The sequence below is a fragment of the Myzus persicae genome, unplaced genomic scaffold, assembly GCF_001856785.1.
Source record: "Myzus persicae strain clone G006 unplaced genomic scaffold, MPER_G0061.0, whole genome shotgun sequence".
Taxonomy (NCBI): Eukaryota; Metazoa; Arthropoda; class Insecta; order Hemiptera; family Aphididae; genus Myzus; species Myzus persicae.
Genome location: NW_019100469.1, coordinates 1693895 through 1982252, shown reverse-complemented (window position 1 = coordinate 1982252; position 288358 = coordinate 1693895). Strand labels below are relative to the sequence as shown.

The 288358-nt window shown below is 29.5% G+C and overlaps 6 protein-coding genes across 8 annotated transcripts; 2 read left to right on the top strand and 4 right to left on the bottom strand.

Annotated features, from left to right (window-relative positions):
* Window positions 1–59613: 59613 nt before the first annotated feature.
* On the bottom strand, window positions 59614–61611 carry LOC111037367 (NADH dehydrogenase [ubiquinone] iron-sulfur protein 6, mitochondrial). Its single transcript, XM_022319939.1, has 3 exons — window positions 61352–61611; window positions 61092–61268; window positions 59614–59820 (listed from the first exon to the last, which is right to left on the bottom strand). Exons 1-3 carry the CDS (start codon window positions 61478–61480, stop codon window positions 59755–59757), a joined length of 372 nt encoding a protein of 123 aa, XP_022175631.1. The 5' UTR covers window positions 61481–61611; the 3' UTR covers window positions 59614–59754.
* Window positions 61612–61755: 144 nt separating this feature from the next.
* On the top strand, window positions 61756–63005 carry LOC111037290 (protein SREK1IP1-like). The gene has a single exon (XM_022319826.1). The coding sequence runs from the start codon at window positions 62123–62125 to the stop codon at window positions 62504–62506; it is 384 nt and encodes a 127-aa protein (XP_022175518.1). The 5' UTR covers window positions 61756–62122; the 3' UTR covers window positions 62507–63005.
* Window positions 63006–63131: 126 nt separating this feature from the next.
* On the bottom strand, window positions 63132–66790 carry LOC111037241 (guanine nucleotide-binding protein-like 1). The gene is made up of 11 exons (XM_022319690.1): window positions 66442–66790; window positions 66227–66356; window positions 65616–65970; window positions 65322–65532; window positions 65131–65235; window positions 64959–65050; window positions 64706–64828; window positions 64469–64594; window positions 64258–64408; window positions 64047–64187; window positions 63132–63519 (listed from the first exon to the last, which is right to left on the bottom strand). Exons 1-11 carry the CDS (start codon window positions 66536–66538, stop codon window positions 63263–63265), a joined length of 1788 nt encoding a protein of 595 aa, XP_022175382.1. The 5' UTR covers window positions 66539–66790; the 3' UTR covers window positions 63132–63262.
* Window positions 66791–72011: 5221 nt separating this feature from the next.
* Window positions 72012–78740, bottom strand: LOC111035939 (disks large 1 tumor suppressor protein). Its single transcript, XM_022317810.1, has 6 exons — window positions 77723–78740; window positions 77306–77595; window positions 76861–77132; window positions 75492–76126; window positions 74891–75407; window positions 72012–73432 (listed from the first exon to the last, which is right to left on the bottom strand). The coding sequence occupies exons 2-6, from the start codon at window positions 77490–77492 to the stop codon at window positions 72836–72838; spliced, it is 2208 nt and encodes a 735-aa protein (XP_022173502.1). The 5' UTR covers window positions 77493–77595; window positions 77723–78740; the 3' UTR covers window positions 72012–72835.
* A 127-nt stretch (window positions 78741–78867) lies between these two features.
* LOC111036014 (probable 28S ribosomal protein S6, mitochondrial) lies at window positions 78868–82979 on the top strand. The gene is made up of 3 exons (XM_022317925.1): window positions 78868–79027; window positions 82409–82713; window positions 82786–82979. The coding sequence occupies exons 1-3, from the start codon at window positions 78983–78985 to the stop codon at window positions 82892–82894; spliced, it is 459 nt and encodes a 152-aa protein (XP_022173617.1). The 5' UTR covers window positions 78868–78982; the 3' UTR covers window positions 82895–82979.
* A 275-nt stretch (window positions 82980–83254) lies between these two features.
* LOC111035758 (NACHT domain- and WD repeat-containing protein 1) lies at window positions 83255–286678 on the bottom strand. 3 transcript variants are annotated; one of them, XM_022317549.1, is made up of 25 exons: window positions 286342–286678; window positions 205960–206081; window positions 167972–168051; window positions 120012–120134; window positions 116258–116424; window positions 109819–109979; window positions 109608–109749; window positions 108755–109548; window positions 107636–107863; window positions 107368–107556; window positions 107136–107228; window positions 106821–107054; window positions 106613–106735; window positions 106272–106527; window positions 105595–105794; window positions 104774–105160; window positions 104505–104651; window positions 103555–103778; window positions 103209–103402; window positions 102225–102405; window positions 101457–101865; window positions 99243–99454; window positions 99016–99126; window positions 90852–90936; window positions 83255–84256 (listed from the first exon to the last, which is right to left on the bottom strand). In XM_022317549.1, the coding sequence occupies exons 2-25, from the start codon at window positions 206063–206065 to the stop codon at window positions 84246–84248; spliced, it is 4857 nt and encodes a 1618-aa protein (XP_022173241.1). In that variant the 5' UTR covers window positions 206066–206081; window positions 286342–286678; the 3' UTR covers window positions 83255–84245. The 3 variants fall into 3 exon arrangements, with proteins under 3 accessions (XP_022173241.1, XP_022173394.1, XP_022173317.1); XM_022317702.1 differs by having other exon boundaries at window positions 90867–90936; window positions 286342–286677; XM_022317625.1 differs by lacking the exon at window positions 286342–286678 and adding an exon at window positions 206308–206325.
* Window positions 286679–288358: the final 1680 nt, after the last annotated feature.

The following is a 288358-nucleotide window of genomic DNA, read 5'->3' as shown; positions in this document are numbered from 1 at the left end:
GCAATGAAAGCATTAATATTTTAGAGTAATATCTTATTCGTTATTTATATTTTTGGGCCACTGTCCATCCCAATTATTTTCTAATAAGCTTACGATTCACGCTATCCCGACAAAGGATTAATTGCTTCTCTCATAGTTATATATTTATAAGCTGTATGCAGTATACATAATATAAAGGACGTCCCGTGAGACTTACTAATTCAAAGTGAAGTGGCAGTATAGATTCCATTATTCCTCCAGTCACCATTTCGTATTGGTAAATTTTCACAGGAAAACCTGTATATTTACATTGTTTACAGATAATAAAAACCTTTTGTGCTACGTATACAACACATCATTTGTCTTCCCTCAACTATCTTCGAAACCATTTATTCATTTTATTTGTAATGTTTGAATAATGGCGTATCAGACATATTTTATTAACATTTTATTTATTGACGTTTTGATCGTAAAAACAATTTAAATTTGAGTATTATCAAGGAATAGTCAAAATATAGTGTTATTCAACTTTAAGTCCATAAATTAATGATTAAAAATAAAAAGTTAGTAGTTTTATTAAATTCTGTCTGCTTTAGAAAAGTACAGTTTAGACCTTTATAACTTCATTAAGTTAAAACCAGACTGTTGTTTAGTAATAGTCAACCAAGAAAATGTAGTTTCCCGTGTTTTTTAAATTTTTTTTTTTATAATAATTACTCTAAAGTGCATTATTTTTATTGCTTTTCTCATAAATTTAATTTAGTTTTAATTATTTTATTACAGTGAAATAAATACGGAGAGAATGGAGTTTAATAAATGAAATTAAGCAAAGATTAAATGAAAAAATGTTTTGGCATTAGTACAGTATAATACGGTCTGCCCGAAGTACTGAAGTTTTTTTATGTTATTCGATACACGCATACAACTAACCTGCAAACAGTGCAGACCATTCTGGATATTATGTAACATAAACTTTTTCTATTACACATTGACATACTAGAAAATAAACAAAATCTACAATGCAGACACTAAGAATATATTAAGTGAATACCGTCGTATTAAGCTTATTACTCTCGTAAATGACACGATAAAACAATATTATATTGTAGGTTTGAATAAATTTCGATTCGTATGGGTAGAACCAATAAAATCATATTAACTGTTTTTTATCCATACATTTTTTTTCATCTAAATGATATGTGTTTGTGAATTAATATTATATTATACACATCAACCATATTTGATAATAATGGGTACTTGACAGTATATAAAATGATGTTTACTTGAATGAATGAAGATGTCTAAGGTCGTGACGACGCATTAACAGAATTCTGCTTATAATAATATTGACTATTTGTAAATGGATTTTCGTCCGTTGCAAAAAAAAATATCTATACACTTATATATATTATACAATATCTGTAAAAGTAAAAAAAAAAAAGAAGAAAACTGTCGCCGAAAACTTTTCCGGGAAGCGCGAACTGTCGGAAAATATAATATCGCGATCACCTTGGACGTCGAGCGACGGCAAAGTTATGAGATATTTGAGTGCAAACTATATTGTTGTGTACGTATATTGCACTGTTGCGGGTTAACCTATATACGGTGTATAATAATATGTTTAGGTGTGTAGAACAAGGCGGTGGCAACACGTGTAAACGTATATTGGAGCTCTTAATTTCGCGCGCGAATAGGTTTCACGGGCTGATACGGGTAAAAGAAAACATTATTAAAAACCGTATAGAGAAATTTTTGTTTTTTTTTTTTAACTTTCCCGACACGAATTCGAGGAAAAATCTATTAGATATCTACCGTTTGAGTTATTTGAAAATACACTCCGCGTAAACTTAAATACGGAAGTGTGTGTGTGTGTGTGTGTGTGTGTGTGCTGTTAGTTATGTAATGTTTCCATATATGCGCTGCTGTCGTAGTTCCCTTTTACCATCAGAGGCTTTTTTTTCACCGTGAAAAACTGACCAGACGCGCTCGTTGCCATGACGACGCCTAAAGAGGCGGCAGCTGGTCGAACACACGCACTCGGTCCGACCGCGTACGTAATACTATTTCGTGTGTGTATATATATATATATATATATATGTAAAAATAAAAACGATAATCGGCGACGGGGCTGAGTGCATTTTTACACAGAGGGCTAAAGACCGAGTTTTCTATTTTTTTATTTTTTTTATGTTTTCATTTTTATTTTGTTACACTGCACGTCTCCAACTCCCGTCCCCTAGCGCGCAAGTCCGTGCAAACATACGACTGTTTTTATTATATGTTTATAATATTTATTTATTTTTTATTCGCATCCTGCGACTCCGTATCCCGACGGGACAAATCGAGTCGACTAATCCCGAGCGCGCACCCCGTTCGACAAACATCGGCGAAAACCATATTGTAAACACGCACACTGCGCACACACATAATCATGACGGTAACAGTGTAACACATAGCAATAACATTGCGTAAAAATACACTGGCGCACTTTTGCTCTTAGGGGTCACGTGGTCGGTCGTACGGGGTGCACACGGGACAGAAGCATTGTATATAATAACGTTTCGGTACAGTATATACGTCGTAAATATATCGGTAGCAGCGGTTATGGAGGTGGGTGGAGTGGGCGGTGGTGTCGGGTACAGTAGTCAAAGAAAATAATATATATGTATATATATGCACATGAACTAGGTCCCGGTCCGGGGGTAGGGGGGACAAACGTCGCGGCGGCGGCGGGCCGCAAAGTTTTGTTAGCGGTGGGGAAGAACATGTGTCCAGAGATTAATGGTGCATTATTATTACGGCGTCGGCGCGGCCCCTCTGCGGCAATGCGCAACGCTCGGGGCGCGCACTAACCCCGTATACGGTGTACATATTATTATACTACCCTGCCGAGCCGTCGGGAGAGATTTTAATATAAATAACGCAATTAATTTAAAACCGTATATTGCTCGCATGTGTGTGTGTGTGTGTGTGTGTGTGTGTGTGTGTGTGCTGTACGTCTCCGCGTGCGCGAGCCCGCGATGTTTGCACTGCACCGGATCGAGTGGGGTCGGACGAAAACGTTTTGGGTTTCAGTCATTTGTAACCCACCCCCTCGGGCAAGGTTGCAGTGCGGCGATTTCGGGGGTGGCCGGACGCGAACCGGATCGCACTATTACCGATGTCGTGCGGGGGAAACGTCGGGGCGGCGGGCAGGGGTGGCGATGACACATTATCCGGGTGTTTGATCAAAACAGCCGTGACGAAAACGAAAAGGAAATAAAAAACAATAATAATAATATAGTACATAATCGTGTAAGTGCGCCGCGAGTGTGTGTTTCGCGATAATAATAATGGTAATATGTATAACACGTCGAAGTGATTTATGCGATATTATTGTATTTTAGCGTCGGCGTTATGTTGTATAATAGTAGTCGTCGCGGGACGAAATCAACGGATCGTTTATTAGCGCCGCCCCACGTGTATTACGATAATAATATTAAGTGTGAGTGTGTATTTAATGTCGTCATGTATTATATACGTCATACGGACTGTGACGGTGTCATTTTTTGTGTTTTTTAATATGCTATTTCAATGGAAGAAAGGATCGTCTTATGTTTGTAATATACAAAAATGCATTGCCATTGTAAATTGGTTAAAATAATTACCATACCAATCAAGGAGCTAAAAGATCTCGATGATTCAGCAATATTAAATACTAAAAATATATAATACTTAATCATTTGATACTTTGAAATGAAATTATAATCAACCCAATATTACAAATTTCGTTAGGTCTGTATTACTTCTTCAAATGCTTCATTAAGTAGCCTGGACTGAAGTCGGAGCCCCAAATATCGAACTCTTTATTTGCGGCTATAGTGTTAAGCTCGAATATTTTGTCGTACTGGGATGTTACAGCCACGTCATATTTTTATAATAACTAATAATTTAGAGTGTTTATCAGTTGGGCTAAAAATTACCTTTTCATATACCAATTGCTCTTGGTAATTTTCAGGGTTGAAACTTCATAGACCAATAAATTAATTATAATAACATGTATTTCAGCACATATAACATTACCTAATAATTTATATTTCGTAATATGATGATTTTCTGTTAAGAGGGCGCCACACCCGCATGCGTTGTCTCCGTCTTACAAACGAGTAACATACCAAATTTACGCTCAGCAGTTCAAGTTTTATGTCGTTAGCTTATATATTAGATTGAATTAACCTATTATGAAACTTGATGGTAAGAACTTTATCCGTGTTTTGTTGGAAGCTTTTTTTACGATACTTCAGTTTTTAAGCGAGGTATGCTTGTATAATAAATGTAAATTAAAAATGCTCATAACTCACTTAAAAACTGAATTATTGTAAAAAAACTTCCAACAAAACACAGATAAAGTTCTCACCATCAAGTTTCATAATAGGTTAATTCACTCTAATTTTTATGCTAACGGCATAAAACTTGAACTGCTGAGCGTAAATTTGGTATGTTACTCGTTTGTAAGACGGAGACAACGCATGCGGGTGTGGCGCCCTCTTAAGCACGTTTTGCGTCAAGTGGTGAGTAGAAATTGCTCAAACACAGCCCCACTGCGGGCGGTGAAACAGGAAAAAAAGTGGTGTGTAGACAAAACTACTGCGTTCTGGCATTCTGCTAAAATCAAATTACAACGAGTCGTTCCTAGTAAACGAGTTATACCCACAGTTATTACACCCATAAGATTTTTTCACTTTAACAAATTAATAATTACATTTAAGACTAGCTAGTAGCTGGGGTTTTACACGGTCTGCACCCAGACCGTCAGTAGATGAGATTTTATTAACATTCATATGTATTTATATAGTTCATTACTATAACTCTGTTAAAGCTCGCCACTATTAGTTTTTTCTTTTTTTTTATAAGACGATGAGTCATTTTTATTTATATACATTATAATCATCATTATGTATATTGAATATTAATCCTATAGAGCGCGCCACTAGTAACAACCATGTTTCTTTACTTTCTGTTGAAAGTGGAGGTATATTTTGTGATTTTCATATATTTTCAGGATTCCCCTGATCCGGCTGAATATCTATGTTAAATTTTGGACGAGTAGTTTTGAAGATTACGAGTGCGGAAAAAACCCACATCCATTTGTATTTATATAGATGACACATTGAGGTATTATTTACCATTTTCTACCATCGATGTATGTCACGTTTCTCGAGTCATGCTGGTCGCTGCCTAAAAATTCCTCATCCAGAGCATGACTTTTATGGGCCAATTAATAAGACTTGATTCTTTTTAGGTGATAGGCGTAAACATTTTTGAAGTAGGTTCATTGAGTGATGGAGTTGATTCTCCGAGGATACTTGAACCACTTTGTATCCGAGTTCCTACCAATACCTGTGGGTTTCGGGAGATGTTTAATCCCCCAGATACTTCTCTATGAACGCTCCACATAATTGCTATTAACCCCGCTGCACAAAGCCACACATTCTATTACATATTTGAGTATTTATATTTTATATGTATACTACACAAATTATTATCCATATATATAATTTAAATATTATCTATGTCTTTTTTAGACTTGATATCTTGCTTGTACCATTACAGTAACCATCATTAATTCCTAAGTTTGATCATTATCATTAACAGACTGAGGAATTGCTACAATAAGTACCGTTGGTTTTTTAGACTTTTCTCTCAGTCCACTGCGGTCTTAAATGTTTGCGTCTGGACAGGACTGGCAATTGGCAAAACATGGCACCTATACGCCAATATGCGTTAAATTTTGCCGAATTAAATAGCTATTTCTCACCAGACTGGAGTGAGTATTGCTCGTGACTGAATTCGACGGACTTTTGTGTCACAAGAAATGCACACCGATCGTTGGATGTCTCGTACCCGTAATTTAGGTAAAAATTTCCGAAAACAAAATTCACGAGTGTATGATTTCTTTTTAACAGTAATAAATAAGTGTGTTTTGACAAAGTGACTAAAATACTATTAAATCAGCTCCACTTTGGCATTATTTGACGTATAGGTAATAGGTTGATACTTGTATTATTTTTATTTTTTTTTTGTCCGACAACTATTATTGCACTGCGTATTCCTCAAAACACGGACATGAGTTTTGACGAATCGCATTTTACCATTTTTTTTCCAGAGACGAGACCTTAGGAAAATAACAAAACAAATAAATCTCGCATTGTTTGTTCGACTATGAAAACGGTAGGTCGGGAGACCATAATATTATACCTATGTCGATTGTCGACTGACTGCGACAATCCAATAAAATATTACTGTTTCTCGAAATTATGTGAAACATAACTAGACGCCCAAAGTATAGAGCAAATATCATTTGTACATCAAACAAATTCTACGGTAACGTCATAACGATACATATTGTGCTAGGGACATTATATTATTTACTTGTTCATATTTTTCTGATTTTCATCTGTCGACGGTATAGGATATTTATCCTCCCTTGCGGACGACTTTGATCGTACATTATTTTCAATACCCGAATATCGAAATATTGCTTTTATATCGTGGATAGGTACCTACCTATTTATTCATAAAATATCGAATATAATATTCATGCGGACGGTCTTACAATATTATGAATGCTGACACGGCAGTGGGAGAATGGCATGTTCATTGCACTAGGGAGGGGTCACGAGAGACCCCCCCCACCCACCCACGAGGGTGCTTTGTATTTTTAATTTAACAGAATTTATTACGAAACAAACAAGTCTTGGCAGTTATCGCATTCGTTAAACGTCTCCCCTGAAAAAACTTTGACGGGCTTACCAAAAAAATGACGAACAGACCTAGTTACCTAAGTATAATTTGTATGCAATTTTTTACGTAGTCATTTAAGACGTATATTATAATACATAATGATATAATATCCAGAATATTAAAATCTCCTGTGTATTATATGTCACTGTAATGGATCTGATGTTTCATGAATTACAGATTGGGATGTTATTAATTAAATCGAATATAAAATGATGTAGATTTCATGAGGTAGGTAAGTATATTATATAGTTACAAAATATGGAATTCTTTTTTAATGATTTATCATAAAGATGTTGTTAAATGTACACTCATACCAAATCATTCAAATTTTTTCGAAATTTATATTTTAAATTATGGTTTCATTTATCACTATAATATTTTAGTAATAGGTCAAACCCAGTGACACAAGAAAGAGGGTCAGAGGGAACAGACTTACCAATTAAATCTGAATAAGCCCCCTGAAGCAATACACAAGCTAAATGTATATACTATTTGTGTATCTAACATATTATATTAACTTCTCCTGAATTTCTCCCGTTTCGCCCAAATTTTGTTAAATTCTGCTTACGATGAATGTGTGCTAGTCGTTTCATTCAATGACCATTTTGATTCCAACTCTCCGTCTATATTAAGTTGGTTAAATGTTGTGAGAAATTTTTTCAAACAGATACATATAAAAAAATCAAAGCGTTGAAATACCGAGGACATCAAAAGATGCAAGTATGAAATTAAAAGCCAAATACACAATCAGAAGCAAACAACGAGGTACCAATCAAATGAAATTACTCGCTATGAATTCATTGAAAGCATGTGTAATAATTTTAAAAAGAGAGTTTTAGTAAATATATTTTGAACGATTAATCGATTTTATTATATTATGTGTAAATTTTTATTATAAGGTAAATTTGATTTTTTAATGATTATTTTTTATAAATACTTATTGTGGACTAAATATTAAATTTGTTAAATTTATCACTTTTGTGAAAAAAATAATTTTTGGAAAACCAAGATAGAGTTAATGATATTAAAAATGACTCTAAATGATACTCAAATATTATAATTTATAATCATTGCCAATTTAATTTTAAATAATTTAAAATTAAATTGATAATATAATAAAATAATATATTATATTATATTGATCTAAACTACTCTGGGTGAAATAGAAATCATATAAAAACAAAATTTGGGCCAAACGGGTACCCAAACAAAACGGGGAGGGTCATTTTTGGGTAAAACAAGCTACAACCTAACTTATATCTCGCAGGTAAGAAATGCAATTAAATTGTACAGGTTAGGTGTATTTGATATTTGTCTTATTTACATTTAGTTAAAATTGTGTTCATGTTTATTCTATTATCAGTAAAATGATCGGAACCTATAAATAAATTTTGGATATTATATTTTTTTTTTTTAATTATTATTATTATAAAGTTTTCTTGACGAAGTCATCTAAACTTAGTGTTGGTACAATAGCATATAATAAGAGGTATATTATACATATGACATGTACAGCTCTGAAGCAGCATATTATTATTATATTTTACTAAGATCACCCCATACGTCCCGTTTAAAATGGGATTGCCCTTTTTTGAGCATTATATCCCTTTGTCCTGACAAACTTCGAACAGAAGTTTTTTGTCCCATTCGATCCCGTTATCTCCATATTATTATATTATGTGCTTGAAAGAAAAAACCTGTTAACATAACAAAAACAAATCAATATTTTTAACTTTTAAGGTTAAATAATATATTGAAACCAACGGTATATACACAATAATGTTCATGGAACGATCGTCAAGTACCATCGAAAAATATTGTCAGTGATAAGCATGAGACATAACTTATTGAAGTGAAACTCATTTGTAATTATATTATGAACCAGTGATCGTAACTCTTTCCAACAACACACACCCGATCTAACAGGCAAAGCGAACACTCGTCAATACCTCTAAAATATCATTCAAATATGAAAAATGTTTCACAATTTTTAATAACTTTAGTGATTTTTTTTTAAAACTCAAACCAATATTTCAAACTTCCGTAAACAGCGTTGTATAACGTATACAATGTAACTATACATGACCTAATGCAATAATATTCCAACATAATAATACGCACCTATATTATTATACTAACTGATCCTGGACAGCGTTGCTCGTGACAAATTAATTAATACCAGCGGATTAACCCTGTCCCAAACTCCGTTAAATGTAAACTACACAATATACAGTCATTTGGGTGGTTTTGACCAAATATAAAATACAGTTTAAAATGATATCTAAAATGATATCCAACTATAATATTTTTTTTTTTTGTAACAAATGGTAACTCTTTGCAAACAAACAAATTCGTTTTTCGTGACCATTCTATGTGAGATCCTCTTTAAAAATTAATAATTTTAAAAATTGGCTTTGATGTGCAAATCCTCGTTTATAGGATTACTTAATGCACCGGATTTCAGAACCATGAGCCGATAGACTTGGCTGTCACACACACACACACACACACACACACACACACACACACACACACACACACACACACACACACACACACACACACACACAAACACATAGTCGTACCACTCGTACACAAATACAAACATTGCCTTTTATTATTATGTATAATATGGTAGGTACACAACCACCATCGCTCGCTTATGGCTAGGTTATGCGACAACAAGTAGGTAAATACTACATAACGAGTGGTTCCAAATATTATTATAATACCACAGAACGAGGTGAATCTAGGTCGAGGACTTTTCACCATGGCCGCACTCCCCGCTGGCTAATTCGATTGTCGATTAATAGTAATAACTAATAATAATAATAATAGACCCACGATGTTATTAGAACCGGACCTCCGAACAAGCGTTTTCACTTTATAAACTATTAATGACACGCGAGCTTTTGGCACACGATATGTCATACTATATAATAAACTACATATACTCAATACTCATACGTGGTACTGAGAGAGAGAGAGAGAGAGAGATACGAGTGAGTGTGTGTATTGCCCACTACTACACCGTCACTATATTATATTATATTATGCTCAATTTCGGCTCGGTCGATGCAAAATACACGTTACTCCGATGTCAGTACGGTGTGTACCCGAAATACACCGAAAATCGATTAGGTATCATATTATTATTATTATTATTATCATCATCATCATCGTCGTTATTATTCTACTAGTTCGCACCACATAATATTATATTATTTTCATACTACCAAGGGTTCGATTTTTCAAGAATTATACGAATACTCAGTTTGCGGTTTTTTTTGGACACATTGAGGAATATGGACACATGACCTGATGTCCTGATGAGTACCACTACGAAGTTAGTTAAATATATTTTGTACTGCACACAAACAGTTTACATGCTGCATATTACATGAGTTCCGTTTAATATATGATAACATTGGAGCAGGACATTAATTAACATTGTTTTTGATTACATTAATCGATTGATCTCATACAACATATTTTTTTAAACCATCTTTTATTATAATTATACACTTCCACATTTAATAAATAAAACAAGTGTAACAAGTGTACACAGTGTAATAGATAATTTTTATTTTATGATGAAATTAATTAACATACCTACCTGTGATTTATGGAACAACTGGAATTTTCTGGTACACAACATAATAATATACTTGAAATAAATAATTAAAGTCACTAGAAGATCCCTTTTATCAAGTGATTACGTCTTGTTATTTGTCTTTTTATAACAAACGTGCTTATTGTACACAGAGTTTTTCACTAAGTATACTAAACCGCATGTTTGCTTTAAATAATGAATTTATCCAAATTCTGATTTTTGGAATTTTTAAATATACTCAAAGACCATATTTTCAAATTCTTGAAATTGTTTGTACTACTTAAGGAATATCTTATGGCTATACAAAATCTACTTGAACGATTTTTAAATCTGATAAATCAAAATTTTCAGAAAAAATATCCACTGTATCAACCTCTGAAAAGAGGTGTACTCATTTGAAAATAATACATTTATATCTTTACAGAACACTCATCAAGTAGTACAAAAAATCTCAAATTTGAAAATATGGTATTAAAGTATATTTGAAATTATCAAAAATCAGGATTTGAATAAATTCATTAGGTACTAAAGGGAAAAAAATTGAGTGAATAACCTTGTATAACATAATATAAACTGTAAAATTTTTCTGTTTCCAATGGAAAATGTAAAAGAAAAAACATGATATTATTGCTTTATAATATTGTGATTGTAGTAAGCTCAAATTTATATCTGCATTGGGGGAATCGATGCTGGCGGAATCGATAAGCCTTATACCCAAGTATAAAATGGTCTGGCGGAATCGATGAAACCCCTATTTAAAGCCATAAATGTAATAAAAGTGATTCAATCATCCGGTACATATTGGTCCTAAATAGTTCTGTTATTTAACATTACAAAAAACTATATACTTATGATTTAGATTAGCTGGTTTATCTTTTTTATTCCAATAAGTGGTTGATTCTATAAGCCATTAAATGGAGTTGTCGCATTAAGGGGAAACACTGTATAGTTTACCTACCCATTTATACATAAAATATACATTGTACTTACATTTCCCTGATATGTTTCACAAATAATATTATATGTTCCATTACTTATATCATACTTGTAGATTTTTGACAAATATCTTCTTCGATACGGGAGTTATGGAACTAGGCACTCATGTCTCACATATACAGCCCAGCGCATAGAGACGACCATCGCGAAATGTTGTATCACGTATTCGTCATTTTTTTTTTCAATTTATATAATTTAGTATGTAGGTATGGTAAGAAACGTAATTGCGTTTTTCCATTGTATATTGCGTAGTTATACCTACTGTTTTAACTGTACAACTTATTTTGTATTTCTTTCAATGCGATCTTGTGTTTCTTAGTGTCAGTCGAGCGAATGTTCTGAAGGCTGGCTTAGTTCCTGCTCTGACTTGATCAACACATTGTATAACTATTTTATATTAAGTTACTCGTTTTAACAATAATTTAAGAATTATTTAGTTAATTCTACTGGTGTTCATATAAAATTTTTTCCAAATGAATTTTGTGCTTCGTATTTAAATACATTTTTAAAACTATTTCCATCCCTTACAGCAGCAACACTTAAACAACGTGCAAATAATAATAATTAAACTGTGTGATAATACACATATATATTACATTAACCGGTATATGATATATACACATATATTATATGGTTACGACTTCTATCGTTTTAATCGAGTGTTATTATTGCACTATATAGAGATCGGTCGTAAAAACTGTTTTATTTTATTCAATTTCAGTTGAACAAACGGCATTTCGAAATGTTCCCAGTTAAAATTTTATCTTTACGTCAATAAAACGTTTAACCACAAAAAAAATTTTTACCGGGGCCATCAGCAGTTCAAACAAAAATACCACTAAAAAAACCATTCTAGAATTTAAATGCAATCATTGTTGTTTTCCGGACCATATGAGCTGTGGAAAAAAAACCTAATAATATGAAGGATGGCTAAGATAAAACATGGATATTATGTAGCCCATTAACACCCCACCATTATATCGTACACCTGTTTTGTAATTTAAAACAATATTCGTATTTCATGCTAGTGCTCGAGAGTCCTCGGAAAACCATCTTTGGACTAAACAGACTTTAATAGATGAAAATTAATATTTCCCTTTGTACCGCATAACTAGAGAGAAAAAGGAATCAAATTACATTGTTGCCACAGAGTAAATGGAAATAACTACTCGTCCTGAAATCGGTGTGTTGTACCTTAAAGACATATTATAGTTGGCAGCTGAACATGGGATTTCGCTCAAGTATTAGAACAAATTCCTTCAGAAAACTACTCAGTAAAATGTAACAAAAATAAACATTTCTTCTTTAATATGTGTATATATGCTCCTCGTTCACATAAATTAAAATAGTAATTGCTATTTCGTCGTAAGTACCTACCAAATTGAAATATTTTCAAATAAATTAAATTCAAGTACAGTTAATAAATTTAATTAATAACCATCAAAGTTCAAAAACTATAAAGGTAAGTGTGCTTATAGTTTTCACAGAAAAAACAATTTATGTATTTTACCATCGGACTGTTTGATTAATAATATTCTGATATAGGTACCGGAATAAATTTAATGACATGTCTGAAACGATTAACGAATAGCTGCGTACCTGTACTATACGTATATAGTATACATTTACGATTTCTTGTGATAAACTATAGCGGTCCCGAATTAATTACTCCCGCAATAATGATCGTGCGTAACATTTTATACACACGATTTTTAAACAAAACGACCCGAGTTAATTACCCGCTTATTAAAATATCACATGTATTCGTATAGCCAAAAATCAATTTGTACATTTTTCAGGTAAGCCTAATTTCGAAAAAGGTCATTCCTGGGGGATTGGGCGAGTGGACAAGAGAGAGGAGATGGTGAGAGTGTGAGAGGGAGAACAAAAGGACAGAGTTGTTTTTTTATTATTATTATTTCGCGAACATAGAAGGCAAAAGTTTATTGCTCAGCGCGCTTGGGAAGTAATTAAAAAAGGGTGCAAAGACATTGTGTACAATATATACACGAAAATGCCCTAGGGTTTTTAAACGAATTTACGATCTACTCCCCTTGACTTTTTTTCGACTTTATCTGCCTCGCCGCCGCTTCGCTGCCATGAATAAATTCCGTCGTAGATATTTAAACACTCAATTATTGTGAAAAAAAATTCAGGACCAGCATATCAGAGAATAGGTAACGCGATGTTGATTGGTACCAATAAATCACCTCGTTTTAGTATATTTAGGCAATCTCTATAACTCGAAGTTGGACACACGAATGTACCGCTCTATCTTTCTCTAGAATGCGATGCACGTATACATATTATTCGCACATATATGGCTATATGATATGTAGTACTAAAAAACAATACTTATTAGTTATTAGGTTAAAGTAGGACACAAAAATAGGATAACACATGGTTTTCTGAAGATTATTATTATTATTCTTAGGAAAAACCAAACTATAAAATATAATTTTAAAATTAAAAAAAACGAATTTGGGTTAAAAAAAATATTGTACTTACATAACTAATAATAGTCGATGTGCTACAGAGCTACAGAAGTTTATTTTTGATCAACAAAAAACATGCAGAGCACTGGTATTACAAGTTACAACTGATCGAATGATATAAATGATAAAATACACCAAATAATTGTAAAATAATGTTGGCACGTGTTTTAAAATTTAAAACATCTAGAACCCACTTTAATGTTTTTTTAATAAGTAAGCTATAATGTTTATCGGTTGATAACTATATTGCTTATAGTTTTCACAAATTAAAAGGCTATCGGTTGAGTTTCTATTGGCAGATGTGTAACTGGTAATTATTAAATTAAGGACGCCCCGCCCGTGTAAAAATATTAGGTAAATACATAGCTGCATTCATTCTCATATATTATATAAATCTACACCATGGAAAAAAATTGGAATAAGCAAACAATTGCGAAAGTGTTATCGTCCTCGACGGGGATCAATTCACGGCATGTAATTACCTGTATGTATATTATATATACCTGTTGATTAGAATCAATACATTTGACATTATACAGGTTAAATGATTTGTATTTATTTATCCATTCATTCAATAATTAATAAATTGTGTATAGTTTTTATTATTATTATTATTTAATTGTCCAGTAATAATTTAAGACTGAAAGATAAAAAAGAAAAACGTATACGTACATTTACAAGTTGATAACTATTGAATATCAGCAATACCTTATATAGAGAGTAGAAAGTTAATCAAAACAATTCATTATTAATTGATAAATTATCATTTTTCCTGTATTCGTTCTAATGAAAAATGTAAAAAATAGCCTGTCTCCTAATCTAACTACCCGTTGGTAGTTACACCTCTTACTGAATTTACAAGCTTCGGAGGGTTGTTGTTTGGAGAGAGCTTATTTAGTAAACATATCTCTTTACATCGATGACGCCCATACGGCACACAAGTGGTTCAGAGATATTTACTCACATTTAAACACTAATGTTTGTTCTCCAGGTAACGAGTGAAGAAATAATATTTTATATTGAGAACAAAATTTGCATTTCACTCATATTATATAAAAACGTACACAAAAACCGCCGAAGACTTACGTCATTATATCCGATGACCGTTGTCCACTGATCAGCGGGCCCATGTCCTTTACACAATACCCCAAATAAAAAATGCGGTGCTTATATACTATATTTTGGTTCACGGCAACCATTATTGCGCTCATACCCTGCAGATTTTTAAAAATGCTACGGCGCTCGAACACCTCCACCATCTCTAAGTCGTAGTGGTATAACATTACACCTCCACGCAATTATTGACGCCCTCATCTTGTAGGTATTATGATAATACAGTCACAGTGACCATATACGGTCACGTAATCGTTCGGATCTCCTAATTGAATCACGTTGCCGAGACGTGTCACGTGAACAAAACTGTAATAATAATAATATTATACACTGCAGTGGCGCTTTCTCCGCGGTCGCGATATTAAAACCAATTTGATTTATCTAATGCATCGAACCGAGTGGTGCAGGGGTGTAAGGTGCTAGTGATTGATGGCGTTGTAATTGGAACAACGAGGGGGCGTCGAGAGACGCGTTGATAGATACGGGAAAACGGCCGCCCTCGGGGGTCATGGTCGGGTGTGCAGAGGGAAACGACAGCGATTTTCGGAATTTTTCGGCGTGTGAATACGTGTGCGTGTGTGTGTGCAGTTCTTCTCTATTGCTTTTTTTCCACGCCGGATGTAAACAATACATTGGCATTCTTGGGGCAAGTCTCCCGGGGACTGGACATTGGCACGAAATAAATGTTACGGAAACGAATGGCTACATGCGGACTATCAATAAGTCAAATGACTCGTGGGTCGGCGCGACGGCGGGGCGGGACGGGATGGAACGTGAGAGAGAAAGAGAAAAAAACGTCGAGCGCAGTATTCATCAGCGCACACGATAAATGTTCTTTCACTTTTTTCACTGTAGTGTATATATTATACATATAGAGATAAAAAAAAACACCCAAACAAAACAAAAATGCCCGAATTGTTTTCGATACCATAAATAATCCTCGATCGGCGACGATGCGGCCGATGGTATGTGTTTTGAGCGTCGTCACGTTGATGAGCTCCAATCGCCAGAGGAAAACTTTGAGTTACCGTAGCATAGCATTGACACTGATACGATGGGATACGAGACTCGATTATATAATAGTTTTAATACGTGTACGTACAAAATATATGGCTCGTGAAAAAAAACATACAACTATTTATCATATGGGGTAGTCGCTGGGTTTAAAAATGCTCTTTACAATTTTACGACCGAATATTATACTCGAGTTAAAATCTAAAATACTAGGTACCTACTGAAATTAACTATGATTAAACAGTTTTATTTTATCTGCAAACATATTGGTACTACAATATTATAACTAAATTTAAGACAATTATATTCATGAGTAGTCGAATGATCAATATGTTGAAATTTTTTTTAAGTTATTTAAATGTGTCTCGAGTGCTTTAATTTTTCCATGAATTGTATATTTGTTTTTTATATTTCGTCGTGAGCCATTCATTAGACTGTAGTCTGAAATTTATTTATCATTTTATAACACATAAACATCGTACTATAAATACAATGAATGTCTAAATATAATTTAAAAATATATAATAATAACAATAGTAAATACGACATTAATATTTAAGCCGATTTTGAAATTCAATTATAAATTAAAAAATAAATACAATAGGTACAAAGTTTACTGCGAAGTATAATAATTCTCTTTTTGCATTAAAATCAAAATAATAGGTAGGTAATAATAATAATAATAATAATAATAATGATGATTTATAGTTGAGTAGGAGTTATATTAATTTAGTTAACGAATACATTGTAATTTGTATTTATCTATTCATTTTCAATTCAAATGACAAGGAAGACTTAATAGAATTAAGATAAATAAATTGCACACCTCCTTTAGGTTGAACTTGTGTCAGAGATGTATTTCTTTTTCTTAAATGGTGTAACAATATTTTTATTCAAAAACTTAACCAATTCGTTATTATAGAAGTGTTGGATTAAAAATAAAATCGTTTTTATTATTGTTCAAAATTATAATATAAAATAAGTGTCTATACCCAAACGTTAACAGTCAACCTGATTTAAATAAAAGGTTTTGTTTTGAATTTTATAGATTTCCTTTAAGCATTAATACCAATCGAAACCCGTAGTTCCCCTATTCTGTATTATACACTGCTGCAGGCCGAGCGAGTGCGTTCTGCTTTAATCTAAAAACAGTTTGTTACAATAATTATATCTGAATCGTTTGCCACGTAATTTGTATAGGTGCTTAGTAGTTTGGTGAACGAATTATTACGCGATATACACTCGTGAGGCTAATAAAATAACTATCTATCTACCTACAGTGAATGTTTTTCCTCGGAAAAGTAGCATACCCGTGGCCGGGCATCCGGTTATAGGGACCCGATGAGCAACCATACCTACCCGTTGTGATGTCAGTCGTCAGGAATGTACGAGGAATAATTATTTCGTGGGCAATGCAATAAAACCAGCGAGGACTATTATAAGGGGAGTGGGAATGTTTAATTGGTTGCACTCGAACAGGGATTATGGAAAATTTAACATCGCTTTTTGAGAAAACGTAGGACGATCGTCGTATAGTCGTTGTTGTTGTACGGTAGAATTTACGCATTCTACAGTCGGACTCTCGACACCCGAACCAACTCCAACCACCCCGAGCTGCCGTAAAAATCGTAAATCCAACCTCCTTCCCTCCCATGATGATAAAACGCGGATGGGTATGAATGGTGCAGCGCCCGAATATAATCGAATATTATGCAGTCCGAATAATATTTATTATAATAATATGCATATTGTAAGCCGATTAACCGTCAACTTGAATGATGCCTAATGAATACTATATAGTATCTAACAATAGGATGATGCAACATTACAGCGGTTATATTCCGTGTCGTAGCAGTACTAATACAGTTATAATAATATACTTACAATAGTAAAATATTGGGCCTTCTGTAAAAAAATAATTAAAAAATAATATAGTCCTTAATATGTTCCATACAAGTGGATACTGAACGTTGAAAATTACCTAGAATACTCCATCCAAATGGCATAATATTATATAAGTATTAAAATTTAAAAAATTGTATTATTTCACTATATTTAATGTTTATATTACCTACTGTTTATTTTTCATTTTTAGAAATCAAAGACAATTAATATATCATATTATATGGTACAAATATATTATATTATACATTTTTTCTCATCGGTTTATATACCGCCTTTGACGTCCATGTCTATATGAGACCACAAAAGACGTATTATACATTATTATTATTGTTTTCAGGGAAATGGAGGATACTATAATATTATTACTTTTTGTCCTCGCAGTTGACCCGTTGCCGTTGGCTGCAATTAAAATAATAAGTTCGTTCACAGAACCTTCAACTGCAGCTTTTGCGTCGGTATATGTTTCTACATAAAGCAGAGTAGGTATATTTCAAATTACTGAGAATAATAGATATGTATATAAACTGCAGATCACATGAATATTTTACTATTCCGCATAATATATTAGCAAAGTTTTGGTAATCTCAATAATCAGCAACTCAACGATATTTATAATATAAAAATATGTGTCCTACTATTATTCTGTAAACGAGTTTATGTTTTAATTCAGATGTATTAAATTTTTTTTTTTGAACTTCAACAATAATATTTTTAAGACTAATTTGTAATTAGAAATTACTTTATTATGTGACCGATCGGATTTCGATGTACCCATTATGAACTAAATGACACGAAAATTGACCTAAGTGATTTTTTAACATGATAATAACATTATGTTCAAGTCCTAAGTACATTCATAATCAACCAAATTGTGAACTTTTTAACGGGACATAAAATCGCCTGTCGTGGTTAACACTCGACATCATGGATAACATGCAATCTATATTATGGGTTTTTGTTTTCAGGCGCTCAGCTGACGTGAGAAGGATTATTAGGTGTAATAAAACTGTAATTTACTATTTACGACTTCAAACCCGAGTGACAAACTATGATTTATTTTATAGTATTGGATTTTATGTACAAATAAAATTGTAAAACGAAACGATGATAAACTTGTGATTCGTCTCTCGATTCATAAGAAACATACAAACATTATTTAAAATTACATAATATTTTCATCAACACGCAATAGCCTTAAAAAATTCTATACAACTTTAACACATATCAAGCTATTATTTCATCGTTAATAAGAGATTAAAAAGTAATCATAAAATAAAGCCTACGGCCAGTTATCAATTGAGAAAAGCAGAACTAATTTGACTAATTTTTATTTTAATATTTCAAATGAAGTTTTTACTGGATGAAAAATTGGAAGAGTTATTTAGGAAAAATTTTTTTTTATTAAGGTATTATGACCAGCATTTAATGAACTCCCTTAAAAACTCACCAGCAACAAAAACCTTGAATTTTTTTAAATTTGCTACTCCACAAACAATACTATTAAATAGGTATTTATAGGTATTTAATTTACATAATTGAGAAAATAACCAATCTAATTCAAATCAGTTTTTTTCAATTAATTAATGTACCCATTTTAATCATATTATTGGAATTAGTTGTATTCTCTTAAATTCCATTGTATTAATGAGAAAGATCTTTTTTCTGAATCCATCCGAGTTCTAAATTTGTCCAATCAGGCTAATGTGTTCACATACTGAACACATTACTACTTCAAAGAATAATGTATAGTTTTATTTAGTTAGAGACAATATTTACTTTTTAGTCATTACGCAGTACATCGACGCTCAGAATTTACATTCTAAAAGTATACACACAGTTTAAGTACAAAAATAATTACTAAGAAGTACCTACGTATTACACAATTTATATTTTAAATACCGAGACGATAAAATATTTGTAATATTTCATAAAAGAAAAAATGTCATCAGATGAATCTATAATAAACAATCTCAATATATTTGTCCATAACCAGCTAGTACACTGAATAACTTGTTAGTTAAGAATAATTTATCTAATTTGACATCAATAAGTTAGTCAGAAGTGTAATAATTTTAATACGAAAACTCAATCATAAATACCTACTGATAATATAAATAAATTCAAACTGTTCAAAATGAATACATTAAGACTCGTATAGACGCATATGATATAATAATATTATTATGTTTGTATATAAACAGTTTTCAAATGTTCATTCAAAGCTGTATTTACTTTGTAATTATTTATTATACTTGTTATGTAGATATTGACGAATTGTGAATAATGAACGAGTGCAAATACATCTCCATGCGTTTTGCAAATATAATTATTCTATAACACAAACAAATTATATACTATGCAAATGTGTTAATTTATTTTAAAATCAAATTGTTAGCATAAAAATTTAGCTAAACTACCAAGCACTTTTTTTTAATATAACTTGGACAGTTATAAACAGTACGTAATACAATTGACATGAATAATGTACCTACCAGTAACAATTGAACGAGATTAACGATTTCATCAATCGGTGGTGTCCGAACATATTTTAAAAACGAACACTTGGAAACTGTTATTAGGCCGAAAATTAATGTTTTAAACGTTCAGTAAGTATTGGTTTGGGTTTTATTTCCATGGAATCGGTTTTACAGGTCTCTGCAATATAAAAAGTATCCTTGAAATTCGTAGCTCAAAGTTAAGGGTGATAAAATAGCAGCCAGTCAATTATGCAAAGTAGATGCAATCGAAAAATTTATTTAAAAACTTTTTTAAGCTGATATTCTCAAACATCCATCTGTGTGTTTACATTTCTGATGGCCAAAAACCAGCAAAAACATGAATTCCCAATACACATAAACTTGCTGAGGAGAAGATACAAAATGGTATATCATGAAAGTGATATCGATAATTATTGGTTCTTTCCCATTAATGCGTTCAATAGCAACTATTGACGTACAGTCTTTTTTTTTTCATTTTTTAATCAACGGTAAAAAAAAGAGAATGTTCAAACCTATCCAGCCATAAAATTAATTCAGATTACAATTTCACTACTATAAATAGGGTTAAAAACACGACGGGGCAGATTATCGTAGGAGTGCAGTAATTTTAATTCAAAACCAAACGTAATCAGAAAATGTTTATGGTTGTATTATTTAGTTCTTCGATACCTTTTACGACTCGCTTATTTATCCCTCGCCACATAACTTTGTCAAGCCGAAACTTCAGTTTAATATTCTGTGATTATAACTGACCAGAAAAACATAGAGACCGTCGCTTTTGAAAACATGTCTTTAAACTATAAGCCCTGAACGTAGTGATCCGTTATTCGTAAATCGTAACACTGGTTGGTATGTGTTTACAAAATGAAAAAATATAAGTCAATAAAATTAAACTACTAAAACCAATATTTTACTATAATAATTACGCAGGATTGTTATAATAATACATTTTACTGAGCACGAGTTCAGACTGATCACTGCCCAATGTTTTCTTCCATTTGATATAATTTTAATTGCAAACAAAATATTATTTGTTCATGTACGCTTGTATCATTATATTCACATATCTGCATTATTATGAAAATTAATATTATCCCAAATGATTGTATGTGATATTTTGTCATTTAACATAAAGCTAATAATATAATATGTCAATTGGCAGTCCAATATTAATATGTTTATTCATAATTCATATTATATATATATATATATAAACACTCACACACATCTGTATAATATATTAATATATACTCTATAGTTAATATAGTGACTACTGTTTGTTTGATTTTAAATGCAAAACACACTAACAGTATTTATATCTCATCGAGTCTATATTGATCCATTGTTAAGTTGCCAAAAATATTCGAAAAAGCCACAATTTCCCCCAAAAAAACTATCTCCCTTTGTCTGCAACACATAAAATTCACTCGGCTTTTCCGATCGGAACTCTCTCCAAGAGGTTTATGGCGAGGAAGCAACATGATTATAAATCACCTATCCCTATCAGTCGACGAACTTCCTGTTCAGACTACGTAGGAGCGTGAAAAGGGCAACAAGAAGAAGAAGAAGAAAAAAAAGCAATGGAGATTTTTTTTCTTTTTCTTCGCTCATTTCACTAACAGCAATAATAACCAGTGCAGTGGAATAAATTTTTCCGCAGTCCCGAGAAAAAGTAGAAAGGAATGAAAAACAAATTTAGATGGGAACGTAGACACAACGAAAACTGCAAGTAAAAGAAAAATATTTTAGTTATTTAAAAAAAAAAATTATAATAATAATTGTAATAATAACAAGAGAAATCCGAATAAAATCCCATTTGTTTAATGGCGCTGATTTATATCTAATGCCCTTCTGTTGTTGTAACGAAAATGGAAATTGTTAAATTATCAGTTGAGAATAAAATACGTCCCCAAGAAACAAAAACGATTATAATGAGAATTTTGACAGAAAAAGCGCTTAATGCACCCCGGTTATTAATGCCGTTTAAATTACCTGAATGTATATGAACGAGTAACCGAAAAATCTTGTCCAATTGATTCACAGCGTAATTAAACTTACCGGATCCGCATAAATATTTTGGTACGATTAAATAACCAATGAACCACGACGTAATGGATGACCGTCGTTTTGTTATTGATGTCCGAAAGCACAGAAAACTGTTTTCTAAATGAATAACGATTGCGATTAAACACGATCAGGGTTGTCAATTCATATTGAAATGCTTCATATTATTTTATATCATACGATGATAAAATCGCAACATAATATTGTACATTGTTGAAATATGTGCTATATTACATTTAAAAAAATAATAATTAAGAACATATTATATTTTACCACTCTAAAAAAAAAAAATTATAAAATAGGTTTTGATATAATGTGTTTAATAATATTATGGTTTGCTTTCAGTCATATAAAAAATCCTCATTTTCTGAGACAATAGCTAATGTTATAGTTAGTTATGATAAAATACAAAAGTCCATTTCTTGTTTGACTAATAAAAAGATGATTGTTTTTTATTCATTAACAGTTCTTTTGATAGCTATTCATTTTATATATAATCGTAATTACTTTTTACCGCCAACTGTAAGCAACTAGGTTGGTAGGTACGTAAAACATTGTAGGTACCTTTTTTTGATTAATTAATTTGTAATATTGAATTACTCAGTATTCTTCAATTAAATTATATGGTGTGTTTTCTAAATAAATGTTGAAATCATTATCTGAGCACTGTAATTCAAAGAAGTAAGTAAATCATTTTATTTTTAAAAATATTCGCATGAAAAATCAACGTAACTCTCAATAACATTTATGTCATAAAAAAACCAAGTGGAAATAGAAACTTCGGACATCACGCAATGCATAGCAGTATATAATAACCGTTCTCACTCGACTAATTCAAGTACGTCGGTTTAAACACCACGCGTATATTGAGAATAATTAAGTCGGTGGTTTTGAAGTTTTTCCCGGACGAAGTACAAAACGACGGCTCGTTTCAACAACTTGGAAACGGAAAAAAAATAAATACAAAACTCTGCCCAAACATTCTCGTCGTTAGCAATAAACTCGCGGGAAACTTATTAGGAGAGTAATAAACGCATACTGCGAAACTACCAACGCTATATGTATTCGTAATGCGCATCAGTGTATCCAGGAAGGGGAGGGGTGGTTATGGTGTTGTACCACACCCTCACCCCCAAAGCCGTAATTATGCAAAAAATATACATAATATTTACTAAGTGCTTCAGGTATATAAAAAAATATGTTGCGTAAGCAAGTTCTGTTTAAAATTTGATGATATTATTCTGAAGACTGAAAATTGCTATAGAACCACAGTGAGTATGCAGCGAACTTCCCTCAATAGTTACACAGTAGAACCTCGTTATCTGAAACTCCGATATCTCGAAGTTTCTGTATGTGAAATTTGTTTTCAGATCATTTAACATCGGTCTTACACTCTTACACCTCACGCGTTAATTTATATTTCGTCGAATTTCTTGACATGTCAAAGTCACTATCCGGTACCCCGTACAGCTAGTTATGATTTACGAACTCGAATGTATGACGAATTAAATAAAGTATACAATGTCCAAACGATAGTTAATTATGTAAGCTAAACTCCTAAACAACAGAGCTAATATAATTAACGTAGATATCTAATTGAATTTCAGCATTCAACAATGTCAGACGGTTTGATTGAGACTTGAGAGTACGTCTTTGAAATACCGCTGTATGTAAATTAAAAACGCCCACCTAAAAATCATGGGTGGTAATGTGTAAGATATTACTTTTAGTGACGTATAAGTATATTATTGTATTAAAACGATGATAATATTGTCCAACGTCTTCCTAGTGTGGGGACGCCGCCGCCGCCGTCGGAACAGTGAAATTTACATCGCACGACGGTGTAATATTAATATGTATTATAATATTATCATTATTATTATTATCATCGTTATTATTATTATTTTTGCTATTTTTGTTTATTATTATTATTATTATTATTGTTATTTTTGTTATTATTGTTATTATTATTATTATATTATGTACGCCACCATGAAACAACACGCTAAGCCGGTGCGACAACACCAATAAAATATCGCCGAGAAATTGAAAAACTTTCCGTTTATTTATCGGTATATTATAATTTAATAACGTTGCGTTACTAATAACGATGCGCGCGGCAGTGTGGCGGGAGCTTACGCGCAATACTTTGCTCGCGCGGACCCACGAGGCAGCAGCGGGCGGGCGGCCGTTCCTCGGAATCCCTCCAAACGAATTGAAATATATAGCTCATATTGCGTTTGATGGCTACACGGCCTTTGTGAAAGACGAGAGAATACCCCCGAACACAATGCGAGCCATTATATTATGTTGTTGAAATGAAAATCGCAAAAATAGTCTGGGACAGAAACTAGCTGCTCGTTTTTAAGTCCCGGTGCGTATGGTTTTCCGGACGATTTTAATACGGTCCGTGTCTGTTATTTTTCCCACACAATCCAATTTACAGTTGAATACCACAAAAATCCATGTATGGTAGGGGGAGGGGGCACTACGGCACGTATATAATAATATTGTGTAGTGATCACTATATATATATATATAATATTATGTTCTTGACGTTACATTCTTAAGGTAGGCAATATATTATTATCATTATTGTGATAGGAAATTGTCCACATTATCCTCTGCTCAACGACATCATGCTAACAGTATTTTGCCAAGTGTGAAGTACAATATTGAGTATTAGTAATCTACTGGTCCACTCTCAACACACAAAAATATAATAACGGAATATAAATATTAATTTTAATATTCATGATGTCTACTGCAGTATAGTTTATATTGAGTTCCAGCATGCTATCCTAGAACGTCGTAAGTTGGAAAATATAATATTTTGTTTGATTCATAACCGTTGTAAATATATTTTGATGACCGTCTCTCACTGCGGGATAGTTTCGCTGTTCGATACCCTTTCGCTGAATTTTGACTCTCCAATGAAAGTCCAAGCCGGGTGTTATACTGCGAATGAACAATATTTTTCCGAGAGTTTAAATATATAAAATCAGATTATAAAGGGTAGATTAACTAATATTCTAAGTAGGTATACGTACAGTTTTAAAGTATAGACAACTAGATTAGTAGACTAACATGTTGTAGGTACCTCTATAGCTCCGTTCTATAATTCGAGTCCACCCATCAACACTCTAAATACGTTTAACTTATGAACTACTCATACGAAATTCAATTTTTTTTTTAATCAAAATTCTGAACAAAATAATCTAAAAAGAGTATTTCAATTATAAATGCATAGTTAAATCACCATATATATATTTTTTTAAAACCTTCCAGTGTAAAATGATAATTTACAATAATATATAAAATTGTCCCTACATGTATTTTTATTATTTATAAATGCCTTTTATATAACAACTTATGAGGGGCCTTGTATTAAATTTCCGAGGATTTTGACCCATTAAAAAATGTTTAATCGATATTTACAGAAAAAAACTTATACAAAAAAAATTAAAATTAAAATGTCTATCAATAGCTCGAAAAGAATGAATATACTTATAATACCATACATAAATAATCCCAGTATAAATATTTGATGAAAATTAGTAAAATTACAATTACCTGTCTATATTGATTTGTTTTTGAATAAATTAGAACCAAATAAAAAATCGATTTTATCAAAAAATGGTTTTCCTTAAAAACCACAGTTTTTCAAATTAATTTTTTATTTTACCCAATTATTTTAAAAAATTATTGAAAATTATTTGGAAATACATTTGAGCCTACCTCTTCCTCCGAATACAAGTGGATACAGTTTCCTACCAGAAAAATTATCCAAGTACTTTTACAGATCCAAAAGGTGATGATGACAGATACAAAAAATGACATATCATTGTAAAATCGAAAATTATCAGTTATTATATAATGCATATTTTGCTTGTTAATTACAATTACCGCCGGCCAATAAGATTAAAAACCACTTAAATTACAGAGATGTTTCCATTAATTTGATCATTAATGGATATTGTGTAATCAACCGTTTAGAGCAATCACTTTATTTTAACCCTTTTCGCAAATGTTGTTTATTTTTTTATTTTATAGATTCAACTAGAATAAATACGTTTCTCTGTAGTCAGTCGCAACGTAATTGCATTGATTGGAACTAGCGTCTAGCAGTACATTTTAATTAAAATTGCATGTCTCTTAAAATAACCGTTGTGTAGTTGTTTATAACTTCAATACAAATAAATCAGCTGTTTTTGATTTCTGATAAAAATCATCAATAGTGCTTACATTTTCATACAATTTATGATTTAATTATTGATATTAATAATTCCATACTTGTATTTGTGTTAACGTTAAGTATGTATAATAAATTGACTATTGACTTGATGTTATTAACTTCATATAGTTCACAAACTTACATTTTATGTATTATGGCTGTATTATATGCCTTACTAATTAAATAGTTAAATAGTATTGAAAGTATTTTGCAAGTAGGTGTATCGTTGGAAGAATACCGAGGAAAATATTTAATGGAAGCTATGGTATGGTATTCACATATCAGTAAACTAATCAACGCCAACTATTCATAATAAAATAATAATATAAACTATAACCGTTTAGTAAATAAATATCGACATTCAAATTCCAAAAATAAAATTCCGATACCGCTGCACTGTATATTCCTCCCTATTCCATTAGTCCAGTATGTTGTCAATAACAATTTTCCGTACAGCAAACACACATATTTTTATTCATGTACAGTGGAATATGGTTTGTACAAATAATAATAATATTACGTTCATATAAATGTCGCAGAATTGTTAAACGCGCATGATTCTAATGGACGGGCACATAATTTGAAGTGAATTGTAATTTATTCACATAATATTATTATGAATATCGACCGCAACTACTACAGTTGCCAACAAATTACGTGTAAAGGGTGATTTATTTCAACGTTAAATTAATAATCATTATACGAATAATTTCTTTAGTTTTTTTTTCGATTTTAATAACTGTTATTAGGTATACTACATAATTTAAAACACTATTATCACACTCCAATACATTTATGCCACAACAACGAAAAAAATTATATTTCAAATGTTTAAAATTTTCTTTTTTAATAGCAACCATTATTTTTGATTTTCTATATTTTTTTCTCATATCATTATTAGTATTACTATATATTAATGCGATTATTAATTAATTACATATTATCACGTTAAATATTTAGTTGCAGCTAATATCTGAAAATATTTTCACTCCACACTATTATGCAATACTAAACTTTGAATGCCTTTAAAATATTATAAACTATCGATTCGACGGAGCAACGCCGTGTGTGCTACAAAATGTTCTGCTATAGAATATCAAATTAAAAATAAATGACGTGGAGTAAAATGGATTTTCCTCGTTAGAAAAAAAAAACGTTCCCCTTTATTGTGTATATACGCGCAAAAATAATAGCTTGCAATGTCGCGCGTATTTCAGCGGCCATTATATCTAATCACTTTTTATTATCGTGCATAATATTATTAGAATCGCATCGGGTCGTCCGTGCAATCGTGCGTGTATTTCGCCGAGTTGCACATGCACTTTTGAGTGCAGCGCGTCACGGTGCCCACGCCACCGACGAGTCTGCGTTTTAGGGTCGCTGCGTAATATACTTAAGATTCCGGTCCATACTTCGTCCCCGTATATCGCGATCATATTGGAAAAGAGAAAAAATCAGTAAATATTATAATGTATATTATCATAATATTATGCACATGACTCACGAGAGACGGATAGAGACACAGAGAGAGGAGAGATAGAGATAGTGAGAAATGGAGTGAGAGAGTGACAGAGACGAGATATTATTATATCCCGTCGGGGCAAAGGGAAAGCCCCGCATAAGTCCGGCCACATTTCGGGGATTATAACTTTAATGGCAATCCGAACGGTCCTGTCATATTATATAATATAATATAACATAAAACCGAGGGAAACGCGTAAAAACGACGACTGAGCCCATGGACGGAACGCTAAAATTTTGATTGATGCGTTTGGCCCCGCTCCCGGTTGTCAAAAACTCTCTCAACCGGTGGTCGGTGGGAGGGGGTGGCGCACCCAGGTGCCGCCGCGCGGGAAACGTCGAGATGAGGGTTCTTATTATTTTGCACACGCGTAAAAAAAACAATAATAATTAATAACAATATTTCGGAGCGTGCGAGGCGTGAACTGTTGCGGGTGGGTAGGGGTAAACAAACTCCCCACCTTATTTACCTCTGACCCGCAACCCACCGTTTGCGTTTGTGTTTTTTTTCTTTCTTTTCTTTTTTAGATTAAGCCAGAAAACTAGCACCACCGCGACATCCGAAATCCTTCATCAGCTGCGGCCGCCATCCCCACCGCGCCCGCTCACTGATCATGTATAGTCGATGCGACGGGGCTTGTTTGTCGTGATATTTGCATAATGCCCGCCGACGGAAAGACTGGTGCATCACCCTTGAGGGTACTACTATGCGCTTAACCCTCGAAGTTCGAGTAAATATATATATACTCATTACTCATGCCCGCTGCAGAGAGACAGAGAGAACAGTGTGGGTGTTTTAGTGTGTGTGAGACAGAGAGAGAGAAAGAGAGAGAGAGAGAGAGAGAGAGAGAGAGAGAGAGATGGAGTGAGTGAGAGAGAAAGACTGCCGACTGCTCTCCGCGTTAAATAATCAAATTCGATTTAATCCTTCCCGGTCCGGAAGACGCCTACGACACTCGATACATATAAATACATTATGAATCGGTACTTTGCTGCTGTACCTATGTCCTATATACTATACTATACATAATATGTGTATCGCCTATATAGTGTACACCTACTCACACGGCAGAGTGCAGGTACACTAGCCATCATATTTATGTATATATGTATAATATATTGTATGTATAATATGTACACAGTATACTTATATATGGGCGTGTTTTAGAATATTATTTGCCAATATATAATAATATTACGTGAGTATCTTTTATGCTGCTACAAATATACCTCGAGCACTCTGCGATGTTTAAATAATACACAAATCCACTCGGATTTATGCAGGTATCCATCTTACACGAACCGACGTGATTTATTAAACGTAACACAAACACACCACAATACACACTTACTGCACACTATATTGTTTTTTCAGTCAATATTATTGTAATGTGCAGTGTGTGTTTTTGAACACAATATTTTGTTTACGTTTATCTATGTGTTATCTACATTTTTCTATCTACATTTAAAGAAAAATTGTATAAATATTATTTTCAATACAAATTATGTTCTATATTTCCCTAAACATATTTATACATAACTGTCGAATATAAAACAAAAATGTATAATTTATAAGTACTTATTTGAAGTTTTCATTAATGAAATTTTGCAGCGAAATACCTTGGGGTATGGGTACCTGTCAGCCGTCAATGTTTAAACTTTAAATGCTTATACGGATGATAATCTTTTGGTTTCACAATAATTGACATTCGTACATTAAAATGTTCAGAAAAATAATATTTGAAAAACATTAACAGTATTATTTTGTTTTGGAATACGAAATCAAGGGGTGCTGTTATAAAAACTTCAAAACGAGTGAAAAATCACTATGTTAAATTATTTTTTGAAAAAATTGATTCAGCTTACAAAAATATAACTTTGTTATGTCAAACCTTAGGTACTTACGTTTTTCTTACAACGCAAGTTTTAAGAAAAATGACAAGTACCTATACATATTATTATGAACATTTTGAACAATTATTTACGATTTAAAGATTAATGCCAGCTTAAGATGACTTATTTCAAATAGAAAACGTAGTCACATTAATTGGTCTGTATATACAGGCAGATACGTTGTTTATTATACAATTAACATCATATATTGTGTGTGTGTGTGTGTGTGTGTGTGTGTGTGTTATTAATAATAATATTCGAGATTGTTTTTGAATAATTAAATCCATACAACTAAAATTAATGTTCAAAACGTGGTATGTAACATTTCAAGTTTATTGTTTTGTTGAAACAAATTTACGTGAAATTAGTCATATACTACTAATTAGTTCGTTTATAGATATGTAGGTACCTACTATAAAATTATGTTAAACAATATTTTAGATTAGATATTTTAATACGATTAATAGGTGCGGGAAAATTAGTACAACCACTTTTGTTGTTATTCGCCATACCGACAAATGCAATTGTCTATTTGCTCAAAATAATTAGATTATAATAAAGAAAAACTGTATTTTATTATGTGAAGCACTGAAAAGGTTACTCGCGTGAATATATTATAATCTGAATAAACAATGATAAAAAGAAAAAAAACTAAAATAAACTGAGGTGCAAATTTCGTTATAACTTTTTATTAAGAAACTAAAAAAAAGTTCTTTGTTTTTATCGTGGCTAAAACTTTTATTATTATTGTTTTATTATAAAATTTAAAAAAATGTGTTTAATTGTTTAACGAACTTAATATAACATATAATGATGAATTTTCACTTCTAGAATGTAAAAAAGTTATGGTAAAACGTAAAAATGGTTACATAAAAAAAAATAAAAATACATAAGCACCTTATTTAAGTTCAGTTTTATTTTAGTTACAAAAAAAGCTTAGTTACTATTATAATGACAAAAAAAATTTCAGTATATTTTCTTAAATTCAACAATAATTCTATCAATGTTTGGAGAATTACTTGTTTTATTATACTTTGTTTACTGAAATACGTCGAATAAAATGATATTCAATTATTTAAACAATGCAGTGATTTTTCCGAACAAAAATATGTACCCGGTATTCATTTATTGCTTATTGCTAAAAAAAATGGATTCAATATTTTGTATACTATATTACAATATATAATTTATTACACAATATAATATGAAAGATCACATCATGCATTGCTAGTAAAGTCTCGTGATTTACGGAATAATCAGTATACGCGACACAAACATTTAATACCGTAGACAATTCTTTATTTTATTAAGACTATTGCAAATAATAAAAATACAACGAGTGTATAAAAATTTCTGGAGACTTTTATTATATATATATTTTTTTATCTCAAATTAAAATGTTTAAGAAATTCCTATTGTCCGTAAAGAATAGAAAAAATATATATTAAGAAATTGAACTATGTGCAGGTTTTCTAAAGAACGTGTTTACATCTCATTTTGAAGGTATGCTAGTAATTTTGGTAGGTATATATTTTTTTTTTTCGCCATCTTTGTCGCTAACTTACCGGTCAACCTGCCACGTGTGTGGTTGAAATTAATTAATTCATTAATTATTGTCTACAAGGAAAAAGGGAAAAAAATAAGCAAAAATCCTATTCATACTGCAATTGTTAAATACCTTTTCAGGTATTTTTCGTTTCTTTAACTGAACACATCTTTATTCATCGGACCGCACACGATCACCGACCAACCACCGTGGAAATTAATAATAATAATAAAAAACAATTTCAAAAATGTTTGCTATTCACGTGCTTAGGTATACGTTATATTTGAGCATGAATTTTCGAGAAGCAATTTTGAATGCAATATGGAAATTGAAACCCGCAGACTTTTACGAGTAAGCGTTTATTAAAACTATTCTTAACGACGTCTAAAACTTTCAGAAACTCTAAAATATAAGACTAAAGTGTCACATGTTTTATACTTGATAGATTTGTACAGGTGCACACGTCATGGATAATGTTAAAATAAAACTTTAACAATATAGTTTTAAAATGTGATGAAAATTGAGTGTTATATACAACCTAGCCTATAACCTACTTTGTTGGTTTGAATAACAAAATGTATGGACAAATAATCATTTTAAAATTTCGTCTATAAGTAATAATAATAATATGTAAATACTTATTACATTTTATTTTATGTGTAAATAAATGTTAACTATACATTGTTATAATTGGTTTAAAAAAATGTAATTAAAATAATGTTTAGTATCATAAGGTCTATACGCTCAGTACAATAATTATTATAAATGTTTGTATTCAGACCAAAAACATTTTTACTTATTGCATTATACAGAATGCAAATAATTTTTTAATTTAATAATAAAAAAAAATTACTTTATCATCTAACTTAGGAAGTAAGTAGTAGTAAATGATATAATATAAAACCTACAAACTTTCTTAATGATAAACACTGTATCATCCTACACATATGCAGATATAAGCACATATCGCATTAGGTACCAAAACATTTTTTAAACTTAAATATTGTGTAATATATTTAATCAAATTTAAAATCATTACGTGGTAGGTACTTATAATTTGTAGAAACTGTATACGATTAAACGGTTTCAAACTTTCTTAAAGATAAGCACCATATCATGTAACACATATGCACATATAATCACATTACGTTACCAAAATATTTTTAAACTTCAATATTATGTAATACCTTTGTACTTAACCAAGTTTAAAAACTCCACGTGGTATGATTTGTAAAAAACTGTATACAATTAAACGGTTTCAAAGCACCAAATACGATTACAAAAATTTCCTTTTATCTTATTTATTCTCTCATTTCTCTATCAAATTTCCCAACATAATCTTCGATTCACATTTATTGAAAATGTTAGAACTCGAACCCTTTTAATTCTTTCTAACTTACTTTTACTAAAAATATTTCTACCATTTCAATCAGTATCTGATTGACATAATATCAAACCGAATTTCGTTGAAAGTAAAAATCTTAATATTACAATACTGTCAACCAAAATTGTTCTTTGTAACGGTATACTAATATTTCAATGAAAAAAATAATAAACAAATCTATTAGGAGATAAAAATATAAAGTGAATTCGTCTTGCAAATATTCCGAATAAATAAAATATCACAAAAATGTAAAAGTGTGTGATGATATAATGTTCCATTCACAAAAATTAAATATTTGTCTAAATAGATTTTATTGGTGCAATATATTTCGATCCTTCGTAACTCATAACAATTCAATATATTCAATATAAAATAAAACATACATTATACATTTATACCATACAAAATTTAAAACAAGTTTTATTTACATTTACCTCCAACAATGTTTAGCAGATTAAACATTTTGTTGCCCCAATTATTATGTTTTTGAAATATTTTGATAAATTGTTTTAAAAGAAAAATTATCTTCATTAGAACGTTTTCAACATAATGTTTCTGGAATATTTCGGTAACATTATCGTTGCCAAATTTTATCTGGGTATACAGGTATACTGTTATTTTCTTGGATGGTTGACCACTATTATTCTTATAGTACTTGATACAAAAAATGCTGAGACTCCATCAGATTGTAAACCACATTTTTCCTCTTAATATAGTTTCTTGCCAAATGCCGAAAATAATCAATAGATCGTATCTTCACACCTGTGTTCGATCATATTGTTTTCTTGGTGTTCTGCAGTTACATGGTCATATTCAAGTTCAAATAAACTTAATAAACGCTATATACATTGAACATTGCATTGATCATAGTATTTATGAAAAATAACAGTGTCCATAAACTTAACTTTTTACCTCAAATATAGCACTTGTTCAATTCGACTAATGTACCTCGTGTAACAGTAACTGTGCGTATTTTATACGTACCCAGTTTTAAAAATATGAATTTTTCAAAAGCACATATTTCATTTTCAGGTTACACCAATATTGTTGCAAGACATCAGTAAATAACAATTTCAAAGAGTAATAAACTATTAAATTGCTGATTTATCTCATTTAGCTGTTATTATTTTAGACATATTATATTTTATGGATACAATTTTAGATATAATGGGTTCAGAAGTAAAAGGTTTACATAGATTATCTATTTTGAAAAGCCGCTTTTTATCATATAGTGTATGTTTAATTATGAATGTTTTATAATCCTGTTATTTAACAGCGATATTTAGTTATGGTTCTATAGTAAAAAAAAACAATAATTTATGTTTTTTTTTACAATCTACGTAGTTAAAAAATAATTGATTATGTACCAAAAAGTACTGTTTAACATTCATTAAATCCCCCATACAAGTAATAATATATATAGTACTTCAGAAAAATATTCAATATTATCGTATAATTGTAAACAAAATCAAAAATTCTATAAGTATTATCATAACATTATATGGATCTTAACTTCATCACATCCACTATTGTTTAAATTTTAAAATGAGTAAAAACAAATTTTGTTTATTGCAACATAATAATTAAAGACTGAACAAAAAATTCTAAAAGAAGAAAATGTGTACACAAACAACAGGTTCTATCTGTACGACTTTGTAGTGTTTTAATAAAAATTATTGACATTATTATTTTTTTTTTTCACATTTAGTTTTGCTTAGAAAAAATCTAAATTCAGAGACGTACCTAACACCAAACAACTTTTTTCTGGCTTCTATTCAACAATCAAATAACAATATCAAAAAACTATTAATAACGAAAAAGCATAATATAACTGCATCGCGAAACTTAGAATTTCTCACCTATGCAATTTGATAATATTTCATGATAAGACTTTTTTTTGTTTTGAGCCAACCATTATTATCACGTGACATGCGAATTCGTTGCTGCTGTGTGTTTGAAATAATCTGAGCAGAAGTTGTAGTGGTATCCTACTATAATATATTATTATGTTTCAGCGTCTATACATCAGATATACGTAAAACTCGAATAACGATTGTGATAGAACACAATAATATTATTTCAATATTATTATAGATGTATTTGAAATCCAGAGCAAATATTTACGTTATTTTCTTCGACGTAGTTTAAATTACATAATATTACTATTATTATTTTTGCTGAACAAACAAAAGTAATGTATGACACATTATTTAAAACCACACAAGTATTATAACGATAGGTATGTTCACTGTACGTATAATATATACAAACATGTACATTAAATACGTTTTCGTTACCGCTACTATGGTATATACGTCATGAGGATACACATAGTGAACATATAATAATAATAACAATAATATGAGTTAAGTATGTTGGGTAGGAAAAATGATGAAACAAAAAATATGCCAACCATCAACTCCGCGTAGCACGAATTGAATTGTTCTAATTCTGTAAACCGTGTGGCAGAGTGCCTAACCGTAAAACGAGGGCCAAAATATGGGGTTGGGAGGGGGAGAAAAAATAATTTTAAAAAGCATCCGCGGAATGAGTAAAAAAAAAAAATCAAACGCTGCAGAATGTGTGCAGCGTATATTATTATAATGTATATTATTACGTGAATATGTATTACCCTCAGCTCTTACGTATAATATGTACGGTTGCGGTAAACTATTTAATTTCATCGGACACGGCGGTGGGAGTGGTGGTAGGCTAAAATTCCGTGGCCACGAAAAACGCATACACATATATACATATTATATATTGTTACCATCGTATAATACGAGAGCAATGTAATCGTACATTACTTTGAACCCACCGGATGTACCTACACTTTAAATGAAACATAAACATGTAGGTACCTTTTTCGAAACAGAACTATAGTGAACGTTTCCTAAATTTGAAGGTATATATTATCTAGAAATGGCATTGGTACACTATATTATTTGATACGCTGATACGTACAATGTACATGTGATGCGCATTACAATTTATATTTGTTAGAATATTTTAGAAAAACTTGTAATATTTTTGAAATTTCTCACTAATAAAAAGTTTATTTTCATTTAAAAATTATACATAAATATCTAACGTTTTTTTAAAAATGAATTAGTTCTTTGTCTTAAATTTAAAGTTTGTTTGGAAGACGAGAATTTTTATATTATAGATGTCGAATAATTACATTCGTACTTCGTACACGGACCGAAAAAATCTTAGCAAATTCAAAGACATTTTAGGTTGAGTTAGAACAGAGTGTTAATCGATAACGACTCAATAAACGGTCTGTTGACTTAACTAATAAAATGCTGTTAATTGTTCTAAAAACTAAACATGTTTAATTACTCAAACAAATTAATATGTGAGTTAATGTACTTACAAAATGTATAAGAATGATAGAGAATACAATAGCTACTGTAAGAAAAACCAATAAACGATACGACCTGTGGTGAGAAAATGTAAAAGAATAATTCTAAAATTAGGTTTTAATCTCAAGGGGTAGACTTTTTGAAACCGTGTTCTACGACACCGGAAAAATTCGATACTCTTATACATACACGACCTTATTTTATAGAGCTATATTTGATAACTTAATCAGTTGGTAATGAATACAAAACCTCGGCTATTCAAACCATTTTTCAGCCGTCGTGTACCGAAGCTTGAAAACATACTTTCAACAAAATATAAAACATTTTTAACTCAAACAAATGGATTTTTTTTAAACATTAAAATTGCATGATTAGTAAATGCTTAAGTAGGACTTACATTATATTGTTTTTAAATTTAGAAACTGAGGTACCTTTATGCGGGCGCCAGATGATTAATAAACTAGAATGCTAGATAAATAAAAAAACTGAATAGGTAGGGTTAGGACGTTAGGTACATTTGTACATAACTCAATTATATATTGCAGAGAGGTTTTTCGTTCTGTGATAACATAATAACTTACACTGTTATTGTTATTATGTTTAATAATAGTAACAACAACAATCCTGTACAATAACATTAGAAATTACAATAATAGACATTTTTTTTCTAGTTTTTTTTTTATTATTTTTTTAAAAACGCTAAACCCTCGTCACGGGGCGCGGGCGTGTGCGTCCGGGCGAACGTGATTAAACGGCCAAGGAGCAAAAGTGCTTATCCCGGGGAATAGGTCGTAAAAACCAATAGGTAGGCACAATATATATACATAAATATATACATATAATAGTGCGTTGTGCGACATATCTGAAAGGAAGGGTAAGTATATATATATATATATTACAAGTATATAAAAGGAAAAACGGCGTCGTCGACGGAACGGGCGGTGGCGCGGCAGCGAAGGGGACGGAAGCAACAGGGATTATTGTTAAACCCTACACACACACACACACACGCACACACACACACACACACACACACACACACACACACACACACACACACACACACACACACACACACACACACGAACTACACATGTGTTGCGCTGGGAGACGTAAACGTATATATGTATATAAATGTATGTGCGGAGCGTTTGACCGAGGGTGGCACGTGTACGCGCGCACATACAGCGTGCGCTCATTATGCCGCCGCGTTCGACCGTATAATGGAAAACCGTTCGGAGGCGACTTTTATATAATCTATACATATAAATAAATATATATATATGAGTCATGTCAAACCAATAATTGTGGGGAGAATGCGATCCGCCGCCCACGCAGTCGCGCGTATATATGATATTATATTGTACTCGCGGGGTAACGTTATATAATATATAATATTAATATGTTATTTATTAAAAATGTTCGTTTCCCGCGCAGAGGCGTCGATATGTGTCGGTGTGTTTCGGCGTGGCGACGGGGCGTGCGGTTCGTGTCGAGTTTAATGAAATATTGCATAATTCATGATAAACGAGCCAAACCGCGGAAATGCCTCTCGTCGTCGTCATCGTCGTCCACGTCCGTTTGACCCGCGCTCTGACGCCATTCTATGATAATAATAATTTTATATTATAATACAACACATCATAATATACAATATAGGTATTAGTGTGTGTGTGTGTGTGTGTGTGTGTGTGTGTGTGTGTGTGTGTGTGTGTGTGTGTGTGTGTGTGTGCGTGTGCGCATAATATGACTCGCGATGGTTAGTATTTTATATCAAACGCTAGAACCGTTTTTGGGGTGGGTTTCGCGGGGGTGTGGGGTGGGTCGGGTCCGAAGTGTATACGAACCGACTGGAGCTCGCACACCTGCCGTCCCTCGAGTGCAGTTTGCCACGGCGGCGGTGCAGTGGAAAGGACCTCGCGGTATACGTCACGACTGCGTTTTTACGGGCTGCGAAATGTTAATCCAGCTTTGACATTTTAAACTCCAGCCACACCGACGACATGCGTGACAAGGTTCGGTTGTATATATATATTATTTTGAAACACGACTGCTGAACAAACATGCTTCGAGTTCTCCTGGGTTTCTGCAGTATCTATAGGTACACTCGATTACTGAGGCGTGCAAACAGTCGTCATAATCAAAAGCATAGCATATTATTATATTGTTCTTGTAGGCATACATGGATCGAGTGAGAGATTAAAAAAACGTATTACGTTATTTTTAGTTTTAATACATCCTATTATGTTTAGGATAAATTTTTTTCAATCGAGTACCTACTTCAAGAGGTGGTTCACATTAATTTCAATAAGTAGGTAACTCCAACTGATACTTATACAATGAATGACCAGAATAAATGAATATCACAACGTTTTAGAAAATGATAACCCCATCGTTGTGTTCAAGATTTAAATTTATGTCATGTACTTATTGATTTTTTTCAAACATATTATACGAGATATAGGTATTGAAAAATAAAATCTAAAAATTGTTGATGCTTCGATGGTACTGTTAGTGGAACAGTGTACAATTGAAATCTACAAAACAGTGAAGGCTTAATCCATAAATTACAATACAACATTAAACATAAGTATGCAATAGTATTATACAGAGTCATTCACCTAGCATCCCAATATTTGAATCGTTTAACTATGCATTTATTAAAATTCTGATTTTTTGAATTATCAAGTATAATTAAAAGTTGAATGCCATATAATAAATATTTGATTTGCAAATACTTTGATTTATTTTACACATTTAAGAAGTGTATTGTGGCGTACGATCTTCTATACCCATGTTATCGAGGATCATGGTCATAATTGCTATCCTCAGTTCATACATTGCATAAATTATATGAAACTATAAGTTTGATTTTGATTCACTTAAATAAATCAACATTTTCAACAATTCTTTAAGGGATGTCAACGCACTATTTGTTTTCGCTACTGACCCACAAGCAACATATAGAATTAGTTTAACACTTGTGTTGTTTGCTTTAATATTTCAGTGAATATTAATCTATAATCTAACTTAAATTGATTTACTATAAGTTTTACTTACGTATTTTTACCTCGAATATTATATGACATTTATTTTTTATCTGAGTTATCACTAGGTACGTATCACTTATCAGTATGTACAACTCAAAATGCTCATTTATCACCGACATATTGAAATATTGTAGAAAACTAAAATACGTATGCAGATAATGTTTTTAAGTCTGATAGTATATTAATATTATATCATATTTATATTATTTTCACTCAAATATTAAAGCTAACGACTCAAAATGTGCTCTGGTACTATATATATAATATATATATACTTATAATATATTTATGTTGTGTGTTGTGCGTAGGTCAGAGTGAGAAAACAAAAAGTGCACTGGCCACTTACATCATCTTAACAATTTACAATGAAAAAGTGTGGTGTTATCGCTTGAAAAAAATGATTTTGTATCGCCACGGGATGCTCGTTAAGTGACAAAATATAGAACATCTAAATGTTTGAAAATATTTTCTTCGCGTATGCTCAACAATGAAAAAATTAAATAAATGCGAATTTAAAGAATAAATAAGCAATGAGCATGCCTATATAGTGAATCTCACTGCATTGGGTTTGGCGACGGGTCGAATTTCCCACGGGGCTTCCAGACGGCCATGGTGTAGTTCTGTAAGCGGGATTGAGGTACCTACAGGCTACAAGTACACGGTCGTGCTCGACCGAATGTGCACGGTGCGATTCAATTTCGGTTGTAATTGATCGATTTCGTTGCGATTGGGAAGAGGTCGACCCCGACCGCGTTGCGCCACCGTTGTTTGCAGTTTAATCTTTCGGGAGGACAACAATTATGTCCGGTGAAGCGATCGGGAGGGAATCTGGCTGCGGAGACGGTGCTGAGAAAACCCATCGAGACGGAATACGACGATTGGGATCTTAAAGTGAATTATATATAAGTATAGGTACACCGAAGCTGTTAAAATAGATGGATTCGGCACGTATAACCGTACGACCGTCAACGACGAAGATGACATCGCCGTTAAAATAGGTATTATTTTACTTAAAACAGATTAAAATACTGTAGTAAACGTAGACTTTAGTACACCTAGTGTGAATATTGGATATAATAAATCGTATATTATATTTCAGTATAATACCTACTCAAGTACTAGACGTATTAAAATATACCAATAAATGTAAAACAAAGTCATTTACCCGTAAATCCATCTATTTTAAGTGCTTGCCAAATAAATGGTATCCGATTTGAAATGGTATCTGACCTAGGTTTCGTTGTCTATACAAATATATTTGTCCACTATAAGTAACACATTGCATTTATTTAAGAGTAAAGCAATGCGAGTATAAGGTTTTAATATATACGCTCTTGTAGCGAATTTCAAATTTCTAATACTTATTAAGCTTTATTTACTGCTTGTTTATTATAGACAAATTTTAAAATAAGTATGTACCAGAAGTCTGGTATCCTCGGTTCAACGGTTATTATAATATGCTTGAACATGTTCAAAATCACTTCTTGCAATATGTGTACATGGTAAATACAATTTTCGAATATTCCTAAAAAATCCCATTCTTCTTATAAGCAATTCTTACTTCATTCATTCAATAAATCGTCATAAATATTGTATCTCTATTAAAAGCATAAGAAATCTTGAAATTATTAAATTTTATAATTTTCTACACAAAGTATTATTTGGTCAAATCAAGTGTCCAAACTTTCTTCAAAAACTTTCTTGATTCCGATTAATACGTATATCAACTTATTTAGCGTGGATAATTTCATAATTTCTGCAATCACAATGCGTTCAAAAATTATTTAAATTATTTTTTAAGTTGATTGTCATTATTATTATTTTGTAAAATGTAAGTTTATCACTTTTAATTATTTCAAAATTATTAATTTTTTTTTTTTTTTTTGTTATCTAGCATTAATATTTCTTTAATTTGTTATCATTATTTTAAATATTATTATTGAGTTTAAGCTATATTACTAAATAAATAGAATGAAACTTAGGATATTTTAACACTGGACGTTAGATAATTTTGCGTGTGAAAACACTTTTTGTCCAAGTGTTTTTTCTTAATTTAAACATATTCCCCATGTTTGAGCATATTATTTTCTCACGACCAATACAAATTTATGTGTTTACTAATCATGCTTAATTTTTAGTTTTATAAAAATATTTATTTAAAGTTGCCCAAACGTACGAGTATAGATATTATAGGTCGTGACCAAAAGGGTTAACCTCGTTAAAAAGCAGTGTCACTATGGCAGTATATATACATAACATAATATGTATATCCACGTGGGCACCATTTGGTGGGTGGCTGAGGGTACTTTGGCAACCCTATTTTTTTCTGCGTCTTATTGCGACCTGCCATAAAATGTACAAACGCACCGATGGCTCATGCATAAAAGTAAAAATATATTATTTAAACCATAGTCTATAATGTGCATAATATAATATTAATATGTATGGGGGTAGTGCGTATATTTATTATTTATAAATGTATATTATTGGTATGCATGTCAAAAGCCAACTTTCCAATTTTTTTAATTTATTAAAATATTAAATATATACGACCCTATTCAACCCTGTACATTCATAAAATATGTGTATCTATCATGATGAAGAAAAAGTGGTCTTCTTAAATGTCGGCACCCATATTTAAAATGGTGCAACTGCATGTTTGGAGCACCTGCCCTTCAGTATGTATACATACAAGTAATTTTTTTGTTTTAATACCACGTGTCGAATTCGACAAACATATGTGAATCGTTTACGAGTCCATAAAAGTTGGCAAGCTGAATAATCCGTACCTAAGTGTGATATTCGTATGCGACAATGCCTAAGTTGTTGTAGAGATTAAAGACATGCGAGCAACATACGGGTGGCAGTAAATAGGGAAAAAATGTGTACAATATTTAAGTGGATTTTAAATATTTATATACTGCACATAATAATAAACGCCTAATGTACCTATAGTATAGGTTTAACGGTAAATAAGACGAAAGGAATACTATAATACGCTCACATATTATATATTTATATTCTGTCTCTGCAGCTCGACATATCGACCCACTCGAGTATAAAAGAAAAAAACTTGGTATATATGGTATTATTGAAATATCTAACACATTTTAATGCGATGATATATTCATATATACCTACTACTGTCGACTTTAAAGCGACAAATATTAAAACGCCCATGGTTTGTGAAAAAATGGCATTCGAACGCCGTCGATTTTTCAAGATGGAAGTTTTTTGATTCGACAACTTCACGGTATTGCGTCTTGTTTTCAGTTTCGTCACACGTGCGTACCCGTTCCCATATAATAATAACATATCGGCGTGTTCTCTGTTTACTGATATAGGTACGTTTTCTCTGTTCACCGAAATCCCTTTACCGAATTTTCATTTTTGTTGTACTTCATCCCCGTTTCACTCCCTCACTCTCAGAAACACAAGAAACCCCCGAGGTAAAACGCGAGAGAGACTGCAATATTATTCTGAATTAATAATGTAGACAGGGAGGGTAAATGCAATATAAATATATACTACACGTGGACATACGGGGCAGATTACAAAGAGAAAAAATATTGAATTCCCAAACCCACTGCAGGTAGGATACACGTCGTCGTATATTATATACATGTGCCGAACGATTTTTTTTTTAGGGAGTAAGTATGTATGTGCCTTATTCGTCTGAACATAAAAGAAAATGGTTATGATTCGGCCGGCGGGGGATACTTGTTGTTTTCGAAACGCGCCGCGGAGCACACACGCTGAGACGCTCTCTCTTCGCTGAGCCTTTGATGTCCGACGGGACCTCTGAGTCTAATGGACGGAATCGCAGATTTAATTAACGTACAACTTTGCTATACCTATATATGTATATATATATATATATGTATGTATATATACATAATATATATATATGTATGAATTCTGTATATACTTCCGTTGTTTACGCGTAGTGAGCCGGAAGCCATGTCCAACTGTGATCGTATACACACATATACATATACACATTTAGTACATTAAAAGCGTGTTACTAGGCATGTGCGTGTGTGTGTATGTGTGTGAATATTACTAAGTAATGTAATATGGTTTCATCCCTTATATGTAATAATAATAATATAATAGAGTTTGTGTAATTGTATAGAAATATACTATGGGGCGGTCGTTGTTGCGGTGTGTTACGTCGTATATAGGTATATACTCGGATATATCAGCTCTACTAGCTCGCTGTGATCAAATAATCATGTTGGTGTATATTTTTCGTCTTAGTTTTCAGACATAAAAGAAACTAGAGTATAAAATCAAATGCGATCAGATTGTACTGTCATGTCTTGAATATTATGTAGGACACTATCATTCCATAATTCTGTGGTAATACAAATGCGAAATATGTGGCTATGGATCCTATGGACATACTTACTTTCAAGCATAGCAAATAATTATATGTATAGGTAGGTACACCAAGATTTTTCTGTTTTCCGAGAGGAATGAATAAGTAAGCGTTCTGTATACGGGACGTCGGCTTAAAATAATATCAGAATATTCAGTGACGAATTTATTTTCCTTGCGTTTCCGAACCAGTCTCGTGTGGGTGGGCTTAAAAGTATTAACGTGAGTCGTCGAGCACCACAATTGCAGTTAATTGAACTCATCAGTCATCACTCATTATATATAATATTATTATCTATATAAGTATACCTACAGGAATCGAGTTCATATTTTTTTTTTTTTTCAGTAATGGGTAAACCCCCGGACGGGTTCGACGGATCAATCAAAAAGTGTCACACCGCCGGCACGCCGCTCAGCCACTATTCGTATTTCGTATAATATATTTGAATTATAACGGAATTTGCATTTTCCCGTTTAAACTTATCGCACGATATTCATGATTGCACTGCCGAAAGAGAATTATTCATCATTGCTTTTTGTATTTCGACGGCGGTATATACTATACCTGCCAAAAATTATTGTGTGGGTCGACGGAGCCGAGTAGTCTGCTGCGGAAAGTAGAAACGGCTGCACCATTTCCACCGCACGACCACTCGAGGGGTGAAACAATGTGCATTAAAGGTTTAAATATTTAACAAAGCCGCCGCCCACATACCCTTTGAAAGGATCATTGTGATTATTATGATTGGAGAACTTTTAGTGTACAACACGCCAGCTAATGTACAAACACGGGTCCTGCTCGTTTTATGTACCAGCAGCGGCAGTGGCAGAAGCACAACATGTGATTATATATAATATTATTAATATAATAATATTATATTATATCGCTACGCCACGCCGTTAATCTGCGGTGCAAATTTTGAAAATATTTTTTTCCCCCGCAATAAATGTCAAAATAAATTTCGCAAACGCATTTGAATATAGAAAACCGACGGCGGATTACGAGAGATTATAAAATTATATCGTATATTATATTATAATACCTACATGATATTCTACATATTATGTGGCGTGCGTGATATTAAAAAATTACATTTATAATATGCGTATTACATATATTATTATTATTACCAACCTTTATTATACCGCGTATAATATGTGTACATTATAATAATATTGTATAGGTAGACGTTTTCAAAAATATGAATTATTATTACATATTATATTTTATTTATACGGCCTCGGGCATGCTCAAACGGACACTCGGATAAAAAACCTGGTAGGTATTGCTTTTTGTTTTTTTTTTTTTTTTTACATTGATTTTACTACTCGTACATCATATACCTACAACGGCCGACGTGTGTCAATATACGGCGCAATCGAATTCCTGTACTTTAATGCATTTCAAATTTAATGACACCAATCGTACACAATGAAACATGTGTTTTCGAGTAAAATATACGTATATAATGGTAACGAGAGTACGATAAAAATTGATTGAACCGTACAGCTCGAAGCCGACAGTTTTTTACAATCGCTTTCAATGCCACGTCGTTCTATCATTTCACATTTTTTCCCCTTCGTGTGTATTCTTTTATACATAATATATTACATTTATTTGATTTTTCATTCGTCCGTTAATTTTTTTAAATTACAAATATATTAAGCGGCCCGTGTCGGCGTTAACACTCTGCGAATCGAAATCAATGAGTACACGCTCTATGCATATATATGGGTCCACTATTGAACTATCGTGATTAATTCGAATTAAAATATTATTCATTTATTACATCAACCACTATGCGTGAAAAACAATTGAGCTCGGGTTTTTTTTTTTTTTTGGTCTTTGAAACACTATACACGTATTAGTATTCTATATAATAATATGTCTGTGAATATAATATCATAGTATTTCAGACTCAACACATAACTTACCCGTGATATCCGGCACTGCTAAAATATAAAAAATAAAATAGTGACACTAAGCAGACATAACACAGGGAAAAGCTGAAAACCCCTCATATATATATAAATTATGCGGGTTGAGAATTAAGAATGTCCAAGACACCAAAAAGGATATTAACCATAACTATTCGGTAGAAAATAAATGATGTATTTTTGGCATATTATGAGTGAACAAAATGTTGTATCAGTAATACTCGTAAATTTAAATTCAAACCAAACATATTATACAAAAAAATAATTAAATTGTAATGAATACACATTTACTGTACATTTGATATTTTTTTTTCAATCAGTACGATTATTATACGTAATACTCGAGTATTCCATATTATTTACTGGATGCTTATTTATCACCTTAAATGTACCTAACATTACAAAACATCATCAATTTGGTAACAAAATAAAGTTGATTCAGTTACTAAAAAAAAATGGTGTAATAGTATATGTACAAAGACAAAGCATTTGGTATACCTCCGTAACTAATTAGGAATAAGACATTTCGAGCATAAGTCATAGGAACTTTTTGAACTTAGAATGTATAATATACAATAGTCAATACTTAGGTCATAATACAATAAAGGTGTCAACATATTATTGAATCCATTAAGTGTATAAAACATATAAATATTACTACTTAATATTACTATCTTAGTTAAATTAGATAGATTGCTACATTTTAAAAAATGTTTAACACTGTAGTAGATACATCGTTTATTTATAAATGTGTTAATATGTAATATATTATGGCTAGGTATGTGGGTGTATAATTTTCTTTCTTTTTTCATAATATAAAAATATGTAAAATTATTTTATATTATAAATTATAGTAATAATCTAACCAAGAAAAAAATCTGTATGAAAGTTTTAAGTATAAATAATAATTATTCAAGCGTTATTATGTCAACAGGTACCAATACTAAAATAAAAAAACCGTGTTTCCTCGACTGAAATAAATTTATCTTGTCACAAAATGCAGACATTAAAAAATATATCAAAAGGTATTTATACATTTAAAAGGAAAATATAATACATAATAATATATATTATTATGCAATTTAAATTTGTTCATAAAATTATTTATTAACAGGTATTTTATTTTTTTATAGCAATTATATGGTCTTCACCAAACTTAGACCCATATATATTAGTATAGGTACTAGATAATTTTTTTAAAAATTGAATTATAAGTTAGTTATGTGTTATCAGCTCAAAAAGTTTAAAGTAACATATTTTTTTATTTTTTTTTTGTATTAATTAATTCGGTAGATTGCACTCATCTTTGAAAAAAAATTATTCAAATCAGGTCCATCGTCTGAAGTATTTGCAAAATTGCAAATAAATACCTAAAAAGTAAAAAAAGCTCAAAAATATCCAAAGTATTTTGAAAATATTAATGTCACGTTGATGTTAAACTTTTTGTTGCTGCATTGTACAAAAACATGTAAGCCAACACAACAGATATCATTATTAACCCATCATCACATATTTTTCCAATATTATTTAAATGATAGTTTCCTTATCTCTCAAAAGCGTCTTCGGTGTGAGTGACAACTAACGTCTCTCTCTCGGTTATGTTGATCTAAAAGTGTATGTTTAGTGAAGATAGGGATGCTGTATCCATATGTTAAAGATCGACGTAATGTCATATTGTCTAGATAATGCTAGTGTGAATATAATTTTATTTTCTCAATAACCATTATGTTTGGTAGTGCGATAGCCAATAAGCATAATATTGGTACTTACCACCCACGTTGTTTTCTTAATTCCAAATGCATTTTTTTGATTAAAAAACGCATGTATCTAGGACTTTAAATTGTTCTTAGCTATTCCAAATTCCACCGACAAAACTCTTGTTTGAATATTTCTGAGAAGCGATGCAACTATGATTTTCGTACAAATCAAATTCGTTGATATAATGTTTATAAACTTTACTATAACTGAAATTCAATTTGATAAGTACAACTAATTTTCATCAACTCAACAACTATACGTAATTTATGATTAAAATATATTATTTTTTTAAAAATACAAAATATATACAATATTTTTAGACATTTTTATTTAACAAAACTGATATTTTCTTCCTCCAAAGAAGGTCTGTTGTTGACACACGTTTAATTGGTTTTTGCCGATAACGTTGAAATGTATACTTCAAGGTAAACCTAATAACGAAAACAAGTCAAAATTCATTCATAAAATGTTTTTGTCTTACTAAAGTATTTGAGCTTGAATAATACAATTATTTACACTAAAACGATGATGTTGTATATTTGTCGGACTACGGTAATATTATTACTTGGTTGTTGGTACTTACCGGTTACCTAATGGTATTTTTTTAAAGTATAGTTGCATATAAAAATATATTTGTGTATTCTTGCACCTAATAATAATGTATGGTAAATAAATTATTGCTTTACAATTATATATACTTTGTAGCATCACGACAAGCGATATTATGAACATTTGGTGTTTATCAGTAGAGTAGAAAAATTGTTGAAACACGTAGGATAGATACATAATATAATTTAAGGTAGGATCAGGTGATGACTTTCGTGTATAACACGTAATATTTATTCACTTTCCACTACATTTGTTGGCTTAATAGGTATTTATTAGTTATGTTTCATGATTTAAGAAATCTAAAAATACTATTTCGCCTACCTCCGATTGTAAAGTAAATGTCCTGGATTACTTTTTTCATTACACTCAACGCGAACCAGGGTTCATACATCATCAAAATACAAATGGGTGGGTTCAATAATCGACGGGCATATAAATGAGTTCGTCAGAAACTTTCCCGAGCACATCACAATAATGTTTATCCGGGATGAGAATCCAACAATTAAATAATGAATATGGTCTGCGTCTCCGGAGCGGTACATACGCGATAGTAATATCAAAACATACAGCAAACGATTGAGGGGCGGGTGGTGAGGGGAGTGGGTGCAACGAGAGAGAGAGATGAGAGATGAGAGATGCAAAAGTTAATTAGTATGAATGAGTCTAGTGCGTATATTATGTATGTATCTATGAGTTAAGAAGTTTCCATGTTTGGAACGTCCCGAGGCGGTGATAAGTTTCGCCAAGTTTTATATAATACTGTGCACAACATTACAACAAGTATATCTAGCCGAGAATACAACAGTGATTTACCTCAAATACATGTTTTCAAAATTGTATACGTATATTATATTATGTGGGCCAACAGCCCAGTCGTCGAGTCACATACGTACATACATACATACGTACACACCGCGGGTTAGATAGATACGCGTGCCTGCCTACGTAATATATTTTATAATATATATACACGATTCATTAGAAACGTTAATGTTTATCGCCGAGTTAACTTCGAATGATAGAAGACGGAGCGCGTATAATATTATTAAAGATGGCCCCGGCGTGCACGTATATATTTATGTACCTATATAATATTAAATATGTATAATGGATATTATGTATAGCGATGACTCGTAAATACTTAATTTCGCCTATTGAGCGTGCGCGACGAGCACGTTAACATTTACGAGTATTTGCATAATAAATATACTACGCTGCAGGTTAGTACTAAATTTAATTAGAAACCATAAAAATTACAAAAAAATTAAAAAACATTAGTAAAATGCAGTTTTTCGAATAAGATCACTCCGTTTCTGACGTATGATACGGAGTGATTCACCGAGTATGTTCATCCTCAGTTTTTCCTTTAATAATAAACTCCAAATTCTGATTTAAATTCTGGAGTTTTTTAAATATACTTAATTGGGCTAGACCCGTTTAAATAAATAAACAAAATAAAATAACACAAATAGGAACATATTATCTATTTTCAAATGCTTAAATTTCAAACGCATACTTAAAGGATGTCCTGTGGACTGTGGTGATATAAATTTATGTTTTTTAATGAGTACCACCTTTTAGATTCTGAGTGGAGCGAGTATAGAGTAAGTATTGGTTATGACTTATAATTTAATAATATTTTAAACAAATTGTCGATACCTATAACTTAATAATTCCCAAAAATCAAAATGTGAATAAATACATTTTAATAGGATAAAAAGATAGTGAGCGTACTCGGGAAATCATCCTGAACATAATAATATGTTGGTACCTGACACTTGTGTTATATTTTATTTGTCTTAGGTACGTTCAAATATAATATATCTCAAAAGTGACCGAGTTTTGTCTGACCCCGAAATGCTCATCTCTCCCTCTCTCTCTCTCTCTCTCTCTGACTATAAACGAGTACACATATAAACCTATATAGGCTATAAAACACCGTCCCTGCAACACGGTTTCTCTTATTTTTGTTTTAACGAAAAACTTTATAATGTTTTTCTCTTTTTTCCTACAAAGTTTATGTCCTCTCGCTCGCTCTTGTCTTTCTAGGTATTCATAATGTATAAATATACATAAACACGTCAGAGACAACGTCATAAAATATACGGTACGAAATGCACTTACGTCTCTCCTGAGTAATCACCAGAAAAGTGTTTGTCCAAATTGTATTACCACTTTACCACCCTCCTCCACAAGAAAAATACACTTCCGGCGTATACCTGTATATATACATATTTTGAGAGGCGTCACCTTCCGATAGAGCTATTGTAAATTAACGACACTGGCGTAATATATAAGTATATAATATACATATTACGTATATATTACTTGTAACATAGTCAGGTAACCATTTTTTTATTGTTATTATTTTTTTTTTAATATTCTAATGCACCATATCTAAAACTATTAGCTTAAGTTGTAAATATTACATGTTATTAAAAAAGTCCGAACGTTTATGAAATGTTATCCGGAAACGAACCGAAAGTAATCCGATTGAGTACTCGGACGGTTATTCCGACCGCTTTCGAAAATGAAACGTATAGAATATAATATTATAGAGGTAAAGGTAGGTATGTACATATATAATGCTATATTCGCGCTCGAGCTATTAACTACAAAAAACTGACTTACATTTTTAATAAATCGAATTTTTTCTTCTTTTCAACCTGTAATAAAAATGCATTTGAATTAATAATCGCTATAACGTTTTCATCAAAGTTTAGTTGCCTATTAAAAATTTAAGAGATGTAAATTATGATGTATACCTATGTGTGTGTTTTTATGTCATCCATAAAAAAATTACTCATAGATATAATGATGTGGAGCGTGACCCAATGTATGAAAATTATTTCCTTTTTGTTGCTATTCTTGGCGTCTATAAATTAACTATTAATAATATTTCATGCAATTCATGTACTAAAATTACAAACGTGACATATATATATGTATATAATTCTATAGCAAAACGTTTGCTTTTTTTTGCAATCAACCCTATTACCAATTTATTATATATTAATATATTATGATGCAATTTAATCAAACTTAACTTATAGTTTGAAATTCCAAATTATTAACGTGTTTACTGTTTACATATTATTGTGTAATTATATTAAGTTAGTCGGCGCTCGCATCGATAAACCGTTTATAAGAACTAAGAGGATTGAGGTTTAATTATCGAAATGGCACAATGTAGTAAGTACCGTTAAAAAACATTTTCTTTGTACCTATATATTGCACTTTCTAAGACCTATAAATTAATATTGAATGATAATAAAATAGTACCCACGTCACGGAACTAAGATATATATCGTACCTTAGACCTTAGTAATTATTTAAGCCATAATTCTACGGTGGATGTAATTACTTTGATCATTTAAGCACCACCTAGCCAAACGTAACCAACAATATTCCAATATAACACTTACCTATTCACAAATATAAATAAATAATATTTAACAGATAGTTTTTCTACCAAGAAGAAAATTCCTTATTGGAATACCTAACATAGTTTAATAAAATATATGTAATAACCATTTGCGACAAGTATTTTATTGCACCTATGTGTTGAGCATAAAATTACCTTTAACAAATCATTTATTTATTCCGAACTAGTGGTTCCCATCTAATAAAATATTAACCCCGATAACATCCTACTATAACATGTAGAACGTTTCAGTCACTTTTAAAAACTATGATGAGTTATGGCTTATTATTTATATTTTACATAGATATCCTGTTAATATTTTCCATTAAGCTGCAACCAAATAATAATAATTTAATATATTATTACTATATGTTTAAACAAGAAAGTAAATACTAAATAGTAGGTAACAAAATGATACATTTATACGATATAAATAATCTGTTTTTAGTGTTTTCACTATATAAAAGTAATCATTATAGCCGATAGTGTACTTAGAAGGCAATTGCATAACTAGGTAGGTACCTAAATTATAATGCATTAGGTCAATTATTATTTCTTTCAGTAGGTTAATATACTTTGTAGTTTTAACAGGGATCCACTATTTTCAACGTACAACCATTTGCAAAGTACGAGGGTAGGAAAAACATAAATCTCAAAACCCTAAGGTGTGTTAGTAAAATATGAAGTATTAATATAAATAATGTGGAAAAATGTAAACCAAAAAAATAATCAGCTATGTGGGTAATAGGACCTTAAGCTTGGGATACGATCGAGTTCAATGAATTGATGTCACGAAGGACGGTAAGGCCTCCCCCTCCCCCCTCCCCGAGCATGTTTTGATAAATAGTAGTGTGAGCAAGGCGGTGGGACACTGTGATCTTCAAGGAGAGAGCAAAATTATTTTTAAAAAGTGCCGAGTCCAATGCTCGAGGTGTGAACCGGGGGAGGGTCTGATGGGCTGAATCCTAACCCATTGCCGTAGGTTTTTATTTCTGTTCTTTTGAGTCAATTAAGCGAACATAGTATGTAAATATCAAGTAATATCTTACACTATAATATTACGTGTATTTGCTTGGAGCACATCATACAGCATTAACTTTTTGAGGAGCGAATTAAGAATACACAGAGATTAAGAATGGAAAATTGAAAAATTATTAACATTGAAGCAACAACTATATTTACGTCACCCTTTTGTCCCCACATATTTAGCGATGACTTATAAATACGTCACAAATACATTGATTCATATTTTTCATAAGATAAAGCCCTATAAAATAACATTATTGATCTATTAAACACAACTTTTGAAAACGTATATAATGATTTATGTCAATGCTTCATGAATTTATTAAATTATAATTTTCATGATAATACATTTTAATACAATGGATTACATGTATAAAAGAATAATATTAATATATTATGCTCAATGAATATTTAAAAAAAATTTTGATAATTATTTAAATTAACTATTATCAACTATTAGGTACTAGTTAAAATGCTTTCATCCTATTTTTTTAGCTTATACAATAAAACCAGTTTGAGACAATCTCCATATACAATCGATTTAAAAATCGGATGATTTTGGATCAATAACATTTACAAAAAAAAAAACGATTTTCATTTACTATAATTTTTTTTGGAAATCAAAATCTTGAAGAACATCTTCTAATTAAGTGCATTGCCAAAAAATGCCAATGATAAGGAGACAATTGTGAAAATAATGAATTGGATGATTTGGTTTTAGGTGTACTTCTAATCGGGTACAATAGGGATTTGTTTTATTTAATATATCCTCTTAAGTCTTTATATGAGTGATGATGAGCATCAACAATATTCCAGTTAATACATATGGCTATTGTCATTTTGCTACATTTTTCCACAACCATGTGGAGAAAGTAAAATGAAGACAAAATGTTGCAATAAGTTTTTGAATTACAATTGTTACTTTGTATCATTAATACAAAATAATAAAGTCACTGCCAGTGTTTTGTCCGGTTTTCAACCGATGTACCGCGATAAATCTATCAATGGTTTATAAGTATGTATTTAGTATTTATACTAGTATTATCATCGATATTCGGTAAAAACTGATTGAACAAATCGTAGATTGTAGATACGTATAATATCACAATAATTAACCCTCGATAATCTAATAATAAAGTAGATTGTAAACAGTGTACCTATATAATATATTTATAAAATATGCTTCACATATTATTATTATAATTATACGATATTATATGATATATTATGATCCAACATCCAAAAATAACTTTTCTATAAAAAGAAATGTTTGGGGATACATTTTTTTGAAATTAATTAATTTCAAAAACACTCAGATTACCACTCCTTTCGATACCTGGCAGGTGTCTCCAGTTACAGCGGAGCCTATGTCTTTCCAAAACGAATTGACAATTTATTGATGTAATTGATACAAAATTCACAAAATAACAATTTTGACCATTCTCTTGAGGAAATTGATATTAAAACTATGCTTCCTATACTAATATTTCCACTTTGAATTCCACAAATTTAATTACAGCTGAACATGCAGTTTGAATTGTACTCTATAATGCCTAATAGTATCTATGCCATGTCTCAGTCCGAGTAATACTGTAAATTGTAGAAGACTGAATTTATTATAAATATTTTTTATCAATAGTTATACTGAAAATTGTAATATACTGACATTTTAATTATTATTGCTTATTATACTGTAAGTCTGTAAATTGTTATAAGCAAAATGTATAATAATTATTGTCTTTAAAATGTTGAGAATTAAAATAATACAAATGTTAGAAAAAATGTTTATTTTGATTAATGATATTTTTTGGTACAATAGGTAATAAATTATTTTATAGCGGTCCATTACTCATTAGGGAATAATTTTCATTGGATAGTTAAATAAAATTATAATTAATTAACATAATTTATTTACCAGACTGAGTAGATATAAATAATATAACAGGTATAATATATTAATAATGATTTTTCCATGATAGTACTACAGTGATTAAAATATTTCTCTTATCCAAATGCAGCCCCCTCAATTCTCAAGGTTTCTGCAAAACATTACCAATACCCCGATAGTCAAAATGTCTGGCTGCGACACTACACCTACGTTTTTATTATATAATATACACTTTCCATGGATGCAACTGGTGTCCAAAATACTTGTTGAATATTAATGATTTGGGAGGGGGGATGGGCGTTACATCCCTCATCAAAATCGTTTATTAATACGTTGTTATTTTCACTATAATTGTATAAATGTATAATATGAAAAGAAATAAACAGTAACGCAACTTGACAATCCCTAAGACATATGCCTAGTTGCAACGTCGTAGATCGCTCTCCTGATTGTATAGTGTAACTGTTTCACGACCCGTAACATTGGGTACTTAACTTTGTAATATAGAAACCCACAATACCCGGTTCATTAATCCGATGACGAGAGTGGAGAGTTCATCTTTTGTAACATATTATCATTATAACCTAAGTACCTAACGTGGAATAGGCTACAGTATTATAAATATTAAATTTGTTTATCTATACAATACCAGCAATAAAAATTTTAAGATGGGCGGTGATACGTATATTATTATAATTTATAATATTCGGAAAATCGAAAATCCGAGACTCGCGTTTACCAAATAAAGATAGTATTGGTAGTGGTATAATTATAATATCATTCTCGATTTTTCGGTACCTACTCTTCCATACGAGCAAATATCGAAACCCCGTCGATATTATTTATTCTTTTATCAAGTCCGTTAACGAATCCACGGTGACAATGATAACGACAATAAATAATATTACCTAGTAGTTAGTACGTTTCGCGTCCCAAACAAATACGAGACACATGTCGTCGAAAACGAGGATTTTCGCTCTGCGTAGTTTAAGCATTATAACATAATATTAAATTATTATAATATAACATATCATTATTATTATTTTAATTCATTACAGCAGGGCGCGCTCACATTACACCTAACGCCGTTTCACTCGAACAATATTATTATTACCTACACTTGCACACCATATTATAATATATTAATGGCAACAAGCGCATTATCGTTTTAATCATTTAATCCTATTGTGATGCCGATGTTCGGACACGATGTGCCATATGCGAACACTGTGCATATACTGCAGCTTGTAGTGTGCGTTCGTGTGCTCCGTAATAATATTCAACCCTACATAGCTGTGTATGTGTGTGTGTGTGTGTGTGTGTGTGTGTGTGTGTGTGCGCGCGTAGTGTTTGCAAATAGTATAACCGTTAAAGCTTCAAACCCCCCCCCCCACCCTTCCTAAACTCTTTGCAATTAGCTTAACTTTAAAGGTTTTATTTTTAATTTGTTATTTTAATCGCACCTGCAGTGGTATCGTATCGCAGCGGTGGCGTAACATAAATCCGTCGAGTACATAAATAAAAATATGATACAATAACGCTCTGACTTTACGCCGTGTGGATGTACCTATGGCGTATATAGCATTATGTATTTTATTATTTTTATTTATTATATAATTCGTATGATGTTCGTCGTAAATCGTAACAACTAATAGTAGTTGCAAGTAATATAATAGTATGTAAATAATAATATGTGATACATAAAAATTATATTATGATACACTCGGCGGTTATGATGGCATATAGGTAGGTATTAGGTATTATTATTTATTGCATACAATCGATTTATTATAGACGATTAATTATAATATGATTAAAATTAAAAATTGTACAAATAATTCCGTAGGTAGTTAATATTGTCGAATGATTAAAAATATACTAAATTAGCCTATTCGCCTATTTAGTATTATTTTGACATGCTCGTCTCGGCTTGATCTCAGAATTCAGATCTATATAGTATTATAATAGGTCCACGCAAGATTCCGCCAAGTTCAACAAACCTTTGTACAGGGCACCGCTACTATAAAACTATCTAAAATTGTATTTATTTACTACATTTTACGATGATTTTTTTAGTTTTTTCTTGCTTATTGCGTTTCAACTAAAAAGTTATGATAACACGGAATTCTGGTTAGGCTATTTACCCACACAGCATGTCTTTTATACATCACAATAATAATATGGCAGTTTCGGCAGGCATCTAGATACCTAAGTAATTATTATAATGTTTATGAATTTATGTCAATATAAATAATATATTATATGCCCATTGACTCAGCTACAAACGAAAATATGAAATGTAGTTACCAGTTGGTACCTTGGGAGAATATAATGTCAATAGAGGGACAGGACTCTTATATTTCACCATTACGTATAATTTACTATACTCCATGGCATTTAAAATATATTTAGGCTTTAGTGTTTAGACTTATTTTAAGATATTTATAGCACGGTACGTCAGTATTGACATAAAAGTTATAAGTTAATAATAGTTATAGTAATATTAGGTATACAATATAATATATGAAATTTTTTGCAAAAATTAGCTTAAGCATACCTTATTAATAATAGAAAAATAAATAACTAATAGAAATTTAAACACCTAGGTACCTACCAATATGATAAAATATTCTTAGAAACATAGGCCGACCACTGACGATCCTCATAATGTTAAGGATGTAGGTATGCAATGATTTATCATTTAATTCAAATTTAATACATCCATGACGTATTACAATCTATTACAGTTATCTATTAAATGACGAGGTACATTCAACAACTAACATTTAGAAGAGCGGCGGTCGGTTTTTGTCATAATTTTTTCCTATACACCATAGATGATAGATAAATGAATAATGGTGTTAGGTTTAACATTTTAGAATCCGAAAGCCTAGGGGGGAAAAACTAAAATTAGTGATTGCTGGGGGGTCCTTATTACTTTTGGCATGTATTTTTGCAAAATTACATGCCAAAAATATAATTGCTTGTATTGTGTTATTGAATTAAAATAAAACATTTCATATACGACGTACGTCGTACAAATTACAGTAAATTTTTGATTTATTGGTGGTAGGTAGTCTACAACATCACTTAAGAAATTTCTTATTTACAAATTGTAATTGATATCGTGATATATTAGTATGATATATTTTGTATTATAGATAATATATTATTTTTATAATTAGGTTGAACATTCTGTACAATTTTTGTATAATAAGCTTAAACGAGGTTTAGAAGTACTTTAAGCTTGGTATCCTGAGGGGAGAAGCCACTCACTGACTGTACACCTATTTGTTATTTATATACTTGATATTAATTTTTATGAAAACTTCTCAGGTTTTAAAAAAATAACTAAAAGAACTGAAGACAATGTAACTCCAAAACAAAAAAGATATGGGCCCAGGGCTCGGAAGTTGTTGCATTTGCGTGTTTTTTTTGGACCGTTAGATTTATTGCTAAGTGAGCTAGAAATTCATTCTAAGACACTACGAAAAACATATCATAAGTTTATAGTGCATATTTTGCATATTAATGATTTTTTGAGTTTAGAGCATATTTCTTAATTTTACATTTTTTTAGAGTATATTTTATAAATTATAATATATGAAGATTCGTAAATAAAAAAAAATAAATAGATTCATATTAAAAGAATTTATTAGATATTCTTGTATCGTATTTTTTAAATTTCCATTTGGCATTAAAAACAATGTTTTTCCTCTATTGATTAATATAATGTATAAGTATAAATATTTATAAATTATAACTACAGGTGGCTTTATCTAAAATAGATTATTATATAAATATTAAATAAATATAAAATAGAAACAGCTGCAATAGAAATACGATGATTTTCTATAAATACTTTTCTAGGGAAATAATTCAATGATTATTGTTGATGGGCTGATGGCATTTAATATACCTACTGCCGAGATATTGTCAGTTCCGAATTCTACGTATTTACTTTATTCCAGGAACATTTTGGAGGCATTTTTATAAAAAAATTTTGTTGTTTAAATTATGATTAAAAATTAAAAATCAAAATTATTTTTATTACTTTGCTTTTTCCATATTTATAATTTTACAAAATATTTCTGCAAATGAAAATTTTGTGTAAAAACATAAAATATAAGTGCATATTTTTAGAGCATATTTGGACTTTTTTAAGTGCATAAGCGCATGCATATTTAGTACTTTTTAAGTGCATTAAGTTCCGAGCCCTAAGTTATGGCACTTGACTCAGCATGACAGTATTATATATTAAGCTATAAGCCATTACAATTTCTGTAATTTAGGGTTTATAGACTGCCTATTACATATAATTATTTATTGGTTATTATTGCACACATTAAATAATTTAAACTGCAGGGTTATGAATAGGTTTTATTATTTTGAATGTAAATAATAAAAGCACTTGGTAGTTCCAATTTGTTGGACAAAAAATATAGAGTATAATAGTGGTACTTTCTTTAATTAGGTATGTTTTAGGAAATATTTTTGTGTACGTTATATTTCATGTTATGTTGTTGTTATTGTTATTCTAAAAAAAATTAATATTTTATACTCTACTGTAAACTTCTTTAAAACTATTTTTATTCTTCCATTATATGAATTGTAATTAAATTTAGTTAATAATTTTATAGTATTATAATTACAATTATGTTGTAACTCTGTGCATGCGACAAGCCAAGTTTAAAGGAGGTATTTCATGATTTCACTCTTGTTTATATTGCTAAAAATTGTTTACATGTTATGAAAAAAATAAAAAAAATTGTATAATTTGAACTTTCACAACAATTTAAACACCAAGCATAAAAAAATAAAAGTACAAACTTAATTACATTTGAAATTCTTTTGTTATAACCTGAACATAATAAACCTTATTTTATTCTCTATACTTTCAGTTGAATAAAAAAAGTGTAAAACATTAAAGTAAAATAAAAATCATATTTTTGGATTCTGAGCAAAGCAATGAATGTATTTCTTTATATGTGTTTAGTCATCATTCATCATGTTTTGGTGGAGTAAAAATTCTTCAATCTTCTGCTATGTGGGTGGTTTCTGGTAACAAAGTTGGATGATGGTTTTTTTAAATTGTTATAGATTTATATATTTTCTGTGTTGTCAAAAATAAACAAAATTTCAATAAAATTTAGATTTTTTTCTAACAAATGTAATTTATTTCTAATATAAACAGATTCCAATTTACAACTTGTTATTATTCAATATCTGTTAATCTAAATAATCTTCAAAAAAATTTGGTTGAATAATATAATAATTTTCAATGACTATCCTTCTTGACAAACCGTAATCCACAATATCCGCAAGCGTGATTCCCTGGTTTGTCCTAAATAATATAATAACAAAAAATTATATCACAAGACAATACAAAATAAACATCAGACACCTAACATTATAATATTGAAATATGGATGTTATACTCATCATTAATTCTTTTATACTTATTTAAATACCATAGTTTTTAACAGTTGTTTGGTAAATTCATATCAATAAATTCATAATCATATATTTCACACTGGTTAAATAGAAAAGTTAAAATTAGAGGAAAGCAATTTTGTTAATTTTGGAATCAGCAAGAAGTTCTGCTGATAAATAAAATACATTTCTTTCATAAAAGCACAAAAAAATCAAATGCTACCAATCTGAATTTATTAAAAGCTCATCAATGGCTTATCAGTGTACTCTATAAGTTTAATCTTATTTTAAATGTTTTGTTATTATACCCATTAAACTCACTATTCCTATATTTTATGCATACAAGGTCATAATATGACTAGGCTACAAATATAATCCAATGACTATAATTTTGATAGTTTTGCAGACATCATACTTTAAAACACAGGAATTCATTTTTTATTTTTTATTTATTGTAAAAACTCAGTGTTTTTGATAGTCAGATTATATTATTAGTTGACATTATTAAAAGATTAAAATATTATTTAAAAGAATAATGCAATATACTTGTAAAATATTGTACCTACACTGTAAGCTATACTTGTGTCCATGAGAGAAACATACCAGACGCCGAACAAGCTGGTAACGGCTACAAATGCCACACCAGAGCCATACGCCGGAGGTTATGTGGAAGAGATTTTTCCTAACCTTACCATTGTGGAAAGACCATACTAATAAATTAAAAGATTTATAATAATATAATATATTAGAGTACCTATAATATTATGTTGTGTATGAACACTAAGCCACTATAAAAAATAATAAGTACTTAGTTAGATTTACTAATCATAGTAAGTGAGTGAGAATATAAGACAAATTTATCTATATTATCTATACCAATACGCACAACCCAAAATAATTAAATATTATAAACATTGATAGGTACTTAATATAATGCATGATTTAAAAAAAAATCATAGCCTTAAAAGAACAATTTGATTAATAACTTTTATTGTGTTCCTAATTATTGGACATTGGGGTTACTCATATGTTAATAAGCCTAACTTTAACAAATAAGAAGTAATTTGAGAGGAATGCATAACACATAATGTCAAAATGTCATATTTGATATTATGAAACTTAAGATATAACAATCAATTTGTGAACAAACACTTGCGAGTTTATAAGAATAGGTTGGTTTACCAAATTTATGTAGACTTTAGGATGACCCAGTGGTCCGCCACCACCATCGCAGTATACAACACGCTCCGTACACGGCTTAGGTGGTACTTGTTTGATGAGATCAATGGCAAACGACTTGTTCACTTCCTTCTCCATGCCAACGAAACGCGCCAAACGATAATCATCCTTTTCAAATTTCTACAACACAGTATTATTAACATAATAATCGACAAAATACAGCGACGGCAGTGATTCATGACCGATCACTGGACGGCACTTACCTGACCAGTGTGAGTTTCCACGTCTTTAGGTTCCCACGAATATTTGGCCGCTTGCAAGAGCGTTGGGCGACATGCACGCTGCGTCAATCCTACCGCCGCAATCTTCAAACCAGACATGGTCAAAGCCATAGTAAAATACAACGAAAAATTACGATAGGGCCAAATTTTTGGTTCCAACTTTTAACGGGCTATCACGGGCGACCGACTCAAAGACGAAAAGTTGTCTTGCACAAATTCACTGATAAGGAAAACATATGCTTACTACCATGACTAAATAGATCTATTTAGTCATGCTTACTACGTCTTACTTGATACGATAAACTCATTTACACATAATATTTTTATTCTGTGGCCCGGGATTGTTTACGGGTGATAAGACAATGATAAGACAATGATAATACTGTTGACAACTGTAAGTTGTCTATAGTGTGCTCGTATCGACTGTAAGGTGTAAACAACTATACACATAATATTAACTATAAATTCGAGTTTCGACGGAAGTCGTACAACACCACGACTCCACGTTATAAATTACTGTTTATTTGTATTATAAGTTTAACTATTATTCTTATTATGCTCTCAGTAGTGGTTACCAGTTAGTCTCTTTCACCATTAAAACGTATCGAAAGATTTTTTTCCCGCAACAATGGCAACGTGCCGTTCGACCATCCGTTGTTGATGGAACTTTTTCGTCGGGCCCCTACTATAGTACACCTATAGCTACTTTTTATAATTACAAAAACACTACGCGCAGCGGGTCCGGTGATTAATATGGAGTCCAAGTTTTCGGGTTTTGCCAAAGAGACCACTGCTAGACCGGCGTGTAAAAAATGCGGTTACTCTGGTCACTTGACGTTCCAATGTCGGAATTTCATCAAAATCGATCCCAACAAGGATATTGTGTTGGACGTGAGCAGCACAAGCAGTGAACCAGATGAGGAGTATGTGACGCCGCTGGTACAGCTGCGTGAGACTGAGTTAGCTTTGAAATTGAAAGAGGCTGCATCCAAAAAAAAGAAAAAGAAGAAGAAGAAGTCAAAGAAACGCAAACACAATACATCTGACAGCGAGTCAACTGACGACGATGCAACAGAGCGAAAAAAGAAACATAAGAAACACAAGAAACATAAAAAAGAAAAAAAATCTAAAGATTAAGTAGTAAATAAGTAGATATTTTGTAGGTTTTGAATATTAACTAAGATATTTAAAATTTCCAAAATGTTATTTTATGCATTAAATATGACCCTAATTATTCAAAATAAATGGGAAAAACGTAACTCTTTACTTAATATTTAAAATATTTGAATAGTTTTCACCTTGTGCATATCATTGAAATAATAAGAAGCGGGCAATTAAAACACAGGACTGTAAAAATCAAGAGACAATTGACCTAATAAGAAGTTTCCCTAATTATACAGTCCTCCATTTTAATTTCCCACTTTGTATTCTTTCAATATAATATTTGGACTTCAACAGTTCTTTTCTGACTAAGAAAATATGACTTTATTTTTAAATAATTAATCAAATGGTATTACCTATACATGAAACATAATATTAGTTTTTTAGTCTCTAACAATGAATATAATCATATTTTAAATGTAAGAAAAATAAAATACATTTTTATCAACACTTAATTTATCAAACCTTAGTTATCCAAATGTTAAACCTAACCTTTTAGTAAGTTTTTAGAAAGTTAAATTATACAACTAGACCACTTAGTATAAACTAAAGAAGAAGATACATGGGTATAATCAACAAATATTTAAAAATATTAACTTCATTGAACATCTTATGAATATATTTTAAAATGAAATCACTTGAATTTACAACCAGTTATAATTAAAATAATAATCAGACAAATACAGGTTAACATAACATTATCTTTAAAAAGAAAAAACTGTAGAACTGGTATCAATCAGACACATCCAATGCGGCAAACTTATTAGATGCAATTGCTCCACATACTTCTGAACTATCGCTATCACAAGATTCATCTTCATCACTACCATCTTCCTCAATTTCACTAGTGTCACTGGGAGCTGCAGTTAGAGTTGGTTTTTCCTCATCGTCAGATAGTTCTATACAACTATGTTCATATGTATCCAGCTCATCCACTATGCCTTTAATTTTCCATACATTTTTTAGCTCTGCAGAAGACAACCAATATTCTAAAGAATAAAAGAATAATGAGTATAGATATTTTCAAACAGTTAAAAACATTTTTTCAATTCAAATTAAGAACCATACTTGGAGGCGGCATTTAAGAACACCCATTTTGTCCTACCGAGTCAACCTGTCAATAGGTAATCTGCAAGTATAGCAAGTACCATGTCCCTGCACACATATCAGCTACCGAATATGGTTCTTAAATACATTAAAGAGTCCAGATTTACATTGATTTTTATGTTTTTACACATATTTATAGTCACGCAGCATTAAGGGAGTAAAAAATGTAAAGAATTTTTTTTAACTTACAATATTTTAGGGCTGAAGATATATCTAAAAAGTATTTGTTATATTATCTGAAAATATTACTCTTTTATTTATATTTATTGTTGATACTTAGCATTTTAAGTGTAACTAATTATATACATTTGCATCATATTTTAAGCTTTTTAAGGAAATGAAAGTCTGGACTCAACAATCTACAACTATTCACAAGTAGTTTTAAACTTTTAAAATTGATATTTCATACTTTTGCTTAATGTAAATCCTAGAGGTCTCAATGCTAAGCAAATTTTCCCACTCAGTGTCATACGTAATAAATGATTGGCAGCACGATAGGTATCTGGTCGGCCTGCTCTAGCAGTTAAAAAACCTCGTTTAATTGCCCAGCCTGTATCATTTAGAAAAAATCCATTTATAAAAGCAATTTATGTATTTTCAAAAGTATTACAATTACATACTGTCACATATGTCTATTGCAGACCATTCATTTTCTCCAGCCTCTGGATGTTGTAGGTTTAAAAGTTTTATCAAATTTAATCTTTCAGCTAAAAATGTAATGGTCGAATATGGCTCACGAAGTTGTGCAATAGGATAACATCCCATTAAGACCTAAAGAAACTTGACACATGAAACCTCAAGTAATGTTTGTTATAAATATTGTTTTAATACTTGTAATGGCTTAGGGAGTTTAGATGGGAACACAAGCCCAGGACAGTCACACAAACGGACACTGGAAGTTAAAAATATTGTCTGAAAATGCTTTGTGTGTCCAGGAGTTCCAGAAACACTGACAACCTTTAAAAATAAATATTAAATAATAAGTAAGTACTACAATATTTACAATATAAAAAATGTTACTGTATGTTACTATTAAAAATGTTACATTGCTATGTATAAAATAATTACTTTTTTGCCCATCAATGCATTCAAAACTGATGATTTCCCAGCATTAGGTTGACCCAACAAACCAATTGTAAGATAATTATTTTGAAATAAATCAAAATGTTCATAACTCGTTTCTGGAACAGCCTTGAAAATACGAATTTTGTAAAATATTTTATCTTTTTTTCAAATTAATAGAAACTACTCTTTATGTTCCAAAAAAACTATAAAATAATATCAGATCAACAATATAATTGATCCACGAAAAATAACTCACAGTAATTTTTTCTTCGATTTCAACATCTTCTTCATTATCATATTCTAGTTCTTTTTCTTCAGAAATTTTATTTTCCCAGCTCTGTAAATCGACTACAATGCATAAATACAAACAAAAACATTAAAAACAACTATTTATAGTATTTAATTTTGTAAACATTTGAAAAACATACTCTTTGCTTGATATTTTTCTATTATACTTTTACATTCTTTCAACAAATTTTCTGCCGCTTCTGCGGCCATCTTTAATTTACCTCTGGGTTTATTTTTTTGAACCCCTGAACATACATGATATATTTTATTGAAATTGTATAAATAAAACTAATCTTTCATCTTATTTTAATTATTATTGTGGTTTACACACCTTCTTTAAATTCAGAACTGTTTTTATAAGAAGTAAAAAACAACACATGAACTTTAGCTTTGTCGTCATCATCTAAATTATATGTTTGTGTTATTTTATGTTTCCAAGCCAAACCAATAGCTGATGGCACTAAATCCATTTTGTTTAGAATTATAATTAAACTCTTTTTCAAAGTCTTTAATACATATGTAAACAAATATGTAGGGACAGCCTAAAAAAAAATTGTACTGTAAATTACAAATCTTTATAAAAAGTAAATAATACATTAATGAACAGTAATATTGATTAACTTACTGGATAACGAGCATCAGCTATCCATACAATAATGTCGGACATTTCCATTACACGCCACATCTGCCGCCAAGTTTCCAAGTTCAGCTCAAAATAACTTAACTCATCCCAGTCACTTCGCTTTTTTAGTGTCATTAAATAGTCTTTAAAATAACCATATTCACGACTATCCAGCTGCTCTCTAGTCATATCTGGACTCCATTTGGGGCGTGTTGGAAAACCAAGCTCATCACCACAAAAATAAGGAGCAGGATCAAATTCAAGTTCTTGTTCCGATACTGGAATAATCTGTTTTCTTGCGTCTTCTTTTCTTTTCTTTATTTCTTCTTCAGTTTCTCTGCGAAATTGTAGTACATACCTAAACAAAATTGATCAGCTTATTTTAAATTGTGAAGAAGATAGGAATAATTTGGTTATGAACGAGTTTAGGTAACATCTAAATGATATTAATATTTTAAAGAGGGTTATAAGTAACTTCAAAAAGTAATAATTTCCTCAATTTAAAATTGAAATATTGATACCAAGATAGCACTAAATGATATCAGGAAAAGACTAATTTTCGGTTACAGACAGACACACCAAAATTTAAATAAATAACAAATAAATATACACACTGGTTAGGGTTGGATTTTCCGCCACGATGTAATGGTTGTTGATTGATACTCTGCACATTGAATTCAGGCAAACGTTCTTTGGGAGGTCTGACATGATTCCCTTCGGCTCTTTCATAACCAAACTCAGATCCTGTTTAATAATATTCAATATACAATCTTATACAATTACAGAAATGTGATCTAATGATTTGATAGGTACTCAAAATTTCTCCTACCAGAAGCTGCGTTAAGTTGTTTTCTCTTCCTTTTCTCTTGTATCTGCTGTTTCTTTTGTTTGCCACTGAATGGCAATTTTCGACGTCCTTGGGGCATCGCGATATTTTATTATTATATAATTACCAGTTTTTACAGCTCTTCCGATCTTCACATTTAAAATAACGATTTTCCAAAATATCCAAGATCAGTAATCACATTATAAATATATATATAACAATATACTACGTTATGTTTAATGATTACTTGAAAAATTCAAAATGATAGGTAAATACTACCTGCCGAGCACACACTTCTATACAATCACAGAACAATACAAGATAAGGTACTCCGTTAGATAAGGATAACCATTGCAAACTAAAGCCAGGATTACTGCAGCTGATTTAACGGCCGCCATGTTTTCAGTTGGCAAAGCATTACATTCATGTACAAAATGTACCAGGTACCTATTAGGATTTAGGAATAAGTCCGTGCAACAGTTTTAAATAAATATTATAAATATAACATTTTTATATAAAATTATTTATCAATGCCAGTAGTCTGCATGTTATACTCCATTATTTTATTGATTGGCGATAACTATATACGATAAGATGTCAGTCGTCAATACTAAGTTAAAAAAGTAAAGAACAATAATAAATGATGATAAAAATAAATTATAATAGTACCTATAATATTATATACCTACATGTTTTTGGCAAAAGTTAATGCAACATATTATGACATATCGTAAACTACTATATTAGGTTAGGTTATACTATATTAGCGACTCTCCCAGTTATATATAATAATTTAATTTTTGATTAATTACAGCGTTGTTTTAATTCGTGGTTGGTTCACAAGCAGACGTCAATGTAATATTCATATATTTAGTATTATATAGTATTCATTCATTATTCAATTCGTCCAAGTCACCCCACGCCTTAACACTTTTCGACGGACTTTTAGCTTTTTATGGTGGAGGGGTGGAGTTTAAATATTAAAATGTAACTTAACATTTATATGAACTAAAAAATTGTTGGATTTCGCGGAACATAAGGACTACTCGGTACTACTGTAGTATGACTAGTACGTACAACATTATTTATACCTATTTAAATGTATAAATATGTTATTATTCTACGGCTCGGGCCTCGGTTATGCCGTTGTTGCTTGTGCAAGCGTGTTGCTCCATCAGGAAAAAAAAATTATTCGAATTCGTCACCTGGCCACCCGGGTAGCAAGTTGTCGGTAGCAATAATTTGTAATTTTAATATTGTAAAATATTTAAAATATATAAGCGCCGAAAGAATAAGTAATCAAACTTACGTATAGGTACATCGACTCTTCAGGTTAAATAAAGCTGTGCTAAATCTAGAGTGCAGACACCATATTATCAAGGACCTGCTTTCTTCATCTCACTCCGAACTGGAAGGATCGAGAATCTCCACTGGCAACTACCCATTACAACGGCTAACGCAGAAAGGTCATTTTCGACAATGCGACGGTTGAAACTTATCTCAGAAATACCATGTACCATATTTTAGCTACACTACCTACTGGCGCGAGTCAATTATTTTTTCCGGAAACCCACAATATTGATTTAGTTTTAATGGGAAAACTATAACTAAATATAGAACTCTAGAAGTGTCCAGACTTGAGAGAAATTTAAAATTCAGTTTTGAAATTTACAAAAGTTTTTAAAAAAAAAATAGATACTTTAATCGTGCCTATAATTCTCTCTGGGCTCGGCATTAATGTGTCATTACTTATTAAACTATAAAATTCCATAAATATCGTGCAGTCACTGATATATTTGTTGAAAAACTGTGTGATTATAAGCTACTACAATATTAAGCGACCAGTAACCACGATTGACTATGGTAAATATTAATTGCTATTTTGAATTTTCTAAAAACTCTATCAAGGAATGAAGGAACTAAGGCCCCTCAACAAGTTTTCCATCTCCTATCGTGCTTTTCCGACATCCACATTATTGTAAATCGTACACTGTCGCGCTATCTAGCTAAGGAAATTTAGCAGATGTGATGACCAGTTCCTCACACTCACGCGTAAGAGTTCAAAATTAATTTATAGATAGCGCTGCTGTAATCGAAACAATTTAAATCTAAGTAATAATTCCGGCCAATTCCGTTATTGCGGCGTCGGGTGAGACTAAACCTCATCAAACCTCACTAAACCTTACCAAACCCAACTAAACAGTCTGTGGTTCGGAGAGTTGGTTTTTGGCTTGTGACTTAATATTATGCCATCCGAAAAATATTTCAACAGAAAAGTTAAAACATGTTAGATTATTAATTTCTGTAGATTTGTAATCGAATGTACTTTTTATCTTATAATGTCTAAAACCTAAATAGGCCAATTGCCTGGATTAAAGATTTTGGTTCTGACCAAATTCTTAATGTTTTCGTTGTAACGGTTACTATAATTACTAATTAAAAAATTGTAACAAATTTATACAATAAATTACAAATAAAATAAAGTATATTTAGCTCGTTTTCAAATTATTATTCGCTTAAGAGTATACAAATTTCAGAAATTATGAATTCTAATACTAGACCCAGAAAGCCTTCCAAATAATTGAATAAAATAAAAATTATGTTTTATTTGACTTAATTTTTGATTATTTGTAATTTATTATTAAGTAGGTAATACAAATGCCTTATTATAACGTAGCACACGATACTCATGCTTTTAAAATTACGATAAAAACCCAAAAATATTGATCTACTATGGTTCATAAATTGATGATGACTCAAATATAATGCATTGTGTAATAAAAAAAACTATTGAAGTCATATTGATCAGATTGAATGAGAGGTTTCTGTGTAATTACTATAGTATAATAGATGTAGGTATTCAATTTTAATTTAATGATAAATCATTATAAGCATACGAAAACGGAACCTAGCAGACGATACCGCAATCCTCTCTACGGCCACAGATCATACCACTGCAAGTCTCCAATTACAAACGAACATTGACATCCTCTCGGCTCTCTCAATGGTTCGTTAAATGGAAAATAAAAATTAATGAAACGAAGTCTTCCTTTATTACCTTCTCTCTTAGGCCTCATTACTGTCCTCCAGTAACAATGAATAATATTATGATCCCTCATTCAAACGAAGTAAAATATCTTGGCTTGATATTTGACAGACGACTAACATGGTCAGCTCACCTCAAGAATAAACGCAAAAAGTTGAATTCAAGACTGTACCTACTAAGGCCACTCCTACGCTCAAACCTAACATTAAACATTAAAATATTATTATTTATTATACAAAACTCTCATACAACCTTTTTGGGCATACGGGGTGGTAGTAGGGGTTCTGCCAACAAATCAAACAAGAGAACCATTCAAGCCTTCCAAAATATCTGCTGTCGTCTAATTAGGTACAGGAGCACCCGGGTATGTCTCCAATAACATTATAAACTCCGATCTCAAAATCCGCTCTGTCGACGATACAGCCACTCTATATTACAAACGCTTCCACTCTAAGCTTCAATCCAACCCCAACCAGCTCATCAAGGACCTTGCTACAACAGCACTACCCGGAAATCCAATTAAGACGACTCAAGCGGAACTGGTGCCGCGACTTAAAAATTTTATAAACTGCTTAAATGTAAATGTCATTGTAATAAATTGTAAATATTATTGTAAAGCCACTAGGTGTCTCTAATAAGAGATTTCTACCATGTTGTCATTAGTTCATAGTTTTTCTTTCTTTTCACCATAATTATTACTTATTGTACATCACTGTATAGATTGTAATATTTCAAAATAAAGTCATATTTAAAAAAAAAAAAAGTAAAGAAAAATAATTCTGAACGATGGTGATGGGTGGATCAGCATCTGTCTCTTAAGATATTTAATCTTATCTTATTTTTATTATTTTTATTATTAAATATATTTTTTTTTTTGTTTCATTTAAACAATTTTTTAAATATCACATATCATGGGTTATAAACTTATAACTAGAATGCGGAATTTTAGGTTTTCACAAAATATTATATTATTTATTGACTTTATGCAGTTCAACAGACGCGAAAAATCTGGAAGACGACTTATTCAGTACAGAATTCATAGAAAAAATGTACCGTATAAAAATAAAATTGTTCAGTCCTCAAAAAAAGTTCATTGAAAAAGTGCATGTCCTCACTTGGTTGTTAATTAAATTTTTTTATAATATTAATATTAAGAAAATACTATAGTACACATTTAATTAACCAATATATTTTGAACATATGTTTAGGGAGTACATAGTTGGTTCAGAACATGTGTTGCAAGGAATGTCACTAAGTACAGGTACTGGTGTGGTATTATGATGGTAAGTGATGTACATCAAAAGTTCACAGATGAGAGTCAAGAGTGATAGATGATCAGGGTTTTACCGTAATAATCTATAACATACAATATATAATCTATATCAGTAAAAAAAAAGCTTTTAAGGCTTTCCAACCACAAAAAGTTTGTTAAGTTTTAAAACAGACCACAGTGAAAAGTATTTGGATACTGCTGGTTTGTTGAATTAACAATCAGTGTCAAGTTAGGCCAGTATTTTATATAAAACAATAAGAATAATAATTATAATAACTTATCAGGGAATGAACATAAAATTATAACCCATGAATCATGACTTTAAGACTAGAAATTGTTCTAAGCAATTGTGTATTGGCATGAGTATTTTGTAGATTATTCAATATTTGACAATTGTTAAACATTTAGAGGTATAAAAACATATAGTGTTTTCTAAAAAATTAAATATTTATTACTTTTCTATAATATATTATGTACATAGATAAATTGTAAATTTTACTACAGCATGATTGCAAGTGTGTTTCAGTGTATTTTTTTAATCCATAATACATACAAATAAACAAATAAGATCAAATAAGAATACCATAAAATATTAGAGAATAACAATATTTGGCTATGCACTACCAATTTTAGATGTAATATTATTGATTATTATTTATTACTTATACAAATACAAATTTATACAATGTAATTTATACGGTAATTATATTTGAAAAAATTGAGAGTAACATTGAAGCACCAAAATTATAAATCCATTATGTTAATAAAAATAAATAATAATTAAATTGTATTTAAATGCTTTTATGGAGGATTTGAAGTAATTTAAATAATACTAATTAGTTATAATATTATTGAACACATGAGATTACAACACTTCACAAACACAATGAAGGAATTATTCAATAATAAATTCACAAATATTCTTCATAGAGATAGGGTTATTGTACTTTATATAAGAAAAATCCAGGTAAATAATTAAAAAGAACAGCATAAAAGGGGCAAGCTTTAAATTAATAACTTGTCCTATATGTATTAGAAATAAACTAAAACATTTAGAAATACTGTTTAATACATCATTTAACAAAATAATATTTTGTTTCTGTTTCACAATAAAAAAACAATAATACAATATAAATATATTTTTTAAATGAGATTAGTTCATAAAATACACAAAAATATATATTTGAATATGCACGATTACAATAATAAAAATATAGTTATTTGATTGCTTAAAATAAGTACAACATTGAGAAAATAATAATAATAATAATAATAATAATAATAATATTGATAATAATAATAATACATAATACATAAAATTATATTTGTTTCAACAAGTTTCATGTTGAGGTGCATTCTGTTATAAAGCACATATACATATAGTTAACATACAATAAATTAATTTGTTAATAATTCATTAGTTAATATTAATAATTAAATATTCAAATAAATAATAACTAAAAAGGCACTACTACATGTTAGACACGTGATTATTGTAACAAAATTAAGTTTGGAAAATAATACAATTGATAAGAAAAATATATGTTAAAACATGAAAAAAAGATGTTTATACTTAATAAGAAAAGAAACATTGAGCAGGAATTTGATTTAGTTCTAATTGCACAAAAAATATATATTTTTTTTACTATATATTTAAACTTAAATTTGATTAAAGGAACTTTGGCACGGCTTTTGCGTTAATGTTAAAAAAAAATGATAGATATCAACAATAATTAATTTTCAAATAGAAATTGTAACAAGTACAGAATTAAGACTAGACTACATTTCAATCATAAATTAAAATAGTTGCCAAAAAAGAGAAAAAATACGGACAAATTAAGCTAGAGGTTTTTTTACACCCATCCACCATAATATTTTTTAGAATGCTTAAGTCGTTCTACAAAATTAAATGCAGAGTTCAATAAAATTCATTAACATAATAGAAACATAACAATTAATGACAAACAAAAAACAATTGATGAAAGTACACAAAAATTGTACCCCTGATAACAAGTAAGCGTCAATTATTTCTTTTGTTATACCTAAATCTGTCTAAAATTTTACAATTATTTTATTATTTATAATTTCTCTTTAGAAGATACCCAAATGTGTCTACCAGAATTTCTTTCAATCATTGCTTTTACATTATCATACACTTCCTCATATGTGTCACCTTGTACTATACCTGTAAATTGATCACCAAATTCTTGTTCTATTTTAGCTGCCCGTTCTACATGTTTTCTTGCTTCTACTTCGCTCATACGTTTGCACATTTCCATTAATGCTTCAACGCTCTTTGGCTTGAAGAATATTGCTATAGAATGCAATCCAGCCACTTGAAGTCGTTTAATGGCATTACCACTTACATCAAGTATACAATGTTTACCCGATTCGGCTACGTGACGAACAGATGAAACAGATGTACCGTATAGGTTGCCATTGAATTGTCCAGCTTCAATAAACAAATGATTTTGGATGTCAAGGTCCATTTGTTCTCGAGATTTTACAAAATGATAATCACGACCATCAACTTCATCTGGTCTTATTTCTCGTGTTGTGTGAGGAACACAGGAACTAAAACGTTCTGGATATTCTGAAATTAGGTCATCATTGATTTTATCCTTTAATGGACCAAGTATGATGACAGGTCTTGCATAAGAGATTTGAAGCCGAACCTATAAATATAAAAGACATTAAAACCTAATATATTATAGCTACGACTAAAACAAAAAATTCAAAAAACATATATTATTACTTATGCATTCAAATTTAAAATATTTTAATTGATATTTATGAATTATGATATTCACTCCATTCAACAAGGTTGGTTTATACAATTTACTGGGTACATTATTAGATATTGTTAATTTTTACGGTTAGTCACATTATTTATTTGTTTCTGTTTTATGCAAAAAGTATAATAATTAGTGATAAAATAAATAATTGATATGTTGGAAGATCATAAAAAATTTAAATTGAACTATTACTACAATAATTATCATCTAAGTGGACTATTTTATGAAATTAATACTTCTGTAAATTTTAAAATTACTTCATCGTAAATGTTAAGTAATTATTGATAATGTTTAATAATTAATTACTAATTATTATCAATGATAATAACATATTTATTATTTATGTATCCTTTTATACTAATCATTTTTTAAACAGAAAATTTAAGCTGTCTGGTGCCAACATAATTTTTGTTAGACACAATTCAGAGTAATAAAGTCCTACTTTGTTGAACTAACATAATTTAATAATTATTATTGTTATTTTTTTTTTAGTTGATGGAAAACAATATTCTTCAAGTCTCATTGAACTCAATTCTTTGATAACTTTATATTTAATAGATCTTTAAAACTATCAACTCAATAGGTTTTATTTGTAATTTTTTTAATATGTGTATTAAAATTAGTTTTTTAATTGTATTTGTTGAAATTTCACAACTATTAATTTAGAAATGAGTAATAAATCGTGTTTAGAAGTTTTAAAAGCTAAAATAAACAATAATATGCACAAAACAATCTAAAACTTGCATATTTTTATGCAACATTTTTTTCTTCAAAATTCCAAAAAAATATAGGTATAAATATGTTTATTAATTAAAAATTATTAACATTGTTGAAATGTTAGTATATAACTATATAAAAATTGTTCTATTAAATAAATGAAAAACTGCAATAAACTTTTTACCAGTTGGCAATATTTGAACTAAAAAAATATTATCAGTACCTAAATAGTATTAATATAGCTACAATTGAAATACCTATTTGTGTAGTGATATTTTAAAATATAGAAATTATGAAATAAAAACTTCAATTTATAAAACATTAAATATACACATTTTTTTCTTAAATTGACAAAATACGCCAATTATGCAACCACGTTATATTTTTAACTTATATAGTATATTCTTTTATTATAAATAAAAATAATAATAAACTTGAACTGCTATAAACAGAGCATTTGGAAAAATATGCCACTACTATAACTTTTGAGCCACAAATATCACTATCCCCATATACTTATATATTTTCTTCTATTTTATAAAAGTTAATATCAATGATGGGAATTGCATTATTGTACACCCTTAAATTAGTTATTAAAAGTTATTAATTTTTGATACATACCACTGCTTCATAAGAAGGAGTCTCTTCAACCTTTTCACATATATTTTCTCTAGACTGCCTCTGCAATACCATATCATCAAGGCCATTTTCATATTTACCATCTTTACCTCTTCGCACCCATGGGAATCTTCTACTAAAAGTCATTGATTTTTTTTTCCTTTCTAATGTTGATAACCTATCTAAACTTTTGCTTTCATTTCCTCGAAACTTTACAGATCTATCACGGGCTTTTTGTTTACGCTCCCATCGGCGTTTGGATGGTATAATTCCAATACCTTCTTCTCGGCCAGTAGCTAAAACTTTTCGTGCCTGCCACCATTCATCATCACTTGCATTAGTCACATGAAGAATTGCACCATATTTGAACGGTAGTCCAATACTAGGTAAGCCGTCATCACTGGATGGATCATAATCAAATAGGGTACGGACAAACAATGTTTTTTTCTGAGTAGTGCGTATCAATGTGCCAGTAGAAGCAGCAAGTTGAGATTTTAATTCATGAATTTTGGCTTCAAACCTATATATAGATAAATATTACAAATTAGACAAAAATTCAAAAAATATGTAACAAAACTAAAATTTTTGTTAATTGTAGATATACCTATTATAATCTTTAGGTCGATGTTGAACTGTTAATAAAACAGTTTGTCCAGCATTTTTGAGGGCATCTGCTGCTTCTTCATGTGTTGCATTATCCAAACTAACTTCATTTACTTTTAGAATAGTGTCTCCTCTTTTTAATTGCCCAGTTTGATCGGCTGGACCACCGGCAAGAATGAATGATATAAATATACCTTCTCCGTCTTCACCGCCAACAATGTTAAATCCTAATCCCCCTGAACCTTTATGTAACACTACTGTCCTTATATCATGGTTTGGTAAGCTTTCATAACTTTTTACAGTATTTAATGTGTCTGTAGAATATGAATTTGGAATGGTATCAGTAATAATTGGCGACGGTGCAGAATCTGTGTATGTGATTGGTTCAGTTTTACCAATGACCAATACCACTTTCTCACGGGTATTTTTTAATGTCCATACGGCTTCTTCATGTGTTACATTTTCTAAATTACGATCACCAAGAAGAGTGTTTTTGACTGCAACTAGTTTATCGCCGACCAATATTCTACCATCTACTTGGGCAGCACCTCCATCCATTATTTTAGTAACAAAAATTCCGTTATCACCAGGTATGTGTTGATTGCCAATACCACCAGCAATACTGAATCCCAGTCCCTGAAAAATATAATCTTTACTATTTTATGTTACCATGTTATACAATTTAAAAATTAATTACAACACTTTAAATGAAACCATGCAATTCAACTCGGTGAAAAAATAATACATGTAAAGTGCTAACACTAAGTACCTACCCAACTAATTAGTAACAATTAAAATTAAATTTCAAGTTCTAAACAGTAACAGATAGGTAAGTATATTCAATGCAGGTCAAATGGCAGATTAGCCAACATATACTTGAAGAATTTAAAAAATATGATGAAAGTATGAAACTAGATTAATGCATAATGGTTAATGGTAAATGGAGCAAAATAAATTAGAAATATAGAGACAAATATTTAAAAATCATAGATTTTTAAATTTTTTTATTGGGACATGATTTTGTTATTTGTTCAATGTCAACATAACAGTTGTTATGGTTACAGAAGGGTGTTATTATGGAATAACCCATAAATAATTTGTATGATAAGTAAAATTATTATCAGCAGAATAAAGCTTAACAAAATGTTTGATATCATAATAACATAGAGAATGACACACTAAAATATTTGCTTTAATGTGGATATATAATTTTTTTTTAGAATTATTTATCATCAGACAAATTATTTGTTAAAAATATGTCGAAATTAAATAACACTAATTATTTGATTAAAGAAAAAAATATATTCTCATTAGCATTCCTAGTTTAATACAATTGTCTACTTCAATAAGTTAAAAATTAAGATAGGTACCTTGGTGCCTTTACTGAGTTCTATTTCTAAGACATTTGGCCCTAGAGGCAAAATGTTTTTCTTGCGTTTTACACATAATGTAACTGTGTGTCCTGCTCGTTTGAGTGCATCCACTGCGGTTGAATGAGGAACACCAACAACAGGCGTATCATTAACTTTGGTGATGATATCGTTGACACATAACCGACCGTCTCGATAGGCTGTACCGCCAGGAATTATTTTTGTAATAAATATGGACGTATCGTCGTCGGTCTGTGGATTGTCTGTACCACCTGAATGCGTGAAAAAAAAACCAAAACATAAACAAATCTGTTATTTTGTCATAAGTAGTTAACATGGAGGAGGCTGCATACCGCACAGACACAATGTTATTCATTGGGACGCAATTCACCAAACCCCGTTATTACCTACCTATTGTTAGTCAAACAAAAACTCAAAAACATACCGGCTATACTGAAGCCCAGTCCAGAGTCGCCTCTTTCCAAGGAGATCTCGTCGGAGATCCATTCGGGCTTGGCGTTGCCGTTCATCTGAGCGTCCAGACTGAACAGCGACGACACCTTTCTGATCATACCATTTGAATTGTTGATCGGTTTCTTTTTGGTGGACGCCGATCGGTTGAGTTCTTTCATAGCGTCCAGCACCCGGACATCCGTCGGGTGGCAAAGAGGGCGGGTAGAGGACCGGAGTCGGCACTGTTGCACGGGCCACACAGAGACGCTGACGTCTGACTACCTATTTTAGGAAATCCGTTTTTTTTTTTTACTATAATGTATATTTATATTTTTACGACATCGCACTCGTACACGCACACACACACACACACACACGTACACTCACTGACGAGTCACCGCCTACCTACCCTATCTTGTTATCGGACGGTACACGGACACTGAGCGTCGAGCGTGCACGTCAGTTCGCGGGCGACGTCGAGTGAAGACGATGAATGATGATGATATTAATATTTTACTCTAAATATCTTTTCGCTGGCGCTGCTACCGTTGTTGGGCGGCGGTGACGACCGCAACTGACCAGTGACCACCGCTGCAGCTGCTCAGTGCACACGACTGACACTACCGTATTTGCCGTAGACGGCAAACAGAAAACCAAGAAGACCGTTGTAGAAAAAAAAAAGCCTTATAAAATAAAAATATTATTTTAACGGCTAGTGTGATTAGGTGTTAAATTTTTTTCTTCTCTTTTCGATATTCGCCTCCAGTAGTGATTGTAGTCCAGTGGAATGTTTTAATTATCGCGAGAAAATTGTTTTATTTACGAGCAAACACACACACGCACACGCACACACAAACGCAAAGACGCACGCACGCACTACGCACATATGCACACACACACTTGAATTCCTCAACCGAACGAAAACAATTGGTAGACCAGTGGTTACCAAAACGGCCGTAAACGTACACAATACGATACGGATGCCATACGCGGCCGCCGGTCGTTGAAGCTATTGTAAAATGTTTACGTATTATTATTATTTATAATTATTATTGTTTGTTATTACAAATTACAACGTGCCCGACTGATGTATTACTGTCACGACTGTACATAATACTACGTAGTGCACATACGTAACTAAATAATAATACTTTTTAGTTGCACATTATCGTTATATTCGTGTCGATGAGGCACCGACAACGGACCTGCCCGGCGGAATTTCCACCGTTATTTTGCGCTATTTTGTCTAAAGGCGATTTTCCGTTCTCATTTTACGCTCGTGTCAGCAACATTTTACCTAATACAGCAGATTTAAAATAAAATTGCTTTATTTAGTTATTTCCTTAGATCTTTTATTAAGGTTATTTCACATTATACTTTTTTTTTTTTGTTAACCGCGTTTACATTTTTTTCCCCCTGGAACTGGAAATACTTCGAAATATGCTAGATAATCGGTTATCGGGGTGTTATCACTTATCACACTCGTGCAATAAAAAAAATGATAACATTGCACAAATGATAACGATAAATAAAAAAAAATAATATTATCATCTCTTTACAGTTCACAATTTCACATCTCACATGATATAAATTATTAGCGATTATACGCCGAAAAATTGTTGTTTTTTTTTTAAAGTTCGTTGCACGTTGTCGAATTATACTCGTAATAATGCCCAGTTATGAGTTATGTTTGCTGTTCAAAGTCTTGCCAAGGGTAACAATACTATTATATATATTTTTTATCCATGTGTACTTTAACATCGTCTAAAAAAACAGAAGTATCGATTGAAACTATTAAATAATGATCAAGCCTCTGAGGCTGTGATTCTTTTTTCGTACCTATGTCGCTATGCTATTTAGTATTTTGTATCAATAAGTCATACATACTAATAATTAATATTATGTATGGTATATGTAAGCAATACATTGAACAGTTACTTATTACTTATAAGTCTGAGATTTTCTAAAATATATTGTCTTTATATATTATTTTATTCAAAATCTTCTTTACTTTTGTATCAATATAAATCATCCAAAGTGTAGTTTCTACAAAAATCCTTTGAAGGAGCAAGTTTGCAGCTTTCAAATAGTACTTTATACATGGTTGTAAAAACGTAATAATATGTTCATCGTATGTTGAGTAGATTAGAAGAATGAATTTCAACTGTACGAGGAGATAGATAGCACAGTTTCTTATTAGTCACCTATTTTATATATAATTTAGTGTTTTACTGAAAATGAAGACATATTTATAAATTACTAAAATTTTTTTTTGTGAATAAAATGTATTGTATCTACAAACAGTAAGTTAGACGAAGTGAAGAATTAAATTTAGAGTTTATGATAAGACATTCAATAATCTAAAATAGTAGGTAATAGATAGTAGTAGATTGCCTTAAAATTATGGTTTGAAATTTATTATAAAGTCATACTATATCCCATATCAAGGATGAGTAATTCAAAGTTACTAGAAGGCCAATTTTTAGAACTTTAAAATCTAATCGACCAGAGCATAGAAAGCAAAAGTCATTTATTCTAAATGCACACATCAATCTCTTTTGAAGATAAAAAACGGATCTGCTTGTAAGTCACATTATCCTTATTAAAGTGAACCACCTTGCTTTTTAATTTCAAAAACTGCCTTATGATTATTAAATAAAGTTATTCAAGCATCTATGATTCTACAAACCACGTAATTCAATTAATAAATACAGATATACGTTAAAATATATGAAGTTATTTGAAAATGTAGCACGGGCCAGATAATAAAGGTATACCTATCCTTGTCCAATACTATATACTGTCAAACTAAATAATAGATGGCTCAATCCTTGGATATGATGGTAGGTTTCCCTGAAATACTAACCTTATGCTAACATGTCGTTTGTCATTGGTCATTACAACATAGTATTTTTTGATTAGTCGAATTTAAAAATGTATTGATGATTTTGAAGTCATAATTTCAACTGTTCATAATACTTTGTTTAAGCTCTGTGTATAACTGCATATATTATGAACCCTTTAAAATCAATAGGTGTATTATACACATTATTTTTCTTAATACTCAGTGAATAATCTTGTTTATTTAAAATTAAATTAGTAAATCAATACACTTGAAATATACATTATTTAAATGAATAAAGGTTTAGGATATAATTTTAAAACATTTGCAATTCAATTGAATGGTTTTCTAAAGATAAAAATGAATTAAAAAGTTTGAAGGTAAATATCTGTAAATATATTTTTTATTATTTTTTTTTAATATAGGTATTCCATTTTTTTAGTTATAAGTGATAACGCATATAAGTTGAATATGTAAAGTGAATTAGGAAGTTCCTCATTAGTTACTATAAAATAGAAACTATACCTTTCTTTTTTTTTACAAAATGTTATATTTATTTTTTGTATATACCTAATACAATCTGTAAATTACTATTTACTATAAGCATAATATGTGATGAATATGATAAGCCATGTAAGAAAAAAAAATCCATATGGTGACATTTTATAATTGTATTAAAATTAAATCAACAATGCAACCTTCCTATACTCTATCAAGCTAGAGCACACACTGATTCTGCACATCCCCACTTAAACCCTTCCATTAATATCAGTTCTACTATGGTTAAAATGCACAGAAAACTCGAGTTTTGTTGGGCCACGGTGTGTTCTTTTGCTTTACGTACAGAGTCTTAATTCATTATTCTATATTTTCATTATTATTTCAAATAACAACGGAAAGATAAAAGTCCATGAAGAGTCCATTAAGGTTTAATTCCATTTCAAACTAAAATATTTTCAAAATATTTTTGTACTTGAAATCAACCATTTATTATACAGTTTTAACTTTTTATGCTAGGTACTTAATCAGATAACCTTGACTTACAGTTTCTATTTTTAAGATTAATTTATACGTGTAATATTGTATCATTTTTAAAATGCATTATTAATATTATTGTATTATATTTCACAGAATGATTCACATACAATTTGATGTCTTATAATCTTATTACTTTAAGCTGAAAGCTAAAAGCAGGTTTACATTCATACTGGTGAATTCAGGTCATTCAGTTGCTTAATAACAATAAAGGCAACATTGTTTGTCAAAACATTTCTCACTTGCTATAATTTTTAATTTATTTATTGTTAATCTTTAGAAAATGATGAGCTTTTATTTTAAATTTAGTTTTGAGTACTGTCTGGCTGTCTATCAAATTACAATATTATAACTATTTTATTTGCTGGAAAACTGTTTCAAACCATTCAGACATTCAGTATTATGATGGATATTAATATATTATAGTGAATATTCATCTAAAGGCAATATTAATATTTAACTTTAATACAAACACATTGATAAATTATTCAATATAAGCTATTGATAGAGAAGCTGTATGAAACATTTATATCATTGTTATTATAAAAAAAAATTTACATAGACATAAAAAATAAATTTAAAAAACCAATAAATTATTTGCTCCATTCATGTAAAATTTAAAACTATGTATTTGTATTTAATCGTGTAAATTAATACGTCTTGAATTCTTAATTTATTTATTATATATAAATAAAATATTTGTGCAATGAATATATAGATTTTTTATAGTTAACTATGTGATAATTGTTCTGATGTATTAACAATTAAATGAAAATATATGGTTCTTATGTATTCTTACTTAACTATTTGCTTTATCTGTTTGTAATAGGTAAACTTAAAAAAAAAAATAATTTGTTTTTAAGACAATGCACTTAACAATTTTTACAAACATTTTGTATCCAATTAAAACACATATGTCAAAAACTAGCAATTGCCACATACTTAGCACCTAATGATTTAATGGAATTTATTATTTTGTAGGAAAAATATTTCAATGCATCACAATAATTATAAAAATGTAAATTCTTTTATAATTGTTATTATTAGTTTTAGATGCATAGACTTATAGTTAATAGTATTCCTCATATATTGATAATTGATAGACTAGTATATTACCATTACACATAGAAATGTATGTATAATTTTAATAACTGCAATTTTTGACAAATATGTTTTATGTTAGCAATATACTGATAAAGGAACTCTCATTATTTTCAGCCTGAAATAACACAATGTTTAAAACGAACAGCTAATAAAATCTTTGAATCTGGTGGATTTATACGGCGTATTGATAACCTAGGAACAGCAGATACTCCCTGGAAGATAAGTTCACATGATGCAATACACAAACAGGCTAGCTATTTTATCGTTGAGTTTGATGCACCCAGTTCAGCTTTGGATCCATTTAATAACTATTTATCGAGAGACATTGATATAATCAAACGTACAATATTCAAAGTTCCCGAAAATACACCTCAACCAGCTTGCACACTCCACGAAGAGCTCAAACCACCGGCATACAGGTAAATTAATTATATTAGGATAACAGATAAAATGAGTGTATTTTGGATGAACAAACTTATCTTTTTATTTAGGTCTGAGGTTAAAGAAATGATTGCCATTGGCAAGCGTAAACGTGAAAAAGAAGCAAGGAAGAAAGTACAATTCAACACTGGTTTGGATTACATGCCATTTCAAAGATAGAATGTTAATTAAATTAATATTGTAAATAAAACATAGAGGTTTTTAGTAGTTATATTAATAATATTAAAGTAATACGATTTGTGTACATTTGAAGTTTATTCTTTTATCTTGTTCACTTACAATTCAAAACAATAATAATAAGAGTAGACTAATATACAATACACAACATAAAACAAAAAATAGATGTTTTAAAAGTTTCAATATTTAAATAAATTATAAATAGCTACCATAGAAATATTAAATGTCAATGCACTATGTTCAGCAAAACCAATTATGTATTATTAGCTTTAATATTAGAGTGAATTTACCTTTTATCATACTTAAAGTTAAGAACATATTATTAGCTGTATTTGTACATTGAGTTTTTAATTTTTCACCGAAATTAGCATTTTTAAACTGTAATATTTTACATATTCATAACTTGTATAAAAACTCAAGTATTGTAAAAAAAGCTAACATACAAACACAAACAATGTTCTTAACTTACAGTTTCTTATTAAGTCAATTCACTTTAATATTAATGGTAACAATACAAGATTGGTTCTGCTGAACATAAATTCGCTATGTTGTACGTGGGTCAAAGATAAACAAATAGGTAGTGCACTGACATCCTCTTAAGACTAAAATATTGGTAAAGTATAAAATATGTAGTGAATAATTATTTTGATGAAAGTTGGAATGTACGTTAACCAAGATACCCAAATATTAATTCTGGCAGATTTGATTCAGTAAACAGTTATTGTAACAAACATAATATAAACTTGGCTAGAATTGATATGCCATTGTTTTTCTCATAGGATTGAGTCGTCCGAAAGTTAGTTGATGTTGTCACTTTAGAATTAATCGGTCATCATACATAAACCAACGATTTGTTTGGTTGATGGTAATATAATATTTTGATTTCTACAAGAGCTTAATACTTAATGTATAGTAAATCTGATTTGTTTCATTATAGTTAATGATTTACAGTCAGAATGTCTAAGATATAAACGTATGATTTTGATGCAATAATAATAATAATAATAATAATAAAAACAAATCACTTAGACGGTGATATTTTTTGTGCTCCAAATATTTTACTTAATCTAGTAATCTTCGACTAGACTACGGTCTTGAAATGACTAGGATAAAAATGTTTAACAATAGTTATACCATGCTATTTACTTAAATATTAAGGTTTATAATTATTGCACAGACTTAAGATTATGTTTCCGTAATTTTAAACATTAATATTACTAATAATAAGAAGAATGATTGAATGTTTGATCACAATTAGGTTGCAACAATGGTGAATGAAGTAGGATTTGTCTGGGGCGTGATAGGCAAATGTGCAGCGATAAACGTTGGTTCATCATATGAAATCTGAAACAAATCAAAAGTCAACAAGTGCCATCATCATAGTAATCTTTAGTTTATGGTATTTGCACAGAATATATTATCTCATACAATCTGTGCTACTTGTGTAGAAGTATACTTTTAACCATGAACCATATTAGTTCATGCTTGTAACTTATTAGGTAGGCATTTTTTATTAATATGTAATTAATATTGAAAGTAAAAAGCATTAGAATGATAACATTGATTAGGTACTTTTTGGCACTCTCGCCACTCTGAATACAGGTACTTAGTACTTAGTACTTAGTAGGTATATTGACTATTTTGGCATTACAAGTGAATAGTGAATGGCAGATGACAGATGGAATTAAGTAGAATTAAAATATAGCTGAACTTGGTTAGGTAACTCAACTTTTTCTGTGTTCCTAGAATTTACAATTATTGTATTATCTTCTCCCTCTAATAACTTGAACTTTTTGGCCAATCCCTTCAACTTTGAGTTAACAAAATCCTGTGTCCAACTTTATAATAATTAGTTAGGTACCAATATTTGCGAAATTTTTTATGTAGGTACCAAATTTATTATTGTTTTATTATTACTATTGACAGGGGCGTCATTTAAGAATTTTGCGTGGAATGCAAAACGAAATTTACCTACCAGTAGCCATAAAATACATAAAATATAATAGTAGAACTTCTTGCAAATGACTCCCCTAATTAACTACAAATTTGTTTCATTAAATCGATGGGTATATGATCAAAACCAAATCGTTTTGTGTACTTTTATCGCTAGGTATCAGTGACCTATTAAGGTAAATAATTATGTTTTTTTTTTTTTATTATGGTAGGTATCGAGGACTGGAGGAGGAACTATGGTGCCAGTACTTCTCCTGGTAAATAATTATGTATAGATACCTCACTTTAATAATATTATGTATAGATAGGTACCTATTCCATATCCGCGAATATATTTCAGCATAATATGGCATATGGTATGAGTGATTACGGATGAGTGATGAATCAATAAAGGGGTTCATTTTATAATATTCTTATTTTGTAGGTGGAATGCTTTTGCGTTGATATAGGTTTATGACCAACAGTTCAGGACTTGGGGTTCCTACCTTCATAACTGTTTTCTGTATTTTTATTCGGTTTTACATAGTAACATAATATATTTTCTTGATAAGAGATCAGGAGCATGGTGCATGTATTACAAATTACAATTTACTCCTTCATTTATGAGTATTATACCTATATAGCCTATAGGTACTATTATCAAGTATAATGTAAATCTATAACATATTAACATGCAAATGCAATATCGTACTGACTACTGAGGTAGGGATTCGAAATTCGAATATAGGTAGTAGCCATATTTGTTGGTAGGTACCTACTTTTGGACTTATACACCCACGTAGTCTGTGATTGTGTTACCAGCTTAATACCTATTACCTATATATAATTATATAAATAGGTTTATAGGTAAGTAGGTATCCGGTTTCTAATTTTCGCAAGTGAGATTATGTAGATCTTACGTAGGTATAGACTATACTAACTTAACCTACAAGCACCTAACGACTAACTGTATAAGTCATAAGTAGGTAGGGTACATCGTATAGGTATGTGGGTAAGTTCGTGAGTCGTGACGGAGTATAACGAAAAATATACGTTTTGCTCATTTAGAGAACAAAAGAATAACTTGCGATATGGATTACCTACTTAGTTACGTATATTATGTAGGTACGACGAACACTATAAATTATAATCATGTATTTTAAACGTCTATAGGTAGGTATTTGTTGGAATATTACACGTGTCAGAAGAGCGTGTCTTGTTAACTTAAAGACTAATAGAGTATGGACGCGCTTTGATTTTATTATATATGACTGTCACTTATAAAACGGTTTTATACGTGTGCAATTTAGATACCTATTACCTATCAAGAAAAACAAAACAAGACTAGACTACCAAAATAAAAAAAAAAATTGAGTACCATAATCACTGCAGTAGTGCAGTGACTCATATTTTCATCGACGATGACGGCAAGACGGTATATTATACTAGAACAAGTGCACAGTATTTGACAACGTTCGCGAAGATGTCGTATAACTTGTATATTGTCAAAAAATTGCTTCACTTCCAATTCGTTGCTGATTGTCACAATATTGAGTTGGTAGGTTACTAACATGCACCTAATTACATGTGGTTTGGTAAGTTGCTACACCCGTGACCCCTAATATCGAATATGTACCTACTCAATTCCTACTATATAGTATATGGATATAACATTCAGATACGTAGGTAAATAAATTTACCTATTTCACTAGAAAAAGATGATGACTTACAAATACCTAAAAAATTCTGATATAAAATCCGTAAAATTAAATGTATTAGATAGGTAGCTACTTTTTGTATACTTACTACCATATTATACAGGGTTATTCAAAATGATTCATCCTATTTAAAATGCCTATATTATAATGGTTACTAATAGACTTTATATCATCAAATTATATACCAATTAATAGAGGATATTCTCAAGTTTTAAAATGTCATTAATTCATTATTTTAAAATAATCTCGTACGGCGATAAGTTAGTTTCCCCAAATTTGTTGACCGGACACCACAACGCATTTTGTGTGTAGCGTTTTTCGAAGCGTGAATCGACAATAACTGTGAAACGCGATTTTCGCTGTCTTTACGGGATCGATGCACACACTACTCGGACTTCGGAGTATACGTCGATGGTACTACAAGCAGTTTGAAGAAACATTGTGTTTGTGCAAAGGAAAAATCACAGGCCGACCTAGTGTATCCGATGATTAAGTGGAACGACTAGATGTTATTCATATAACCAAAGGAGTTCACATAGAACATTGATAGGTACAGTTAATTAAACTTGACATATTTTTCTAAACCTAAAAAATAAAACTATATGAGCATCTGAAATCGAATGAATCATTTTGAATAACCCTGTATTATGACTGTAGGTAATTGGCATGGCAAGTATTAAAGCTTTTGCGGGAAGTATGGAATACTGATTATACATATACCTGGGTAAGCTGATCAGTCCAGAATAGTAAGAATGAAATTTGTTATTTCTAGGAGCTATTGATGCATATTTGTAATTTTTGTGCATAGTAGCATAATATTTTTGTATCATATAGGAACTTCCAATTTTACGTTTTTATTATTTATGTACCTAGGAATTTACACACGAGTGAGTTGTAGTTGTGCCGGAGCTTACATATTACCTACCTATTTCCGATTTTTTTTTTTGTAGGAACTTACATATCACATAAGGGTCATTTTACCTGCTATTCCTCGTGTGTGAACTGAAATTCGCCCAACGGCCAAATGTTCATGTAAGTACATAAAATATATGACAGTGATAAGTGACATCCCTATAGTAGGTCGTATACTAGAGAACCGTGTGTGCGTGTGTCAAGTGATGGGCTAAGGAACTCGGCGTCTCGGCATTATACTTTTACATGATATATACCTATTTTATACATTTATATAGGTAATAACTAATAAATATATAGGTACACTATACATATATAGTGCATAGAGTAAATTATATGAATGATTTTACAATTTTACACTGGAATTACTTTGAAACATCTGATATCTGCCGGACATATACAATATACTCTAGGTCTGTGTTTAGAAATTATGCACCTGTTTTTTAGTGGCAGGGAGGGGAGTGGATGTCCAGTGTTAAAAGTGAAAATTATAATTAATATTTCCATAAAATTACACAATTTGATTATTAAATATCATAAAACGCCAACGGCTCGTAGTGTTCCCAAGCGGTCACCCATCCAAGTACTAACTACGCCCGACGTTGCTTAACTTCAGTGATCGGACGAGAACTGGTGTATTCAACGTGGTATGGTCGTTGGCGATGATAGCGAGTTATATAACAAAATTTAAATTAATTAATAACTTGTATCTCAAATAAAGGAAAACAAATTCATTTCCAATACATCGCGTTTTTCAGATATTTATTTTTTGAAACATGTTTAACATGAATTAAGATCGGTGGTGCAATTGTGCAAAACAATTGCAAAAATCATTATTTTGGAAGTTATATTCTTCCGTAATTTGTGATTTTCTCTTTTTGAAATTTTTTAAATTAGATATGTGGGGTAGGTACTTAATACTTATTAGTATTTTTTGAATAAAATAGAACGAACTAAAGACAGAAGGACGCAGTATAAAGTTATTCGATGTTGATTACTACTACAGTAACTACTAACTTCAGAACGATAATCAAATAGGTTTATAGCCTTATAGGTATAAGGTATAACTGTATAAGTATAACGTTTAAATAAAATAAACATATTATTTGTTATTATTATTTTACAACAACGTTAGCTGAAGCCTGCCGCCCTGCCCCTGCGGTCTGTCGTCATCAGTTATCCAAGGAATTGTTCATATGAAAATAGATTTGAGAGAATATCCTAAAATAAACTTTGGAGAAATCTCCATTAAATCACAATGCGTCAACAGAAAAAACATTTTACATAATTTTAAAGTTATAATTATGTTTGCTTAATACATAAAAAAATCCATTCAAAATTTACCACCCCCAAAGTTCCTCCAGGAGCGTCTCGTACCTACTACCTATCAGTGCCATTTCGATTAATTTTACAAGACGTGCAACTGCAGAAGACAGAAGTAGATACACTTGCTTTTTTACGGTTCAATGTTATTAAATGTTTCACCCCGTGTCTCTGTCAAACACAAAGCACCTACCTAATTTACTAGGTATTCTTAATATTTGCATGCAATATAGATACGATTACTTAGAATACCTATTTTACAATAATATGTTTCTAAAAATATTGTAATGACAATGTTTAGAAATAAAAATGATAATATTATGATATAGTAAGTTCATAGCTATTTCAAATTATATGATTTTATGTATAAATAATAATGGTTGCTGATCCAAATAAAGCCGAACATATGTATTATCAAGTAAAAATTGGCAAGTGCTTCCAATCTAAAGAGTGCAAAGAATCGAAGAATAAAATATGTCCAAATGTAGGTACACTCTTCTATGTTTGGCCAAATGTAAACTCCTACAAGAATAACCTTTTTACCTGAATCATCATTAAATGTAAACTCCTACACTAATAACCTTTTAAAATTTTTACCTGAAAATCAAAGATATTGTAATCTCCTACATAGAAATTTTTCCTTTTAAAAAATAGGGTAATATTACTTAAATTTAGTCATACAACACAACGCAGACAGACAAAAACTATTTCTTAATATCAATTTATACTTAATCAAAAAGATAAATATATACGAGGAGAAATTTCACGTTTAGAGTTTATCTCTAAAGTATGCCATAAAAATATACGTAAATGATTATGACTTAGTATTGTTTTATTGAATTTTTTATTATTTTTTTCAAAAAATTTTAATTTTAAATTATATGATTTTGACTATTGTTTTATTAACATTTTTATTATATTTTTCAAAAAAAATTATATTAACTAATAGTATTGTTTCATTGAATTTTTTATCATTTTTTTTCAAAAATTATTGTTTTAAACGTATGTGATTTTGACTATTGTCTTATTATATTTTTCAAACAATTTTTGTTCTAGGATTAAATAATTATGAATATTGTATTATTAAAATTTTTATTATATTTTTCAAAAAAATTATATTAACTAATAGTATTGTTTTATTGAATTTAAACATATTTTGTTTTTGGATTAAATGATTATGACTATTATTTTATTAACACTTTTATTATATTTTAAAAATGTATTATACTATTATTATAATTTATTATATTATTATAACTATATTTTTCAAACCGTTTTTATATTATGTGTTAATATATTGCAAGACTGATATTTTTTACAGCAATACGAGCGGTATTAATTTTTTGTAGGAGTTAACACTATTTTTTGTAGGAGTTAACACTATCTTTTGTAGGAGTAAACACTATCTTTTGTAGGAGATTACACTAAATTTGTAGGAGTTTACCATTCCCCCTATGTTTGTACCATTAAAATGGTATCCCATCGGTACCTACCCGAAGTCTAATATAATTCAAATTTAATTTTCACATTTATCGCGTGGGAAGTCAGTCGTATAACAGCGCGATTCACCAAACATGCGCATCCCTTTTATCCTTTATTATGATGAATCTATTCAAAATCTGTATATTTTTTGAATTTTTAATTGTTCTTGAAGATCATATTTTCGAATGACTACTATTTAAGAAGTATCATATGCGGACATGCGGTGTTGCAGACTTATTATTTTAAAATGAGAAACATCCTATTTTTACATCTCCATTATGAAAAATGTCTGTACATCACAAGAATTTTTTTTGAATCTCATAAAAAATCGAAGTATTTTAGGATATTGTTCTCCAGTAAGTGAACTTGGAAATTCTAAAACTCAGAATTTGAATAAATGTATTAATAACGGGAAGCTTGCAGGTTGAAAGCCTTCACTTTTACATGCTTAGTAAATCATTTTCGATATGGCTTAGTAGTCAATAATACATGTATATATTTTTTATAGCGCTTGTATGTATAAAATTACATTAATATTTGTAAGTAGAGATTATAATAATATACGAATATACCATGAGTATACTGACCGTCGCTGCCATGGCTCTCTTCGTCGGCCGAATGCTGTCTGCTTGATCTCGAGTTCTGTTTCGATAAAAACTGAAAAAAAATTAGATTGGTTAGTTTGAAGATTTCTTTATGCTTATACCTCTGTATTATATATGTATGTGTGTATTATTAATTTAAACAAGCGAGAAAAATTTACCCTAAATTTCCAAAGTTTAAAGAATTTAAAAATTCTTTGAGTCAACGATTAATAAATAACGTTCACGAATGCACAATACAACACAATTTCTCTGTATCTACCACCGTTAAAATTAAACATAATCTGTTATATATCTATGTGACAAATTGACCGCTTAGAGAAGTATTGGTATCATACACAAATTTTAAATACAAAACGAACGTTATAAACAATATACCTAAACGTTTGTAAACAAAGGCAATGAAAATACTAACGAGGCAAATTAAATTTAATTGAACTGGTGCCACAACCAAACGCAATCCCATTTTTCACTTTTGAATTTCAAATAACGCCGAACATCTAGTTTTTTTTATTAAGTATAATTTATTGACAGTTATTATTTTTTGTACGAATTTGAGACGCATTTATATAATTATTGCATAATATTGTCGTACTGATATATTTCTACGTACTTGAAGTAGTAATTTATTTGGGTGAATGAACTTAGTTTTATAATGAGCACAAAAACTGCATGCTCGACCCTCTACATTTCACAACAAATATACTTATACGGCTATGATATTGTGATTGTTCCCGATTTTATATTGATAAGCCAAAATATCTTTATTTGAGATGTCTGTGTAACGCTGAAGGTTCAAAAAGAACATTTTAAGATTTAAAATGTTCATAATTTGAAAATATTCAAATTATTAGAAAATTTGGCAGAATGAACAAAGTGTCAAATATATTATAATAATTATGCTTTTAACTTGTCGAATTCGACGTAAAAGATCATCATTATAAAATATCAAAATTAACATAGATTTGAACGTCTAGAAAAAAGTATCACAACTTTTATACGTAGTTTTCCCATTATGGTGTAAAATAGAAAATAGAAAATAAATAATTACCTACTACTATCCTACTGACGGAAATGTATATGACCGATGGGAAAACAAGAGCATAAGACATAAGTGTATAACCCTGTACTATTGTACGGAATGAAAAGGTCAAAAGGTTTCGAACGCGTTTACCCTCATAATTTACTCTTGCGGGTGATGGCAGGGAGGTGGGCCCCGCAGACTTGAAACTTATGCTGGAAAATTATATACAGCTGCAGTAGGTAGCTGGTAACCTCCATGTATTATTTTGCGGTACCAGTAATTTGCTATTATGTACAATTGATAATAAACAATAACAATTAGGTACTATCGTTAACCTGCTGTATATTATGTTGCATAGGCTTTAACGGCGGGTTAGGAAGAAAATTATAATAATATATTATGTATACACTATTATAAACGGGTTGCGTTTTATAGCTTGTTCGCTAGGGGGTAAATATAATGTACTAAGTATATAATATTATAATAGTGTGATGCATCATATATGTGTATATACAATTCAGAACCTGAACATAACCACTCCATTACAATTATATGTAAAGAATAACACGTGATTAAATTAATAATATTATTTAGAATGTATACTACTTAAAACGCGGATGTCATCGACTTGGATGCTGAGTGCAGACAGTCGTGGAAGTAGTTGGTTAAAAGTTATTTTTTTTCCATAAATAAATATGAGAGGATTATAGTTTTTTAAAAATATTTATGAAGTTTAGTTAACAACTATGTGTACCAATTATACCAAAATTAATTTTATTGTAATAGTGTAACGTTATTTACAATAATTGTTATTACCTACCGTTTAAATTAACGAGATATTTTGTCATATAAATTATAATAAAGATCACAGAAAAAGTATATTTCAATAGATATAAAATAATTGTTTCCATATATCTATAGTTAAACAAAATATGACGCAAGTCTTATTAGAGATACAGTAAATTAGATAATAATGAGAGTAGAAAAAAATATTCAATACGCATTTTACATAACATACTATTTTATATTTTTGTTTCTATGATTTGACTATGACTATGATTTGAATATACATGATAATATCACTTAAAATAAAATAATATAATACCAATTGTGTAGATAATTTGACTTTGCCAGACATAAAAATCAAAAATCACAAAATACAGAGCTATATTATATCGGTGTATCTCAGTGTTAGTGTACCTACATCAGTTCATGATAAATCGCATCGGTGCACTGCTTTGAGAACAAATCCATCGAAATTAATTGAATATAGAATTTGGTATATTTTTTAACTTGGTCCAAACTACTCTCTACATTTTCTGGATATCTCTAAGAACAATCTAAATTTTTTGTCAAAATCTGTTCAATGGTTTTTGACACCATCAGCTTCAGCTACAAACAAACGGATGTTGCCTTTTGATGTAGATACAAATTTGAATAACAAACAATACATTAATTAGATATATCCTGTAGCAACGCGTGGCGGGCAAGATAGTTTATACCAATTTTTTTTTCTGCAACCAATGACAAATCTATTTATAAATAAAAAATATTCGATTTTCATGTGTGAGCTACCCTATAGGCCTATGTTATAGCAACATATATGCCATAATAGGCTTATAAATATAGCTATAAAAACTTCTCAAGAAATTTGAGTGCAAAATTATTTGCCTTCATGACTCTATGGTTTCTATGGTAATAACTTATAAAAAATGATCTCTGTATAATAATTATACTACATTAATTTCAATTAAACATTTTATTTTTTATTTTTCTAATATTAACTTAATACTTGACGGCGATGACGACTGTGACGGATGATTATCTTTTAATGATCGAAATCCGATCACTCTACGATGCATGAGAGTTTTTCCTGTAAGGCTTTTTAAGACATTCAAATGTATTTACCATTTAATACATGTAATATATTAATAATAGTATTATAATATTATATAATAACATTTTTCTTTTTTAAATATCCCTATTATACTTATTTGATTACGAATTATAAAAATAAAGTTGGTAAGTGCGATTCCAGTGAGCACACGGCAACAATAAAATGAAAAATGATTTTCACTATTTTGGATAAGTAGGTGTTTAAACAATTCATAAAAATTAAATAAAAAAATTGAAATGAACGACCAAATAATGAACGAATTCATCTTTTTAAATAACATGAACGAGAACGAAAATGTTCCGTAGATAGTAGTAGGTAGTAGGTTTTCCATATCGCAAAAGTACCAGGATCTCATGCAGTATACCTGACAGGCGGCCAGTACTAAAAATGTGTGTTGACGTCGTGCATCTGTACGTTCGGTTGCCAAAATAAAAACTCCTTGTGATGTTGGCTACCCGATCGTCGAGTACTTTTTCTTCGAAGTATACATATTTTATAATATCATAATTATACTCATCATTTAAGCGAATCCACAATTCTGCAGTGTAATAAGTAATAACTAATTTAGAAATAATCTTTTGCTTAAAAATAATAACTGAATTGTGACACAAAGGTCAACAGTTATAAACATTATGAAATAATTATTGTATTCAAATCTATGGAATTACATTTTCAAATTAAAAAAAATCATATGTAAATACATGATTATTGATTCATGAGGCTATTAAATGACACTGAATATTATTAAGTATTGACTAAAGTTTAATTTATAAAAGTAAAATTATTATATATGGTCATAACTCTTAATTAAAATTGTTTTCAGTACAAGCTTAATACATATGTGATACCAACTGTGACGGGTGATAATTTTTTTTTCATACCCTCTGTTAAGATATTTCACTTCATATTCAAGTACTTGTAACAAGCACTTTTTTATATTTATATTTATATTAAGTATTTTTTTAAAAGGCATCAACTGTAGGTTATTAGCTTGTTTTTTCTGTAGGAGCAGTACGGTCCGGAACACGTGTATATTTTCTCAACTCTTAAAGGCAGCTTAAGGGTAGCTCACATATGCATTTTTTTCAGCTCATGTAAAACCAATATTCTTTATGGTTATTTAGACGATTGCTATATTTCTACTAATTATAATAATAGCTAATGACGTTATGTAATATTTACATAACCAATGGCAACCATTTACTTAAACAACAAGAATAAATGCACGACAATTTACATTGTAAATCTATTTTTCTAATTTTATTATACTGGATAGTTGGCGCCACCAGTTTATTCTTATTTCACCACTATTTCCCCTCTTCAAGTTTTATTTTTGAGTCAAAAGTTGTATACAACCTTCCTTAAGAATTGGGCTACTAAATGCAAAAGGAATTATTCAAATCCGACTGGTACTTTCAGAGATCACCTCGAGCGTACATCTGGATGCCTTCGTCTTTATATATATTAATATAGATAATATACTAGTTTAAATAATAATGAAAATGATAAGATGACTGACTGACCATTGGCCGGGTTTGGCTGAAATTTGGCTTATAGATAGCTACTATGACTTGGCATCATTTGGGGATTTAACCTCTAAAGGGGAAAATAAGAGGTTGTAGGAATACAATAATGGCGCAATCTGCTCAACAAAATCAAATTAAAAAAAAAACGCTAGTGGCGCCATATTATTTCCAAAAAATGAATGTTAATGTCAACAGTTTAATTGTGATTATTACTTAATTTGTCACTAAATTACAAAACGTTGAACTCGACATTTAGAATTATTGTGGTTCTTCAAATGCTATAGATGTGCTTGGAAATTGGTATTATTTCACTTCATTTTATTTATTTGAATAACAGTGGGTAAATAAATATTAATAAATATTTATTCATTGGTGATCTTTCTTATAAATTAATTGTAAAGATTACGAGTATTTAATGAGCACAGTTGCCATATATTGCCTGTATATGTGACTAAGTTGCACGTGCTGTAGTTCATATATATCTGCAGATATACTGTTTGCATGTGGTCCGCTGATTGCCTACCCAAGTAAGTACTAAATTGCACATAAATCGATTTTCACTTGACTGTCTTGCTGGATACAAAAACTCAGTTTTTGATCTTACACTTTTCACATACAAAAAAAGCACTGGATATACATACGGCACATAAGTTAAAAAACATTCAATCAAGCATACATTAAAATAAATAAAAAAATCTTTGAACGGCAAACGCCGGGTGGAACAGCTGGTGTATAATAATATATATACAATATCTATAGTATAATATATTTTTAATATCAATAAAACAATATGTTTCCAACACCGTATAATTATCTATGCTATAATGTATAAAGAAGAACTATTTGTTCGTTGGTTCGGAGTAATCTCTGAAACTACTTAATAGATTTGAAATTTTTTTTAATCCACAGAAAGCTACACTATCTCAAGGACTCATGGCCATTTTTGATCACGATAAGTAGCACATAATTTTTTTTATTGCAAATTTGAGATTTTTTTATATAAATATTATAAATAACAATAATAATTAATAATAATATATACGAGTAAGCCTATTGGTTACAAAAAATAAAATAGTCATGATGCAGTTGAATATAATTTTAGTCCTGTATTTTATACTTGGTTTAAACCACCAAAATGAGTGTGACTACAAATCAGTAACCACTAACTGTTATGACTGTGTTAAAAATCTTAAATGAAGATTAAGATGGATTAAATCCACGGGGATTTGTGAATTTGTCTCAGGAACTTTTGAACATCACTATGCTGTCGGATATTTAATGTATTTAAATTTTATATTATTAATTTGTAAAACATACTGTACAAAAAATATTGTTTAAGAATGAACTGTTTCAACTACCCAGCTCATTTTATTTGATTAGTAATTTTTTTTTTTACACATTTTCAACATAGGTAAAATACTATCATACTGTAACATTATTGTTCCTAGATTTTTGTTAGGTATAAAAGCGTAACATTTTTTTGATGTTATGTATGACATTCCTTTTTTCAATTCCTGTAATAACTCATGAGTACGATAGTATTAATGATTTTTTATTCATTATTAAAAGACTAATAAATTACAATTTTGTAAGTATTAGACAAAAGTGACCATTTTATTTTTGAAATTCAGGTCACTTTAAGGCTGTTGAAAGCAAATAATTTTTTTCGTACATTCAGACCAATTAGCGGAATAAAAATAAATAAGCTTCCAGAAGTCCAATTTGAATTTTGAAAAAATATTTGAATATTTTTGCTTCTTGTCTGTGTTTTGTAGGAAACAATTTGTTTTTTTTAGTTACACTAAAGTAAAAATGAATTTTGAAAAAAAAATGTATTGGGTACCTACTATTCTAATTATACAACACAATAAATCGAAAATCCATTTCCTACATGACGTGGAAAAGAGAATTGGGAATTCAAATATCTTTTCAAAATTAAAATCCGGTTTTTGGTACTGTTTAAATGTTTCTCCCGCTTTTTAAGACTTTAGTGTTGAAACTTTTTTGATCGTAAAATATAGTGACGTGTGACTACTCGTACGTACGTTACGGATTTCCAAGTATCTTAGCCGTAGTTTATCTTTAATTTCATAAAGCGTTCGGGGAACTCATGCACACTAATGATCAGTCACTACACTCACAGTCACACATCACTCACGATGAATATAAGATATTGCCTAAATCCAACCCCTTAAAAATGGTTAGCTTTCAACAGCGGGGCCTGTCCGTGTGTCTTTACTAAGGAGCAATATTTAGGCAATATGCAATTTCGTTGCTGCCGCCAGTGGCATGCCTGTTAGTCGCCCATGATTATAATTTATAATAGTGTGAGTGTGATTGTATGTGGGTACCGGGCTATCTGATATATTAATCATTTGATTACGAATTATAGTAATATGCAATTCCTGTGGCCACTGCTCGACATACAACAACAACAATATTAAAATGCTTACGGTTTCGTTAAGTATTTAACGATTCAAAAAAATTAAATAAAAAAATTTAAATGAACGACCAAATGAACGCATTTGTCTTTTCAAAGAACACGAACGTGAACGAATTCAAATTTTTAGAGATCGTTGAAAATATAGGTAGGAAGTAGTAGGTTTTCTATATCCCAAAAGTACCAGGATCTCATGCTGTTTACGTGATGGGTGACCAGTATTCAAAATAAGTGTTGATGAAGTGCATATTATATACGTTCGATTGTCAAAATAAAAACTCTTTGCTATGTTAGCCCTGAAGCCTCCACACCACTCACATCGACGTAACTTGAGCGTCAATATAGTTTTCGCGTATAATAAACCATTATTATATTAAATGTTTAAAATGTTTGAATACCGCCTTAACTATTCATTGGAAATTCACTATCATTTGGATCTCTCATCTCTGACAGTCCGCATACAACAATATTAATATATAGTATTATTTGGACTGATCAGTAGAAATACAGAAATCGACTTCGGTGACCTATAATGACATTATTATACGTCATTATAATACTAACATGTCCTGCAGTAATGACATATTACACAAGACATAACATTTAAGATATTATCGTAACATATGATGGCGGTGATCTTGATTTGATGATATCACGGATCTTGTAATGATAACATAACGAGACATAACGACCACAAGATCACTATAAATCATAACGTTTGTAGGTAAGTGTAGTAGGATAGTGAGTTGTAAAACGAATAGAGGCATTTCTACTATTTTTTATTATTATTCACTACACTATCGTGTAAAATACAATGTTTTGTGTCATAGTTTTTTATTTGTTTTGCCAAAACAGTAATTATTGTTTAATTATTCATTATCTTATAAATCTTTGTGTGGATAGTGAAAAAGACGAACTTATTACAGTCAATATAGAAATTGGAAATTTAATTTGTTACCTACCTGAAAAATAGTGATTTTTTTATTTATTCTCTTTTATTTGCGTCCCGTCTACTTATGTTGGTACATAATAATAACAATAATTATGATTCCACGTTATCTCGGATAAAAATATTAACTAAGCTACTGTAGTGGATCCGTTGGAAGAATCGATTTATAAAATTGTTACATTCTTCGATTATACTTGTCGAATGTAGTACCTATACGACCACTGGTATAACTACTTATCAAAATTCATGTACACACCGCCTTTGGTTTAAGTTAGGTAAGATGTCAGAAGGCACTTACCACGTTAGGTCGGCTCGTTGATTTGGAAGGCGACCGTTTGTTGTTCCATTCGGCGATCAATTGGTCAAAGTGTTGTGATTGCGCCAAAGCGGCCTGCTCTGGACCCAGATTCTGTAAACACGAGTGGTTTGGTCAATAGGTAAATCTCTCGTTCAAAACATGCAAAAATGTGTGTGGATAGTAGTCACTGAAGTCGCTTGTATTTGTACGTTTGTGTGAGTACGTACCTGTGATCCCATGTTCTCGTTATTATTGGCCTGTTTCGATATTTCTTCCATGCTGGCCGAGACGGAAAACCGGCGGAGCTTTTCGTCGACGGCAGCCCGTGTTATCGACGAGGTCAAGTGTGCGTACTTTCGTTGCCACGTGTACGAGTCCAACGAGTATTCTTTGATCAACATCCTCCTCATGGGTTTTTTGGCGGCTAGAGATCTGTGTTCTAGAATATATTGGCATAACAAAAACATCAATACATCATCATAATGACTGTTATAGGTATACGATCAAAATAATATTAGTAGTATTGTCATAACTCATAATATTATACTCGGAACTGGAACAATAATGATTTTATAGATTACCGTTCGTCGAAATACAAATTTAAGATGTTTCAATTTCAATTTGTTAAATACCTACTGATGCTTAGTACGATTCGATGCTTGTGAATTCACAATTTAATAATTATCATAACTTATATCTCTGCTGATACATCGCTTATGGGTGCATTGTGCTATAACTAACAATATTATGTTGTATTATAATATTATGCATTTACTCTAATCTTGAGAGTAAAATAGTAAAATATCTACGTTTATATTTCTAATTCGTCTGTATTTATTATTTTACAATCGGTTATTATTATAATATGGAAATCATTTAATTTATAAGTTAATTATGGTGAGTGACGGAATCGTTTTTTTGTATAGAAAATGATTTATCATTGAATTCAAATAACAATTCTTTTAACACAACAATTAGTTAGTTAAATTACAATGACCTATTGGATGACGAGGTAGGTACACTTGAAATCTATATACAGCAAAAGCTAGTTCCCCAGGGTTTTAAATAAAATTTATTAAAAACTGAAAATTTGTAATAACCCTAAAACAATTTTATCTAAAAATTCAGGTTTCGATTACTATGGTTCTTAAAAGAATAATTTTAAGTAATGGTTTCAGTGGCGGGAGAAGACGGAGGATCGATTAGGTTTATCAAATTTCAAAAGGTTCCTGTTTTAATACTACAGATTTTTGTTCGGTTCCATTTCTCACTCGGTATTATAAAATAATATCAATGGATTGTTTGTAGAAAAATTAACTGAGTCATGTGGCGAATGAGTAAAAAAAAATGTCTCGAATTACCTGTGTATAGGTACTACGAGTGTAGAGTGCAGAGCTATTTAAAATGGTATGACAAAGTTCAAGAGATAGGAGTGGTTATCGTGGCAGAAAGAAAAAAATGAAAAGTAGTACCATAAAATAATTGGACGGGGTTTGTGCAGTGGGTACTCAAACGTGGTCGTGTATGATGCACACATTTCATTGTGTACTCGAACGTGATGTAATTTTACTGAAAAAAAATCACTTTATGATTAAACACGGGACGGCCATTAAAACGATCCGAGAATACAATTATAATAAAATAAAATGTCTCAAATTTTAATTCGCTTTTAAGCTGTAATACAATATTATAATGTATTCGTTTTAGGTTATTATAATAGTTTTACGTTGTTTGCGTTTTTGTATAAATCTCGGTAAATCAAGAGTGACTTTTTTGTCGTTGTAAAATGTAATAAAACGTCATGCGTGTACCTATATATATATGGGTTACAGCCCACGCAACTCGAGCACTGAGTTTATTATATTATTTATCGAGTTTTCAGTTTTATTTAGTTAAATAATTATAGTGTTTCATATGTTTTGGTCGTTCACCCTGACACGCGCCTAATATAAGTTATTATGCTCATTAATCGATGGGTCTAAAGCGACGAAGGTGACCTTATTTTATTTTTTTCTATCTAATATTTTATGACGTTTTTTTTTTTTTTTGTGACAAGTGAAACATCGGATATGTAGGGATATGTAAGGGGCTTATGATGACTCTAAACGCATGTTAAGAATATTTTTAAAAAATACTTCACCTTTTATTGCTGAAAATAATGCTTAACAACCTTTGATTTTTAAAAGCCATTAACACGGAAACATGCGTTTAGTACCTATTCATTTTCAATTTTTAAAATATTTAATTAAGAGTTTATAGCTTCCATTTTTTAAAAAGTTGTCCGACTATTTTTGGTACGGTTCCAGTCGCGAGTTGTTACTTGTTAGCGAGATTCTCGCTTTGTGAAAACCTTTTTTTTCTTCAAAATATTCAATAACTGATGCTATATTTATCGATATTTATCGTTCCGTTTATTTATAATTACAATATAGTGCTCATACCTCGGTTGATAAACACCGGAACCTTGACGTACTGTGCGGGCGTGTTCATCAGCTGTGTGATGGGCAAGTACTGGCTCTCGTACAGGTGTACCGCAACCCGGGTCACGTCCGTGGACATAGAGAGGCCCAAAATGGGGAGGTGCAGTTGCAGTGACGTCAGTGGGACACCGCGTTTCGTGTCCCATACGATTATGCGCTTGTCGTCGGACCCGGACAAGGCCACCGAACCGTCACCGCTTAGTTTGACACACGTCACGTGGCCTAAGTGACCGGTTAGCAGGTGTCTGTCGTCGCCCGTGTGTATGTCCCATATGATTAAGTTGGCGTCCCATGAACCTGATACAACGATCGACTTGTCGCTGATGGCTACGGCCACGCACGTCACCTGGTCTTCGTGTCCGACTAACACCTATGGCGTACGTACAAGAATATGTGTAATATATTCAGTATTCACATGATGTGGTAGTGAGTGAGTGGACGAGTGGGAGATGGATCGTTTTTATGAAATTTAATGAAGAGGTCGATACTTATTTCGATAGCTTAAAAAATTTATTTTTACTGCGAAACCTTTATTACATTTTGATTTTTAAATGGCAACTAATTTCATCATTATAATTATTGTTCAGTTTATCGACTTTAATAGTTTAGTTACTTACATATTTTTCCGTAATTGTTTAAACAAAAAAAATATTCCTACACGTCTACACCCGCAGGGACATCAGTGAGGGACTGGTGGGTAGATAATATCCGTGTCGGTAATACACGTACCTGTGACAGTTTACCGCCATTGATTTGCCACACTTTCAACGACATGTCTTTGGACCCGGTGATTATTTGTAACGAGTCGTAGGTTATCACGAAACACGTTATCTCTTCCGTGTGACTGACCGGCCATTTTTCAGTCCAAGGGCCTCCCTCATTCTTGATAGACAACGGCCAGATGTGCAGCCTATGTAAAACCATCATAAAATATATACTGAGGTATCGTGACTTGCTAGGTTTTGATTCACAAAAATGAAAAGATTGAGGTTTCTGAATCGACTTTATTAAGAATTGGAATAAAATAACATTATATGAATACAAATTTAATTTTGTCCGATTTTTAATTATTTATTAATTAATTAAATTATAAAATATAAATAATAATAAATATACGCTACATATTTTAGGTTTAAAATAATAGGTTTTGTGTTCAAAGATTATTTTATGGATTAAATTGTATTAAAAATTAATACGAAATTACCAAAAATGCATTTATAGATCTATCTTCATGAAAAATCATTAATATGCGAAATATTGAAAATATGACCAGAATATGCAAAAATATCAAAAATGAACTACAAATATGAATGCACTAGGTTATAGAATATAATTTTTACTCATATATAGAATTCGTTGACAAAAATAAGCAATTTCTATAACTTCTCATTTCCAGACTCCTAGTAATTAGCAAAATAAAATATGGGTTTGAAATGTAAGTAAATTGTAAGTAATTTAGATATTGAAATCGTGTAATTGTCATCAAATAATATTAAAAGTACCCGGGAATTGACTGCAGTTTTTTTTAAGTATTAGGGTTTCCTAAAATAAAAAATAATCCATTAAATAATTAAAAACTCCTCAATATCAACATTCCCGTTCCAATTTTGGCATTAGTAGTAAAATAATAACAGTATTATGATTCTGATCGCTTTAGACTTAGTTCAGTTATACGGACTCAATCGAAACAATGTCTACCGAGTTCTGACTTACGAAAAATGGCCGTCACCGCTGACAAGGTATTTCATGTTGTTGGTCACTGACAGGTTGGTCGCCGGGCATATCACCGAGTTGAGTAGCGTTCCATTGTCTGACAGCCAAACTGCTATGACGCCCGCCTTGTCACTGGACACGACCTTCTCGCTGTCTGAGGTAACCTCCACGGCAGTGATGGCTGACTGGTGGCCCTGTCGATTGGTCAAACAACAGTGATTTTTATGAGAAACAAAAATTAAAAGACGCTGAAATAGACTAAGATGTTATTACAGACAACTCCGAGTATATTATAGGCATATAAGCTTACATTTTAACCTACCTTAATATTATAAGGTGTACTTACGCTGAATGTGAAAACGGCATTGCCCACGGTTAGGCCCCAGACCAACACAAGTTTGTCCTCTGAACCGGATACGGCGAAAAGTCCGTTGGAAGCGATGGCTAGACACGTTATAGCGGCAGTGTGGCCGTGCATGGTCGAGTGTAGCTCGTTGTTGTTCAGTTTATAGACGTTTTCTAAGCTCTCCACGTTCAGATGCCAGACGTTAACCAGACTGTCCAAGCCACCTGTGTGGGAGACATGTAAGTAAGCCGATTTTATAATTTAGTAAGAACATTTGTCTCATAAGTATTATCGGAGTTTGAACTAGGTCGCGCTAAAAGTTGACTAAAATCGCACCTAATATTATTTATTTATTTGATTGATTAGTTTATTGATAACTAATGGGCAATAGAGTTGCTTAAAATAAATATTTAACTTACGAATAAATAATTATTATGTATCAACTATTGTTTTGTATAATCAAATTAACAATATTTTTGAATATGAAGATAATATCTTCAACTTATATCTATGAAAACAATTTATTCAAAATTTAAAAATGAATACTGAAGTTTTGATTCACTATCAAAGTTAAAATGAAAATTATTATGACAGTAACAAACCCGAAGCATAAGACTTTTTGGTTCTTAAAACTATAAGATTGTGAGTCTAACGACTCATAAAAGCAAACTTTGACCGGGTGTAAAAAGTTGGAATCAACCAACCTATTTCTTCTAGTATTTCAGGAAAAGTATGATATAATGGTGTATTTTATGTTATAAATAAACGGTTTGTCTGAACAAGCTGGGATGAATTCCATATTATGGATCCATACTCTAGATTTGAACGTATCGGAGAACAATATAAAGTTTTTAGGCATTGAATTTCTTTAAAGTCCCAGCATTGACGCTTCATAAACGCTAATATGCTCAAGAGTGTTCGAGCCCTGTCTTATTATGTACATATCATACCTGTAACAGCCATTGTGCCGTCTCGCGATATGTCCAAACAGGTGATGGCACTGGTGTGTGGTTTTCGGGACAACGGAGACGATTGTTTGTTGATCGTGTGCGCGCTTCCCATTTTTCGGAAATTCCAGTAAGCGATTTTGCCGTTGCCTAATATAATAACGACATGATGTGAGAGGCAAGAAATCAAAACTCTCCTCACCATACATCACTCCAACACCCACAACACACTCACACAATCACTCAATACACTTCTCAATATTGTTGCTTACCCGCTGTGACGAGGAAGTCGTCGTTGTTGGTGATTTTCACGGCGATCACTTCTTTGTGGTGCGGTGCCGTAGATATTGGCACGAGGTCCAAGTCTCCCGAATGTATGTCATAGATGTACACCCTGGAGTCAACGCCGGCTACCACTGCCCGCTGACAGTCTTCGGCCAATGCGATCGACATGATTTTGGAACAGTATCCTTTTAAGTTGTGTATGAGCGTACCCGTCGCCAGTGCGTGTAGCCACAACTGGTTTCCCTCGCACAGCACTAACAGGAACATCGAGTCGACCGATATGTCCAACATTTCCACTGGTCCGGGTAGAGCGATGGTGTTGAGCAGGTCGAGAGTATCCATTTCCCAAAGGCATACTGTGCAATCAGACGAACCTGCAAACGCGACGTTACTGTTAGACGCTGAAATTATAATCTCCGAGGAAAGTGAATTTGGTTTTTGTTTGCCAGATATTTTAAACATTAAATTTCTATCACTTTTAATCTATACGTTATACCCTAGGGTTAAATTATATCAAACCCATATACTATTTTTGTACTTGTCACGCTACATATACGATCCTTCAAAAGTCAAAAGTTCATTGTTTATTTTATAAATATATTTTTTAGTTAAAATAATATCATAATATTTTTTGTTTTTAAAAAAAATTATGAAAAATTGTTTAATGTAATACTTAAGTTGAATCTATCAAATTTAGGTCAACCAATAAAAAAATAACCAAATATTCTCAAAATCACAAAACTGATAAGATTACCAAAATCATGATAAAATTCCTAATCTAACAATATGTCATGTTGTGTATATGTACCAGTAACTAAGACGTCTTGTGATGTTAATTGAACTGCCGTAACGGGTCCTTTATGGTAGTCAATTTTTTTTACCATTTTGCCTTTTAACGTGTACAGAAGTATTTTACTATTTTCGCAACCCAAAACCACACCAAGTTCTTTGTTGCCACCATCGTTGATAGTCGCCACGCAAAGGCTTAACACAAGAGATTCTAAGTCACTGTAAAAAAAAAAATTAAAAGATTACCCACACATTTTAGGTGCACATAACGTGTGTGTGAATAAGTTAGCTAAAAGTTGATGGTTGCGGCAAAACGAATAGTCCATATCCATGAACATGTAGAGAAACGTTAACAATTATTCAATTTTGAAACCATCCAACACCTTTGATTTTCATTTCTTGGAACTTCGTAAATTGTATAAAATATTTGGAATTTAGAACTAAAAAATATATGCAGACTGAAGAACTTTTGAAACATTGGAGAACAAAATACATCACTTTTAATATAAATTTGGAATTAGCTTGTGATTTTTTCTTAATGTTTCAAAAGTCACTCTATTGGCATAAACTTGGCAGAAAAAATATTTTTATAAAATTAAAACAATTCAGAATATTTGGATTTAACTTTTGGATGATTTTAAAAGCAAACCACTGACATCTTTCTATTGCAAGTTTATGGAAACGAATATAGCTCACGTGTATTTCGCTAATAAAGCGTATGTGTTTAGATCCCAGACTAGAACGCTGCGGTCTTCAGAACCGGTGACTAATAACTGAGGGTTTTTGTTCACATTCAAACACTTGATTGGTTTCTGATGTCCTTTGAATGTCTGGACTCTCGCGTTTCCCATCGTGTGCCAAAGTTGAGCGTCGCCTTCTTTAGGTATAACAACCACGTGTTGTGCTGAAGGCGTAGGAGCTATATGCCGGATCGGTATACCGCAGTTAACGCCTGAATAATAAACCGCATCGATATCAATATCAAGGAGTGTGTAAAATGTATTTTTTTTCATTGTCTTTCGATTTAATAATATTACATTTTATGTGAAGAGGCAAAGGAGGTTGTAGCCAACTTGTGTGCGGCACCAATAACGGATCTGTGAAACCGTCGCACCACGATACCGAACATCTTATGATTCTGTGCATTAGCTTGCTACTATCTATAATGTCAGTATGAAGTGTGGTTAATATCTATAGTGTATTCTGTGTATTGTGGTTTGATTCAAAATGCAAGTGTCGCCTTACCCGCCACGGGCCGTAGCCAACTAATGATTTGTGCCCCGAGTTGCAATGTATCCCTCGTGAGTACGTCACTTGATTTCCTCACTGTATAGTAAACTAATTCGACATCTCTATCCAACACATAGCATCGCGCGTGTTCTATGATTGACCGGAGGTAACTGACAGATATAGTTCGTACTGCCGCCAGTAAAAAGTCGAAATTACACAACGTCAGTTCTTTTAGTCTGATGTGGTCACCTGTGAATTTTCGTGTGTATTATTTTTAATTTCAATGATTACGGTACAAAATTATTGCATAATTTGCTATCGTTTATTTACCAGCTTTGAGCAGATGAATCCACGATTCCTCGACGTGTCTTAAACTATACGTCATGTCATTGTGTATAATGGTTTCTCCATCTTTACTTACCGCTGTAATAATAAATGTTTTCGTTATAATACTCGGTAGAATGGATACTTAAAAGTTTTTAAATGAATACTTAATTATATAGTACCAAAAAGTAGTAAAAAGTAGCAAAAAGGTAAACTACTATAATTAAAGTATACTTACAACCATCAGTTTTGGATTCTGATTCGTCTTTGGCAAATTCACTAAAGAACAAATTTCCTATTTCCATATGCAACGTTCTTTTATGTATCTTTGATGTAAGATACCTTTGCCTAACTACATCAAATGTTATTTTATGTCTCCAACATAATAATATGCGACCGCTCATGAATTTTTCGTATAAGAGAGGCACTATAAATATACATGTCAATAAATTCCTTTGATAATATTTAATATTTTTTAAAAGTAAACTTATCATTTTTATTCTCACTTATAGTTTTTTTAGCTGTACAAAATGTGGAAAAATTAAAATTCCCGTCTTCTAACTTCAAAGGAGTTCCAAAATCACCAGTTGTTGGCATAAGCAACTCAAGAAGTTCGGTTTCTGTTAAACCAAATTCGGATACCGATATGTACGAAGCTAATCTAGTAACGGCTTTAAGACCAAACGCTTGTTCGTAGTTCTCTAACATATTGTTGATATTTGTTTTGATTGTCTCTAAAAAAAAAAAGTTAACTTGTAATTTAAGACAAATAGCTGAGAAAAATTAATATTACTCATAACTTTTTTGAGTTACAGGAGAATTGAAATATTATAACCTATAGAGTGTTTCATAAACATGAATGAAAATGAAACGAGTGATATTTTTTTTTTGTTTTTATGTCAGCACTGATTTTATTTTCGTTGTTATCCGTTATATAATTTTGACTTAAGATTTTTAATGGTTCACGAGATTTGGTGTATTGTGTTAACCACGGTGGAAAATATAAATATACAGGACGATAATAAAAAATATATATTTTTGTAAATATAACTTTTTTAACAAAGTTATATTTGAATAATTTTCATCCAATTTTATGAAACACCCAGTACTTACTATAATTTATCGATTAATTAAAAATATATTTTTAAAATTTTTTTTTCTCATAGTAAGGAATATCTGAAAACCATAATATATTAATACTATATTTTATAAAAAAATAGGTTTTAAATGAATTCCATTTATTACGATTTTTGAATATGATAAAACCTTCAAATGAAAACCAAACCATTTTTGCGTGTTTATGTGATCGAAGTAAGATGAGTTCCTAAAATATTTGATAAGATCTATCAAATTTTGTTGGTGGAGTATAATTTTTCTTGCACTCTCATTTTTGAGCCGAAATTAAAAACATGGGTAAATATCCACGATAAGCTTATCATAAAATATCGATTTTCGGTAAGTATTTATATTTAATTAAAAAGAATACAAAATTCAATTTCTATGAAATTGTTAACTGTAAGTTAAGTTATTTCACCAAACAAAAAAGTTCAACACTAAATTATTCATAGAAAAGCGAGATTACAGTTTATGTTTTAACATTTATTTTTATTTTTAATACACCTTACCTATATTGGCGTCTGGTAGTTCCATATAAAATTCAGAATTTCTAAAACGGTCTTTTTGCATCGGGGTCATTTTCAATTCATCAGGAGTATTCAAGGTCGTGCATACGATATGTACGTTGAATGGCAGTACTGTGGGTAACCAGGACAGACCTGCAACTACATCTGAGTCCAAAGGGTTTAACCTATGTAAATCGTCGATGAACAAAACTAACGTCGACGACCTGCATTCGTCTTCAAATCGCTTTAACAGCGTCTGAAACCAATCGCTGATATACAGCGGGTCGAATGAGGCATCTAAAGGTACGCAAAGCCCGGTGGGCTGAAGAACGCAAGTTAGCTGCTCGCATATTATTCTCAATAGTTCCAGGTTGTACGAAGCTCTCGGCGTCACACCCGAAAACCTCACTATCCTCACTGGTTTCTTATCGAACCATTTTTCACATTCTTGATAAATGTTGGTGATTATTGATGTTTTTCCGGAGCCCAGACCTCCACGTATGATGATCGGGCCGTGTTTAGTAGTCGTGGACATCATTTTTCGTATCTTGGTGACTGTGTCAAATCGAGGATTCCGAGGATTTAGTTTAATCAGATCTTTGCAGTGTACTATGTGTACTATCGCTTCCTTGAGCACTTCCTGTATAGTTTTGTTCCTGGCATTCAACTCGGGTTTATGTTCAATGCTTGTGTTTATCATACTTTGCATTTTTGACATGACTGCTTCTTGGAATATGGTCAAATACATATCATGCTCGGGATGTTCACCATCGATACCCCCGGGTTTCCATTCCACACTGTAATTGCAATTGGTTTTTGTCTAATCAAATTTACACAGAAAATGATGAGCACTTACCTTAATTCAATTAGATTATCTGATGATACAGTGTCCTTTAAGAAATGTTTGAATGATGAAACCGTCTCGTCAATTCCACTTTCATAATTGTGCCGTCCAGTGAATTCTCTATTGAACACGACCATGTGATCTTTATCCAAGTCTAAACGAAATATGTTTATCATGATTATTATTATTTTCAAAAATATTATGACGTGATAATATAACTAACCTAGAGCGTGTAAAGTTTGATGTTGGACCGCTGAATGAAATATTTGTGGATCAACAATCAAACCTCTGCTTAATAGTTCTTGTGACGCTTCTTGCATTACTACTAAAGCTTTTTCATTTTTCTCAAACCAAAGGCGTAATTGTTCTTGATCCTTGTCATCACTGAATACAATTTAAATAAATGTTTAAACAGCTTTTTTACAAGCAGTTAAGTAGTAAAGATCAAAATATATTTTTAAATTAAAATTATTTTTTTTGTGTTATATATAGCTGTAATAAACACAGTGAATTCAAAATATAATTCAGAACTTGTCTGATGTATGACCTATTGAACAATACTACCTACCGAAATCTGTTGCATGTCATCTTTGCTACTACCTAGCCAATTAATTATTAGTTTTTAAAAACTTAGGTACTTTTTTATTTATGATAATAATATAACCATATTTATCATTGTCGAATAATTAATTTTATCTGAATATATTTTTTTTTTTTATTGAACTTAAGCCAGGTGACTAAGGCCATTAGCTGTTGTAGGGGTTATGAACTATGGTAGGGGTAAGGTTGGTACGGTAAGTTGTTTTTTCACGATTGTTACGGTAGGTAGCAAACACGTGTATGTGTGGCAAGGTTTTTAATTACTATGAACCCAGGTGGTCACCCATCCGGGAGCTAGTAGATGTGGCCGTTACTTACTACCAGAATGCGACTAGTAGCAGCCAACTCACCACGCCAAGCTAGTATCTGAATATTATACTGTAGCTCATATGTTCTTAATTATATACTGTTTATAAATAATAAGTCGTTCCAGAAAACTTTCTTTGCTTATATGCATTCAAATAAGAAATTAACCGACCTCAACCGTTCTTCTTGGAATAATTGACGATCTAACATAATATCTGTTGCCTCGCGTGTTTTAGGTTAGGTTAGGTTTTTAGTTATAAATTGTATTAACATAAAAATAATTTAGTATAATAACATTGTTACACTTTCATTAAAATCTAGTCTTATGAGCAATGCTAAGACATGCTCGTAGTGTACTAGTGTCTTATATGCCTAAAAATATTTATGGTGTTATTCTTGTTATTTATTACATAATATAGAAAAAATAAAAAGAATAAATATTTGTCTGTTAGAATAATAAAATTTATGATGGATAACAATTTTTTAGTAAGTTGCATGCAGTACTAACAACATTCTGTGGTTGGTAGCAACAATACTAGTACCTTAAATGGCTAAATTGCCTAAATTCATATTATAACAACTGTAAAGCCGTTTAGGAATATTGAGATTATTAAAGTTGTATCGTTTAAAAACCAATTTTTTTTAAAGTTCATGTCAAAAATATGCCATGAAATTAAACGCATTCAAAATTTAAATATATTGATTTTCCACTAGGGAGATCTTAGGGTGAACGTTTGGATATTCTGTATTAATATATCATAGTCAATAATTATAATAAATACGTTATCAATATTGCTGTATATTTTTACTACCTATATTTTATTACATCTAAACACCTAATTCAATTTCAAATATTCTTTTCTTCTTTTTAGTTTTTATGAAGTCTTAATTATTTTGGGTATCACTATATTGATTATAATGGTATTAATAATAATTTATAATCAATGGTACTACTGACTTCTATATAGTATTATACTTTCTGAGGTTGTTTTTATTATGTTCAAGTCAATGTAATAAACATATTAAATTCAAAAATACTTATTCACAAAGAAATGACAAATTCTACTTTATCTATACCTATCTGATTATATTTTGAAAACAGACTATCAAACTATAATATATTATATAAGAATTTCTTTTATACAACTTTATTCAATTAACTCTAAACTCTAAAGGGATATTTTATTTTCTGAATATGTGAGTTATACAATTTATTTTTGTTGTTTGATTTTGCTATTTGAACATTATAGTATATAGAGAGAAGAAATATTGTTAACTGTGACACGGTATCGTATTAGCATAATAATGATAGGTAATCATATATTGCAACTGTATTTTGTATTAATATTAAATAAAATATCTTCAATTTTATATATGTTTTTGTACCTTCAATTCTATTATAATGTACTTTCTACTCAAAATTTATAGGTAGTAGGTACTACACATGCAATTCTATACTAGGAGTATTTCATTTTGTCTGTTATTATATTTTTTTAAATGAAGTATAAAAACTCGTACTATGATGTGTATAATATAACGATATAATATTATGGCACCACATATTGTAAAAATCTTTGATGTTGTTGAAATAATTTTTATTTAATTTAATTTAGTGAACATTTTATTTTCTTTATGGTGGAATGCTAGAAAAATAACAGGTTTATTATACGTTGGTATAAATGTTTTAGTGGGTAGTGGTGAATTTTCTAATAGGATAATGAAAATTTATTTTTCAATCGATGCAAGTTGATATTTCGTTTTAACAATCCCTACATTATTCGTTGACTGTCTGTCTCGGTCACGTATATTGACTTTTATTTTACAATAAAAATATACTTCTGATGTCTGTCTACCCACGGTCATCATAATATCATTCTTCACAGTCACGTGTTTCGATTCATTCAGTCGGTAAACATTATGATGCATTAATGCATTGTCCATTTGTCCACATAGATAAAATATAAACATATAGAAGAAAAAAATTCAAACTTTATGTTGACTGAGTAATCTACCATTCAATATATCAATTTGATATACGACTGCGTTATCGACTTGTTGAAATTTATGTCATTGTTTAAACATTTCATGGATCATCAATTTAATCTATTAAATGCATATATTTTATATAAACGAATAATAAATTATAGCTTGAAGTTTTTTGTATTGTTTAATAATTTACTGTGTGAAAAAATAATTCTATGAACATGCGGTAATATTAATTGCATGTCCAGTGTGTGTAAAAAATGATCACTCAAAGTGGACACACCTATAGATTATATATTAATCTGATACAATTGGCTCATTAAAAAAAACATATTCATTTTTTTGTCACTATAGACAACCACGATGGATGGTACCTTTGAGTTGAAAAACCGTGTAAAGACACCTGCTCTGACTCCTTTCATTTTTCAGATTATACCAGGATCCTGTCAAAACCCTATTACCACGATAAGTCATTCGTTCGGTTGGGTGTTACAATGCGGTGACGGCCGACGGGTCTATGGCTCTGGCCGGATTGTGGTGGGACAAGGATTTGATTTATGTCTTTTGAACATGAATTCTATCTCACTGTGTGTGTAATTCTTGCTTGCAGCAATCTAGCAGAGGAGTAGGTTTATAAATATGACGGCCTTTTAAAATTAAGAAATGGTGGAAAAAATCAGTGATGGACCTACGGGATGTGACTCTGTTGAATGGATTAAAACTGGTGACAGCAGATGATGGGAGAACACCCTCACCCTTTCTAGACTCTAGTCCCTTAAAGTAAACTCCAGCGTAATATATTTGTCTTTGGATTACATCTACACAATCCTACTCGACAGTCGAACGTTGTCTAATTGCAAAATAAACACTGTTGGGCACCTCACTCCTCCAAAAAACACAGAAATACTTTAATCCACCGTCGTGCCCGAGGAATTAGTTTAGTACTTAATTTGAGTGAAAAAAAAGACGCAACAATAAATTTGAATCGTTGAACTGAGAATAATTATCCGATGAATTTTACATTAGCCAAACTACAGACAGAACTAATCAGGTTAAAACATTGAGGGACGAAATGAACAATATAACTAAGACTTTAATCATTTGAAGACAATTTTTTTTTAATGCCAGTTAATTAATAAAAAATAAAAATAATATAATATTATTAAGGCCGGTGTTGGCCGTACCTTATACAATACACACACTTTTAATAAGCTTATATTGTACTCGTTACAAGGTTTGATAATTTATTTGATATTTTCATAACATATTAACTGGGTATTGTTGATGATAGAACATTGTATATACCTATTAAGTACCTACCTCGTATCTAGTTATTAAAATATTAATATATATATAGGTACCTATATTTTTTTTCATTATATTTATGCATATTTTTTAATTTTCAGTATAATTATTACATGACAATCAAGGTTAATATATTATAGAGAGCACACATAGCTACATCATATATTTTATACTAATTCAATTTCTGCCCTAATGGTTAAGTTTGCTTATAAGTGAGTGATTATAATGCAAAAATAAAAATCAATAAATAAATTATAACATAGTGTTATGAAAATATTGTTTTGATATTTATTAATGTTTGTATATATTTTAGCTACGTGTTAAAAAAAATTAATGAAATAAACACGTTAAAACATTTTCCCTTCATAATTTAAAGTAAACAATTACTTTTGAGTGACAGCATAGCAGAATGGGTAGATTATATGAAAATATATATGAACACAACTTAATTTTACGCAAATAAAAAAAAATATTTCGTATCATTTAATTAGCAGGGTTTAACCTTTTACGTTAATTTTGTGATTTGTTTTGGAATTTCATATGAAAAATAATATCCGTCAATGTTTAATCAATAATTTCATATACTCCATGGAATAAAAGTACTGGTACGTTGTTGGTGGTTATAACGATTAAAATAATCGCTGCTATATTATTTTCAGGAATTAGTTTTTTAGTAGGTAATTTTTTTTTAAATGTCTTGAATTCTTATAAACATAATATTATTTTATGGAATTACGTTTAAATCAATTTTTTGTTTTTGTCTTTTCAATAACAATTATTATTGGTTCAAACAAAATTAAAACTATTTCAAGAAATTTGAAATTAGTAAGAACTATTTTCTTTTATATTTTGAATAATACAATTTTCAGAGTTGAATTTATGTTTTTATCTAATCAATAAGATAATCAAAACAATAGACAAGAAGCTATATAATATTATTGTTATTTCGTTTACTTGTTGGTATAGTAATAGTTTTCGGACGCTCCACAAAATAAATGATTTTGAAATATCTCAGTTAAAAACATAATAAAAATAAAGTATGTATTAATTTACAGTAGAAATCGTTTATGATGTCGTTCAAGAGACCAAGAAAAATAGGTCAAAATAACCAATAGTCATAACAACCAACATTAAAAATAAGTTCATTACAAAATGTTAACTTAAATTATGTAATAGCAAGTAATACAAACAATTCATTTTTTAGTCATAATAATTTGTTTTGATATGAGTATGTGAGTTAGACTTTATATTAGGTATGTCTAACTCAAAATAAACTGGGCCAAATATTTTGAATGGTAGTTAACTATACGGACCTCACATAAAAATTTATCGAAAAAAGTATTTTGTATACATTTAAAATTTTATTCATTAGTCATTACGAACACAACAGTTGCATTTCAATTTATTATTTTTTATTATTTAAATTACAAAAAAAATCAAATTAATTGTTTATGAGTTAATTATTATTTAAATTACAAAAACTCAAATTAGTTATTCATTTTTTATGTTTGTGGTATTTGACATCTCTATTTTTTGCCACTAACTTTTCTTTTTCCAAGGAAATGTTATTGGATGAAGCTACTTTTAAGAATTATACTCTGGCATAGTTGTGACACAAAATGAGAACTGTATATACATTTTATTTCATTTATTAATTTTACAATTAATATTGGTAGTAGTAGACCATATCAAGTAAGCACCGGGTCGCGTGTTTGATGTGCCTGCTTTATATAAATAAATTATTTACTACAAATATTTGGTAGTTTCCGTATAAATTGCACACGCCACAATCAGTAGGTAGGTGCTCGCAATCGTCTGACCCGATTCGTGGATAAATAATTATTGAACAATATAGACGCAATATTACTCGGAAATTAAAATTAAAAATATTTTCCCATTCATGGAAATGAGGCCCTTGCCGAAGTTGTTCTGAAAATGCCATCGGCCGCTGTCGGCGTTCTCGTTTATTTCCCACAGTAAAGACTATCTATATTATTAAATTGGCGTCCAACCAGAATTGATTTCATATACGTCACGATTTCTCGACTCGCAATTGCACCTTCACATTCCACGACGTGTAGGATAACGATAAAAACTGTCAAGCATTTCAGACTATGAACACACTGATTCGTATAGTGCAAATAGAGAAACATAATAACTGTGATTCTTGGGCGTTTGAGGGGGTTAGTGGGAGGAGGGTGTAGTGAGCTGAAAAATATTCAATTACAGTTCTTTATATTACTATTGATTGTACTGTCGAGTGTCGACGACGGTGTCGCAAATAATAATCCACATGGGTGCCCGGGCCTAGGATTTCGCCACTCACCGTGGAAGGTCTTGGGTCAGAATATTTTGCTGTCGGTTGTGGTTCGTTATTGATTTCGTCGTGAGAGTAAAAAAAATATAAAAAATGGCCAACACAACAACCGTAAGACTGTACCTAGGTATCTTTAGAGGTGGGTACTCACGGTTTCGGCAGCGTGTAGTGGTTGTTCAACGGGTCTAGTTGATAAGCGCCCTCCACGGCCGTCCACTCCAAGTTCAGCTCCTGCGCCGCGTCTTTGAGTTGTTCGTATGCGTCCTCCGCTATGCACACTGGCGCGGGGCACGGTTGGTGTTCGTCGCCCACCAAACACTTAAAAAAACAAACAAAGCCGAGATGAAAAATAGCTAACCCGTTTAATAATATATTATGTGTGTGTCTGTGTGCATGTATGTCTAAAACACTTCCTAGTAACTTGATTGTACTTAACAAGAAACAAAAAGAAGTTTTTCTATTTAAACTTTTAGCATAGGTACGTTGTGTCGTAGAGCGAATGAATACCTATTGTTATTTTTTTTTTTAGATTTATTTATAAAATTCAAATAATTGACGAAGAAAACAACGGAAAGGAGTGCAATAATCAAATAATTAATTAATTAATAATATTTTGGTAGGTATCTATATTTATTTTTTATTTGACAATTTTAATTTTTCTAAGAATAACTAGGTAGATATAGTTTTTGCAATATTATTGTTTTATTTATCAGTTATTATATTTTATTACGCAATACACAAACCGTCCCAATATTTAATTTAAAAAAATAAAATAAAAATGTCTTGTTTAGCTCTTATCATTTGCTGTATACTGTATGGCACACAGTATGTATAAAAAAAATTCTGTCTTGGTATTTAATATTTATATTATTTTATTTGATGAATTAATGGTAGATAGTGTAACATCTGTAAAATCATTCATTTTAGAATCTATAAGAGACAAAAGTGTATACAAATACATTTAATTTCAAATTATGGTGTCGAGAGTTCATTCTTAACTATGTTCTAGTTTTAATAATTGTTGATGTTATATTTTATATAGTTTATAAACAATGGTATTAATAATTTGTAACAGGAAACCAATAGTTGTTGTTCATGAACTATCTAGAAATGTTGGTCTATATTTTTCTTTTATGTCAAGAATAATAGAGCCAACAAATGAAAACTTAATGAAATATAAAAGTATATTACATTATGTAATATTCATTCATACTTTTAAGTTTTAACATTTTCATAATTGTATTTTTTTTAATGAATAATTTATGACAATGACGAATACACAAGAAGTAAATATATATATATACAATATATACGATATTTTTCAAGTGAAATGAATAATTAGCGTAGGTATCAAACATTTATATAGTGATTATTTCTTTTAAAAAAGTTTGCTTTCTTTTTAATTATTAGTGTAAGTAAATGGATAATAATTTACATAAACTAATACAAGGAGATTAATTTAAGTGTTTACAGCCATTATATCAAAAAGTTTCAACTTTTAAAAAAATATTATTTTTAAATCATTTAATGCCATTGCGATGTTATGATTTTTATATGTTACTTTTTGAATGAGATAGTATTGGTACATATTTAATTTCATATTCCGAAGCAGAATATTTTTCGGAGTATATCGTTACTTGCAAATTTAATTTTGAGTGGTTATAACTTATAACATAAAGTAGGACTTGGGTGTTGTAGTAAATGTTTTTTTGACATTGAGTGTGATAAAATTATAATTATTATGTTTAATCGCATTTCGTATCATTCTGATAGCAATGGAGAAAACTCTATATTTTTCATAATTTTCAAGATAATGTAAACCATTTTTTTATAGTTTGATCAATATTTATACCCAAATATAGTATAGTTAGTATTGAAGTTATAATTATTTTAAGTTGGGATGAGCGAAGATGTGAAGTAGTGGACCAATTTTCTGCAATATTTTTTTGTACACCCAAATTTTTTTATCTCAACTTTAAAATTTAAATACTTAAAAGTTATGACTAATTACCTACTTACTTTTATGTTGAAATACTATGAAAAATATTCATCTTGGGAGAATTATAAAATTAAGAAGCTATCTACATTATTATTCAGAATAGTAAAAAACTTATAAAATGATAACGATAAAAAAAAATATAGATGATTTATTTAAAAAAATTTTGTTTTGAAAAGACCTCAAATTATGTAGACCAATATTTTCAAAAGAATTAAAACTTTTTGAAATAACGAGTTAAGATCCTTAAATGGATATATTATTTTGTTTATCTTTCTAGGTTGATTTTTAAGATAGTTTGTTGAGATTATTTATAAATCAAATAATTTACTTGGTATTTATAAATATTTTATTGGTGTTGGATCTGCGACAGAAAAAAATAGTTGAAAACTATTTTACTTCAATAATTTGTAGATAATAAATTATCAGTGTATTAATTATAAACCCATTAATTTGAGTGTTTATATTGAATATTTTGATGAAATAATTATGAATTTTATTAATTGAGAAGGCAACGACGATCTAGATTTATTATGTAACGGAAAGGTAAAATGTTAATTAGTGAGTAGGTAGTGAACGAGTAATTAAAACTAGAACTTATCAATGTAAATAAACAATTATGAAATGGATTCTAACAAAAAATGTTAAATAAGTTTTTTTTTAATACAACAATAAATAAGTTAAGTTCATGACTTACGTAATGAAACCTGTAATCAATAATAATAATAATAATAATGATAAAGTAAATGTATTATACTCGTAAATAATATGCATATTGCGTAATATTAATATAATACATAATATATTGTACTTATAGTGTTCTTGTAAAAACAAAATACTGGTATCGATCGTTTTGCAGAAAACCAAAAAAATAACTTACTATTGTTTTAAAGCGTGGAAAGTATTATGTATTATTTTGCAAAAAAGTATAATTAAAATGTTTAAGTGTTTGTTTTTCAATGTTGTAATATAACGGTTGTCGGGTTTAGTTACAAATACACGTAGGTATAAAGTACATACATGAAGTATGATTAAAGTATGTACAAAGTGGAAGAATTTTCATCAATGCATTAACACGTCCATGCGTATAAATATGTTTAAGCTGATACATTACGTTTTCTTTTGTTGTTACGTATTTTACATTTTACTACACATTTCACAATAATATTACAATGTATTATTTCTTTGTTTATTATAATAATGAAATGTGATGATAATAATGTTATTATTTTACACGATGTACAATAATTTATCTAACGATAAATACAATTTAATGTACTTAATGGATATAATTATTATTATAAGTATACTATACATAGGTAGATACCTACGTTTGTCGTTGGACCGCTATAACGAATTTCTTTGGTGACATTATTTGTTTTTAATTATTATGCTCGTCATCATATTGGCTGTATAAAAAAATTCTACACCTTTCAATTTATCAGTCTATAGTATAGAAGAAAATATTATTTCGGTTTGAAAAAAAATTATAACACAATGTTATTGCTGTGGTTATTGTCGTTTTAGGATTTATACGAATGAAATCAAAATCTCTTTGTAGGTATTTCACGTAACTAAAGTTGCGAGTTCTAAAGGTATCAAACTCCCGAGACTATTTTCGATGCAAATCTGACTTTAGGATTATAAAAACCTCAGAGGGATAAAAAAACATAAACGTGACTAAAGAATATTTTTAAAAAAACGCCCATGACCGCGCAAACAGATCATTTAAATATTTCTTAAATGTAAACTTTTACTTAAGTAAAATAAAATATCAGCCCTTCGAGGCTTAAAGTTCATTACTATGTAAAAGATAACTTTGTTTACCTACACAATTTTAAAATTAATGTTGAAATGAGTCAAGTTTAGCACTACGTCTTTTTAAATAGTATAAATTATGTGTACGTACCAAAAAGAAACATCCCCGGGAAACTTTTCGGCAATTTCTTATTTCTTCCAAATGTTCAGCGAATAAAAACGGATTTTTCATTGGATCCAATTCACTGCCATAATGCATGTCGACGAATTCTACCTGTAAACAAAAAAATAAAAACAACAACATAAAAACATTGAATATTTGAAATTTTCCAATGTGTTAATCTTGTTTCATATTTCTGCACGTCTAATTAAAGGGGATCAAAGAGACGTAAGTGGTATATAAACTACGGTCTCGAGAACTTTTATTCAAAATTAAATAAATATTCTTAAATGCATTAAATAATAGTATACAAATAAAACAAAGTCCAATATTTGTATATTAAGTACCTAAACAAATAAATGAGGGTTGATTAATATATTTACTTGCACCTATTAATTATTATGATTCAAATAATATTTGAAGTAGACAAATTAATTTATCTTTAATGGTATTTAATGATTTGTGTCGTCTAAAGTCTCTAATATGAATTAAGTAGACTAACATATTTTTATGAATTAAATATAATATTTACAATAAAGTTATTAGTAACATATAAATGTTTTATTTAATTGGGCTAGAACGGTTTGGAACCAACAATAATAATTTTATAATCATAATTCTCATGTAGATTCAATTCATATTTTATACTTTTCATAATATTTACTATATTTCATTAAATCCTCATTTGAACAGTTTATTGCTTACACTATAATGTGTTATAATTATATATTGACAATGTATTAGCTTAAAATTAAATCATAATGAAATTAAGGTTTTCGAGTTTATACTTCCTGTCTTATTTTATTTACAACAAATATCACGCATTGTTTAACCATATCTATCGCATTGAACGTTTGACCTAAATACGGTAAGATTTTGTTTTTTTGAATTTACGTGATGAGCATAGGTATACGAAACCCTTGTCCGTGCGGATCGACTTCAAGATTGAGTGATACGTTATATGTACAGAAATACACAATGATACCTATAATTTTACGTAGGCAATATTAAGATATGTAAGATTTAAGTACATAATATAGGTACTACAACTTATCGTAACTGAATTAAATTATATGGAGTGTGTGACACTTCTCTGTCAATTGAAAACCTTTTGCTCATAAGATTTTCGATTCACGGCCCAATGCTTGGGTTCTGGTACAACACCGTGGTAGATATAGGTTATGGTATATGGTCGATAGTGTTGTAGCACGCTTTTGTTCGTTTTGATGACACTTATTTTCGCCACTAGTTATTACCATCTTCGATTTTATTGTGCGAGGTTTTAGTCGAATGAATAGTCTTTTGTCGATGTCAAGTATCGCGTACAAGAGAACTGTTTGTAATATGTTGCAAGTCTATGATGGGTTCGATACGTGTAGATCAAGTGTGTGCAGATCAACAACCGAACCAAAGAACTTATTATTAATCGTCCGATGGTTCTTGAAACCGCGTTACAGAGTCGCGTCATTGTGCATCTTTCGGGTATATGCCCCAATGATAAACAATATTGTATAATATGAAAAAAAGGGAAGTTTTGATGTTTAAAATGGCATCATGATGGTAAATAACAAAGTTAAGACTTACGATCCCGTGAAATCAATGAGCGGAATGTCTGAGAAATAACCATGTTTTCTAAGTATAAAGATTACTGACCACCGGCGTTCGTGTAACTTATATGATCTACAACCATAAAAAATATTACTTAAAATGTCACCATCTACAATTATTAAAACATTGCGGTAAACGTCTAACGATTTTAATAATACTATGACGAATACTATATTATTATCTCATTGGGGTAGGTAAACATGAACTATTATTGCGGCTGTTGTTTGTTTGTATAAACGACCTAGTTACTTATGCTTACATCATGTGATAGATCGAATTGTTTCAAAGCTACAAAGACCTTCTCTACATTTTCAGGAACTTTTAATTTTATTCACATCACAACTACAGTCCCTAACTCATAATCATCGTAAGACAGTACAATTAATAAGACAATATTTCATCCAAAATTCAAGTGCACCACGCGATTAAGATAATTTAATAAAAATATATTACACATCATCTGAGTTCAAGCAGGATTAATATTGAGTTAAAGTTAACTCGATACGAAATTAAAATTAGAGGATCGTATTAAAAATTGACATAAATTTGACTTAAGTTCACGATCCCTAATATCGTTAGCAATTAAAAGTACAACGAGGTGATTGTTTCAGAGTAGAAAAAAATTATATTTTAACTCTAAAATAAATAAATAAAACTAACCATAATTTATTACTACTCACCTAGTTTACTTCCCGGTCACGGGTTTCAAAATATTTGAACAGATTGAAACATTTTACGAGCGAGTTGTTACATAATAATATTATAATATGTAGACGGTTTTAACCCATCTCCGGGAAAATGCATTTACCTACGTCGCGTTCGTCAAACGGCCAACACTTGTGCGACGTTAAGGCATAAATACCCAGGGAGGTTTTTACGTGAGATTATGTGCCCAGAGTGCGGTTGAGTGAGGAGTTCACGCGAAAAGTGTCGGCAGTGGCTTATTGGCGGGCCTATATTATATGGTTCCTATATTTATTAGATATACGTACTCGCACAAATTACCTTACTGACGTCCTCTGACACTGTTAGATTATTACAGAATCTATAATATAGACTTTACTAGATTTTTTTGTGTCTTATGGACGATGTCCATCGTCCCTTACTATTGCTAGAAATCGTCGACATCTATCTAATCCCTATTACTGGCAATACACCTGGCGAAATTTATGTTTACGGTGGATCACAATATTGCTTCATCATATCATCATTATAGAGGTCAGTCCTCCGAGGCAGTTTTAAAACGTCGTGACTTAAGTACCCCGCGTGCTACAGCAAAGACGTATATAATTGAACATTGCATTAGCAGTCTCCAATCTAATAAGATGCGAATTGATTGACCGGAATTTCCAGAGAATATTAAATTCAAAGCCCCGGTTTTCAATATCGGAAATAACGTTTGTCCAATCCCCCTTGTATAAACCTCAGTAACCTATACAATAAGTTTTATTTATGTTTTCAAAGTTAAAATGTATTATTCTTAATTCTTAATATTGTGTGTCTTTATAATATATACACTTAATAATTGTATTTATACAAGAATGGAATTTTAAATTTATATAAATAAATGATTGATAGTCGTATGATAATTATCATTATAATACGTACATGCGTACATGCATTTGACGCAATGTCCACGCAGTGGACTGCGAAAGATTTTACCGGATGATTATTAAGTGATCGATAAATAGCATTTGTATTTTGGTAGAGTATCATCGATCAAGTGCTCATTATATTTTACATTTAGTATATTATTATGTATGTTTGAGAGCTATCTATATTTGTATTGCTCTTACTAGGGAAAATAAAAGAAAAGGAGCTCTAAGACTAGAAAAAAATAAATGTCACTTGAAATATTATTGAACTTAGCCGCGAAGCCCCCTTCAGTATCCATCTACCCTCAAACAAATAATATTACAATGTACAAAATATGTTATGCCGTATCATATAAATAAAAGTGAGGGTTTAATACTATTATACTATTATACTATTCATCAAATTGAGTTTGAACATTATTTTATTTAATATTATTTTGTAATATAAAAATGATAAAAATAATAAAATATTTTCAGTTTTGTGAAAAAATAAAGTATGATATTCGTCCTTCTGTGATAATGAAAATAATTAGTAGGAGTGCTTTCAAAATATAAAAATAAAAATAAATATTGGAGGAGCTCCAACCTCTTCCACCCTCCCTCCTCCAAATTTGAATGAACACTATAGGCACGTTGTGCTTCGATTTCCATTAAACAAAAAAAAAATCTATCCACCACTAATATTAGCAATATTATGGTGATATAATATAATTATCCACAGCACGTTACTAAGTGAATGTGGTTAAAGGATCTGGATATCTGTGCATAACGAGCATTAAATGAAACCGGAATAGCATTTATATAATTACCGCTACTTGACGTTCATACGACCATTAAACCGACTGTCAAACTGGAATTTAATTAAAATGTATTATTTTTTTTTAGAAAAAGCTGTGCCAACTATATTTGGACATTGACTGTCACAGAAAAAAATGTCTGGTAGGTGTCTAAAGGATTAGCTGTTGGTACATCAGGTGCATTAATCATATATTAAAACATGTTAAGATAAACATTTGCATTTGGTTGATTGCCTAGTTGATTTGATAATAATTCTACCTGGCTGTAATAAAATATTAATTCAAAAAAAAAAAAAAACGAATTAGTCATTCTTTCGCTATATTAGAAGTAAAATATGAAAGAAATCAGTCCCAGGTATGTAATGTACCGTCGCTTGTTGTTATTTTTTATTGCGGCTACATTAAAAACGTCTAAAGTGGAATGAAAAAAAAACATATTCACTTGATCTAGATTAAGTTGGAAATAAACCCTCTAAATAGGGGGTGGATATAAATCCGTCCGGTTTAAAGTTTCGCATTTAGATTGAGGTTTAAGATTCTATTTCTAGGATTAGATTTTTTTTACTTGGATTATTTTTTGATTTAATACGATAATGCAAATAACACACACAAATTATATAGTTTTTGTGTAAAAGTGGGTTTAAGTAAATTTTAAAACGGTATGATAAAGTATAGTTATAAATTATAATCTGTATTAGCAGTACCTATAGACAAATTACGTGCAAAAAGACGAAGAAGTAGGTACTTAAAAGTTTTCCAACTCGCTGAAAGTATAACAATTGAAGAACTATCAAAAAAGAAACTATAAATATATTTTATAATCACTTTTTTATAGTTAGCTTGTATAAAACAATCAATGTGATGTCTAAGTATTAAAATAAACCACCTTCAAACTGGGTCACTCTCGCATGGCTGCAGGTAATAATTTAATAGTAAAGGTATGAATACCGGTATATTTATGATTTCCGGGATTTTACTAATCAATCTTGATAAATTCTAGGATCACTAAAATAATCTGGTAGAACTGCAAATGATTATCATGGTTTGGGTTTTTACAAAAAGATAAGTAGTGAATCTTAGTTGCTATGAATACCAAAACAAAGTAGTAACATTGTATTTTTTAAAACTTGGCCAGACTAATGTCCTTTTGTCTTATAGAATTTTCGATGTCATGACAAGATAAGACAATAATACAATTTGATTTCATTTGATTAAATTTATCTTATACTTATATCAATGTACAACATTTTATTTTAGCTAATATTTAAGATAATTTATAATATTTTATTGAATATCGTCAATACTATTTATAAGTAGTAGTATTATAATTTTTTTCTAATACAATAGGTTTAAGTCAAATGTGTAGATTAATTTTCAAATATTTAATTTGTTCATATGGTTTTTTATATTTCGGACTTTATTAATAATTTATAATAGTTTGTCCTATGGTCATTTCTCATTTGTAAGCTGATCCTGAACTACTACATTCGTTTGGAGTTTGACCGAATTTATTACCAATATACCTTAGAATTTACCAATATCGAGCGGTAAAAGCCGGAATTTCTGTAACTTACCGGCATTAGTCTTTAAATTCTTGGTTTTACTGATGTTTGTACTTTTACCATAAACAATATTATAAAGTAAACCAATGACGACGGTGGTTCAACTGGATGCCAACCATTGTGTATTTCAGAAAACTGACAGACGGTACAGTAAGTTTTTTTTTTAAATAGTGGTTCGGAGAGTCGTGAATCGTCGTTATAACTGTCAAAACAATTCCCTACAAATGACAGAAAAAGTTTACATTGTTTTTCGTTTTGTTATTTACTACGTCTTTCCCGATAATTGCTAACGGCCAACTTTAAACCTAATAATCATTATACTTTTTGTTTTTTTTTGCCTATATTCTCAACCGTCAGCTGGCCGCCGACACAATAACGAGGTCGAACACAATCAATAATTATTGTAAACTCGTTAGGTTGCATTTAAACGAAATGCATATTTTTCTTATTTTAATAAAACCCACGATTGGTATGATCATTTACAGCGCTTTGATATTACGCTGCATGAGCGAAGTATGGTATAATTAATATTTATCTATGAAAGGATCAAATTTTCACTTCCGACTTCTTATTATGGTTTCGAAAAATATTTCATAACATTATCTAGCACAAACAGGGATTTCTTCGGTGATATGTTAATACATGAAACACATTGTCATCCTATTCAAACGTTCTCGGCCTGGGGTGGTGCTTCAAGAGTCTAATGAAGTAGTATTCTGAGCACTAAAGATATTGTTTTGTACTTAAGTGTACCAGCATTAAGTGGAAAAATGTGCATGTATGAAAAAAATTGATTTAAAAATAAATATATATTTTGAGAAAAGACTGAACGAAAATACTTCAACGCTTCAATTAAGAGAAAATGCGAACGCGTAAAATGTTCAACGGATATGTCTAAGTCTAAAGCATCCCCATACTCGTACCTCACTCTGGAACCGGAGGTGCTTTTAGAATGTTCGATACAAATATGAGTGGAATCTTATATTTTTTTTATCGATTATCTACCTAACAGTCTTGAATAGAATAAAAAAAAACATTTTATTATTATTTTAATTATTAATATAAAATGTATAAGCTCGACTATCCATAAATATGACGATGTTACTGAAGGTGACCTAAGGTACCTATGCATATAATATATGAGGTCATACATTGCACATAATATGTACTTATTATTTCAAAAACACTGACATTTTTTATTACACTACTTTTACATAATTATAACTCGCAACAAAACAATTTAAAAAAAATTATATTTCTTATCTTTATTTTTTTTAATAAGTTTTTACTCTTTTGAAAGAAAATATATATATTTTTAATTCCAAAAAATTCGAAACAGAATATTATTTGTTATATTAGATTTATAAAAATCAAACTTCGAACAAGTAGTTTATTAGTTACAACTTAAAATCATTTAAAGTTCGATGAGCTGAGTCGTAGTGGACCGACATTTTATGTGGTTCAACTTTACTCCACAAATTTCATTTTTAAATACTTATAAATCATGAGCTACATGTCGAAAAATCGATTTTTAGGCATAGAAGTATTCCAAACTAAATCAAACAATATTCGGCTTTCGTAAAAGGAATGTAAAATGCTTGTTGACATTAAGACATTTAATAAATTATGGCTTAAAAAATGTTGTGTTAACGATTAAAATTATGTTCAAAAATATTTTTTATGAGAAAGTATTACGTTGAATGGATCACCCGGTACAGTTTTTGTTGTTTGGTTTCGTTCGCTGTTTGCCTGTATAATTTGAACGATGCAAACACCGGGAAAGTTTTCAAATAATTGCGTTTAAATAAATTATTGGCATACCACCAGTACGTATTTTCCAATTTATCTGTATATAGAAAAACGGTCGTGTTGTTCGTGATAGTAATAATACTAATAATATATTTTAGTAACATATTCGATTAACTTTTATTGTTTTTATATTTGTTATTCCTCTGGTAATATGATTCGATCATTGATTTAGGTGAATTTCACACGAAACCGTATCGATATGACTACTATTTGGTTATGCGTATTTATACGTATAACACATTTATACGTGTGCAATGTAAATACTACTGTTAATTGGACATAATAATGTATTAAATTATTGTGTTTTCAAACTTCATCGGCCAGCGCGTAGTTGTCGTACACAAAAAGCCCACTATCAATACATATAATAATAATACAATACAGTACGGTTGTTAAATATCCATAATTTAATTTTCACCTAAGCCATACACCGTATAACTGAAAATATCTGTTGTATGTGTGTGTGTGTGTGTTACTATGGCCTGTCAATGATGCAAAAGTTGATATTATGCCAAAGTTAAAACAATAACTGCAAGCCTTTTCACCTTGGCCCAACCAGCAGTTCATTCAGACGCATTTCATCTTATAGCCGGTTATCATCGTATAGAGTATATACTATAGACTGCAATCATCAATAAAACTAATTAAAAAAAAACAACAACGGAAATATAATCGGAACACTGTTATGTGAATTGGTTGTTTGATTATTGTTGTTTTTACCGTGAACATTTGTGATAACTAATAGGTTGTTTGGTTTACTCTCATATATACTGCTGTTATAAATTATAATCCATACTATAAATAAATAAATAATAAATGACGTGTTATTTTTATGTATGTCGATTCCAAAAAAGTAATTAGATCCTGGTTGTAAACAAACTTGTATCAAACTGTATACCACAAATTGGGAAAAATAATGTATTTATTGTTGTTGAATAACTATTTATTATACCCTTTACTATTTTGTGCATAGGAAGTATCTAAGAACGACAATATTGTGTGTTTAAAAATAATATCGTATTATATTATTATAGATATTATAATATATTTATTATTTTTGGTGAGCCAATGAATAATTAAAAATAATAGTCTAAATGAATAATAAAAATAATAAATTAAAAATACATTATAAAGTACAAAACTAATAATATTTAATGGTACATAAATATTTAATTTACGACCAAAAATTCAGGTTATACAATTTTGAAATTATGTGTTTAATATACAGTAATGAAAAATATAAATAACTGGTAACACGATATCAATAAATCTAGATTAAAATTAAATTAAATCCTTAAACAGATTAAAAAACATTGGAAATGTTTGAATATGTAATAAGGCTTGGTTAGGTATAGATATTTGAATACAGTTACAGATATTAAATATGATGTGCCCACAAGGTTGTTCAATAGCATTAATTATTATAGGTAATTGTTCTTTATTATCACCACATTGACATTATTGTTTATCAACAGTTATACACAATTATTCTTACAAGTAGGCAATCAAATTATAATAATTTGAAAACAAAAGGTTAGTTGATAATATTATAAAAAAATGTTATTATTAAGAGAAAGACTTTGATATTAATTCAAATATTAAAATTAAAATTAAATGAGTGAACGAGAATTTAGAGTTCAATTTTACAAAACATACGATTTAATACTGTAGAACTACTCCTAATTTTCAGCGACGAGACTTTATTTTCCCTATTATTTCAAACTAATTATAAACATTAAATAAAGTTTTAAAAAGTTTTAACAGAATGTATATATGGTTTTATTTATTATCATTATACAAACTGTTAGTGCACTCAAGTTAAAATAATTTGATAAACGCATTTTTTTTAATTTCAATAATATAGTTAACTTCAATGTAATTAAGTAAGGAGCTTTTCATTGTTAACTATACGATTGATTTAAAGATGTGATCAATACATCATGACGTCTGAATGTCTGATGTTATTTTTGATTTTGATTTTCAGAATTCTTGAAGTGCATAAGAGAAATTTGCCATCTTTATCTCTATATTTTTACTTATAATTATAAGGATATAAGAACTTAGGTGAAGAGAATTTTGATTTGTGATTACCTAATTACTTATAATATTAAATTTTTTGGTAATTTGTCTCTTTATTTTTTTAATTGATTTTGAATTTAAAATCTACAGCTGTAGTATATATTTTTGAATATTCGACCATTTTGAAGAACGCAAGCAATTAATTTGAGAACACTAATACATAGTTTTTTGTCCTACAATAATTTTTTATAATTGTTAACATTAGATAAATATTGTTTATTCTAATATAATAATTTTTATTTGTTCTTAAAAATTGAAAGTTAATATAATTATAAGTTATGATGATAGGTTCATAATATAAATAACGGTTGTCTTTTGAATCTGCTGCATGCATAATTGGCTTTGCCCGTTGAATGTTTAGAAAATTCCATTGGAACAAACGTGACTATCCCATAAGAATTCACGAATGATTAAATTGTCAGTATTGTCTTGCACTCGTATCCGCATTCAATAATAACAGGGTACTTTAACTGGTACAAAACAATAGCATAATGATATTGTATCACATTTGCCTATACAATGCGCCGTCATTACATTATCTTAATAAAATATCTTTGATGTTAACAATAATATTATAATATAATAAATACTACAAGTGAATTAATTAATGTTTAAGACAAAATTAGTTAGTTATAAAATTGTTTTATTATATTATATATTATTATGTTGGAATTTAAAAAAAAAAACAAAATATACTGTCCCATATAAAATATTAAAATAAATATAATTAGGTAGTTATGGAAAAATAAAATACAGAATTATATATTATAAAAGATTTGGATTAAATAATTTTTACTTGTCCATCAGTTTTATAATGATAATAATTATTATGTATAGTGTACCTATTGTGTAGTTATTAAAATTAAAATTAAACTTAAATGTATGAATCCAAATTTAAAATATCTATTAATAACAGTAAAATATAATTTTAAAATGTCAACACATATAGCTGCTCATAACATTTGAAAATAATGTGTTTGTCGTCTGCAACATCTGGGTAATAATTAGTGGATAATATGCATAGCGTTATTGTTGCGCAACAATAATGATATTCAACAAAACATATCCTTTAGAATATTTCATACTATAAACATTAACCAAATTATGAGAATCATTTACATATCTTTGGATTACGATATTATAAATATAATTATAGCTGAACATAAAACGTATGGTATTTTCCATTTAGAATTCCTCCATTTTCCGGTAATTGCATTCCAGGGCAATGGAAAGTTTGTTAGTGAAAAGTACAGATGAACTGAATTTTCTCAGACAAGTTAAATATAGATCAAAATCTTCTTTCAATTGTAGTTTAACTTTAAATTTAATTATTACGTAACTTTTTTAATACAATTAAAAACAATGCTTTTTGATGTGTTATTACCTATAATAGTTTTATTAAAATGTTTCGAAAACATTTTATTAAATCTAATAATAGAAACTAGTTCTGACGTATTATATTTCAATGGTTCGTTATGAAATGAAAATGAAAAAAACGTTGTGTAATTATATTATTACTCTAGCAAAAATTACTAATCAGTAAATAAAGTAATACTAATCTAATTTGGTAGGTATTATATTTAATCTATTTACTGTCATCGAAGATCATGCATAGTATTTTACTTATAAATACAATGATTTTTAATCAATACTAATAAAACGTAGAAACGAATATTATGTATTAAAAATAATAAATAAATATAAACGCTTTATCCGTAATCGTAAGTATTGATATTTTGGTAACCATAAAAAATTGTGGATATGCGTGTAATGGCAGTGGTATAAAGATTACTATAGAAAATAATACATCAGTTTTAATCCAAATATTTCCCGTTGTGTTTTATACCTTATAACTTCACAGTTAAAAATATCAAGACTAGTAAACACGAAATACTGTAAAATATGTTATACTATAGTGTAAAAACATGTTTTAACTAACGATTAATTAAAATGTATTATAATAATTGAGATAGTTAATTGATGACATGTAATGTAATTTAGTTTATAGTACTTCATTCGATCAAACTATGTCTAGAAGGGGAAGCCGGGGTAAAATAGGGAACTTAATGTTCAACATCAATTGCACACTATTCTATGTAGTGTAAAGATCTCGATCATTAATAAATAAATTCTTAACAATATAAATAGCAATATCTATAAAATTATGACTTATTGTAGAAAAATAATAACTACAAAATTACATAACTTGATTATATTGCATTTTGATTAGGCGTGTCAGTGTACTAACTAATGCAAATTATTTGCTGCAATCAGTTTTTAAATCAATTAATATGGTTTATATTGAGGTTGACTTGGCCTTGCATAATATCTTGTATTAAACTTGGGTGATTTATTCCATCGAATGTATCCGTTATAGCATACTATAAACCTAAGAAACGATTGGAATTATTGAAAATAATAATTTATAACTAGTATAATGACTGAAATAATATTTGTTATAACTCATTCTAATTGTGTTGATCATTAAAAAACAACAACATTTTTAAAAAATAACGCGAGTACATACGAACAGTAGTTGAAACATTTGCACAAATCAATAGTTGACGTACAAACACGAGGGAAATGATTGGTTTGAAAAAAAAATAATATAATATTGTAAAATAATATAAGACATGTAAAATATCACCACTTTCTCGGAAATATTTTCTACGGCTCATGTATTATCAATAAAATCGTATTTGAGTATTCGCGGAAATTCGATTTATTATTATGACAAACATACAACAATATAATAACGAAGACATTACGCACGCGGTAACATGGAGGACTTGCTAGTAGTTCTCTTTGGTCTGGTGAGTTCCGTTTTGTGTACCTAACCTACACAGGGCAATTCACAAAGCATGCTCACTCTCATTTTTTTTAAATTTAATAATGAATTCGTTCGAATTTTTTAGAAATTTTAAATGCACTCAAAAACTGTATTTTCAAATTATTTCTATTTTTCGTACTAGGGAGTAGTTAAAGAACAGTGTTCTGTTCGAATTTTGATTTTTAATATGTCGAAATTTCCAGAAAAATTATATAGTAGAAAAGGGTAGTTATTATTTGAAAAAAATGAAGTTTTTATGTACACAAGACCCTATTCTTAGTAGTAAGTATAGTATCAAAAAAATCTCAAGAACATAAAAATAATACAGGGGATCATTAAGAGTAACAATATATTATTTAAAAGTGCCAAATGTTGAATAAATTTATCATTTATTGAAAAGAAAATGTGGTGAGCACGCTTGGTATGATACTAGGGTTCAACGGTGATACTCGGAGACCTGAGTAGTTTTCGTTACGGGGACGTTCGTGAACCGAACTGTTTCCGTGTGCTCCAGGAATTGTACATCCCGACTACCGGTACCATGATATTAAGTATGTATTGGAAATCAAGAGCACAAACCACCGGCCAATGTGTTTTGGCGTGTCTCTCGAGGTTTTGCCGACATAAGTGCATTCTTATTCTATTTTTCTATTGTCATTATTATATTTGCCGCAACACGTTGTGTTCTCGACAATATTTTTCTTCATAAGTTTTTTTCTAATTTGTTTCCAATCCACGTATTTGCCGCTTCGCTCACGATACACTCATAATATTATTACTTCCTCTCTACTGATTTTTTCCAATCAATTCAATGCGTAACCCTTTTAATACTTAGTCAGATTTGCATACTATCTATGGCGTTTTGTTCAAGATTCGTGTCGAGTTATATAATACTTTTTAGATATTTCTACGGCTACTGAATAACCACATTTGAAAGGTGCCTAAAGTACACCTTAAGCCAAGTTGCATGGTGTTTTACACACAATGTTATGGTTGAAATCGAATATTTTAAGTTTTTAATAAATTATCTGCTTACAAGTTAGGTACAAACATACTAAAAATTACTAAAATTTTAGCCATTAATTAAAACTTCTTTGCTATTTACTATTTTCACGTCATAGTTTCTCAGTAATTTATTAGGCAGGTGTTATAATTACTTACATAATGATATTATTGAGATATCATCCAAGAATTATTGAATGTTTATTATTTAATTAACATTATGTTATAATATAATAAGTAATTAAATTAAATAGTTAAAAAAAATTATGACTTAATTGATTTTAAGAGTAAACATTTTATTTATAATATATAGAAAAATATTTTTTTTTAGTTACAAGTGATAATTGTCTTTTGAGAATTTGTAGTGTTTCTATGCGGAAAATGTATATTTTTTTCCATTTGCCAAGTCAACTAACATTTGTCGAATATACTTTGACAAATAATTTATGTGAGGTACTTTTCTTACTTATTAGCTTCATGTTAAATGCATAATCATCTTTCATAATATTTACTAAGTACGGTTTGTTCAAGTTTACAGTAAAACATAATACATTACGTCTAGCTTTTACATAAAAATCATTTCATCTTTTTTCTTTGATTTAGCTATATCAGATGTAAGATTGTTGCCAGGGATTATTCACTTTTCATTTAGTAACATTATTAAGAATAAAAGTTGGTCGTCAGTCATAAGTATTCCGTGTAGTTAACATTAATTAGAAAGTAAAATATTTGAATGAATGATGATTCAGTTGTTGTCGAGAATAATTCTGACATTAGATATTAAATAAAATAGAAATTATTTTAAATTAAAAATTTAGCTATAATGATGATATTTGAATTCGATATTGCAGGTATTAAAATATAAACAAAAAGTAGTTTATACTCTAAAAACAGTAAATTTCTACTATTTAATACTCCGATGAAAATGTAATCAGCTTTTGGTTATATTTGTACACCTAAGTCAAATATGTTATATTTGTATGTTGAATAGTTTAATATAAAGACTTAATTATATTATTAAAACGTTTTCAAAAAGTGTTTGACAGCCCGTTCTAGTTTTAAGAATTATTAACGTTTTATTTAAGCTTAATATTTATACGTTGTCCCTACTATTGATGTGTGCACCATTATTTTTTGCTCCATTTTATTTTTACAACACAATAGGTACTACGTAGATAGTTGTGATATTCTGTTTTATTTTGAATCATTAGAATGAGTTAGTTATGCTCTATTGAAAATTGTAAATTGCGCCAACCCTATAAAAGTAATACAATTTTTCAAGAAGGATCACGCAAGTCCGCCAATTATCCATTCATTGAACACAATAGTTAGTGTTTACTATATTTTATCGGATTATTCTTAAAATTTTATATTCTTGGACTTTGTACCTTCCTACCATATAAAACTAAACCTAATCATGTGCCAAAAATAGCTCGGTAAAATGAGCCATATGACCCGTAGTGTCATTCCAATTAAAATTATCAACAGATAAAAGGTTTAAAATGTCATTAGTTCTAATGAACCAAATTCTATCGAATACGAATAAGGAATAAACTGAATTTAAATCACCAAACCAATTCGGGCGAATTGACTCTAATTTATTAATTTGCAAGAAAATATCCCAGATTTAAAAATATAAATTTTGCAACTGCCCATGTCTTAGTAACCACAATCCTATTGTCATTAAAAAAAAACAGGTACCGATGTTATTGATAAAAAACTACTTATTTTTCATAAAATCAGAAATTCAAAGCTGTTTAAGTTTTTCAAAAGTATCAAAAATGAAATTTAAATGATACAGAGTTTTCTCGAAACTGAAAATTAAAACTTATGTAATTCCATAAATTAGAGAAATGTAGATTTCTAAACTTATTATACCTTTTATCCAAAATAGGAGAAAACTTAAAGCATCTTTATTAGTAGCTTACGTATAACCTAAACACCAATATATATTTTATTAAAGATAAACTAGGCCACAATTTTTTTCATTAAAAACGTCTTACATAATCAAAACAAAAACTCTAATGCTTCTATTTTTTCTTCACCTTGAGTCATCTCTCATTACTAATTGACGTCTTTAAATTAAATTCAGTTAACCATATGAATATAAAAACTCTGCCACAATATTACTGTGATTTTCCAGCATTATTTAAAAAGCTAATTCAAAAATCGAAGTCCAATACGACCTAAACTAATGTTTTCCTCTTACAAATAAAAAAGAAAAATATTAAAATAAATTCTCACTATTTCGCAAGGCGCTGTGTTTTAAAAAATCAGTTTTCGATCTTTTAAATGGTTAGATTTTATTTTTTCCACGCGATCTGTTGCGTGTCTACTGTGCATCGCAACTAGAACTTGTCTGCATTTTTCATTTTAATGAGTAGCCGGAATATCTTAAATTATTAAATCTTTATTATTTTAATTTAAATAATTTTAAATAATATTAGGTAACGGAATTTAAATAAATAATTAACAACAATGTTGGTAATAAAATAATTACCTGCCTTCGTTATAATATTATTATTACTTGTAGAACCTACTAAATAACGTAATCCATTTATTTATTTGAAAATGTGCTATTTACTTGGAATTAGTTAGCTTATTAAAGTCTGTGAGTAGTGCTTGTCAGTATATAGCAGGTAATTAAAAATACGTTTTTAATTAGCTATTTCTTGAATATTGTTCAACTGAGTTTTAGAAACGTGTTTATGAAGTGTGTACCTATCGTTGCTTATGTATAATTAAAACTATTTGTAATAGTGCATGGAGTTTATATTATTATTGTCTATAGTGCATATTTATATTTAGCTTACACTTGAGTGATTAAATACTGGAGTCAAAAACGTAGAGCCAATTTATTATTATTAGTTCGTAGGTGCAACGATTATGACGTGTATAATATTATGCAGTTGTTCAAAGTCAAATTAGATCCAACGAAAATCACTCACCATTAAATTCTCCGTAATAATAATCGTTAAGTGCGAACAACTAAATACCTATATGCATTAGTACATTAGCGAACTTATAATATGCTATTACATTGGATGATATATATATATATATATACATATGCAAATAATGCAATACCACGATACACCTCAAATACCGTTCAATATTATTATGCGTATTACCCCATTGTCGTATATACACATCTAGCGAATAGAATATTATCATGACAAAGTCCCGATTGAAGCGCACGGATGAATCGTTTTTGTAATCGTTGGACTTATTTTTTCGCTGAATAATAAAAGGAAAATTTGATTAAGATATTTTAGTCTCATGAAATATAATAATTTAATAATATTATAATAATGAAACGAATAATAATGACAATACGAATACAACGTGCCTGTCGCATAACATAGTATATACATGGCGTACCCTGACGAGTAACGTCAATTTCGACCGCAGTTGCCGGTAGATAAGTACCTACTACTCTTCACTATTCAATGTATTATATTGTACGTATACAAAATATAATTACTCACGGATATCGTCATCCGGACGTATTGTTATATTGTTACTATGATTGTCATTTCTAGTGAGGTCGCGACCGTCTCTCTTGCAAGAGGAACGAGATTCGGACAACTTACGGATGCGCCTCAATTCGAATGATATAATATATATGTATAGTGTTGCTGCTGTGTGGTTGTAAAAGAAAAGGATGAATTATATACAGAGTGCGCGAGGGACAAAATATATATAAACCGTCAGCGTTTTTCTCGCCAACAGTCGAGTAAAATAAAATAATTTACCACAAGGTTGACGTTGTAGACGAGGTCTACGTGGGCGGGAAAGTGTGAAGGGTTAGACAGAGAGAGAGAGAGAGAGAGAGAGAGAGAGAGAGAGAGAGCGAGCGCGTTTAATACGGTCAGATTATAGAAGTCAATCCATCTGTCCGTGTCCTAATAATTGACGAAAACCATTAATAATACTACCCCGCCCGGTCGTATCGTCGTCACCCTTTTGCAACTGTGCCACGGTACTAGCAAGGAAGGGTGTCCGAATTTAAGTGTATATATATTACGGCGAGTATTCGGCGATGATTTATTACACACACACACAAATGTAGAAAACGACAGACGCCGCCGCCGCCATCGATCGGCCGGGGCGATAAATACGTGCATCCGGTCCGGACCCAATGGCCGAGGGCGTTTTCTGCACTCACCCCCGCCCACGACACCCACAGCCATTTCGTCGTACGGGCGTCGACTAATAATATATTCCAAGCGCGCCGAATGCGATTTCGTGTACTTTCACACACACACACACACACACACACACACACCAACGAGGATAATAGTCGTCGTTTTTGATAAAACTCAACAGTGGTTTGGAACTTTTTTTATTTTCCATGTATCATGGTCCTTCTTACCAACTACGATCGTTTAAATAACAATCGATCCTAGAAAATGCAGTTATATTGTATAATGCTCGTGTCCGGCTTTCGATCGAGTCACTCGTTCATCGAAGACAAAACGGGTTTTCAATCTGTCATCATTATTGGTAACTTCTTGTGGTCTACACTCCAATTTACAATAATTAATGCAAATAAGCATATCACATGTTGGTATGGTTATGTATGCAAAAGATTTTCAGCGCAGCATTGCAACCTGTACAACCTTTAAAGTCAGCGATGGGTTGTGTTCTATAGTTACCGAATCGCTACGATCACAGTCATAGTTCAAAAAGTGTTTACAAAGTGTTTATAATTGTTGTAACCATGTAATTATTCATTATTGGTTAGTGATTGAGTTTATGGTTATTCATTCTCAGCTCTGTTATTATAAGAAAACGTCACTTTTTTTTTAATGATGCAAGTGATTGCTTTTATACAGTCAAGTGAAGAATACAATATATTATTAAATATAAACCTCTAAAATTTAAAACTCTTAAGACTGTGATAGGGACTTATCAATTAAAAATATCATAAATAATAATATAATACTCAAACTGTACACACACAAAAATATGTTAATAATATTATTTATGTCTATTAGCCGGCGCACTGTTTAGGTAATTTCGCTACACTTACTTTCAAATAGTGTGTTTTCCGCTCTCTTCTCAATTGTTTTCATTGTAAACAATTAATATTGTATGAGAATATTTCGTACAAATCCAAATAATTGTGTGTATAGATCGATGGTCCTAATTAATAGGTATTATTACACATTACGAGGCGTATACTGTTTTATTATACAAACAATATTTTCTATTTCTATAGTATATTATTTACACGAGGAGCGTGACTAAAATATCATTATTTTATCAGTGGAGTAAATATATTAATATTAGTATCACACATTCTTTATATACACAATACGGGAGAGGCCATTATCGAATTCACTTGGCTTGATAACAGTTTGATATTCATATGCTGCTGTATAATTTGTTTGTTGCTAAATCCATAGTTTAATTTTTTTTTATATATCTACCTTATTTATTTTTTATTTGTTTTATACAATAACCACTCAAATTTTGGAATTTGTACTAAATTTTTTTGCAGGCCTCATAAAAAACTTAAAATAAAATACAATCCATACACGGTTTTTAGGTAATCAATGGTAAACTCACAGCTTACAATAACATATTATAATATACATTCACACCATAAAATATTATAATTTAATATAAAATAAAATAAGTATTCATATAAAAACTTCAAAAATTACAAATTAATTTTAACGGTCCTCAGTCTCAAAGTGTTAACCTCTGTTGTGTTGGCCCTTCAACCACTTGCCTTCTTTAAAAGTATGTACATATAAATATACCGGGAGATTCGTTTAACGTAAGACATTCATTGTTTAAAAACTATTAATTTTTTGAAACTATTGTTTTATGTGTTTGAAAATTGCTAAAAAATTATATTTTAAAATATTTTTTATCTTTATAATATTTAGATTATACCTTTTTGAATTACAACATACAATATTAAATTCATCTTCGAAAGCAGTCTATTTTTCCGAGTATTTCATACATGTAAATTGAATTTAGGACCAGTAGTTTATGAGTTATAAATACTTATAATACAAGCTTAAACCATAAAATATTGGTCCACTACTCCGGTCATTTAAAGTTTAAATACTTTTAAACTCATAAACTACTAATCCTATACTCGATTTTCATTTATCAAAATACCTAGAAAAATATTCTGCTTTGGAGTATGAAATTAGAACTATGTTGTCACTCCAAAAAGTTAGAACCTAGAAAATTTTGAGGATAAAAAATACATAGGTATACATGTATATTTTTTAATGTTATTTCATTAAAACCCGTGTTTTTAATTCAAAAAGACTTAACAAAAAAAAAAAAAATGATATACATTTTAAACTATATTGTTGGCATCAACACTTAGTTATTAACCGATAAAATTATTCAATTATTTTCATACAATTAATATTAACTTTATTATGTAACTCTGTTATGCACGTTAGAAAATATAGGATTTGCAATTTATAATCACTATTTATAATCAACATTTGTCATTATAATACTGAATACTAAATAACGTTTAAAATAATAATACATTATTGTATGCTTAGAAAATATTATGAATATAAATAACCTAAAGAGTATTTACGTATGTAATTGGTTTATAACTCAAAAATGGCTTCGATTTATATTCATAGTATCACCTGTTACTAAAGTACATTTTTTGTAATTTTTGGATTTTTAATAAATATATTTCAAAGTGTATGTTCACTAAGTGGTTTTGTAAAAATATTCATTAAAATAGCGTTTACAAAAACGTACGAAAAAATGTTGAGGTAAAAATCATTTTACATAGTACAATAAATCATTTTTAGATTTTCCGAGTTGAAACCACCATTTATAATGACACACATTCCCCTCTTTTTCTCCATTATGTATATTAAAATTAAAACCATGCATATTTTATGTTATTTTTCACTTTACCTCCTATGAAAGCAATAAACCCTAATTTGTTGCATCGGATGCCCAAAAATGTCTTCAATGACTCTTTTTAACTGCAGGCTTGATTGCTTGTGCCAATATATCTATTCCATCATATACTGTATAATATTATATGTTTAAATAAATAATACGTTCACTTTTGTCAAATTGTAAGTTATATGCGTAAGTCAACTAAAATACAAGATAAAGATTGACCCAGCCGTTGGCACTAGTAGACTCTCAAAGAAACAATGATGCAACTGACTGGTAGTGAGAGAGGATGAATGCCGAGCGAGTTCGTTGAAAATTAAATGAAAAATAATGCATGTTGTGGGAGTTGAATCTACTACCTGGGTTTAATGCTGACGCGTAACCACCGAACCATTGCAGCCAAATTTATGAATATAACCTTAATGCGCTCCATATTACTTAGATCAATTATTGTATCAAGACGTTAATAAATGACCAACGGTGCACATAAGCAAACGTTATATGCAGAGCATGTTTGTACTTGCATATTGACTGTAAATACATTTCGATCAAACCTTATTGGGAATACCAGCATTCTAAAAAAAAACGTGGCATCGTTTGAAACTTCTTGATTACACTAGTCAGACACCATAATGTAGCCGGTAGTCGTAGCTACTGGTTAGTGATTATTATTATAGTATTCAAGGTGTTGCGGAAATGTAGGAAGTTTAACTAAAATAAGATGATAATATTATTTTTAACTGTTTATCGATTTGATCACCTCACGATATGCGTGCCAGTAACTCCAAACCAAAATAATAATAACCTGAAAATATACAATAGTCTAAGACTGCAGTTTTAAACTTTGATATGTAATACTTTTTTTCAAATAATTTAAACAAGTAAATATTAAGGAACGAATTGAAAACCATGTAGATTTAGTAATTTAAAGTTATGGAATACTTTTTGAATAATGACGTACATGGTTGTCTGTGAGCTTGCATTGTATAGTATTGAGAACTAATCCTATATTATGTATTAAAATGTGGATTTTCTAAAAAATTGATATAGTACCTTTTGGTCCCAAGCACTCGATAAATGTAGGTATAAGTATTATTGGGTGTTTTGTCTATTGGGGTAGTGCATAATACTATTTGTCGGTTTGGTTGACAAATCTTAAACCTCCGTCATATAAAAATAATATTATTAGTAGGTACTTGACATACGTGTCACGTTTCGATTATCATGCATTTAAGTTGCCATAGTAAACGTTAGAAACAATTACTAAGCCCGTAAACGATCAAAATAAACTATTTGGTAGGTACATAAGCACAAGAGTATACCACGTAATAATAAATTTAATAATAAGTACCTACCTGGTAGTGCTGGTATCTACTTAACAGGAGTTTTAAAAGGACTGAAGTCAATATTATCACTGAAGTGCAATAGTAATAATTATCTCTGGGTACTGCAGTATCTATCAGTGGGTATTCAATCGATTTTAAAAATGCATGATATTATGTGATTTAAGGAATTACGACATTAGTTAAGATTAATGATTATATGATTAGATGCTAGTACGTTACTAATGTTATCTACATAATACATATTACATATATTATATTATATAAAACATATATGTACATAATACATATTAAATAAATAGCTAATAGATACGATTGAAATCGACTTATTTATTGACCTTAGTTGGGTGTATAGAAGCTTTACAAGTCATACGACTGGCGGATGTCTATTCACATACCATTTTTTTTTACCAAAAGGTCACTATTAAAAAAAAAGGTTATTTCCTAAAAATATTATTGCTTTATTATTCATAATTTGTATTTTTTATTTCAATATAGGTGATTTGGGCAATTTCATGTGACGCATATTTATGTCATAAGTGTCATTTGATTGTTAAATTAATCATGGAAATATTTTGTGACGCAGGTAACTTCGATGACGAATTAATTGACCGTTTGAAAGTTTGAATACAATCACACGTCCAAATATTCAACGATATTTATTATACTCTCAACACTATTTTATTATAAATTGAGAACATATTGAGTTCAATTATTGTTTTAATCAACAAAACACAATCAAATGTAAAATATCGTTGCATGAAAAATTAAAACTATTTTATTTTTATTATATAGAAAAAAGTGTCCTCAACTGCGAGGTGTGCATATTGGTGTGTTATATAATTACATTTATATACGTGTGATATTAAGGAACATTAAAAAATAATTATTAATAATTAAATATATAAATATTAAAATTGTTTTTTATTGTTTTTTTTCATGATATAGCATTATAACATTAAATTGTAATATTGTATGATAATATTATTTACTAAAATAATTTATAAACTTACATACACAGTTATTATAAAATAGAAGTTGTTTGATCTACATTATTTAGAATTAAGTGGTATATTTTCAATTTTTTCAGCAAGATTTTATAAAAAGTTCAAAGATTGAGAAATATACCTACAATTTAATATTTAATTTCTAATTAAACGGGCACAATACCAATGTATAAGTTTTAAATTATATGTTAATGGATTTTAACCCAGTTTGGTTTTAAATATAAATGAACAAGTATTTAAGATAGATTAATAATTAATAATGGCACGAGTATTATCTCAACGTAATCAATAATTACCTATTACGTATTATATACAACGAATAGTATACATAGGTGTCTACATTTTTTAAACGCTCAATAATATTAATATACGACATTATGACGAGCGACATAAACTATATTTATAATTGTTATGAAACTATCATTTTAATCTCTAGTGATGTTATAATAATTATGATTCAGGTTGATAAGCAAGTGAATTATTATGATGTACAAGGAAATACCACACGTTACGTTGATGTATCATTTTGTCTCTAGTGCTCTCCATAATACTATATACATTTAATTTTCTACCTACAATAATTTAATTTACGTCTATCTCGAACAAAGTCACTGTCACGGTTCACGAACTAAGGAAGAGTGTACGCAGATTTTTTATTTCAAGCTGACTAAATTAATAGAACACATATTCGAATTTAATTAGAGCAGGACACGTATTTACAGCTTGGTGGAGTTTTTATGACCACATTGGGACCTGTGCTGGTAGATGTTATCGCACTATATTTATAACATTAGTTTATCATAAAAAATGACAGAAAAGAATTTTTGAAAAATGTTATTAAACACATTTAATTCACTAATATAAATGGCTATATGTAAAGGGAGTGGCGTTTTGTGGTTTTTAGTGTATCCGTAAACCGTTTTTTTAAATTTCAACGCTATGTATAGGTAGTTACTGATTAATTATATGTATATTTTTTATTTTAAGTGTTGCAGAGAAATTATTAATTAAAAATAATAAATAGGTATAGGTTTTTTTTACTGGAAATATTATTAAAAAAAAAAATTTTTAATGCTATTCACCGCTGTAATTAATCTGAACAATATATGTTATACATAGGTAGCATGAATCTGTCATGCTTTTTTATTGTATCAACAGCATGTAAATATTTATATGAAAATTAAAATATTTATTTTTATATTAATATCAATATTCAATTATTATATTTGTTTAAACTATGAATTACAACGAGTAAGTATTTTACCTATAATGTGTGTTTCTATGTTGCCACTATTTTCAAATTCATAACAAGAAAAAATATGACAATGAAACTTAAATATATGAATGTATAACTTGACACCAGTTGCTTTCGTGCACTTTTAAAATACATGGTTTTATATCTTAGCACATATTTTCTATATAAATAATATAATATTATTGTACTTATTGATTATCCAATTCAATTTTTAAACGATAAGCGATTTCATTACAACTTTTTTCTGGCACCGGACAAAAGGTAAAAAGCAATTTCATAAAAAAATATTGAACAAGAAACGGCTAAAATTATACCTTACTTTTAAGATAGCTAATGTTAATAAGTAAACAAACAAGTTAAATAAAACGCCAGTGGAAGAACCAGAGATTTCTTCATATCTAGGATTTTCTTTTTTAAATGATCTAAATCAAAAGAGAATTTAAACTTTTGTTTGTGTGATTTTTTAGAATCACGTCATTGTGTCGGCCAAGTCAGTATTTTTTTTTTTTTTTTTGGAATCACATCGTGAGTTGGATATTGATAAAATATACTAAGCCAGATGGTATAGAACCAGAATCCCCGGAGAATTATTGTGCCATTCGTATACTGTTTGCGTTAACAGTTATAAAAAACAAATATATACGTGTATATATTATTTATTATATTGTACAATGTTTTTCTTTGTTTTTCTTTTATTTCTTGAATTCTATTATTATTTATTATTCTGTTAATTTTAAATTATTTAAAGTTGGATTTGTTAAGAAATGTATGCAAGACTATAATATACTGTAAAATATAGGGCGATTTTTATATGGTTTAAACTATTAACAAAAAATGTAAATATATAAACAGCATTATATAGGTATTTAAAATACATTTTTGATTTTAATAATAGTTTAATATCCATACTGAATATTCATATTATGATACACATTTAACGTTTAAATGAGATTTTTTAATTTAATTTAATATTAATTTTCACAGAAAAAAAAACGTTTATAATAATATGTTTGTGTGAGTAACAATTTATAACCTAAAATACTAATTAGAATAATATACTAACTGCGATTTCAATACGCATGACGTAGGTATTAAAATAAAAATGTTATTTTTTTGTGGAAACTGCTTTTTGGTGTAAACTAGAAAATAGTTTAATAATAATAGTAATAATATAATAACTAGTTACACAAGAAACTGGGAAACACTTTTGTCTATTAAATTGAATACAGCAGATATAACACAAGTTATAAGTGGTCTGGGAAAACTAATGAAACAATCATGATAAATTTATTACAGATTGACTTACGTAGTTGGTTAATGAAAGTGATGGTTAATCACAAAACCTAACATAACCGAAAGTTACCACGCTGAGCTAAATCACTTCGAATTGTTCCATAAATTAAGATAAATTAACTAAAATACTTGTGACGATGTTTACATAAACACTCACTCACGTATGTTTACACGTATTTGCGTGTGAAAGTTTCGTTATTTTGAAAAGTTACATTTTGGATTTATAAACTGTCATAAACTTTATCGAATACTGACTTGAAGAGTATTACATTGAAAATAAAAATGGATAGTATGCTGCACATGTTATTGAAAATTAAAAGAAAAGTTAAAATTTGTTCATGCATAATAAGGGAATATACAAGAACATAATACAAAATAAAAAAATCATTCTTATATTAAAAATGGAGTACCTTAAGATTTAAGATGACATACCTTTAAAACTTAGGCGATAAATAAAAAAGCAAACTGTTGTTTCAGTAAAAATAATTTTAGATTGTGTTGTGATATAATTTCGTATAGAATTTGATACTAAAATGTTTTTTTTATTTTTATGTCAATGTTATACACAAATGAATTTTAAAAACGTTAAAAAAAAATTTGAATTGTATACATTTTGAAGAAAGTTATCGATTAGGTATAATATTAGTGGTGAGAAGTGTTGTGCCTTATCTAGATACATTTTCAAAGCATTTTCTGTCATCTAACCATGGTAATTTCAAAGCTCTCGGTGCACAACACTGGTTGCGAGTATAAAATGTTATTCATTGACCTAAGATCATTCAAAGTAAAACTATTTTATAAATTGTACACTAATTGTATTACGTCCGATTTCATCCTTGAAAAAAAATGAACAAGTATAAAATACGTCGCTCGTTGTAATTCTGTTTTACTGTACCTCAGTTATCGTTCATGTCGGTGTCTGAGAACTCCCCTTTATGGACAAATCTAACCGAGATGGGCAATTTGCCTGCGGTGGTTTAGATGCAGCATTTGGCATATAATTTGGTTTAAGTGTAATAAGTAATAACTTCATTTAAAAAACAGTTTAGGTTGGTTTACTTCAACCTAGGAAAATGAACAACAAATGCAAACAACATAGATTTTTAACACGATCGAGTGGGTGGTTGGTTCCGTATAATTTTCATAGGTAACTTCATCGTTTAAAATGCAGACGGAAACGTTTAGAAAAACTACTGATAAATAAGTAATAACTTATTTAAAAGAACGTCTCGATACAACCTGCAATACAATGGTGGTTTTTACAACAACTATTGCGTAGCACTTATTTTACATAAACGAATTTGTTAATAAATGAATATAAAATCATCGACGGTATTTCGTATTCTGCACTATAATAATATAAGTATCTGAAAACCCGAAGAGAAACCGTTGGCTTTTTACGGTGCAAGATGCGTCATAAAAAAAGCAGTTATTATGGTTCGACGAGAGCGTATACAAAAGGGTTGGCATATCATCTAACATTCATCACTGGTGTACGAGGGCAGAGGATTCGTCGGTTTCCGCTCTTCGATATTTCATCACACATAGTATCTATCTATACGATAAAATAATAATTCTGTTGCCTACGGGGAGTGTGGGTATTTATGAGAAATACTCGTTCGTAAGTAAATAACAGACGGTCGCAGGTGGTGTGCGTAATGCGGTAGCAGAGTTTTTTAATAATAATATATGACGTGTGTAGCGATTCAATGGCGGGCAGAAGGAGTAAACAGAAAAGTTGCTACTGTGTAAGTAATAACCGTGCTGTAATGACGTACATAAAATAATAATAATAATAATAATATGTATAAACGTCGCGTCGACATCGATGCTCGTGATGGGGTTTATTTATTTATTTTTTTTATTTGTTATTTTATATATTATTTTTCTGTTTATCTCTTAGAGTGTTTGCTGAGTCGGCGTAGACGTCGCGTATTTCAGTGTAAGTCCGTTGTCAACAGCCAAAGACCGAGTGAAAGAAAATATACGATCCCTGTTGGAAGGAAAAACACCCGACCGCTTGTCTCGCACGTCAGCAATCACGCGAATTGTCATCGTCGGCGCAGCTGCCCACACAGCGTGTAATGCACTTCTCTTGGAAATGTTCACTGTTTCGAATATTATGACAACTCAAAACCAAGTCTCCATCGCTCTCGTCAAATAATACGTCATGTTTTTATTAATATTCGTCTTCTCTTTTAATTCTGAGTGTCGCAGATTGTCTAATATCGTCGAACGCGCAGACGACTGCGCTGGTTTTGCACGACATCAGTGAAATCCACGATTTGATCAGACGACAATAATTATTACAACTATAAGTTCTAACGTGGATCAATATGCATATAATATCGATGTGGCATTCGATGAACAACAAAAATCCTCGACCATGGATGGACGACGTCAATCTATGACGGTGTAAGACGATCTATCTCATGAACATTAATTGATTATTGTCGAGTGGCGAAAAAAACAATAATGGGCATATTATCACGGATGGAAAAACAATTTAATTTAAGCGTATCATAATCCATTTTATTTTTAGATTCTGAACGGAGACGATGAATTAAGCAATTTCAGACTTCCATGTATCTACTTGTAATTGGATGATATTTTTATGTTCCAGAAAAATTAATTATACAATCTAATATGCATAGGTTAGGTTAGGTTAGGTTAGGTTAGGTTAACTTAAAGTCACCTCGATTCTTATGCTGTTATAATAGGATGTTTACTACAATGGTAGTGATAAATGTAATGAAGTAAAAATAATAAATACTGTCTAAAGATTTCATATTTTGTTAATAAAAATATGGTGGTTTGCTATTATTATTGCATTAAGTCGAGGTGACTAAACTATTTGATGACATCGTTTTTTTAACATCCAAAGCCAATTTAAAATTGTACTTAAGTATTTAAGTATTTAAATATATATTATATTGATACACTTTTTTTTTCATATAAATAATAAAAACAATTTAACTATAGGTACTAATTTTGGGCTACACTAATAACAGTGATCACCGATGTCACTAATTAATCAATCGCTCTTCGCTACCCTTTCATTTACTATTATCTTCCATGTACTAAGGATATCGTCCTTGTCTAGAGTAAAATAAGATTTTAATGGTCATGGTTGATAATTTATCTTATAGAGTATAGGCTTACATTGTAAGTGAACTGCCAGCACGTAAGCATCCCCTCCCCCCACCAACCACTGACACACTGGAAACGACAATATTATTATATATTATATTCCTCCGATTTTCAGGTTCAGCCCACATTTTCATGTAGGGATTACATTACGTCGTTACGTCACGTATTTAATGAAAACAGCAAGTCATTGGACCTCATTAAACCGTATGTAATAGCAAGGAATAAAAAAAATGAGGTCTCAGCGCGTTTCATTTCATTTTTTTGCTAACCATTCAGAGTCAAATGTCGTATTTTCGTGATATTTTATAAACAGTCTCATAATGTTATTATCTGCTTAGGGTTACCTCTGCACCCTACACGTAGACATCGGTACAATATCCACTGGAAGATAACAGGTAACCTATATAACATAAAATTGTGTAATAGAATCTAAATAATGTAGGTATATTTTGTATTAAATTTAATGAGTAGTTTATGGATAAGGGGACAGAGGTGGAACAATAATGCTTATGGTTTTAAAATCTTAAAAATTGTTTAACTTCACAAACGTTTGACATAGATTGATCAGTCATTAATGAATAATGTTACACTTATCCAAGTTGCGATGGGATACACTAACCCAAGGGTCACCAACCTTTTAAAAGAAGTGAACCACATTAAACATTTTAAGTATTTGATGAACGACCATTAATTATTTAGGTAGGTATACTATTTAAATTATCACATGCTGCATAATAGTAAACTGTTGGTCTAATTATATATTTCTTTTATTATTTCTCCATCAGAAAATCTTACGTTTCTCAACGCTAATAAATTTAGTAAATAATAGTTATAATAGTGAAATACTGGTCATAAATTTACTTAACTTTGTTTATTATAATTTTTAAAAGTGTGTTTAAGAATATCCACATAATCAACCGATATTGGGATAATTTATCTTCAATTCGATATTCTTCTAAACATCAACTGGTTGGCGATACCTGCAATAATCCAATGGAGTGAAATTTAATTGAATTAACGGACTATTTTGTGTTTGAACATTTCACCGGAAGTTGAATATAGCTAATGATTTAGTTTGATATAATATTTTCAAATGTTCATATGTGTAAGAATGTCAAATAATTTTCTCTGTTTATAAAACATATATTACAGACTCAATTATATGAGACATTTACATTGTGTTCTAACTAATTTGACATTTTTTTTGAGCATTTAATAAATTAAAAATGTGAACTTTATATACATGTACGTACGTCACGTATACTTTTAAATATTATGTATGTTTTTTTTAACATTACTAAAACGAATAACACAAAAATATTACTACAACTGTTTTAAATTGGAAAATATGTGATGTAAAATATTATACTTATAAGACATGATATTGTAAATACCTAAATAGTTATTTTACTATATAAAGGTAAAGTAATCATTAATTACAATGCCTTATCCAATGAGTTGATTACTTAACACGCCGTAACTTGATTATTTATTTTAGGTTTTAATATTTAAATTTATTTTTTAATTTGGAACAAAACTTTTATTATATTTTTGAACCATCTATCTGTACGATTTAATTTTTTTTTTTGATTTTATTTCAAAATGTTTATATTTGTATGTGCGTGTGAACCAGACATAAATAAAAACGAAAAGAAAAATATTCTTATAATATTTTTTTAACATTCCATTATACTTCTAATTTAGATAGTGAAATTTACTCATTTTCAGATGAAAATACATTAAAAACATAAATAATGAAAGATAATATCAGATTAACTAAATATTCCTCGGCTAAAACTAAGTTTTCAGAATAATATAATTTAGCAAGCTGAATAAAATACTCCCAAGTCATTAACACTATACGTCATAAAATATAACCTTTTAAGCGTTTATATGGTTTTGAACAATAATTAAATTTTACATTTCACCAAAAATGAATACCTAAAAATAAATTGAATTTAAACTTAAAAATGTTTTGTTTTAAATCAAGTTCCGAAAAAATGTTTATTTCAATTATGTATTTTCATGATACATGCATAATTCGATCAGGTACCAATCAAAAAGTGTAAAGAAATCAAACTTTCAATTTTTTTTGTTGACATTTGAGGTATTTTTCTGATTGATAAATCAAGTAATCAATCAATCAATTAATCGGTACTCGATGTAAATTCGATGCCTCCATACATAATTTCACTCGATACTAATCGAGTTTAAGAAGTGTTTGTGTACCTAGCAACTACCAAATATTAATGTGGCCATATTAGACCATTGTTTGGAATTTAAGATTATCAAGCTCAATAATTATTCTTCCTATCGGAATCAGTATGTGTCTCAAAGTACTTTACGAAATCAGCAAGTAGTTCAACAACAAACTTTCCACTCGGAAATTTAATTTTATTCTCGTTAGAGATACCTACTCGTAATGTGTCAGCCCTTGGAGTTGGCTACCGGCCACTATCACGTGCACTTTCCAGAGTGTTAATCCGAATGGCAAATTTACAGTGGGCCTAGTGGACTGGACTACGTTACCGCAGGATAAATCCTTAATGCTAAGTTTCCAGTTCGCTGAACGTGAATTTTCTACGGCGCTGTCGGTCGGTGATAGGGGGGGGGGGATTGGGCGCAACAACGATTAAAACTATCATCCTAGTTTCTCGCCACATCAGTTTGCACTAATTACACTGATACACATTCGAATTTATAGTGATTGCGATATTGGAGTGACAATGTAAGTAAAATCGAATCATATTTAAGACCGACTATAATAGTGTTGTTATTCGGTGGGATTTCTTTCTTGTAACACCTATTCACTATTCACTATTCTGAGTGTCAATTTGAACTGCAAGTTTACAGCCAGCCTAGTGGACTGGAGTATACGTTACTGCAGGATAAATCCTAAATGCTAAGTTTCCAGTTGGTTGAATGTGAATTTCCGCGTGGGGCCAACGCTCTGCCATGTAATCGCTTTGGTTGGTTTTCTCGCAACACCCTGTTTGCAATTAGACTGATATATCATTAAATTCAGTTATTGCGATATTGTTACACCAGAGGCAAAATTAATTTACATATGGAAAAGCTACAATAACAATCACTCTCTCGCTACATCTCAAAACTTACAAAATGAAAAAACTTGGAATTTAAAATAGTGGTTTCTCTAATGATCTAGATGGACAATTAGACACGATTTTCCGATATTCGCATTTTAAAGAGATGTAAAACAGGGATTTTAAGATTCACGGTGGAAATTACAAAAACTTTTTTTTTGTTCATAAATGGTTACATTCTATAAAAGTGTACTAGCATTCGCCAAACGATGCGTATTACAATATAAAATGTATACGGAATACGTCACATGTCATATTTTATATTCAGCATTTTCACTACCCAAATCACACAATCCAACCTGTTATACGAAATGTGGTTAAATTGTGAAAGAAAGATAGAATCAAATCAAATTTTGGAATCGAATCTTATATTTTAAACAAATTTGTTTTTTGTATATAAGTATAGGGATGCATTTCATCATTTCATTGCTACACTCATATAAATAATATTAATAATACAATTGGCGTTTAAGATCAGCCTAAGGATATTTAATTAGGGTACAAACAAAATTAAATTAACTTTTAGCTTAGTCATATATCATAAAAATAACAATTTTATAAACGCATTTATACTATTTTCATGATCTTCAAATTTGTGTAGATTAAAAATGCACAGGTTAGGTTAGTCTAACCAATAACCATAAACAGTTTAGTTTTAGTACATTTATGATTATCTATAGATACTAGTCTCAAAAATTAAAACACCATTAATTTTTTAAGACCATATAAATAACAATGTTACATTACAGCTCATATTTTAGTAATGACTATTGGATTATGTATAATTTATGAATTTAGATATAGGTACCCGAATAGAAAAAAAATTATATTATTCCGTATAAGTTCTTCTAGTAAATACAGCCTAAGCGTAAAAACGTTAAATCGATTTAAATATATTTAACGACTACAATTTAATGGTCCTAGAAGCCATGATGATATTAAAAATATCTATAATAAATCCAAATTGAACATATAACATCGATATAACATCGGTTTTAATGAGAAAAACAATTTTCCTCGAAAGATGGTATATTAAAGGCTAAACAGAATGAATAGAAACTCGATAATATAATGTTAGATCAACGTTTTGACTCGGCTCAGACTGATGGTGTATAATAAAATTGGAATTGGAATTACAAACATTAAAAATGTATAAGGTACTGAATGGTAGTATCCGAAATAGGGCAAGAAAAAATATTAGCATGAGAGTGGAATATAACACATTTACAAAGCTTCAAAATATACACAAAACACTGATACTACAGATTTACATATTTTATATTTCTGTATTTGAATTGGTTGTTTTTGTGTAATTTTTGTTAATAGGTGTTAAGAATAAGCTTTTGTATTATTTGAAGACAGCCGAAATTATGTTTGTTTTTTAAAATAATGCTTATTAAATTCCATCGTTTCTGATTCGAAAACGTTATTTTTTGTATACAAACTTCTATAAACTTCTTTCCAGTTCTTTACAGCCTTAAAATATTTTATGATACAAAGTTTTTCTGAATGCCCCCGCCTTAAACTCTAAACTGCTAAAGATATTTTATTTGTTTAAAAGTTTCTTAGAAGATTGACGAATTACTAAGGTAGGTACCAAACTCTCCCCTATGTTTGTTCATAATAATAATGTTGTCATTGAATTATAAGGGGTTTAGAATTTATTAATGAAAAATTACGATTTTTCATTACATTTTTTCAGTTTAAAACGCTATCAATATTAAACATTTTTTGCGTACCAAAAATTGATTAGTTGAAAGTTATTTATGAAGAATTTTGATACAAAAACTTTGCTCCGTACGTAAGATGGATAAACTATTAATGGCTTTTCAAGTGAACACATTGTCCTTTTATATATGACAGTTTTCTAACTCGGTCACCATCACCATGCGTGAATCTAAATAATTAATAATATTGTGTAGCTACCAATCGATTATTTCCTTACTATAATCCTTATTATACTTTTTTAATTGTTTTTTTATGTCTCCTTCGTGTTGGCCGTAAATCAGCCTGTCAATGCATGTGTTATTTCCGAGGTTATCAAACTGAATATGGGTAATAATACATCGGATTATTTATTTTCTGTTATTATTTGAAGACAGCTGAAATAAATAATTATTGTGTGTATTATGAAAAATAAATTACTACCTATAGTTATTGTTTGGTAGCTATTTTGTCTCTCTGTGTTTTGAAACCTGAAAATCTTACACGCTTAAAGAGTATTCATAACATATCATATAATATTTTCAAACATTATCATCTATTGTTGATTTAGTAGGAACCTACCATGTAGAAGGAATTTTAAGTATAATACTATAGTTTAAGTTTTAGTTTTGGATGTGGAGCTTAAAGTTATCTTAAGTTTAAATTGTACTCAACATTTGGTGTTCTTCATGTCATCTAAGATTTATTCGAATAAGTTTTGAACGTTTTGAATTAAAATAGTTTTACAAACAATGTACTACCCCATAATATCAAAATTGACGAATAATTTAAGTGGATAAATAGTATTATTTATAAGATGTACCATAATTGTAGCCACACATTGGATCGATATGTTATTTTAAATTCATTATATTTTACAATTGATTATGAATTATGATGTTGAAGTTTGAATCGTACGTAAACTTGACTTATAAGTTGCTTACCTACTCGTTATTTGTATAATGATAAACAAACACGATTCATTATTATATATGAGTTGAATTGCACACTCAGTAAACACAAAATCGTTGTGAAATAATATACAGACATTAATTCTATAGACATTTATTTTAAACATATTATATTAACAAACCATGTTTATAAAATACCCGAAAACTGACTAAATGCGCCAACGCTATAAGTAATCATAAAGTTTATAATGTAAGCATATTATTCTGCGTTCTTAAGACGCCAAGTAAATCAGCAAATTAAACAAAAAAGTAAAAAGAACAACTTTTTAAATGTTTACTTACAAAACTAATTTTTAAATAACTCTGCTATATTTCTTGACATTAAAGAAAAACACTCAAATGCTTTTGAATACTTTCTTGATTATAATTATATTTTACGAATTGTCCAATGGTATTTAATGATTGTTGTGGCACAGCCCTTCAGGCCGAGTCAGTTGTATCCTAGTATTATACTTCTAGGGTTAAAATATCTCACATAGTTCTTAATATTTAATAAGTGAAAACAGTAAATTGTTATGGTATCAAAGGTTGCATGTAATAATTAGTATTTGAAAAATTATATTTATTTTTATTAAATCAATTAATTGAAGTAGATAATTAAAAAAAAAAAAAAATAGTTTAGGTAATGTATTTAAAATAAATATTTTTGTTTTTGTGTAACTTGAAAAACATTGTATAGTACATCTTAAATTTTAATACTTGCGTTTAATAAATAAAATTTAAATATTTTTACTAGAATTAATTTCATTCATAATAAATTATAAGACCGACGATTTATTTGTATAATACACTTTATCAAAGGCGTAATCGAAATCGATATGTTTCTTAAATATGTGTATTGGGACATAAAAATACCAACTTAATTTGAAAACTAAATCGTGTTGGTATTGAAGAAGTTCATCATAAAGTATTATTACGTTTTTGAGTTTTCGGTCGTGATAGTCCGAGCCCCGAGGGTGCTGGAATACTATTTTGTGGTCTCGACGTGTCGGGGTACGCCCATTGTAACTCGATAACCGTCAGTTTGTCGTAGCGACAAGGCACAATAACGGTTTATCAAATACGTTAACTTTCCTGAATGGTACGACAAAAATAAAAAATAAAAAAAATGATATCTGAAATTAAAAATAATAATAATGAAACAAAATATTTATCCAACATTTCGTAAAGATTACATACGAATAGCATATTGTACAGAAATATAGAAAAATAAAATTGGGCTTTTGAATATTATGCCCCCAAAGAATACCATTACATAACCATCAAAATTGTCTTTCATGTTATGCTTAAAGTAAACGAATTTCTTATAGTATTATAAATCGTTATACATTGAAACAATAAAAGTTGTATAAAGATACTAAATCTTATAAACTCTAATAAAATATGTATATCTTCATATTGTTAAGATTAATTTTAATATTGATTTTACTAACACAATACTAGTTAAACTTATTATTTTTTTAAATTTACTATAATATGAGGCTTTAATAATGATATTATGTAAATACTGTAGAAATAATTTTGAAAAAAATTGTCAAGTGAATGTAAAACGCATATATCAAACTCGACCGTTTCAGAAATCGTATTAAGTGCATAAAAATTAAACGATAAAATGTGTTTCTGCAAATACGGCAAAATTTGATCCGTTCTAACCAAATGGATTTCTGAGGATTTGGGAATTGAGCATCATGCAAGTTTGTATTTAAGTTTGAACTTCAACAGGATGCCAACAATAATACAACTCGTGCACTGAAGTGAATTTCCCATTTCCATTGCACAACCTACCCGCGATAAACCATAAACCCTCATTCGTTTACCACGTGTTTGGCGGTGGAGCTGCAGCAGCGAGAGAATACATTTCGGTGCCAAATTCCACGTGACTAATGGATTCCTCATATATAGTCTCACGGACAGGTGTGCAGGAGTGGTGCAGAAGTAATAATGTTGTTCACCAATCGATTTCTGAAAACCAAACTCGTCCACAGAAAGTGGGGGGGAGGGGGTTACCAGATACTGACACACTCGTACCCCGGGGGAAATTCTCGCGACATCACTTAACGGCCATAACGAGTTTGTCAGACTCCACTAGTATTATTTTGGGACCCGGTAGAACTTATGGGTCATATATCATCCTGTGAAAACAACTTTAATCTTTAAAAATTGTACAGACTTTTAGACATCTGTGTAAACCTCAAAGCATAAAAAACAAGGAGTTGCTGCATTAAAACATGGAACAATACATTTAATTTGAAAACACAATAATTGTAAGATAATATAATTATTAAACATCATTAGTTTTTACATTAAAAACGATACTGTGGGAACAGTTTAGAGTTTACTGAACGTAATTAAAATTTGTATAGATTGAATGTTTTAACTTCTAAGGTTAAATTATATTTTAGTTTTGGTATTGATTATAACAATTCAGGATAAGTTTTGAATTTGATATAAGTTCGAATATATGTTTGAAAATGTGCTACCATGCAGGTACAAAGGGAACTATTAATTAAATATTTAAAAATGTTATGATATCACTTGATGTATTCTGAAGATGTATATTTTATTAATTTTTTACCAATATTATTATTCGAATATTTAGTGGCGGCTGATATTAAATTATCATATTATTTATATTTATAAATTAAATATACAAATGTATTTATGTAAATTACATAGAAAAAAAATCATATTTAGTGCTTGTTAATTCTACATATAATGTAAAACGTTCGTATCATTTCTTTTAGATTCTGAGTGAAGTGATGAATAAATGATTTTGCAATGATGTGTATTTTCTTCTGAGAAAATGATTCAAACTATAATATTCAAGGTAGTTTCTGGTAGTAAATTGAATCTCACTAGTACTTTAAAAGATCAAAAGTAAAAATTCTAAGTACTTTTAAAAAAATATTACCAAAAAACGAGGATATATCCAAAACATAGTTTTGTATATTTTATTTTAAATATATTGTATAATCATTTAATTTAAACATTTTGATAAATTTCATAAAAAAATTCGAAAATTGGAAATTTATTTTTAATTAAAAATGTACATATTTAAAAATTTCATAACTGAGGTTTTGGTTTTGGGCAATTTTTGTTAAAGGTTTTATTTTTCCTTACAATATTAACTATGACAACTCGAAATATTAAGTAGTAACTTAAATTATCATTTTCTTAATTATTCAATTAAATTTAAAACAAACTATGCATCAATTTTATGTTAAAATATCGAAAATATGTTGGCACTAATTTTTTTATAAGCGTTTAAAGTAAATATATTTTGTTAATAATTAATATCATTAATTGATCAATTAATATCTCAACAATTTGAGAATCATTTTACAATGAATTAAAGATTTGTGTACACATTTCTCCATATTTAAGTTTTTATTACAGAACTGAAAATATAAAAATACAAATCCACAACTTTATCATATAAAATACATTTATTATAATATACCTATGAGATTTGTATTTGCCAAATTTAGTTAAACCTAGACTTATTTTAAGTCTAGTTAGGTATGACGAAATTGCATGTGAAAATGAAAAAACTTATTTATCTTCTAAAAGATTTTTGTTATTATGTTGTAATTAATTGTAAGGACCTACAATTTTCACTAATACGTACTAGTATTATATTATTTTCTGTACACAATGACATTTATTAAAATACTTATATTAATCTTAAACTAACTTTACCATGGACTTATTTTATACCGTTAAATGTTATGTTACGTGGTATTGGCGAGTTATGATTTGTAAATTAATAAAATAGGTAACTAGAAAATATATAATAATTAATTTTACATTAATAAATTATATTATAATATTATTTGTGATGTACTTTTTCCAAAAATAAGTTCATTCGTCCATCGTAGTATAGTACTACCGAGAATACAAATACTAATGTAAATTAACTTACCTAATAGAAATTAATTATAAAACATCGCTAGAAATAGCTTTTAAATCTCTGCTCTGATTCGTTTTTCATATACAATGCTTATCATTTAAATCAAATTGAGTACATTCATTACAGCTATATACTCAATGAGGAACTCTACACTCGACAACTCCTAAATTATATCAGAACGAGTTTTCCGGTTTTCAATACCAAAAGTGATTGTAAGTAATTTGAGAACCTATATAAGTGTTAAATCATGGCAATAATTGTCATTATATAATAGTACTATGTACATAGTCCAACATATAATTTTCATAAATGTGTTAAAGAACCAATTGTAAGATAACTTATAAATTAAGTGGTCATAATATTTTATATGTTTCAAAAGTTGCTCCTTTAATTAATTTTCATCATTCCATTGCTAGTACATAATACAATAGTGAAATAAAAATGTCCACTATCGATTTCGTATGTTGATAAATAAAGAAAAAAATATTAAAATAAAGTTATAATGAATAAAACTACAGTGTAATAATGTTGGGAAATATTGTATAGTTTTTGATCAATAATAACATTTTATTGTTTGAGTTATTTAATCTTAGTCAGTGCAATTTATTAATTCTATATGTTACAATATTTTATTATTTTGTTTCCTAATATGGTGTTACCTATTATATTATGCATAAATGTATCCCATTTAAATATTTAGCTTTTAATTATTTCTTTTTGTTTTAACATCTAAGTAAATGGCATTCATCTAAAAACTATGTTTTCATATTTTCCTGTCTCTGATGTATAACCATTACCAAAGGTTGTTTCTAATTAATCCACTTAACAGTGATCACTTCGGAGACTATGTTTCCGTGGAATAATGAACATACTTTCTAAATTTTTATTTTTTACAGAGTTTTTCCTCACCACTCATTAATTCTTATAACAAAAAAACACCTCGACGTTGAGTAATTAAATAATAGCGAAACCTCTTGCGTTTCGAGTGTTTCAAAAATCTCATTGTAGCCAAGTAATTGAGTAATATAGCAAAATGTGAGTTTATTTTTTAAGTACTGCTTAATAGTTATAATCTTATGTTTAAGGTTTCATAAGATTATAAACATTTTTTATGTATAAATACTAAAACTAGGTATTGTGGTTATCATTATTATCTTATGTAATTATTTGAGCATATTTAGGTTTTGAAAATTGGAATTATTGTAGTTTAATAAATCACTCATTATTAAACATTTCTTATTCAGTTTGTTTTATAATATTTTACATATTTGTTTCATATCTTAAGATTCTAGAAGTAAACTAAGTTTTAATTTAATATAATGATAATATTATACTGTCACTAATTATAAAAGTTTAATTTTCTGTAATTTTACCTTTATTTTTGTATATTTAGTGTATGTCAATAATGACTTGAAAAAATCTGCTTAAAGATTGTTGTCAATCGATTTGAAGTGGGTTCACATCGGGTTTGGTCTTTTTAGACAGAGCAGGACGTAATATTAATAATAACCATTGAATAGTATGAATAACCTACGTGCTTACCAATTTATATGGATTTGGGAGAAAAATTATATTAATTATGTTATTATTATATTATATTTTAAGTCAAATTATTTAAGTATAAAATATTATGTTGCTTAAAAATTGTTTAAGATCTATTTATCTATTTTGTAGGTACTTAAAGTCGTTTTAAAAACAAAAATTATATTTTAAATGAGTTGAATGTGTGTTATGTTTATAATAGTCCAAAAGTATTTTTTTTTTAAATTGACACTCCCGTACCATTTCAATAGTAAATTGTATGATTTAATATACATGTACTGACATGATGTGGTCTAAGATATATTCTAATTCTGAAGCTTGTGGTAAGAAACATTCAGTCTTAAAGAGATATCTTGGAGTTTTGTAATCCCTTTAATATATAAAAGAAAGGAGAATTAAACACTTATTGCAGTATTGGTATGTAACTCTTGATTGGCGGAAGAAAGAAGGAACGATAGTTTAAATAATACAGTTATAGGTAAAACTTTACCTTATCTATTTGAAAAAAACAGTAGCTGTGCAGTTGTGCTTATAATAGAAAATATACTTAAAAGTTATTAGGAATATACAGGTAAACATTCTGAAATTTTTTTTCCTTGTGTCAAAAATATTTGAAATCATTTATAAAATAGTTATTTAGTGACACAAAATAATAAATCTTTACTTTTTATCCCAACTATGATAATGAACCTTGTGAAATATATTTAATTATAAGGTAGACTGATTTTATTTTTGACAATTTCAGAATGAAAAATAAAAAATGTGCTTAAAATCGTGTTCTAAATCTAAATTTCTGGTTCTTGAAATTAAGTCTTATAGAAATCGATTGTTGTAGAATCCTTTTATTTTTATAAAAAAATATTTATTTGAAAAATTGTATTTTTTAAAATTAAAATCATGTGTAATATAAATGTTATAAAATGTAGTATTACCATAGCTATCAATTACCAATGGTAAAGCAAGTATAATAATATTATGTTATCTTATTCCATTTCAATAATACTTATTGGAGTATCTTAGGTACCGTACCTATTGATAATATTTTTTACTGGCCTTGTAAGTGTAGAATTACATTTTTACTGAATGTTTTTTTTTTCAATAATTAATAGGGAATCAAATGTATAAATATACGTTATATATATATGTGGTGCGTCGCCAAAGCCGAATTTATTCAAGATAATTAAAAAATTCATTAATTTCAACACGAAAAACGTGATGGTATAAGAGGTAATAATAATAACAGTATATTACAATTCAGAGGTTTTCAAACTTTTTAGTGTGCGATCCATTTTGGAAAATGTTTAAATTATAGCAACTCACAACCTCCAGTAATGCAATTTTTTTTTCTTGGATAGCCACTATTCGCACCATAACTTTCAGTCGAACAGCTTAATACATCATAGGTACATTTGTAATCGTAGTGGATAATTAATAATGATCAATGATAAAATTAAATTCGAACCTCAGTGTATACATTCTATATGAACTAATTACCTAGAAAATACTATACCACATTTATTTAAATTTATACTTATTATGATACACATTTAATTTTTTATATTTATATATTCTAAAGTAATCAAATATTAAATACTTTATATTGCCAACAAATATAAATATTCCAAGACTTAATGTGACACACCAAAAATATTATAGCGACCCATAGTTTGGGAACCTATGTATTATATTATTTTACTCAAAAAATGAATATATTTTTGAACTAATAAAATCGATTTAAAAATATAATTATTGTTTCATCTTACCTATTAATATGGCATTTCTATGTAGTTTTGTTATTGTGGCGTTACAGCACCTAAGGAACACTTTTATTACACATGACTTTTATAACAATTATTTTTATTAGACTTTATGTAGGGGACTAAACTTTATGACACACGATGACTTTTTAGTTTTTGACCTAGTAAAAAATTTAAAGTAAAGAATGAATCTATATTTATAGGTAGCTAGGTTGGTGGGTAATCACTAAAAGTGTTAAGAAATTTCAACTGTTATTTTAAACTAAATAATTACGAACATCGAGTGATTACTAGCTATTATATAGCAGAAATATTAGAGTATACATCATGTCGTTTGCTCATAATACTTTACTGTTCAACATTTACGATTTACAATAGAATGTTAATAAATGATTATAGTTGTTTCATAATAATAAATGTTTTTTTTGTTTTTAGGAAGTCCTTTTCAGTTTTCACCTCGAAAATAATATAAAAATATTATGTTTAATATGTTATTATAATGTCCATATTATGCGTGCTTACATAATATTTATATACATTTTTATCGTGCTATGAAGTTTACGTTTTAATTAAGTTTCTTGAATTGACAAAACGTATTTGTTGTTAATTCGGCAAATTCGTTGGCGGAAGTTGTGCCATGACTACTCAACGAAACCGCACCGATCCGAGCATGATGAATTGAACTCAAACTGTCTGTAATTTCGGTTACCACACTAATCCCAACGAAACGTTCCTACCTCGGACATCCCTCCCATTCATTGACACCTGCTATACACCATTATCATTGCCACAAACTAATATAATTTATAACGTAATTTTCCCTGGATAGCTTTTGATTCGGAAATTACATTAATTCGGCCGAAAATGTTTCCGTGTGCTTCTTTCGCTAAACGCTAACTGCTCTACGGCTTTTTATTCTATCAAACTACACATCCGTTATCGTTAGGTGGGAGAACACTGTCGGTTACCAAACACAGCCGCCGCCGCCGCCATTGCTTTCACGTTTTCCATTTCATTTAACGAAACTTTTATGTTATAGTGAAAATCTGTGAAAATTCTTTGTTCCTCATCACCCGCACTCACGCCTAAAAACATCGTCACGTTTCGTCCTATCCGACCACACATCGATTTCCAATAAACTTTAACATGCCAATAACCAGTGAACTACTCATCCGACAATTTTATTGTGACGTGTTAAAGCATTACTATGAACATCGAGAATTGACTGTGTGGAGTGAATTTATGGTTCACTATAATATAATATTATAATGTTATTTTAATGCTTCTGACATTTTGATTTAATTAAACGTCGTTGTTTGTAATAATAATATTTGTACTAAAATTCAGTTTATTCGATTTAAATTTAATTTAGGTAAGTTTTAGGTACACAGATTGTCACTTTTCCTTGAACTCATTATATTATTATTTTGTTGTTTTTATTTTAATTGAAAAATAACATTTTGTATAAATATTGATGTGCCATTAGAGTGCTGTAGTTTTAATTGACCACACATTTTCCAGAAAAAGTTTACAGCCTGTATATTATTAAGGGGCTCTGCTCCCTAGCTACTCGAGTTCTCAACTCCACTAGGGGATTCGCACATTGATCGATTCACTCGTTAACTCTCCTTCAATCTTATTTTTAATATCTTTTTTTATATTAGAGTTTATAAATTCTAATGTAAAAATCTGAATAAATTTTAATGCAATAGGTATAAATTGTTAACATTTTAATAAAATAGTTCTCACGTTACTGTAATACGTCATTAATGTGATTCCCACACGACTTTTAGATCGTGAAAATGCAATGTATAATTTACCACGTCGTGTAAATAACATGGTCTCTTTGCATGTAACAAATAATCCAACTTTATAAGCGCTTTGTCCCAGTGACTTATTTATAATTGTCATGATAAATGTGAGTCTCACTTGGAACTTAAACCGTCGATACGAAAGAAATGTCTGAACTACCACTTGTATCAATTGTTATGCACGGGATGTGAACAATATTCTCGTCTCGTGTCAACATTTCACAATATATTATAGTCTAGTCGACCTTAATCACTACTGTCTAATCGTGTTCCATTACACAGACCATCAGAAATACATAATATATAATGTTTCTTAATAATATATGACAATGCAACCTAGATTCAGATCAAGTGAAGTAGTTGGAAATCATGAATGTGTAAGGGATGCAAGATAGTCAGGTGAACGACGTAAAGACATTTCTTCGCTATCAGTAACATTTCAGCCACGAGAATCGGCAATATCAGTGGAAATAAACTTAATGTTATCACTAGTCAATCTTGATAAATTTGAATTATACTTTTTCTTTACGTCATCATTTCGAGCTACTGAAATTATTCTCGTGTCACAGACTCCAAATCAATTCCATTTGGATACAACTCATCAATCAAATCATAACTATAATCATATATTTAGTGATTTATAGGGTCTTGATCTTGCTATAAACGATATCAATATTTCCATGGTAATTAGGTATTTTACAATACTATTTTTCAAAACTTTTTTGTGTAATAATTGACAGCAATTCATTAATATTTTTCAGTTTGCAAGATAATTATGTAATATTTAAATATTTAACAAAAAAAAAAAAATTTTTTTGTAAAATATAAATTATTTATAAATAAATAAACTTAAAAAAATTAGAAGTATTTTATTTTTATTCGTGTGATTTGGTGTAATTAAATTTTTCGAATAATGCTTTTAGATTATCTGGGTATACATCATACTATTTTCGTTCTAAATATGTTAGTTTGTTTTATTGTTATTATTGTGCATTCAAAGATTCTAATTATATTCTAATTAAAAATTGTTAAATTTTTAATGAATATTTAAAAATTTAAACTACATATTAAATTAAAAATAATTATTTAAAATTATGATTTGCATTCAAATTAAAACAAAATAATATAAATATATAAATACGATTTCACTTCACTTTTTACTTATTAAATGTTTAGATTAGAGGGACAAAGAATTGATATTGTGTTGGATTTCTGGGGTTAATGCAGGATAAAATTAGTTTTGACATTTTCAAGTAATTTAATGCTATTACACACCATGTGTAGGAGTCTGTCGTTGAAAGTCTAATATTTGTTTAATGGGCTAACAAATTTATGCCAATATTTAAGATCATGTCATTTTAATACAATGTTGATTATCATCGTGGGTTAAGAAAATTGAGACAGGTTTCACATTTTTAAAGAACCAAAATACTCGTACAACCCAAGTTTGATAAGGTTAACACACAGATCAATGATGGTCGATGGAATCATATTACATGGTATGAGGTGAGTGCAAATTGGTTCAACTTGCCTGCTATTGGATGACTGAGTCTTATATAGAAAGTTGATTATGAAAGGGTAAGGCTAGACGTAAAGGGTTTGTACGGTTAAAAGCTGTTCCATGTTCTCTAATTTCTGTTCTATAACAACGGTCACCTAATTATTAATAAATAGATTTTGAAGAAAATCCTTATATCCATTATTCAAGACCGTTAACTCCTTTACGCTCACATTTCGTTGTATTTGCAAATACAACAATCGATATCCTTTGGATCAAGAATAGGATATGCTAAGCTGGCATAAGATGTAACATTCCTTATGCTCGGATCTTTCTTCTTATAATAAATTATTTTTTTAAATTTTAATCATTTCATTCATCAGCCATTTAGCCATTTCTTAACACAAGGTTAGATACCTACATTTTTCTTCATTTAAAAATTAAATCTCTATGATAATATTTTAACAATACCACCGGCCAATTCTTAAATTAAAAATTCGCAGTCAGTTTTGTATAGGGTTGGGGTGATTGTATATTAAAGTTATAATAAAATGTTTTAACTACTAGGTACCTATTGTTTAACGATCACTAATACAGGTACTTAAACTTTTATATCTTATAAATCTTAACATTTCGTACACACAATTTTTAACAAAATAAGAAGTATAGTTTTATGCGTTTAAGCTGTGGTTATTTATATTCATACAACGAGTTTAAACAGTGAAAAACTAACATATATCGAAATAATTTTCTGGTCACAGTATGTAAATCCGAAGTGTCTGTAACGGCGGGTACGTGCACAAAAAATAGAAGTCTTCAGCAGAAATATGCTATGAAGACGAACCCAGGAGACTCGTAAAAACTCACGAATCCAGAAAATGAATTATAAAAAAAAAACGTACGTCAGTTTATAATAGTTATAAAAGAAAAAAATGTGCGTTATTACAGCGTAAGACGTAATATACTACTTATTGTGAAATCAAAAAATGCTCTTATAATTTCATCCTTCTGTAAATTGTTGTATTTTTAAAAATGTTATGGGTGACGGTTGATTACAATAATCACAAACAAATAAATATGATGAGCTAGCGGCATACTCATATTATGAGGTATATTTTTACAATTTATACAGGGAAGTGCTAATATTTTGATGCAAATATTATAATGTAATATAACGGTTTGTTTAATTAATTTTTACCTGATAAACTAATTTAACATATTTGAATATTTTATTTTTTGCTTTGTATCTAAAATTAATTGATATCGTTTATTTACGCATTTGTAATTTTCACATTGAATGCATTACTTTTTGAGTTCACTTTATTAAAATGGAAGTAATTTAGTCTTTTTTTCTGAAAAATATATGTTTTTTATGTATTTCTATTTACTAATATTTATCAGTGATGTGTTGTAATGATGTGCTAAATGTAGGTAATGATTTTTATAAGGTAAATGGGTATTTATTTTTGTGGACGTTATCATAGTGTGGCATCAGGTAAAATATTATTTAATATTCATGTACTCTTATATTTCAAAAGACTTCGAAATTGTGTATTTTGATAATCAATTTGAGCTCTTTAATGTTTATTGCATAATATAGACATTCTAATAAAATATCAAAAGGCATTTAAATATTTAATATGTCAATGAACTGGATTATTAAGTAAGTATTAAATAGGTACGATCCCAAATATTATAACTCTATAAAATATAAAAGAAATAGAATTTTTTGGTTTTAAAAACTATTCAATATTTTTGTTACTTAAAATTCAATAAATAATTGTTTATTAAAAAAAAGTAAAAACTTTCCATTTGTTCAAATATGATTACATATTACTTTATATGTGTATAATGCAAACATCTGTTAACGTTTAATTTATGTTTCACATCTCAAAAATATTTTGATTGTAGTTACTTGTCATCAACTCAAACTTAAAAATTACAATACCTAATTTTAGTCCACAAAAAACGTCATCAGTAAACTTAAACGAACCAATATATTATTATTGAACACGTGATTTATCTTTCTAATAATTTATATTGAAACTTAAAATAACTTTAAAATATTTTGTGCACATGTATGTCCTGTATAATATACATAACATTTTGTTTTGTTCAACAGATTAAATGTCTCGCACAGCGTGGATTCAATTCTGTATTTCTGTTTGGGAACAAAATTAAACTTAGTTATTAAAAAAAATACATATATATTATTATACTCAACTAAGTCTACCCAACAGTCTATGTTTTATGAATTATATTTCAGATGAAAACACAATTGAAGCTATTAATCAGAAAAATAATGAAAAGAAAGAAATTCGTGACCAGAATAACAATTGCAATGGACGAAATGGCTCTTTCCGGCTAATTGGTAACATTCTTTAAGTAGACACAAGAGAAAGTAAACAAGGAAAAATTGTTTGTATTTATATAGGATTATGTTTTTAGAATTTAATGTGTCAAATTAATCGAATGTTACAGAATAAATATAATAATATACGGCGTGGTCCAAAATGCATAGTCTCCAAAAACTCCGTAGATTCATTACAGCCCTATTTTGCTGGATGTTTTCTTATTTTAATCATGATATGTTTTTTTAGTTTGATTAAATTCGTATTTTATTCAAAGTTTAACAACGCGACGTGATCCGAAACGAGATTTAAAATTAAAAAAAGGGTGGTTAATCGAAAAAATAATATGTTGTGTAAATAGAGATATTAAAAATGTATTTTGAATATTTTCCTTTACCTGAGACAGTTGTGTCTGATATTATACTTAAATTATTTTACTAATACATTGGACGCTAAATCTCGAAGAGTACTTAAAGCTGTTGATATTATGATAAAACTATAAAATACTACCTAACTATAATATTAGATAAAAAATTTAAAAATTATGTTTGTAATAATTGGCCGGTTTAGAAAAATCCAAAATAACTTTATAATTATTAATTGGTAAATTGTATTGAAACTACAAAACGGGCTATAAAACTTGGAATTTCAAACTTACGAACCTTTTCCCTTTGTATATGTTATATAACTAAAGTCAATATGATATTACGCTGTTCTTAGTTTTCTCATATTTCAAGTATTCTTGCAGGTGTTTGTGAAATGAGTGTAAAGTAGAATGGAGGAATGAAAATTTATGGGATAACTTCTTCGTCGTATACGCTAATGTATGCCGATCTGCCATGGACTCTCGTAACTAAATTTAAGTTGGAAGCAGCTACTGAGTTCAATACTCGGGATCATACACAAATTATTTATTTATCATATTTTATACTCGTATAAAATTTCACTATTTATTTATAATGTATAAAACCTGTCCGTAAGTAACAATATTTTAATAATTCATATAATTGTAATTGTATTTTATTTTTTGGAATTTATTGAAATGCTAAAATGAAACTCGTGTCCCTTACCTCTAAGCCAGTTGAGTCGTACAGGTTCTGTAGGTCTGGACCGACGTTTTCCAGAATACATCTTCTCTCCTCCAAAAAATCTAAAAAAACATTGTTTTGATTAAATTAAAAAATAATTCAGTTGCCAAGTTTTTTAAATAGAAACTAGTTATTAGGTATATGTATAATATTAATTTAAAGGTGATTGAAAATGCAATATTAGTAGTATTATAACAATCACTTAAGTAAATCGAGTTTTATAAATACTAAAAAATAATTGGTTTTATTGAATCTTCAAATATTGTGTATACGATTTTCAGAGTAGAACTTAGAATATTGACAATTAATTTATTATACATGAAATGTTTTAAAATATTAATTAATCATGAATGTAAGTGCAAATAAGATCTTAAATTAATTAAAATTCTAATATATTTGAAATGGTCTTTAAAATGTCCCCCTAAACTTAATAATTTATGTTTGGAATCTGATAAAAGAGATAATTTTTTTCAGGTAGTACCAGTGGCCCGATTTAAATTTTGTAAAAAAATTTATATTCACTATCCATTTTACCTTTTTTTACTTAAGAAAAATATTTAACGTTTACAAATTAATATAATATGTGAATTAGAAATTGAAAAAAATTTTTTTTGGTTTTTAAAAAAATAATTTGGATTTTAAAGCTTATTAAATAATAAATTAAAAAATATTTTTGCAAAATACCTAACATAGAAAATAAGCTAATACTTTTATACATACGTAGTAGGTTCAATATAAATTAACAATCCATTTATCATTCTAAATCCATAACAAATATAGTGTGCTCCAACAGCCTTAAGTATAAGAAATTATTTAAATAATGTCATTGAATATATGTATATATATTTATATTATATTTATTGTAAAATATAAACAGCTATTGCGTTTGATAACCACAAATATATAAAAACAAAAAAGTATTGTGTGATCATTATTTATTATAACGTCAGACAACTCACTACCTTTAGTAGTTTACAAATTGTGATACATAATATTCAAATTAATTTTTAACTCAAGCGTAAGGCTGTTAAGTTATTTATGGCATTTGACTCATTAGCGTAGGACAATATTAATTACCACGATCGTGTCTTAAATGTCTGTTTGATATTAAATAATTTTGATTTAATTTTACATAACTGTTTACATCCTATTATTAATTGTTGACTTCTAATTAATATTAATGATTTCGTGCAATAATACAATACAATTTATATGTATATATATATACAATACACAACGGCTAGGGGCTCAGATTATCACTATGGTTTTTTATATTATAGATGCGATTTGTCTGTCAACGGAGGTTCACTGGAAGACGTAACCGTAAAAAAAACAATGAAAATATCAAATTCAGAGCGTAATTAGCTGAGTTTTTCTGTCGAATAAGTCCAACCTCTGTGTGTTTATTTGATAAACATAAAAGTAAAATAACGAATCTCTAAGTAGGTATCAAAGTTATATTAAATCCACATTTAATGGTCGGTATCGATTTTTATCAGATGACATTATCCCAATTTAAATATTTTAATAATAAGTCCTTGTGGCTTAGTGTTGCGTAGTGTCTACATTCAGTTGTGTACGCCTTCTGAGTGTAAGCACCAGCCAGTGTTACTTGTTTCCAGATGGGTGACCAGCCGGGATTTTTGGTAATAAATCAAAAAGAAAAATAATAAGTTCGACCAAACACATAGATACCTGTAAAATAAATATACAAATTAAAGGGAGCAGGTGCATTCATCACCATTAAAATTTGTGTTGTGGTTTTATTTTTTTATACGAGAACCACTTCTTCCCTTAAAATTGTTAAGTAAATTATTTTTTCTTATATTGATATATATATCTACATGAATGGTTAAATGTATAAATAAACTTAAGCATTTAGTCCACCACTTATCATATGGTACTTAAAATTTTTTTACAAATTATAAAATCATAGTAGATTATTGTCGATTAGTTAGTGATTACTATAATTTTCAAATAATCATAGCCACCATATTTCCTTTACATATTATCATGAGCTATCATTCTTAATACTTTAAGATTTAAAATATTCAGAAACTAACTATATCTATGAATTTTAAAATGCAGTCGTCGAGTATACTTAAATCAGTGTTTTGAATAAAATATTATGCAAACAATGATAAATTAATCGTGACGGGTGAATCCTCTTGCAGTGCACTGGACGTGTCTGAACTTGATGTACACGTGACCTCAGTGTCCCTCGTCAAATAATAACCACCCATAGGACAATACAAAATTACTGAATTTTTGACCAGTCGCTTCCAGTATTGTAACAATGTCACTAAAAATCGTCATCATGCAGTATGCACAGCTGTCCACGTCTTGTACCGACGCGATCAAGTCACCACATTGCCACATTGCGGTTGCCGACCATTTGTCGACTTGTCGTATATTGCAGTAGCCAACGCTGTTCACAGAGAAAAAATTGGTGCTTATGCTTAGAGTGGTCCAAACGTTTTGATGTCTGCGTTAACTCTGATGTCTTAAAAACGATTATAATTCTGTGTTTTATAGTTGGAAAAAAAAAATTAGGTGTACCCAAGTATAATGATATTTACTGAACTTCCATCAAATAAAAACTGATAACATATAGCACACCAAAATATTAGGAGGTATTAACAACACACTAGGATTCAAAAAATATTGTATAAAGCAATTATCAAACATTAAAGAAATGAAAAATAAAAATCACGAAATAAAGTGACTTATAGTCAAATCTAATAATTTGGGTGCAAAATGCGTCAAAAAAATAAACAAATTAAATAACAATCATAATTTTGTTTTACAGAAATTTATTTTCCAAAAAGAAAGCGCCAGCATAAATTCATTTTAGTTACCCGTGTCAAATTTGTCATTTTTTTTATCAAAACACATAAAATACATATAATACATTGTATTGTAAACTCTAAAAAATTTATTATTTTTAAATTATTACTTTAAGCGTAAAACACTACATTATGTACCTATATTAAAGTACTTTATCGAATTATAATACTACATCCGTTTACCGTGACAAATTGTATTAATGTTTTGAACAAGCACCTTGCCTACAAATTTATTTAACGAGGGTATTATAAAAATTAAAAAGTAAGATTTTTTTTACATTTTATAAACTTGTTGATTTTTAAATTAACTTAAGATTAATTTTAGGAAAATTGAATCTCTGAAGTTAATCTTGAAAAAATAAAAAAAGATAATAATAATAAAACAAACAGAAATTCCTGTTGTAAAGCAAAGGATTCAAGTTAACCACGCCATTGAGTTGGTCACTTTAAAGGATGTGTTAAATTTGAACTATAAATCACTAAATAGGTGAGAAAAACGAGATACGATGTCAGATTCTATTTTTTAAGGATATTTTATAAATAATTTATTTCCTGTTGGTAGTACGAGATGTGTGTTGAACTTCTTTTTCTCAAAAACATAACTTATATTAAAATATTATTCACTATTTTGATGATTGATAATGTACCATAAATATTACTATCATTAACTTATGAATGAACCCCGTGTACCGAAGAACAGTGTGAATAAATTCTTGGTATAAACATTAAACAGTTTAAAGTTTGTCATAATAATGTTACAATATATCATTAGAAAACCTATAGAAAAATATTCACTAAAACCTACGTTATGAAAAAAAATCAATCAAAATTAAGTTAATATTTTCTTTGTGACTATATCTATTTTAAATTTTCTGTTAACTCTGTTCACATATATTTCCATTGAATTACTTAATACTCATTGAGCAGTTATTGTAATTTATTTAAACACCTTTTGCTAAAATAATAGTCGTTATCGTTTTAATATTAACTATAACAAGAAGAAGAATTCATATCGATGGCCGATATAGTGTTCAACTCGACATGCGCTACACGGTGGTTTCCCAGTCACCGAAAAACTACCATTGAAATATAATAACAACAATAAAACAACAGTAATGATAGAAATGCTATTGTGTGCATACCACGATGGTTTAAGGTACATACAACTAGGTACCTATATCTTAAACCCTGGAGTATACACGACGTGTTTGTTGACATGTCAGTAGTTCGTGTCCCTACGCTGTATGATAATAGATAACATAATTATACATTGTGTTGGAGGTATATAGATACACTGATAATATAATTACGACACGCACTCCCCGATCGGCGTTTTCACGTTTTGACAATGTAATGGACGCTCCAACGACACGGCACGCCCGACACAAGCTCCGAAAAACAAGAGAGAATTAATTAATTGTTATCGTCGTCGATACAACTACAATAGGTCCGAACCATACATCGTAGTCGACCGCGTCTAGAACTACTTCCTATTGATAACATAAAAATATTTTAAAGCTCAACGGGTAACAAAATCTTTCATCAAAATATTAATTAGTTTTTTTTAATGACTTGTAAATTACTCATTGAGGAGACAACACGTAAGTCTGGACCTTGGTATTTTGTATAGGTAGACTACTCTTAAATTTATTTCCCAAAATTGAAATTCGGCGGGGGTGGTATGAGTAACTTGTAGTTAAAAGGTTCTCAATAAAAACATATTATTACACTACGACGTTCAACGTTAGCTTATTAATAGGTTATGGAAAGATGTATTAATTGAATATAACTTAATAACATATAATGAAAACACTATATATGCATTATGCAGTCAAACTTATTACAGAAATTAACACTCTTTGAATTACATTATTACGTGATGAGTATAATAGGTACCTCTTCTTGTTTTTTCACATCACAACATGTAACGTAACAACAGAATTTAGGTAAAAAGATGACCTGTTACCGGAAAAAGAAGTACAAGAAATTAGTAATTACGTTTCTGAAGGAATTGCTCTAGGTCATTCTGCCATTGAACACTTAGCATTGGTGGACGACATCGCTCTCTTAGGAAATTATGTCGAGACAATAAAAAAAAGGAAAAAAATTAACGAAAGTTGCAGAAAAAGTGGTACTAAAAGTAAACGTCGATAAGACATCAAATTGTTATATGAAAAAATAGAAATCATGCAATAGAACAAAACATTAAGTTGAAACTACCTAAGTTCAAAATAGATAGTCTTTTATAGACATTTAAAATATTTGGTCGAAAATAATTATTAATGAGGTGCAAATAGAGGTAACGTCAGGAATATAACTAGCGACTTAGTATGAACTAGAACAAGTTCTGAAATGAAATACCTTTTTTAAAACCCTGCAAATAAGGATGTACTTACATGGCATTAATATGGCAATTACTTGTGATGTACGGAGCCGAAACGTAGCAGTAGGAAAAAATAGAGAAAATGAGCCTTGAATATTCTAGAGAAATGTCATTCGAAAAATATATGGCCCAATTTTTAATGTTCAAGCTAATGCAATTGACGGAGAAAATTACTTAATGCTTAACTTCAAAATCATTTAGTTTTATTTTGAAATAACATCAATTTAATTAAAAGTCAAAACTTTTCGAAAAAAAAAGTGTAGAAACTTAAATGGATCGCTTTGTATATTCCAGTCTTAGTTCGTGGTTGAGAGGGTACACATTTTTAATGACTATACAGATTTAATATTTCTGACAAATGTTAATAATAAATAATTTTTAATACGATAGGAACAATTTTATTTTATTTACGTGCTAGTTTTAATTGATGTTTTCAACATAATAATATTATGTAAACAAAATATATTCGTGTTTTTTATTTGTATTTTTATTCGTGTTATAGAATTTTAGTGGTTGTTTTGTTACAATGTTAAAATATATTTCCCAATTATTATGGAAAAATTGTTTTAAATTATTATGTCTGAAGTTGTCGAGTGAAGAATAAGTGAATATAAAGTATTTTACCAACACTAAGTTCTTTTAAGCCAAAATCGTGTTAGCATACTTAGGTAAATGCAGGCCAACGAGAATTGAATTGAATTTTCCATCTATAGCCGTGAACGTCTCTTGTAATAGCATAGAAAAACAAAAAAAAATGTCGAAAAAAAGATTACATTTATTATTACACGTATATATTATTTACTCCGACGGATATATTTTTCATCAGCCAAAAACTCGCAAACACACAGACGATCAATATTTGACATAACACTATTTGAGCTCAAAATTAAACATTTGAATTATTAACGATGCTGATACTGTCGTTTCGTGTCGGCAAGGGATACGCCGGGTTTCATAACGAGATGATTCCTAAGCGATGTACCATTTCCACCCATAATTCATTTGACGTCCGCTTCCCATTAATTACTTTTAATTTAAAGATATAATGACGTTTCAAAAATATCTCCGTAAGTCATAATTAGATTAAATTAGACGAGATATAAAATGTTTAGGTACAAATTCGGATAATATTTAGTTGTCGGGTCTTAAATTAATATAAAAGCAATAATCAAGCCTATCCATTATTTTAATTAATTCTGATTACACGCAGTATTCAAATCACCGTAATCGAAACTTACTTTATAAATGCTAATGTGATATGCAAAATATTTATCTTATATTTACCAATCGCAAAAAAAAAATGCTCATAATAAACTAAATAGTATTATAATCTCTTAAAATATTTTATATTAAGTTATTGAACCGTAATATACCGTGCGTATAAATTACAGAAATATTTGCTATTAAAATGATCCATTACCTACTCTTATTTTGGTATAACATTTAAAAACTTTTCAAAGTTTTTAGATGCTTGACGTTCTATACAATATTTTTTCATATATTCAAAATTTCTACCTACCAGTTTTTAGTTTATATTATTATTAAAAACTAAATATGAAACTCAGATTTTATAATTTTAAATTATAATAATATATATCACAGAATGCTTATAACAGGTACTTTTTTTGCTTCAATATCCAATATTGAATACAATATAGTTTACCGGCTGTAAAATAAATGTCAAGTTTAAAGAAATAGAGTGGAGCTATACAAGTTTAGATAGAGTATATTTACGAATAATACGACCCCAATACTTCAATTAACTTCAAACATTGTATACATGGTAATTTTGTAAGTAAAGCAATTCTGGCCATGTTGATATGCTAGACACCATACGCATGTGAGAATAAAAACAATAATTATTTCGGTTTGTAATAGTTGTATAAAAACGTGGTATCCAATTCAAAAACAAAAAGTTCTATTTTATGTTTTCGTAATTATACATTTTTTAGTGCGTATAGGTATCGGAAAAAAGTATTTGTCGAAAAACGTAAAAAAATATTTCAAAATAGTAAATCGTAAGTTTCAAAATGAAGTGTATCTGTTCTTTTATATTACTAATTTCGTTGACAATCAGTATTTATGTGAACAGCGTCAAAACATGGTTGTTTATAAGAATTAAGATATTATTTTCACTTAAAATAAAAAAAAATTAGGCTTTATTTTACGCTTGGCATTTTACTGACCTTCATAAATTACCTAGACTATTGAACTTTATGTCACAACTTTCTTATGAAATTCTTATGATATAAGCTGTGACGTATCACTATACAAACCTACATAACTTAAACAATAATTTATTGACTAAATGTAATAGTTTAAATGATAATAATCACTTAAATAAATATTGAACATTCTGAATAAAAAAATGTAACCCTTTTTTGACTCAAGAATAAATAAAAACAAAGTGCTGCTATAGTGTTATTAATAAGTAATGTATTCGATCAAAATAAATAGTTGTCGAATATATGGATAGTAGACACCAAAAACTTATATTAAATTATTACGTCCATGAACGTTTCTTCATTTATATTGTATTAACCTCTAAAGACAATAATTAAGCAAACTAAAACATTAATAAATTATAAGCTGTTGAACAATAATAATATACTAAGTAGATATTTTATTTTATTGTAGGTTTGTTCTTTGAATATTATGAAATTTTTCAATTTATTGGGCATGAATAAATTATGACTGTTTTATAATAATATTGATATAGCAAAATCTATGAAATAAACATAGTGGTAACCTACTGATAAAAAGCACGTAACATTTTTTTTTTTAATTGGAATTTGCACTAAAATTTTTATTTAAATAACACCTTACGCTTAAAAGTGAAAATTAAATTAACTATTTTCATGTTTGTTGAATTAGTACCTGCTGTGAATCTCCTTTTTTCCTAAATTTCTTATTTTCACAATTCCATTAATAGTTTATTTCTCAAATATTTAATAGGTATTTAGCATTTACATTAGCTTCACACAGTTTTGTCAGTTCTATCTTTTTTTTTCAGTTATGATGTTATTTTGTATCAAAACTAGCATATAACTTATTATTATATGTATAGTTGATGATTAATAATAATATCGTACGATTTATAAATGCAATTGGAAATTGGAAATATTAATATTCAACCCTTTCAGTGATGTGAATATGTAAACACTTTATTTTATAATTTAAATTATTTAATGCGTCAAACGTATATATTATGATCTATAGCTTTTTGAATTTCTTATTTAATGGATAAAGAATTGAACACCTGTCTCTGATATTTTCAATGTTATGAGTATTTGAATATCTATTGTAATTCAGTATTTTCAAAAAAGGTATGGTTTTTTTCTGTCAAATATTATATTTATTCACTAAATCATAAAAATTAGTAACTATGTTTATTTATGGAATTATTATAATGAAATTGAATTGCATAAGAAAGGTGAGAATTATCAATCATAATTGTTGATTGATTGGTTTTTACTTTTGTTTTTTAATCAAACGATTTCGGAATAACTAACGTACTAACCGTGAACCATACAATTGTTTTGACATCTAAAACTTAGTTCCTATACATTTATGTTTTGCCTATAGTTTTTTTTCCTTTATATTTTTCAAGTTTTAGGAGTATAATTTATGCAAAATAAACATAGGGTGGTTAAAAATTTAAACTAATTTATGAAAATTGTTCAACACTGGATTCCTTTAGTTGCTCTTGGCTTTAATGTTATCCACTAATTTATACACAGTGTTATACTAAATAATCATATTATAGTTGTTTAGTGCTTATATAGTACCTACTCCCATATTTAGGATATACAATTTATGAGTAAATATTGAAAATCCTATCTCACAGGTAATGGTGTTTTACACTGTGCTTTTGAGAGTTTATTCAATACCAAGTTTTCATTGCTTTCTTCTCAATTTTTTTTACGCACCATTACCAATGGTTCGGCACCAAGCCACAATAATGCACTGGGGCGTGGTTAACGATGTATAAACTACCTTCTGCATTAGTATTTCACCAGATGAAAATTATTTTATCATCGACGAGCGTCAGACCAACTTTTACTTAATATTTGTACGCTTATTAAATAACAATTTTTTTTGAACATATTTTTCAGGGCACAATCTCTGCAGAAAACTTATCGAAATAATGAATATTTATAACGGTGACTCTCTGCAGTGCGTCCGTTGGATGGGAAGATCCAGGGTATGTCGACATAAACTAAAATTTATGAGGATGCTTTAGTATTCTAGTAATAAGTTCACGTAACTTATAAAACTTAAAGTGTTTTAAAAACAAATATGACGTGTTTTTCGTATTATTTTCAGAGCAGTGTATAGTGTATGTAAATGACCAACTTTTAATTAATATTTATATCAAATACACCCACTGCCTTATCAATTTTTGTTTGAACTTAAAAACATTACTTCTGTGAATAATAGAACTTACAAATATTTTTTAAAAGTAAAAACAGTTTTTAAAATAAGAAATAAATTGAGTGAAACTATAAGATTTTATCGAATTGTAATTAATGTAAATTAACTTTTAGCTGTGAATTAAAAAATATGGAAGTAGGTAGTTGAAAAGATGACTAACAGTTGATTACAAAATATTATGCTTATGTACATATAAAAAGAAAGCTTCAGAATGCTTAACAATGAACTAAAACGAATTAAAAATTGTCTAAAAGGCTATCTGCAGATACTCTTGCATGAAAACCCAGACACAGCAAAATTAATCCTGAGATGGCACTTTTAACATAATACATTTTAAAATGCAAAAAATTACCTACTTCAATAGCGTTAATGATTAAAATATTATAATAGAATGAACAATTATTGATTATGACTTAATAGAAGTAACCAGTCATTTATTATACTTAAAATTTAATTTTTTTTCATACATATAAAATTGTTATATTGTACTGTATGATTATGTCTATTGAAATAATACCAAAACGTTTATTTAATAACTATTCTAAATTTTACTGTTTTTAAGAATATAGTACTGAGTTCATGTAATTATGTATGTGGTACGGGATATACTCGTGTTCTTTGTAATGTTTTTATAACACTTTTTTAGACATCAAATACAATAAATCGATTTGAAACACAGATAACCCTGTAGTCGGTAGCGACAATATTGGCATATCCATTTATCTTGCAACAATCTTTCAAGCCATGTAATGTTTTCTATTAGGGTAAGTGAAATAAATTCATATATGTGTGGTATCACGGTTTGGGTATAAAGAAAGCAAAGCATTTAGAAGTAGGGTTTCTTTAAATTTGAATTAAATTATTTAGCTATTATTGCATTTTAAAAGTGATTCTGAAGGGTTATCCTAAACATGTCCATGCTCACATAATAGTTCAGTTAATTTTTTTTCTGAATTGAATCGTTAGCTTTAATATATTATAACTAAAATTCGAAAGATCATGATTTGTTTCAAATTCGATTTTTGTTCAATAATTGTCAATTTATATTAGTAGAAGTTCAGCAGAAAACTACTTAAACTCCATCCCTCTAAAAAAAAAAATGTTATTAAAAAAACACAACCATTGAAAAACCAACAGATTTATCTTTTATACAGCTCAAAAACTAAAAATAGTATACCGTAATCTTATTATACTGATAAGTGAGTACGACAGTTCGAAAAAATTGCTTTCGAAATTAACCTCAGACAATCCTATGATAAAAGATACCTAATATAGTTTGATTATATCTTGTTATTGCGTATTCAACAGATAAACTATAATTATTTTTGTTCCATAAACAACGTTTTAAAGTTTTTCATTACATTTTTAAACTTCTTAAGTTTATTAAAGACAAATAAATAATGTTTAACATGAAATTGGTTTTCAGTTTGAATCAGGTCTCAACAAAGGCAGACTAACACATAGAAAAGTCATTTTAAATCAATACGTTAAAGTTAAAGCTTAAGTTATATAAATAATAACAGTGTATGTAGCAATTATTTTTACTTTAAAAACAAGCGATCGTAATTTTTTTATATAAAAATTACTTAAAACTTGTCGTAATAATTCTTGAGTTTAGTGCTTAAATAATTTTCAACAACTTTAAATTGTTTCTTTTATTACATATTTTAATTATGTATGGTATTTCATATTTTACGCAGATACAGGCAATATACAACATAATAATAATATCTGTTATAAGTTGGAATATAATGTTACTTTTAAGCAACACATCAAATATTTTTATGACTGTTTATAATTATTTGTGTACCGATCTATACTTTATTATCATAAAGTATAACAAATCAATTTGTTAACTTTTATAATAATCAAACTATTTTTTCTAATGAACAAAAAAATAAGTCGAACTTCTTCGTGTGGAAATTTTGCTTTGTATAATATTATTTGAGCAAAAAATTATCCATTTATGTATTGAATTTAAGAACATTGGACAACCGCAAAATGATTTTCTAAAGATGTAACAGAAAACCTATCGGACAGTGATGAAAAAATGAATGAATACACGCATGTACTGCAAATCATGACGGAAGTAATCCTCTTTCAATACTTGTTTTTCAATTTTCAAAGGATTTATGTCGTAAACAGTTTTGACATCAAACTGATTAAATTGGTATTGAATAAATAATTGACCAGCGTTTTTGTGATGGACCAATCCTTGCGACTTGGCACAATAATCCTACGGTCTGTACACTAAATACAGGATGAGTACAAATTTTAAAATTAGTACAGTGAACAAATATTTTATAACTAAATGATAAGTTTATTTTATTACTTTATTATAGATATTATTATTGTGAGAATCGGCAAATTATCGACAACATATTCTTTACCTTTTTTATTGGACTTCTCGTGTATACAGATATTAAAGTTCAACAATATAATAACATAAATTATTGGATAATTACTGTTCATAAATACTCATATAATAAAAATAACATTAAGTAATTGGCAATTTAAACCTGATTCAGAGTACGGTGTAGCATATATTATAGTAGTTACACAGATAAAATTAATGTAAAGTTATTCAACATTCAGCTGTGAAGGATACATTTGTTTAAATTTAAATTTGATGTAGGTACTTATATTGGCTATTGATGGCTGGTTATAAGGGAAAATAAATTGTAACTACACTTTATTTAAATTAATTTGTGTATTTCTGGTTAATTGTATTTCAAGACCTATTATGGATAATACTAGTCAGACTGTAACATGATAAAGTGTAAACTGTAGCATTTGCGTATCTTTTTTCCCCGAAGAAAAAAATAGAGGATGGACCTAGTTATGTATGTAGATTAAAGTATGAATATTGAATAGTATATACAAATGTACATTATTTGATGAAAAATATGTACAATAGAATTTATCATGTTAAACATTTAAGGTGTTTTTTGTTAGCGAGATGTGTTTCAAATTTAATTTTTTCCGCTTGGTACTATTTTTTTTTACTATGTTTAAATTATATTAAATATTAAATGATAAGTATACATTTTAAAATAATTTACTGGAAATAATAACACTATAATATGCTCCATGATATCGTTGGATGCTATTATCACAGAATATTCACATGACTAAAATTAAATATTTCGCAACATTCATTTTAAAACTCATGTACATCCCAAGGGATGCATAACTGGGTTTTTGTTGATAGACTGCTTATTGCATAAGTATGCATATTTGGTTAATTAATTAAAATTAATAACTCGCACATATGTATAAATGACTAATATATTGACTTTATATTGCAGTGTTTAAATATTATGCACCTACCTACTTTATTTTATTGTAATTTATGGCATTTAATACATTCCATAGAATTAAATATCATAAAACTCTAATAGAAATGTACAATGATATAAAATATTGTGTTATTGAATAATGAATATTATATTATATTAGTCAAATAGTAAAATAATTTAATAGAAGTACAACAGGAAGAGCAAAAAATAAAACTCTGGACAATGAGTGATATTTAGTGTAGGTACCTAGTATATATAACGAGGGGAAAGCCTAGTTTTTCTGAGATCATTTTTCGAGCTTAAAGGACGATTTAAAAAAATGTTTGGACTTTTTACACTGGCCGACAATGATAAACGATTTTCTACACAAGTCTCGTGAAAAAAAAAATAAAACAAAACAACGTTGGAACGAATTCAAGGTAGCAATAAATTACCTTACGAGTAAAGTAACCACGAACAACCAGAACAATTCGTTGAAACCTCTTTTATACCAAACACGAGGTGTGTTATGCTCTTAAACTCAACAAAAACCTAAGTATATTCTTCACGTGGTGTATGCATTGTGTTCAAAAGTTTTTAAAACATTTTAGACATTGGGTCTCTTTCACGTGAACTTCACGACGGCGACGTGTGAATTGTGTGAATTAATTACAACATTTCGAAGGTGTATTATTACATCGATAATAATAATATTATATTACTGTCATTGTTACTGATTGATAGTTGTTGTAAAATAATTTTTCACGTCGAGTTAATGACTAAACTAAAAATACATATATCATTAAAAATACAGCAATTTAATTTATTAAATAATAATATGTTTACTGACTTTTGACCGATAGTCAACTCTTCACCTGCTATGGATAATATTGTAGTATGATGGAATATTATTAATGTTTTATTGATTAAAATATGTATAGCTATGGTTATCATAGGCGTTTCATATGTGTTTCATATGTCTTATATTTTTGACAGTACACGTTTTTAATGTCATATTTTTCAGAATATTTCGATATAATGTAAAAATTCAATTTTTAACAAGTTTTTATAACTAGTTACAAATATTAATGTTTAGATGATGCTAAAGAATCCACTATTTCGATCATCTTACTTTAGATGGTTGTATATCAAATTATAACTATTAAGATTTCTCATTCGAAATGTGATTTTATGTATTGATATTTACTGATCAAAACAAATGAAGCCATTTATATTGTCCAAAAAATTCGTTTAGTAAAATATATTTAAAAAAATGTGTGCTATTAAAATAGTTTAAGTACTGCTGGGGTTTGAATTCCAATATTTTCAAAATATTATAGTCACATAACTTGTAAGTAATTTTGAGTTCCAATGTACCTACTGTTTTGGAAAATGTATATTTAATTTAAAAAAAAAGTTGCAATCATACTTGTTTTACTGCATGTAGTGTTCAATATATCTATTAACTAAATTCACTGTATCTGAATAAGAATGATGGTGTAATAGGTAACAAAATTATTGAATTATTTCATCAAATGCATAGTCTTTGAAACCACATCAAAAACCCATGTTCTGTAAAATGCTTAACATACTGTATTGCATTTGGAGTTTCTTCACATAACTCTATTGACGTACAATTCTGACTCCAAAAGTAATACAAATAAATAAATGTATCACTAATAACTGTTTTGAAATTTAATATCGTAAGAGATTTCTACACGACTACACTATTATTCAAAGAACCCATTTGTGTGACGTGTGCATTATAGCATAATATATTTCGTAACAGCGTAGGTAAGTAATATAGGTATATTTTAGTTTTTGAATTTTGAGTAAGACAAAGATGAATTAATGAAAAACGGAGAACAGAAAACCCAAACGAACGTCCGGGGTAGGTAGGTGTATATTTTGTACTAACAACTTTGTGGTTTGAAATGTTTGGATGTTAAGAAAATATATTTACAATTCAAAAGTTTTCGAATAATTGGAAGTTTTCTTCGGCAAAAATTATAATAATATTATGTTTTGTGTAAAACGCGTATTTTTTTTACTTAAAACCGAGCTCAATCGAATCTTGAATATATTATCATAAAATATACAATTAAATTAACGAACGTTTTAGATTGCATTGTTGCAATACGAGTGCAGCGACGATTGTAGTTATTGGTCTCAGTGAAGAATATTAATCTAATCGAAAAATAAATTCCAATCTGTTTGGTCCCGAAATAGAGCGACGTCGTTTTCGAAAGACTGCGATCCGATGTTTTTTCTATAATATTTGTATTTACGACGAATGACTCGCTTGCAAAACACTACCTCCTCCCACGTATACCATTCAACTGACGACCACGAAAACATTGTAATAATGTTACAACTTAAAGTATCTCTTTCATTCTCTCACTTTCCCTCTCTCCATGTATATATATAATATGATAATTTAATAAATATATATACCGTGACAGCGTGGCGGCAGGCTGTTGTCGATTACTGCCGCCGCCGATACATTTCCAATCTGTTTTTTTTCGTCCCAAGTGTACGCGTTCTCGGGGTCGTTTTTCAGGACTTCAATTTTATATTATTTGTTATTATTTTTTTTTTTCCCCCAGTCGGCCGCTACCGTCGTCGATGGTTTTTCCACTCTCGTTCCGTACGATTTATAAAATATTATATAACATTATTGTGATCGTTACCGTCCACACGCGATTTTCTCCATACAGATAATGTTATACCTTCGTCGCAGACAAATCACCTTATTTCGACGAGCGTATTGATAGATAGATTACGACAGGTTAACGACGTAAAAATTGGTATTCCGTAAGCACATGATGCGCATGTTGTTATTATTTTATAAATAGCTCGTCAACACCAGCTAGATAACGTACTCACGTGCAAAAACGATATTGAAAATTACTGTGGAAGAGGAGGGTACACGAACATATTTTTTTATTTTATTATCATTATTTTACACCGATGAAATCCGGGTCAAGCGTATTTGACACTCGGTGTATATTATTATTGCAGTGCACATATAAATACATAATATAATTATAGTAATATTGGGGCTTGGTGTGGTCCGGTGGTTGGCCTCAGTCTGAAATCAAGCCTCGGCTGGCGTCGTTGGTTACTGGTTTTCAGTGACTAAAACCTAGCTCCTCGACCAACCATAATAATTACTTACAACATTTCAAATGGCAATAGTTGCCGTGCTTAAGATCCAATATAAAAAAAAATAATGCTAACAATAGTTATAATTATAATAAAGATAGTAATAATATAAGTACGTTGGCAATGTGGAGTAAACCGGGCGCAGTGGATGTCGTACATTTTTCCACTAAAACGATTTGTCACGAGGCGCGCACGGGTATGTTCGCAAACGATGTTATTGAATCGTAAAACACTATTATATGTAGCGCCGGGGATGCGCGTATCGATCTTTATTTTTCAACGACGTAATATTATACTAAGTTTTTTTTTCATTCCCCCACAAAATTAACAAACGGTGTAAATGAACGTTGACAATAACAGGCTATAATACATCGACAACGGTAAAAAGTGAGATAGAAATAGGAAGAGAGTTGAAAAGAAGGATGGAGAGAGAGTTTTCAGAGTCTTTTCAGAATATTATGAACTTTCTGAACTATAATACAACGCTGAATGCCACGGTATATATATATATGATTTATCGTTGCTCGTCGAATAATAATTTGCTGCGATGTTGAGCGATAAATAATAGTACCCGGGATTGATCCTTATAATTATAAATTAATATTTATATTCGTAACAACGATGATTCCATGCCGTGTACCGACGCGTGACGAGTTCGATATTAAGATATTATTATAAAATTACTATAGCCATTACTATTAAACATTTAATCCTTAACTACTTTATCACCATAATATGGTATATACATACACACAATACCGATAGACGCTACCGAATAATATTATTGTACGTGGCACTAAGAGCTATTGTATATTTTAAAATCACTTTTTATATACACATTATATACTCTCCTAAACACGTGTGCTCATGCGAGATTGATTTGGTTTGGAGTGCATAAACAAATTACGTGTATTTTGAATCAGTTTTCAGATTATATTTTACGGGTAAAGGTAGGTTTTTCCATAGTACAGCTACTACAGAAATTTGCAGGGAATTTATCCAAATAGTATGGAAATAATAATATGCCAATATAATTTCAGTAGCGTGGAAGCTGCTTTATGCAACTAAATGATCAACAACAAAAAAAAAAAAAAAAATTGTGACATGATTGGGAAAATCTATTCGGCCGTTTAATGTCTATACCTGAGCTTCGAGTCAAACTTCTCCCAGCCGCAGTTAACACGAATGAGTTTTTGATGCCACATTGATTGAAAAATAAAAATATAATTATATGCACACCCTAGGTACATCTAATTTAAAAATGAAACGTATTATTAAGATAATAATAAAAATAATAATAATACATTTTTTCGCCCATAATGTCTATACTGCGGATTAGTACATAAGACTTGATTTTAATCAAATTGTGTCGACTAGCTGCTCTAATTGGCATTTGAAATCGTACAAGAATTTTAAATATAATGAATATATAAACCGTTTATCTACCTAGTTTGAAAATGAATCACATTAAAATAATAATAACACATTTTCCAGATTATACCTGGGTATAATAAAGTAGCATAGTACCCTCATAAGACTCGATTTTAATCAAAATGTTTTGTCTAGCTCTTGTAATGGAAGTTTGGAATTGAATGAGCATTTTACTAAATCCTAAATCTAAAGACTAGAATTTTTCAAGTGAAAACAAATGTGCACGCACATGTAAACACATATTCGTACGGTTTAATTCCTGTCTGAGTTATTAGTATTTCTGACGTAGATAGAACAATGTTTGTGGACAAAATAACATTAAAACGGAGGATAAACTCTAATACAGTGTTATGGGATTTTGTTGTTTTTACATGCAAATATGACCATTCTAAACACAGTCCTAACGACCAACAAACAATTATTCACTATTCTAGTGCCATATGTGATATGCGAAAGTAACTGTGGTATTTAAATCTGTTTTTTTTTAATATTATGAGAATATTATTACAATAATATAATTAAGGTTTCAGTATTTGAAGAATAATATTAAGGATCATTTTTGTTCACATGCCTACCTAATGAGTTTATAATTAACTAATTGCGGTGGTACAGGTACGCACATGTACTGTTGCATTTGGATGACCTAAAACTATGGCTGTGTGAGGAGTGGGTAGGTAAATATGACTAATCTAGTAAAATTAATACTATTACTATAGGTGAGTAAGTTTAAATTATTATTAGGTTATTATTTTTTATAAATATGATTATAACATAATATTAGGTTTAGCATAGTAGAAATACTCGTATTAATATAATTATTATCGAATGTTGACAATTTTAAAATATTCCTATCTAATTTAATTATATAATGAGTTAAGCGAGTAATTTCTTGATAAAGATATCTGGTACGGTGTGTGCATAGTGAGGGAAAAAAGTAGAAAAAATAAACTTGTTAAATTCGTGGTTGCGGTGAAAAAGTAAAGGCGCGACGAGGACATGAGTTTCGAGTTCACTCATTTAGACGTACACGTAGTGTATACGTATCATACAATAATAAAACGCTATTTCAGGTGAATCAATTTCACGTCTTCTGACAAAAAAAAAATCACTAGTGCCCGAAAGTATTTAAGGATGGGATTCAAGACGAGGACAGCTTTTACACGCAACTGCCAGGACATACCGAAATGACGGGACTGTGTTTAATTAGCCGTGAAACGGGTTTTTATCTGGTGGTCGACTCGGAGTAAAGGAGAAAGAAGAGCCTGCAGGAGGGTGGATCCTTTGTTGTTCGCCCGAGTGTCACTATAGAACGATTTATAATAAAGCTCGGGGCACCACTGCCAGCATTAATATTTGTATGTATATATACTTACATGCCTACAAAAGAAATGTGGTAGTTTAATGCTTCGAAGAAATACCGGGAATTTTCATGGGAATAAGAAGAACAAGACAGATAAGAAGAAGTATTGAAAAAAAACAAGTGTTGAAATGTTAATGAACAACATTGACGAGCGGTGAAAAACTGTTTTTTAAAATAATCATATATTATAATATATCGTTGATAAACCAGATCCATTTTGAATGTATATTTTATCAATTGAAAATAAATATTTATTTTTCAATTTTAATTTCGTGTAAAATGTTTGAAGAATTTCAACTGTATTTAGATTTGGTTCATACATTCGATAGGTACATCAAATATATTATTATGAAAAATATTATTGTTTACTTTGTTATGCTGATACGAGAAGAAAAATAATAATATGTAAATAAAATTCAATAATTTAATAAGTGGGTTTAACACGTCATAGATTAATTGAAATATAATACCCATATGTATTATTGCATAAATATGATGTTCTAATTAAGTAGGTAGATACCCACAATGTTGGTTTACCTTTCATACTAATGTTGTAAGACTTTTGTGTTACTTAAATTGAAAAAAAAAATTACAAATTAGTGTCTTATGATTAGACTATTAATTGTCAGTGCATGATTTGATGATAAAATACTAAGGTCATCCATTCCTTTTAAAATCCCATTACGCTTGTTTAATTTGGTAATGATTAAATTATAATTAATTGTAGGGCAGAATTTCTAGGTACTTATCTGGGTCTTAAATCTTGATATTATTATTTATGTCTACATTTATAAGGGATAACAAAATAGTTCATTTTTGTTAAAAAAAAAAAACTTTCAGAATAATAAGATCTTGAAAAATTATTTGCATCATAATCTTAACATTTATACGAATATAAATTAATTTTTCCATACAATAAAGATTATTTATTATTATTATTATGATTATTACTGCTGCTGTAATCGTACTTTCAATGGATTATACTTCTTCTAATATTATGGAGTTTAAGATCGTAATAATTTACATCAATTTGAGATATTCTTTAGTTGAACTTACAACTACGCAATGTAAAATTAAGCCTAAATACCCTCTAGCAATAATAATTATAGTTGTGTAAAATTAAAATGCAAGCAAACAGGTACATAATATTGTGATGTTTATTTATGAATTTAAATTTAAAAATGATAACAACTATTCAAATAAGATGTATGTTGGTTGAATAGATTGAAAATGATATTTAAAACTTCAAATAGTAAATACTATTTTTATTTTATTATTTTTATTATTTGTTTTATAACGAACGAAATACATCGAATCGAAGTGAATTATTATTGTGAAAAAAATAAAAACCTAAGACACCATATTTCATAATAATTGAAAACTTAAAAAGGTTTTACCGTTTTATCAGTAAAATTACATTTAAAAAAAAAATTAAAAACATAATTTATTTTTGATTTCCTATAGTACAATTGTACTGAAATAAGAGCATCTATTAATACCATGCCATCCTAAAAAAAACTAACGTTAACTTTTCAAAAAGTTTTACTTAGAACATCATACTATAGAGAATCAACTAAATGTTTTTTCTTTATATCAATAGTATTTTACAAAGATTTGACGAACGGAGTTGCTATTATGCACGGAATGCATAGCAAACTATAGTTTAGGCCTCGCTACGATTTCAATTACGATCAAAATTGAATGTCGACAACACGAGAGTTGACCGTATAGTTTCATCAAGTAGGTACACATGTTAAGTGTTTAGGTGGCGTACAAATCGCGCACAGATACCATATTTATAATGTACATATCCTATACATATCTGGAATATTCACCCGAACAGGATTTCGAAAAACGTGTTGCGAAACTTTTCCAGACCACCCATCCCCATATTATAATATTGCACATTTAAACATATTGCATTAATATACCTACCAAAATATATTATATATATAATGTTTCGGACACGACGCATACTATCACTAACCGTATTATGCTAAATCGCGTATGTAGATACATGCGTACACATTATAATAATATTATTATTATTATTATTATTATTATTATTATTATTATTATTATACATACGCAGAGGTATACGTGCCTCGGTGCCTGTATAATCAATGCGTCTCCTCGAGCCAAGTGTGTGTGACTGATTGCCACGCAGATACATGGGAATAGCGTATAATATATACCACCCCGATGAACTTACCCAAAGCTCGTTACTAGCGACCCTCTGTATATGTGGTATCCACGAGGAGCTCGTGATGAGGAACAACGCTGCTCACATCATGCGGAAAGCCTAAGTATTGGTACCCGGCAGAGTGTGTTATAGTTGTTGTGTGTATACAATACGATATTCGTCGTATCCAGGGTGATCCATTTGACGTAATACAAGATGCACGTCTCCTCGTTATTTCGAAAATACTTCTCCCGCGGGATTTTAAATCGTTACAAGACAATAAATGTGCGCGTTTTTTTTTTTTGGAGGGTGGGGGAATTAAAATTTTTACTATTTTTTTTATCGTTATTTGCTTTTTTTTTTTTTAAATTTTTTCTCTTTTGAACACGTTTTCGATTTCATGTTATTCCGAAACAGAGCATCATATCGTACGGAGTATATAACGATCTATAAAAATCAAATTTCCGACAGTTCATTCATGTATTTGAAGTTTCGATGAGCGGAGTAGTGCACCGAAATAATGCGGGGTACCCTTGTGCTACTCTGCTACTCCACTCCGTCCTTCAATACTTTAAATACTTATAACTCGTCCGAAATTCGATTTTTATACATCAAAGTGTTGCAAAAAATATTTTCTTTGGAGTAGATAAGGAATTTAAAACACACGTTGTTATTAAAACGAGAAAAAAAATAAAAACCGATGACTATAAAAAATAGTGAAGGATTTTTTTTTCTGAACAAAATATTTCTGCTTAAAATTATGACAAGAAATATTTTCCAAAACTTAAATATTTTTTTAAATAATGAATGTCTTACGTTAAATGGATCACCGGGTGTGTATTATTATACTGTATATTATTATGTTACGTTCCAGATCCCGGTACAGTACGCCAGAATAGTATGGTAGGTATACATTATACATTATAATTCTATATATAAATTATAACGTATCAGGGCAACTTTGTGTTTGAGATTTTAGGTTCCGAGCAGGATAAAAGCACGACGTATTAAGTAGATTTTGATGATGGTTATTATTTGTATTATTACCGTGGTAATAATACAGTGAGTTGGGCTTAATGTGATAATATGGGTGCAGATAATCTTAGTTCTATTGATCGGTACCATGAAATATATAATCTATATATTTAACATCCTTTATTATAAAAAAACAAATTTAAAAAAAATACACATTGCACATAATATTATTATTATGATTTAGCGAAAAAAAAAATAAACTATCTCTGACTTGAACTTTGTAAAGTTAATAACCTGAGTAGTTGATGCTTAACCAATAAAGAAAAAAATATATATATCGACTTGGCGATCATAATCAGTTCTGATTTTAATTATTATTTAATGGAATTAAAGCCAAACTATTGATTATATTAACCCGCAAACCGTTAAACTGATAAAATGGCAATTTAACGTTATGCGGTTATATGATTTGATTTAGATTTTTATTCTTTGATCCCAATAAACCATAGATTCCGTAAACCAGTGATTTCATTGTTTATGTATTATGTTTCCCATCCGTATTGCGTATCACATTTATCAATTATATTAGTTTCAAATAAATGGAAATTGTTATTTGTATCTCATTTCACGGTTTCATATTTTCGACCAGGACTTCAAAACATTATTGATGATTGTTAAAATTAACTCAAAACCCTAAGTCCTATGTTTATTAAGTCGAATTTTGTAAGTCGTACGATTTAAATCCAACTATGACAATTTATAACATAAATGGGGTAGACTTTCTAAAACAAAAAAAAATATTAAAATTGAAATTCATTCTGTTTTCCGCAAAATTTATATCAAAAGACAACTTTTTAAAAACAAACAGTAATTATATAATTACAATAATAAAAGATTATTTAAAATGTTAATCCGCACATACCTCTCTATTTTTTTTTTTTTGCGTGGCAACCACCCGACTTAATCATTAACAAAAAATAAAAACCAAATAGTTTACTGAACTCTCGTAATCAAAACCAATGCTTGTAAATATTATGATTTAAAGTTTTTAACTATATAGGTAGGTACCCGAATAACGATTTTTCGGTGGACTGACGTATGGACTACGTTATGCGGCCGTATAAACATTATTCTCTATTATGCTCTGTACGTAATAACACACATTATACAATGTTAATGTCAATATAATACATCGTATGACGTTTAAATAATTTATTCTTTATACGACGTTAAGCACGAAAATTGAATACCTAACGTTTAAATTCCATGCGCACTCCGTATGAGACATTATATTTTTTTCAATTTAATCCCTGCCCGTAGCATCCATAATATAATAATATATCATATTATGCGATACATGCATTGTCAGATCATCGATCGGTTGCAATAATGCATTGATCGATGAAGGCATCGGACGAAAACCAGGTATAATATTGTGTTGGTAAATGTATGTGAGTGTAGACTGTTTATCAACCAGACTTGGTTAGGTATTAACAGGTTTAATCATAATAATAATAATAATAATATAGAATAATACAGAGAACTGGAGGAGCGAACAATTTTAAATACAATTGTGAGCAAATTGGAAAATCATACCTATTATTCACGGCTTGTAATTATGTTCATTATGTTGGTTTCTATAGAGTCTCATCTTCTTCGAACTGTTTTGATAAAGCACAATACCATCGTTACCAGCTCGGTAAGAAAATATTTTATGACTTTATGTGTTCAACATTGATCGAATAATATTTTGACATCACTATTCTACTCAGAAAACAATACCTTATGCTAATCTGTATAAATTAAAAGAACCTCTGAGTTATGACAACGTGAAACATATTATAGATTCAATGAAGAAGAAGACCGGTGAATATGATAATATATCTTACGCAAATTTTCAATTCGCTTACATAACAGTTGTAATAACTTATTAGTTATAAGTTATAACAAATTGCACATGCAAATATATTGTACACAATTCAGATAAGTTTTTTTTACCTAGCAAGTTCCTTTATGACGATTTGATGAAATGTTATATCGGAGACTACAAAAATTGCATTGTAAGACTAACACGTGGGAAATATGAGTGAAAACGACTGTGGTAAAAAATATCTATTGTGACTGCTTAGGTCTCTAACTAATACCTCTTACGTCACTAACTTGCTGAAAACACTGAAAAGTTAAAAAACTATATTTATTTTCTTTATTTCTTCTACGAATGTTTAGAAAATTATGATGGTAAAGTTCGTTTAATTTCTCCAGATATACGAGAATTAAACTAATTTGTAAACTTTAAATATTCAGTTGATATGTGAACATATAAATTGAACAATTTCAATATTGCACTTACAACTGGATTTTACTTCATAACGATTACAGAAATATATAATATAATTGCATTATCATTACTCTATTTTTTAGTACCTTATATGTCTAATGAAACAATTATAATAATAATAACATTTAATGGCCACGGAAACTTTATGTAATTAAAACACGAATTTTCACACGGTTTTCGAGATCTATCTAGTGATTGGTTCTTCTTCATTATTCAAAATATTATCGTGTTCTATATACATAATATATCTAAACATGTAAATGATGTATGCAGATTTAAGATAATCACCGGTAAAATAATAAGTGCCTAGTATCGTTCATTGGTCCGTGAGAGCCATTTTAATTGTAATATCAACACACTATAAAATATTGCATTACTTATATTACCCACCGTTTGCCGTTTGGCATCCATGCTTGTCTTCCCCATTTGTTTGTGTGAGCTTACAACAACAGTAACCCATTGTCAGCTGTCTCGTTTAGCGAAACGATTTAGGATGAACAATAATAATATTATAATGGCTGGGCTTAAAGCCGGCCGCTAAACATCGACGATGACCCTATCCGAATATGGTCGTAGGTATGTATACAACAGTAAAGGACAGACCAATAAAATCATAATATCATTATAGACCACGCATGACGAAAAAATGTATAGTTTTCGATTTCGTGAATTATTATGATAATTGTCACACCATGTTTGGCTGCCATTATAGAAATAACGCTACATAACGATTCACAACGCTCGCATATATTATAATATCATTCTCTCGATCGAGATTTCACGCCATTACTCCGAGGGTCGTTTTTTTCATAAATAAAAATAATGTTCATATCATCCGTTCCATGTAGTTCGTGTGTAGCCTAAACAAAATTAGGTTTTTTTTACATAATATACTAATATACATTATACAGTGTGTTGTCACTGGTCAAAACGAAAAGGATGCTATTTATTTCTCTTCCGGCGTCTTGAACCCAGGGATAGATAAGCCAACATTGGCTCAACATTGACTCAACATTGGCTCAAAGTATAGATTCACTAGGTAATGCATTCTCAATTCTTATTTCTTAATCATTACTTAACACTTAATGGATTATAATTATTTATTTAATCGTTTTAAACACAACAGATATAATGAAGTCTACTAGAGTTAGTTATTTTTTATTTGATCATCTTTTTTTTTATAGGTATTTAATGTAATAATAGTTTCAAAGGATATCAGCTATCTGTAATATATATTGTATAAACGTCCAACGGATAATAATAATATTATCAAGTTACAAACATTATTATATCAAAACCTGAAATTCAATTTTACAAAAAAAAAGTTTTAAAAAGACCTATTGTTTGAGACGACTACACGTTGAAGCGTTTTGGCTTAAACCTACTACCTTAACCTAATCTTTTCAGAAAACGTTACAGTGGACGCTTTCAAAGGGCTGAGTACACCTGACTTCCCCTCAATTTATAACCGTCGATGGAACAAAAGTGTTTATTATTTTTTTTTTCATTGTTTTAACCAAAAAAACGGACTCACATTCATAAAAATATGTATACTACGGTACCACCACTGTAGTCACCAACGCCATCATCGAAATATTGATTAAACAATGCGTTGTGTGTGCGGACGTCGCCCAAAAGATAGGTCACACGCACCTAACATATTCCTATAAGAGTTCGTGTGGTGCCACCATCGTGTGCAAGTTTCGCTAACCGATAGCTTGTTGGGGTACTATTTATATATGTTACACGCAGCAGAATCATAAAATGTTGGAGCTACTATAACCGCCAGAAAATCTGTCCTTTTTTTAAAGATATTAAATCAGTTGCGTTGCAGCTAAGTTTTTACAAGACATCGATCACTTTCAGATCGTCTTCTAGTAAGGTGGAAATAAATAATTTATGTCATGACATATAGGTCCTGTTTCTTCAAAGTTACACACAATTATATAAAAGAATAATAATATTGACGTTGGAAAACTATTATTCAATGTTTATCATACATAAGGTCGTTATTTGTCTCGCATATTTTGTGAGAGAGGCACTCAAGAAACCGGATGTAAGGACCAATAGGGTTCAACTGACCCTTATACCCTCTTTTGTGGAGAAGCACAGCTATACATTACGTACGTAGTATATAATGTGTACAGTTCTCGCAATAAACAACGCACGCATTATGCGGAAAACTATCTTGTTTAAGATTCCAGGCCTGTAGTGAAATATTGGGGTCATTTTTATGTTTGTCTCGTCCGCTCCTGACCCACAGTTTGTAGATTTAGTGTCGACAAAACGAAAGTGTTTTTTTATTCCGTTGTTAAACTCGAGGATGGACACCGAATGCACCAGAAATACCACCGCCGCTGCTGCCGTCGACGCCACTAACACCACAGTCGAAATATCGATCGGCCGTTACAACCACACTGTACGTGGAGTAGGTAACCTATTCGGACCATAAAACGATATGTATAGGTACTGCTATTATTTGTTAAGTACGTGTAATTTCATTGTATAATATGTTTATATTATTGCTGTACATGATATCCCGGGCAGAGCTTTAATGCGGAGTTCATAGGTTTATGCGGAGATAAAAAAATTTGAATAAATTTGGAATTTTAAAACAAACTTTAGATTTTACTAGTCTTTATGCATATTTGCCGTAAAAAAATAAGATTTAATTTCAAATCAAGCCTCAGTAGGTTGAATAAAGTTGAATATTTGATTTGAAATTAATTTCTAAAAGTATATACTTACAATTTACTGTAAAAAATATACCCCAGCACTTAAAACTATGTTGACTAGTTGTTTTTTATGGTTTTTTGGTTTTTTATTTTAAACATCACTCATCTACGTTAAACAGTTACATTATTTTCAAAAACGTCAGCCGATCCGTTTTTGCACTAAGAAATCTCATTTGTGAACAAAATAGACATAGCTCTTTAATTATTTAATGTATAATATTGCCTCAACTGAGATATTAAAAAATAATAATAATGAATCTTTGACTCATTTATAATCGTTTTATTTTGATTTAAACTAGTTGGTATGCGTGTACCTAAAATATTGACAATACAATCTCAAGGAGCAAGATACAAATTTAAGTTATCGAGAATCGAATGTACAACATAATTTTACTATCAAACACTTAAAGTTATGATTGAGTATATAGGTGTATGAATGGTTTGCAAGTAATGTACAGAAAAAACTTTCAACATTATTACAAAACACGATTGACATAAATTGGATAGTGGATTTCTTCAATAAAAAAAATACAATAATACGTACAAAATGTAGGTAAGCAATATATCATTATAGCAACGACTGGATGGCCTTATATTGTTTTCTTACCAGAAAATGGTTTCAAAACGAATGTTAGACTTAAACATGCAAGCAGATAACATATTTATTCAAAAAAATTACTCATTTTAAAATTCAAATTACAAAATAAGTATGTTATTTTATAAAATATTAAGAAATTATAAATGTGGGTACTATAATAGTATAATATTATCTTATTTCTGATATTAGTGTAATTTTAAGCTTTTATAAGTGTTGTATTATAACTTGTCAATTTAATTTAATTTAGATTTGAAAAAAAAAATATAATTATTGAATAAACACTAGTTAAACTAGAAAGTAAGATTAATAAATAAAAAATAAAACGGAAGTTTATTTATAATAATTTAAATCTTTTGTATAGGAATCCTTTACACTTTGTATTAATAAGCTTTTAATACGTTATTAATTTAATAAATAACTAACTTCGGCAGAAACATAATATGCTGATTATATAATATAATGTATTGAAGTACAAATAAGTTTGGCTTCAATAGAAATTATTATAAACTGTGCAAAGAGCTGGTTGGAAGTAAATGGTAAATCGGATGATTATAACTATTATTTGCTGTATAATATTCTGAGACACTGGAGCTTATAATAAGCGATGGATTGAGAGAAACTTTGAAGTTTATATAGGAAAGAAGCGTACATCGGCTTAATCATTCATAAGTTTTTGTAGAAATATCGTGTTAGCATCAATCAGTATATGAGCAAAGGTGATTGAGAGGACGAGGTGGTGACTTTTTCAAGCATGACCAGCAAACAAATGGAAACTTCTCTGAACTCACTCTGAAATCGATGAGAGGGTGGAAGTTTTTTAAGGTTAAGTTGAACAGAACAATACTCAAGTAAATATAACAGTACAATTTCGAGGAAAGAAAGAAGCTGAAACTCCTATGATGCAAGCTCAAGAAACCCTAACATATTAAATCCAACTAATATGTGAATGGTAATAAATCAAGACATGTAGTCAAGATAACTCATAGATCTTCTTTTTCTTGAGACAGATAATACACTATCCATAATTAACCGCTTACAGAATGTTAGTAAGAAAACATTTAAAACTTTTTTTGATGTTTAAAGTACCTAGGTCTAGTCAACTAGATCAAATTTTACATCCCTAACTTAGAGATTTATAGTTTTACAGTGATGTGCTGAAAGCTTCTTCGTCCAGGAAAAGTAATCAAAAAGTTTCACTTGTAACCGTTTTACATAGGTTGGATAAGTACATTAATGGAGATTTGATAACAACATTTCCCTATCTTCACTAGATAATTATCGTGAAAAATAACAAAAACAAAACCTGAAATTTATGACATATCAAAAAAAAGAAGTTAAAAAATTAATGTACCTATCGATTCTTTTGATTGTTTCTATTATTAGTAATTACTTACCTGTTATTATTATTATTATTTTTTTTTTGAAGCTCACCAATGAAGAATTTTGAAAATACCTGCTAAGTATGAAGTTGTTCTGACATGAAAAAAAATGATTTAAATATTGAATAATGGTGACAGCATTTTTAATCTCAAAAATTACAATTTATTATTATATGTACATTGTTTCACTTTTCTTTTGATTAAATGAGTTATATCGTTCAGATTTAGACTTGTGAAATAATAAAACATGATTAATCGCTTAATTCTATTATTTATTCTGAAAAATGTTGCCAAATATTTTAAATTATCGAGAAAGCCAAAATGTTTAAGTATGCCAACATCTATAAATTTTACGACGATGTTCTTTTTATATTCATATTTCTCATAATATTTCTCGTACGATGCAGTTATTTATAATACTCGTTCAATAAATGTCGAGAAACCTTGATAGGTTTTATTTTTATAAGCACTTTAAAATTTAAAAACTTTCCTTTCGCACAAACACGCTGCCGCGGCGACTGTCTATAATATTATTATTGGATTTCCGAATGAAATCGTTTTGATATTATTGAAAATACAACACCGACGAGGAATAAACTAGCCGAGTTGAGCGGACTGAGACGCATGCCTGCAGCGATCCCATCTCTTGAAAAAAATGTTTCCCCGCCAATGTTCCGACTGTGGACATAGCACGTAATTGTTTCAGATTTCTATCGACACGATATTATAATATGTTTATGATCGTACTAAACATAATAATATAATACATAACAATAAACCAACGCGTGTTATAAGTGTGTGTGTGTGTGTGTGTGTGAGTGTGAGTGTAAAAAGGACGTGTAGTCGAAAAAAATAATATTTCCTGTCGTGTCTATAATCACGTGTTTGCGGGCCATAAAATATAGCTGGTAGGTATAGGCGCCTTCACGTTGGAGGTTTCACGCACTAACGAACAAATCACGAGTGGCAAATAATCCAACTTATTGTAGTTCCGGTGCGAACTATAGTAATAATATTAATAATATGCTGTAAGGCAGTTCACGTATACGAATAGCTAGGTAGGTATATATACGTTTCAGACGTTTCGGTACATCTCGTTATTATTTAATAATAAACACTGAATGATAGTCATATTATTATTACTATTACCGTTATCATTATTATTATTATTATTATTTTGTATAGTCGGCGTGCATCGTCATTATCGTACACGAATATTGTGAACAAACCACACAGGGGAGGATAATCATCTTTTGACATGGTCGGGTCCCACCTACGTCGGGCTACGTTGTACGACGATTTTTTCGTTCGCAGAATTATTATTATTGATTTTGTCGTTGCGCCGACGGTCTCTTTTCATTTTGTCTGCTACACATTGAGAGCGTAAACCGTCGGAAGTATATATACCATTATGAAAAGTATTTTTTTTTTCCTGAAAAGACGACGAACGAGACGAATACTTTGCGACGGAAATATGACCGACAAAAAATAAAAAAAAATAAAAAGACGATGATACATCATCGCTTATAGGTAGTTGCAGCTAGTCGTCTTTGGAGGGGAGTTTGCGTATATAGGTACCCACGTTTCAGAGCCCTCTAAAAAATGAATTCTCCAGTTTCGGATAAATAACCAAATCCAATTCAATTTACCGTTGCGAGTAGGTTCTACTAAACAAATATAGCTAATAACATTATTCATTTTATTATAATATTATTTAGTATTGTTGCGAAACGTCTCGTCGAAAAGAAAAACGCGCTGTTATAATATTTCACTCAAACAATAATTTATTTGGGTTTCATACGTCATATTATCATCACGTCTGTCTATATTAAATGATCACATATACATACATATATATAGGCATATGTCTTTTATTATTCGTTTCGCGTAAACGTGTCAACAGTCAATACACAGTAGTAAACTATATGTTTGTCGCGTACAAAGTATAAAATAAACACGTCATGACTTGTCATTGCGACGGCCCAACAAATGTATTATAATAACACGGGATAGACTCTAGTGCAGCTGATTGAAGTCTCTGCCCACGCAATATTCACCAATATAGGTATGTATGAAAATAATTTCGTCGAAATGACTGTTGAAAGTTTGAGACAATCAAATCCAAACGAAATGTTTTGAAAGCGTGCGAGAAATTCGTTCGTCGACCGAACCAACGGCAAGAAGGGTATATAAATAGCAGGAGTATTTCTAATGAAAATTCCGTTTTCGAATAATAACATATTCTGCGTTACGTCTCAATATAGTATCGAATAGTTCGAATTTCACGTCTAAATAAAGCCAACGTAGGTAGGTACGACCAGACTATAGGAACATAAAATAATATTATAAATTATGAATATTATTATATCCATCGTGATTGTGTCTTAAACCTTCGGAAGGCACCTTTTAAACTTATAACATTGACCAATAACTAATGGATTACAAAATGTGTCCCAAATATGTAGCTAAAAACAAAATATAAAATTAAAATCAAAACTTAATAAAATATTATTTAGTTTGTTGCAACACACTTTAATGGAATCGAGACATTTATCCAGTTAAAATCTAAAATCACAAGAATGATTTAAGTTTTTAATATCCACAAAGGCACAAACTATACATAAACAACTTTCGAGATTATATTATTATATTATTAAGGCATTACGTAATAAATAACAGAATGTCAGACGCACCGCCTTAACATTTTAATCTATGCACTTCTCTTAATACAGATTTAATATCGTACACCTACCTACTTACGTTCGTATACATATTTCGGATAGGTGTTATATACACATGAAAATCGATTTCAATAATGAATAAAACATTATAGAACCGAGACGGTTTTAAATACGTAATTTAATATTTTAACGCGTCAGCTTAAATTTATCTATATCTTTCGATTTTTTTTTTTTGTATACTTATTCTACTTATCTTTACTTTGCATACCTCCTCATTCACCGTTCGTTTTAAATACTATAAAAGAAATAGGATTTGAATATTGTTTTATTATTATATTTTATTAAATTTGTTTTCTTTTTATATGACGGGTGAAGTTCTATTTACATTAAGGTATTATACTATGAAGTATAATTTATGTATAGTTCATTCATTAATTTTATTTTATTTGGTAAAAATGGTGATTTATAAATATATTGTTGTGTTTTATTTTCGTACATAAACACAATATTGATCATAGTGACAATAGCCCAAATTTAATGGAAAGGTGTCAAAAAATGGCTGTAACAATGGTTGTGTTCATATAGGTATGTTTTATTATAATATAATGTTGATATATTCATGTAGGCACCTATAATAGGAAGTTTAAGTGATTTTAGTATTATTATCCGTGAAAATAAATTATTATTTACTGCTATTGAGTGAATTTATCTATTATGGACGATCGGTTAAACCATTTAGAGCTCAACATATTTGTTTTTATAGAAGAGAAAGTAGTGGCTACACAATAAATAACATAATATTACAATAATAGTGATGAAAAAAAATCCTAACTGGATACACAGATCAGATATTCAGAACTACGTTCAGCTTGTACACAGAAATTGCACTGTACAAAACGAAAATACTCAACTACTTTTCTATACACACTCATCGACAGTCAATGAGTACATAGACCATGAAGATATAAATAGCAAAATGTTCAACCAATTTCAAATACCTCAGCATATTAAACGAGAGTAGGAGTTGGAAAACTATATGACTCTGCCGAGTATATTTGTTTACGAAAGGGCCAAAACAATTAAAACGTCTGAAAATTAGCATGAGCATAGAACGCATAGAAAAAATGTAAAGAATTCGTTCATTAAAAAAACAAATTCTTAATTAAATTGTGTTGAAGAAATTATTATGAAAATAAAAAAAAACCATTAAAATTGAATACACTTTATATCATGACATACACAGAAAATATTAAAATCTAATGAATTTCAGTAACGTAAAAATTAATTTTACAGGCTTAATTAATACTGACTATATGAGTATCGTTGGTGCTATTGCATTAATTATTATTATTTTATCAGGGTTGATTTAAAATTTAAAGCTAAAACCATCAGTGGAGTAAATACACGGCAGACATTGATAGACGACTCCCCAAGCTTTATTTTTAATTTATTCGCCATGAGTATTGACAAAATTCTGTAATTATTTTGCGCCTATAATCGGTATTTAATTGTTTTCACGTCACCAATATTCCATAAAATAATAATTTATGTATCGATAATCAACGTCCGAAACAGACGTTTCAGCCTGGATCCTTAATGGTTTTAGATTCAGATTTCTCATAATCAGAAATTGAGGTTTTGATGCACCAGTATTAATTAGTTTTCCTGACTTTTTTTTTAAGACTCTTCTGTGTTTAAACTCTTAATGAAATAACCTAAAACTATAAAATCAAAGTTTAGAAGACAAGGCACTAAACCTAGGTAATAAATTAGATTGGTTAATGTAATGACAAAATTTAAAAGGTTATTTCGTCTACGAAAATTAATATATTTTTATTAAATGTATTATTGGAAATTTAATACATATTTTTGTTTACAATACAAACTACTTATTTCTCATCGGATTATAATTATTTATGTTAAAAAAATTATATATACATAAATATCCAAACGATTTATAGATTATAATACATTTATAGTTTACGTATACATTTTGGATTTAGTTCTACTAAATCGAAATAAAATAATCAGGGATTCACAAGACTTAACGTTAATCACCATTTCTTTTCCAAAACAATAAAACGTTAAAAAATCAGTTAAATTTTTAATTGCACTTATAAAATCCAAATAATTAATAAAACCAGTGGATTGAGCACCAATGTGATAACTTTATATTCAAAATAAACTTCATAAGAGATTATTATTATCAATTTAATAAAATAAATTACAGTGAACAGTATTATAAGAAAATTAATTTTGCCATTATACATTTGCCGTTTTAATTTGATTATTTCATCAAGCTTATATTATAGCAATTTGTATACACAAATATGCAAACATTACTCAGATTCGCTCATTAACATATTTAACAAGGTGTGCGTTTATACAGGGTAAGATAATCCTAAGTAAATATTGAATAATAAATAGTTGAGTGTATAATTTTTTATAATTCTTAAACACACAAACATAATGTTATGACAAAAAATAACATTATCATTTAATGCTCAAATCGTTCGACTCATGCACAATTATCTCGATTTCATGTACTTTTTTTATTTCTTTAAAATGCATTGTTATACGTTTTGACTCGTATTGACTTCTAACTAACAGATTTAGTTATACATATGTCGTAAATTCTACAATTTATCGTATAAAATTTTAATTTTTATTGGATTTCCGTGTCTGTGGATATCTACTGTGATCACCATTACGGAAACAAAACAAAATTGGATTAAACAATTATAATATTTAATGTAAGATTTTGAATTATATTTGAAGTTACATAAGCTTATTTTAATGATAGTGGGTATTTGTTTTATGAAACGTCCATTATTAGTTTCCCGGAACCGAAATATAGCAAATATTTATAAACTGTATAAGTTTGAATTTAATAAAAGCAGTTTATGAATTCCATCATATCACGTTGGTGTTTTTATTATATTTACATTATATTTAATTTTTTTTTTTTGCTTTTAATATTTAAAATCTAAAACATCTATGTTCTGTTATAGGCATTGAGTAGGTAGGTAGTTTAAGTAAAATCACATTAACTCTAAGTGTATTGATTTTAAATAATAACAAAATACCTATATTTTAGTGGTTGTATTATTATTATATTATGTAGCCTATGTTGTCTTACACTACAAGAAGAGCCAAATCCGACTCGCTGTATTATGATACACGTATGTTTTACATTATTGTTTTAAATGAAACCATTATGTTTGTAATTAAATGCCATAAATCAAACTTCTGTAGAGCGGCACTATAAATGTATGATGTAACTGTATTAACTGTTAAGCAGTATTCGTCATGGAAATTATCCACAGCACTGTAACAGCTGGTCTTACATCTCACTATGCATCAATGATACCTGACGTGTATATTATTATACGAATTACCAACGCTTCAATCTCCCGTAACCAGTAAATTTATTAGGAAATCTCTGAGGGATATTACTGTTGACATATTCCGCAATAATGGCTTTTCGTGATTGTTAAATTTGGCATGCCAACGGTTCTAACGTGGTACATCTAGTTTTGTAATGGTTTGCATTTGGAGGTCTTTGTATGAACTATTGTTAGTTATGCCGCATCCTTAATTAGTTCAAAAGTTATTGTTTGATAGGGTTGAATGGAATATCGTATAGTATACATTATACAATCTACACGCATAATAGAATATTTCTCATTATAATATTTTAATATTAATTTCAAAAAAAATATCGTATCTATTTTATAAATAACAGAAGTTCATCAAAAATTAAACTGTATACACAATATGTACAGGGTATAACTTATACAAAAATACATTACAACAAAAATAAAAAAAATTCATAAAACACTTTTTGTAGCACATTGTATAAGTTATTATTACGATGGCCACATAATGTATTTGTTCTCTAGTAAGTATCTACTAACTTTTTCGATTATGTTATGTGTATTCATGCAAGTTCACTGCACAATCAATCAATGGCACAACAACAAAAGTCAAATTAAATTATGTTTCTCTAGCTTTAAATTGTTGTCTCATACAAATAGTTTTTTATCATCAAGAATAGTATTAATGATTCATAATAAAAATTGGGCATACATTATTTTATTTTCCTTCATTTTAGAACAATAATTGTCAAGCCTGAAATGTATTATGGATTAAGGCTCATGTCTCAAAAAGAAAATCAAATCTATACACACTAGGCAACTATACATTTAATACCATGATAATACTCATATTGTTTAACTTATTGAGAATACCAACTGCTCATAAACAAGACAATAACCACTAATAATATTTTAAAGTTTAAAGTATTTGGTAAAACAATAAGTTAAAAAATATATTTAAATCTAATATTTTTTGTTACAAATTGAAATTAATTTTATAACGATCATAGTTTTTAAGCAATGTAACAGATAATATTTAACTTTTATATTTTACAATTTTGGAGCACATAATTTTTTTTATTGAAATAAACCTACAATCTATACATTTTTGTACAGTAAGTGGGTTTGTTAAAAAGTAATACATACTAAGTGTAAAAATTGAAAATTCTCATCGTTAATTATATTACTAATTAATATTTTTAAAGAATTTAATTTAAAAGTAAATTGGGTATTTTGAGCAGGGTTTAAACTTGCCAATAATGACATAATTTACTTTCAGTTTGTTGTTACTTTCTAAATATAAGTAGTTATTTAAATAGGAAACAAATAATTTACTGAAAAAAAAATTGTTCATTCTATTGAGAGTCAATAATATTGTGAAAAGATCAGACATTTTTATTTGCATGATTTACGAAATATTATTAATGTTATGAATCTATTGAAAATGTCCATATTTTTGTGTAATTCATTTAGATGTGAGTTGATAATATTATGATCTCAGAGCAGGCGTAATTGCTATTTGAGAAAAATCAAAGTTATTTAAAATATTCTTAAGGTTAATTCTCAATGATACTTTTATATTGCATAATATAGGAGTACAGGAAATCTATAAATATGAAACAAGAAATGTGTATAAATATAATACATAGAATTAAAACGAATTACAATATGTCCTTACTAAAACATTATGTGAGAGGTATATTATTGTGGACAGTTATGTATTAAAACAAACAAATTTATAAAAAAGTGACCTACCTACGGAATTTTTATTACCCGCGTCTACATTTTAGTCATAATTTATAATTTTACCAAGTTTACTTACTGTTTTCAATTAAAATTATTACCATAAATTATGCTGTAATATAGTTCATTGCTGACACTGCCCTGACATTATTTATTATTACGATTTACTGTAATTTTAGAGTGTTTATATTAATGAAACGTTTACATTATGCTGAATAATAAATTGCAATTTTTTCTGTTAAAATACTTTTTACCAAACAAAAATAATCAAAAAGGGTTAATATAATAACTAATATAATAACTACGAATTATTACCTAAATATTGTTTAATGTGTGTTTACTAACCTCGGTTGTCATAATGTATTTTAAATTCTTAACTTATAAGGCTTATAACTTGAAACTTATAACATAAGCACTTAGCAATAGTAGCACATTAGGTACCTAAAATAACAGGTTTTTGAACTGAAACCTCTCCAGAAAAAGAAAACCTCATTTACATATTTTAAAAAACAAAAACCAAAGCCAAAACCAATATTACGGAGAGTAGGCAATATAAGAATTTTTTCCTTGTTAATGGTTTTGATGATTTTAATTTATCTATCTTTACTGAATCGTATATTGGTAAATTTCACTTGAAATGCAGCTTAAAACTGGTATTAACCGAAGGAAGCAAGCATTTTCAAATTATGAAGAACCGGAAACGAAATTTGCATTTAAGAAGACCTGGAATCGAAATGTTGAAAGTTTGAACAACCAAACCGAAACTTAAAAATCATAAACTTCCTTGTTGATGGAATAATTGTAATGTGTATGTTATGTGAATGCTATGCGTGTACGTATACTTAATTTTAATACTATTAAATAGTATAAATTATCATTATATCGATAATAGATCGCATATTCAATTACATTATGCGTATAGTGTAGATATGTATGAGCTCGGATTACAGGTGGACATTTGCCGTAAAGTAATCATTTGCATTGTAATTTTAAAGAAAAGGCATTAGGTATTTAGGTACCTATATATTCTATTATAATACTCGTGCGACCGGTATCGTGACTTACCGTTTCTGGTTGATGCGACGAACACCTTGACCAATCGTGGTATAGCCCATTCCGCCGTGTCCAACTCGCCCCTGAACACTCTTTGCACCTCGTCCTCGTTATTCATTTCTGCGAATCCATATCTGTAACCATAACGAATGACCGACGTTTATAAACATTTCACGGCAACTGAAGTTTGTATGTCAACTCGTGAAAACGTGATAAGATAATATTACATATTTTATAAGCAAAATAAAAAAAAAACACTCGTGATTGTGTACACGGCCTAATCGACCACGGACCAGCTTCGCGTGTGTTCATTTTGTAATCATTGTAATGTAAAACATAGTACATCATGTGTTATAATACCGTTCGGAAATCCATGATTATGTAAGTTTTTTTTTGTTATCGTTTTGTTTGTAACGGCAATTGATCATCACTCGTACGTCGTCCATAATGTAATATGATAATACTATTATTCTGATGATAGTAAATAACAATTATAACAGCAGCGAAAATATAGTAGATAAGTAAGTAAAAACATGTACCAAAACAATATGCTCATCTATGATTGAACGCTGTGCATGAATCAATAAGGACGTTTCCCCCTCGTGCCTTTTCTCCAACGATACAATGGACGTTCCCTCCCCCCCACCATTTTAACGGGACAAATTACCCCCGGACAAAAAAATAAAAATAAAAATATTAAACAAAAATAATAATTTACAATGCAAATAAATTTGCTCAGTATAATTCTATTAAATTAATGTATAAATATAATTTAATAATACGCCATAATAACACTTTTGCTATTTGCCAAATACCAATACAAATTCACTTATTAAAAATATTAAACAGTATACAAATACAAATTATAAATACTTATACAAATATGATATAATTAAATAATAAAAGTAAAAAAAAACGTAACTTTTATTTTTAATTCTGGTAATATAGCTAAAAGAAATTAAAAAATTTAAAATATCATACTTTGAAAAACTTTCTCATAACTTTTTTAACCTATCGTCTTTACCTAAATTATTACGAAAAACTCCTGCTATATAATTTTTTTTTTTAGTTCATAAGTTTTTTATTCGCTCTGTCACAGAAAGAAAAAGTACAATAAGAACAACTGATGGCAAATATAAGCTAAAATAAATAAAAATAAAAGGGCAGATTAGACAGACTGCTGAAGTCTTTAAGTGGAGGTAGCTCTATAGCTTAAAATGTTTATTGATGCACTCGAGTTGCTCATCTGTAGAGCTTCAATAAAAAAAATTAATGATAATAGTCAATACCTAGATGCCGATATCGATATGATGATTATGTATTTCAGGTAAAACCAAAGAACCTATTTTCCAACCTATCATTATGTGTACAAAAAATATATATTGATTCAGGCGCGAAATGTCTCTGTCCGGAGGACGGAAATAGTTTATCATAAATAGAAAGAAAAACAATAATACTGCTATAAATACAATACAAGGATAATTGAAGGCCTAGGCACCTATATCAGAGTAGACACAATATGTATAATTTATTATTTCTGATATTCAATAACGTAGCATACAGAGTTGAGGATAAATTTAGTTGATTATGATTTATGATGAACTAATTTAAAGCAATTACTCATCGAAAATAATATTCTTCAGTATTTTAGTCACGCCAGTACTATACTCGCATTATATGCGATAGTATACGTTTGTATAAATCGACATTCTTATAACAACACAACAAGAAGGGCTTTTATCCATAATACAGATTATAATCGTATTTCCTATACTCTTAATACTATAATGGTTCAATTAATTTATGTGTATGTACAAACTATTCATTATGTATACAATGTATACACTATACAATTATTATAGAGAATCCATTAAACTACATAAATACATACTTAATACCAGAGTTATTACATTAATTAGATAGTACCCACCTATAAAACTAATAATATAGAGGATAAAAGATAAAAAATAATATCCTAGTTAATTTTGCTCTTATAAAATCGACTAAATATTTTTTAACAATTTAATTTTTAATTTGGAGTTAAAATAAATAAATCAAACTATAATCGTCATTTGTCAATGACAAAATGCTTAACAACGTATCATTTAAAATAATTTTTTCATTAATTATTTGTATTTTTTTTTTTTTATGATTTTGTTGGGTATATCTTTGTTCTATTATAACTGTTGGAATTATTTTGATTATTTTTATACACTTATATCGGTTAAGAAAGAAAGAAATAAAAATTTGATATTTTGTTTTTTACACATTGTAAATTAATTACGTAAGTATTTATACATTGATCAATAATCGGAATATATTATATTATAATAGACAACATAACGTCCGGGTAATAAATAATAAATTATTAAAAAGAATTTTTAAATATTTCCTATAATTCCCTAGAATTTCTGGGTATTCTAGAATTAATAATTACGTTTCATGGAATTGACCAACCCCAATAAAGTTTCATTGTTTTACGTCAAGTCGTATAAAAGTACTGTTAACATATTTCTAAAATAGTCTATACATTACTTTTAATTAAACTATTATAAACTAATTATAGAGATGTACATTTACTAGCAGAGACTTTGTACCATAATCTTATTTTTAACATTGTTGAAATAAATGTACTTAATTATAGAGTTGATATTATAATATATTGTATAATTGTTAAGTTTTCAATGAAACTTCCGCTGAGTGTACACATATATTATAAACATCATTCTTTTGTGCCATAGACGTTTAGTGTAGGTACAACTATCTTATACAACTGCTCGAGAGGAGTTTTTCGTCTGAATCATTATGATTATTTTTCATCTGACCCAAATTATAATACATAGTTATTCACTAAAGAACGAAAAATCACAGAAGTAATATTATTATAGAATTTCGATGCCATTAAAAATCAAAATAGTATAGGGATACTTCGAACGAGGTAAGCATATAAAGCGTATCGGTTACAAGTGGTCAGTGAAAAGTTTTTTGAGAGGAAGAATAGTCAGATGATAAAAAGAAACTTTTCATTTTGGTGGACCGCTCGTTTGAATTATCGTCTCTCTAACTTTATGTTCGTTACATACATACTCACACAACAGCGATACTCACTAATGACTAAATACTTTCAAATATTTACATTAGTGTTTTGACAGCAAAGTTAACAGTTGTTTTATTGTTGTTTTTTCCTAACCTTACCATGACGTTTTGATTATTGTACTTTGCCATATATTTTCGAAAATACTTTCAATATGGAGTTCATATAAAAAATGTTTAACTGTTTCAAAATAAAGTACTGAGTTGTATTTATTTCGTTTAATACCTAATTTCGCAATAGTACAATATTTATTGTTCAAGCATCAGACGAAATATGTTCGTAACCTCCTATTTAGTTTTTTTAGATCTAAAAAATGTTCCATAGGTGTTTAAATTGCGACTGCAAAATAAAAAAATAAACAACAAATGTTTTTGCTTTATTAAAGCTTGTCAGTCATTTAAATCAAAATCAAATCATTATGTAATATAATAATATTTTTATTGCGCAGTATATGAGGTTTGTAGTTAATTTTAACGTTCTTGCAGAATGCATTTATAAAATATCCAAACCAAATCCATGTAAAGCATTACACGTATTAAACGCTTTTGGTAATTTATAGTCGTTTGAACAATAAACAGTGCGCAGTGTTATTCGGCGAGCCAATTTCAAATAATAATCATTTAATTCAAAATAGAATTTTACTCCTCTAATCGTTTTGCATATAATACGTATATATAAATGAACTCGCGTGCAATTCCACATAATATAATAAGGGTCACAAGTAGTCATAAAAATCACTACCGCTGTTGTACGCACTAAAATAAAGGACCCTTAATGCAGCCCTCGGATCGAATAAAACCACACAAGAATATAATATATGTATTTATATCGGTTCGGGGCAAAACGCCATAAAAATATCCACTGTAAATCCAGTCGTAATTTTAAGACTAAATCTGTTTACTCGGACACATTAATTAGGTCTTAAATTGAAAATAAGATTTTCTTGCTTACGATTAATTCATTCGTCGGTTGTGGAGGTGGGTAGTGGTGAAGAAAATCAGTCTGAACAAAATGCAACTTAATTCGTTTTCAAACTATTGCATCAAAACGATCACATCACTAGTTGTACGGATTATATTATTATGTACTCTCCGCTGAGCACACTGATGAGTTATAGATGCTGTGATGTTTTTCGAGTGTGCAGGACGTTTGTAAAATAAAAAGTAAACGGATTATCACGATCACATGAACAGACATAATGACGTTGTAATCGTGTACGTATAAGACGTTTGTAAGTACACACCACTGACATTGACAACAATATACAAGCATATATGGTGACAACATGGGTGTGTTTACGGTCTGGGTGGACTAGAGGGTGCCATTGCCTCGGGGGAAATAATTTTAGGGTTTTATGGGTGGCTGAATAACTGTTCATAACTTACGAACCCCGCCCATCGTCATTCGTCAATCGGCTGCTGATATGAAAACTTTTTATCATATTTTATTTTTTTTTTTTTTATACCAAATATAATTTCAGTTTTGTTATAATATTCGTTAAAAAAGTATATTGATAATATGGTAACAGCCTACTCACTGATAGTTGTATATAATTCATTTAATCTGTGATATGGTTAACTCTGCTGCAACTACTGATTTTCATACTATCTGTTTAGCTTTATTAACGCTACGTATTATTTAGCCAATAATTAGTTATTTTAAATCTTAATTAAATGGCTCATAGATATTGATTGCTGTATTCATTATTTTGGACCACAATCATTATACAGATACAGTCCTATAATTGTATTGATATTATAAAAACAACAGCATTTTCAAATAATAGGAAAAATAATAAAACTAAGTGGTGCAGGCAGCTATTGGGAATTTAGTTACATAATAAATGTGAAAAATACAGTCATTATGTAATTTCTATAGAGTTCCAAAGCTATACAATTACTATATATAACGAAGCAACCTTAATATTTGACAGTAGGTACCGAATTAATGCTGAGTGTTTGTCTTTTTTCGTGAAACCATTTTGTGTGGAAAATTTTGTAACCGCGGTGGGGGGTAAAACACCCCTATTAAGGGGTGCAGTGAAAAAATGAACGCAGGGTGTCAAACCTCTATAAACGTCACTCTTAGTGATGACCATTATTACATATCGCACCATCTGTTTAACTTTCGACTCCGAATTCATCGGCATTTACAGGTACCTATTTATTATTTGATTGGGCTGTGAGCCAGTTTTGGTAATAATAATAAAGTCTCGAATATATAACGGTCTTGGAGTTGAAACCGCATGCGCGCGAGTTGTTATAATATTAATGTTATATTAAACAAAGTTGTGTGTGTTACTGAAGTGGACACGCTTTGCTCGTACGAGTTAATTACACTTTTCCGCAGCGACACGTTGCTTACGGGGCATAGCCTTTTTTGTTGCGTTTCGCATATAAACTTCGCATGTGCCTAGGCACTAAGTCCGTAGACAGTTTCAAAGTTATTATTACATATACATAATATAACTACTGCTGTAAAGGTGGAATACACGCAAAAAGTAATTATAATATATAATTATACTAAAATATAACACTACTAATCACTCGTAATTACTATGCACACGCGTTGGACAACTTGTTTCAAGTTCAGAGTAGTGGTCATAGAATCGCTTTTTTAAAAAATTTAAAATAAGCACTGATCTTGCAAATGCACATGGTTTCAAATCTGAGACTATTATTTTATTTACAACATATTATTCGAAATTAAAATAAAATAATATTATTGGATGTGTTGTATTCATTGTAAATTATCAAGGTAGTTTTTTTTCCAAATAAAAGATTACCCAAATAATATAAGATCCGCAAAGTCTACGACCATAATATTATGAATTGTACATAAATAATAAAAAAAATATCCGTGTGCAAACAATTGGGAACCATATAACATAAACGTACTGTTTTAATATGTATTAATTTCCTTACAAATTAAAATGCGTAATTTTGATGAAGGGTAACTCTTAAAATTCAAACAGAAGTTTTTTTTCAAATATGATTCGTATAATAGTGCTTTGATACTTTATAATATGAATTATAACGGAGCACACGCGTGTATTATTCAATGTCGACATTTTATTATTTAAATAACAAAATTCAAGTGACTTTAGCTCTTTCAATTATTATAATTGACGCATCAATGTAAACTACCCCTGCTAAATTAATTAAACATACAGCCGTGGCTATGAATAATAATTTAAAAATATACAGTGGCATTCGAGTTTTATGATCAATCTTTCATATTTCCCCTTTTTCGGTGAGAAAAATATTGTTCAAGTTCGTCTAGAAATTTTTTTCACACATTTTTTTTTAACCCTTAATATATATTCTCTTATTAAATTTGGAATTCTGAACGCTCTGTGTAGGCACAATAGGCACATAATATGTAAACGTCTGTAATTGTTAATGCGATTTTCCGTTGTCATGCACATTATTATATTGTTAATATAACATTGCGTAAGTTTTGATCTGATATTCAAATTAGCTGTTTTAATGTTCATTAATCATACGGGTGCAGATAGCGCATAATATTATGAGTATGATAATATAATATGAAATTATAATTGTTATGATAATAGTTTGAAGTTTCGTTCTATTCCATCGTTAATGTGTACACCGTCCACAATTTGTATTTTTCACTTTTTCAGTTCTGACACAGGCACACAGCACATAAATACAGAGTATAAATTTCTAATTCTTATTACTCGTTACCTACCATTCACAAAATTTTTTGTTTTACAATGGCATGCATTATTATTACATTAATCTATGTTCTTTGCGTTATTAGTATATAGTGCGCCGTGGCTGTGTTCGTGGACCGTGGCTAATAGCAAACCAAATATTTGCATGTTGTATTATGCAGGTACACCGCACTGTATATTTTGTTATGGATTTTCCGAATTAAGACCCGAACACGAAAGCTCAACGTTTATACAATTATGAAAATTCCCTCGATAGTTTATATACGCACAGTTGCACGTCACGCAATTTTTATATTTTAAACCCGAAGATTGACAGCAAATATCACAAAATCATTAATCGATTCGCCAGGAGTAATTTATTTTATCTAACTGGTGCGTTGTGTTTTATTTATTTTCCATTGTCTACAAGCTGCGTTGCATAGAAGATAAAATGTAATTTATTTTTCAAGCTATGTACATTCGATTGAAATTGCAGCACATACTAATTGTGTTCACGTGTATTGAATTATCGCATGTTATGTTTCACGTCATTTTCCATTAACCACAAACAGAAATATCAGCAGTTAATAGAAAACATTTAACCCCGATGTCTGAAAGTTGCTAAAATAAATTAAACAAATGGCGTGCTGTTACGGATAGTGGTTTTTTTAAACGATTCCTATTCCACGAAATGAGCGCCAGGAGAGTTAAATCTACCTCAGGAATTGTTCATTACATAAGTGGATATGGAAAAGGGGTTTTCGGTGTTGGAAATTGAATGTAAAGATTACCAATACAATGGATAGCTTATTGTTCATACTCGTGAATTTAGGAGCAGTTTCATTTTGATGATCGATTCTGAGGTATTTAATCCTACCCGTGTGGATAAATAAAAAAATTGTAACCATAAATTCCAATATTAAGTTCTGGAAAAGTTATGTCCATGTGTAAGTTATAAGTGTTCCTTTTAATGCAGCAGTAGGTGGATACGCATGAAGTCAAACACAAGACGTATGCGCCCTTTGCAAACATTTCTAATAAATACTCGTAAACTGGATCCCGCCCAACAATATACATTAGCCATATCAGCTGACTTAGAAGCGTCTCGGAAACGTTCGAAAAAATTTTACGGTACGGGTTTTCCGAGTACAATATTCTCAGAATATACAAACGAGTATAAAAACCGATTTCAACTATTCATCAACACAATAAGTAACCTATAAAAGAAGCATTTATATTTTTCATTCGTGAAAAAACGCGTGTAAACGATGGGTCACATTTAACTGTATTCTGTAGTTCAACAGTACGCGAGACGTTTCTACTTTTCTAGTCGACCGGAAGACGGAAGTACAATAGAAGTCCATTTCCTAGATATTCTTATCAGAACGGTCGATTTTGCTGTAGTTAATATTGCCTTTCCGTATCATATAATATATTAAATTATGTTTATCATTTTTCTTTTTCTTACACTGTATAAAGTGTTAACTCTTGAGTGCCGAGCACTTTTATATATTTGTTTCAGTGCGTTTTGTCCACTAGAATCAAACGCACTTCATCACTTGTATGTTGTTTTTTTATTTTTGAAATATTTAATAACTGAAGTATTTATTGTCTTATTATTATTGATGACTATTATGGTATGTTGTCAGTAACGATTTTTGGTCCGAGCCTTATAAATTATTAAATATCTCCAACAGGTGAAGGTTATTTTATCAGGGATGGTATTTACTTTTAGATTCTGAAGGAAGCGAAGAATGTATTTATTAATTCATAAATACATTTTTGGTTCTTCATTGAAAATGTCGTTATTTTTATAACTGTATAATATGTCTATAGGTTATAATTAATAGAGGAAAATACTAAGCCACTATGATATAGTATAACGGTAAAATATTTATTAATTATTAACTTAATGTAACTTTGAGTTTGATGTGCATAAAACATTTCGACAACTCCGAACATTAATAATAATCAACTCAAATCATCGATATTATAATTTGAAACTTCAGAAAAAATGTGTAGTTAACAGGTAGTCTTATACTTTGTCCAACTATGGAAGTTGATCGATTTAAAATTTGTATTCAGTTGTTTCTTTTTGAACAACGCATGTAAAGCTGAAATAATAATAATAATGTTCACATCGATCATTTTAAAATATATTGGATACGAACTACGTTTGGAAAAAACTTTCCAAAACTATAGGTAAGTATAAGTCAAAAAAGTGTATATTTTATTTTATATTATATTTCTAACGTCGACATAATATCGGCTGTATGTAAAGATATAGACTGTACGATAATGATAATATATTTTAGGTACATTAGATTCATTCGGTAAACATAGAGCTAAGTAATTGCGAGTCAAACAACACAACAGTATTCCGTGGTAATATTGATTAACGATAATTTCACAATATTAATTATAAATGTATAACAAATTGTGTTATCTATTGACTATTATCATTAAAATTATAAGATAATTTCAAACATTTGTAATATTGATGTTTTGTCATATCACTTGATTTGTATAAATATGCATTTGATGTCGGTTCATGAATCCGACTATTTGAGTTAAGAAAATATCGGATTATATCTTAAATATATACCTAAATCGGAATACCAGATTTTGAAAAAAAATTAAACCTGAGCTCTAGATTAGCCAATTATATATATAACTCTTTAAATACTCTAATAGTTGGATTCCACCGACGGGGATGATATTTTAAAATCACACAATTTTGTTTGTAATAATAGAGATACACATTTTTTTTATTCTAAAGCACATTCGAGGATTGTGAATAAAAAAAAAAATCTCTATTAAAACATGATATTATATCAACAAATCACTTCCTGAATATTTATCGATCAGACATACAAAATACATAGAGTAGTACAATATTCGTACATTATTATTGACATTACGGATTCATAGTTTGGAATGAAAACTATTTTTTAAATTTCTAATCAAAAGCACAGTACTCTGTAAAAGCTATATTCTAAAAAGTTATTCGTATGCATTGTTATTATTTATTGTAATAATGATTGTTTACACTTTGATGTTATTTCTTCGTAATACTGTAGCGGACTTCAGTACAACTATAATTATATTATGTACTTTTATATTTCTATACGTCGGTTATATTTCATTTGAATCAAAACATTGGTGTTCCGTTCAGCTGGTTTGTTGGAAGTATAAATATAAATATCAAACTGTACTATCGGGTATATAGTTATATACATACCATAATAATTTATTGTTTTACCGCCGCATAATATATTAATACGAATATAGGTAATGTTTTTTTTATTCACCTGTATTTTTAGAAGTGTTTTTATGAAAAAAGTTTGCAGCTAGATAAATTATTATTGCTTGACCTCGTTAATCAGAGTAAACACAATAATTTTTACGTAATGTATATTGTATTCTTTATAGTACTTTTATTGATATATTTTAACCATGTAAAGAAACTAAAGGATAAAAATAATTTAATTACTATTTATCTTGTATAATGTGAAAATGGTTCCTGAAAATGTATAGTTCAGTATTTCGCTATGTTAAGTACACAAATTATAAAGGTACTGTTATTGAATATGTTCACCAACTATTCGTTTTTCTTTTTAATAAAATATCGTTATCATTTTGTTATACTCGCTGTATCCAATTTCAACGATTGTACACATTTATGCTTTCATACTATTATTCGGGATGAATTACCAAGCATTAAACTCACTCCCATTTTTCCCGTTAAAAATGTATTTTTCAAATTTCTATTTATAATTAAGAATTATTTTGATTTTATTATGTAATTTAAGGAGTTAGCTGTGACTATTCTAACTTTTGAGTTTTCTGACAACAAATACCATTATTATACATTTTTAAGGGGTTGATATTTTTTCAACTTTTGATGTGCATAACTTGTAATTCAAATGATCAGCTTATTGGTAATTACAGTAATATTATTATAATCGTAATAGTTACATCATTTTAACATATTATAGCTGTACAATTGTAAAAACTGTTAGAAGTGCATTATGAAGTAGGTATTAAATTAGATATTATGTACGGTTTATTATATTTTATGCAAAAAACTAAGAATTATTACAATAATATTCTTAGTTATTATACATACAATTCTAGGCATACAACTGCTTGTCCAGATTTCGGTTTAGATGTGTCAACGTTTTCAACCAAATCATCTGATTAACAATTAAGTAGGCATTTAAAATATAAAACAGGGGTTTTAGTTTGAAAAAATAAAATTGCAACTAAATATATTGAATTATGGTCTATAAGTATATCTAAATATTTGATTTTTTTTTTAAATCAGAGTTAGGATGAAATAGTTTGATTAAATGCTAGTGAAGCATTATGTAACATGATATATATGTCTCTCTGTTCATAATATGTTATCTTTCCAAAGAGGTGAACAAATGTACGCATAAACGTTCATTTTTTTTTTTGGTTTAAATGTGCTTTCTGTATTCATATTAATCTGAATCCCCTAATAGGCGTTATGCTGAATTCGGCTACTAGTGATAAAGTACCCATTATTATATATTGTTTAAAATTGGTTTCATTTTTAAAACGAATTTATAATTTGTTTAGTCGTTCTGCTCGAGTTATAGGCGCAAAATATAAAGTAATACCACCATGTGTGCTATCAATTATTATTATTATTATTATTATTATTATTATTATTATTATTATTATTATTATTTTTTTTTTGTAAACTGCTAAACTGCTAAAATAATAACCCTCGAGTGATTTCTCGTTTTAAGTTTTTTTTTAACCATAGTGGTTTTAACTACGACTTGGTTATTGTACAAATATCAATGCCATTGAAGAAGTGTATAAAAATCCTTATAATAAAAAATATGTTGGCGAAATTGTGAAAATAACGTATATGTAAGCACTGTCAACGGCATTGTCATTATGTATAATACAAAAAATGACAATGGGCATATTTTAATACAAATCGACAATGTCTTGGATTGAAACTTGTCATACTTCAACCAGGAAAATGACGTGGTAGAAAGTCTTCGCTCGTCGTATAATATACGTTATAACGTTAGTTGTTATTGATTTTGTGGTAAGACATTTGTGTACGATATATATTGTAAGAGCTGATTGTCGAACAAATTATTTTACTTTTGAATAAATTAACTTTAAAAAACCAATTCTTACAATACTAAATTAATAATTAAATAGTTAATATAAGTAAGAATTAACATTGTACATAACATTTTACATTTTAGTTATAGTGTTGCAACTGTTTAAATTTTTTAATTAATATTTATTATGATGTATCAGTAATATTATTTATTTATTGATTCGTTTACCAATTTCCATTATTCTATTATTTAATATTATATCCATGTACAACTACCTATAACTGATAGTATTTTACTATTTACAAAACAAATATGCTTTCAAATCATTGACAAATAAGGTACACCTGCAAAAGTGTGATTTTAAATTAAATAACACTACATAGATATTTTTATATGTATTAATCATAGGTTCACAATAATACTTTTTGATAACTTAATAGTTAAAAAGCAAAAAAAGTACTTAATTATTAGATTATTATATCAATTTACAATTATCCAGTTTTCTTCTTAATAGTTTATGTCAAACTTATATATATAACAATAAAATCTATGAAAATAAAACTGTACAAGATATGCGGATGAATTGATAGAAATGTTTAAAAAAATTCCCTGAGATGGAATGTAAATGCATTATTTGGAATCTGATTTTAACATTTAAAGTAATACTATTATTGATGAAATCACAATAATCTAATATTACTTTGGGGTATTTAGGTCATTGTTAATAATAAGGACTCGTATAGTTGAATGAAGTACTAGAGCTTTCTGTTCGTAGTGGTGGTAGATTCTTTGAATTTAAACACGATTTATATCATTTATTCGAATTTTTAGCTAATGTTTCAAAAAACACTTTAACAATACTAGATCGCGTTTTTTTTGTCAATGGTTATGGTTTCATATTTTCATATTCGAACATATTGAGAAACCGAACTAACCACTTGTAGGTCAAGCATCCATTTTAATTGACCAAATGGTCTTCCAAACAAAGAAAACATCTGGCTGAAAAGTCCGGAGGTTTAGTGCTGTCATCATTAAATGATGTTAACGTATCTGTATTTGACGCCTCGAAGTGGACGATAACAATATGAACTCGTGAGGTTGTATGTCTGACAATAATTATCCAAGCATGGCGTACATCACTGTTTTTACTCGAAAATTTAAATTTGACACACGTGAAAATGACGTTAACGTCGGAATGCTTTTCTATTCACAGGCTATTAATGGGAAATATGTAGAATATGTAGTTTTAAATTAAATTTATTTAAGTGTTGGATAATTTATACCGTATAATGTTTATAAGTGCTAAAATGTATATAGGTAAATTTTTATATTTCTTCAAAAGATAAACAAATACTTTTTGGCCTTTTCCATTCTATGCTTTAACAAACTTTGCACACTGGTTATCAAATTCGATTTATACAACAACGATTTAAAAAATGAACCTTCATCTTATATTTTTTGCTTTGTAAGTTTATGCTTACTTTATGGAGACATTTTATAAGAACTGATAAGTACCTAAATGGGAACCAATAATTTGTGCTGACATTGTTCGGTTCTTATAAAATTTTTTTTGTTTACAATGTAAATAAACAATTTAAATAAACAGTATATTTTTACTTTATTTACTTCTAGTTAGCTATGAAATTAATGTTTACTAACAGTATAAAAAACGTCAATCTGAATATCTAGAAATTAAATAAACACATTTGGGGTGATAAGTATTGTTCATATTGTAATCATGTACAATAGTGTGTCAAATTGACTATCTATAATTTAAATGTGGGTCATCGATCCGGTAGATACAGACACCAGGGTTGCTGTTCAGTAAATAAACATACACTCAGATGGGACAAATGTGTTGAACTTTACACAATATGAACATATTTTTATTCTCACGATTAAAATAAAATACGCATGTATCTCTTATACGAGTATACATTAGGATTAGATTAGAAAAACCAATACAATATAATGAAGTTTTAAATTCATACTTTCTGGTTTTCCAAAATGTAGTGAATAATTAATGCTTTATTTACAATCCATCCTATGCGCATAATAAGTAAATCTAATATAAATAGTGAGAACGATAACTTGATGGGCATGAGCTGGGAAACCATTCAACAGCATCACCTATTTTATTTTTAAATTAAAAAATTAAAAAATACTGCAGGTAAATTACAAATAGAGTAGCTGCTTAGAACAAGTTCTTGGATTTCAATTCATTGTTTCCCAAAGCTCTATATAACATAATATACGGTTAATTTATTTTTGAATCAGAATAAGAAATTTTTATTTTACATGTTTTAAAATTTTTTATCAAATTTTAAGGCCTTTGTGTTCATGCTTTAGAATATTTAACATCGAAATCTGGTTATTAAAATGTTGTTTTACAATTTTAGAGTAAAAAATTAATTTTGTGACGTACTAACACGGTTTTACCTGATCGATTATAATTATAACTTTAATTTTTCAAACGCATCCGTTCGATGTAAAAATCGGGGTTAAGAGCGGTGATAGAAGATTAAATGAGAATAATTATTTTTTTCAAATTAAAACACGTAGAAGAATATTGAAATTGTGAAGCCCTGTAAAACTTTTTTTTTTAATTTAAGGATATCGAGTCGTAGTTTTTTTATGAAATTCCGGTTTTACGAGAGATGATTAAAAATTTTGATGCAGCACAAAAGCGCACTTTTTAAACTATTTACCTGAAAAACTCAGCTTGACTGCTCACTTAAAATACAGGGGTTTTCTTTTTTTACCTGAGGAAAATACAACACGATTGCGCACCAAAAAAAGTTTAAGTACAATAAGTTAGTTTAGAAAACTCTAAAGCAATAAATAATTAATTGCTGTAAAAGAATATAATTCTAAATTGGATATAAGCATTTGGTTAAACTATTGTTTTCACTTTCGGCATTAAGTAATTATAATTTAAAATTTGATGTAACTACTGAAATAAAAAATGAAACAATTTTTACTATTTTATTTTTGTGCATACATTTGTTTTTGGTATGCAATCGTGACAAAAAGGAACAACCCCTTTGTTTTGTGGTGCACTGCGATCTTGTTACACCAAACTGTTGATAATAATGTTATGGTTGTCCTTTTTATGATATTTTTATTTCTGTATAATCATCATACATATTATCTTCATTATAGCATAATGTGTATGTGATTTACAACCTCCGTTTTGGGTCACGACTTTACCCCTCCAGACCTATTCAAATATTATCTTTAATAGACTCCGAATTGGACACACTAATCTAACACACTCGCATCTCATGGCTGGACTTCTCGGAGACTTATGCACCATTCCAGAAACTTCAAGTAATATATTCTAATTTCTTACCAAATGTTATAAATTCCTTTGAGTACAAAATGACCTTAATATCCCTCATATACCCTGTATAACTCCTTTCGACAAACCCAGAAACCAGAAATTTAGACTTACACAACGCTAATATCATTTCTGCCGATGCTTATTTTAAAATAAATAGCAGTTTTAATAATAATAAAGTGTATATTGTTGTGTAATATTATATTCGTTAGCTGAGAATTCGAAAATTGTAATATGTTGCTTCGCCGAAGAGCGCTAAAAGTTTTTTTATAAATAACAATCGCACGGAAACAATGGAGTATTCATCGAAAAGAGATCCTTGATAACCCTCGCGGCTGCAACGCGGAAGCTCGTTAAAAAAAAAAATAAAATAAAATTCCGCTTGCATGACAATGATTTCTCAAAAGGCACAAAAACACCCATCCTCGCATACCCGAGACCACATTTACGTCGTTATTGACCCAGTTGTCATACAATATCCAGCGGACCGACCCGTCGTATACGTATAATAATAATATGGTGCAAGTGTATGTGTAATATAATGAAATACAAAGGAGACCGTGCGCACAGCAGTTCAGTGAAATTTCTGCGGGCTCTAATTAATGACATAAAATGTCCCTCCTATTATAGATCGTCCGATGAGCACCGATAACGCTTTGAGATTTGAAACCTTTCGCCCGGCTCGTTTAACTTCTCAGACAATTTATAACATATTTCAGTATAGGTACGCACTGTGATATTTTATTATTGTTGTTATTATTAGTATTAAAACCACTCGACTTTTGGTAGAGTGGGGGGGGGGGGTGGCTTTTGTGAGATAAGGCTTTAAATCTCCGACTAATTGTTAAAGTCCGCTGGGCCAAAGCTTTTTGTATAGAAATGTAATATTGTGCATATAGTTTAATAATGTATTTTGATATTATACATTATAGTTGTGATAAACTAAAACCTCGACAACCCGAATAGCTAGACAGCTACAATTGTTTTTTATTACCTTTGAAAGTTTAAATTTTCGTGACACTCGAGTACCTGTCATCTTATTATGTAGTCTTGGTAACTTGAATAGATAAATTAATGTTGTGAAGATTCGCTATTCGACATTTATATTTTTATCTAGGCATTCCAGTGGGACGAGAATATATTAATATATTATGTTTAGAAGCCCGTCACAGTGGACACGACTGGCCAATTGCAGAATATAAACTAATAACCATCAAGAAATGACATTTTATTTTCTAATATGTGCTAGCTATAATCCGATGGTAACGTTTATCCTTTCCGTGATATAATTCTTATTCTTATGCAAATACAACTATTACTAAGACAACGACCCACCATGCATACCACACAACACGCGCATTGTTATAAACAAATTATAATCGAGTTCTATTAACATTTTGTCGTATCAGAATTGAACGTGAACTCGATTTCAAGGTTTGCGTGTCACGACTCACGAGGCGCTATAATAATAATTACACTTGATATTGTTATTAAATTATACAGCCCTCAGAAGTTTCTCCAGATAATACGGACGTTATTTATTTTTATCGAAAGTCAATTACAAACCTCCTCCCTCCCCCATAATTTCACTGGCTCGAACAGCTGATAGATTCCCTCGATGTTGAAGGATATGGGCGAGGGGTGGCTCGGGTCGTATTGGAGCAGGTACATATTACATTCATATACAGTATTCAAGTGATAAATTGTGTTTTATATCAATATGATTTCTAATAATAATATTATAATTATGACACAATTAATATTAATATGATATATTACGGTCTCCCACCGCTCTAAGAAAAATGTCCAGTTGCGCGACCGCACCATCGTCAACAGTATCTCTATCGCAAAATTATACGAAATCATATGGGAACTGAAGCGGTAATTATAATTTGCGATCAATCATTACTCCCCATTCACAAATAATGCGTTGACAAAAAAAAAAAAAAAAAAGGAACACGGGATATTTTTGCGTTTTATTTTATCGCCAATACCGTAAAAAAAAATATATATGTCTACGCAAATATAAATAATGATAATCGTCATTGCCGAACGCACGGCAAACGTGCGCCTGATGCACACTACCGACATCATTTTTAGGGTATCGATCATACAACCGAGATGTACTTACACGAATACGACTCGCACACGACCACACGGCCGTAAATCAATGTCACCCTTCGGCAAACTAAGGCAGCACGATATTCGTGTATAGTGTATAGTCGTGTTCTGCTGGCATAAGAGACCTGCAGACGTGTTAACAAAACGAAATCTAACAGAGCGTTAACGTCTAAACGAGAGTGTGCCCACAGCTATTGTTATATAATATAATAATATATATATTGTGTATTATAATAATATGTCGATCTCGTTTTGGACGCGAATGATTTAAGTATGCGGTTGGGTGTGATCATCGTAAAACCACAGTGAATCTTACCGGCCGTGATTATAATAATAGTATTCGACTATATTGCTAGTGATAATAATTCCTGTTCGCGTATCATTGGTTCTGAATAAATTTAATATAACTGATTGATAGACACAACATTTTAACGTTGTTGTAATAATTCGTTTTTACTCTACATTATAATATTAGGTAAATGTGTATGCAGAATAAGTAATTCCAAATAATATAGACGGTAAGTGATAAAATAAAAATCGTTAAACACAAATACACTTTTAAAAATTTAAAAGTTCTAAAAAAATATTTGCCAGTAAATCTAAAATGTAGAATCCAGCTATGGAATAAAAAGTACATTAATGATTTCAGTCGATCAGCGATAGTAGAATAGTCGCTGTTTGACACGATATTACCTTCAAAACCTAATAATACCAACATTGAACACGTCATGTTTTATCCGTACCACGATTAACGAGATTATTCGGACTTAAATCCAGCGCGTCGATCAATCCAATGACGATATATTGTTATATATAGTGAAACGTTTTAATAGCATTAATTGTCATATCTTAGTGTGATGTGATAAACAAATATTATTGGACGGTGTTATACTTGACTGTTATGTGCATTTAGTGACCTATATCTATAAAGACTATACATTTGGATCGGTACTTAGAATTTTTTATATCATTTAATGAGTGTCTTGTAGAATAGATTTGCGCAAATGTATATTTTTTCAAATATCAACCTCAATTCTTTTTATAAATTAACACGAAACTGTTGATTTAAAATATTGATTCATCCAAATAAAAACAAGAATAGATTCAGAGTAGTTAGACTTTTGGTCCCACCGCTATTCCTGGTGATTGTTATCCTCGGAGGCTGATGAGAAAATAGTGTAGGGACTTAAATCTTACTCAAATCTCTATTAACCAAAGCTCTAGATTCGATCAAATCTAGAAATCTAGTCGTCATTTCATTAAGTTTCGTCATCAGGTGGCTGTTTTTTGCATGTGTGTCCAAGACACAAAGTATAATATCCGCATACATGCTTATCTTAATACCTACTTAATTGCATATTGTCCATTTTACAAATAATGTTTGAATAAAAATTATATACACTCATATATATCATTAAAGGGAAAATTAGGTCGATGACGCTTGGTGAAACACTCTGTATATTATATATACCTAACGATCACGATGGTAAAAACATCACTGCAGGTGGACGTCCTATTTTATTCACGGTCCACGATTTGCGCTTGTTGATCCAAACAACGGCAAAGTGCATACCGGTTTACCGTGGTGGAGTTGGATACGCTCACTAGGATGATGGTCGTAAAAATAAAAACAGCGTGTCTGGACTTTACAGCCGACGTCGTAAACCCATTTTTTGTCCCGCACACACACACACACACACACACACACACACACACACACACACACACACACACACACACACAAATAATAAAGCCATATGTATACGGTGTACTCCTATTATACCCGTAAAAGCTTGTTATATATTATATGCTGCACACGCCTAAAATATTGTCGTCACTGTTTATTATTTTACGTGGGCCAAAAATAAGATGATAATAACACGGCGGTTTAAATGATAATGTTGTCGCCGAGATGGATTTAATATCTTAAGCCCGCATTGTATTCTACCTCCCTCAACGCCCCCTCCCTACAGCCAAAATCCTCAAAATCGTAGTTATGGATCGACATTGGCCCGGTACGTCGGAGCGTGGTTTTATCGCACGTCGCTATACGGAGAACTCGAAAGTAAATTTCCACCGGAAAATCTCGCATTTTTCCTGTCTCTTTGCCGTCGCATCGTTGACAATACCCCGCGTTGAAAATAATATCATCGCGACGCGCTTAACGGATTAAGGAAACACTATAAAAACGAACACTAAATGCCGTGCAAGTTGTCGGTTGATTAAATTCGGCTGCGACGCATAAACATCCGCCGCTATTGCAGGATACACCGTCCTGCGAAACCTGAACGAATTGAAAGCGAACTATAAAATAATGCCACCGTGGGCCGGCGAAATACCAGACCTCGGTTTGATTAGTGTTATAAAAGCGTTGAATTCGTTGTATATTGCGTCGATCGCAGCCGTATTAAAGGTACCAAAGGGTAGGAGTTGAATACAGCGGGCTAAGAGATATTGTTCCTTTTTATTTACATACATTATTGGTAGGTACAGTTTAATTTATAACAAAAGCCATGATAATATACTAAAACTACATATTTTTATAGAAACATTGTACAGAACATCAGAACTTCGTTTTTATTTTCTTAGTATCCTCTAATTTAATCATTTTAGATCCACCAACTACGAGATGGTTTTAAAAAAAGATACACTTTCAGAAAACACCTTTCTATAACCTATTAGTATCACTGTTCTATCTGTCATATCTTAAAAATATTGCAATATAGTTACAACTGTAAGTAACTCACTACTTATACTACGGAAAATATTATTATAAAGGTAACAGAAATGTCCACACATCACATCGGCTACTGGATAATTATTTATCTTCAACAATATTAACATGATTTGTATTTATTCCTTATATGTTGTATAGTAAACAAAATATGTGATACAATAGAAAATCTTGTACAGCCTCAAAATTATAAATTGGTACTGCCTGGAAGAAGCAAAAACTCTGATAATTACATCGTTATGGCTAAAACGTTTTCACTACATTTCATCTCTATAATTGCACCGATGACCGATGTTACTATAAAGTATAAAAGAAAATATATATATTTATGTATATATATAACCACGCTCTCAGTGACCGACCATATTTCTCGATACTATTAAAATGGTCAAACTATGGCTTCTACCCGAAGAGTGTGCGTACAGTTCACAGATGTCACCTCGGCAGACAGGTACGCCCACAGCCCATGACACATTTTTTGGCCACCATTTGTATTTATTTTTGCACGAACGCTATGAGGATGTATGTTACCATGAGTGCACTAATGTGAGAATATTGTTACTGTGATATATTTTTTTTTATTATTATGCCAATCTGTGATTATTATGCCAATCTGATATATTTTTAAATAGGTAGTGAATCGATAAGTAAAACAAAACGAGGAAAAACAAATATCAAATTTTCAAGTGCAAAGACGTCTAAAGTCCAAATAATCCGTGTTGACCAAATCTGTGATGTCAAAAACCACCTTAAAGTTCTATGTAGAAACTATGTAAAAGGTGAAACTTTTTAACCAAAAAAAAAAAAAAATTTTGACTATGTGATTATAATATAATATATTTTATATGTTTATGCTTTATTACAATAAAATATTTATACCTAAAGTTTGATGATAATAAGGAAAATATAAAGATTGAAAAAAATAAAAAAGTCTTAAAGTAATAATTATAATTCAATTAATAAACTTATCATCATCATCGATTTTTATACTTTTTTCTATTGATTAATTCATTTATAAAGTATAATTTAATTGACTCACATTAAGAGAGGTTTCGTAAACTCAATAAAATAAATGTGAAAAACCATTAAAAAAATATATCTGTATAGTTTATCATCATGAAAAATTGTTATTGGGTTATTGATTTTGATTATAATTGATCATAAATACTTCAGCCAATGTGTGTACCTAATAGAGAAATTACTTACACTTTTAACTAAACATTTTATCTAAACAGATTCTTTTGTTTTTTTTTAAATTAACATTTTGATGTTGTCTTTTAATGTTTAACTCGAGTGAGACATCTGGTAGTATCCATTTTCAGTTGAATTATTCAGTGAAGATTATGGATGTGACATTTTGGTTTAAGTTTTTATTATTTATTTCCATAACATTTTTTTTTCATACCCACATGTGATTAGTTATTTTTAAATCAAATTATAAACAGTATTCCTATATAAACTTTAAGCTTTATAAACTATTACTGTATTATTACTATTTAAAAAAATTAAAGTGGTGGATTATATAAAAAATACAAGTTATGGCGTTATTTATTCACAGACATATTCAATAAGCCAAGCAGTTATTAATCAAGTCGAAAAGTAAATGTATATTTTAAATTAAAAAAATCATTTTTATTCTGTTAAAAAGTATATTTTTAATCTGTATGGTATAAAATATAACAAGTATTATAACTAGGCTTATATTATAATATTATATTTAATCAACATTATAAACTTAAAAATAAAATAATTAACTTATTATTGAACACTCGTTGTATATAATATGCCATGATAATACGTCATATAATAATACTCTGGTCTGTATCTGTCTACTTATAATTACTATCATTACTCTCATCCCCGCACATTGACGGAACTCCCACAGGGTTCAGTTTTCCGCTAATGGAATATAATACGATAAACACAACAGCTATACAGTGTCGGATCGGATAGAATATTATGCGGTATTGCTGGTTTATATGGTTAATACCAACACGCGAAGATAAACACGATGTTTGTGAAATGATATGTTAAAGATACGAACAGTAACTATCGCAAGTTCTGTCGTCACGGAATTCGACTCTCGATAGTCGAGTTGCATTATATTATTTGTGATTTAATATTATTATCATCGCTTAGTCGTGGTATCTATATGATGATATATGTACGCATATTTTGATATTTGGTTTATAACCGAGAATATTATAATATAATGTACAGCTGGTAATGTTTGCATAATCAATGCTGGAAACTTTTACTGGCAGAGCGTTCGTTTGTTAATTACATTAATCGTTTGTTTACATACCCTTTGACCGTTCAAGACCAATTGAGATATATTATATAATTATTATTATTTTGTCTTATATATATAATAATTATAAAAATAAAAACATCTACGGAAAAATGGTCGACCTGGAAAAATATTTCTTCTTCTTTTTTTTTATTAAAGAAACAAATATGAATTACGAGTTTTTACAAGTATAAATAACATAATAACATTTTGTTGTAGCTCGAATAACAGAGTCATTGCGCGAGAAGAGCAAGAGAAATAAAATTAAGCAGACCTTGCAGCTGAACCTCTTCGCTGTTTTTTTTATTCCTTTCTCGGAATTGATCGTCATGTTTTAAAGCATGGATTGCACGAAAGTTATTATGAACGAAACAATTTATCGCTTTATGCTTAGAAAGAAAAAACACACTTAACGTTTTGCTCTGCAGTTCAGCGAGAGGAAGTCGTGCGTTCAACATTTTCATGTCCCGACTTCAAAAAGCTTCTGGTCGGCACGTTTGATTAAGTATATAAATAGTCTGTTGAATACAGGTCGGATATAATATAAAACCGCATAGCTTCTTCATTCCGTATATGATAGCCACGTCGTACCTATTATATATTATTGAGTAAAGGTAGCTCAAAATGTTTCGATTGTGATGTCCATCGAATCGTATTATGCGTATCAAAGCCCCGGCGGCTAGTGCACAATACATTATACGATTATCATTTCACTACGTAATAAATACATTACGAATTTTATAAGCTCACTTATTTGCATTCAAGTATTTAATATTATACGATGATATGCGTACCTATCCGAGTATTCCGCTGAATGACGCGAATAATGGCTACCTGCCTACGATTTTACGGCAGACTATTTCGTACGGATTTCCAGCTGGAACGTGGGTGGCCGGTAGTGTTTGAAACCCTTAGCGTTCTGATAAATTCTCGGTGGAGGGGGCGAAGGGAAATGGAATAAAATATAGAGGACGAGAAGTGTACGCGAGGAGAATGGATTTTGAAAAACGCCGAAATGTTCATTTCCGTCTGAATAGCCGTGGGTATAATATGTCTGCCGGTCTATCTTGCATATGACGTAATAATATTTACGGGGTCACCGACTCGGGGACGGAAAGGGCGAAACGCAATATTTCATCCGTCGAATCTTATCCACAAAATATTATTACAATACACACATCACAATCATTGTCGCCTTGCGGAAACGAGACGATACGAGTTTATTTCCTGTAGCTACGCGTATGTCACCTGCTGCACAATCATGTGCGTATTTTTACGGTACGCGAGTAATAATTCGGCTGACCTGTGAGAGCGGTGGTATATATTATGACTACTCATAAAAAACGCCATATCCCGAAAGCATCCATGGTCCGGAAATATTTTTATTAAGTTACTCTCGTACGCCATGACGCAAGCGCCGAACCCCGTGGAATGCAAAAATATAAAACAAATTCTTCCAAAGAATCAATGTAGACGTATGTTATTACGTTTTGCATTTTTGTCCCATCGCTTTGATCGAATTGTAGGTCCTCGGCAAAGGCAATGGTAATGATAGGTATATTTAGAAAAAGAGCTGTTTGCTATTTGAAAGTTAATTTGAGTGTCACCAGTCCGTCAGACAAATGAACGAACGAAAGTCTTTTTACAAAACCTAAAAATAGTTACCTTAAATAGTTTTACCTCAACAATGCATTTTTTGAGGCATTTGTCGGGAAACGACAGAATATTTTTTAGTTGAAATCAAATACAGGTCTATAATTATTATATAAGTCTATACTTATACAAGTAATAAAATATAAAATAAACCAAAGTACAACTATTTAATCCGATTTTTGTTGCTGTTAAAAAACAGATGAATTGCAGAACGCATGGTTTAACCATTTAATCCTTAACCACACTTGCAATATTGTTGATCCTTAAACTGGTCCTCATAGACAGAATATCGAAAGGTTATGGGGATCCTCTACATGGCGCAACAAGGAACATAGAATTACAGCTCGTCAAAATCTAGACAGTTATTTGTTTGAATTCATGTGGCGTCAAAAGCACGAAAATCCATTTACAGGCATTTTAAATTGCACGTCTGAGCATTTTCCACCTCGAGTGAATTATTAATTTATTCACTATTAATGTATATAATTATTATTTATTCCTAGTTTTTACAATTGACTATTTTAAAGTAAAAGTAGTCGTGATAGATGAATTGTTTATTTATAACCCAACAGTTATGGCAGTTGCGATAACCGATAACTACCAAACTAAGTATAACTAATTATTGTAAAACAATATTTTTAAAAAAAAATTAATTTTTTACCACTTTTTACTGATATAACTAGTTTTTTAAATTTTTGAATAGAAATATGTATTTTTAAAATTCCAAAGAAGGATATTTTTCTCAGTACTTCTTTCGAATTTAGATGTATAAAAATGTAATTCGGAATGAGTGCTTAATTGGAGATAACATGCAAATTTAAACTTTTAAGTTTAGTTGAGTGCAGTGGAGTGGCCCTTCAAAATATTGTACTGCTAGAACGCCAATCATCAAAACTTTAAATACCTACATACAACAAATTATAACTCATTAAAAATTTGATTTTTATAAATTAAACTACACCGGAAATATTCTGATTCGGAATATTAAATGGACAATTCATGTTGTCATTCAAAAAGTAATAAACTAGAAGTAATATAACAGAAAATATTTTTATTTTCATTTTTCCAAAGCAATATTGTAATGACTTCACATTATGCAAAAAAAATAATTTCAAAAACTTTTTTTATATTCGAGATAATGAGTGTTGGCTGTTTAAATAATCACACAGTTTATTATAAGTAGTGTACAAAGCGCATTTTTTTGCATTTTTTCTCTTTTTTAAAAATCATTTTCTTTAAATTAAATATTTTGTACCTAAAAGAAAAAATATGATTTCTGAGAATATTATATTAAAAACGTATTTCTTTCTGATTGAAGAGTGTGAAAATGTTATTATGAAATGCGTATGATTAATAATGAATTTTACCCTTTGAACTTGAACAAAATTTTTCTTTAATAGCATAATATTTTATAAAATGTTACTTTGATAATATGTTACTAAGTTATACTATAATCATTGAAATTCGAATAACGTATCGGCAGAATTGTATTTATTAATTTCCGTCCTCGGTGCCGAATATCATTTAGCGATATTTTACTGGAGGGTGAGAAGCGAGGACGGTAAAGTAACATATTAAATAAAACGCTCGGGTTTTGTTATGGTCGGACAATAATTCCGTCCAGTGTTATATTGTCTGCTATGGGCTGTATCGATTTTTTTTTCATTTAATAACAGATACAATAATGTGTTGTTATAATGTTATTGTATCGAACGGTCAATGACAATCACGATGGTGAGTGTTCGAGGGCAACTCAGAAGAATACTCCATAATGTCATTATTATTATTATTATTTTATATTATACACATCCGAGACCAAACAAAAAAAATAATTTATCTTCTGATAAAACCACATGATGTGAATTTTTCACAACAGAAAGGGGTAAACAAAATAGACAAATCGTCACGTAAGGTGAATATAAATGTTAAATAATATACTATTCAAAAATCTGCTATAATCCATACATCTCAAAAATTGACGAAATTACGTGTAGTTTCATTGAGGTTTGAATATAAAGTAAACCTTACAAGAACAAAATACATGAACGTATATTGAACGCTGAATATTAACACTAAATCTTAACTTACACTACATTTTACAATATTATGATTCATAATAATGAGTGTGAATTGTATTAAAATTGCATATGCAATGCGCCGTGTTACAAAAAATGTTTGAATCGTAAACATTAATTTATTGATATTTATGAACTTTATTATAAGAGTATTATGTTTAAACGGTTCTATCGTTTTCAAATTTTCAATATCACTCATCAAAAATGACGTAAAAAAAGATGTTAACTTTCCAATTTTGGCTTTAGTCCCAAAATGAACCATGTACGTCGTCTGTTAATGACTCAATTTTAGAAGGTGATATTGGTGAACTGAACAAACAAGGCAAAGCCATTACCCATTTAACGGTATTTTTGTCTTTCGTCCAAAAACTCCGTGATGTTTTGAACATCTAGGTTTGACTGTTAGTTCTTATATTGAGTTTTACCGTGTAATAAAATATTTTATTATATAATGTATCAGATTTTTTTTATAAACTAAGTTCATCACTCAATTATATACTTAAAATACTAAGATATGGTGGAGAATAATAATTACTGTCTACTCGAACAAAATACAGTTTGTATAAATTAACTTATGAGTTATTACCAAAAATGTACAATATTATTGACAACTTAAAACGGTTTACATGTTCAGCATCGACTCTTGAGGAATAATTTACTCATATCGGTATAATAATTTTTAAAAATGGCCCAAGTATAGTAAATACTAGATCCAATTCCATGTACATATATATATATTCTTGCAAAACCATTTGCGATTACTATTATCCTTAGTACAAATATTTTAATACTTACCTAAGAATCTACTCATTTAAATCTCGATTAAGGTACACAAAATAAATACATCTACTAAATAATTTACAGTAAGAAAGGAGGAGTTCTGATTTATTTTGTAAACCAGAAGTTTGCATCGGCACAAGACAGTCCTCGAGCAATACAAAAAAATTAAAAATTAAAAAAATATGGTATTCGAGTATATTTCAAAATTATTCCAAAAATCAGAATTCGAATAAATTCATTATTAAAGAAAAAAATGAGGGTGACCATGCTTGATGAATCACAATGTATAGTATAAAAATAGAATATTATATGTTTATATGATATTATATTTTAATGTTAACAACTTAGGTTTAACTTATAATTAAATACCAAAGTACTGCATAATGATGCGAATGGCATAATACAAGTCAAAGTATTTTAAAATTGTAGTATGTACTTACGAAAAATTATGATTTCAGTAACGGTGGAATGTTTCAAGGTTCTACGAATAATATAAATTTAATTACAACCAAATAACAAAAGTCGTATTAGAAGAATTTATTATAAGAATATAATATATTTGAATTTCGTCATAATTTGAACTTCAAAGATCATAAAAAAAAATTAATGTGATGTTTAATTCTTAAAAAAAAACTCATATCGAATCACTTGTATCAAATCATAAGTACACATTTTTAAACCATTTAAACCGAAAAAATGAGTATCCCCACAGCATATAAACCAATACAAATACTGCAAAAAATCACACAATATATTTTTATTGTGAGATAAAAACGTTCCTTGCTCTACTCAGAATCAAGATTAAATAGAAAATATGTATACAGAGATAAAACTGGTATAATTAATAAAAAAATTTTTTTATGAAATTATGATTTCCCTCACTGAATTTTTTCTGAAACGGGAGAACCCTTTGATAATAATATATTAAAATGAGTGTTTTTGCTGTTTTTTTGAGGATCACTATAAAAAAACACCCATAATAGCGCGACGTTTACAAAACGCAAAATATGTTGTAGATCCCTCGGCACTCACTGGTAAAATATCACTCCACCAACTATCTGTAAAGTGAATAATATAATAAAAACAGCTGTATAGTGAATCCTAGTAGGATAGACACCTCCCAATAGCGAACAAAATTCCAGCGACTGTGGGTATCCGATATTTATGGAGGTTTCACTGTATATATAAACTATTTTTGGTTAGGTTAGATAGGTGCAAATACATGTAAGTACTCTTTGTATTGATCATTCATCTATGATATTTAAGGCTTTGTATACACAACAATAAATAATACCCAATGATTTCACTGTAGCAGCAGGCTAAAATAAATTCCTAGTCATTCATTTATTTTTTTAGGGACGTTTCAGACGAGAGTGGAATCTGCTTTCTGCGGAATCTTTACCCAAATGGTCCTCGTCGAGTATAAAATCACCGACACCGAGTATAATGTGTAACTTTTATGTGTAGGTATATAGAACTGTGTAGAGTGTGCTGTCGCATGGCCAAACACGAACTAGGAGAATAAAAAAAGCGGTGAATAATAACGAAATAAAAATAATAAATCGTCTGCGGTCGGTCGACGGTCGCGGTTGTTCGGTTAACAATACGGATGGCTGACCGAAAGTGGACAATCGGTCCGGTGCGAGTGATGGAAACAGCTGATATCGTCGGCGAGAGATAGGGAGGGCGTGTGTGAGAGACAGAGAGAGAGTGAGAGAGGGAGTATAAGAGACGCGCGTACGAGTGTGACAATCGGAATAACAATAGAAAAAAAGAAAAAAACCACCAGAGACATATTGCGCTGAATGATTAACTCGAACATTACCGAATGACAGGTTTTTCGCTACCGAAATCTCGATTACCCCCCACCCGGCGCTCTTGTTTCTTCCACCACAAACACAACACACGCACTCTTGAGCTCGTTGTTCGTTCATTCGTCGGCTCCATACATATTACATACACATATATTATATGTGGACGCGCTCAGATTTATTATCGTAATCGTTGGCTATTCGTTCGTGGCCAACAATCCATCAGTGTCGTCGACGTTGTCATTTTCGTCGTCGTCGTCGTCGTCGTCGTGCGCAGACGCTGTCCTCGGCCAGTAACAAATATTATATTGTTTTTGTACAATATATTATTATTATTATTGTTATATTTACACGTCCGACTTCCCCGTCTAGCGCCAGGTACTGTATACAGTATTGTGCCGATCGAACCTAACCTAACCTTTTATACTTTTTACGAGAGAGCTACACTATAGGGATTGTACGTTCGAAAAAAATTACGAAGATATTGTTAATACAGTTGATTTAAATTTTTATGAAATTTTCATACTAACATAAAACATAGTTGGACGCGGAACTTGTCATTTAAAAGGTCTCAGTTTTTCGATGGACCTACTTAATTATATAATATATTATTACTATAAATATTCCCAAGTGGTATAAAAAAATCCAAATACTTTAAAACGTCAAAAATCAGAATTAAAAATTAAGTGGTATATTAATAATGATAAAAGTTGTCGGGCGACGGGTATTCTTGGTGATGGTGAATTATTACCAAATGTCAATAAGATAACTAAAATTATATTGCATTATGGCAATATGAAATATTATATATTTATCTGCAATTTATTTCTGCAATATTCCGAGGACTCGCATTTAAGATCTAGTTGGAATCTCATTAAGTGTCAGAAGATACATTTAATTCACATCGAGTGTATTAGTATAATATTAGAAAGTGTCTCAACTTCAAATCATTGGTATGTCTCGTATCCTTTTGACAACTTTATCGAAACCAGTGCCTGAGATCAAGTGGCTAATTCAGTATTAATCATTTCATCCAAACCACTCACTGAAACCACAAATATATGTATCTGCCAGATTCGTAATTAAAACGAGATACCGACGCCGACAAAGAGTAAGAGGAAAAACAAAAGTACGGAAAATAATTAATTTTGTCAAGGGAATTTAATCGAGAAAAGGTGAATACTTCGGTGACAATTTATTTGTGTTGGTAAACTTTTTTTTTATTCGTAAACGACGAATGGTTGAAAAATAATTCTGTGCAGTTCGATGATGTGTCATTGTTATTAGTTCGAAATAGTTTTTTAAGCTTTCGTTGAATAATATACATTAAAACGCGTCGGTTTGTCGTTTATTGGAACCGTCGCAAAACCTAAAATACTCGTTGTAAAAAAGTGCCTGTGTAGATTTATAGTGATGAGACTGTTATTGTTTTATTGTAACGTTTTTGCTATGGGTACGACCTGCTTGAAAATTTCAAAGCTTAGAAAAGTGAAGACGATGGGGTGAGGGAATGTGAACGCGTAGGCTCGTTACGTCAACCCGTCATTTTAATATAGTTCAGCCGTAATAAATAAACTTTATTTTTATGTTTTTTAACACTACAAAGTTCAAAGTACGTATAACTTAAACAACTTCCCTCGAATGAAAGGCCCCCGAAATCTTCACCGCTCCCGTTACCAAAACAATCGATTACTCTTCTGAAAGTTCAATTCTACATTATAATCGCACATCGTTTTATCCTACTCCACCATACCAGCTGGAGATACAAAAACGTGGTACAAATTGTGTTTATACTCGTATTATGATGGTATGTACATGTTACAGTAAATCGAATACGAAGTTGAATGTAATAAAAATGACAAAATATTTAAAAGGATTTAAAATGTATTACATGATCATTTAAGGATAAAAAGTAAAGGATTACCATAATATATAATATGAGTATACGACACTACAAAAGCTATGTCTTATACAATAAGCTTGATAGGAGTGTGTTGAGATAGATTAGGTGAAATAAAAAAAACATGACATAAACAATGCACTATTTTTTTTTTAATATTACAAAAAACAGATTTTTTTGATTATTTACATGGCTGGTTTAGTGATTTCCTTTCAGTTTAGAAAAATAATGTATTTAACTGTATTTACTGTAAATTTAATAAGTAAAATCAAAAAAATATATCAATTTTTTGAACCTGATTTTCATGAAAAAAAAAAATAATAATAATGGAAAAATTTACTAAGTTTACATTCGAAAGGTATTTTAGTTTAAAGATTTACATAAAAATCGTATATTATCAATTTAAAATAAAATTCATATTTATATGCATACAAACAATATAAAATATAGGTTAATATCAAATTGCATTTTGGTTTTTATTATATTTTGACGAGAGAAACATCTTTCTTTGATTTGAAGTTTAAGATCACTTGAAAAAAAATACATCGAAAGATAATTTTTAGCGATGAAAAATAGTTGTCTAGTTTTATATGATTTTTATTTCATTATTTACACATTTTTTTCGAGTGTTTCCATTTTTTGATCTCGTTGCTCGTGCAATAAAACTATCAAATAAAATCTATACAACTCAACAGGAAACATGAACAATGAAAATTCAGGTTATACTGGTAACGGGTATTGTTGTTCGAGGGCATTTAAGTATTCCGCGAAAACCATCACAATAAAATAGCTATATAGGCCACAGCATTTACATAATTTTCAAATTTCAATTTGGAGGGCCATGCCATAAAAACAGAGTATAAAATTTAACTATGACCCTATATGTGTTTGTTTGGCCATGCTTTTCAGTCAGTTGGTACTAATAAAAATTTTAAATTTAAATTTCATCATTTAATATTATTGATAATAATATGAATTTATACTTTGCTGGAACATTTTGTTTTTCCCTTATCCTCCCTGACTTTAAATATCATAATGCATAGTATTATAACAACACATAAATAATAAATATACATTTAATAAACAATTTAGATTAAAATAAATAAACATTTTTTTTTTCCAGGTGATATTCAAAATGTTGTTTTTATTTTAGTTTCATTTATTTACATTTATTATAACTACCTATACTTCAACACAAATATTCTACTTTTAAAGTTATTTTTTGTTGTCTCTGATGTAATACATTTTTGACGAGACTGCATGATATACAATTTAAATGTTCGGAAAACCTTTTCATAGGTTTAAAAAATTTAATTCCATGGGGCATAGGTAATATGGAATAGATACTACTGGCGTCTACTGCAATTATTAAATATTTAGAAACATAATTTTATTGATTTTATGAATGCATTTTTAACTTTTCACAAATTTAAGTGTCCAGACACATTGATATTACGTAAATTACAAACCATATTTTTTGTTAATGAAACATAGCTGTAAGTACATCAAATATGTACCTGCCTGGTTTATAGTAAATTTGTCATCAATATTTTTTTTTAGAAATGAAACGTATGTTTTTCTAATTTTATTATAATAATAACATCAGTGGTTATTAAAAAAAATATTTTTCAACGGAAAATTAGATATATAAAATTCACTGGAGTATATTATGTTATCAAAACGCTTGCGATAATCATAACATACCAAGATGACACGTATTAATAGTATACCTATAACATGATATTAGATGTTTTAATATTATTTATATAAATATTTTTTTTGTTATTATATAAGTTTGAAAACAATTGAAGCTTCCGATGTACCAAAAATTGTACACTTAATTAGTGCGATCATTTATAATTGCATAATTATTTTCTATTGTTCGTGGTTTTTCAAGACTTCAAGTGAAGAGCGGTATGGATGAAGAGCAAATCGATGATTGGTGAACGATAACCGTACTCTTATAATCGAGTTATGTCAAGTTTACCTGTAGTTGGTAATGTCGTGATATATTTTCTCAACTCGGTATTATTTAAGTCATTACATTCTATTGTATCGGCTTATTGCATTAAGCATCCATGTACCTTCACAGCAAGGCCGTAGCCAGGGGGGGGGGTTAGGGTTCAGACCGCCCCCCCCTCCGAAATATTTTTCTGGCTACGGCCTTGGTCAAAGGCGATCCGTTCTTACATAGTGAGATGAATTCTTTATACATGACACATGATGATAATAATATTATAATTGTTATAATGCTAATATATTCAGTTTGTAATTTGTATATTAATTTGTATACGAAGAGTAGTAAAATATGAAATCTAAAATTGATCGTAACAATAACACTAATAATTAATGCAATTATTGTAATTGGTGATTTATGACATAAAGAAGGATTGAGAAAAACTGAGTTCTTATCAAGTATGAAAAATAGACCTGACCAACGAAGGGTTAAAACAAAGACTCGAATCACAAGAATGCCGTTGTATTCGTACACGGAATCCTGTATAGTTGTTTTCCCAAAGATACCTACTCAGCACGGCCGAGCGTATATATTATAATATTATTATAAAATATGTGTACAGCACGCGATACGCCAACACCCACGATAATAACAATAACAATAACAACAACACGCATCGCCTCCAAACAGATTTCACCACGGATCGCCCGCGGCCCAAGATGTGAACCACTCCAAGTGTAAGTGTAATAATAATAATAATAATACAATATTAAAATCAGCTCCTACACATGCACACCCGCATCCCTTCAAGACAACGTTATTATACCTGGATATTATTGTGATATTATGATATCATGATATACGCGACCCGTCGGGTAAACTCGTATATTATAATATTATGTACGTGTATAATGCCGACTGGATTTCCGGAAACGGCTGAGGATCGTGACCCGTTGACGGTGGGGAAACGCGGTGGGGTCGAGTGGTGTCGTATTTCCTCGCCGATGGTAAGTACGCTTGGAGGGGGGGGGGCTCCGATTCAAACCTTTGCGCCTCTTACGGTTGCACGACGAATTAATAATGGCAAAGCAAAAACAGTGCGAAATAATATTATTCCAATACAATGGTGAACATAAATCACGTGAATAATACATTTAAAGCAAACTTGTCACTTTTGAGGAGGTGTGTGTTTGGGCAATTTTTTGGTGACTGTCCGCCTTTGTGTGCGTGTAGTAAATGATCATTAGTGTGTGTATCACCCCGGCTTCATCATGAACATGTCGTTGGGTCATTAGATCAAAATATTCAAAATCAATTTATACAAGTGCAATAGGCAGCTATTTTATGTACGCCCGACAAAAATATAAGTACTTACTTCCAATGGTCCGATTTAAAAAATGTAAATGTGTTTGAATGCATACACGAGATTATTTTGCATCACCCCGAGAACTTTTTCAATTTCAGCAGATTCTTGAGGGGAATAAACATTTTAAATTTTATCAATTTTTCAATTTTTTTTTTATTGAATATATTAAAGACTATTGAAAATATTGAATATGCTGCGACCTACGCAAAGTAAACTTCATCAAATCAAAAATATTTACATTTTTTAAATCAAACCACCAGCTCGTTTTGATGGAAAAAATGATAAGGTTTATAGGGGCCTTAATAAGAATAAAATTATTAGGCTGGTATTTCAAATAATGACTATAATTAACAATGGCGTATAGGTATGATGATTTGACGTTAACTTACATATTATTATTATATAGTCAAATCCATATAACACTATACAGAATGGGGCAATGGGTTCTGACGAATTTTAATCGTAGTTTATTATTCAAGTATTATAAACAAAGTAATGAAACATATTGTATTTTATTCATCATAAAGATTATTTCTAATTGTTGTCAACAAAAATCTTTACTTTTAAAAATTACATTACTTGAGTGGCCATTTTGTAAAAGTCTGCTATCCGTTTTTTCAAAGGTACTGTCTATAACTCTTTGTAGGATATGCAGATCGATGCCTGTAATTTCCCGTCTAATGTTTTCTTTTAACTCTAATAATGTATGCGGATTATTAGTGAATACTTTAGATTTCAAAATATAACGCCACAAAAATAAACCAGGTGGAGTCAAATCAGGAGAATGTTGAGGCCAGGTAATATCTCCATTATTACCCTCAATAAATGCCGTAACGACAAAAACGCGCTGATTGACAGGCCACCTGTCCGTGATTACTGGATACAGTAAAACTAGACATCATGAACTTTAATTTGGCGGTAAACTAGTTTATCTTATATACTTTAGTACCTCCCCACAGTTCTCTATAAATCGTCAGAACCCACTGCCCCACCCTGTATTATACGATGTACGCTCAGACCATAGTCAACGACACACGTCAATGACGACCTTCGAAATATTCGGTGCTGGTTATACGTGCATTGGATGTATCTATGCATTTTCAAAATTTACGATTTTTATATTTTTATTAGTGATTGCGTGCACACAATTTGTGTTTTGTCACGGTATGTTTGAAATGTATCGAGTTTGTTAATTTTTACTTTATTTGACGTACAGTAGACAATTTTTGTCTTAATCTATTATATTGTATTTGTCATTTTAGCGTACCACAGCATTTCTTATAGAACAGAGTGATAAAATCTACAGACGATCAGGTGATGTGCGATAGTCATACGCGATAGTCATACGCGACGTACGTACCTGCATATTATCACATAGACACAATGGCCTATTATATACTTGTGAATCGTAGGTATTGTGAAATCGAGTGAATCCAGAAAAGAAATATAAAATATAATATTATTATTCGTATAATATAGCTGTTATTACGAGTGAAGAAGTTGGGCGCATTCTTATACGATGATTATTCTCTCACCACGTGTCACCCTAAGGGTATGGCGAGTGGTAGGAGAGTTAGCGACGCGGGTACTGAGATTACGCGGGCGGCAAGTTGTTTGAATATCTGTCGTCGACACCTCGTGAAAATATTCTTCAACAATATAATAATTGTATAATAACTCCAATTACATATTGTATGTCCGTACAGGCTAGTTACGATATCAAACCTGGAGAACATTGCATTTCTAGTGCTAATTATAATACATTTCTACGATATATCAATAATCGTTCGGAGTATACGAATTCGTAGAAATTTGGTACACGCATCAAGTGATTTTGAATTGTGGCAACTTACTAACAGTTGGTGTAAACTTGTATAATATTTACTAATAAAACAACTCTTTTTAAGTTTTTGTTTTCTAAGCATAAATTAAGAACACCTTAAATCCCCGTTGCGTCTGTTTGGCCGTTAGTTATCAGTATTTAAATTGTTACGATTGTTTGTATTAAGATTTAGTAATCGCAGTTATATTCGGTGCAAAAGTTCAATAACATCTGTTCCCATGATTTCATCTTAAATGGTTCCCAGTCGTTCTGGAAAAATCATATTTTACAAATTGTCTTCTCACTACATATTTGTATTACATTTATGTACTTCCGAGGTTTCTAATCGTTTAAATAGTTCACTTTTATTTATAACACCATATTATGCCTGTTTGTAGTCGACACAATAATATTGAATGTAGGTCTACACTAAATGTATGATATTTCTTATTAGAAATAACTTGAGGTAACACAAAGATGTGGTCGGTAGTTGCCTATGATAAATCACGTTGATTACGATCAATATTGTAACAGTATGTCATATTATGTATTTTTTTTTAAAATATAATTGCTAAAAGTTTATAGCTTGCGTAAAAGAAGGAGTAGTTTTCTGCTTCTGTTGGATTTCTGTTTTTAAATAAACCTATATAGTGGCAAATTATATCAGTATTCCATTCGTACGTGATCCTTTCTATTCTCCATACAACTCTAATCATTTCCGTTGATTTTCGTTTAGTGATATCATTACTGTATTTTATAGTTCTTTTACAATAACGTCTTTGCTAAGTGCTTTATTATTTATAAGACCGTTCACTGCAAAATAGAATATTTCTGAGAAGGTTCCTCAATTTCCAATTGTACTGTATGGGGCATACTATTACTTAATTTTCAGTGTTGTACAGTGGTCGTTTAGTAGTTTTTTCGAAGAAATCTTCAACTTCAATTTTTTTTATTGGTTTTTACCCTGGATTAGTATTATTTTTTTTTAATTATCCAATTACTTATTAAATTGGGTTCTACATTAAAATTTAATCAATTATTGTTTATCGAATCTATGATGATGTTTAATCGTTTTATAAAAGTTGAAATAACTATATAAATTTGTGTTTTGTCAAACGCTGTTTTCCAATATAAATTCATTTTTTGACGAATAATAATAAACCATTTTAATTATAACTTAATAACAATAATTTATACTTGTTATAATAAGTACTCATTGAAGCTTTACTTAAAATAATATCCAACAGAACACTAATGATTATTATAGTAATCATTGGGTACGTATTATTATTCTCGTTGCCCTCGATTATATCTTTGAAACGTCGATGGGCACTTAGGTTTAAACTGCTTATTGTCTCAACGAGTGGAGTATAATATTATACAACAAATACAAGTAAAACAGTAGATTTTACCACGTCATAATATGCGTAAGGCTGTGTGACAGAGATGACCTATATTTCATTGCAGCGCCGTCTCAATAATACCGAGTGTATACTGACTCACCGAGCTGCGACGCGAATCGTTCAACCTTATATTTCTGCACGAAACACAGGCATACGATGGTCTTACTTAGAATCCCTGAAATACTGTAATATAATATCTCCCCCGGAGACGCCCAGTATTTCATGCGATTCGACGAGTCTAATCTTCGTTGGTTGAACGATTTTACGGCCTTACGAATAATAATTTCTATTTTAAAAATCACCGTTTTTCGTCATCTTACGTCTGTATTATAATATAGCATAATATAATTATAATAATAATTTACTTTATAATACATGCGTATATATTAAACGTTTCATCGTTTTATTGTTTGACGACGGCGCTGCTCTTATATACATACAACATAAGAATATACGGTTTTAAGTTGTTTTCGTAGCGGGCGACGAACCGTCCTGGGAGTGCGATTTATTATCATTTTGTTTTTCCTCCGGCCAGGGTTTTCTTTCGTGCGTATTTCATTACGCGCCACCACCCACCGCCTGCAATCCAAATTCCCAAAGTTTTTACGATCTCCGACAAAAATGACGACTGTATAGGCTATTAAAAAAAAACTCGAAACTCGCCGACACTGCATGCACCTGAGCCCAGCCGAGTATTAAAATAATGTAGCCCTAAGTCATTGTGGCAAGGCGCACTCAGCGATAGAGCACCGTCTTATACCGACAGCAGTGACGAACTTATACCCAAATTGCTTGGTCTGACTTCACCGTCGATAAACAAATGTTATACAAATGTTTTCTCGCTTCATTTCGTAACACACAAATATATAATAATATTATTGTACACACAATTAGGCAGCTTAACGTAATAGTATTATATGATCATTATGTTTATATTGCTTACTAATTGATAAAATCATTATATGTTTTGCACCAATCACCGGTTGACCTAGTCACCTGAATGTATAGTAGTGTCTTAAGTTTTTATTTTTTTGATAGAACTAACCAATAATTTTAAATAATTAAATAAGAAATTCCTAATTTTCTCAAACTGATAACTTTAATTGTATTTATACTGTCCGCATAATAAAAACGCTACGATAAATTCTTCCCTATGCGTCGTGGAGTTTTGGTAATTCTACTACAAATACAGAAGGAGTATAGTTGTCCCGTTCAAAACAGTTTTTGCTGTGTGTTATACATTTGTAAGATGGAGACAACACATGAAGGTAAAGCATCCTCTTAAGGGACTTCTAAAAGTCTAAATTCTAAAATATTTTCATACGTGTAGGAAAAAAAAATTGTTTCAAATTTTAAAATTAGTTTTCATGAAAACCCACATCATTAGAAAACTACGTATATGGACACGGTTGCTACGGTATACCTACGTTTTAGAAATAAAATTATTAACGTGATCGCCTGAATACTTCTTAGCTGTACTGTAATATAACTTTTTCCCGTTCAAAATTCTTCCTATAAATACCCGTCCGTCAGGGTTTTTGCGTGTTGTGTAATATTATTATCTCTTGCTTCAAAATGATCAGAACCAAAAGTCCGGAAAACTGTCTATTGGATAAATACTAGAGCTACTAAGTACTGGCTCCCCTTCCCCCTTTCAAAATTGGGAAGATTTGTTTGCTGAGAGCAATATATTTTAAAGTTTGCAAAATGATTCGTACCTAATGAACAAAAAAAATAATCCATGTACGGCCATTTGAGATGACTTCATCTTTAAATATTCATAAATAATTTTCACTGTAGAAATCATATTAACCTTTATACGTTTACGACCATATGCATTGAAGTAAATCGCATAACGTTTTCATAAAAGTTGTTCGTTGAATAAATAATTAAAAGTACCTACAAGTTTCAATTCAGTAATGGTCCGCTCATTTGGAATATGAAAATGTACAAAACAAATCTTTTTAAAGAATATTCACCGTTATCGCAATAATATTACAGTAACTTAATCCCCAACATAAATTGTTTAATAAGCGATTAATCTGGAAGTCCTGCCTCTAAAACAAAAATAAAAACTTTTAACTCTAGGTTTAATTTTCTTCGATCCATATTATCTCCTATTACGTTACAAACTCAAAATATACAAACCTATGATATATTTATATTAGACCGATAGGGTTTTAACAGGCGTTTGAATTTTGGGTACTGCTAGACCGTTAAATAATTTATGTACATTCAGCTGAAGTATACTGGCTATTCAAGCTATCTTCTTCAGCCACATTGTTTACATTCTCTAGTAATGTACCAACAACAACTTTCATAAAGATCTAGAAATTCCATCAACTAATCAACCATCGAAGTCCAAATACATTAGTTATTGCAAAGTTCATAAAAGCCCATCAAAGCCCAATAATAAAACAGCTGTCTTCTCAGTCTACACTCTGCAAACTCTGACATAAGGCCCTGACGTAGTAGCTCCATCAATACTGACCATATAATTTAATTTAATTTAATTTGAAACTGTAACGGTATTATATTATGCTAATTTTATCATCCTAATTTATTCTTGGGTCCAGGTTAATCTAATTCTTCAATTTTAACGTTTTACAATTTTATGAAAATATGTTAATTTTCTAATTATTAAATTCTTTTAAATTAATATAATATCCAACAGTGTAATAGTGTAATAAACATGAGATTAAAATCATTTATGCAGGAATGAATATTTGAATATAGAAAAAAAATTATAAAGTTTATATAAAATAAAACTTATCTTATTTGTACACAACGCTGTATAATGCATATAAACATTGAAGGTTTTCCGTACGATAAAATATGAATTTTAAAGTATTCACATCAATCATAGGTATGATATAATCATTTTTACTTTCTCGAATTTAAGATGAGTATGAGAAATGAACCGAAAAGGGTGAATTTCAAAAAAAGATTGCTCCATATGAAAAAAATGGAATGTAATCGGAAGCACTAAAAATCCAATTGTTAATGCTTTTTAAATCAAACTTTATTTTTCATAAAAACAATAAGCAATCCATAATTGAAATCCAAATAACAGAAAATGGTTTTTTGTCGACAACGGGTTGGTGGATTTTTTAGGGCTTACTTTAAATAATGACACAATTTCTTTAGTGAATCCATTTATAGATTTATTAAAATTAAAATAATACGTAATTACTAAATTATTTAATAGTAATCATTTATCATATTTTCATTATTACACAATTAAACTTTGAGTAGTATGTATGTTATATGAATTATAGACTTGAGGTGAACTAGAATTACAAAATATTATTCGTATCATTAAATATTTTATACCTAGTAATAAAAATGATGTCTTTCACACAATTTGTATTTATTAGATTTCAAGGCGATATAAATTCGAAATTAAGGTCGTAATATTTATCCTAAGTGAAGTAGCATAATGATTAATAAAAGAGATTATAAAATATTTCAAAGAATTAAACATGTCTATTAATAACTAAAAGCACTGCAATTATTCTTATAAATTCATATTTGATTTTTATGAACCTTAAGTAAAAGAAAATGCATTATTTCTACAAATTCTACAAAATAAAAAAGGTCGTAGTCTTAAACGATATTTTTCATTATGACGTCGATGTTATGTAAGAAATTAAAACGTAAAAAGAATGTTTTTTTAACGTATAAAATACTTTTTTTGTCAGCTTAATTCAAAACATGGATAAGACGTATAAGCAGCTTCATTGCATAATAATATAATATATTAGTATGTTATTTGAAATTATTTCAATTATTTTTATCCAACTGTGTTGTGATTTATTCAAGTGAACTTGAATTTATTATATAGTGCTATTGAGTTGTTTCGTTGAAAAAAAAAATGAAATAATCCATTAAAATATTATTTATAGGCACTTAAATGTATTTTTCAATTTGCAACATAAAAAAAAGTAAAGAGTCAGGATTTAATACTTCCATATGTTTTGTGGTAACACTCCAAGTTTCTGTTGCTCTCGTTATTTGTTTTTCTGGTTATTAATCAATCCCATTATTACAATATTATAATTCTCGCCTTTGAAATATATGGAACACTAGCGACCACATTCGAATGCATACAATTATTCGATGTTTTATTAATATTTTCAGCTTATATAATTTTAGTATTGAACCGACAATACTAAAATGTTTTGCTAAAATGTGTGCTGTAATTGGCCTTTTTGTTTTAAACCTTAAGTAGACACCACCTGGTCAAACAATGTAAAAAAAAAGTAATGAACATTACTTTTATCATATAAAATTTAGAAATGTGTATTCTATACTTATTTTTTGAATAGGTATTCTCATATGAATCATAATTATAATATATATATTGTACCTATATTGCATTAAAATATTATGCTATACATACATTTCATTATTAAGTGTTATAAATTAAACTAAATGTATGTTTTTTATTTATTTAAATCATAGAAACAAAAGATCTTTAAAAAGTGAATGCAAGTCACTTATTTAGTTCATATTTTTAAATTTTTATACTAATATTGCAATATTATTTAAAAATAAAATACATGACCAAAAAATGAAACGAGTTATTATTATAATTATTATTTTTTTTTTACCTTTATTTTTGGAGTGAATTTTAATTGTTATTCTCACAACATAGTGATTAATTTTTGAATTCGTCAAAAATATTAATTTAACACTTTATCCAACAAAACAATCTAAAACTTAACAAATATTAAATTACAAGTCTTAGTCAGTAATATATGTAAGTATCATATATGTACGAAGAAAAAAACTCAAAACAATAAATTAAACAATTTATTAATGAATTGAATTTGCATTTAATATTAATTTGTATGATTATTTAATTAATCTATTAATATTATTTAAATCAATGACCGTTGATCGTTGAAGTACGATAAATGTGGATTGCAAATTCGACTTCAATTCTAATTTGTGTAGGTTATTTTAATATTATTGAATAAAGCATCAATTTGGTAACGTACTACTTCCATACGAAGTTCACATCATAATAATTGCTAGTTAAAAGTCTATGAAAATTAATTCAATTAAATAATGATTAGTTGTTCGGACGGTGGTGATTTACACTAATTTTACTGAAGTGAAAGTGAAAACGAACCGCACAAAATAGAATTTTACTATATAGTGAATGTTGTTTTGTAAATAATGGAGCAGAGTTTCAGAAAACAGAATAGCAAATACACCACCCATGAGTATTGGTAAGTTTATAGTTATGTTTATAGTAGACTACATATTTTATGAACGAATACTACGTGCATATAAATCTTAACTTAACTGTGAAAAACAATTGAAATTAATGTGCTTTTTTACTGTTAGCGTGCATACATATATTTTAATATATTATGTAAATCAAAATAATGTATGCACGTTGAATAAAATCTACTTATAGTGTAAAATTGGTATAATTTATTATGCTTATAAGTTATAAGTTTAAAATATAAATCGCATTAATCCAAATTAAATCTAAAGTTTGGCAATAAATATTATCCAATAATATATGATTCGTACATCTGTATGAAATTTTAAGTATGAAAAGAGATTAATTTTAAAAAAAAAACGATTTTTATTGTTATTCAACTCGAAGGTACTGTAAAAACATTTCATTACGAAAATCCTGATTTCCCTTTAACTTTCCACGAGTAATAAATTCTATCTAAATAAATAATTATTGCTCCGTCAATATTATCCTATAGTTTTACATAGTTATGTTATTATAAAATTTAATATATGTATTAATATATTATACATGGGTATTATAAATACTAAAATTAATTAATTAACAGTTCATTATTTATCAATTTAATTATTACAGTAATATTTATCTAATCGTAAAATCTCCCTTATTTGTCAGTTCTAATACGTACAACACTGTTCAAACAATCCATGGAAAATCATTTCAGAATATTTTAGATATGTTAAACCCTTGACGACAGTTAATAAAATAATTCCTACGTATAACTCTGTAGACATCTTAGATGTAGTCGCTGAATGATTTTATAAATGGTTTGTTGAAATAAACTAGGTAGCCTAAATAGGTACAAATAATATTTAAGCTTCCATTTCAAGATCACCTGACCCGTAATGTCCTTGAATGGAATTAACCTTCTAGGTAAACAATACTGCAGTACGCTATATCAGGAATAATAATTACACAGACTAATATAGGGATCCCATGTTAAATTAAAACTGTCTGCCTCTCACTCTCTCCCTCTTTCTTTGTCTATCTCTACCTCTATGTCTGCCTTATTTCAATATCTGTTAACAATAAACTCCGGTAACTTTTCACCTATTCAATATTGAACGATAGCCAAGCTTTTATTAATTTTTAGAAATAGTCTTAAAATTAACCGATGATTACTTTTACAGTTTTACTGTAATATTACTCGACGGATAGTGAATTCAAAAATTGTATTTTATACTTTACGCCGTACATGTAAGTAGTAAATGACGGTTATATAAACTGTCGAATACTTTTCTCTTATTATTATTATTTTATAACATAAAAATAGAAATAAATAAATAGGTACATACTTAAAACATTATATAATATAAATAAATAGCGACTTTACAAGAGCCTAAATTCAAAATTAATTAATTAATTGGCTATATTTCATATTTTTTTAAAAAAAAAAATTGAAATCATATTTATTTTATAAACAATCCTTAACTATACATGAACGACGTAACTGTTGTACATCTTCAGCATGCATCGCATTTAATACAACATATTTTCACTGATATATTTTAATACAAACAGACATGATCTAAGTACTTAACAGTGGTATTTTTTTTTCTATAATTCGTAGAACCCACTGAAGACAGGAAAGTAATCTGAGAATAATTATATATTCATACCACGCAAGTACAATGAAATGATTATTTATTTTATGTATCATAACGTTGGGTAGGTGTTTATTATATTAATTAATATTTTTAAACACTTATGTTTATGCTTTTGTGATACTTCAATAAATGTAGATACTGTTTTATTAATTTGAATGATGTGTTATTTGTTTACTATATTATAATAATGTGATGTTTTTGTTTGGTAAATTAATTATTATTTGAAACACCGATCACAATGATAGTATTATTAGTGTAATATGATTAAACCTCCAACGAATGAATCGCGAAACCGACAACTGGTCGAAACGAAGCTTGATAGAAACTGTAGTGAAAGAAAATATATCGGATCAAATAAATTATTCACAAAGTTGCAAATAAATTCATTGCGTTGCATCGACGTAAAACAATCATGAAAACAATTAACATTGGCGTAGTGATACTCAATACAAAGCACGCTGTTAAATATAAATTTAATTTGTCTACAATACCTACCTAATTGCCGAGTTAAAAAAAAATTGACTTAGAGGTCTAAAACTTATGGTACTTATTAAAATATAATGAATGTACTCTGTTTATTTTGTTGATTAATTATCGTGAATTCATATTTCATATTTTTTTTTTTAATCAGTTTAATCTGCAGACCAATTTTCGCATTTTTTGCAGACGATCTATTTTATGTGAGAAATATGTGGAAACATAAAGGTACTGTCATCTATTACCTCCACTAACAAATTCCCAGAAATCATGATCAGAACATTTTGGTACACGCTGCTATAATTAATAGCGATTTGTAACCACTCGCAGGTGAATGGTCTAAAAAAAAATCCTAACAGAAAAGTGATAATCAGTTCGCGTGACTAACTAAAATGGATTGCGTATTGGGCCAGTATTGACATATTAATGTAAACCACTTCCTGTGGTTTCGTGTCAGAGTGTGGGTGTGGCTCAGTGTTATGTTCAAAAACGATGTTTAGAAACATGAACGAGCGTGTACTTTTTCACATAATATTGTGTTTATAGTGACCCTGCGACCCGAACAACACATTTCTCAAATATTTACCCAATGGCTTATGAATGGTTTTTTTTCATCATAAAATATAAAAAGTATATTAAATTAATATTGATTCGCGTTCATGTTCGTAAAACGAGTACGACGTAGATGTGATCATACATTAGATCTTAACTGCTACTAACCAAGAAAAGAAGCAATGTTAAAAAATATTGAAATTTGATATTAGCAGGAGTTTTGATTTAAATCGGAGTGGGCCGCGGGCAATATTTTCAGGGTCCCTTAAAGTTGCACCCCAAAAAGATATACACGAATTGCATCCCACTATATCAGTTAAATAGTAGAATTTTTATTTCGTTTTCATGGGTTCTCCGTGGTGTATTAATTAAAAAGGAGTCTGGACTCTAATATTATAAATTACGATAAAGGGTGGATATTTTACCGATACAAGCAATTTTATTGAAAAGCAATAATAAGCAAGGTCATCACTGATCATGAACAATGAAGACACGACCTCTATATTCTTCCTATACTATATCTTTAAATTAAAATAAAATGTCAACTTGAGATTTTGTAAAAAACTTATCTTTTGAGTATAAACCTAATTTTTGTCTGGCATTTTGATTGATATCATTATTATTATTATTATTATTTATTTATTTTATTATAATTTATGGACTATATATTGATTTTTATTAGATATAAATGATGCAATGCTTATTTACACCTTTTTTACATTTTATAAACATATTTTTGATTCACTTGTGATTATATTATGTTTAAAATTGTCATTTATTTATTTATTTATTATTTCATTGTTAGTTATTTAAGCACCCCTGATTAAAGTACCTGGAATTGCAACCTGGATTTTTCAAGACGCAATTCGTGTATACCTTTTTTACGAGACTCATCTCATGTCCTTCCAATATTTTTCACAAGCAAAACAATAATAGAAAGTAAAACCTCGTGTAAACATCATCATCAATCGTTAAAATAGTTGAGTAACTCTGCCGAGCCTATCAGTTCCTTCAAAAGTTTAATGCTCACATAAAAATGCATTAGGAAACCGCGTGATAGAACTTTGCAGTTGTACAGTATCTCTGTATACTATTAACACGAAGTGGGTATATCATATAGTTATACAATATACATATAATATATATATATTTACAAAAAAAAAATACCTACCCACTTCTTCCGGGGCACCAAAGCTTAAGTATACCGTTCAGTAATTTATTAGGGTTCACCCTTCATGGACGGTGAAATATCTCGTTTTCACATAACATTTCAATGGTTCTATATATAATATTGTGTTGTGTGTGTGTGTGTTTTATACCTAAACTGTGTAGTGTATACAAAGTATAAGAGGCAATAATTCCGCTGTAGACGTTACATTGCTAAAGGTTAGTCATCTACTCCACCTACTCTGGCCCGTGTGTTAAAAATTATGACTCCCCGGGTCCATGAGTCATGTACCTATATTATTCGCTCGCATTTAGCTGGTTAAACATACGTTTAACGGTGCACGACCTCAGATTTGTAGTCCACGGGATAGATATTACAACACACCCCAGCGCACACTACTTACCAAAGACGTCGCGTGTTTATCGTGCACATTTAATATTATCATGGTATTTATGGTATTATTATAGGTATAGTATGGGAAATATGAATTTATTCGTTCGACCCGGAAGTCCGTTTCCGCGCTCTGTAAGACGGTCTATTTCACGCTCGAAAATGTAATTATTATTAATCGAGTTATCACAATATTATTAATGTTATCTCTGCACAATAATAGTCCGTCGTATGTCTTGTTCAATAGTATTATTACTTATTTATAATGTTTCGTCACAGGTGAAAAACATTTTGCGCTGCATTTTAACAGCGTGGTGGACGAAAATTGCACGAAATAATAAATATATTAAGTCGGAACTATAGTAAAAGTACAACGACACGCCGTCCGCCGCGATTGCATATTTATCACGCTATACGTTGTGCTCGTATAACGTCATAATATATTATAGTATAAGAGTATACTCATATATTATTTTATTATACTCAGAGGGGTATCTTACATGTTGCTAAAACTCTGTTATTTTTTTTTATACAACGCGTTCAGGAACTAAATTACACTTGAACAGTTTTTAGAGAGTAATACGCTAATATATTAAAGGAGTACGTCACGTTAAAAACAATTTTAATATACAAAACTTTGCGAATTCTCGATATGACTTTTACGGCGTTACACAGCTTACTACTCTAATGGGTTTTTATTTTTATTTGTTTCCCTGATAATAAATACGCATACAACTAATTAGTTTTTACAGCATAATTAATAATAGGTACCTATGCAACTGAACATTTTTAAATGTTTTGATAATTAAAGTTTAATGTATTTTAAAATCATTATATGAAAGAAAAATTAAAAGAATAGTTTTTCCTATATTATGTATGTAAGTTATTAATCTCAATTATTTTAAATTCAATAATACAAATTTCATCGATTTAATAAAATACTTTTACATAAGTGATAGTTTACTTTAACCTATTAGGTAGGTAATAACATTAATGTCGTAAAACATTAGAACTTTTCTTCAACAAGATTAAAAATATTAAGTAACTTAATACATTATGTACACCAGCATCATTATAATATAGTCACTTGGTATTATGTATTTAGATTATTTAAAACAATATTATTTTTGAGGTTCATTAATTATATACAAAGCAGTAATGTGACGAATTCCATTTTTTGTTTTACTATTTATAAATTCAAATAAGTTATTATTTTATTAGAACACAATTCATTTATACCAAAATAACAGAAAGATAAAAAAATAGAAAATAACTTTTGAGATTTTACATTATTCATTAAAAAAAATACGTGTTGCAGTAAAACAATACATTTAAAATGGAAATCCACATTCTATAAATGATATGCTCTGCAGCGTTTTATTCATCACAAAAGTAAAAAGGATTTGAAGGATTTCTACAATTTTCGATTGTTCAGTAAAGTTAAAAAAATGTACTTTAATTTAAACGAAAATGTGCGGAGTTCTATTTCAAGTACATTAGGTAGTTATATCAGTGGACCAAAAAATTTAGTGACGTACTGTATTTGTATTACTATAATTATTGTTATTATTATTATTATTATTATTATTATTATTATTATTATTCAAATATACACTATAAGACGAAGTATTCGACATAATTTCTTCTAAAGTTTCAAATGCATATTTCTTACAAATGTCATTAAATATTCACTACGATTCATGGTTGGTAGACTAAGGCGATACCTACCTTACCGTTTAGAAACTCATGAATATAAAATAGCAAGCAATAATGCATTTAATTTTAATACATGAAACGAAATGAATAACTTTGCCTCGGTTTATTAGCTATATCCATCTTTTACAACTAGAATGCTCAAGTCTTAAAATCAGATTTTTTTTCACCGATCAAACTATGTTAACAACATTTTAAAATATATTGTATTGGACACTGCTTCCCGGAAAATGTAAATCAAACATAGCACTCATTACTCTCAGTCCTCAGATTATATTATAATATTTATAAATAATATATATAGCTTTTGAATGTTAAATATATCTCATATTTTTAATTTATTGAAATAATGGTTCACAAAAAATTTACATTTATTATCACCAAACATGAAAGAACGCAAACAATTTGATTAGCCACCCAGTTCTTTTACACGGAATCTATATTTTGAAATGAAAAATAAACCATGACTGTTCCACAAAAGTCGCCGTTCGTGCTTGTACTCATAATTTTGAAGTGGTATCTAAAAAAATATAGTTTTTTGATGTAATTTCAAATTTAAATATTTCAATGTATGTAATATTATGGCTCATCTAGTATAACATAGTGACTAATCAATTTTAAACAGAAGCGCATTTGGTTTCGAAGCGATTCAATACAGCATAATATATAGGTACCTAAATGTACTTGAAAATTGTGTTTATAATTATATTTATTTACCGTGCTCTTTGCACAACCACTGCAGACCGTTTTAATTTAAAACAAAATACAAATAACAATAATAATATAATTTACATATTTTGAATATACCTACACATTGTTTTTGTCGGACTGAAGCGCTGAAATAACGCATTAATATTCGTTTCATTAAATTCGTGCAATACATTCTAATTACACAAGAATAATATAATTGGTATTGTCTTAACACGGGGATTTTATACCTGAATAGAATTTGTCGTACACGCAGTTCTACTCGGGATTCCTCGAAAACAATCTACTTGAATTCAAACAATGCTCCATCATTAACTAGACAAAACACGGGTAGCAGTGTTATATAGTATTTAAGCATACTATGTCCCATGCACACATACATAATAATAATAATAATAATATGATACACATAATAATAATATACAGATATAGGTAACAAGTGTTCCGAAATACCTTGAATAACAGCAGCTACCTACCGTTATTACGCGGCAAAGAATTTTCCTGCGTTAGTGTTGCACGCCGTCCCATTTCAATCGAACCTATTCGTGACGCGAATACCCCATTTACCACTTATATATTATTATTAAAACCACACTGTTTTAATTTTTGTTTTGTCTATTGTCAATACTAACAATGCATAATCCCGTACCATGGGATTGTTTTCTGTGCGTTTACTAAACGATGACATTTCGCCCTTGGAATTATAATTTTATATTATAGTACTATGTGCCATAAAATATTGGCTATACTACTGTAATAATATTAAAACTCCTTCGATTCGATAAAAGCTATTTGATTTTAATACAAATTTAATTATCATAAAAATCTACTTCATAAAATATGATCATTAAAAAGGTTATACATTTGGCGAACTACGTACTTGGACATAACAACTATAAAACGATATGCCGTTATAATATTATAATATATACTTTACTAATAATAAATACGCCTAGTAAACAGCAAAAGATAGAAAATATTATAATGTGTAATAAAAAATAATACAAATACTTAAAAAAAATTATGTTCTCTGGAGTTTTGAAATATTATAATTCTTATTTAATAAATAAAAATAAACAAAATGATTTAATGTGTTTCAACTATTTATTTCTTTTTAATCAAACTTTATCCGAAAAATTATGAGTGAAAAACAATGTTGCAAAACTGAATTTAATAATATTTATTTATAATAAATATTTTATTCATTCAAAATATTAATACAAGAAGATATTTCATTTATGACTTACGTTTTTTCATGCGTGGGTGCGCGATATGTAATATCTTATATTCGACACAACTCACAAGTAACTTTCTGGTGACATGCAAAAAATGAACAAATTCGAAATTTAATTTAGTTAGATGTTTAAATATACATATGTATTTGCATTGAGTTTTGATTTGCCTAAACGTTATATTAAATTTAAAAATAATAAATAATTGAACACTTATTTATCGTTTTAATGAGGTTACGATTAAAATACCGATACCCCATTATTAGTCAACATCGTGTAGTTATGATTTGTTACTACTCAGAATGAACAAATTTCGATTCTATTAATTTCAAAACCTAGTCATTGAAACAGTGTGGACGCACATAAACAGTTTTAACTAGCACATTATAAAGAGAAAATACCTAACTGATGATAATTTATTATTAAATATGTATTGTGAATAACAATCGAATATCGCACTAAATAAAATGAATACAAAAAGCTTCATCCCGTACCGAGATCAGTAATTATTTTTATAATCCCACTTTGTCCGTTCGACTGGAATTGAAAAAAAATATACAAAAACAAAATTAGCATAAAGCAATTCAGTCAAGTGTACGAGTACATCTACGTATACATAATATATAATTAGTAAAAAAAGAAAAACTAAATACCATGTACAATGTACATATTATTATTACACATTATTATTATATTATCCGAGTTAAGCACTGTATTTCAATTTGTAGCATTGCGAAAGGAAAGAAACAATATAACCGTCCAGCGTTTTTAATTTAAACGGATGTTGGTGCATATCGGAAGCAATAATTGGCTACAGAGGAACGTCCCTATCATGGTATCTTACCGGCAGACGATTCCGTTTCTCGAAACTAATAAAATAATATGAAAATACGAGTTCTTCGTCACAGTGCTTTGAATATTTTTTCTTTTTTTTTCTGGGGGTTAGGTTGGGGTACTGAGGGCTCTGGAAAATAAAATTGCCGTTGTTTTAGACAATCCTATACCTCTTCATCGAACGGATCTCATAAGTTTGGATGGAAGACCCAAGACGATTGCGCCTTTTTAAATTTAAAAACATTTTCAGGAATATCGAGGTTAACTAATGAATAGCTCGCGTAATTAATTGATCGAAAACATTTAACATTTAAGTTACAATAGTACACACCTATATCGTTAATATTATGTTGAATAATTATTTTTTATATTATAGCGTATATCTATGTTTAACGAAACTTTTGCTGGTTAGTATTAACACTTTAGAGTCAGCTGGGGGTGTGTGTGTGTGGCGCATGTAATGCACCTACTAATGCAATGATCGTACATAGCGATTTCTTTCTTGAACAGTTACCATACAATGGACGAGAACCCTTAAACGTCCGTATTGTCTACCCATCATGATAATTCGTTTCTGAGGTAACTTATTATTGTGATAACATAAAAATATGTTTTATATTGTTATTTCAAATTCAATGGAGTTTTAAAAACGGTTTAGGCTGTTCTATCAACGATAAGCCGCTGAAACCACATTTTTTTTTTCAAAACTAATTTATTTCGACGCAGGTACGAATGTTTTTTTTATGTTAATCAAAGCTCACCATTTGTGATATTATTGAATAAAGTATATAAACTGATTTATAAAAAAAAAGGATTCTATATTATCATAAACATATAGAATATTGGTATACGGGGAAAATCTAACGAGGCCGTGGTAGAGTAGGATTTTTCTCGATAAAGCTTCAATACGGTGATATAATAATCGACACTATTGCTCATACGTAATAGTTTATAGGTACATAATATACTGTCTTCGTACTACAAAACCCTACCCACCCCAATTATACGGAATATGCCCACCCGGTTTTTTTTTCCAAACGACAGCCGACGCTCATCACCCCGTTAACCAGAGGGTGCGGTCTGTTGTCGGCGGTTAGTAGTTAGGAGTGTGCAGCGGCGTGGACGCGACTGCGGAAATAAAGACGCCCCCCCCCCCCATCGTCGTCACCATTGTCCCGTTCGGCCTAAACCGTGGGCCACGTATTATAATAATAACAACAACAACAACAATATATAATAAAATACCTGCATAAAGGGCGTGTATGAGTGCGTGTGTATGTGTGTGCGTGTATGTGGGTGGATGGGTGAGATGTGTGTGTGCATATATATATATATATCACCGTAGGTACGCTAAAGCGGCCGGGGACCCTCTTGTTTTCTTATAATTGATTCCAAAAGTTCATACGGCCGCCCGAATTTAGAATTCAACCGGCGTGCGCGTTCCGGGCTGCGGCGAGATTTAATTAGGAATGTGCTGCGATGACCGTCGGCACTCCTTCCGCCTTTGTCGTGTAAACACCGATCCGATAGGGATTGAATTGAACGCGCCCCGAGACAACATTCCATTCGTGTCCACAAACGGCGAGCAGAAAACCAATATTTTTTTTATCGCACGGAATAATTTTTTTTTACAATCGGTAAGAATTGTATACATTTTCTTTTATTCAGAACCTATCTGCGTTCAAATAACAGTGATGATAATAATAATAATAATAATGATTATGCATAATCCATGCCATTGGAATTATGTAGCAAGGCGGCGATGAAAAAAAATCGGATTATTTCGAAAAATGTTGTGAGCATTCAACATTCAATATCTGATGTTTTATTTATGTGCGAGGATTCGAATAAAATGAAAAAAATACCTGTACCAAGAGTAAATTTGAATTCGGTAGATCGTTTGGATTTGTGTTCCGTGCCATCAACGACGGTGTAAGGGAAAATTATTATTACTTTTCAACGCCGGAATGGTAGCGAGGAGGGGGGGGGGGTGCTTATAATATATTATTCCGCTGAACATAAAATAAAATAACAATAAATCTTTGTTGTCGCCAGCGCCGCTGCCGCCGTATTACACAGAATTTGTTCGATCAATTTGGGCGTTGATAGTGTTCTTTTTTTCCCGATATCGGGCGATTCAGGAGAAGACAAAAAACACAATCACCGTTTACATACCGTGACGAAAAACAAAACATAACAATATGAACAAATTTATCAACGTTTGTAATACATGGAGCGATAATGTAATATTGTATGAATGATATTGTGTGTTTGCTCATAGCGTATTTTAATGATTATAATATTATTGTGCAATGAAACATATTATTATGAGTTTTTATTTGAATTAATACCACAGGATTTTCTCGACGATGTCTGACTTTTCCTGATAAAAATTCACTGGAGCTTATTACGATTAAGGATTTATTAGAAAATTTAACGTTTTTAAGGTGTGAAAATTTATGACGAAAACAGTTGATGCGATTTTCACGGTGTTGTGACCTATTAACTTTGAGTACCATGACGTAATAAAAATGTGAATAGAGGTCATGACAGCTAGCCTTCGAACAGTGAGGTTAAAGACGCTAACTACAGTGCGGTTCAGACTACGGGGTATGATCGGATCTCGACGCCGTGACGAGTTAAACTGAAAAACAAAAAAACAACCTAAAAATCAATGCCTTCCCGACTATTTTTACCATATTATCGTGCAATTAAAAATATTTTGACTAAATGCAGAAAAAAAAGATTATTTTTCGACGATGACTAAGTTTTCTAATCAATTTCAGGTGGATGATAAGTGGCTATTACGTGCTTTTTGTCCTCGGGCGAACCGAATGCTATGACACGGGAATGGGTATAATTGCTGTTTACCTACAATACGAGTAGTAGATGATTTGCTCATCTTGTCGTCTTAGCGGCGGCGCGGAAAAGGTGCGACGGAGAGGCTAAAATAACGTACGACAGCGTGGCGATCGCAGGACAATGCTAATAATGATGACTATTATTGTTATTACTGTAATACAGGAAGAATATAACGAATACGGTGTTACGATGTTATGTAGGTCACGAATTCGCGTACGGCAAGCAACGACCAGGAAAAGAGACGCCGGGGGATGGTTTCGGAGGCGGCGTTGGGACCAGTGCACACACACACACACACACACACACACACACACACACACACACACACACACACACACACACACACACATATAATTCGATATTATTATATATACGTATATACACATTGTACGGCGGCAGAGAGCGGTAATTTTGGTGTGCTGGAGTGCTATATTCGGTCCCGTTAACCGACACGTCTGTTTGCGCCACACCCCCTCGCCATGACACGACGCCGCCAGTCGCCGCCGCCGCCGCGCGTAATCCTGGTCGCACTTAAATGTCTCTGCCCCGGTGCGCGTTCGCGGTTGCGGTCAAAGCGACCGAGTTTTCAAAACATATTATTACTATTATTACTATCATCATCATCGTCATTCTCGTTATTGTTATAAACGCTCACGCGTGCGTGTAAGATATTGTGTGCTAACATAATACATAGGTGGTACAATTGTTTTCTGTATGGGATGATTTTTCTTTTATGATTGTCACTTTGTCATAGCTCTTCGTCTCGAATAATGTGTGAGTACCTATGTTTATTTTTTTTTAAACTTTGATTTCAGTGGTTGATTTTCATATTTTTCGCTGTGAGCGTTTCTAGAAAAGAGATATTTTTTTCATCTCATAATATTATACTGTGCCTTATAAAGCGTACCCAACAAACGACTCAATAAAAATAAATAAGGGATATCGAAAATAGTAATTTATAATACTATTAATATAATAACATTAATTTTTTACTTATTTAATAATTCATTGTATTTATTACTAAATAAGTTGATAATGAATTGGTTTTGTAATGACATTTTCTAAGAATATCATCACAACCCATGTCATACTTGTATTCAATGTATTTTAAGTTTAAATGTGTGTTACTTAAATCCAAATCATTGCTCCATTACTTCCTTATAAAACTGAACGGCTTAGTATAAGAATCGTTTTTCGTTTTTTTTTTTGTTATCGATATAATAATATAATAGTATTATATTTTGATATTCGTTTGCCGGCGCAGTGTATAGGCAATTAAGGTACATCATTTTCGAACGGTATCACAAGATGTTATCATATTATTATGAGAATATTTTAAATAGTGAGACTACGGAACGATCGCTTTAGTTTTACTACCTACACTATATAGGAGTTCACTCAGTTATAAATCCAGTAGTTTTATTATCATAAAGAATAAACGCCATTTTGACGTTGCATAAAAATACACGATCTGCCGACAAACAAAACAAAGTACCTATTTTATTCAATATAAATGGTTATCATTTATTTTTATATTATTTTTTTTTTGGGAAGATAGATGTCATCAAAAACACTATCAAAAACAAAACCACCGAATCATATAGTTTACAGTTGCTTCTTGTACGAATAATCTTATGATAATAATTTACTATTGTAAATTAAAAATATTAAAAAAAGTATGATAAAAATATGATACACAATTATCATGATTATTGTTATTAATATCTATTGTGCTTAATAACGAATATTATGATATTAAAAAGACACAATAGTAATAAAATCATATCTTGTTGCATTACCTTTGAATTACCTTTGAACAACTGTCTACCAAAGTATAAAATTAAATACGTACAATAAGTATCTAAATACATCATAATACTATTATTAAATCGTACATTCTTTACATAAGTACAACAATCTCTGTACTGTATCTGTGCATAATATTATGTGATAATGCATGGAATTTTCTGTAAATACTTATTTTATTAATTAATTACTGGGGTAGTAATCTGGGGTTCTGCTAAACAATCCAATAAGAGAACTATCCAAGCCTTCCAGAATATCTGCTGTCGTTTAATAACTGGAGCACCCTGGTATATCTCCAACAATGCAATTAACTCCGACCTAAGAATCTGCTCTGTTAACGAAACTGCTACCATATACTACAAACGCTTCCACGCAAAACTCCAATCCAACTCCAACCAGCTCATCAGAGACCTTGCTACACCAGCACTACCCGGAAATCCAACCAGACGACTCAAGCGGAACTGGTGCCGCGACTTAAAAATTTTATAAATTGTTAAATTAAATGTTATTGTATAAATTGTAAATGTTATTGTAAAGCCACTAGGTGTCCCTAATGAGGGATTTCCTACCTTGTCATTAGTTCATAGTTTTTCTTTCACTCACCATAATTATTACTTATTGTACACCCCTGTATAGATTGTAATATTCAAAATAAAGTCATTTTTAAAAAAAAAATAAAAAATTAATTACTACCGACATTTAAAACCATTTACGTATAATACGTAATAAGCCACTGTTATATAATATTAAAATATAAATGCATGCAATGCGTCTACGATATCATTCGATACAATTCATGATTTATAATATGTGTAAAGTCCAATTACTCGTACCTTTTGAACTGTGGTATAATTACACGTAAATAATATAGTATTATATCTAGCAACAGGAGTTCCGTTGGACATCGATACGGACGTGAACACGCACCACAATATTGTTATTTGATTGATTCGATTTATTTTTTCTTCTGCGTATACTATTAATTAAACGCCGCCGTACACTCTTCCAAATAACTACTAATTAAATCGCACGTACGTGTGTAGGCTTATTTTCCCACCAATTCGATTCGTGCAAAAGTTTTCCGGACGATATATTATTGTTGTTTATACTGCGATTTTTAATTAAAAATAATACATAACATTCCACTGCACAAATTACATACTATTGTGGTGCGTGTCCAATCCAAATAAATCATCATTTTAATATTATGCATAAAATGTGTAATATTTGACACGATATGACGATGACATATTTTTCAAATCGAAACTTTAATAAATCAATTATTCTATTTGTCGAAGTAATAGTATATCATTCTTTATGCGTTTTGTTTGTTTATTAAAATTACTATCCCACTACAAAAATCTTTTGTATATTAAAAAATAATAAGTGAAATCATAAAAAAAAAAACTCATCATAAAATGATTCTCGTAATAGGGATGTATGATTATTGATTTTATTAATTTTTACTTCGAAAATTATTGTATCAAAAATATTGTTCACATTCGTATTTTTTTATATAACTATCTATCATGGACTTTATATAATACCTACTTATGACGCAATGTTTTATGAATTCGTGTACAGAATATTACACAGAAGATAAGATTTATCAACAATATTGGGCTAAGTTCTTAAAATATAATACATTCATTTATTTTGTTTCACAACACGACACACTAATTTGTCTTAAATTGTAATTTAAAAGAGCTTTTGTCAATATGCAACACAGCTCAAAAATAAAAATAATATTACAGTACGATAAAAAAAAAAACATAATTATCATTAGTTATGCAATCATACACTTAGAATTATATAGTAGATGCACTGAAATATTAATATTATGATAATATAAAGATAAAACTGTACAGAGAAGATTGCAGAGGCCCGAAAGTATGAGCTGGCTTATCAAGGAAGATACACATAAAATCGATGGATTTATAATGGATTCAAGTAGTCGGGAATTTGAAAAAAAAACTTTTTAGCTATAAGTATATATCGAATCATCAGTTATTAAATAATTACAATTATATAGAACACACACCTACACAATAAGGCATCGAATTATTTTCATTTGTCATTATATTAATTTATACACACATTTCTGTGCATCTACTCAATATATTTTGTGTGCTGTAATTTAAACATCTAGTTTTAATAATAAACCAAGTATTAAAATAATAAAAATTGAATAAAATCAATTGATTGATGTAAAAAATATCAAACTTGTGATATTGTCACTTTATTATGTTACCTAGAATTAATCAGAATTCTAATCGGTAGCGTTGATTTATTATTCGGATTGTTTGTGTACTCATTTTTGCTTTTATTTAGAAAAAAAATCTTTTTTTATTGCTGAATTTCATAGTATTTTACCTAAACAATTAACAGTTCTGAATCTTTTATTATCGCAGTACCTATAATTAACTTTTAAAACCATATTCTTTAAAGATACCTATACACTATTGTTTTGAAGTTTGGACGGTTTCATATTGGTTACTGTCATTTACTGCTTATTAAATTGTATTTACTAGTTGGGTTCGGGTATAAAATCATCTTAATATTTTTCCAGTAACCGACATCACCGGTTCTGACCGATATCTCATAAAATAATATTATAATCTGTGCATCGTACACACCACTGGTTGACATAATAATATCGCACTCCAAAGTAAGCGGTATACATATTATTACGTAACTACTGATTTAAATTCAGATGCTAATACTTGCAAATACTCTAATAATTTTATTTTTCATGAAGTATAATATAATAATATTGTGTAACAAAAAACCAATATCACAAAAAACAAGACTCATTTAAAAAAATAACTTTAAATTGAGTTAAAATTGTTATGTCGTCGTGTAAAATGTTCGGTAGAATAAATACCTAGTTACTTATTATGTTTTAAATTCATTGTCAATATTCGGTTTAACAACAGCAGTGATGATGATATTACAGAGAAACTAGACCATTATTCGATGTATTGTACATAATAGAATATCAGGTGCATACCACATTTCTGTAACAATTGCGATATAAAAGTTGAAATGGTGTAGGTATGTTGTGCACGTGAAATTCGTTGACGTAATTCGCAAGTGTCTGTTTCCTTTCATACTATAATAAAAAACTATATCTGGAATTTTATATTTCACTATTCAACTCTTGGATCACAAAAGCAACACTTAGATAATTCCTTGAAAGGCATAGAAATCTCAATCCAAACATTTTGTTTAACTACTCGTTTGACTAAGAAAATATACTTTTATATAATTAAACTGTGCACATTTTTTTAAACTGATAATTTTGAGTTATTATCATAGAAAAAAACCACTTGCCAATCTATATTAAATTAATAAATAACTTATCAAGACTATATAATTGAACTTGAGATAATATATTTAGCATAGCTAAGCTTAGACCATAATGACCATATAACACTAGGTAAGATGTTCAGTATCCCTCGAAGTTTTGGTGTTTTATCTTTTACACAATATTTTGGTTTATAATAATATAGTCTTTAAGTTTAAAAAATGTCATACACTATTTATGATGCACGCACACATAAATACAATTTAAGCTCGATTACCAGAAGTATAAAAATAGGTACTTTGCATTTAATAATAATATTTTTAGTTGAATATATAATATAATGTACGCAGCATTTCACACCACTATTAATATTTTATCATATTATGTAAACACTATTCCCTAAACATTTAAAATAATCGAAATAAGCTAAATTCTAGCAAGACATACTATGAATTGTAGTGCATAATATATATATTAAAAGTTTAAGTGAAATACCAAATATTTTCCAAAACTATATTTATTCTTATAGAAAATTATATAAGTAATTAAAAAATTTTACTATTTACTTTGATGTATTCACTATGGTGAAACATTTGAGTATTTTAATTTGAAAGGTAATAATATGACGGCAAACTCGAAATAGGTAAAAAAAAAAACCTGTCAAAAGTGAGTAAGAAGAGTTAATTGGCAAAAAAAGAACATTAAAAGTTCTATCATTATTCTTATTATGAGCTTTGACCAAAAATTAAGAAAGAGAATCATGCTTCTTTCGAGACAGTTTCAGTCAGATTAATACTCAATAATTAATATTTATTACAAACACAAATTTATTCTTAAAAATTTAATTTCTTATTTCTTAAAAATACTTTTAGCACACTACGAGTTCAGTGTCTTATTACTTCATAATGTTAAATAAATAGTTATTCAAAGGTAAATACTTACTTGACATTTTTCTAAATAATTTTAGAAACAACTGTCAACTCAGTATGACAGATAATATGGTTTTTATAATTACCGTTTATTTTTTTTAATCTGTACTTTGATAAATGTCTGGCCATAATTTTGTTTTATACGAATTTCATGATACTCACTGTGCAAAATCGTAGCACTAGCTATACGAGGTGATCCTTTAACGCAACGGTATGAAAATATAAACGTTATCGAAAATATTTCTTTTTCATAATTTTAAGTAGGTAGTTACAAACCAATATTTTTGGGAGAAAAAAATGTATTTTTCCTTGTTTTTAAATTTAATAAGAATATTTTATTTTTAACTGCTTAAAGTTGTAAATAAAAATATTTTCAATTAATACGTTAATATTTTTTTTGAAATAGTGAGTGTATTCTGTGAAATGGATCACCGGTATAACTGGTTGTTACAGATATGCGAATTTGTCGTCTTTCACTAATGCGAGTACGCTCTTTACCAACTGTCCTTTAAAAAAATGTTCTTACGTAATCGCAAAAAAAAAATATTAATAAACCAGAATCTTCAGTAAATAAATCTTAAGCACTTTACAACAGTATCGTTTGTGTGAGTAGGCGAGACGCGTATTATACCCTTGTATACATATTTTTATCACTATTAAATATTCCAATTATTCCTTTAAGTCGTTCCAATACTTTGTGAACGTGCATTAATTGCAAATATAATAATGTAGACGTTTGTTATGCAAACACTCGTCAGTTATTGACTTCGATGTAGAGGTACCTTCAATATGTAAAACAGTCGAAGCGAGGAATGTACGGGATGGGTTGAATCCCTTGGGCCACGGTCCTGGTTATCGTGGTAATTAAAACCATCGTTCCCCGTCCATGACAAGGAACTTGTGTAGAAAAACAATTATTTACATACCTACAAACGTATACAAATCAGTTAATTACATGCGAATCGTCTTGTTTTTGTGTCGTCGAATTATTTATATTTACGTAGATAATGGGTATACCGCATAATATCTTTCACGAGTCCCGTCGTTCAGGTATGATGACTCTTGATTTTCAAACGGAGAACCAAGTCGGTATCACGTTCACTTTATATATATTATACTAAAATTATATTACTATTACTATTATTATTATTATTATAATCGCATACAGATTATTTTTAATAGCATCATGTCGATTATTTTTAAACGTTTTATATTTAGGCTACCTACTGCATAATACAGTAAGATGTCAGGGACATTCCTTTAGTTGAGTCGACCCGAGTTGATAATATGTGCTATTTTTCAACTAGTGTTAAAGTGAGTTCAATCTTTCTGATAAATAAATAAATAAACAAATAATAAAACAATAAGTCTTGAATTATACGTATCAAATGGTTAAACAAATATTATTGTAATTTATTGTTTATGAATATAATATATTTATTTGTTTGAAATTATATTTTAATTAAAACTGTTATTTGTTAGGTATGCAAATGAACAAATTTGGTACCAAGTATTTGAATTATTTCACTTTAAAATAATCAACTGATATTTCATAAACAAGTAATAGTCAGTGAAATTAATATTCTATTCGTTTTAATATTGAAACTGTATTTGTTATATTTTGTTACAAGCATACATTTTTTTATATTCCCTTACAACTAAATAATATAACTGTTAAAAATTGTATTCTCTAGTTTTTTTGGTTATAAAAAAAATGTTTTTGATTAAAATGATGCACATAATATTTATTACCAATGTGATTTTTTATATCATATTATTTTATTTAATTTAAAAACAATTTTACATTCTAAAATCGAATTTATGTTTAATATCAATGTATAAATATAAAATATTGAAACACGATTGCGATAGCTTATTATTTATTAATTATAAACAATAAAAAATTTACATTTTAAATAAATGGAGTATTAACAACAACTGTCGAGATAAACTATTAATATGGCTTTCTTATTTAAGTCTTTATTTCATGTTTAAACTAAAATAACGCTAATTATAAATGTTGGTATGCAAATATTATAATATTATGCAAATCACATAATATGCCGAATATTTTTTTATGCGTGGAGTCACTGTAAGGACTGAAATCGAACCGAAACAATCCGTACAATAATGAGAATCATAACCTTCCTATAACTTAATTTTAATACTTTAAAATAACCAAAACATATTTTGTTTTCAAAAACTAGAATCGAGTTTTACAGTGGTAATTGCATATACCTTTTTTTTACCTACTTGATAATTTTTTTGAGCTTGCTTAAATAAACTAATATTATTCGTGTTTAGAGGAGTTTAAATCTCAGCATTTAAATAGGTATTTATAATTATAAATGATTCTGATTTATTTCATATATAATCTACTTATATTATTTTTACATGTAATCATAAAAAAACAAACAGTTGCTAAAGAATTTTTTTTTATGTTTTTAATAGTTTAGTACCGGTATTATTTATCTTTTTTAAAACTGAACCTTTTATGAAATAATTAAGTTTCAGAATTAAACTTAAAAAAAATAAAAGATTCCATTCTTCTGTGAGTAGTGATTATAGTGTCGATGACACATTTTTTACTTTTAATCGATTCTTACAATATAATTGTAATTATTATAAAATTAATTTGTATTGCACCTAATTATTGATAAACTTAAAACATGTTACCTATATATAAACATATATTCTATATCATATGATAATAAAAGTATTTACAGTTTAAATAATTTAATAACAATACAAAACATTTTTTTCTTTCACACCTTAAGTATTTTAACGAACAATTTACTAATAAAATATGTTTTCCACATTAAAATAATCACCTTATGTGATGATATGACTATAGAGTGTTTAAATTCAAATTGTTAAAGGGTTGACCTTAAAAGATTATATGAGCCGTAAATATTAATTTAATGCATACTAGTTACTGCAGAGTTTTCTAGGTTAATTGTATACATTGTATTTATGAGATACGTAATGGGAAATATAATCATGGAAATTGAACACTGGTATGGAAAATTAAAATTAATCCAATTTAAACGAAAAATGGTGAATGAGTATTTTTCTATAAGAATATTTTATAACGCCCATGGATGAAAGGTTTTTCATGAGATATTTTTATAAATTATTTGTTTCAATACGATAAAACCGTCAAATAAAATGTATTTTGAACACTCCAGACAACCTATTAAAACGTTTTTATGCAAAAGTTATCATAAGATCTTCTATAAAAGGTTCTTATAACAGCCGCTGAAATCTTATTTATGTATTTTTGACAAAATAACTGTACAAGAATTTAACATACTTTATGTTCAATTCCCTAAAGCAGTTAACATTTCTGTAATATTATGGTATCGAAAGCCATTTAATTCCCATAAAAATACAATTAGTCTGTATAAAAACATATGCGATTGAAATGGTTCGTTTTAAACAGTTATAAAAACCCTTTAGAACTATGTTACAGGCATTTTTATACATTCATTTACTCACATAAATTATTACAAACTTAACAAAACAGTAACAATCTATTTTTATAATTAACAGGTAAAAATTATGTAATAAGAATAAAATGATAAACACAACAACGTATGTTTTTTTAGTTGCTAAGCATTGTTATATTATCAAGATACGTTACAAGATTAATTTTTATTTAAAGAGTTATAGGTACTGTATTTAATCTGTAACATAGATTAGTCGGTGCTAATAAAAAAACAATTATCGCTCATAAAATATCAAACCCCACTGCAGCAGCTAATTGGAATGGATAGTATATTGTAGGTTATAAATGTATAGTACTTACCTATATTTAATCGCATTTTTAATAAAATGAATAACACTTGTAATTTTTAAATATATGAGAAATTAGTTTGTTATTGGATATGTTTGTGTTTCTGAATATTCTGTTTATGTATATTTAGTTAACATTTTACAAAAAAATTATTATTATCTTCAAATTTTAGTTTCTATAGGTTTTCAAGTACACTTATGTATTACAGAACGGAATACTTTTTTTAAAAGTTAGGTACTGGACTTAATAAAATTAAGTTCGATCAAATATACATACTTATTTCAATATATTTTTTATAGATAAATAAAGGATTTATCTTAATCATACAAAATGTTTTTTTTTAATTCTGATGTATGTGTATGTTATTATGTAAGTTTAATGGTTTATTTCTGATTTTCTTGTTAATGTGTAAATCGAATACGATGATATATAGTCGTAAGTGATCGCTGTTATGTACCTAGCTTAAAATATTTGAAATTTCAAATAATGACATAAAACTTCAAAATTGATAATGTACCTATGTAATGAAATACCGACAGTTTCTATTGGATTACCATATCGTATTTATCACTATTTTAAAAACTATTATTCGCTATCGTTAGTACGTATAGGTCATATTTAATTCATTAAATAATAATAATAATTAATAATATTTAATAATAATAAATGGTGCGAATTCACTCTATTACGGGTAGTCTATATTATCTAAAATGTTATTTTTAAAGAATCGTCAAGCTTAAGAATTGGTTCGGGAATTCTGAATTTATGCGAAGTAAGGACAATAGTTAAATTCGAAAAATATAGCACATCAACATCAATGGTTCATAGTAAGCTACACTGTGTAACGATCAAAAATATTACGCCTCTAATAAATACATTTTCTCGGACTCAATGCTATGCGTTTATCATCGAAATGAAATATAAAAGCCCAAAGTTGGAATAGAAAAATAAATTAATGGACGTGGACCCGTTAACGACTGGCCAAAAACATGAAGGGATGTTTATTTCGTTCGTGAAACAAAAACACACTTTGCAATCATTCGGTTGTCAAAAAATAAAACTATTCTCTACATTCAAGTGCGTTATTGCACAAACAATACGAGTGGAAAACATATATTCTCACACATCGTTATCGAAATTTTTCGATGTTCGTTTTTATCGGTCTATTAGCTATAATAATAATAATAACAACGGTACCTACTAAGAAAAACAAACATTTTTTGTTCGGGTTTCTTCGTTTGTAGAACTTACATAATTCGATCGAATTTTTATATTTTTGGTTTGGTTTTGGGTTATATAAATGGTAAAGTGAATGGTGTACAACATCACCCATATAACTTTAATTACTGACAACATATTATTATCTTATGACGACGAGTAATACATTGCAGTATTGCACACGAACTTAATCCCACGCTATTCCTCATTGAATATCATTTTTGTAATATTATTATTCACATACGATAAAGGTAAAACGAAATATTTCAAACGCATAACCTTGAATTTGATTCTGGTTTTTTTTTGTTTACTGCAAAAAGTATCTACTTATTAATACATTAATTTTGGAAACGTTATTTTTTTTCCTGTGCTATTGAGTTTTGAATTAAAATTAAGTTATTTTTTTTTAATCCAGTGAAAAATTCGAATCAAATTCAAGGTAATGCATACGAAATGTTTAGTGTTACCTTTATCGTTGCATACATTGTATATAATATATGCTAAAATATTTAAACTTGTAATACCTAACATATGCTATATTATGTCGGTACTTTCAAAATTTAATATGGGCAAAATATAATGTCAATTTTTCAATTTAGCATAACAAACCATAATCATATAAGGCGGGATGATATTCACAAATTGTTGGCCATCATCAAATTTTTTTTATTTCAGTTATTGATTTAATGAATCAGAATATTATTGTACTTACGAAAAACCGATCGATAAGAATGAAATACTTCATTTTTATTTTACGACTTTTCTTCTTGTAACATTTCCGCAGTACCTGTTTATAAATATTATATGCCTACTTTATATTTAATGTTTTGACGTCATCTCTCCAAATACATGAACATTAAATACGTAAGAACTAAGAATCTAGACACGTAGTATAGTAACCTCTTGGAACACTCTTATTAGATTTTTATGCAAATTTCACGATCAATCACTGATATTGAAAAGATCTTAACTATAAATGATGTTTCTGATTTATTCAAATTTATCATTATAATACAATTCAATTGTATGTGGTTAGAATGGATATTAACAATTAACTGTGTATATAACATTTACACATACGAAAAAAATAATGTGAATTAGTGCGTTTCTAAAATCATTACAAATGGATATTGATTATCTTTACCCATATGTTTTAGAAACTATTTACAACGTTTGGTTCCTGTATTTTTCGGAAAATCACTAAGCAAATTGAAAACCACAACTTAACTGAAGTAAGTAATTTCCAGTATCTGAGATTAATTTTCATTCTACTGATATGTTGTAAACGATTGAATAATATAACAAACATAATAAACATCAGCAAATGGAGTATTATTTCCGCCCAGAAGCCAGAGCCTATAAAACTACGATTTAACTGGATTAAGGCATATTATTAGTTATATTAAACATTTATGTCACAAAAAAATGTATTTTTAGGCGAATAAAAATATATTGCATACAATAAACGCTCCTCTATTCCGACCGAAATCTGAATATACTTTACGAAACGACCGATAAAAAAAAAAGTCGACAAGACATATTATTGGAGTAGCTACATTTTTATAGTTTACATTTTACTAACAAATGTAAAGTTTAGAAGGAAACACACAATTCCTAATTTCAGTCATTGCTATAATTATATTCAATTTATAGGCACTGTCTCAAAAGTATCATTTTTGTGAGTTAAATTTTATTTTATAATATTGATTTAAAATCATTATTAATTTATAGCCAATTTGTTCTTTTAGGTAACAGAAAATAACAAATAATTTTCTAATATTCTTATTGCATACAAGAAAAATGAAATTGCTGATCCTCGTATGTTATTCAAGGCTCAGAAATGTGTATAACTATTTTATGATGCATATTAAATTTGATGTGGATTTTACAATTTTTATATGACTTATAGGCTATAGCAAGACGGATAAAACTTAAGACATAAAAAAGACCTGTAATTAATACCAATTTTCACATGAAATGTTGTTAAAAATACTAATTGAAGATTGATTAAAAAAAATCTAAATTAATTAAAAATATATTTTTTTATAAAATGAAAAAAATAATTGGTATCCATATCAACGAAAGTCGTGACTGATATATTATATGAATACATATATATTATCCATAAAGCGGTTGATTACACATTTAGGATTTATACCCAATAGAAAAATGATAAACAAAAAATCGATATTGTAATTTGAATAGAAAATATCAAAATCATAATATTATGTAGTCGTGTAGACAATTAAAAAATTTCTTTCGTAATAGTTATTGATTACTTTTTACGTAATATAATATAATTTATAAGGTAAAAAATGTATTTAATATGAAAATTATGCTACTAACTAAGCAAGTGTATTAAATAATCCTAAAGGAAAGAGAAATATACAAAAAAAACTATCGTAACGGAAGTTTACTATTAACAGTTGAACATCAATGTTAGTTTTTGTAACCATAATTAGTTTATAAAATATATTATATATTTTCAAAGGGCCTAGCTCGTAGAATAAAATGAAATACAAATAAACATAACTGGTGTTCAACTATAACTATATACATATATACTGTACATACTGTACATACTGTACATCATATATATATATATATATATAATAATCTAAGAGCCACTAAATCAATAAATCAATTATTAAGTATAAATATTTATTCAATGTTTATTAATTTACCCATAGTCTGAAATAAAAATAACAAATAGATACAGTTTTAATTAAATTTTTTATTGTACATATTATATTTTATAATCTTAAACTCAGTACGGTTAAAAAAAAAAATGGTGTAAAAAACCTTATTACTTAAATTAACTGAAGTGAATTTTCGTGAAACTAATATTATTTATTATACAAATGTGCTCACCTTTTTGACCTTAGGTACTAAAAATATTTTTATGTTTGATCAGTCTCCTTAATTTTTATTCTTGGAACACACAAAGATGTTTTGATATTACCTAAGTATAACCGATAAGTAAATTTTTCATAATAATGACTTATACAAAAAGTAATCAATTTTTTTTAAATTTATAATTTAGTAAAAAATACATTTAAAATAAAAATCCAATACTTTACAGTGAATAAATTAATTTAATTCTTAATTAGTCAAATTTCTATATTAAGGTTTTGCAAAACACTAAAAATTTTTGATTTTTACATAAAATATATTTTTATCTCTACATAATATTTATTGTATTGTATAAAAATCATTGAAAAGGCAAAGCCATAAAAAAAAGATCAATATAATCTGATGGAAAATAAAACCAAGCAACTACAATCTAAACCTTATGTTTCCAAATACCCTTTTGTTAAAAGCTTTTTATTTCAAGTACATTAAAATGCTTTTTGATATGGATAGCGTTCTACAGAGTAATCGATTTTACTGTTAGTAAAAAAAATGTAATTACTATCCTTTATAATGAATGTCATATGAAAACCAAATTATTACTTATACTTTCTATTTTAGGTACTTCATTCATTATATTAATTTTCATAATATTGGAAAAGTATTCAAGCGGTGATTCTTTTGCCTTAACTTTACTTGAACTACCTTAAATTGACATCGAATTTATGAAATTTAAATATTTTAACTTTCACTATTTTTAATTATTTAGATACTATACAACATTATTTATTAGTTATACGATACTGTTTAATTCCTATTGATTGAAGTCGTGTAAAACATTAACTAGGTATGAAAACTATTAAATATGTATAAATGTGTAAGTTTAATCAAATGATCAGTGTATTAATTTTTTAAGTTGTTTAATGTTTACGTGAAAAAATTACTGAAAATAATTTATTTTTTATTGAGTCTATATTAAAATGAAATAATGTACAAAGAACGTTTATATAGTTTACCGTTTAGTGGCGTTTGCTTGACGTTTAAACTTTTACAGAGTAAAAAATTCCTCCAAAATAAAGTAATAATAACAATAAAAACTATATATATACCCGGGGAAGTTCTATCGTCAAAGTAATAAATCAATCTTCCAATACTTTACGTCATAATTTATGGTGGAATAGACACGCCATGTCTCATGTAAAAAAATAAATAATCTATGTTTGTTCTTTTAGTCTCCTGGGTCCCCATTACAACTGGATAAATGAAACCGTGGTTCGTCCCTCTTTTCATTATTCAGTCATTAATCACAATTCTTTCCATTTCCTTGGCTCTTGGAATTAAATTCCTCCGCACCAGATACACATATACAATATACATACAATATTTTAGGGGGGTTTGGGGGGTCAGAAAACCAACTAAAACCTAAGTGATTATAATACACATTTTTGTTTGATTTAGAAACATCTATCATGATTTCAATAATTCATAGTTGATTATAAAATTCTAGGAGAGTTTTGGGGTGTCAACTTTAGAAATTCAAATAAAAACTTATAATTTTTTTAAATAGCTCTTAAGCCTAGCATTTTTAATTTATGAATGTTTTCATGCACCAACTTTTTTTTAAAAATTGTCTTCAGATTATGTTTGCGAAAAAAGTGTAGGTTTCCATTTGAATATCTAAAATTGACCCTCCAAAACCCCCCTAAAATACTGTAAACAATTTTAAAATTATAAAATATACTACCTAATAGATATTTCTAAATAAAAAGACGTTTGTACTATATATTTCTCACTATTTTGAATATTTATATGATAATATGGCTATAACATAAATTTTGAATCATCCTGTATAGTGTATATAAATTATATATTGTAGGTATGTAATAAAGATATTTGATTGTATACATACGTATGCGTTACTATATTATTATACAATACAATTATTAAGTTCATTATTATTAGTCTAACATAAGTACCATGTTTCGTCAACCGACATTGTTTCCGATGACATAATTAATTATTCTGACGAACTTTTGTAAGTATAATTCTAAAACTATTTCAATTTCGGTGTGAGAAAGCTCAATCATCTTGTTTGGCGTGTATCGCAAAGTTCTAAAAAATATATAACAAGTTAGCTACGTGTTTCCAAACAATACGTTTGAATAGTATACGATACGGGGTCTTTTGAAATGTGCGTTTGGAAAATATCTTGAGGATTACGTAGTCAGTATCCTTATGTGACCCACTCCGTTATTGTTACACAACAATATTGATGGACCTGTTTATCAATAAAATGATAATTTATAAAGCAAAAGCTATGTGTTAAGATTCGAATACAACAATACAATTTTATAGGCTTTTTTCAAAAACATTTCTGTGAACCATCGAGAAAATATATAACGACGGACGATTCCTGTGGGATTTGTCGATCGAAAAAAGATATTCTTTTCATTACCGCACTAATGCGCTATATCAGACCGATTTTCAGCAGTAAAGTAAAGATTATTATGATTGACACATTCTCGAAACTTGGTCATTTGACGTACGTATATTTTAAAATGAATTCGGCAGACCCCATTTCCGAGTAACTTAATAATGTTGTATGGACGAATATTTTCGTTCGTTCGTTTATAGCGAAGACAACGAACGCGATAGTTTAAAAATGTTGGAAACACTATTACGGATAAGCCGGTTTATCGTGTATTTAGGAGGTATTCATCCGGTATTTAGCCAATGTTATGGATAAATAGGAATAAAAAAAGTTACCCGTCAATGATTTCATAAAATAGGTATGATTATCTGCATTACGCACCTTGCTGACAAAGTGACAACTACAGTATTGTATTATTATTTTTGTAACTTAATCGTCTCAATCATCATCGAGTATGACGAGAGCTCTGCATACTTAAACATTAAGTATTCAGCTAAAAGGTGGGACTAGTTAGTGCCGGGCGTTTTCTACTATTTTGTTGTTTTTATTTTAATTTTTGTAACGTTAGACACCATTAGAAATATAATTCGTGTATCTAATAATATCCCCTTAAATATAAACTTAGAACCGTTGAAGCAACACCTATTTATGATGAGGCACAACCACTCACTAAAACAACGCCGACACAATATATTTTTACCTTGAATACGCCTAATTAAAGGTACCATGGACGGTGCGTCCCCTCCCATCGATATGGGAGCAACGGCATTGCGAATTACGCACTGGTTAGGTATTTATGTTTTACCAGGTTCGCTTACTCGGATGTATATATATATATATATATATATATAATATTAGTTTGATTTTGCTTTAATATAATATTTTAATTAGTTAAATTTCATTCATACTCACGGTGAACTGATAAACTTAATCGCCCCTATAGCTATGGTAGAACAATGTTGGCTGTCACGGGTCAGAAAAGTCATTCACATGGCCTTATTTGATAATAATTATAATAATATCAATACTATACAATAATTGACGGCTGGTACATGCCAGCATGTATATTATAGTATTGTCTATATTTTACCGTTTACTAATGCTTAGATATATTATTATGAAATAAAATATTTAATAATAAAATATAAATATCAGACGAATTCTGAGTACAATGTTATGTAATGTAATAAATACATATTAGTACAGAGGACCCAAAAGTGGGTCGCTATTATCATTTTAGTGAGTCAAGTTATATTTTTAAATAACACATTTTTTAGACAAGTGTTTCTATTACTTTTCGTTGATGTTTAAAATATTAGTTTTATCATAAATTGTTATTTGCATTTGTGACAATTACGAATTTACTGTGATCGTGTCAACACGACACAATCGATTAGTAGTTATTGAAAAGATAGCAATGTAATGCTAAAACAAATTTCTTGTTAAACATTTTGTATAAAATTCAATTCAAAATTATTCTTTTTTTTTTTATTCGTAACAGCAAAAAAAAAATCATTGATATTATTGTATTTCTCCAAAATTTAAATAATTTTCAAAAAATTTCCATTACAAGCTTGGGAACCTCCGTATTCTTACATTATATTATTTTATGTTATATATTTATATGGAATACCATATTTATTGATTTGATTTAATCTATTTTTTTTCTATAATAAAATATTATTGGTACAGTTTTTACGCCAACATGCTTTTCTCCGTCGGTCAAATTAATGTTTAGTGAGTGTATAAATCATGATTAACTAGAAATATTACAAAAAAAAAAAATAGATTATTTTATGCTGTTCTATGATTAATAATTATCCAATGTTTTCCTCCTCCGTATAAGATCTATGCATTTTATATAGTATAAAAACAAAAAATCTAATGTGCTCCGTATTCGGCTTCAGCATTTAGTTGCGTCGACGCAACGAAGTATCGTCAAACGATTCTTCGGGTCACACAAAAACCCCCAAATAAAGTCACAAATTATTTGAGATTTTCAAAAAATAACAACAAATAGATTTCTTGGTTTTTTTTTTTTTATTTTAATAACCTGCACTCAAAAACACAATCAGTAATCTGTATTTTATTTAAAATGAAAGCTTACGCGTTTTTCTACTACCTAACTCATACAGTTGTGTTACAAGACAACTTTACTACAACTCAATATAATATCTCAAACACATTTATTAATCTCAAGTAATTATAAAAAAACTGACCGCGTATAGAAAAATAGGAGTTAAACATAAAAAAAAATTAACGAAATATTTAATGATTTAAAACTAATATGATTACTTTAATTTATTGCAATATTTTGATGGATAGTAAATAATATTATAATCATTATTTGCACAAGTCACTTCAGTTACAGACTTTAATTAATTATAGCCAATAAGGCCAATGAACCGTTTACACAATACCTTGGAAATTGCAGGCAATAAAAATAAATTACATTTGTTTTACTTTTCACAGATCGTCCATTGGCCCCGTCTTTATTGAGTATTACCTACATCAGTTTTATCAAATATTAATTACAAATCAAAATTAGCAGAATGAATAGTTCCATTATTAAGAACATTATTTTATCTTTAATAAACTACTTAATCAGTTTTTTGAATATTTTGAGATGAAAATGTTTAGTACTGATTCGTATGTAATGGCTTATTTTCAAGTTCATCTACCATTTAATGTTCAAAATTATACTATGCATGAAAATAACTTTATCAGTTATAATAACCTATATGGTGGAATAAACTTTGTGAAAATCAAATCATTTTAGGATTCAGTTTGTAGACAGTGGATGTGGAATGTCACCGTTATTCCACAATTATTGATGGTAAAATAAAATAAAAACCAGGAAAACGTAATAAAAAATATAACATTTCCATTCAGTTTGATCTGATTGCTGTAATGGTTTAACTCTATCCTCTTGTGACCTAACTTAATATAATATATTCAATATCGCACGACCAGATACTCAATCGAATGATATTATCGGAGTTGTGATAATATTACGTACTCGCTTTACTCCAAAAGCTCAAATGCACGAAAATGATGAGGTCAAAAGATTCAATTTATAAAATGTACTGATCTGAAGACTCTATTGTGTAACAAGTGGATTTTTCATGTTTTATTTTATATTATTGCATTTATTTAACACTGACGGGGTATTCAATTCAACGATTTTGTTTTTAAAATGATTTCGATTTAATATTTGTAAAACCAAAATCAATTTACTTATTCTACATTTTTTTTTTCATTCTTCAAGAAGTTTTGTTCGTCATATTATATGTAATAATAAAGTGAATATTGAAATCATGTAACATTATATAATGCCTCTACAATATTATAGCATGTAGTATCTGTATTTATCATAGTTATTGAAATTATTGACATAATATAATATACGTAATGCAACTACTATATTATGATTAGTTTCATTTTAGCAAATATTAGTATTCATTTTTTTTTTGGTTTCATGACTTCGTAAAAAAATAAAAACACTATTTCTTCTTAGAGTTGCATACCAAAATAAATATCACTTTGCATTTTTATAATGATTTCCCAAAAGTAGTTTCGTTTTTTACGAATGAAAAGTAAATAGTTTAAACTATTTCTTCATAATTTAAAACATTTACAAGTCATCAGTAAAAAATGCATGTTTTTTAATAATATAAGTGAAATCATTGGTTTATAAGCAATTTGGGATTTTAAGTAAATACTTATTTAGCCAAAAAAACCCAACACATATTTAATAATATTTATAACAATACATCAATTGCATATAATAGTAAGCTAGCCTAACTTATAATTGAATTTATTGAATAACGAACACATCTTACAATTTCAATTTTATCTAAATAAGTTAGCTCTAAAAATATCAACGATTTTCAACTTCTTGACATAATATTATATACCTACTTTAGGATCATAATATATTTTATATTTTATGCCCTAAGATGTTTTTTTTGTCATAAAGAAATAGGCTTTGTAAATCCAATTAAGATGAGTCAGAACTCACAGATGCTAAAAATATCTTATTATACAAATGTTGGTATACTACAAATATAACATAGACGAACATTGTAAATTACCTATTAATTAATTGTACATTGCAACTTTATGAAACATTCACCTAGTCAAAATTAACTTATTCTCCATTATACACCTAAACAATATACAGCGGCATAATATTCGATACTTCTATAAATAGACGGTTACTTTAACTGAAAAACAATTATTATTTTAACGATTAAAACAATTCTGTAAATAAAAAGGATTTCGTTCGCATTAACTTTTGACCCGTCAACTATGTGTTTTTGTTCATTTCGGTTTACAAGACCACCATGAGATGATAAATATTCAAACGAAATTATAATATTACCCAGAAACACAACCGACTCGATTATGATGAATGTACAATAAATTATGCATTTGTAATAAATTCAAAGATTATAATTCATTGTATAATCGTCAATCCCCAAAGTAACTATAAATATGTTTTGCATATTATATAAAATATGAACTAACTGATTTTATTTTATGTACACTTCGAAATTCAGACAATTTTCTACTTTGGAATATCAGATTTATACATTGGAATCTTGATATTTTAAAAGTACCAACGTTATACATTTACAACATACAATAGTAAATATTATCGATTTATATTAATTTAGATATTATGCTCTCGGGAATGGAGAAATCGGTTCATTGACGAAATACTGACTATGAAAAATATAATACAACAATAACATACAAGACATAGATATAGGTATTATGCAAAAATGTAAAGATAACAATTTATTATTACATTAATAGTTTGATCTAGCACAATCGATCGTTTTCATGGAGTAATAAACAAAATGTTTAAAAAAAATATTAAAAGTGCTCAAATAAGAGCTCTTAAAATTAAGTTAAAAATAAGCAAGTAAACCTGTCGAATTTGTTCATAAATTATTATTACGTCTAAAAGTCGTTCAGTGTCTCATTTATTGTAGTTTTCCGCCCAGTGAAACCCTTCTAACGCAATTATAATAATTGCTTCTTATTCAAGTTATCAGAGAACGAAACGCTTTTGACGTTATAGTGGCATACCTATAAGAGTTAGGTATTAGTTAATTTCGTCGAGAAAAATAAACACTACACAGTTGCCTTATCTCGACATTTCACAGTTTACGTTTATTCCATTGCCGTATTATTGCGTTCACCGCAACAATTGAACAGTGTGTTTTGTACACATATTATATTATGTAACGTGAGAAAACAGTAATCATCATATAGGTAATAGATAATAATCCAAAAATAATAATATAGTAGCTAGGAGTGATTATTTTACATTATGCATTTTCATTGCAATATCTACCGTTAAAGTACATTATATATTTTATTTGGCTTATTGTTTAGAACTTGTACTCATTTTTTTGCACACAGTCAAGGTACTTAATTCAACCCAGATTAAAGACTTTTACAACTTATTCTCCTTATAATTAATAAATGATAATTTTTGCCCCACCCCTCAAAACTAAGAATTCGAGAATAATTATTATACTACTTACCAATTAGGTACTGGGTATTATTTCTTAATACATTTTCAATTTAAAGCAATGAAAAATATTATATATACATTAAAAAACTCAACACATTCGTCCATCTATAATTTTAAGTGAAACCGGGTCATGATAAGTTAGTATTAAATTTATATTATATTCCGTTTCTGTAGCTCTATATGTCTGTTTGTAGAAAACTTTTTTAGAGTATTTCAACATAGTTGCTATCAAATGGTGGAGATCATTATAATTTCCATCATATTATGGAAATATAACTCGTTCAATGTCAATGCAAAAGTGGAGATTCTGCTATTCGACGAGGTTGAGTATCGTTTATAGTACATCATCGATATCCACCTCATGGTTACTATATGATTAAATGAACCACATTTGACTGAACTTTAAAATTGCTGACGTTACCGATGCCCTGCATAATCATTACTAGCATCCATTGGTGCTTCACACACACGCTGCTCAAAAACAAGTTCATTAGTGCTTCGTGTAATTATTTCACTCATTGATAATCATATTGTCTGCGTCGAGCAAAAACGCAAACATCAGTATACATTTACCCTTTGGTTAATACCATTAGAGAAACCCGAGGTAAATTTTTAACTGTAGACGAGGTCGCTATGTAATGGGTAGTAATAATAGTGGTTTTTCTTGAATATTACAGCTGACGGTAAAAATAATACGAAATATTATACTACCTATCCAATATCCATCATAAATTAATTAAATATAAAATATAAATTTACTATTGAACTGAAACAAAATAACTACCTATATTGTTTGGTAAAAGTAGTATAAGTTGTTTTTTTAGAGCAAGAAGGATAAAGAGAAATAGAGGGAGCGAGATAGAGAGTAAGCGATAAATCACTCTCTGAATTGATGTTAATACTCAACAAACATCATTATCCAATAATATACATCAACAATAAATAATCAACATATATTTCGGAACTAACGATGTTAAAACACTATAACGATTGTCTACAATGATGTACTTGAGTTAATTCTACAGCCTACACGTGTACTTACGGTCTATTATGGTCGTATAGTCTCATAAAGGTCAATAAATTTCCTCGTGTAGGCAATGAAATAAAATTACGAAATCTATGTGCCTAACCATAGTTTGTGTGTTTCTTTCGTTCAGACTATATTTGAGGAAGTTGCCAACACATTATGTGTGTCGATTTCATAAGAAACCAAAATAATTTGACAGTATATTTTCCTTACCAATAGAATTTAATGTACCATATAAACGATATTATATTAATTATATTAGGTATTTATAATATTTTCTGTTTTTATACATAATTATAATTATTTGTTTTTTTTTTATAATATCTGGTATTATTAAAATATCACATTAGTTAATATAATTTTGTGTATCATATTAGACTCGTAAATAATGTAAGTATTACGGGCCGGTATTCAGGAACTTAGCATTATCGGTATAGTAGGTGTTTCTTATCAGGTTGATTTGTATATTTCATTTTTGTAAGCACAAACACAAGTATAATAACCACGAATTTCAGTATGTATAGAAAATCAATCAAATTAAACATACTATTGGGGTATAACAGAAAACTTCATATGCCAGTATCCATGTATAGTATCTTAATGTATTAAAAACACATTTTTGAATGCTTTATATTTTTTTTTTTAGGTCAAAAAATTAAAAAATACTTTGTAAAACGTGAATTCAATACATTGAATATAATTTATTGAGAACATAATAGTAAACTATAATTGATTTCTAAAGCATTTAAGCATAAATCATTACCTCGTATTATATTCAATATCAAGTAGGTTTAAGCATCATGATATGTAACACTACTTGGCATTAAATTACTAAACGATTTTTGTTTACCTTCACAATATCCTATTGTTCGTACTACTTTGAAAGCATTACTAAACTCTAGTACATAACATCCCATTCCCTTTCAAACTTTCAGTCTGAATTTCGATAATGCTCACCCTCTCTAAACACCATTCACCTATATTTTCTCTATTCTGTTCTTATCCAATACAATGTAACGTCATATTTCATCATATCTAGTTACAAAACCATTAGTTATCGTTTCAAAATGTTCAACTATAGCTGGGTAGGATAAGTTAAGGACGCAAATAACTTTGGACCGTCGAGCGTGCGCAACTTTTGGTGGACAACAAAGTAGAAAGAAGCCGAGTTTGAAGTAATAATCCGTGTAATGAATCTCAGGAATTTATTGGGGCTTGAGAGCTATATTTATGGGTTTTTTCGAGCACAAAAAAAATAAAACCGAAAGACTATACCCGCCAAAAATGTTGGATAAAACAAAACTTAAAATATGACGTGTTTGATGCTAATTATTCTCCATCCCTATTAGGCTGAAACAACAATAATTAATAATTTTTTATATTGCTAGATGTATACGGCCATAAAATAAAACACCTCTATCGAAAGTTAATAAAATAATAACTGTATTGTTATGACAAGTGCATGCTATTCCTTATTAAATTACGTTGTGTTCTTCATAACGTAAAGGAATTCTAACTCATTATTATTGTTCAACGGATGGCTATCGAAGTCAATTTGAAAATTGTAAACAAAAACCGATTATTTTGTGGATTGTTGTCGAGTAACTAAAATTATTTCTCAGTAATATATAAACCTATGAAACCTATGTATCCTCTATATAAATACATATATTTTTCAATAATATATATAAAACAATTTTTACCCTCGTTCTAGATTTCATCTTGACTTTAATTTTAATAGACCTTAAGTGATATTTTGTAATCTTATATAATAATACTATCATAAAGAGTTTAATTTGTTTATAAAGACAATGACGTTTTACCTCTTTTATTTATAATGCATTATTGGTTAAAGTATTTATATTATTAAATATTATTTGATGTCATATTAATATGTTGACATGGTCAACATGAACTTAAACCTCCTTATTTTGATATTCTAACGGAGAGTCAAAAATACAATGAGCAAATAAACGTACATGTTGTGTTATTGTTTCTTCATATGATAATAGAAAACGTTTTTCGTAATATGAAAAAAAAATTTTAATCAAATAAATGTAGGTACCTATTGTTTTGAAAAAAAACACAATCACTCATTAATATCAATAAAAGAAGGAAAGAGGAAGGATACAACATATTATAGCGTTGACACATTTAAATAGCTGTTTCCAAACGAACACCATATTATATATATATATATGTATATAACAAGCTTACAATATTGTGACTACAATATAATTAGCGTTCCAATTTTTAAATTTAACGGGACGTCACAGATTGCAATGGCAAAAATGTAATTATCAAAATATCAATTTCCCTTTGCTTGTATAACTGATATCGAATAAATTAATTTTTAATTTAAAATTCTATATGTATAATATACCTATTAATAATATAAATAAGTAAAGATTTTTTTTTCATTAACGATGTTTGCGTAAATGATACCATAAAAAATGTATCAGAATTCTATAGAATAAAAGTTAGTTGTATAAAGTGGCATATCTAACGTTTCCCAACCACAAAAGTCGTTTTCCGTTCTGGCAGCCTTAGATGATAATATATGTATATATTCGTTTATACATTCAATAGAAAAATATTTATATCGGACATCTTAAAAGTTTTATCACAAACTTATAAAATACAAATGGTCGTGTAATATCGGAAGTGCTCAAACACTACTATTTTAGTATGAGGCTCCTTGTTCAACTTCCTTTAAATATTAAATCTATTAAAATATACAGCTGTATTAGAGTTCAGCTAAAAAATAATAACAGTTTTAAATTAAATACGAATTAGGTCTGAGTATACTAAATACTAAATAGTTTAGCCAAATATTAGGTTCATAACCATTTTTTTGAGTCTGATGTACGAATATATGCATATTAATTCTGATTTTTTCGACCTACGAATTTTTCGTAATCATCTAATCTAAACAATTTTGAATATTATATTTTTTTAAATACACAACAATATTATAAACTGGTAATTCTGCCAGTATTTGTTCACATTCCATACATAATGGACAAGCCTAATATTATTATGTTTAGTAAAAAAGACAAACGTTTTCTATTGACGGATTTAAGTTTTTATTCCATAAGTGTCTGAAAAATGATATTATACAAAATAACATGTAAACGTTTTAAAAAAAATGAATATGAAAATATAATCGTCGAAAAAAGTTTCACGGTACTAAATCTGCATTTTAAAATAAAAATAACTAATTCGCAAAGAAGAATTTTTAAATTATTTCTGATTATTTAAATAACATTGTTTTTTTTTCAACTGTTTAAATAAAAAACACTAGACCTTACCTGTAAATATTTAACAACTCAGGATTTTAACAGTTTTAGATCATACAAAAAAGTAAGGTAAATGTTTATTTTGACCTAGGATACAACTATTGTGATACCTAGTAGGTACTGTATAATTTTTAACACGAGACTCAACAAGTATACTATTAGAGTCTATATTATGGCCCCCAACTATTAGTCTCCACGGTATAGTATGGTCGTATGTGCAATGTATACTTACATCGGTGTCCAGCAGTGTCGATAAAAAAAAACCGCCAAACGGCGATGGACTGCGAGAGTGAACGGTCTTGAGGGAGGGGGGACGTACAGAGGGGAAAGAGAGAGAGAGGGGGAGAGAGAGTGAGAGAGAGAGGGAGAGATAAAGAGTGAACGAGAGAGAGTGAGAGAGAGAGAGAGAGCGAGCGAGGGATTGAACCAAATCGGAAAGTTCTACTCTCGTAGAAAGTATAATAATATTATATCGAAACGAGATCGCTGGCGCAACGACGACGGCGACGGGCACGGGCGAACAACGCGCGACTGAGAGCTTCGCCGTGCGTACGGTCGTGGCGTGCAAACGTTAAAGAGGTGCAACACTTGATGACGCGCGGGTTTTTCCCCGTGCGCGCGTCGCGTTTCCCGGCTTTTCCGCGTCGCCGTGCTGGCGGCAGTCCCCCTGGCAACGCTGGCTGACCAGCGAGAGAAAACACAAGGGGCGCCCTGTCGCGCGAGTCCACGGCACCGCAACGAAACGCACCGGTGGGACGGCGACGGGAAACGTTTTTACTTTTTCTCTCCCACGCCGCCACCGAACGCCACGATTACGTCTGTGGGTCACCCGCCAACTCCGGCGTGCTCGAAGAACAATAAATACAGCGTCGTGTTGTGAGGCAGTTGCTGTCGATGCCGGATGCGGTGAAACACGTGACTTTTCCAAAAAAAGTTTCTCCACAACCTGCTGCACAGTCATCCGATATTTTTTGTACATTTCGATGATATTACGTACGACCTTATTTGAATACTCTTGACACAAAAATAAAATATCATGGGTATTATGTTCCTTCCTTCCGCAATGATTTTAATGTATCGACGGTTATTATAATCGACTATCGATCCATCGACTTGCATAGATTTTTAACAGCTGTCGTCGATAAATAATACTCAACGAATTTTTCCAGAACTTTGCATGATTTTTTTTCTTTTTTTTTTTTGATACCTTACAATATTTATATTCTTACAGAGTAAAATTTTAAATTATGATATTCCACTCCCATCCAAGTTCGCTTTAATTCAAGATAGACGATCGCCTGAGTCTACGAAGATCGTAAAAAAAATTAATCCAGTTACACTATAGTCTAACTACAAGGAAAGTGGTCATACGGCGTTGTGAATAGGCAATGTAGGTACAATAATAGTACAGTTCTGAAGTTCTGAGTACTGTAGTTTGTTCAAATCCATAAAATAACTGCTTATTATTTAAGGGAGTATAATTAATGTGAAAATAGTGAAAAACATATCATTTTTATCGATATGAGTACATAACTAAATGCAATGTTATTAAGTAACTGAGAATTCCAAAGCTTCATTTTAAATATTAACTTATAATCAATCAATAACTTATTAATGTAGCTAATTGTAATTTGTTTGTTTACTACACTTAATCTTTATTTGCATTGAAATTTTTGAAAAAACCTCTTAATAAATACAATATTAATTTTCTTCCAAAGCCCCCTAATTTACCTTTTCTCTAACAAATATTTGTGATAATGAAGTACTGGATTGATTTTTAGTGTATATAGTATATACAACTTTTAAACCTGAACAATTATACATTTTTTTTTGTGTATTTATTTAGGCACAATAAATTGACTTCGTAAATGTAAACAGCTGATGATAAAAAAAAAATATATATTTTGTCAAATTGGTCTTAAAGTACTATTGACTGAAAAAATAAGAGACGAAATAATGAATGTATGCGGCACCCGTAGCCGAGAATATTATATTGAATTTGTGGAGTGAACAAGCACGTTTTCTATAATATATTTTAACGACTAAAATTGTACTTCGGCGTTTTTTTTTTCTTGGAAAAAAAGTGATTGATATGCATTACATTGTAATTCCAGTCTCGAGTCTGAAAACCAAATGTTGTTAAGTATAATAATATACACGGTCGTTTTTTAAACTGAACTCCATACATAATAATATCGTAGGCTATTATTGTTGCCACTTGCTAGTGCTTGCCAAACTTGAGGTTTCTA

What these genes read in the sequence shown, in the direction of transcription:
- LOC111037367 (XM_022319939.1), bottom strand. Translation starts at nt 61,480, where the DNA reads ATGGCTTTGACCATGTCTGGTTTGAAGATTGCGGCGGTAGGATTGACG. An exon ending in TGGAAACTCACACTGGTCAG is followed by an intron (nt 61,269 to 61,351) that starts GTAAGTGCCGTC and finishes ACTGTGTTGTAG; the next exon opens with AAATTTGAAAAGGATGATTA. An exon ending in CTAAAGTCTACATAAATTTG is followed by an intron (nt 59,821 to 61,091) that starts GTAAACCAACCT and finishes TATATTATTTAG; the next exon opens with GACAAACCAGGGAATCACGC.
- LOC111037290 (XM_022319826.1), top strand. Translation starts at nt 62,123, where the DNA reads ATGGAGTCCAAGTTTTCGGGTTTTGCCAAAGAGACCACTGCTAGACCG.
- LOC111037241 (XM_022319690.1), bottom strand. Translation starts at nt 66,538, where the DNA reads ATGCCCCAAGGACGTCGAAAATTGCCATTCAGTGGCAAACAAAAGAAA. An exon ending in ATGCATTGATGGGCAAAAAA is followed by an intron (nt 64,595 to 64,705) that starts GTAATTATTTTA and finishes TTATTTTTAAAG; the next exon opens with GTTGTCAGTGTTTCTGGAAC. An exon ending in TGCAATAGACATATGTGACA is followed by an intron (nt 64,188 to 64,257) that starts GTATGTAATTGT and finishes TAAATGATACAG; the next exon opens with GCTGGGCAATTAAACGAGGT.
- LOC111035939 (XM_022317810.1), bottom strand. Translation starts at nt 77,492, where the DNA reads ATGAAAGAACTCAACCGATCGGCGTCCACCAAAAAGAAACCGATCAAC. An exon ending in ACTGGGCTTCAGTATAGCCG is followed by an intron (nt 77,133 to 77,305) that starts GTATGTTTTTGA and finishes TCACGCATTCAG; the next exon opens with GTGGTACAGACAATCCACAG. An exon ending in CGACCTAAAGATTATAATAG is followed by an intron (nt 75,408 to 75,491) that starts GTATATCTACAA and finishes ATCTATATATAG; the next exon opens with GTTTGAAGCCAAAATTCATG.
- LOC111036014 (XM_022317925.1), top strand. Translation starts at nt 78,983, where the DNA reads ATGCCCAGTTATGAGTTATGTTTGCTGTTCAAAGTCTTGCCAAGG. An exon ending in TGTTCAAAGTCTTGCCAAGG is followed by an intron (nt 79,028 to 82,408) that starts GTAACAATACTA and finishes CATTATTTTCAG; the next exon opens with CCTGAAATAACACAATGTTT. An exon ending in CTCAAACCACCGGCATACAG is followed by an intron (nt 82,714 to 82,785) that starts GTAAATTAATTA and finishes CTTTTTATTTAG; the next exon opens with GTCTGAGGTTAAAGAAATGA.
- LOC111035758 (XM_022317549.1), bottom strand. Translation starts at nt 206,065, where the DNA reads ATGAATAACGAGGACGAGGTGCAAAGAGTGTTCAGGGGCGAGTTGGAC. An exon ending in TACAGCTAAAAAAACTATAA is followed by an intron (nt 107,557 to 107,635) that starts GTGAGAATAAAA and finishes GTATATTTATAG; the next exon opens with TGCCTCTCTTATACGAAAAA. An exon ending in TTTGCCTCTTCACATAAAAT is followed by an intron (nt 106,528 to 106,612) that starts GTAATATTATTA and finishes TTTATTATTCAG; the next exon opens with GCGTTAACTGCGGTATACCG.